General features: G+C 38.4%; 6 protein-coding genes across 12 annotated transcripts in view; 4 read left to right on the top strand and 2 right to left on the bottom strand.

Annotated features, from left to right (window-relative positions):
• The window catches only part of LOC134496283 (protein lifeguard 1-like), a 25,975-nt gene extending 4,836 nt beyond the window's left edge, over positions 1–21,139 (top strand). Inside the window, exons 4-8 of the mRNA XM_063302021.1 lie at positions 979–1,069; positions 2,271–2,308; positions 2,395–2,482; positions 13,945–14,034; positions 20,883–21,139. Of these exons, the coding sequence (XP_063158091.1) occupies positions 979–1,069; positions 2,271–2,308; positions 2,395–2,482; positions 13,945–14,034; positions 20,883–21,032 (457 nt within the window). The 3' untranslated portion in view covers positions 21,033–21,139. The remainder of the gene's footprint in view (positions 1–978; positions 1,070–2,270; positions 2,309–2,394; positions 2,483–13,944; positions 14,035–20,882) is intronic.
• A 2,224-nt stretch (positions 21,140–23,363) lies between these two features.
• Positions 23,364–95,211, bottom strand: ANKIB1 (ankyrin repeat and IBR domain containing 1). Of its 5 annotated transcripts, none has more exons than XM_063303615.1 (20): positions 94,721–95,211; positions 79,698–79,960; positions 70,547–70,847; positions 66,261–66,443; positions 64,271–64,388; positions 59,236–59,444; positions 55,583–55,671; positions 53,955–54,099; positions 53,111–53,277; positions 49,619–49,707; positions 48,581–48,711; positions 46,226–46,360; positions 44,893–44,979; positions 44,729–44,795; positions 42,940–43,085; positions 40,856–41,034; positions 38,917–38,968; positions 29,820–29,931; positions 26,952–27,085; positions 23,364–26,781 (listed from the first exon to the last, which is right to left on the bottom strand). In XM_063303615.1, exons 2-20 carry the CDS (start codon positions 79,883–79,885, stop codon positions 26,041–26,043), a joined length of 3,273 nt encoding a protein of 1,090 aa, XP_063159685.1. In that variant the 5' UTR covers positions 79,886–79,960; positions 94,721–95,211; the 3' UTR covers positions 23,364–26,040. The 5 variants fall into 5 exon arrangements, with proteins under 5 accessions (XP_063159685.1, XP_063159689.1, XP_063159687.1 ...); XM_063303619.1 differs by having other exon boundaries at positions 27,042–27,085; XM_063303617.1 differs by having other exon boundaries at positions 29,835–29,931.
• Positions 95,212–95,275: 64 nt separating this feature from the next.
• On the top strand, positions 95,276–119,164 carry KRIT1 (KRIT1 ankyrin repeat containing). 2 transcript variants are annotated; one of them, XM_063303613.1, is made up of 17 exons: positions 95,276–95,366; positions 99,266–99,402; positions 100,426–100,585; positions 101,405–101,494; positions 102,760–102,889; positions 104,906–105,149; positions 105,242–105,357; positions 106,002–106,145; positions 107,119–107,275; positions 108,713–108,820; positions 110,050–110,206; positions 111,583–111,734; positions 112,959–113,125; positions 113,329–113,416; positions 114,524–114,730; positions 117,283–117,399; positions 118,496–119,164. In XM_063303613.1, the coding sequence occupies exons 2-17, from the start codon at positions 99,298–99,300 to the stop codon at positions 118,562–118,564; spliced, it is 2,211 nt and encodes a 736-aa protein (XP_063159683.1). In that variant the 5' UTR covers positions 95,276–95,366; positions 99,266–99,297; the 3' UTR covers positions 118,565–119,164. The 2 variants fall into 2 exon arrangements, with proteins under 2 accessions (XP_063159683.1, XP_063159684.1); XM_063303614.1 differs by lacking the exon at positions 95,276–95,366 and adding an exon at positions 95,514–95,593.
• A 5,059-nt stretch (positions 119,165–124,223) lies between these two features.
• Positions 124,224–130,685, top strand: LRRD1 (leucine rich repeats and death domain containing 1). The gene is made up of 4 exons (XM_063303611.1): positions 124,224–126,124; positions 126,775–126,973; positions 128,837–128,998; positions 130,114–130,685. Exons 1-4 carry the CDS (start codon positions 124,295–124,297, stop codon positions 130,341–130,343), a joined length of 2,421 nt encoding a protein of 806 aa, XP_063159681.1. The 5' UTR covers positions 124,224–124,294; the 3' UTR covers positions 130,344–130,685.
• A 3,338-nt stretch (positions 130,686–134,023) lies between these two features.
• LOC134497739 (lanosterol 14-alpha demethylase) lies at positions 134,024–145,455 on the top strand. The gene is made up of 10 exons (XM_063303612.1): positions 134,024–134,231; positions 135,348–135,446; positions 136,890–137,066; positions 138,110–138,236; positions 139,271–139,445; positions 140,576–140,695; positions 141,667–141,862; positions 142,349–142,444; positions 143,951–144,119; positions 145,174–145,455. The coding sequence occupies exons 1-10, from the start codon at positions 134,070–134,072 to the stop codon at positions 145,368–145,370; spliced, it is 1,518 nt and encodes a 505-aa protein (XP_063159682.1). The 5' UTR covers positions 134,024–134,069; the 3' UTR covers positions 145,371–145,455.
• Positions 145,456–148,465: 3,010 nt separating this feature from the next.
• Positions 148,466–274,459, bottom strand: AKAP9 (A-kinase anchoring protein 9). Of its 2 annotated transcripts, XM_063303609.1 has the most exons (51): positions 274,281–274,459; positions 253,454–253,708; positions 243,075–243,119; positions 239,854–239,907; positions 239,320–239,490; positions 235,647–235,802; positions 233,544–233,735; positions 230,131–232,581; positions 227,450–227,648; positions 227,221–227,297; positions 226,805–226,910; positions 226,051–226,148; positions 224,534–224,636; positions 222,999–223,197; positions 220,559–220,649; positions 219,843–219,917; positions 216,516–216,845; positions 214,411–214,635; positions 213,916–214,056; positions 213,370–213,473; positions 208,398–208,606; positions 195,287–195,495; positions 190,445–190,607; positions 185,762–185,974; positions 184,491–184,529; positions 182,870–183,102; positions 181,050–181,169; positions 179,536–179,712; positions 179,308–179,412; positions 178,217–178,369; positions 177,825–178,004; positions 176,177–177,229; positions 175,102–175,236; positions 173,371–173,832; positions 173,025–173,082; positions 172,772–172,893; positions 172,251–172,442; positions 171,273–171,461; positions 168,370–168,514; positions 167,645–167,840; positions 166,768–166,918; positions 162,774–163,397; positions 156,396–156,616; positions 155,557–155,662; positions 154,827–155,003; positions 153,805–154,005; positions 152,797–153,029; positions 152,385–152,470; positions 150,459–150,582; positions 149,161–149,300; positions 148,466–149,019 (listed from the first exon to the last, which is right to left on the bottom strand). In XM_063303609.1, exons 1-51 carry the CDS (start codon positions 274,326–274,328, stop codon positions 148,976–148,978), a joined length of 11,580 nt encoding a protein of 3,859 aa, XP_063159679.1. In that variant the 5' UTR covers positions 274,329–274,459; the 3' UTR covers positions 148,466–148,975. The 2 variants fall into 2 exon arrangements, with proteins under 2 accessions (XP_063159679.1, XP_063159680.1); XM_063303610.1 differs by lacking the exons at positions 184,491–184,529; positions 195,287–195,495; positions 208,398–208,606; ... (18 more) ...; positions 253,454–253,708; positions 274,281–274,459 and adding an exon at positions 192,571–192,831.
• Between the last annotated feature and the right edge of the window lie 13,899 nt (positions 274,460–288,358).

Genomic DNA, 288,358 nt, shown 5'->3' with positions numbered 1-288,358 from the left:
TAAAACCAAATATTGATAGAATTGACAAGATAACATCTCCACATTTGCTTTATTAGTATTCTAATTTCCATTCTGCTATCTAGCTAATTTATATTGACATTCAATATGAAAATAATAATTAAGTGGGGGGTATACTCGGTGAACTGGATTGCAGGGTAAAGTCACCTTGGAGTCAAGCTCAACTTCAGATGATTGCACCAATGCAATTTCCTTGGTAGCAATATGGAAGTGGTTTGCCATTTCCTTTTTCCAGATTTCTTTTACTTCCCAGGCTAGCCTACAGCTCTGATATTTACAGGAGCCCATCCATCGAAGTTCTAAATAGAGTCAGTCCTGCTTAGCTTCCAAGATTAGCGAAGGTCAACTATGTGGTGCTTCCTGCAAAAGTAAAGTGTACTGTAAGAACATTTTATTTGATTTATGGTTATAGAGATATTCTCATAATAATCTGTAACTTAATAGACAGAGTCTTTGTCTTATTCAGATTTTAAAAATGGATGACAATCTGCTAACTGAAGTGGGCAAGGGGTGATTCCTACTCATTTGTCTAGCTTCCATGTCCCCCAAATCTACTCTGGAGAATTGGAGAATCTATGAAAGTCATTGGGGATATATGTGTGAGTTTGAAAATTGCCCTTTCCTATTTCCACTGAGAGAAGCAGTTCTATCAATAGGAAACCTGCATTGATTTTAATCCAATATGGTTAGAATGAAGTTTGAAACTGATGTCTGCTCTTTGAGGAATGGTGTGTTTACTGGGATATCTGAAGCTTCATCACTGTATTTCTTTTACAGAGCCATAAAGATTTATTTAGTTTCTATTGTTTTCCTCTAAAAGGATTTTACTGGATTGTTAAATACAAGATCTGGTTTTATCTATAATTATTTATTGAATGTTAATATTTTTATTATAGTATCAATTGTAAAATAACAGGGCATTTTAAACTCTAAGATGGCAGTATGTTTATCTGATTTTAGACCAGCAGTCTTGTTAGTGGTCATTGCCTTAGCTTGCTGTGATCAAGCCCGAAGAAGATTTCCTTTGAATATAATTTTATTAGCACTATTTGTAAGTATCTCTTGTAAGTAATGCTCTATATAATATATTAATTTAACTGGTCAATTTCTTAAATATGTCGTTATTACCTTTTGTTTATTATATATGTCATTGTACCAAGTTCCACAATACTTTACATTTTGAATAATGCTCTACTTGGCTTGTACAGTAAATACAAAGACAGATAGAACTGTCTACTTTGATATTTTCCAGTCTGGTTCCCAAATGAGTTGGACGACAGCTTCTGTCAACCTTGCCCCAGCCCCCAGCCAGCATGGCTAAGGGACCATCAGAATGGAGAAAGCTAAACTGATTCATATGGTGTTCAAAATAATGGAAGTCTGTACTTCCTACCCTGTAGCTATTTGTAACATTATTTCCACCCACAAGATAAGCTTTGGGAAAATGCATATTACATATAATAACAATTATAAATATGCAGTGTGTTGGCATAAACAGCATGAGACCATTCATCAGTGATGTCAGGCTGAATCAGCTAAAAAATTAATTTCCTGTTCTCTTTGTCATTGTTGGTTCTTACTCTCTCATATTATAAATTATATGGATCATCATGCCCTTAGTAATTATGCTAGATACTTAATTAGCTACCACAGAGTCAGACCTTCATTACTTATGGGTCTCAAGTCACTTGAATTTATTGGTCCACCATTCCAGCAACTCATACTGGAAGGTTATGATATCAAGAATATCTAGAATACTTATAAGGTAGTTCAGTTAAAGCTCTGAATTAAACCTGTACAGAATTAGCTTAGAATTAGCTTCAGTGGCTAGATAGCAGTTTGGCCTGGATTTTGCTCATTATTAGAGTGGTGCACAAAGGTAACTGCATTTTATAAATGATTGCATCCAGGAATGCACCACCAAAACCTGAAACATGGGATAGCTATTTTTGACTCTGTTGTCATTTGTGCTGTTTCAGGTGAAGATTACAGTATTCTTTTCAGTTGCCTTTACCGTAATTTTACATAACATATCTATTCACAGTGTTCTCACAAATACTGTTAAGTACATAGGATTTACTGCCTGGGAAGTTATATGGAAGAATTCTATATGGTACAGTGAGTTATAAGAGTATCTTCTTCGTTGGAAAATGTAGCCATTGTCTCCAGGAACAAATGCAAAAAAGATATTATGTAAATAATAGTAATAATACATGAATAATGTAATAACACGTAATTACTTTTATTTTTAGACAATCCTTATGGGTACATGGCTTGGATCAATTGCAGGGTAAGTTGTTAATCAACAGATTGAATTATGTTGTGTTGATGTGATTATGGATGTCATAGAAGTATTTATGTGTTCTTGGGTTTTAGCTTCTTCGATGCAGAAACGGTGATGTGGGCTGTTGGTGCTACTTCACTGGTGACATTGGGACTGTGTATTTTTGCTCTTCAGAGAAAAGTAAGCAGTCACTGTTTAAATGTCCTACACAACCATTTGAGAAATGAACAATTACATCAGAATTAAAAATCAGGTATGTCCTGTCTCCTGAACTATACATTGGTTACCTAGGATTTGAGTATTTGGCATAGTGAAGGTGTTACCAGGAAACATAATTAGCATATACTTACACTTATGTAAGAACAAGTATACCTTTTTGACTTACAGAGAAATACTTGCATTGCAGCCGTAGTGTATTTGTTCATATGCTTTGGATTAAAAATTGCTCTATTAGAAATCAGACATTTCTGTGCTTTCTATATCTGTGGGAAGACCCTTATTTTTAAGTGTCTGCTAGTCAGCTCTCCTTGTAGTTTCATCCAAGCTTTGTCATGCAGATCTACTGTATATCCTTTATTTGCTTTCCAGTTATAGATTCTGCCTTCAGCCCGGGTTCATGAGATCAAGAGCAATTACTGTTGGAACATGCAAAGTTGAGCCTGCATAGATTTCATGTCTTCTCATAATAACCTCATGTTGCAAGCCAAAGTAGTAATATTCTTATCCAGCATGCCAAGTCTTTATGAACATTAGCCATCTCAGAAAATAATTTGCATGATTAGCCTCCTTAAAGTTACACACTGATTGCAATTTGTCCATCACCATAGGAGTCAATTCATCCTGAGAAGAACTCTCAACTCCAGATTGAATTATGTCCAAAGACTCAGGAGTTTCATTTTGAGTACTAAGAATCTTGGCAGCAGAAACAGTTTCATCTTGAGGTCTGAACATCAGTACATTGGACATTGGGACTTTGAGCGTGTGGGCAGTGGCCGGCTGGGAGGGATGGCTGCAGTGGAGTGGCAGGCTGCTATGGACCCTCTCTCCCCCCATGGAGGCCACTTTTGCCTTCCCTTCAGGTAGCCCTGAGAAGGGAGGAAAGGAGGGAGGGAGGGATGTGACTCCATCTGCTGGCTGAGTTCTCTGAGCGAGGGGGTTGTTCCTTTACCTCTTAAAGAGGCCTTGGGTTGCCCCCTCCTCAAGAAGCCATCGCTAAACCCCACCATACTGGATAATTTTTGTCCAACATCTCACCTCCCTTTCTTGGGGAAACTGGTTGAGAAGGTGGTTGCACAACTGTTTCAGAGGATCTTGGATGAAGCCGATTATCTGGATCCTTTTCAGTCAGGATTCAGACCTGGGTATGGGACAGAAACGGCATTAGTCACACTTTTGGATGATCTTGGGTGTGGTGGGATGGGGGTTATGCATCCATCCTTGCCTTACTTGACCTCTCAGCAGCTCAGAGGATTGGGGGTGGATGCCACAGTGTTGTGCTGGTTTGCCTCCTTTTTCCAGGTCAATACCAGTCAGTGGTGATTGGGGAGAAGAGGTCCTGCCCGTGGCCCCTACTATGTGGGGTGCCCAGTGTTTGGTGTTTTCCCCTGTCCTATTTAACAGCTACATGAGGCTGCTGGGTTAGCTCATCCATTGGCATAGGTTGAGTTATCATCAGTATGCTGATGATACCCAGTTATATATCTCTGCCCCTGGCAAATTAAGCAGTGTTGTGAATGTCTTATCCTGGTGCCTGGAGGCTGTGAGGGTCTGGATGGGGAACAACAGGCTTCAGCTGAACTCTGGCAAGACTGATTGGCTTTGGGTTTTAGTGCCTACTGATTCTAGGACTATACCATCTTTGATGCTGGATGGGGTTGCACTGCCCATCTGGGGGTCCTCCTAGACTCAAGACTCCTGCTCAAGGAACAGGTTGCAGTTGCGGCCAGGAGGCCTTTGCACAGCTCCATGTTGTGCACCAGTTGCACTCATTCCTGGATTGGGAGACTCTGCTCGCAGCCACTCATGCCCTAGTCCTCTCCAGACTGGACTACTATGTGCTCTACATACGGCTACCCTTGAGGAGTATTTGGAAGCTTCAGCTGGTGCAGAATGCAACGGCGTGGGCAGTTATATATGCTCCCAGAACAGCACATGTTACATCTCTGTTCCGCAAACTGCATTGGCTGCCAGTTTGCTTCTGGGTCCAACTGAAGGTGCTGGTTTTAACCTTTAATGTCCTTCATGGCACAGGACCTGGTTATCTGAGGGACTGCCTCTCCCCGATTACATCTGCCCATCCCATTACATCTGGCAGAGAAGGCATGCTGCAGGTACCATCAGCTAGGGACTTATATTTGGTAGGTCCCAGGAGGCGGGCCTTCTCTGCCGTGGCATCTGCCTTATGAAACATTTTCTCCCCCAGAATCAGGTTAGCCTATCCCTGCTAATGTTCTGGAAGTCCCTCAAGAGCCGGTTATGTCACCAGGCTCTGGAGGTGGAGGTGGAAATAGAGGACGCTTATAGAGTTAGATCAAGGGGTGGGATCCCAAAGAGAGCTCCTCTGATTACTGTCAAATTCTGCAGGGTTGTTGTTCATGATACGGTTTTGAAGAAGGCACGTGGGATGTCTACACTGAAATTTAAAGAATACGTATTGCAATTTTTTCCTGTTTTCCCTTTATCTGTGATTTCTTCAAGGAAGGAATTTTCCTTGGCTCAGTCCCTGGCTAAAAGTATTTCTTCTTGTTTCCTGCTATTTTCTGTACATCTCTGACCACATCAAGTGTTTTATGGATCCTGATGCAGCATTGGCATTTCTGACTACACAATGACTGATTATCGCCATCTCATAATGCCTGTGTTGTCTTGGGTAGAGTTCTTTGTTTTGTTTTTGGCTGATCAGCATCACTCTCTGCTGGGTCTTGTTGTAAATGCTTTGCTATTAACTTTATTCCCTCCCTTTTTTTTTTTAAATGAGAATGGGCAGAGGGAGGGGCTTGAGGTGATGAACCTGTCACATGTTTCACCTAAGGACTGCATTGCTCCATCATGGAAATGCTGGTCCTGATTAAGGTTGTTATGCAAGGACTACCTGAATGTTAAAAATATGGTACTGAGGCCAGCTGGTTGTCGCTGGAACCCCAGATATTAGTTGGTTTTAGGATCTTGTTGGAAAGTAGACAGGAGGGTAGATGGAGGATTTTGTGGCTGGCAGAACATCTGGAGTGTTCAGAGACTTGTGGATCCCTTCTCATTCTGGTGTCATGTAGGAGGTGGCAGTGGAGGAGCTTTAGGAGACTGGCAGAGAGTGGATCCCCTGAATCTGCTGGATGGCTGAGTATGAATGAATGAAAATAAGAGAAACCAGACAGAGAAATAACTCCCTACTTGAAAAAGTACTTTTAAATGTGAAATATTTTAATTAATAAATTGTCAGGGGATATATATTTTTACTTTTATAATTCCTAATATTCTAGGCTCACCCCACTAAGGTAACAAATATATTTATATAGTAATAGCAGAGCGAATGCTATGTTATTATGCGATATATCTTATTAGTCGGTAATATATTATTGTATTTGTTTTACTTTGCTTTTCTCTTTTTAAATTTTGCTGGTCATTGACCGATTTGATTTGATTTGATTTGATTTGATTTGATTTGATTTGCTGGGTGGCTGAGGTTCATGGCCCAGCACTGGAATCAGTGGAGGAGCCAGAGGAGCTTCTTGAAGAAGCAAGGGCAGCGTGGCAGTGAGAGCAGCTGCAGGTGCTGCAGATCAGCCATTTACTGATCAGCTGGCAATATGAGCCAGATGCTTCGGCTGTTTCAAAGGCACCTGAGATGCTTTCTTATTTGACAGAACCATGACAGAAGAAAAGCCCGTAAGTTTTATATATCAAAAGCTCAATAATATTTTCAAAGTGGACTTTCTGGGATTTTCCAAACATGGATTAAAGAACTGGATTCTCCAATAATGCCCAATCAAAGGCTTCTTATCCTTAAAAATGTTAAAATGTATCAGCAGATTTGCGATTAAAGTTGATTAATCAAATATTGCATTTAGAGTATATTGGGCTCTCCAAAGAATGTATTTGAAATATGTATTTGAAAAATATGTATTTGAAAGGATGGACATCAGATTTTCTTTGCTGGAGATGCAAAAAATTTGAGGGTTCATTGACACAGTATGTTCATGTGATCATTTGATACCTCTTTGGAATGGTATTTTAATCTATATAAGTAGGTTTATGGGAAAATCTTTAAATGTTAAAGATGCTAACATGATGTTGAATTATATACCAAAGCTTTTGAATTTGACTGTATATCAAGAATTATGATTGTATTGGGATGGCAGGGTGGCTAAAAGAATTATATTGAGAAATTAAAAAGTGGTATTATCCCAGATCTTAAGGAAAAGCTTTTGGAAATGTGAAACTTACCCATCTTGGAAAAGGCAGTATTCTCTGCTATGTTTTAGATTCTTTGCCACTTGGACTTTTTATCTTTATTCTTATTTATATTATTTATTACTGTAATTTTATACTGTATATTTTATGCCTGTTGTTTTAATTGATTATTGTAAACCGCCCAGAGTCCCCTGATGGGAAGAGATGCACAGGGACAAATTAGATAGATAGATAGATAGATAGATAGATAGATAGATAGATAGATAGATAGATAGAGAGAGAGAGAGAGAGAGAGAGAGAGAGAGAGATAGAGAGATAGAGAGATAGAGAGATAGATAGATAGATAGATAGATAGATAGATAGATAGATAGATAGATAGATAGATAGATAGATAGATAGATAGATAGATAGAAGGATGAAGCAATATATACTTCTTTGGCAGAGATTTTGTGATATTTTATAGTATTTTGTATTAATTATACTATACAGGTAGTACTCATTTAACAACCCTAACTGGGACTGGCAACTCCATCACTAAGCAATGTGGTCATTAAGCAAAATGTCATGTGATTGCTCTGCTTAGCGATAGCAGTTCCGGCAGTCCCAGTTGCTGTTGTTGAGTGAATCCCATGAAGTCATTAGGCAAGGACCCACCCAGATCCAAGCCATTCTTGGAAGAAGGTAAGGGACTGCCTCCACTTTAATTCCCCCTATCTACCTATCTCCTCCCAGTCTCTGCCCTTTTGGCCACCTGCCTACCTGCTGCCACCAGCTACCCTCACCACCTGGCCCTGCCTGTCACTGTGCCTGTCACACCATATGCCACCACCAGCTGAGATGTCATGAGCACTGATGGTGAGCAGGAGGAGGCCCCTATCCAGGGGGGAAAACACATGTGTAGTAGTGAGGAGTTGAGCAGTCATTCAAAGAGACACAGAACAGACCCACCTTGACTTTTGGGGTTTATCTGTATGAGTTTTCTCATGCTGCTTCAGTTTGTTAGGATTTTTTGTCTAATGTAGCAGTAATAAAACACTAGAGACTTATTCCTCATCTCAGCATGGTCCCTGACTGTTAGGACATGAGGCCTTCTTTCATGCTGCCTTCTTTTGTGGCAGTGCAGCCGGGGCCTTCTTTTGCATGCCAGCCAGGGCCTCCTTTTGCAAAAGAAGGACCCGGCTGGTGCACAAAATTAGGCTGGTGTGAAAGAAGGCCCTGGCTGTGCCGGTGTGAAAGGACCCTCCTTTCACATACCAGTCAGGTTCTCCCTTAAGGCTGGTGATTGTAAAGGCCCAAATGTTGTTCACCTGACCATGAGGGCACTGTGACAGCCAGAACTTTGAGGATCGGTCGTAAGTCCATTCAGTAAGTCGATGTTGTAACTTTGGTCACTGAACAAATGGTTGTTAAGCAAGGACTACCTGTAATACTATATGGTATTTTTTAGTAAACCAGTGACTACTGATAATGTGATGGAATGTGTCTCTGAGGAGGGAGGTGGTGCAATGGAGGTCGCAGGAGAGGAAGGAGGGGGTGCATTCCAGGGGGAGAAACGATCTTACAGTTTGGAGGACCTTGGGCATCAGGCCAAGAAGCTGAGGTAGGACCTGCCTTAGACTGCCTGGAGTATTTCTCCCTAGCACCTTTTGGCTTTGCTCAGTTTGGCAAGATTCTGTGTATGGTAGAAACAATAAAGAACTAGAGCTTCATTCCTGGCTCAGCATTGTTTCTTCACTTCAACCCTGACAGATAAGTTTAATATGTAGATTTTTTTCTTTTCTTAGTTTGTTTTTATTAAATCTCTTTTCTTTTGTCTTCTTTTTCTCTTTTCCTTTTATGTTCCCATTATTTTTTCTTTATGGATTGTTTTGCTTAATTGTGTTTTTTAGTGTACAGGTAATCCTCAGTTAATGACGGTAATTTGGACTGGAATTTCCATTACTAAGCAATGCGGTTTTAAAGTGCAATATTACATGACCGCTCCACTTAGCAACGGCAGTTCTGGCACTTCTGGTTACTGTCATTAAGCAAATCCCGCAATGTCATTAAGTGCAACATCACGTGGTTGCCATTTGTGACCTCCTGCTGGCTTCCTCATTGACTTTGCTTGTCAGAAGCTGGCAGTGGAAGTCTCAAATGGCGATCATGTGACTGTGGGACACTGCTTCTGTCATAAATATGAAGACCAATCGTAAGTACCACTTGTTCAGTGCCACCATAAGTCTGAACGGTCGCTGAACAAGTGGTTATTAAGTGAGATCCAATTATATTTTGGTGTTTGCCTATACTTTGAAAAATGGTAAAAAAAAATTTTAATTGCTTCATTAGAAAATGTTTGGATTCATCCTTTCCTGGAGTATTTTTTATTAGGGTTAAAATAAACTCTAAACTCTGAGAGCTGAATCTAATGTAAAGACTATGTAGTGGATGAGAAATAGCAGGACTGTAGGGAAAGGGGATCCTTTCTTCCATTGTTCATGGCCACAATCTTCTTCTCCAACTCTCCAGATTAGTTTCCAACAGTATTTCCAAGCTATGTGCAAAGAAGAAACCAAACTATTTAGTTGCAGAAAAATTGATCAGTGTTTTCTGCTGCTTTACCTGGAAACCAGGGCTGCAACTAGGGTCTGTGTCACCCGGGGCAAACATGGATTCCACACCCATTTTGGCACCCCCCAGTGCTCATTTTGGCATCCCCCACCCCAGTGCGGCACCCGGGGCACATGCCCCGCTTGCTCCCCCCTAGTTGCAGCCCTGCTGGAAACTATGTTTGTTGTTTTTTATTCATTTAGTCACTTCCGACTCTTCGTGACTTCATGGACCAGCCCATGCCAGAGCTTCTTGTCGGTCGCCAACATCCCCAGCTCCCCCAGGGACGAGTCCGTCACCTCTAGAATATCATCCATCCATCTTGCCCTTGGTCGACCCCTCTTCCTTTTGCCCTCCACTCTCCCTAGCATCAGCATCTTCTCCAGGGAGTCCTGTCTTCTCATTGTGTGGCCAAAGTATTTCAGTTTGGCCTTTAATATCATTCCCTCAAGTGAGCAGTCTGGCTTTATTTCCTGGAGGATGGACTGGTTGGATCTTCTGGCAGTCCAAGGCACTCTCAGAAGTTTCCTCCAACACCACAGTTCAAAAGCATCGATCTTCCTTCTCTCAGCCTTCCTTATGGTCCAGCTCTCACAGCCATATGTTACTACAGGGAACACCATTGCTTTAACTATGCGGGCCTTTGTTGTCAGTGTGATGTTTCTGCTCTTAACTATTTTATCGAGATTTGTCATTGCTCTTCTTCCTAGGATTAAGCATCTTCTGATTTCCTGACTGCAGTCAGCATCTGCAGTAATCTTCGCACCTAGAAATACAAAGTCTTTCACTGCTTCTACATTTTCTCCCTCTATTTGCCAGTTATCAATCAAGCTGGTTGCCATAATCTTGGTTTTTTTGAGGTTTAGCTGCAAGCCAGCTTTTCCACTTTCTTCTTTCACCTTCATCATAAGGCTCCTCAGTTCCTCTTCACTTTCAGCCATCAAAGTGGTATCATCTGCATATCTGAGATTAATGTTTCTTCCAGAGATTTTAACTCCAGCCTTGGATTCCTCAAGCCCAGCATGTCACATGATGTGTTCTGCATACAAGTTGAATAGGTAGGGTGAGAGTATACAGCCCTGCCGTACTCCTTTCCCAATATTAAACCAGTCTGTTCTTACGTGGTCTGTTCTTACTGTTGCTATTTGGTCGTTATACAGATTCTTCGGGAGGTATACAAGATATCTTGGTATCCCCATAGCACTAAGAACTTGGCACAATTTGTTATGGTCCACACAGTCAAAGGCTTTAGAATAGTCAATAAAACAGAAATAGATGTTTTTCTGAAACTCCCTGGCTTTTTCCATTATCCAGCGGATATTGGCAATTTGGTCCCTAGTTCCTCTGCCTTTTGTAAACCCAGCTTGTGCATCTGGCAATTCTCGCTCCATGAATTGCTGAAGTCTACCTTGCAGGACCTTGAGCATTACCTTACTGGCATGTGAAATGAGTGCCACTGTTCGATAGTTTGAACATTCTTTAGTGTTTCCCTTTTTTGGTATGGGGATATAAGTTGATTTTTTCCAGTCTGATAGCCATTCTTGTCTTTTCCAAATTTGCTGGCATATAGCATGCATTACTTTGACAGCATCATCTCGCAAGATTTTGAACAGTTCAGCTGGGATGCCGTTGTCTCCTGCTGCCTTGTTATTAGCAATGCTTCTTAAGGCCCATTCAACCTCACTCTTCAGGATGTCTGGCTCTAGCTCACTGGCCACACTGTCAAAGCTACCCCTGATATTGTTATCCTTCCTATACAGGTCTTCTGTATATTCTTGCCACCTTTTCTTGATCTCTTCTTCTTCTGTTAGGTCCTTGCCATCTTTGTTTTTGATCATACCCATTTTTGCCTGGAATTTACCTCCGATGTTTCTAATTTTCTGGAAGAGGTCTCTTGTCCTTCCTATTCTATTGTCTTCTTCCACTTCTGCGCATTGCTTGTTTAAAAATAATTCCTTATCTCTTCTGGCTAACCTCTGGAATTTTGCATTTAATTGGGCATATCTCCCCCTGTCACTGTTGCCTTTTGCTTTCCTTCTTTCTTGGGCTACTTCTAGTGTCTCAGCAGACAGCCACTTTGCCTCCTTGGTTTTCTCTTTCTTTGGGATGTATTTTGTTGCCGCCTCCTGAACAATGTTGCTCTGGACTTCTGTCCAGAGTTCTTCCGGGACCCTATCTACTAAGTCCAGTCCCTTAAATCTATTCTTCACCTCCACTGCATATTCCTTAGGAATATTAGTGAGCTCATATCTAGCTGATCTGTGGGTCTTCCCTAATCTCTTTAGTCTGATCCTAAATTGTGCAAGAAGAAGTTCGTGATCTGAACTACAGTCAGCTCCAGGTCTTGTTTTTACCGACTGTATAGATGTCCGCCACCTTTGGCTGCAAAGGATGTAGTCAATCTGATTTCGGTGTTGTCCATCTGGTGAAGTCCATGCATAAAGCCGTCTCTTAGGTTGTTGGAAGAGAGTGTTTGTTATGCAGAGTGAGTTGTCTTGGCAAAATTCTATCAGCCTATGTCCTGCTTCATTTTGTTCTCCCAGGCCATGCTTACCTGTAATTCCAGGTGTCATTTGACTGCCCACCTTAGCATTCCAGTCTCCTGTGATGAAAACAACGTCTCTTTTAGGCGTGTTGTCCAGTAGGTGCTGCAGATCCTCATAGAACTGCTCTACTTCAGCTTCTTCAGCATCTGTGGTTGGGGCGTATATTTGGATCACTGTGATGTTAGATGGCTTGCCCTGAATTCGAATTGAGATCATTCTGTCGTTTTTTGGGTTGTATCCAAGCACTGCTTTAGCCACTTTACTATTAATTATGAAGGCTACTCCATTTCTTCTGTGGTCCTCTTGTCCACAGTAGTAGATCTGGTGGTCATTTGATGTGAAGTGGCCCATTCCAGTCCATTTCAGTTCACTGATGCCCAAAATGCCTATCTTTATTCTTGACATCTCATCAATAACCACATCCAATTTGCCCTGGCTCATAGATCTTACATTCCAGGTTCCAATGGTGCGTTGATCCTTAGAACATCGGATTCGCCGTTCGCCACCAGCACCATCGGCTGCTAGCTGTCCTTTCAGCTTTGAGCTAGCTGCGTCATCACGTCTGGGGCTAGTTGAACTCATCCTCTGTTCCTCCCCAGTAGCATTTTGACCATCTTCCGACCTGGGGGTCTCATCTTCCAATGGTATACCAACATATCTCTGGTTGTACTGATCCATTTAGTTTTCACAGCAAGAATACTGGGGTGGGTTGCCATTACCTTCCCCAGGGATCACATTTAGTCTGACCTCTCTGTCATGACCTTCCCGTCTTGGGTGGCCCTTCACGGTTTAGCTCATGGCATCATTGAGGTGCTCAAGCTCCAGCACCACGACAAGGTAACGATCCTTTGCTGAAGGCTGGAAACTATGCTCTTCATTTAATATACTTCTATCACATACAGGAACATTTTGCTGAAAAATAGCCAAGATATAAACTGGCATAGAAGAATTTTATTAAGGCTGTTTAATTTACTGTTAGTTCCAAAGAACTGGACAGCATCCTTGGGGTTGTCAGGTCAGCCACCTGTGTTTTAGATCCATGTCTCTCCTTCCTGAGTGGTTAAAGCTTTCTGAGAAAAATGTAACTGGGTCCAAATGGTGCTGAATTCATCCCTGAGGGGGTGGTACTTCCCTTTCTTCCTCAAGAAACCATCACCGAACCCAATAGTATTAGACAATTTTCATCCTGTCTCTAATCTTTCCTTTTTAGGGAAGATTGTTGAGGTGATCAGGCTGCACCTTCAAAAGGCCCTGGGTTCAGACCTGGATACAGTACTATAATTAATTATACTTGTTAGTGATCTCTATAGGAACCGGGAGTGAGTAGTGCATCCATCAGACCCTCCTTAATCTCTTAGCATCTTTCAGTACGCTTGATTGTGGTATCCATCTGGAGTGACTCAGAGGGTTGGGGGTGGGAGTCACAGTGTTGTGGTTCCTTCCCTACCTCCCCATTGGTTCTAGTCAGTGTTGTGTGACGGAGAGGTCTAGGACTAAATCCTGGTTTGTGAGGTTTCACAGGGCTCCATTTTCTCCACTGTCCTATTTAACATGTAGATGAGGCTGCTGAGTGAGGTCATCCAATGGCATGGAATTAGGTATCATCAGGATGCTAATAACACCCAATTGTACATACCCGTCTGAAGAAACAATGTACCCTCTGGGATTGAAATGGTCCTGACTCTGCTGGCCTTTCACAAGGTACTGAAGACCTAGGTCTTCCCCAGGGCAGCTGGCAAAGCTGTTAAGTGAGCTCATCTTAGTGGCATGATTGTGTGTGAGTCATCCCAGGTGCAATGTGCTGTTTTAAATTGTTCATTTATGGTTATTTTTAATGGTTTGTTAGCCACCCAGAATTTTGTGTTGAGTGGACTGCCACATAAATTTAAGAAATAAATAGATATTTTGCAGGGATATTAAGTTTGGTAGGGACTCATGTGTATGTGTTTTGAGGACTGAAGCAGTTATGAAAATGTTTTGGTGAGTATGTAATGGATTAGTTAGTGTCTTTCCTTCTATGCATCACATTACTCAGATACTCTAGATCTTAGTTTCTGTGGGGTGGCAAAATGTGTTGATTCCGATGTTGCTTCTCTTTAGTGGGAACTTACCATCACATCTGGAATATTGCTAGTCTTGCCGCTTGTTGTGATCAGTACTGGAGTTCTTTGTATCATCCTGCAATCACAAGTAAGTGAAGTACTTTTATTTTTTGTCCCAAAAACATTTGTTTTACCTTTTTTTACTCTTGATTTCATAAGCTCTTTCCTGTCTTGTTGAAGACTAAGGAAGAATGCAACTATCATTATTTTAGCTTTTTATACTGTAATTATGGTTGCAAATACTTTTAATTCTGCTAAATCAGCCTTTGACTTTCCAAATTAAACTGAACTCAAATTCAGTCATGTGCAGTCAGCAGTAAGTGGCACTCTCTTTTCAGTGCAATAGGAGGCAAGATTTGGTGGGCTTTTTTGGCTGGAAGACTAGTTGTAGTTTCATTAGAACTACAGCATTTAATTTTTATATGGAGAGTTTTTACTGACAGCATATGCAGAGGCTTAACTAACAGTAGCTAAACATATCTATCATCTATCTATCATCTCAAAAAATGAGAATTGGTAAGCAGGTAGAAGTATCATGCCAAAAATACAAGTCTTAACTTTATGGTGTATCTTTTGATCAATGGCCATTCAGCAAATACATTCATACATACATACACATGAACAGTGCCTCTCATGACCCAGAAATAAGCTGAATTTTACTGGGCTCAGATTTGCAGCATGGAATTGTAATTGTGAAGGCTGAGAGGCAAAGTGTATTTATTTATTTATTTGTGAAATTTATATGGCTGCCCATCTCCCACAAAGTAATTCTGGGTGGCATACAGTAAAACCAACAATTAAAAAATTTTACAAAATCACTTGAAAAATAATTAAACATAATAACAAGATTGATCACAAGAGAGAATGCATCAGAATACTACCTGTGATGCAGCCAGTACACAGGCTCCCTATTGTCGGGGGATCCCCAGGCCTGTTGACAAAAACACGTTTTAAGGGCTTTCTGGAAGGTCACAAGAGTTGGGGCTAACCTAACCTTGGGGGTGGGGGGATGATGTTCCAGAGGGTGGGTGCCATAGCAGAAAAGGCTTGTCTCCTAAGTCCTGTCAGATGGAACCCTTTAACAGACGGGATCTGCAATATGCCTCTCCTGCCAGACCTGATGGGACAGGTAGATGTTACTGACCATGTTACATCTGATGAAAATTTAGAGGGAGGATTAAGGTTGCCTTACATCACTCTTTACTGTATACTGTATATTTGATAGTATAGGATATCACAATTCCCTTGAAAGAGTCTGGAGATTCTGAAAAGACTCTCTGTGCATACTTGAACTATCTAGATGGGGACATCTTTGAAGCCATCCCACCCATAAAGGGAGATATCTGTATGAAATGTTAAACCCACCTATGAAGAGTATTAGTGACCTGATCCAAAGTTCTTGAAAAGCAATGGCTACTGCAGACACAAGAGCCCAGCCTATTAGCCTTATTAAACTGGCCCAGTTGGATATGGAAGATAGTAACCTTGAGAATCGAGATCTGCCTGCCTGCCACATGGAGACCAATGTGTATCATTGTGGCCCTGTTTATTCAATTACAGGGAATGGTAGCTCATAAGAACAGAATGCTAATATCTAAAAAGTAGAGCAAGTTACAATGGTGTGGTCAGGTCTTATGTAAACTGCCTGGGACAATAGTAACAGTTGATGTCATACATTATTCCCAGACCATCTGGATGTCAGAAGATCCTCAGAATGGAATAGTCTAGTACTAGCTCTCCAGCAAAAAGGCAGAACCTATGAAGCAATACACTACGTCAACTAGATGATAAAAAGGTGACCCCGATAAGGCATATCTTTGGAATCACATAAAAGTATGAAGTGCTGGCAATCAAAAGATGGGCCAGGATGGGGCACAGCTAGCATGCAACTTTATATAACCTAATTATCTGGATGAACAGTCCCATCATGGTGTGACTAATTGGCACCTCCCAAAGGAATAGATGAGGCAAATGAAGAATATCGCCAGCATATTCTGAAGAAGTCTAGTGGATTGTGACCTGGAGTGAGGCTCAATTTAGTGAAAGGCTTTACATCTCCATATATAGTACAGCGCACCATTGAAGAAAGGTGAAAACATGTGAAGGTGCCAGACATTAACAGTCATCACCAAATATATAGGGCCCTTATCTGAGGCTGTCAAACTTGCCTGGTTTTTGCTTAAGTATCAGGTCATGAGCCCCCAAACATTGCAATTTGCAGAGCAGACACAGATCACTGATTCTGTTCACTTTAAAAGCAAGAGAAAGACAACTCTTAGACAAGTGGTTACAGCTTGAGTCTATGTCAAACCTTTAACCCAAGGGGAAAAATGTGCCTTCGAGTGGATGGAAAGCACCAAAATATTTCAGTGTGTGGATCATATGGATACCAGTATGTTTTAAGGAACCCTAATTACTTTTTATTCTTGCTTAGTTCTAACTCTAAATTCTGGTTTTGCAGTTGACGGAAATATTTTATGCTGGTGTTGGAACACTTCTTTTTGGCATAGTAAGTCTTTATCTTAAATTAATGAGATTGAATATATACTACATAGAGTGAAAGGCAAAGAGCAATGTGCAAGACTGAAACTCATTACAGCTTATTTCTGTAAAAACAAATTGTGGCTTAAATGATAATCTGAATTAGGTCACTGAATGTATGACTATGTCTGTCTTGCTTAGTTTCTAATTAGCAAAGCGTATTTTCTGAATACAAACCTTACGCAATACCAAGGGACACTGTGCTGGTTCTACAATAGAGTTAGTCTTTCTTAGGTAGGCATAATTATTTATCAGAGAAGTACTAGGAAAATTCTAGTTCCCCAATAATTTATTTTTAAAGAGTTATAGTTGGAAGGGCTTTCCCTTTAGTATTTATACTGTCTCCCACTCCCCCGCCAAGTCCTGTTGTGCTGCCTTATCATGGCAGGGGGATGTTCTTAGGAGGGATGAGTGGAGAATGTCAGGAGTGTATGCCCACAGTATATATTCCCAACAGAGTCATCCAAGGCACGAAGGTCATCCCGGCTGCCCAGCTAAAGCAAGCAAGCACCTATATTGGGTAGCAGTGATATAGGAAGATGCCGGAGGCAGATGATCACTTTAGTGACAATGGCAAAGGCATCAACTCATAGTGAGGAGAAGGCAATAGTAAACCACTCCTGTATTCCTAGCAAGAAAACCACATGAATAGAAAAGATACAATGATTGATGATATAGTGCCAAATGGCAAGCCTCTCAGGTTTGATGGCACTTGCTACTGAGGAAAAACTGAGGAACTTTTGGAGCAGTAATGGAGTTTATGATGCAGGTAGATTAAAACCTTCAGGATGTCTAGCTGCTGATGTTGCCATAGAGGAAAAGAAAATCTGAAGCTGCAAAGACAGAATTCCAGTAGAAACATGGAACGTAAGGAGCATGAATACCAGAAAGCTCAACACAGTGGAAGATGAAATTAAATGACTACAGATTGACATTTTAGGCATCAGCAAATTGAGATAGACTAGGACTGGACAATTTCAGTCAGAAGATCATACTGTTTATTACTCAGGACATGAAAAAACTAAGAAGAAACGGCATTGCTTTTATAGTTAGGAGGGTATAGGAAGAACAGAACTTGGCTACAATGCAATCAGTGACCAAATAATATTGATTATATGGATAACCCTTTAGTATGACTCTCATAGTTTACACTCCAACCACCCATACAGAAGGAAGTTGATGCGTTTTATGATCAAGTTCAATCTGAAATCGACATAACATGCAAGCAAGATATGCTGCTTGTGATTGGAAACAGGAATGCCAAAGTTAGAAACATTAAAGAGGAAAATGTAGTTGGATTGTATGGCTTGGGATACCAAAATGAAGCAGGAGACTGCCTTACCAACTTCTGCCACTCCAATGATTTCTTCATAGCTAATACTGTCTTCAAACAACCAAAATAATGCCTCTGTACATGGACATCACCAGATGGAATATACAGAAATCAAATTGATTTTATGATCACTAAAAGGAGATGGAGGAGCTCAATTATAGTATCAAAGGCATGGCCAGGTGCTGACTGTGGAGCAGATCACAAACTGCTGATGTGCAAGTTCTAAGTTAAGCTAACGAGGAAGAAAGCCAGTCATCTTCCACAATATCATCTTGAATATACCTATCATTTTCAAGGAGAACATCAGGAATCACTTCTAAGTTTTAACTTTCACTGATAGAGAATCAGAGGAATTATGGAATGAACTTAAAGAAATTGTTTAGTATGAATATGAAAAGAGACTGCCAAAAGTGAAGAAACAGAAGGAAGTAAACTGAATGTCAGAACAAACTGGATATTGCCAAGAGAAGCCAAAACCAAGACAGACAAAAATCTCAGAAAGGAACTTAATAATGAGTTTAAGAGAACTGTTAGAAGAGAAGTAGTAGTATTACAGCATCTGTAAAGACACTGAAGATGGAAGAGACATGGGAAAAGAAGGAAAGTCTTTCAAAAGATCTTTCAAATAATCTTTCAAAATTAAGGAGGTTCCAACCTCAAATTACTATGCTAAAGGATGTCAATAGATATAAACCATTGTAATCAATAAAAAGATCAAACTAAAATGGAAGGAGTATACCAAAATACTGTACAGTACAGATGTCAACATCCAAGATACCTTAGAATATATTCCCTACTTATAAGAACTTCTGGTACTAAAAGTTAGATCAGCACTCCGGTCATTACCAAATCAGCAGGCTACAGGAACTGATGGAATATTGTACCCACTGAAATATGGCAAGCCACAGAAGAAGAATCAGTAAAGGTTCTAACCAAGCAATGTCAGCCAATCTGGATAACAACCCAGTGGCTAACAGATTGGAAGAGATCTGTTTACATTCCAGTACCAAAAAAAAGGAGACTTAACAGTGTGTGCAAATTACTGCACAATATCCTTAATTTCACATGCCAGCAAAATAAAGTTTAGGATCATCCAAAACAGATTACAGCCCTACATGGAAAGAGAGATGCCAGATGTTCAAGCTGGCTTTAGAAAAGGCTGAGGAACATGAGACATTATTGGTAATGTATGCTGGATAATTGAGAAAGCCAAAGAATACCAAAAAGAAGTCACTATGTGCTTCATTGATTAAAGAAAGGCCTTTGATTGTGTCAATCATGTCAAGCTGTGGAATGTGCTCAGAAAAATGGGAATCTCACATTTCATTTTCCTCATGAGAAACATACACAGGTCAGGAAGCCACAGTATGGACAGAACATTGTGAAACAGACTGGTTCCAGGTTGGCAAAGGAGCGTGACAAGGCTGTATACGCGTCCCTTGTTTATTCAACCTATTGCTGAATGGTAGCTGGATTGGAAGAAGATGAGTGTGGTTTTAAAACTGAAGAAGAAACATCAGTAACCTGTGCTATGCTGATGACACTTCCCTGATAGCCGAAAATACAAAGGATCTGCAAGCTCTAGTAATAAAAGTCAAGGAGCACAGCAAAAAAAATGGGACTAAAATTAAAATATAAAGACGACCAAACTAATGTCAACAGGTAGAACAATCATCTTTAAAACTGACAATCAAAATATTGAAGTGGTAGATAGCTTCTGCCTTTTGGGATCATCCATCAATAGTAAAGAATCAAGCAGTCAAGAAATATGTCACAGACAGCACTTGGTAAAGCAACCATGAAGGCCTTGGAAAAGAAATTTAAATGTTGTGATGTGTCTATAGCTACAAAGATCAGAATCGTGCAAGTCATGGCATTCTCTGTGACATTCTATGAAAGTGAAAGTTGGAGTCTGAAGAAGCAGGATAGGAAGAATATAGACACTTTTGAACTTTGGTGTTGGAAAAGACTCCTGAGAATACCATGGGCAGTCAAAAAACCAAACAAATGGATCATCAAACAAATCAATTGAGAGTTCTCCCCCGAGGCACAAATGACCAGGCTCAAATTATTATTCTACTTTGGACACATTATGCAAAGACCTAGTTCTCTGGAAAAAGCTCTAATGCTGGGAAAGGTGGAGGTAAAGAGGATGACCAGCAGCAAGTGGATGGACTCAGTTAAAGTGGCGACGGGTGCTTCATTGGAAGACCTGAAAGACCAGATTAGAGAGAGATTGTCATGCGGAAAATCTATGTAGTCACAAAGAATTGACTATGATTTGATGACACATAATCAATTTATACTGATACCATTTCTAGGAGATTGGGGTTGAATACAGACTAAATTAGTTGTAACTATTTCTTATTTAAACAAATGGAACTTAACCCATGACTTCACGCATAAATTTTAATAGGACCTAAGGTTAACTAATTTACAAGGTAAAAGTCTCTTTATAAATTTAAGTTCATTTGGTGTAAATATTAGAAACTCTATCAATGATTAATAATAAAAACAGAATTCCCTTTTTTGTGGTAGAGATCTTTAAAGTAAAGGTAAAGGTTTCCCTTGACGTAAAGTCCAGTCGAGTCCGACTCTAGGGGGCGGTGCTCATCTCCGTTTCTAAGCCTTGGAGCCGGCGTTGTCATAGACACTTCCGGGTCATGTGGCCAGCATGACGACTCGGAACGCCGTTACCTTCCCGCCGAAGCGGTACCTATTGATCTACTCACATTTGCATGTTTTCGAACTGCTAGGTGAGCAGGAGCTGGGATTAACAACGGGAGCTCACCCCGCCGCGCGGTTTCGAACCGCCGACCTTCCGATCGACAGCTCAGCGGTTTAACCCGCAGCGCCACCGCGTCCCTATAAGAGATCTTTACCACACTAAAATATTAAAATCACTTGACTAGACACACTAGAGGGATAAAGTGATAAAAAACAGGTTAATTATATAAACTATTATGCTAGATAATTGCTTTTAAGATAAATTATATCTTCAGTGAGAAGTGAAATGAGAGTAAAATAACATACTGCATTTTCTTTTCTTGTTATTTTAAAAGTACCTGTTGGTTGACACACAACTAATGCTGGGAAAGAAGCATCATTACCGCCTGAATCCGGATGAATATGTATTTGCAGTACTGAATGTCTACATTGATGTTCTCAATATGTTTTTATTTATATTGAGATTTGTTGGTTTCATGAAGTGAGAAGCATGCTGTATAGATTGAGTAAAGAAGACTGTACAAAAGTAACTTAAGAAAAAGTTTCAAGAGCACTGCCAAGGAGAAAAAAAAATTAAAATATCATGAAGCAGTCTGAGGAAGAAAATGGTTCTGGTCAATTAAATACAATTATGTAGGGCTAACAGTAAGCAAAATACTTTTGGAAGGTTTTAATACTGCTAAAACTAGATTTTAAATTAGAATACATGAAATATTTTTACAGGGTTTATGCCATAGTATTGCTAAGAAAACTTAGTAAAGGTAAAGGTTTCCCTTGACATTAAGTCCAGTCGTGTCCAACTCTAGGGGACGGTCCTCATCTCCGTTTCAAAGCCGAAGAGCTGGTGTTTGTCCGTAGACACTTCCGTGGTCATGTGGCCGGCATGACTAAACGGAACGCCGTTACCTGCCCGCCAAAGCGGTACCTATTGGTCTACTCAACATTTGCATGTTTTCGAACTGCTAGGTTGGCAGGAGTATGAAAACTTAACAGAACAAATATAATTCATATACAGATAGTCCTTAGTTAACAACCATTCATTCAGTGACTGTTAAATTACAGTGGCACTGAATGAATGGTATTTATTCCTGGTCCCTGAAGTTATGGCTGATGCAGCAGTGACATTATCAAAATTCAGGTGCTTGGCAGCCTGCCTGCACTTACAACCACAGGGATGCTTCAACCCACCCCATTTCTCCTCCATCTCTGCCCTTTTGGCCACCTTGCACAATGGCATTCCTTAGCAGTGGTGGCAGTGCCAGCGGTCCTGGGGCTGAAGTAGAAGCCTGAGGCCTTCAGCAGTCTCAGCTGGCTGCTGCCACCCCCGGGCCTCTATTTCAGCCCCAGCGCTGCGAGTGCTGCCAGTGCTGCTGAGGAGTGCCATCTCAAGCTCTGCGCCACAGCCAACCACCCCAGCACCACAGCACAAAGCTCCAGCCGTACCCCCAGCTGACCTTCATTGTTGTCTTTTTCCTGCTGCCGCTGAGGCACGCCTGGCCTGGCTCTATGCAAGACAGCTGCTGGCTGTGCCAGATCAGGCCATGCACAATTTTGAAGCCTTCTGAAGCACTGCAAGAAGGCAGCGCATGATTTGAAGAGGGACAGTGCACGATTTGGAGAGGGGCAGGAGTGACTGGAGCTTTGTGCAGTGGCACTGGGTTGGCTGACTGTGGTGCGGGGCTTGAGGCAGCACTCCTTGGTGGTGGTAGCAGCGGCACCGGGACTGAAGTAGAGGCTAGCTGAGACTGCTGAAGGCCCTGGGCCTCTTAATTCAGCCCTGGTGCTGCCACCACTGCCAAGGAGTGCCGCTGTGCAGGCAGCCAAAAGGGCAGAGATGGGGAGGGGGAGATAGGAGGGTGGGGGGAGTTCAAGAGGAGGCAGAAGAGGCAGTCCCTTACATTACTGAGGCTCAGGGCTGGGAGGGACCAAGCTGGGAATGGCTTGAATTGGGGTGGGTCCTCGCCTAATGACCAGTGGGATTTGGTTAACGGCAGCAACAGGGACTGCCGGGATTGCTGTCACTAACAATCTGGTCATGTGACATCGTGCTTTCGACTGCATCACTTTCCAGTCCCAATTGCCATAGTTAACTGAGGACTACCTGTAAATATACTATAGAAAATGTCAAAATGCAAGAAAACTATTCAAGTAGATGTAGTGTTCCTGAAAGACCCAGGACATTTTATTATCTTATATTAGAATAAAGGTTGGCACCAAGTGTATTTTTTGATCCTCATTAGAATGTTTATTATGATCTGTTAAAAATGAACACTTCAAATGAACGGGTGGTTGATATCTCAGGGCAAATTTGCACTTCTATCTCTATTCCCTTCTGGTTTCAGTTTCAGAAATGCACGAGTAATTCAGATACTTCTAAACAGAATAGTTAACAGTGCTATTTATTTGCATTAGTGTTTCAGCTATTAGAATAGTATTTTAGTCAATGGATAATTATCTGTCAACTACTCCTGTGCAAATTACCTACTTTTAATGCTGTACAGTGCTTGAAATACAGAATAGTGTGTTTGATCTCAAAGTTCCTTTTTGCATTCAGAAGATGTCTTCTGCTTAAGGGGATCTGGGTTTTGTTTTATTACAGGTGATTTTAAACTTTACACAAGAACAAACTAAACTAAACTAAAACCAAAGATATTCTTTGGAACATCCTGTGCAAGCATAGGAACTGTTATTGAAACCCTCTACTAGAAAATCACAGGAAATTGTTGCACACCAGTGTGAACTTTTTTTTAAAATCCTAAACACAATTCTTTCATCTAATACAATATTTGGTAAAGGAATACAAGAGACAGGAGGAATTAGTTTAAGTAATAAATGTTTAATCAAAAATTGTACATATTATTAACAGCATTCATTTGGCCAAACATCTACACGGTTGTAATATCCTACTGTATATAAAGTGGGAATGTATCAAGTATATACTATGAAAGTGCAAATACCATTTTCAAGATTATAGTAGTTTTGTTTTCCTTTATAAAATTAATTGGTTTACAAAATAGGCTTGCCAAACTTTCTTTCAGAATTCTAAATTCAATTAGTGGGATGGTCTTAAATTTTAAATAAGTACCAAGAAAATACAAATTTAATATGCTAAATTTCATGCTCAGAATAAATTTAACAATGGAATATACTGCACAATTTAAACCAAGTTACAGAAAACCAGAACCCACAAACTTCACTATCATCACAGAAAGCACTCATACATATCTTCTCTTAGCTTTGCAAAACATCTTAATGCAATACACAAAACCATGTGATATTCTATTTGGAAATTATAATTCAAGGAAGCTGTATGTGTATTTAAAATATGTAAGACCAATTAGTGAAGATAGAGTCTTCAAGATCTATTTTAGGTTAGAAAGGATTCTATAATAGACAGCTGTTTAAAGAGATAATTTTCGAAGGCTAGAAAAAGGGATTCAACACCAATACTTTCAGGGCAGGGCAACTGGAAGCCAAGCTAGGAAATATAATGGACGTACAGAATATAGTAATAGAGAAGCAGACGACTCCTTCCAAAGAAATGTCAAGAAACAGATTTCTTTTAATGGATTAAACAGTTAATATTCAGTTTTATGAGCCACAGGGACTGCAAAATTCCAACAGTTATCCTTAACTGAAAGATTCAACACTTTTTCTTGTAACTCACAGTAATCAATGTACATACCTTGTCTGCCATCAAAATACCTTACTGTACACAAACAGTAGCAAGAAGTTTTTGTATCAGATGTAGCAGATCTCTCACATCAAATCAAACAAAAAAGTGGAGCATTTCATTCGTTTTGCTTCTGTTAACCTAGGCTTTGATTATATGCAAGCAAAACAGTAATTTAAAACCATTACTTCTAGTTAAAGTTACAATCCGCATCACTAATTTACAGTGAGGTTTTGATGTTTTTGAGCCAATCTCAACAAAAATTTTCTTCATAGTAAGACACCATTAGGGAAGGTTGTGGGGTTTTTTTTTTTTAGAAAATATGGAACAGCAATCATATGCCAAATGAATATTGTGCAATTGAAAAGAATATACTGTAGTGTTTATTATTTCTATAAAAACTTTGACATCTAGGGTATAACAACTCCCTGCACAGCTATGGAGTCTGCAAGCAAGAGCTTTGCCTAAACTGCTGTATTTCTCACCCACCTCTCAGAGTGCAGGCACTGGAAGCACTCCCTCTTATTCCTCTCCCTCCCTCCCTCCCTCCCTCTCTTTTCAGCTGAAGCTCATACAACTTCACTGAGTGAAACAAGTAGGCCGGATGGAGATACGGGAGGCACACACAGATACTCACACATATGCTGTACTGCCCTCAAGTGCATGCTGAGGAAGATAGGGGCGGGAGAGTAGGAGAAAATAAGGCTCTCTTGAATCCTATGGGGATCCTTCTAGGTGTGCATGCCATACCTGTGTAGGGAAGGCTTATACCCTATGTAAGTATTGAGTGGAAAGGAAAGGCCATGAGTGGTTTTATGGAGGTTTTTGCAGTTCATAGCATAGTATACTCCAGAACAAGTGACTAGTATTCATTTAACTGTGGTGACTATCTATTTAGGTTAGGCAAAGGCACAATAACATGTTGCATGTGATAGTCTTTTATCGGGGGGGGGGGCTGCCTCTAGCTTAAGGAAATTTCAAACTTTGTTTTGTAAAATGTTACTGCTAAAAGCAACTGCACTCACAGTGCACAGAATGAAAAGACTGGACTTCTACTGAAGTGCCTTTCCAATTGAGCAAACTTGCTGTTTAAAGTAACTGTCCTTAATAGCAGAATTAGATTTAGTTAAGATAAAATGATGTTAATGCAATCATAATGGTAATAAATGCCAGTGCAACCTGGAAAAGCTGTGTGTGTGTGTGTATGTGTGTGGTCTTTATATCATCCTTAAAATATAGGTTAGTGTAAAAAAACAAGACTGCATAATTTTGTGTTGAAGTTGATTTGCTGCTCAGTTTGGCACATCTGTACATAAACATGAAAAGTTTATTCTAATTAGAAAAGATCCACTTCTACCTCAATTCATACTATTACTGATTAATTGGGGAAAGCAAGACATAATGTTTACTGCTAAACCTTGGTTTTTAAAGGGTAAGACAAATGAGAGAAAAAGGAGAAAATGGTTTCTTAAGATAAGAAGCTAAGGAAGCCTTTAATCTCCACTTTCAAGTTAAGGATCATCAGCCTAAGGCTAAATAGATAATGCATTGTATTGGGAACGTGGAGTACAAGCTCTCTACTTCCACCAAACAAGCAAGCCACTTTACTGTCCAATGCAATGGAAATTCCCTGAAAGGTTCAAATAATCTTCATAAAGAACACCAAGGAAATTTCTATTTATTCCGTTTTTACACCTCTGGTAAACAACTGAGCTCTGCTAGCATTTGTCAAAGTTTCCAGAATTCTTACGCTATATAGTGTACCGTTGGCAATTGCCTAGCCATTCCACAATCAATTCCTGTCTTCAGACATCTTGTGATTACACCAAATGCACATGTTCAACCCATTCAGCTGAAGTTTTAGATGTCTGACGTGAAACATCTGAAGTTACAACTTGGCTACTAGTCTCACCAGAAGAGTCTTCACTTTGTGGAACTGTTTCTCCTTTACTAATGTCTCCAGCAGCAGCACCTTCTTCTCTTTGAGTGCCTCTGCCTTCATTTTTGAGTGCATCCTCAAAAAGTGCATCTTCCTCTAGAAGATCTTGTCTTACATGTGGCTGCTCCACTAATCCCTCTTCAGTACTGGGTTGCTGTGAATCATCATCTGTTTCTGTACTTGCAGAAGGAATGAGTGCAATACTCTGAGGATTCATGTCATGGAACCAAGCCATTATGTTTCCAAGGAGATTTTCATTTATATTAAGATCTTGGCTACCTGAGTCAGCTTCACCAGATGCTGAATATAAGCCACTTCTTGTATTATTGAAAGCGTGAGAACTAAGGTGGTCTGTCGAAAACTGATCACTATCTGCGCTTAGTTTCATCAGGCTATCACCAAGTTCTAAAAGTTCAGAGCTACTTAGAGCTGCTCTTGGATTATCTATATTTACTGGACCAGAGTCTAATCTTGTAGGCAAAGAAGTACCTATTGCTCCTAATGAAGCTTCATTAGTCAGGAAGTCTCTAGTTTCATCGTCAATAACCAAGCCAGATTCTTGTAATGATAACTGAATAGCAAGAAGTATGTTTGGATCATCTTCATCCAAGGAACTCAGTGCCTATAAGAGATATCAAAATTAAGAAGTGCCTATACTGTATATCATGCATATATACATGTACACTAATTAATGATATTTATTTTGGAAGTAAGAACAAGCTGATGAAGATAGAAGATAAATAGATACAAGCTAAAGAAATAACATAATAAAGAAAAGATAAACAAATATACCTGCAGAGAATCCTGGTTTTCAGAGCGACTAACAGGAGTATAGTCATGAAGAGAAGAGCTGTGAAGGATACTCATGGAAGCTGAACTCACCATGGAATTACCATGTCTTCTGTTACTGCCAGCTTCTTGAGTATCTGCTCAAGGAAAGTTTACAAATTAATACAAGGGGTTTACTTGTCTCCACTACTCTTAAATCCATTGTTTTTAACTTCTCTTCATGTGAACTGAAGTGATGCTATAGAGCAGCAGTTCCCAACCTTTTTGGCACCAGGGACCGGTTTCATGGAAGACAATTTTTCCACGGACTGGGGGGGGGATGGTTTTGGGATGATTCAAGCACTTCCTCTTTTTCCCGACCTTGTATTCTTTTTTCTTTGTGCCGTTTGGAGATAGCAGCCAATGGGCTTGCTTCCTCTGACAGGAGGCGGAGCTCAGGCAGTAATGCGAGCGATGGGGAACGGCTGTAAACACTCAGGCTGTAAATTCACTCGCTCACCCACCGCTCACCTCCTGCTGCATGGCCCGGTTCCTAACAGGCCATGGATGGGTACCAGTCTGTGGCCCAGGGGTTGGGGACCCCTCCTATAGAGTACTTGGGACTAAAACATCACACGCACACACACACACACAAACACACACACACACACACACAGAGCAAATATTCTTTTGATAACTTTTTTTGGAGGGGGTTGCTTTTGAGTCAGTCTTTGACTCCTGGTGACTGCTTGGACTAGTCCCTTCAGTTTTCTTGGCAGGATTTTGGAAGTGGTTTGCCCTTGCCTCCTTCCTAGGGCTGAGAGAGAATGACTGGTCCAAGGTTGGCTTCGTGCCTAAGGTGGGACTAGAACTCACTAAACTGCCTGAATGTAGGTTGTTAGACAACATATTTACATACACACACTACCTCATGGATTTTACACATTTTAATGTACAAATCTAAGTTGATGATTGATTCCTACCAAGTCACACATAAGATGGAAAATTTGTATCCAAATAATATGTGTTACTATGGCAGAGTTTTTGTGATATTTTACAATAATATTTTGTACTGATTATATTATAATAACGCATTTACAGGTAGTCTTCGACTTATAACCACAACTGGGACTGGAATTTCCATTGCTATGCAATGCAGTTGTAAAGGAGATGTCACATGACTATCGCTTAGCAACTGCAATCCTGGCACTCCCTGTTGCCGTTAACTGAGAATTGTGGGTTGTTAAGCGAGTACCCACTCCAATCCAAGCCATTCTGGGTTTGGTCCCTCCCAGCCCCGAGCCTCAGTAAGGTAAGGGACTGCCTCCAACACCCCCCACCCCATACCTGCATATCTCCCCTCCACCTCTGCCCTTTTCACCGCCCTGCACCCTGCCTTGCAGGGCCGCAAGCAGCTCTAGAACTGTACAGCTCTGGAGCTGCTTGCCAGACCTCAGGAAGCCACAGCTACCCTAGCCCAGTCCCAACCGCAGTCACCCTCACCACCCTGCATTCCGAGACCCCTGCCGCCCCAGCTGACCTTCGCTGTCTTCTTGCTTCTGCTGCTGATGAGGCATGTCTGGCTTGGTTGCTGGGCTGGGACGGGACTAGGCTTTGCATTAGAGGGGGGAAAAAAAAAAAGCCCAAAGCAGCCCCTGAGCCACAACATGCCAAAAGGCTCCTTTGCCTTTGCTGCCTTTGGCTTTTTTTTTTTTTTTGGTGGAACGTGAAGCCCTGCCCCGCCCCACCCCAAAGCTCCTTGTAAAGGGGCTGCTTTGGGCTTTTTTGTGGGAGGGAACATGAAGTCCCACCCAGAGCTGTTTGCAAAGGCGATTTTTGGCATGCCGCAGCTCTGGGGCAGCTTTTGGCTTTTTTTTCACAGTGCAAAGCCCAGCCCCACCCCAGCCCAGCCGCCAGGCCGGGTACGTCTCAGCAGCAGCGAGAGCAAGAAGGCTAAGGTCAGCTGGGACAGTGGAGTGCAGGGCAGCAGGGGGCCAAAAGGGCATAGATGGGGGGGACAGGCAGGTGGGGGGAGCTGCAGTGTCTCTGCGGTCGTAAATGCAGGTGGCCTGCCAAGCGCCTGAATTTTGATCACGTGACTGCAGAGATGCTGCAATGGCCGTAACTACAGGCACGCGTCTTAAGTCCCTTTGTTCAGTGCCGTTGTAACTTTGAATGGTCACTGAATAAATGGTCGTAGGTCAAGGACTACCTGTAGTAAACTAGGGACTATTGATAAGTATAAAATATAAGGTAGATTATTTTTCTTCTTTGTCTTTTTCTTTTCTTTCTTAGTTTGTATTCTTAGCTGGTTTGGGGTTGTCTCTTTTCTATTTTTATTTCTTTTTTTGCTTTGGTCTCTTAATTTTTTTTCTAAGTTTAAAGATTGTTCTCTTATTTGTTTATGTTAAGAACGTTAAATAAAAATAAAAAGGCAGATTTCTAAAATATCAATATATATATAATAGTATATGAACAACAGAAATATAGGGCATCTCAAAATACATTTTATACTCTTCTATCACAGTAGAAAGGGGGAAAAGTGATCTCATTCTCAGCTTATTATGAAAGAGGAAACTGCATTTCCATCTTGATACAACCTAATAAATTCTGAGAATCCTACATTTGCTAAATATACTGCTAAGTACTGCTAGTCTCTCTTATTTTCATTTCAAAAATCAGAAATATTGTATCTTTTGGTAAATACTTTACTATTCCTCTGAGGATTTAAGCAAGGGACTCTCTTTGGAAATTAATCTGCTGATCAAATAATTCTTGTGAATTATTTACTTGAAAAAGGACTGAATGATATCCCTTTAATAAATTTCTGTTTAAATAAAGGAAAATTGAGCTAGTTTAAAGGAAAATAAAGACCTTGTATGAAAACGTTACCTAGTGTACTCTCACTTGGATCATCAGGATCTGGGGCATTACTCAGCAGACTCTGCATGTCTCCACGTCGACGCTGTCTGTGCCTCCTCCGATACTGAAATTCAGCATATTCCTGCATAAACCAAACGTTACAAAATACAGGGAAGCATGCAGTAATATATTTGGAGCACAACAAACAGCAACTTAATGGAAAAAAAATACTCCCTGTGATTTTATGCATTATAAAATCACCTGTTTCATAAAAAGTAAATAGCTAAATAGCAACCTACATCATGCAATTTTTATAAATAAAATTCCAAAAATACATAAATTTGCTAAACTAATAAATTCAGCTAACAAATCTATGAAGCTGCTGCTGCTGCATGATTGGCTGCATTCTTATTATAAGCATTTCAAGGCCTATTGAATTTAATTAATCAATTTGTTTATTTTAATTATATATATTTTAATGCAATGAATTGATTTGTCTAACATTATAATACTTTTTGGTAAGTCCTTAAGCTAAGCACTTATTATCTATCCATTTTCAATATCCTTAAAAAGTTAAGGATACATTTGATGTTGGCAGTAAGATTTCTATAACATAAAAGACTGAGCCTGCATCAGTGAAATTGGTACTGTATGCTCTTTTTCCTCCCTTATCAGCACTGATAACAATGTAGTAGATTAGATGAACAGGCTTTTGTTTCCTTTCTACTCTTTGCATAGTAAAATAAATACTGCAAAGAAAAATTGCCTGGTACATGTCTCTGTTAAAACATACTCAGCAAATACAGCAGTTTGGAAATTTACTTTTGGCTATTATGTGTGCTTGCCTATGAGTTAATTACCAAAAGAATCTGCAACAGTTCTAGCAAGTGTCATATAGATAAATGATACCTTTGGATTAAGTATCTTAGCAAACTCATTGTCATGAATCGTTGGAAACAATGTTCAATTGATCTAATCAGCGTATTTTTCCATCTTCTGCCTATCATGTAATGTGAATAAAATCCTTGGTTTATAGTTCTGTGTAATCCTGGGATATTTTTGTTCAAAGTGAACAGGCTCACAGTTGAATTACCTTTTATGCTTTGTCTTGTTTTTTGAGGGACCACAGAAATCAACAGCCCAAATTACTTTTGAAGTGCATGTAGTCCTAATTGACGAAGTATTCTTTATTTCAAAAATCAAGAACATTGACTGCAAACTTGAGCACACATACATAATTGCAATGGAACTCAATGGGACATTTCTGAGTAGACAGAAGGTATCAGTCACCCAGCAACATTTATTAGTTGGTCAAAATAGTATATGTTTCACATAAGCATAACTAGCTTAATTATATTCGTCACCACTTCTGACTGTGATGACTAATGGATGGGTTCCTTTTTGAAAAGACTGTACATATGGTGTATGCTTTAATAATGGTTATTATTTCTAAATAATATCAGCATCAGATACTGATGGTGCTATAAACTGCATGAAACAGTTCACAAGAGTTTCTTGGAGAAAAATTGTTGGCCCGGTCTATGATAAGAGTTCTGAACTAGACAACTTTTTCATCTAATGCTGCTAAGGTAGTTTTTTTTTTTACTAGCTTACTTCAACTTTTTCTTAATGTTCTCATCTTAGTTAAACATTGATCAAGTTTCTGTAAAGCAGTAGTTTCACTGTTAAGCATTATATAATAAACAGGAAAACTCTCAAACAAAAATCACTAATTTATCTCATACCAGTGATACAGCAGTGCAAACTTCAAATAATATTCACTGATTTCTAATAATTCAAATGTTTTATTGCAAACATTTAATTATTGGAAAAAAGCCAGCCAGTTAATTTGACTATTAGAAGCAAACTATACTCTTGCAAGCATATCCAGTGACAATAAAAAAGGAAGTATACTTAGTATATGAAATTGTATAAATCACAAAGTAAAAAATCCTAAAGGAAGGGTTGAAGAAAAAAAAAAACTTCCTCTCTATCTCACAGGTAATCAACTCCTACTTCTGTAGAACAATATATTCATATTTTACTTGCCTGGAATTGGCAAGATTAATTTTTCATTCTCTTTTCATTTTGTTCACTCTTTTATATCTGCCAATGACAGATTAGTCTGGGATCACTGGGCTCTCATAGCTACATGGATGATGCTTCCTTACTATTCATTCTCCCAGTTTTTATTCAATCCACTGTGCTATCTTGCAACAGTATGGTCAATTCATTCATACAAATGATGGTACTATTTATAAGGCATAAATCAAAAACAAAATGCTAAATATAAAAAGGGCATGTTTCTTGTCTGTGATTCTCTGAGCAGTCATCTATTCTTCCACACATGGGAGTAGTGCTCCTACATAGTGCCCATGTCAGGGTTGCAGGGGTCTTTTTGTCTGGAGGCACTCATCACCAAGTGGGTACACCTAATCATAGTTTCCACCTGTCCCCTCATTTCCCCAAAATTAGCTCAGCCTTTGAGAAAAAATGAGTCCTTAAATTTGAGGCATCAATAGAGGAGAGTGACTTCATAGATGACCACTTGAAGAAGTACAGTCAGAGGTAAACAATCTGTCTTTTTTACTCCATAGTCTCTGTGGTTCATTCATAAAGGTAAGTAACAAGCTTACATCAACAGAGATAGAATATGTCCAATCATGTAAGAACAAAAGAGCACTACCCGCTCAAATTTGGTTTCTGTGATGTTTCAGCAATAATGCTGAATGAAGAATGTAGGTTCTAATCAAGTGGCAACTTTACATAAGCCCGGTGAAGAGAAAATGATTCTGGTAAAATTTTCTACCAGAAGAAAATCTCTGCTTGCAAGGTGGTAGGCAAGAGGGTGGCAGACACTCACTTTGCAAAATACTGATATAAGGTTAGGAAGTCCAACTTTGGTAGCATATAAATAGGCAATGGGAATCACAGATGGAAGTAGTACAATCCACAAAGAAATCCAATGCTATATGAATGCATAGGGTATAATGATGTGGAAGGATATGATGCAGGCAAGACAAATGGTTGGTAAGAAGCAGAAACAAGTTTGTGAAGAAACATATAAAGTCAACACTGTCTAGTTCTTGTAGAGGTAGAGATAGGGGTGACCAACTCGTAAGGGCACACAACTGACTAGCTGCCACCACCAAGCAACCTTAAATTAATGAGATTATATTCACAGATACAGGTTTCAAAGACTTACTGGTCAAACAAGAAAGAACAAGGGAAGACTCTAGATTAGTACTGTAGTAGGGTAATAGTGGTGGGGAGAGTATAGATGATGATGAATAAAATCAAAGTCCACTGAAGCATGGAGAGCCAAATCATAAACTCAAAAGAAATAAAAGATTCTTAAAAGGTAGGCAAAATAAATACTGAAATACAGGCTGTAGAAAACATTTCACAGGTCCATAACTAGATCAGAAATGAAGATGGACTAACTGGTCCAACTGGCTGCATATGAGTAATGGTACCTTTCAGGCTGCAGCCAGAATTTTCGTAACTTCCTTTGAAAAGAAATCAGCAGAATGATTCATGCTAGTAGCTGAAGGAATGGTTTGTTGGGATGAAATATTAAACTCTGATCTTGAGTAAGCACATCTAATTTTTGCAGCTGTTGAAAATAGTGTGTGCCATTCTATGATTTCCCTGTCCAACACCAAATCTTGTGATTCCCCAAAACAAGTTTAACTGCTAAAAATGGAGTTTGACTGTCACTGTTAAAACTACAGGAGGCTGAGGCCCTGAATTTGAAGGGTGAACCAAATTTAATCTGCTCTCTGGTATATTTATAGACTTTAGAACATAGAAAGAATAAGTTTTTTATTTCTTTTTCTTTCTTTATAAGAATGCCACTTAGATTTATCAGTTGACTTCTCTAAAGTTGGAATGCCATGACAAGGAATCTCCTGGAATTGGGGAGAATACTGGAGAATGGGAAATGGGATTGCTGATGACATGGCCACCAGAACCAGAGGTCATTTAAAAACCATCATACTTGGGGGCAGCTTAGAAATACTCAATTCCTGAGTGATCTCCCCACAACTGGATAGAACTTCTGAGAAAAATATTAAAATCACTCAAGGCAAATTACCAAAGGTTTTCTTTGATCTGATAGATAATTTAGGGTTTGTGGATATATGGAGACAGAAAAATGGCAATTCAAGAGACTACACCTACTTTTCTGAAAGACAAAGATCCTTTTCAAGAACAGATATGATTTGGATTTCGAAGAATTTGGCTATTTAGGTTTCTAAAGTAGAGATACTACCAAATACTTTTTTGGATCATAATCCTGTGAGTTTGGTTTATAAAAGGGATTCCAGTTCTTTTAAATGGAGATTAAATTAAATGTTGCTACAAAAAAAAGCAAGAGTGGAGGATTGTAAAAAGAAATTAAAAGATTTTTTTGAAAATAATTTAGATAAAGGTACTGATTTAGGAATGGTTTGGGATGCAAGTCAAGCTTTTATCAGAGGTTATTTATACAACATAATAGTGAACTCAAAAAGAAGAGGCAAGAAAAAACACAAGCCATTCTGGGTGAGATAAAGAGAAAAGAAGAAAAATCAAAGAAATTTCCAGAGAAGATAAGTATTTCTCAACAAATTAAGCTTTTACAATGACAGTTATCTATGTTAACAGCAAGAGAAATGGAAATAAAAATGAACTGTATAAAACAAAAAAACTGAGTTTGCAAACAAATCAGGGAGATGGTTGGCATATAAATTATGAAAAGAAAAAAGAAAATGACACTGAAATTACAAGAGGGAGATACTGTATTAATGGATAGTGTGGCCATGCAAAAAGCATTTCATCCATGTTATTCCAATTTGTATAAAGCAAGTGACATCTCCCTGGAGAAAACAGATGAATACTTAAAGAAACAAAATTTACCAGCAATTACAGAGGAACAGAAACAGATTAGGAATGGACCGATAACAATAAGGGAAGTTTGTGAAACTATAAAAAAGATTAAACTAGGAAAGGTGCCTGGATCAGATGGATTATCAGGTTCTTATTATAAACGTTTTGAGGATTAACTTTTACAACCTTTACAAAATACGATGAACTCTATCTTACAGGGAGGAAAGATGCCAGAGAGTTGGAAAGAGGCCAATATAGCACTAATACCTAAAGAGGAATAAGATTTGACTTTAACAAGAAGTTATAGGCTGATATCATTATTGAATAATGACTACAAGTTGTTTACAATGATTCTGGCTGAAAATAATTTTGCAAGAATTTATTCTTAAGGATCAATGTGGGTTTTTGCCTAAAAGACAGTTAAAGGACAGTATTAGAAATGTGTTGGACATTTTGGGACATTTGGAGCAACACAATGAAAAACAAGCCACATTGATGTTCTTAGATGTAGAGAAGGCCTTTGACAATTTGAACTGGGTTTTCTTGTTCAAGGTTTTGGAAGATAAGAACTTTGGAAAGAACTTTATAAAATGGGTAAGATCAATTTACACGTCACAGAAAGCACAAATAATTCTTAATGGAGATCTAACAAAGCCTTGTGAGATACAAAAAGGAATAAGACAGGGATGCCCACTATCTCCTCTTGTTTATTTTGGTTCTTGAAATACTGAATAGAGATATAAGGCAAGATGACAGGATTGTGGGAGAAAAAATCAAAAAAGAAACTTATGAGTTAAGGGCTTTTGCAGATGACTTGATGTTGGTTTGGGAAGAACCTTTAAAGGGAATTGAAACATTAATGGGAAAACTAAAATACTTTGGTACATCACCAGGTTTTAAGATCAACAAACAGAAGATGAAGATGTTAACAAAAAACCATGAAAATAGAATATCAAACAGAATTGATGAATAAAATGGGTTCTAAGATTGAGAAAAAAGTAAAGTATCTGGGTATCACTATGACAAATATGAATTGTATGTTATTTCAAAATAACTATGTTAAGACATGGAATGAAGTTAAAAAAGATATCTTAAGATGGGAGAAACTACAATTGTCATTGCTGGTGAGAATTTCTGTGATAAAAATAAATGTCTTGCCTAGAATGATGATTTTGTTTCAGACAATACCTGTTTTGACAACTGATGCACCATTTAAACAGTGGCAAAAGGATATATTTTATTTATTTATTTAGCACATTTTTCCACCGCCCATCTCAAACACGACTCTGGGAGGCTATATATATCTAAATTTGTGTGGCACAGGAAAAAAACATGAATTAAATATAAGGTGTTACAAAGGAAAGAGGAGTATTGGGTTTATCTGATTTGAAATTGTATTTTGCAGCTTGCTGTTTGGTTTGGATGAAAAAATGGGTGCTGCTGAGAATTAGAAGGCTTTTGGATTTAGAAGGACATGACCTGAGATTCGGTTGGCATGGGTATCTGTGGTACAATAAAGTCAAGGTTAATGTGGGTTCTAAAAATCATTATGTTAGAAGTGCCATATTGAGAATGTGGAATAGATACAAACCCAGGTTGTACCCGAAAACACCTTTGTGGCTATCAGCACAAGAAGCATTTTATAGAAGAGAAATAATAGGCAAACACAAATGGCTAACTTATTGGGAGGTACTAGAATTTTGTCAATGGGAATACAAAATAAAATCAAGAGAAGAACTGATGGCAGAGGGATATAGTTGCCAATGGTTTTCTTTACAGTTATTAGAAAGATTTAAAGTAGACAAAAGAGTTTATGGTTTTGAACATTGTAAGACTGAGTTTGAAATAGAATTGTGTACAAATGATGAACACGTAATTGCTAAAATGTATAAACTTGTATTAAATTTGAAACAGAAGAACAACTGAAAGGATGTATAATAAAGTGGGCTAAAATTTTTGGTTATAAATACAGATGGAACAATATGAAAATATGAGGTTGTAAGGATTGAAATTTACACTATGTTATGATCTTACAGATAACTTTTACAAAATGATGTACCGTTGCTATATGTCACCAGAGAAATTGTCTAGAATGTATAAAGGCATTTCAAATTTATGTTGGAAATGTGAACAACAAGAAGGGATATTTTATCATGCTTGGTGGATGTGTAAAAAAAAATTGAGATGACTAATTTTTTTAAAATTAGATTTTAATTAGATTTTGGATTCAAATACACACACTGAGAGGATTTTAAAGATTAATACACAACTGAGACCAGAGGTCTTTCTTTTGGGATAGATGGACCAACAGTTGGAAAAGTCATCCAACTTTGTTTTTGGATGTGATAACTGCAGTGAGATTATTGTATGTACAAAGATGGAAAGATTTGGCACTACCCACAATGGAGGAATGGTTAGTGAAGATGATGGAACTTGCTGAGATGGCTCAATTGACTTCTTTGATCAGAGAAAAGACAGTATCTATGTTTATTGGTAACTGGAAACTCCTTATGGACTTTCTGCATAAAACAGAAAAAAATGAACATGATTTATGGTTCTGATGATTAGACAGGATAGATTATAGAAAGAAGAGTTATGTTGTAACCAAAGAGTAAGAGGTAAATTTCTACTTGTACTTATAACTGCTGTAAAGAAGATCGGAAGCCACTTCTTTGCATCTTTTTTCTTTCTTTTCTATATTTCTTTTTCTTTCTTACACTTCTGGCTTTCTCTTTTATTTCTTTCTCTTTTTTCTTCTTATTTTATATTGGTTTGTATTAGTTTTTAATCTTCCTTTTTAAAACTTTCAATAAAATTATATTAAAAAAAGAAAGAAATGCTCAATTCCAAAATAAATGGTATTAATCACAACTCCACAGAAAAGGTCAATGGCATTGCCATAACCATGATCCATCCCCACTTTCAGGTGAGAAATACAATTCCTCCAAGCTTGTTTAATGAAGTACTGGCAATGTACACAAGACAGATGAGACAAAGAGATTGTCTGCCAACAGGTGGCAATTTTCCACCATACTCAGAATATTTCCTGAAGGCTACTTTACATGCCATGAACTCTGCAGTCTCCTGAATGGTGAGGGGTGGGGTAGAGTGGAGCTCAAAGCTGCATGCAGAGCAGACAATAAATTTTAAAAAAAGAAAAGATTTACAAGCATAAAACTAGAAAAACTGTAAAAATGTTGTCAACAATGGAAAGCAAGAAGAAACATATGCAATTGCTTATTTTGCATTAAAAAAGAAACTGCCAAGGAGATGGGTAGAAACTATAGCCAGGAGCTCGTATGCTGGGATGAGAATATTCCTGCCAAAAGATCCTCCACAGCATTAGAAGTTTTCAACATGAGGTCTGTGCAAGAGCATCAACTTCATGGGCAAGGCACCAAGACCACAAAGAAATATAAAAACCTTGATCATCATACAATAGGTGTAAAAAATATGTTTCCATGCTTTTATTAACTGAGGAAAATACAAAAAGCGAATTAAACTGCTCTAGCTAATCTGGTACAATTTTACAACTAGCTTTTTTTTTTCCTGTGATCCAATGCTTGTGCAGAGAAAGGTTAAAAATTGTCTTACAGGCATATATTCACACTCAAATGAATTATATATGAATTTCATTAAAAGGGAAGATCCTTAAATACATAGAACTACAAGCAAGACTGTAGCCAATTAAGAAGCATCAAAAGGGAAAAAAATGAAAGTGCCATAGCTAAGTACTAATCTCAATTCAGGAGCTGGCTCAGTAAACAAAAGCAACAGCAACTGCCATTTCGTGGTACACTGTTGACAAGGGTGCGCTGCCCATGACAACTTGACATGCAGCTTTCCTTTTCTGACAATAAGGAGCAAGTGGGGAGTTTCATTTGCAAGGGATGGAACAGAATTGCTCTCCCTTGTTTAACTAAGTTCAAAATTCTATTTCAGGTGTGACAATTAATACCGTTTGCCCTGCCACAGCTCAAGCAGACCTGCAGAAGCTGGAAGATTCCTGGATAATCTAATCCAGGATAAGATGCCTGATCGAACCCTCTAGGACATAAATTTGTCTGTAATATATTCACCATTGGATAGAAAAAAACATTTCCTTGCATTTTAAAGCTACAAAAATAGAAAGCCCATCCACACCTTGCAAGCTTTTGTACAATTTGCAACAACATTGGGAAGCTATTCATGCAAAGTGAAATTCCTTCATCATTTCTCTAATAAGCAAATTTATATAATTAAAAATGACAAAAATTACCTCAGGGGATGCAAATCCTAAATATTCCCAATCCCATGTTCCACCAGCAAAGCTATAAATTAAACATACTTTGTTATTGGAAGACAGAATTAACTATGAACAATCCCTCCCAACCAGACAAATTAAAAAATAATTTGCTAATTAGCTATTCATATAATTTTAATAGTGTTAATAAGTCAAAAAAGAACAAAAAATGCTCAAGATTTCAAATTATCAATCTAAACAGTCATTCATTCATTGCATAGAGACAAAAACATACCCCTCCCAATCCAACCCCACCCAATGTTTTCAATTCAGGTACCATTAGCTAGGTGCTGCTTCCTAACTGGGCAATAACAACAACAATTATAATGTATTTATTTGTAATTTCAACTTTCCTGGCCACCACTGCTCTGGGTAGCTAACAAGGATTAAAATAGAACAATTAAAACTAAATTCTAATGGCTGGGGTGGGGACGGGGTGGAACCAAACAATTCAGTAACATTTAGCCTTACTTCCTGCTTTCTTGGGGCAAGAAAGGTCAGGGATATGTGGATCTTTGGGGAAAATGCTGTCCCATCTCTTGAATTTTCTGCTAATGCCTCAGAAAAGGTATACCGTAAACACTCAGTTAGAGTTGGATATACTTAATGACCACACTGAGAACCTGAGACAGTCTAATGCAATATTAGAAACATCAAAAATTACAATTCAACCTTCTATGCCTTATGCTGAAAATGAGCAGTTGAAATATTCTTCTCTGAACCAGTTCAAGAAGAACATATTAAGGATAATCTTGTGGAAACAATTTTTTGCTTTTTATTTAAATGTGTATCATGTTTTCTCTGTCATCATGATTAATTTTCATCTGTAATTCTGTTCCTAAGATACTACCTTCTTATTTATTTATTTCATTTATACAGCTGCCCATCTCACATACGTGAATCTAGGCAGCTTATAATAAAATAAATAAAATGCATAAAATACACAATATAAAAAATAAAATAAAAAATAGAAGTTACTTATTCCCTTCCCCTATAATCAACATTTGGTATAAAATGTTCGATTTACTATTATCATTTACCATGACAATAAAAATTATTTATTTAGTAAATTTATAGGCTACCCATCTCATATACATGAGTTTGAGCAGCGGCTCACAATTAAAACAGAGCAAAAACCAACGAGAGTTAAAAACAACAAAAATGACATAAAAATAGCAGCCAAGAAGACTCACAAACACTCAAACAAGCCATGACATGGGCTCACTCAAGCTATCAGAGCCCCAGGCTCGATGGCAAAGCCAGGTTTTTAGTGCCCTGTAAAAGGCCAGCAGGGTCAGGTCAATTAATAAGCTAGCCAGAATATCTAGCATATTTACCAAACTCCAAAGGACTCTAATTCCTGCTATTGGCATGATTCTGTACTCAGGAAAAAAGATCAGCTATCCCAAAGGCAAAAAATAGAATTCTGTGCTTCATAACATAGTACATATAAGTGGAGGTATCTCCATATACATTTTACTTCAAAGTTTCAAAGGAGCAATCCTGCACTCTCCCCTCTAGCAACATGGTGCATGTATAAATCTTCCCCATATTTTAATTTTAGCCACAAGTACAGAGACATCCCATGACTTAAAATAGTTAAACAGTGAATGATTAAACTGACTTTAAAAATGAATTATTCAAAGCAAACCTGGGAGAACTGTTTGCTCTATTTTTCTAAGTCATGGATAGGCAACCTGATGCCTTCCAGATGTTTCATACTTCAACTCTCATCAGCTCAGCTAGCATGGGCAATGTTTAAGAGAATGTAAGGAGTTGCAGTCCAAAACAGCTGGAAATCACCAGTTTGCTGTGCCCTACTCTCATCAAACAAGGTTGTAAGGCAGGCTTACCAAGCTTGGTAGTTACAGAATGTACTTCTTTTGGGGTGCAAACCTCTATTTTATGGGATTACCTGCGCCTTGGAGCTTCTGGAGAATCAGCAGGAGCAACTCCACGGGCTACAGAGGCCAAGAACTCTTGCCTCTTCTGTTGAACAAGGCAAGCTGCCCGGATGATTTTATGGCGAGGAGTACGAAGGTAAGGTCTGTTCACTTTCTGAGCAAGATCTTCTGTAACCATTTCAAGGTCTGTCTATAATAGAAAATAATACTTATACCAACACTCTATAGGATGAAAAATGGTGTGATTTCCAGCAAATGACTAATACACATAATAAAAAATCCCTACTACATATCAGTGATGAAGACATATACAAATACGTACCTTTCCCAATCCCCATTACAATGGTTAGGGATACATCTAAAATTAACTATGGTTACAGTGAAAAACTGGAGATTCCTATGGCTTTTTATTTTATAACTATATAATCTGCTTTAGCAGAAAGCATTACAGCACATGCAAGAATGCATATCTTACCATACCAGCAACAGAATAGGAAATCCTTTGACTTCTAGAATGGCAGACAACACCCCAAGAATTTAATAAGCGTGATTCCTTTGAAATTAACATTTTAAAGAACCACTTATTTCTAAAAGAAAACCTGTGATTTTACCCCAATGACTTCTATAAGAGAGAATAACTATTTAATGTGATTGGATTGTACTGTATTAATGCAATCTAGTAAAATAAATGGAAAAAAAATTCAATCAACAATCAATTCAATCTAGTCATAACATTATACAAGCCGAAAAGAGCTGATTACTAAACCACAATTGTTCTTTGGGCATTTGTGAATGCACATATATGGGTTCTGTGCTTGTACAGAAGAAGACGCAAACCAGTATCTCTTGGCTAAAAAAGGGAAGGATCATAGCAAGAGTCTGAATGAAACCTGAGAATACCCAGGTAACAACCCTAAGGCCCACAGCACAGACTTGAAGCATACCTCCAAGTACTACTATTACCATTACTGATAATAATACTACAATATTAGATTTATATTTCTCTAGGTCTTTAAGTCAGCTTAGAAAAAGAAATCTATGAGATAGGCTGGGCTGAGAGAATCCGGCTGATCCAAAATTATCTAGTGAGTTTCTATGGGTGAAGTTGCATTTGAACCTGCTCCTAGTTCCACTTCTTAACAATCACACCACACTGATATAAATAAGAATAAAACATATAATAAAGTTGAGTTCAAGGAAATCTTTATATGGTGCCTTTGACAAGCAAGGTTTTATCTCCCACTATCAGGGTTGTTATTGTATTGTATTTCTATAGTGCCAAATCTATCAAAATCAGTCTTTTTCCCCTCACGCAACTGACAAACAAAATATTTGCAATACAAATAATTACAATACTGACAGTAAATAAGCTAAACTTATTTGTAAAGGACGACTATTCTATAAAACTATGCCTTGAGATACGGTGGGGGGGCATAAGGCCTAGCACACCCAATTGCCTGAGGTCAGAGTCTTGCTATCAAGCAACTACTTGAGGTTATTGTTGCTGATCCAAGCAGAGCTGAAGCACTCTCTTCCTATGTGACCCTTTATTATGCACTGGTAGAACAATGGGCAGAAGTCATAACTGGTAGCCAAGAGCAGTGAATAGGCCAGAAGACCTTTTGTAAAGCTGGTGTGGTAGTGAGGACTCAAAGGGATCCTATAAGCTGCATGGAGTGATTTGGTCAGGCCTACAAAGTAAAGACCTGATTGTGTGGCTATATGCTTACAACACGCCCTTTGACTGAACAAAGAAAACCCACTGTTTTTCTAGCATTTTGTAAAAAGTCTGCAAAACACAACACAGGCCTAGAATTATTGGGCACACCCACAATATGATGCTGAAAGAGGAATAACTGATAAGGGTACTGCTGTGGCAATCAGAAGAATATTGAAGATTTCATTGGGAGCCCCACTTAAATGCATACTGCACACAGTACATCACCTATATATAGTGTGTTGGTGTAGCACACTTGCAAAACAACCCACAGGAATTGCTACTTTTTGAATTGGCTATTCAGGCACAGAACCCCTATGTCTGAATCTTGACAAAGAAGAATTGCAGAACAAGGGCCACCACAAGGGAATCATTTACCTGCATCAGTTCAAATATTTCTTTCTTTGTGCTTTTTGGTTCTAGAAAGAATCCATAAGGGTAAGAACACTTCAAGATACGTCGGGTTTTGAGGAGTTCTTGTACTGCATCTTCAATGAATGTGGTATCAGGACAACTTCCTTCTGCTGCAAGACAAGGTCAGGTATTGCAAGTAAAGTTTACTTTCCTGGTTGCTGAAACAACTATCTCAACAAGCACAGGGTTTCTTCTGAATTAAACAAAAACTATTATGCTGTGTAAAATTAGAACTGTTTCTCACCCTTGACTTCAAATTAAAACAAATCTTTTCAAATGTCATGGTTGACTGTATTCAGATTTCTACAGTTAGTAAAACTAGATTATGATAGCCATCCAAATGCAAAGCAAATTAATCCTAGACATTTCAAGGAGACATAAATATGGTAACTGGTACTCTGTAATGGGAAAATAAATAATTCTTATGGATATAGAATTCTAATTTTTCTATTAATACCTCAAACTACATACTATTGTTCATTCTTTTGATGACTTGCTATTAAGATATCATGTTTTTAAAAGTACAAGCACAGAAACAGATTACACACAGCAGAATCTTCAGCAACGGAAACAGATTCAGAAATGCATTAAAAAACACCCCAAGACCACATAGATTTGAGTTCAATGAAGAAACTTTTGAATGGATAAGTATTAAATTCTAATTCCACTCTTAAGAAAGAAATGTTTTATTTTTTCATTCAAATATTTATAATTCTCCCTGTAGAAGTAAATGACAGGCAAAATATTAACAACTACTATATAAAATAATAAACCGCTTACACAGAAACAGAGTAAGTTCTGAGCTGCTGTCACTGAGACCAAAAGCTTTGGTAAACATCCAAAACTTCACCTGGGACTGAAATGAAAGCAACCACAGCACTACAGCTAAAAATGCCTTTCCTCATATCTACATGTAATGTATACAGGCAGTCCTCACTTAGTGACCATTCATTTAGAGACGGTTCAGACTTACAATGGTGGTGAAAAAACTGACACCCAACTGGTGCTCACACTTATGACTGTCGCAGCGTCCCTGTGGTCACGTGATCACGATTTGGGCACTTGGCAAGTGGTTGGCATTTATGACCATCGCAGCATCCTGTGGTCACGTGATTGCCATTTTCAATCTTCCTGGCCAACTTCTGGCAAGCAAAATCAGTGAGGAACCGCATGATTCACTTAACAACCACATGGTTTGCTTAACAACTGCGGTGATTCGCTTAATGATCACTGCAAAAAGGCCATAAAATTGGATTGGACTTGCTTAATGACTGCTTCACTTAGCAACTGAAATTCTGGTCTCAATTGTGGTCGTTAAGAGAGGACTACCTGTAGTTGTGATGGATACACAAGAAAGTCGTTCACCATATCTTTAAAAGGACAGATGTATCCAGAGAACAACACCTCCTTAAACATATCAAAGGGAGTATTTTTCTGTGCAAAAATACTTCGGATTCTGTTCAGATTGAAGCAACGATGCAAAGAGAAATGCAGGAAAGTAAGCATCAGTTTGACACCAGTATATTATATATCAGAGAGGAATTCAGGAGGATGGAATTAGTTACAATTTTGTGGCAGAGGATATGACACGTTTTTAAACACGCCCCAAAAACCCAATGCCACATTATGTTTAATATAATGTGTTAAATCATTAATCAAAAATAGCTGGCAGAAATAATTAAATCAGAGACTTTAATACAAGGCTATTATTCTGAATCCCAGAATGTATTCTAGAAAATACCAAGCCACTTACATCCACCAAGAGCTCTACTCAGCTGCTCCATCTTTTCTTTGGCTGTTTTGAGAAGGCGCTGTTCTAACTAAAAGGAAAGAAATAAAATGAAGAAAATATGAAAACCCTGTATTTTGAATGAATAAAGTTGAAAAATGATTTAACACAACTATTTGTAATCATACTTGATAGCTGAGCTCATGGTTCTTAAACCTTGTGTAATAGTGCATAAATCTATCAAGTTCTTGAAATCTTTTGTGTTTCTTTTCAGCCTGAAAAAAAACGGTAAAAAATAGGAGGAAAAAAATGTTAGCTGATTTTAATTTTACTCTTATAAGCAAGAGCAAAGATTCCATGAATCCTTAAATTGTGAACAATTGAGATATACTCACAAAACAATAATGAATATTGCACAAGTAAGTTAGTCATCTCTTAGTCCAACTCTGAATTCAACAGTCAAAATAGTTAGAGCTTCAAGAAGTTTATATAACAATTTTGAATCAGAGAAACTCACAATACACTGCAAGTGTTCTATTAAATTATACTTTGGATTTTAAAAGTCAATGAGGCCAAAAATCTGTTAAGTTTGTCTAGATACAATACTCACCCCATTCTAAGATGAGATGGATAATAGCATGTGACAAGGGATTAGCTCTTCCATAATGATTCCATAATTATAAAAGGGATGTTCTAAATAAAAGATCAGGTTAGGTCTCATCTATTTACTAACCAGAGATTCTGGCTGAATACAATAGTTTACAAGAGGCATCTTGCTGACTACAAAAATGCAGGTCTTTTTTTCCCCCCGTTTGTAGTCCAATATAAAGGACAGGAACCTTAAGGCACAAGCCTCATCCACCTCCTTCCCATATTGCTGCTTTTAATATAATGTAGATGGCAGGACATTTTAATAAACTCAAAATGTATATTAATACTCCCAGGCTGCAGTGAATGAGTTGCAGCATTAGTTTGTGTTTTTTTTTTTGAAGTTAAAGTAATGCAATTTTTATTGTGAACCAGTAAATCGAATTTTGTTATTGGTAAATGATGTTCCTGCTCACATTCGAAACAGATTTTCAAAAACATGATTTAGTTCCTGTCATTCACCAAGAAAGGCTTCAATCTTTCACTTCATATCTGCTTTTTGTACCTTAAATGCTGAATACTGATTGAAAATCTGGCTGGCTTTCAATCACTGTTGAGTTTGACCTTTGCCCAAACTTCTGATATGCATAGAAGATATGGATGAAGAAGCTTTATGAGGCTCATATTATATATTTTGGAAACAGATAGATGGATGATGAATATTTAAGTAACAAAATTACTTTTTAAAGTTAGGGTCACACATCATTTTAGGAAAATAGGTCAGCTGAACATGGTACATTTAGCTAACCAGAGTTAAACGAACACAGCTTAGCACAATGTGTGAACGAGCCTTATTCAAAAACAGAAAAAGAGAAAAATAACATGTGATGATGATAATAGCCATCTATTCCTGAAAACAAGTCAGTTTCTTACCTCTGCTGTCATTTCCTTAGATTGTTCTTCCACATGTTGAATTACTTCATAGCGAGTACATCTATAATATCCTCCAGTGGAAGAACTATGTTTTTTCCATTCTTCAAGGCATATCCAACAGAAATCATATTTACACTAGAAAAGGGAAAAGAGAACTATTTCTTAATCTGGTTATGTCAAAGATTTGCAATCTAAGATTAAATAAGAAAATTTGTGAAAAAAAGTTAAAAGAATTTCTCAGTACATATACAGTGTCGTGGTATACAGTATACCATACTATACTATTCACTCCACTCCACTCCACTCGACACTACAACCACACTATACTATATATATTTTTATGAATGCTAAACAGGATCTTAATTCCCTTGAAGTGTACAAAGCAAAGATGCTGAAAACATTCTGAAAAGCTTGGCATTAGCCTCTTGGCTGAAACAACGGCAGCAACTTAATAATATAATAGTAATATATACGGTGATTGATTGAATAAATAAACAATTTTACATCTTCTACTCTTTACTGTATGATGCTGAATCAGAAGTAACAGGAAAAAATTAATGATTTTTTAAACACAATATAGAGTAGCTTTTTCTAAGATCATGTATGATCAAGCAGCATATTTAGCTGCAGCTATATCTCTCCGAGAAATGATTGGTACCATTAAATCCATGAAAAGAGGAAAACTGCCAGGTCTGGATAATTATCTTAGCAATGGTATAAAAGATACAGTTTTCTATTTTCTCTATTACTGGAGGATATTAATGATGTCTTTTCAAATAATGCTTTGCCTTGGCTCCTACAGTGAAGCCTATTTAGCTATAATTTTGAAGGCTGGTAAAGATGCTGCCCATTGGTGAAATTGATACAACAACACTGACAGCAGCACTGGAAAGTAAATTACAGAGGATATGATCTATTCTGCACAATCTAGTTTTATAAAAAGTAGTCAAGTTCTGATAATATCGATTATTAATTCCTATCTTGCCAATGCAGTCTGAAAAAGAGCAGTAGTATGGTGGAATGGCTGGATGCAGAAAAGGCTTTTGATGTGGTAGAGTAAAAATTTTTGGAAGAAATTTTGTTGAATATAGATTTCTTCTAGTTTTTATCAGCTGGATCAACATGTGGTATTCTACTCCTTCTGCTACGGTTATTACAAATGGAAATATATCTATTATGATGTCTTCAACAATATCTCTTTATCAACTCTTTAGCAAAGTATAGAACTGATAAATTATTATTATTAACTAATAATAATTCAGCATTACTACTATCTATAATGTGATTTAGAAAAATGTTGCCTTTTGGAACAGCATCCCCCCCCCCCGCAATATGGTTAGGCCCAACTGTCCCTGCCTTTTGGAAAGCATTAAACATACCTTCTGGGGGGGGGGGGGTTCCTTAGACATTGGGTCTAAGAATGGCATATCCCATGGATAAGTTTTTTTCTCTTGTGTTTTTATGTTCTTCTTTTGGAATATGTTTTTATATTTTGTTTTATTATGTGGTTTTTACTGACCTATTGCTGTAATTGATTGTGTATATCACCCAAGTCCTGTGCTGAGTCGCATGGATATGAAAATTGATTATTTATTTAATCATAAAACCTACAATACTTTTCAATGAATAATTAAAGAATATTGCTAAGGTAAATATTAATTATTTGCACAAACTCTGGAGAAAGGAATTGTGATATCCTATATCAATAAATCAGTGGCAAAGGGTCTTAAAAATTACTAAAATATGTATGTCTTATGATCTTAAGGTGAGATTAATTCAATAAATGATTACTTTACATATTTATTGGACTCCACAGAGAATGTTTGAAAAGGAATAGAAATTATTTCCTTTATGCTGGAAGTGCAAAATGGATGAGGAGACATTTACTCATATGATATTGGTTTACTCTATTAATGTTTGATATTCGTAAGATTGCTAATATGGTGATTTGAAGATTTAAGAATATGAATGTACTTTTGAATTTTAAACTAAAGATCTGGAATTTATCACTATATGAAGAATTACGGATTTAACAAGCTTATTTTGTTAAAAAAAATTACCTTTCAGTACTGGAAGGCCAGAGCAATCCCAAATTTAAAATCTTGGATTTAGATAGATGTTCACTTTCTGTTTATGAATTGACTCTATCAGTGTAATGGAGGGAATTATGAATATTAATTTGTGTTGTCAAGGTTTAATTTAAAAAATAGGCTGAATTCTGTGTAACATTATAGGTTTTTGATTCTATGTTTAGGTTACTTTTTGTCAGAGTATTATGAACCCAGCTTCTAGAAATGTACAGTCCCATATACACATGATTTAAAATATAGCATTGTTTCAGTAATATTTGCTTACCTTTGCACACTGCATGTGGTTGCATCCCTCATTTTTCTGAATGGGAGATTTACAGTTGGCACATGGTTTGGAGTTTGTGAGTAACCATAAGCAGTTGGCAGCATCTTCATAAGCTTCACTAACTCCCACAACTTTGAAGAGGGAAACAAAAACATTATGCACACATAAAGCTCAGGTAATTTCCTTAAAAACAAAGCATCACTGTATTTCCTAATTTTTCAAGTTTGTAACATAACATTAAAAAAAAAATTCATCTCACTGAAACTCCCACTTGTGGGAGTATGCCTCAGTGTCCAAAGAAACTTCGTATTTCAAAGGTAAATCTGACACAGAATTTAAATGAACTTAAAAACCATCTGAGATTATACCCCTGAAATTTTGGTTTCTCTTAACATAAAGCATTAATGTTCTAATTTTCAGTGATCCGTTAAATAAGGATAGATCTCTTACTGTTCAGACAAAACTAATTGTAATTCTTTATCTTACGTCATAATTTATATCATACAGATTATTGCTATTATTATTTACATATTACTTGGATTTTAATAATGAACTGAAAATTTAAAAATAATGTAAGATAGTTATGAAAAACTAACAAATGAAAATGAAATGAATTGTTACCTAACAAATTTAGTGTTATTTAATTCTATGATGTTTGTAAATTTCCTGTTGATTTACTTCGTTTTTTTCTTTTCTCTTTTTTTCTCTTTTTCCTTTCTTATTTTAAATCTGCAAGTCCCAAACCAGATACACAAATACTCAACTCAGAAATTCAGTTCCTGAAAATTTTGGAAACTCAATATACATATAGCCCAACTGGTCAAGATAAAATTCAATTCTTCTGCTGCTCTGTGCATAATTGGACAGGTTTGAGAAACTGCAGCCTCATTATGCACACTAACCTCTTTGCATTGTCCTAAATCTATCAAGCTCTGAAAATTTAGCTACAGGCTATTCCTTTATACTAGTACACAAGAGTCTTATGACACTTTACACAGTGTTTCGATAAAATAAAAAAGACACAATGGCCATTCTTACGCTCTTCAGGTTTCATTTCTGTTATCTTCTGCAGCCAGTTTTTCCAAGTTTCACAGTCACAGGGTTCATGGGCTTCACCTAAACATTCCCTAAAAAATAAATCCAAGGCTAAAGTTAAGGGGAAAACTAAACTTCACATTAAACAAATGAAATGTGTAACACCTACTACAGAATTTAGCATAATAACTGTAATAACTGGTTTTTTATCTATCATTGGAGTTCATCAAGTTGGCCACCTGTGAATTCACATACACTGCATCTACAGTGTTTCCTGTCTGCAACCCAAAGAGATTTAAGGTGGGAGGACTGCCCCTATGCAATATATATTTAGGCATGGATCCTTTCATTTCCCACAATAAGAGTAGTAATGCCTGAAATTGAGATTTTACTGAAAGTGAAGAAATAGGTGAGCTGTGTGAACTCTACACAAATGTAGTACTGTAAGCAGCTCAGAGGGTAAGACTTGAAACTATAAATCCTTATGGCATGATGCTGGTGGTATGGTATGATAGCAGTGAAGGTATGTATCTTTCAAATCTCCCAAAGCAAATTAGTATATCTGCCGGAGAGATAGTAACATAATCCAAATAGTGATCATTCAAAACTTAGAGCCTCGAGACTGAGATGAACTGTGAACTAGAAAAATGTTCTCATCCTTGTTTGGAATAAAAAATAATTAGAGTGCAACTGTTCATCAATCTCAGAGCATGAGACTGGTTCTATAATCACCTTAGAAATGTAAGGACGAATGTTAAGAGTTAATGTTGGGAGTATTTTCCGGGATGGTAGATCTGGTCTCCAAAAGGTCCTGCTATGCTGGTGAGGGATAAGTGAATATCGGCAGAAAGACCATGAGTCTGAAGCCTGCTGATGACCTGACTATATTGCATAGACCTGTACAAAGCCCTCCCTTGGGCACAAGTGAATCCTAGTCAGAAGAGAATAGTTTACTTGCTTATATTTTTATTTGTTAAGATACATATCCTGTGTTTTCTCAAGACAGTTTACCTGAGAGGTCTCAGTTTATTTTACCCACATGACTATACTGTAAGGTAGATTAGGCTGAGACAGAAAGCGATTGGCCCAAAGTCACCCAGTTAGATGCCATGGCTAACTATGGACTTGACCCTTAGCTTCCTTGGTTCTAATCTAACACCACTACAATACCCTGGTTGTTAAAGACAGACCAAATACTGAACACCAGCTCTCAAATAACAGGCCAAACTAGGATTCCCAAAATTATTCAAGGCAGTTTTAGGAGGGCTATTAAAACTTGCCTGTTCCATGGGGATAGATATGTTATGAGGCTGTTTCCTCTTGAAGTGGAATGGTATATGTTGCCTGCATTTTTAATATGTGTCAGGTTGTCACTTTTCTATTGTTCTTATTTAAGTTTAAAGATTATTTTGTTCATTGTGTATGCATAACATTTTTAGAAAAATAAAGACGTTCTTATTTAAAAAAAGTTAATGGAATAGTATTGTTCCTTGGCTAATAAGTAATAGATTTATCATTTATCATTTCTCTTTTCTTTATTTCTTATTATGTATTGTTTTAAGTTTATTTACAGAGGAAGGTTTGTAAGCTGCTCAGACACAATAATTGGAATAGCATATAAGCACAGAATACAAATAAAATAAAATAAAATAATTTCCCTTCTGGGCAATCTATGAATAAATAATATGCTTTAAGATGGTTTTGTACAAATACGAATTATTCAGGAAAACATTTTGAGAGAAAAAAGCTTTTAGTTAAAAAAAAGTCAAAGTAAAAAAAGATAAAGTAAAGTATTTTAATAATAAACACATTTTATGCAGAAATAGACTTAATATATTACAAATCTAAAATGATAGCTAAATGGGACAATTATTATTTTTACTTGCTGAATCTGTATTCATAGAATTAAAAAAGGTTTGTTTAACTTTCAGTGTTTCGTTTCCCTCAGTTCATGTTTGTTGGGATTAATCTGAAAATATTTAAGGGTTTGAATTAAACGTATTAACTTTTCATTACTCATTTTAAAAAATACAATCAGATTTCTGGAACAAAACATGCACTGATTCCAGATCATGCTTGGGTATACATGTATAAATATCATTTCTAACTTGGTCACAATTCTTTTATATGAAATACAGCAAAACACCTTCAGCTGCCCACCATTATATACATCTGACTTACAAAAAGCTAGACGACTATAGTTTGCACTATTTAAAGTAAAAATATAGTTTGAGGGAAGAAGTATTGTATTGAAGGGAACACATGGGCATGTCTCTCAAAATGCTTTTTTTGTAAATGAAACATAACCAAATAGGCAACTTTTGTTCATTAGATAAAGGAACAAAGTCAGAAAGCAGAACTTTAAAAGAAAAATATAATATTATAGAAGAACACAAATTGTAAAAATAGGATTGAGAGGTTCTTCCACCAGCTTTGTGGGCATGCATACATACTCAGAGAGAATTAACTTGTTTTTTTCTTGCAAGAATTGCAGATACCTAGGTTGACCGAGCAAATAGACAGTAGGCTGTTTATATTTTAATGCCATAAAAATAGGTTCAATCTGTTTCTGTGGAACACTTAGTCACATGTACCATTATTAAACTGCTTTTTTCTTAACAATAGCCACTGCTGTTCCCTCTCTTTCCTAAAATTCCCTAAAAGGAATGAAGTGCACATTCAGAGCTGGATTTTTAAATCCATATGGTCTGTATCTTTGCAAGTCACTGAATGTATAATAGAAAAGGAATCATATTGCAGCAAACGTGCAGAGCAAAATGCAGTAACTTTGATCTATTAGAAAGTTTAACATCAAGTTTTAATGAATCTTATTTAAAAAACTATAGATTTTTAGAAAATAAGATAAATATTAATCACTATATTAGCTATAAATCTATAAAACAATCAAATTTCAGAAATCCGTATTTTTTAATTAACTTCCTCTGTACAAATAGTCCTCTGTATAGAAATACTAAATATAAGTGTAAACATTTCAATCTCTTTTAGGAACATATGTAATTTATGTTTGCATATATACTCCCATTTACCTTTTTTGCATTTATTTGAGTGCTTTATTTTCCTTTTATAATTATGCAGTATATAAAGTTTATCTTGAAATTTAGCTTTTGTCTTAACATTTTGTATGTTGAGTTTTTTAAAAATTAAAGAAATCCAGAATTTCACTGGAAGATATGCAACTTACTTTAAATATTATAATCCTATACATTTACATTATTTCAAGGAATATAATACTGAATTTTAAAAGGCAAAAATGTGATGAATAAACAAACTTATAAATAGCCAGAATATCAGGAGATAAAAATCAGAACAGCATGTTGGAGATATGCAATGATATATATGCAAAGCATTAATTATATCAGCTCTCACAAATGTTATTTTAATGCTTATACAAGGCAGTGCAATGCTTGTACTGGCTTTCAAAACCAACCCAAACTAACCATAAAATTTCCACGGTCAAATACAAACAAGCATTACCAGCAGAAAAGATGTCCTTTTCCACAATCCACAGCAGGGGCTCTTAACAATGGGAAACTAAGTGTTTCTGAACCGGATGTATTAGATCCTTGACTTGTTAGCCTGACTGCTCTTTCACATGCTGGTGTAGGGCACCATTTAATAGAAGAATTATTTTCAACAAAGGCCTAAAAACAAACAAACAAAAAAATGGAAATGGAAATTAGTTCCCATTGTGAATTAAATCTTTCTGTAACATGAAGTTGTTCACTTGATGAAAAAGCTTTGTAGCCTGAAGCAGTTGTATGGCTTAAAATAGCTATAAGAATAAAAATATATCAAGCTAAATAATTTTACTGATTTGCAACACATAGCCTAGGAATTATATGGTATGAAACATTATGCAAATTATCTAGAATATTAATATAATTTAAAAACAAAATGTTACAATGATAGGAAACTCTGATAAGGTTCGCTTGAGGGAATCCCTGAAAACAGAGCAAGTCCTAATTCTACTAAGTGAAACTGTAATATACCAACATAATAGTATGTATGTATGTATGAATGAAAAAACAAATTGTTCTCAGCTAATTGCTGACCAAATGACCCAGTGGCTTGTTCCAGGTTCATAGGATGCAAAGCCCAAAGAGGGCTTTAAATTATATTTACATCCAATTAACAGAATATTTCAGATGGTGACTGAGTGAATGTATAAATTATTTTCCAGTGCAGTAATCAAACACTATGATGATTCTGGGGAACAGTTCTCCATTATTTGCATGCCTTTCTGAGAGAGTTCCTTTACATTTAGAATAATAAACTCAACCAGATGGTTAAGCCACATTCTCATAATCTCACAGATTACCTTAATATCAAACTGTAGGTAGCGTTTATCCATCTCCTTGGAAACCACACTTTCTATTATCTCCACAGGAACAAGCTGAAAGCAATCATATGCTGGGCAAAAAATATTGTGGGCTTCACCCTCCTGGATTTTCATATTCAAAAACCTATTAAACGTATATTAAGATTGAAAAACAAATATTAACTCCCTCAATGACACAGAGCAAAATTAACATTCAATAATAGTTCATCTAGAAAATCCAACAACTTCTGGTTAGGAAAAAGTTTCAAATGTTTTTTTAGTCACGCTGGAGGTGATTGGCAAAATGAAGAACATACTTGTGAAAGGTTCACATAGGGTTGTTTTTATCATAATAAACTTCGAATGTTTGAGTCTTATGATGATAAACCATGGTTTGGATAGAAGCCTACCCACAAACACAAAACATTTGACTCAATCTCCCTTATCCCATTCTTTTAGTGTCCCATTTGCTTTCTGGTGCATCTAATCAACTTATCTTTAGAAGAAGCCACCTCCTAGATGGTAATCAACCATCCTGGGAGAAAATAGTGGAGAGGAGGCTTAAGCCAGCAAATGGAAACAGAAGATTGCAAAAAGATAGAGTTGTGTCCAAATATTTTTATCTGTTCCCTCTGTACTGTACTATACATTATGTATGTTTTGTGTCATATGTAAGATTTCTTGGTTGTTTTTGTTTTTTGATGAATACACTGCCTATGGTGGAAGGAGGGAATGAAATCCAAATGTTTTACTTGTGTCTGATTTTTTTTTCAGAATGTGTGCTTTCTCTGAGTATTGCTAATTTACCTTTTGTGATGAGAGCCAGTTTGGTCTAGTGGTTAAGGTGCTGGGCTAGAAAGCAGGAGTCTGTGAGTTCTAGTCCTGCCTTAGGCATGAAAGCCGGCTGGGTGACCTTGGGCCAGTCAGTTTCTCTCAGCCCAACTCAGTGCAATGTAGACTAGCCTCCTTGTGGTGCACCCCAGGCACCGTGACTTGTCACGGCTAAATAGTCTAAACATGTGGCTGCTGGACCTCACAAGGATTTCCCAGCAAGAAAAGCAGCATGAACACTGAACTGCTATGCCATATGATTAAAAAAAAAATCTTTTGTGATATATTTGTCATATTTCTCCTGAAGGAGGAGGGACAGCTGAGGATTGAGTCCAGAAGGAATAACTAGTTTCTCATGTCCAGTGAGTGGAGGAAGGTCCTGTTCAATCAGCGAGCACTGCTACAAATGCAGCAGATATTCACAAACTGGCTGGTCTCTTCCCCATTGCCGCACGCAACAACCAACAACTCTGGCTCAGTTTTCCAACCCTGGCCTTTGCGGTTACTCAAAAACCTGTATTTTTGGACATTTCGGGCTGCTTTTCCTTCGGACCACCTGTGCATATCCCTTTTCACTTGAAGAATTGTTTCTGTAAGCTTTATTGGCCTCAGTGACCTCATATTTTCCTACACCCTTGCAATAAGATTTTGTACATTTTAATGTACAAAAACAGGATTTCTTATTTCTGATAACCATCATTTATATATCAAAACTGCTTTTAAAATGTAATTGTAAGAATTAGACTGCGGACCAACCAACAGTAGCTTTATATAAAAATGCTTAAATATGTACTTACGCTTCCCAACATGCTCTACAAAACTCATGTCCACAAGGCATATCTACTGGATCTTCAAAGACAGAAATATTACACATACAAATTTCACACTGCAGATAGAAAAAATATTAGTTTAAAAATTAATTTGTATGTGTTAAGATAGTCTGGTCTGGTACAAGGTCTCTTCTAATTTCTTCCTTCTTATTTCTTTCATTTATAACCTGCCCTTGGTTTGATGTTGTTGCTGAAATGTGAGAGTAACTACATATAGATGTTATGGAGATGAAGAGCTCTAGCTGAGGAAGGTAAAAGTAACAACATATGCTGATTTGTTCAAAAATTTCTGGCATTTCAAAAGAGCAGTGAACAAAAAAAATCAGTTCATTCTGTAAAATGTTACTCTTTTTATTCTGTAAACTGAAAAATTAGATTCAGCTGGGTTATATTTCCCAAAGTTAGAGGTTGCCACTCCCAGCCCAAGAAAACTACTAATGTTATGTATTCTTGAATTCACTGATGCTGAACAGCCATATTACATTCGTTGCAAGAAGGCTTTTTATCAGCCTGGCTGATAAATCGGATGTACCACCCTTTCCTGAAGGAAAGAAATCTAATATGGACAATGCATCCGCTGGTAACATCAAATTACCATATTACTGCCATGCTCTCTTTGTGAAGCAGCCTATCAAGGTAATATGCCCCAAAATGTGGTAGTGTGAATAGTAAATAATGCTTTTATTTAATGCTGCTACCTCCCCAACAGCTTCACTGGTTACCCATTGTTCTCCAGACTCAATTCTAAGTTATGACCATGCTCTATAAAGCTTTCCATGGTTTGGGCCCAATTTACTAGAAGTACTTATTCTTGTATGGCCTGTCCTGCATTCTTAAATTCACAGGGACACCTTTTGCAAGTCTTGCTACTGATTGTTTAATATTAGCAACTGACACTGCTTTTTCTGTATTGGAGCACTCTGGAACAAGTACTTTTGAAGTTAAGTGTACTCCCTTTTTGTTACGGTTTAGGAGAGAGTTTAAAGCATATTTTTACATGCCATTTGGCTTAGACTTTTTGTTACTTAATTTTAGATTTTGGGAGTTGCTTATAGCTATAAAATGGGAGATTGGGTAGCATATACTTTTTTAAAAAGTATGTATGAAAAAATATGAATGGAACTCTCTACAAATAGGGACCCTGTTTTAGGGGAGAGCCTAGTCACAGAGCACTCTACTCATACTTCAGGTGAATACAACTACATGCCCATTTTAAACTTTGCTACTCAGCCTCAACACAAACAGGACTGGGATACTGGGAATGGGGCAAGCATACATAAAACTAGGCCATTTATACATATTTAAATAGTTTATACTTGACACTGACAAAGCAAATATGGAAAAACATGATTCCAGAACTCATGTTAAAAAGGGAAGTGTGTGGAGTATTCAAAACGGACTGTTTTTCACAGGGATTTTCCAATTACAATGGAAAGACCTTTGATATATTAAAAGTGTGCTGCTCTCACTGATGCATGCAAGACCACATAGTAATATCCTTTATTTTCTACTGTACCAGATTATTAGCAGGCTGACCTTTAAAATTAGACAAAGAGATTGTTGTTTTCGAATTTAAGAAGGAGACAGAAAGCCGAAAGGAAAAGCAAGAAAAAGTTAAGTATGGTGAAGGAATTACATACAACAGAAGCTAAAATTTAGATTTTCTATGAAACTGCCAGGACATCTTACATAGTAATAACCACAGAATTCATCACAATTCAACTATATTTTTATGTAAATGGTCAAATATCAGACCATTTCTCACTCCAATACTACCAACGGTTAAACAAAGAAGTTAACATTAAAGGGATATTTCCAAGTGGCAGCTTTTACCGCTCCTCTCTTAAAGGTATATTGACCTTCAAAAACAGCCCTAGTTCCACAAGTTTAATAATAGTTTCAACTGATATTTCTCAAACAACAGTTTGCCATGTTATGTTGTACAGGAAGGAAGGAAGGAAGGAAGGAAGGAAGGAAGGAAGGAAGGAAGGAAGGAAGGAAGGAAGGAAGGAAGGAAGGAAGGAAGGAAGGAAGGAAGGAAGGAAGGAAGGAAGGAAGGAAGGAAGGAAGGAAGGAAGGAAGGAAGGAAGGAAGGAAGGAAGGAAGGAAGGAAGGAAGGAAGGAAGGAAGGAAGGAAGGAAGGAAGGAAGGAAGGAAGGAAGGAAGGAAGGAAGGAAGGAAGGAAGGAAGGAAGGATTTCTAGGCACATTCAAACTCTCAGGAGTGCATGAAGTAGTTTGCTGTATTCCAACAACCCAGTTTACTGATGGCAATAACAGTACCTTTTTATTGCTTAATCTGAATAATCTGATATATGCATGTATAACACTTAAGGAGAAGGAGAAAAAGAAGACTTTATACGAAAGCACTGTTCAGTTGTTTACTCCCTTTGTTTGTGTTGCATTTGTATTTATTGGCCATGGAAAAAAAGTTGCTCTTTGCCCCATTATAGTCATAGTAAGAGTTTTTATCAGATTTCAAGAAGGCTCTGCCTCTCATATTAGGAAGACAGGAATATAAAATCCCTTGAAAAGTGACAGCCTTCTTGGAATCCCAGGCTTTCCAAACACAAAACAAAACCTAATCACAAAATTAACCTTAATGAGCACAAGTAGCAAATATAAATTGCAAATTATAAATTATAAATTAATAAACGATTACATTTTAATTTCTTTTTAGCTTTACTGTAAACCATCCAGAGACCCTCTTTTGAGGGAGATGGGCAGTAATGAAATTTGATAAATAAATAAAAATAAATGCTGTTCAGGTAGACATATTTGCAGACAGATCTCCACACATGAGGAGCAATATGCAGACCTGTCAATTTCTAAATCACACTTGTGACATCATAGGAGAGCTGGTCTCCAAGAGTACAATTATGATTATTTGCAGTGGAAAGCTACTGTGTACACACAAAGTTTCCATGTGAGCTGGAACTCTGATCATGCTGGCATCTCTGCAAAGAATTAGAAGGGGAGTACCTGCTCATTACTACTCATATGTTCAGTTCTGCATACAAGGGTATTGCCTAAACAGGACTAATGAAGATACAGTATAATAGCAATATTTTTCTGGGCAAAGTGAGGTTTCATTCTACCTAATATAGAAAGGATGTTACTGCAGCATACTTGAAAAATGTGACTCAGCAAATAAGAATGTATTTCTTATCAATAGTCAAAAATAGTAAAATACTAAAATGAGTGTTCCTATCAAGCAAAAACAGCTCCTAGTTCTTTATTTTAAGAAATATTAATATGGCAAGTATGTAAATCATTCTGCAAAATCAGTGACATATTTAGCAACCTGGAAACGGAATATTATTTATACAAATAAGATACTGTTGTATAGAGAGAGCTAATGTAGCATACTAGTTAAAGTGTTGGAATACGAGCAGGGAGACCACCCTCAGACCCACAGAAGCTCTCTGGGTGACCCTGAGTCAGTCATGTTCTTCCAACCCAACCTATCTCACAGGGTTGTTACTGTGTTGGGGGGGAGGGGGAATAGGAGGAGAGAGCACTATGTACACTGCCTTGAGCACCTATACAGAAAGAATGATACAAATCTAATAAATAAAATACTGTATCATGGCAGAAAGCTATCTTAAGAATGAAGCATACCATAGTTGTCTCAATGTCCCCTGGTGAGAGGCTAATTTCATCTGGAGAAGTGATAGAAGAACGGGTAGTCCGAGGAGTTCTTGGTGAAGGAAGTGTATCCCAGGCATTATATCCACTCGGAGGTGGTGTTGGCATCTGAACACCTGAACGCTGGCAGCAGTTCTCTGGATTAGTCATCCAAGCTTCAAGTAATTTTTCCCTGTCCCAATCTTAAATAAAACAAAGCATCAGGAAAATAGGCTGGCAATGACCTTTCAATAAAATTTCACAGGGTCTTACAGTGTGTGTGTAAGTGTGTGTGTGTGTGTGTGTGTGTGTGTATTTCAAATGTCTGTCTCCATCCATCTCCCCCAAAGAGGGACTCTGGGCGGTCTACAACAAAAAATATATGTTATAATCTTAAAAAAGGAGAAATCTCTAACTCAGAATTCTTATATACAAACATGGGCCTGTATGATAGTTTATGTGCATGTGTGTATATATACAGAACAAAATCATAAAGTCAAGGGCATGCAATTAATTTTGGGGTAGAAAAATATATTTAATTTTCCATTGAAAATCACACCACTCTTTATGTTATCGCTTCCCAATATATTTCATTAACACAATCTTGGTGTTTCCAAAGACTGAAAAGATGGCTTAGGAACCATATATGGCCCTGGATCAAGGATTGCTACCCATGATCTAGAGTTTCACACATGGGCTCTTATCCATCTTACCTAGAAAACCAGGAAGTAAACTGAGAACCTTTTGTGTGCAAAACGGCGAGGCAACCTTTCTTCAAAGGACACTTTTGAAGTGACAGATTCTAATTAATGCCAGCAGAGTGTGCTACGTTACGCCTGTGTATACTGTGTGTGCATATACCTTCTGCTGCTTGAAGTTAATTTCTGTGACATTAAGAAACCTAGTTAAAGTAGAAGAAAATCCTCAGGACTAAGAATTTGGTAGGGCAAATCCAAAATAATTTATTCAGAGCAGCCTCCCAATAGGCTGTATAGTAGAAACCACAAAATGCAATTCTGTATGATAAAATACTAATTGATCTCCTACTGAAGGAAGATTTTTTTAAAAAGAAAAAATGGGGTTTGACTTTTAAGGAGAAATTACTGGATTGATCTTGAAAATATAAACAGGATTAGACTGGTTAGTACCAGGTTAGAAGATTGCTAGGAAATACCAGGACAGTAAGCTAATCAAAGAAATTGGAAAAACATTCTGGAGTAAAAAAGACATGGCAAACTACTTTTATTTTGTTGCCAAGAAAACACATTGTTGTATCCATGAAATCATTAGGAATCAAACTTAACTCAAAGGAGGCTTTACTTTTCTACTGTATATAAATGTGCTTAGGGTACACCAGACTTAATTTTTATGTTAGCTGAGAGATAAACCTGTTCCCAGGTCGAACTACTGGGGATGTGAAGAGTGATACACTTCCCATGGCTACTTGGGCACTGAAGAGAAATCATGGAAAAATTGAAACATAGATTGGGTTTGTACCACACGCTATGCTGTATTATAGTTTATTTGTTAATTTGTCTATCTATCTATCTAATTTATCCCTGCCCATCTCCTCCCATCGGGGGACTCTGGTATTATAGTTAGAGTTAGGGTGTTACCTGAACTAGGAAATGATTTCCTCTTCTGGTTAAGGCTCTATGCAGGAAGTTCCCAAACTGTGTCAGTTCACAGCACCCTTAATGTCTTAGTCATTTTTTCACAGAGCCCCTAAGCCAAAAGATAGCTGAAAATCCAGCTGTACAAAAATATGATGTTGCAAATGGATTATGCAAAACCCAGCTTTGCAAATGGACATCACAAACATTTAAAATATCTCACGGTGTCTCTGTGAATTGCTATGGCACCCTCAGCAGAGTTTGGGAACTGCGGCTCTATGCCGTAGCCACAGCATGAATCCATAGTTTTTGTTTTTGGTTGGTTTTAATAATACCTTGTTTTGTAGGAATCATTGTTATTCGGCCCAGAAATCCAAGTGAATGGCAGCATCAGCCCTATTAGGTAGACCAGACCAGAAAATCAACTTCATAGTAGGCTGAAACTTATTGAGATTGGCTCCAATAACAGAACCTTGCAAGTCTGACTGTTCTCAGATCCCTCCTGCTCCTCCTTACGGTTCAGTGAATTAGGGAGGTATCTGTCTGAGCTTCTTCGTTATGGACTTAAAATATGCTTCAGCCCCTTTTACCTAGGCAATGGATCCTGCATATTTCTATCAAGGTGATCTTCCTTACTTCCTACAGGCAGGAGCTGTCACAAATCAGAACTCTTCTGATGAATCTCCTCTGCTGTTTTGATCTTTCTTTTATCCCCTTAAAAAGCAAGGGGTTGGAGGGAAGGATTAGCTTTCCCACATCTCAGTGTGGCAACTATGTTCCTGACTAGCCACTGCTGAAGTGAAAAAATGAAAGATCATCAACAAATCCAGAAGCATTTACTCATTTAGTAAGTGCAGTATTTTTATTTTGTTTTAGTATCCATGTTAAGTTCTGAAACTGGACGTACAAAATTTTGTCCTGTTATAAACCAGATCTCACAACTTTTCTAGTGCACAGCTATTCTTGAACATTTTGATATTGGGTGGCAGGGAAGCTGGAAGGGTACTGAGCCCTCCACTGGATACATCCCCAAAGAGAAAACCAATTAGAGGCTGAATGGGTGGTTGGCAGCAATAAAAGCACACCAATATGTGCCTATATAATACAACAAAGGTTTGTAGATCCCACTGGTCAACCAAGAGACAACTGAACAGCAGCTAATAAAATTGGGTTTCTCATCATTGTTGCAAAATGTCATAGTATAGCAAATTGGTTCAATTAGAAACTAAACTGGAATAATTATTAGTTCAAAAGAGTCACATTTAAACACTGAAAAAGTTATTTTTTTTTCTTCAGCAACAGTCTCATCATTACCTCTTTTAAGGTAGCAGGGAACTTCATCTGTTGTAGAGAAGTGTTAATAATCTTAGAGATTTGAGAAATTGCTATCAAGATGGGGTCCTTGCAGTCCCTTATAAATTAAACTGGAGAGGGATCTAACAGTTAAGTAGAAGCAAGAACTGACCCAAAGATCTTATTCACCTCTTTGATGAATGAGCAATGAGGCTGGCTCAGGCAGATGTTATCAGAATAGAGCACTTGGACATGGTACTGCCCAGAGTGGCATCACGTCCAATGTGAAACAGAGCAATTTTATCCACAAAGATTTGTACAGCTGCTTACAAAGAAGATCAGATGGTATTGGCACTTTCTGGCGCTACCAAACGGTATGTCATCCACCTGACAATCCTGAAGGGTGAGACACTGATGCAATCAGGCTGGAAAATCGTAACTTTTACTCCCTTATTATAAAGTCTATGATAAAGCGGTGAGATTGGTGCACGTGCTATGTTAGACTGGATGCATTTCTATACCTGCAACCCAATTTTTCAAGCCACCTGTCCTTCTGCTTTTTATCACCAGTGAATGCTCCCTGAATGCTCTATACACCAAAGAGCATTACAGAGATACTTATGAGTCACCATATAAAATACTTAAGATACTTCATTATCCAATTTCTCAAGTTGCTGATAGGGTGGTCATTTTAAAGAAAACATTGACCACAGCCCGCAGAATCTGAAGGCAAAACAATCCTAATCTGGCTCTGGCCCTTGCAGAGGGAAACTTGTCACAACAGTCCAACCTTCACCAGGTCCTGATTTGTTCATGGAGAGGGCACTGCTTTCTGGGACCCTCATATACTGATTTATACCCATTATATAAAAAAATTAAAAACCAAATCTAAGGTATGTCCTGCCTTAAGGGTGGGTTCCAAAACAATCTGCGTAAAGAAAGAGGATTCATATGTGACACACACACACACACAAACACACCCCTATGGTGACACATAGAATATGATGTCTATATTACCTTTTAAAATATTTCTTATTCATTTGATTCTGCTGTGCTCTTTCTAGCATGTATAAAAGTGACCTGCATCTAACCTGCATCTCATCCATTCCAATTAAGATTATGTAGATCAGACTGAATTAGATCACAGAGTTTCGCTTCTGCCTAGCTAAACAATTTTCCTGCTTAATCCCAAAGGAAGATAGGAAGCCCTACTTTCTCTTAGTATACAAGATGTATACATTTCATGCAACCAAGTGAATGAAGTTACACTTTATATACTATGAAACAGTCCTCTATAATTTAGAGCAGCTGGTTCTCAGATCTCAATTACTGTTCACTGGGTGTGGGCATAAAGTTTGGAATTATAGTTATTCATGATTACACTCACAGTTTTTTTTTATTTGTTACAATTCCTGATCAGTTTTTCATCTTGCTATCTTGAATCTGCACATAAACGAGATTAATCAATCATCTGAACTTACTTAAGGATATTAGCCTAAAACCGCAATATTTGAGTTAATTCCTTAAAGAAAGTGACAAAGCATATCATGGTCCAAATCTCACCTTATTCTGGATCATCAAATGGATTGTGGAAGGATTCAAGGATCTGATATAAACTTCTATCCTTGCTCTAAGCTTCATAAGACCTGTTAGCTTTAAGCTGATTATTCTTGTCTAATATACTTCATTCTTCAAGACAGGAATGGATAATTCAATCTACTTCCCTTCTTTTGCCACTAAGAATTCCATAAAAGAGGTACATCTGCAATTCACATAACTGTTAGATTATGCTGTCATAATGAGAGGACATATCCAGCCTCAGCGGAAAATGACTTCTAACTTTTACTGTTCAGGCTCTAAGAAAATTACTATTCTTTCATGATGATAATTAAAATACTAATATAATCTCACCAGCATCAACATTAAAAATGGATTTTATACTTTGCAACATAAGGAATGGGTTAAATTACTAGAAATGTAAAATGGAATAAAGTATTTAAGCAATTTGCATTTACAATACTCTGTTCTTTTTATTAGAAAAGCAGAGGAAAAATATATTAGCATATTTTGTTATTAAAGTTTTGCTACTAAAATTGGCTGAATGATATACAGTTTCTGATTACCATGAGCTCGGAGCAAAGCTTCTGCAGTAAACAATGGTGCTTGAAGCATATCAGCAGATTCTACAATCAGCATATCTTTGAGCCTTCGAAGGTCCTGAGGTCGTAGTCCTTCATATGGCTATGTGATGGAATGAAATGAAGCAATATAAAAAATATTTTACTTATAAATAGGTTTTGAAATGAACTGAAAAAAACCTTAAAAATGAATTTTGTGGCAACTCACTCAAGGTAACATAATTCCCACATTGTTCCACACAATCCCCTCAACACACAGGGACCCCAAAGTGAATTTTGAGGCCCCCAGAGCCCTTTGGATTGCGCCATTACTGCCTGTCCATTTTAGTGGACAGCAGAATAAAAAGTTATTTAAGAATTAACATGACTTTTATTTTTGAATATTTTTTTTAAAAATCCCACCATACAAATGTTGAGGGGGGGAGGGGAGGGGGAGCCTGGTCCTGGTTATGCAAATACAGCCTCATTGAGTGTGCACTGCCCACCCTGCCCAATGCAGGCCCAAAACAAAACCCTAAACAATTCTTCTATAAAATATGTACTTTTCCTTGTAACCAAAGACTTAATGCAAGTTTGGGGGGGGGGCACATTTAAAAAAACATAGTTAAGACTGAAAGTTGTATATAGTCAGTATAGGAGTTTGAGATTATGACTTTTACTTTTTAGCCAATTTGAACAACAAAGGGTCCAAAACCACTAGAAGAGATACGCAATGTACTTAAAGAATTTGTGAAATTATACAAATGATACTAGATAAAGTGTGTTTTAGCATATATGGAGTAACAATGATTTTTCAGTTGTTTTTTTTAAGGATAAAATGGCTCCTAGAAAGTCAAGACTTGTTCAACTTGTCATTAAACATCATTTCTTCTTCTACTGAGTCTTTCAGAAAGCATAAAGTTATACAATGCACTATTGGGGCATATTTAGCTAGGGCAAAACATTAGCTCTTCCCCTCCCTTTCTATCATTGTGCTTTATTATAATGTATATCCTCCATTTTCACTCCTTTAAAGAAACTGGAGAGACAAGACTGTAATACTGTTATGCGTATCAGAATTGTGAGAAATTCTTACTGCAAAGTAGCCCAAGACATGACACAGACATCTTTCATAAGATATACATGGTTGCAACTGTACTGTACTGTCAGTGTATGCCTTTGGGTCCATGCACAAAAATTCTTGGACTACTAGTCTTCATGTAGCCAAAGAAAGAGCACAAGAGAGAAGCTCACATTTTGAGAAGTGCCAAAAGTTTTAGATGAAAAAAAACTTCAAAGGGCTACCCCCACTCTGCAAGCCTGAACAATGAGAAATAAGCATGCCCACAGCTGGCATTCTACCAGCCTTGAACTGGAACATTCCATACCGCAACATAACCCTCCTGCCTCATTATCTTCCCTTTTTTGGAAAAAAATTGTACTTCTATAGAAAAACTAATGCTATAATAATTTAAACTTATTAGTAATAGCAAAGTAAAAGGGGGGGAAATCCTTCTTACAGCAAAAACACCCTGAAACTTTTAAAAGGGTTTTGCAAGCTGCTACTTCCGTAAGCTTATTACATTTTAGCATAATGGGTCAGCTAATTTGTTATTTTAGCATAATGGGTCAGTTACATTTGCTATTTAAGCACAGATATTTGCAACGTATTTCTTTCCATATATGTAGTTTGAAAGCGGTTTGAGTAAATACAGCACATGATATAGCCAGTTCAAAGAAGGCACAGGGAGCAAGTCATCTTAAAGAACTGTGCTCTGCCAAAGTCTCTATATAGTTCGTGCTTACTAGAGAAGACAATGGGCTACATGCATAAATCTAGTTGCTATAAAACAGCTCCTTGTGTTTCTAATGGACAAACCCAAGAATTTAGGGTAAACATTATACAGTTCTCCAGTGACTCGGGTTTTTTCTAATAAAAGGCACATTAAGTAGATAGATATTCAGCTGGTACAAACAATTTTTAATTTTAGTTTACCTCTCTTTTGTCTAAAGCAGCATATTCCGCTTCAATACTTTCAGCTTCAGGATCTCGTGAAAACACCATCTGAGATTCTAAATTGAGAGCTAATTCTTTGTGGTGCTGCTTCTCTGCACAGTCACAGGGAGTATCTTTATTTTCATTTTCAGCAAACAAGTCTCCACCATGTTTTACTAGAAGCTGAAAATTGAATAGAAATATCAGTGACTCTCTTGATACTATAAATAATTAAAAGTCTTGAAGAATTTCAAGAGACATTTTTATATAAAAATCTTTAGAAAGCTGTAATACAAACTTTCAGTTTAGGAGAATGTGAAACAATGACTTCATATGATATGCTTTTTTCTTTCATTATGGCACTACAACTGGAGTGTTTCAGGGAAGCCGAAATCTAGGTGGCTGTTAGACTGTGTTGACGGGGTGGAACATGCTGGTTCCAGATTTGGAGGTTTGATGTGTCGATGTAGGACTTTGGTGGGTTGGAGTACGGTCTGCTTCTCAACTAAGAGGTGGCAACATTGCTAGATCACCATGGATAGATCGGTGGAGAAGAGCTGCAAAGGCCTCTGCTGTCCTGTTTAGTGGGGAAGGAACATGGCACTGTGACCTGAGGTACAGATTTGCTCTGATCTGGGGCTCTGGGTGGCTGGTTAGTCCCTGGCATTAGGCAGCTTTAAGTTGACAGTCACCATTTTGACAGCCTCTCTCTGTCTCATGAAAGCCTGAGTTTACCAGAGCAGAAACAAGCCAGAGCTCTGAGGAAGCAAAAGATCTGGGTTGGCAGCTGCTGATATAGCACTGGCTCCAGTTTGTGGGCTCTTCAGCTGGACTTTGTTATGAGGACATTTTATTTCATCTGGATTGCTCAGGAGGCTGGTTTGGAGGAGTGTTTCCTGGCTGCTTATTCTTTTTACTATCATCTGGATGTGATCTGGGACAGTGTCATTGCTGAACTATATCAGCATTAATCTCCTAGAGACTGGTCCTTGCAAAAGACTTTGAAGGCAACACTGGGTTTGAACCTTGGGATCCTGGCCTATTACCTGGGTGAGAACACAGGCTTCAGATTTCCTTCCTGTCTCTGGTGAGAGCAAGGTGTGGCATCTGAGGGGCGGACCTAAGCCTGAAGTCACTGGTTGAGTATTCCTTTGTCAGATGGCTGTGGATTTCCTTGGATGAAAGGTGCTAGCCAGGAAGGGGAGGGAGGTCATGGGGGAACAGGATCTTGATTGCAATGGGAAAAAGTATGTATGGTGGAAGTCTGAGTGTGGGATGCTCTTGGGAAAAGCAGGTTTAATACCTTCGCATGACTCCCCCCTTCTGGCTCTCAATCCTCACATCATGAGCCAGGATTCCAGATCATTGGAGTCCAGGGGCTCCAGTGCTGCTATTAGATGCCAGGTCTGTCTATAAAGATCTTCCTCATCCACGATTTCATTTGGATAAGAGAGCAGACCTGGCTTGTATTACCAAACCTGGGAATGGGAGGAAGATGGGGAAATTTTCCTCTCAAAAATCTGCCAACCCAAGTGTCAGGTTTGGCACTAGATGTAATCCCTGGGCAGTCGGTAGTCTCTTTGAAGGATGTGCTCTCTTCAGGAACAGGGGAAAACAAATACAGGCTTTCCATGCTTTATGCTAGGGTTATATTCCCCCCAAAACTTACATAAGGTGAATTTACATAAAGTGAGACAATGAACCAGTGAAAAAGGGGGTTGCAGGGTATTGTGATAAATTTTGTAAATGCATTGACAAAAGACCATTATTCTTAAGCATAACATCACCAAATACTGTATTTCTTTCCCTTCTCATACTCTATGCATAGTGAAAACATTTTCTCCATCTTTTCAACAGTTGGATTTCTATTGCATGTGGTTATCATGGAAGACAGAGATAGAATGCATCACAGTACTATGAGTTTTATTAACACTTCCTTATGTTGTGATTAATGGAGACTTGCCCAGGTTATAAGCTTGTCCTAGGGCTGAGGATCCTTCATCAGCTATGGTGCAATGTAATACTGTATGTCCAACTTTGTTTCTAAGATTAGAGAGGTCCTTCTCCTTTTCATTTTGGGTAAGGGGTTGGACAAGACGTTGATGGGTTTTGACCTCATAGTAACTGTACTGGAGTAGCTATTGCAGGTATGGAAGTAAGTGGGAAACAGGATGCAGAACTAGAATATGATGTTAAATGCATGAGTGAGTGCAGAAAGGAGTTTTGGTGTGAAAATGTTCAAGCAGTTTTGGTGGGAAGAGCTGCTGGTATGTTTCCAGGCCTGTGGTGCAAATTGACTATGCATGCTAGTGTTTTTTTCATAAAGCAAATTCTTAGACAAAAATGATTAATCACATAATAGCTAATTTGTGTAAAAGAAATCTGCAGAAAGTGAAACCTGTACAGCGCTGAAGAATAAAGAAACTTTCCCTCTGGACAACTCAGTAAGCTAAGTAAGCTACTCTGATGCCTGTTAATCAGCTTCTAAGCCCTGCACAATAAATTATAAAAAGCTAGGATAATGCTGTTGTCACTACAGTCTGTCCATGGTAATTATATTCTTACACAAAACAGTGCCAAATCATGTTATCTGTGACAGAAAAGAACACAAGCAATTCCCATTAACATACAGTTAACATCTATTGTGAAGGAGTTCATGAGATGGCATACAGCCTTGGCTTACACAATTCTCCTATCATGTGATCATGATGTACTTGTGTTGGAACACCTGGTGTGCACTATATAATATAGAACACTTAGTATATAATACTAAGCAGAACCCATGGCTTTCCTTTACCATACAGATTTCAGCACCAACCCTGCTAAATATGCAGACTGAATACAAGGAAAAAACTTTTTAATGGATGAATTATTTTTCTACAAATATACTTAGCATACTTTTATAAAAAATTTTTATAAACTACATAAAATATGTAATCATTACACTGATAAATGTTAAAATTTAAGTTGCATGAACAGCCTGTTTCCTTCTTTTATATTCTTGCAAAATAAAAACAACTCAAGAATAGGCAGATATGCCTTAATTTATTTATTTATTAATTTTTTATCACCGCCCATCTCCCCCAGACGGGGGCCCTGGGCGGTTCACAATAAAAACAATTAAAAATTCCATAAAATCATAAAAACAGCCATTAATCAATCAGAATAAAATGCAGCAAAATCCAAGCCATGGCAGATCTAATCCAAACCATAAGGGCATGAAACTGGTCCCCGCAAGACTAGGGAATCAGCCAGCCCCAAGAATGGCTCTTCCCCTCCTTATTCCAGGCAAGGCAGCAAAACCAGGTCTTCAGCTGTTTTCTGAAGTCCAGGAGGGAGGAGGCTAGCCTCACTTCTGGGGAAAGGGTGTTCCAAAGGGTGGGAGCTGTTGCAGAGAAGGCCCGCCTCCTGGACCCCGCCAGATGGAGTTCTCTTGCAGACGGGGTCCGCAACATGCCCTCTCTGCACGATCAGATGGGACGGGCTGATGTAATGGGGATAAGACGGTCCCTCAGGTAACCTGGACCCGTGCCATATAGGGCTTTAAAGGTGGTAACCAACACCTTGAATTGGACCCGGAAGCATACTGGCAACCAATGCAGCTCGCGCAATAGGGGTGTTATGTGTGCTGATCTTGCAGCACTCATCACTATTTGCGCGGCTGCATTTTGAACCAACTGCAGCTTCCGGATAGTTTTCAAGGGTAGCCCCACGTAGAGCACATTGCAGTAGTCTATCTGGGAGATGACCAGGGCATGAGTGACTGTTCGAAGGGCCTCTCGCTCCAGGAACCTCTCGCTCTATATTAAGACAACAAAATTTTTAGTACTAAGCAAGAAATTTTACACCTGCCTCAAACACTGAAGCGTTCCTCGCTTCTCCATGGTGACTGTGCAACTTGAAGAAACATTTAAAAATTTACATTTAAGTTTAAATTCAGAGGTTACACTTCTACAACTAAGATAGTAGAACATATGGAATGTCATAAGGTATTTTAAGAATAGCTACTGTGGTTGATAAAGCAAATCTGTTCATGTTAAACAGTGACTAAATGGAGCTCCATTGGGAAATTTGATGGATATTACAGTACCTGTAATTCCATCATGGAAGAAAAGCAGGATATACTGTAAATTAATAAAAATGTAATACATGATGTAGTGTTTCTTTCTTTAGATAGAATAGTAATGCTCTTAAGTTATTGGCATTGCCTGAATTTTATTACCTTGCCTATGTTTTGTAACACATGTTCTTTATTTACTTTAGCAAGCATTTACATGATGTTTTACCTCTACACAAGTCTTCATTCCTGAGGCAGCAGCATAGTGCAAAGGTGTATTCCTTTTGTTATCAACAGCATCAATAGCAGCTCTTTCATATTCTCCTTGGTCAAGCTTTGCTCCTTTCCATTTTAAGATCATCTGTAGACAATCTGCTCTTCTGAAATCATCTTCAAAGGGTCTTGTCAGGCGAGGTTGAAGAGCTCCATCTGAAATCATAATCTGAGGTCCCATACAAAGCAAGTGCATAGAGGTTTCATTGTGCACATTTCGTTTATTTGGGTTCCCATCTCTCACAAAAAGAAAAGTCCTGTACAAAGAAAATAAGTATGTAGATGTAAATGGAGAACAATTTTTTCTATCTTGATTATCAAAGCAACTATGGTTTATATTTTTCTTATACCACTGGCAGTTGAAAAAAATTCAGAGAAGTTTTCAGAAATAATCAGTTCTGGAGTCTTTCTGCTAAAACATGCAATTAAAGTAAGTACTGAACTTTTTACTAATGTGATCTTTCTAGGATAGTTAAACACTGAAACCACTAAGGAGAAAATTTTACGTTTTATGTAATACAGTTATTTGATCTGTGCTGAGACAGTACATAAGAAGGCAATAAATAGCCACTACACTTTCAGATTTATTTTTTTTAACATGGACTTTGGTCTTTCACTAAAGAACGTCAGTTGTGATTAACCTATCACATAAGTAAAATCTTACAGCACACAACCGAAGTCCTATAAGTGCGTATCAAAAGAAAAATATGCACACAAATATAGGAAAGAAACTAATTTAGATAAGGTATCTCTTGGTCATGGCTGTACAAAATACTTCTGCAAGCGAAGAAAAATGCAAAAAAAATTTTTTTTTTACCCACTTTTAGAAAAAAATGTTCAAGGTCCATTGGGAACTTATTTTACATATCTAGTGGTTTAAACATGTTAGCATCTTAGTATGTTTAAGTGATATAATACACATGATTATACCAAGCTAGAGGTTTTTTTTACCACGGTTTTATTTATTTATTTTTCAAATTTTGCCACCCCTCATCTCCCCCCAGAAGAGGGACTTTTTAACCATGGTTTGCTGAAAAAGTCCAAAAAAGCTAGAATCAAAGATTATGTATTATGAGCAAAGCAATCACTGCTTCTTTGGACCATTCACATTTTTCCTTCATTTTTGGATGTTCTTGTCTTGCATTTTTATAAATTTAGACAGATATTTGCATGAGGCACAAGAACAAACCAAGAATTATCCACAATTCCAGAAATCAAGCACATCTCCTCACCGACCATCCCACTAAACCACAACTACATTCAAAAAGCCAAGAGCACACCATGTGTTCAACCAGTGATTTAATGCCCTAAAACACTGGTTTATTACTAATCCCCCTCAAAATAAAACATGGCTTTGTATCTAAGCATATATCAAAATCCAATTAGCTAAATGCAAAATAAGGAGATAGCCTTCCACTTGAAATTTTAAATGAACAGAATACTATGTTGCCAGAAGACTCTTCCTTGCTTCTATGCATCCTATTTGATCCTGTCTGGCAGAAAACCTAATCAGTTCTGTCCACGCTTTATGACATTACATTTCCACTTAAAAAATAAAATCTTGTAGAAACCATCTGATAATGTACTGCATAATCTAACCTTATTGTGTGTCTCACTGAATCAGATGACATGTTGTTTTAGATTATAATCTGTATCAAGATTTTTAAACACAAATAACGTTATTACTTTTAATCAGTCTAAGACATTTATTTATTTACTTACTTGCTTACTCACTTACTTACTTACTGTCCCACCTTTATTATTTTTATAAATAATTCAAGGTGGGGGACATACCTATTACTCCTTCCTCCTCCTATTTTTCCCCACAACAACCACCCTGTGAGGTGAGTTGGGCTGAGAGAGGGACTGGCCCAAGGTCACCCAGTGGGCTTTCATGCCTAAGGTAGGACTAGAACTCACAGTCTCCTGGTTTCTAGCCCGTTGCCTAGATAAAAAACATTACAAACAGATTATAAACCCTGGAATAATAAAAGGCATCATAACTGAAGGCAATCCACTGATTCACTTCCAAAAGTCCCTGTCATCAAGTGCCCTCCGTAGATAGTGTTTGTCTCATTTTCTAGCTTTCCCCAACAAGTAGGAAAGTTTCCATATCACTCTAAAATTATTTATTTAGGAATCCTTATCCATTCTGCAATATTTTAATTCTTTGTAAACCATTATTTACCCCAGCTTTCTTAAAATTCACATATTGTGTTATGTATCTCTCCATTAGGAGCTAGTGGAATGCTATATAATTCGTGTCAATAAACTTTCTTTGCAGTATTTAAAATTATCTTCCATTTTTAGTATAAATATTACTGGTAGCTACAGTAGAAAACATAAAATGTCAAATAATAGTATGAGGTGAAGATTATTGAAGAAAACATATCAACAGGCTATTACAAATGGCTAGAATCTCTGAGAAATTAAACTAGATAAGGCATGTATAAAAATGACAGAACTCAGAGGTAGAAATTAGATCTGTAGACCATCGAAAACTAGAATTTAATCAACCTAAAATGCACCAATCAAAATACAACAGAAATGAAATTTAGTAACTAAATATATTTTATATCCTAACTAAATCTAGTTATTGCCATATAATAGTCAAAATGATAGTCATATTATTGTTTTCTTTCATTAAAAGTAGTACCCCTTAAACTGTTAGACTAAAGTTACTCTAGATGTTTTGTTTTGTTTGTTAATTTAACACTTTAGGTTACTGGATAGGAATACTGATGATATAACAAAATAATGTTATTTTAAGATTATGTCTCTGGTGTATAAATAAAACTGGAATTTTACCTCAACTTATCTGAAATTTATGCATTAAGCTCTATGAAGCTGACTTCAAAAAAAATTATATTGCACTTACTTACAAGTAGATGATAGTAATAATAATTTCTTCTCAATAAATATATACAGAGCTTGTTATAAAAGATTAGGAAACGACATATTATTGCATCTTGCCTACTCAAGATTAAAATATACAGTTTGACCTTGTGACAGAAGCTATTTTTGTATGTAATATACACTCCATTGTCTCTCTTGTTGATGTCTGTGCAGTAGCTGAGGAAACAATTTGTTTTGTACAGCATTTTTCCCAATCCACCCCCCAAATTAACTTTTTTTTAGAAAAGTTACTGGAAATTTATTTATTCATTCAATTTATATTGCCGCCCATCTCAAACTACTGACTCTAGGCAGCTAACAACAATAAAAAGTCATAATATAAAACAATAAAAACAATAACAAAAATTAAAAATAAATATAATTACAGCCCAGCAATCTAAAAGCCATGGTGCTAACATAACCATGAAACGGGCCCTTCCCACACTCAGGGCCCCAGGCCCCGGGCACAAAGCCAGGTCTTCAAGGCCTTCCAGAAAGCAAACAGGGTTGGGGCCATCCTAGTATCAGGAGGGAGGATGTTCCAGAGGCGCCACAGCAGAAAAGGCACGCCTCCTGGTCCCTGCCAGCCGATATTCCTTGGCTGACGGGGCCTGGAGCATGCCCATCCTGCTGGACCGGATTGGATGGGCAGAACTTACTGGGAAAAGATGGTCCCTAAGGTAACCTGGTCCCAAGCCACGAAGGGTTTTAAAGGTGACAACCAGCACCTTGAATTGCACCCAGAAACACACAGGTAACCAAACCAGCTCCCGAAACAGAGGTGTTACATGTGCCGAGTAGCCAACACTATTTACAACCCAGGTAGCCGCATTTTGTACCAGCTGAAGCTTCCAAATTCTCTTCAAGGGCAGCCCCATGTAGAGTGCTTTGCAGTAGTCCGAACGGGAGGTCACGAGGGCATGAGGGACAGTGAGTAGTGCCTCCTGGTCCAGGAATGGGCGCAACTGGCGTGCAACCCAAAGGTGTGCAAAGGCCCTCTTAGCCACGGCTGCCACCTGCTCTTCCAGCAGGAGCCGTGAGTCCAAGAGGACCCCCAAATTGTGCACCAGGTCCTTCTGGGGCAGTGCCACCTCATCCAGGACCAAAGATGGAAAAACCTTGGTACTAGGTGGCCCAAACACTGAAAGCCACTTGCTTGGGTTGAGCCGGAGCCCGCTGCACCCCATCCAGGCCCCTACAGCCTCCAGGCACTGAGGTAGGACATCCACAGCATCACTCAGACAGCCCGGGGTGGAGATATAAAGCTGGGTATCATCAGCATACTGATGATACCTCACCCCAAACTGTTGGATCACCTCACCCAGCAGCCTCATGTAGATGTTAAATAAGAGGGGTGAGAGAACTGAGCCCTGTGGCACCCTACACAGTAGGGGCTGTGGACTGGACCTCTCCCCTCCCACCAACACTGACTGGAACTGACCCCAGAGGAAGGAGGAGAACCAGCGCAACACATTGCCACTTACCCCCAACTCCTGAAACCAGTCCAGAAGGATATCATGATCGATGGTATTGAAGGCTGCCGAGAGGTCAAGAAGAGCAAGGATGGTTGCACCGCCCCCATCCCGCTCCCACCAGAGGTCATCCAAGAGCACAATCAATGCTGTCTCAGTCCCTATCCTGGCCTGAATCCTGACTGAAAGGTGTCCAGATAATCCACTTCATCCAGAGCCCTTTGAAGCTGCTGTGTGACCACTTTCTCAACAACCTTCCTTAGAAAGGGGAGGTTGGAGACTGGACAAAAACTATCCAGATTGGTTGGGTCGAGTGATGGCCCCTTCAGGAGTGGGGGCACCACCGCCTCTAGAGCCGGTGGGACCACCCCCTTCCTCAAATAGGAATTAACCACTACCCAAACCCAATCACATGTCCTCTACCGGGCAGCCTTGACCAGCCAGGATGGGCACGCATCTAACACAGAGGTGACCGAACTAACAGCTACAGGAACCCTGTCTACTTCCTCAGGTTCAACGATCTTAAACTCCTCCCAAATAACTATGCAAGACTCAGCCCCTGTGCCCCCACTGGCCCTGCATCAAGGCTGGAGTTCAACGCAGAGCTGATGCAAGCAACTTTACCTGCTAGATGCTCAGCATATTCCTCACTACAGCCCTGAAGGTAGACCCCCAAACTACTCCCTCCAAGGAGAGTCTGGATCACCCGAAACAGGGCTACTATCTGCAGTTGCAATACAAGTGGAGAAATAGCCACATTTCGCTGTCCTTACCGCCACGAGGTAGGCTCTAATAGCAGCTCTAGCTCGAGTTTGATTGTCTTTGCTCCCTGTCTTCCACCAACTCCAGGCGTCTCTTAGCCCTCTTAAGCCTCCTTAGCTCCTCTGTAAACCACGGGGAGCCACGGGAGCCATGGGCATGGAGAGGCCGCTCAGGCGCAATCCAATCCAAAGCATGGCCGCTCTCTCATTCCATGTGGCCGGACCATGCAGCAGACTTCCCAGAACAACCCCGAGCTCCCTCTGAAACCCAACCGGGTCCATCAGTTGCCTGGGGTGGGCCGATCTAACAGATCCAGCCTCCCTGCAGAGGGGGGTGGCGCCACAGAACTGGAGGCTCACTAGAAAGTGGTCTGACTATGACAGAGGTGAAACCAAAACCTCCCCCAATTTCAGAGCACTCTGTCACTGCTCCTACAGAAAAACCAGGTCAGGTGAATGACCACCATTATGCGTCGGGCCCTGGATTACTTGGGACAGGCCCATGAACTCCCGAGCTACCTCCGCCCCCGCCCCCAAGGAAAGCAGGTTGAAATCCCCCAAGACCATAAGCCTGGGGAACTCCACTGCCAGCCCGGCTATGAAGTCAAGTTGCTCAGGCAGGGAGGTTGCTATGCAGCAGGGAGGCTGGTACAATAGCAACAGTCCCAACTAATCCCTAGAGCCCAACCTAACAAACAGGGTCTCACACCCGACAATCTGAGGAGCAATGCCCCTGGATGCCTCCCAAGTATCTCAGATGACCACCGCCACCCCACTGCCCCTACCCTGGGGACTTGGCATATCTCAGAGAGGGGAACTCCCCCCTCCTCTCCCAGCCAGGTCTCCATAATACAAGCCAGGTCAGCTTTCTCGTCCACGATCAAATCATGGATGAGGGTGGCCTTATTACAAACTGACCTGGCATTCAGTAGAAGCAGCCGACAGCCCAGGGCCTTGAAAGTCTGCCATCTGGGGCCCAGGAGTGAGCTCGAGGAGCTGGAACATGCCAGAGGAACAATACACCTCTGGCCCCTTCCCCACATGTGGCCCACTCCTTGTCTCCTGTATCCATGCCCATCACTACCAGGATGTTACAGCCTGCCCCTAGTCCTCCAAAACCTCCCCCTTCCCCCTGGCTAAATCGATCCATATCCAAGCCTGTAGCCCCCCTCCCCCCATACACACACTTCCAGTCACAGCCTCCTTCTGGGCTGTCAACCCAGGGTGCTCCTGCTTCTTCTAGCACTCAGAACCTCCAAGAGATGGCCTACTCCACCCTATACTCTTATCCCCCCCCACCAATCCACTCTCACTCGATTGGCAGGTGCTCGCACAGCCAGCACCGAACAACTCTGAGAGTGATCAATCAGTCCCCCTCCCTCCCGGCTCTCACCCGTAGGCAGGGAACAGACCCTATTCAGGGAAAGAAACACCCTCTCCTACCCCCAGCCCCAGTTCATCTGTCCATGGAGTCTGCAGATTTGCCAGTCCCTCCTCTTGATACCCCGACCCGCAGAGAAGGCAAAATGGCTGCGTGGGCAGGTGGGGGGAGGGGAGCCACGGCTGCGAGGATAGAGTTGAAAACAACATCTCAGCCCAACCTCACGTCCACTGCAGCCCATTCCCTACTCCCCCAAATCCCTTCATCTTAGTTCCAAATTGCCTTGTTGCCTCCGTTGTCACTATGCCGGAGCTTGCACTTCCACGCCAGCCAGCTGAGGGTCTCCTCTGTCACCACCGGTGCCATTTTCTCCCTTGCCGTGTGGTTGAGAGCTGCTCAGTGCACCATAGCTGCTCCTCACACCCAGCAGTCCAGTTTTCCAACTGCCTGTCCGGAGGGAAGCAGTGCTCCAGCCAACAATCCCGCCAGCAGCTGCCCAACCAAGGAGGTGAGCCCTTGGCGCCGCGTGCAATTCTGTCCCAAACCGTGGCCCAGCTTCATGGGGGAAACAAATCGCACGGGCTTGAAAAAAGCAGCATCCACCAGGTCTAGCGGGGAAAAAGCCCAATTCCACAAAGACTCCACCACCTATTCATCCAACTCTCCAAACCACTAACCTGCTGCAACATACTAAAACAAACTACCATCAGGACCCACTTGCAACACACCTGGCCTCGGCGCCATCTTAAAAAAAAAAATACTTTAGAAAAATTTCTAAAGTAAAAAAAAAAAGCCTATCTGCCTCAATATTGCTTCAATATTTCAAATACTTAAGTAAGTAACTAGTATGAAAATCTGTTCAAAACCAGATTAGGAGCTTTCAATATAATTCCAAAATCATCAATAGTATGATCTTTAAATCGGAAAGCAGAAAAATGTATCTTATACAGTGTAATGAATAAAGAGTTGCACTTTGAACTGAGAAATTGATTCAGGCCTATTCCCATGAAGTCACTATATAGCCTTGAGCAAGACATTCCCCTTAGTGGAAGTATTGATGACCCACAATATAAGGCTGTTAGATGAAATAAGGAAACAAGAATTTTAAGGAAAACTCCAAAAGGTTGCCTTAGAGGCTCCCAGTTGCTTTTCTAATACCTCCATGTTCATATATAAAACTATTTAGGGAGTATAGAATTTAAGATTGTTTGGAAATAGTTCACGCAACTCAAAGAAGGAAGAAAAGCAGATGTGGTAAAATATTAACATTCTTCCTTTTGGTTCTCCGTCTGTCTAAATGCACCTCTCTTTCGTTCTCTACCCACCCTCCTCCTTCAGCTACTAGTTCTGTCATCCTTTTTATCATTTTCTACCCTACTAGCTACCCCTTCTTTCTTAATTGTACCCTATAATGTCCTTTTTTTAATACTTGATTTTCATTTCTGCCCCTTCTCTTTCTTCTACCTCACTCTGTATATTTCCCTTCCACAGTTTAACTCCAGAATCAGACAAGGGCCTTTTATTTTCCAATAACTCACATCTACCAAGGAAAGTCAGATACAAGTGAGCCAGGTAATAGTTAGCTGAAGCAGCCTGTTAGTTAAGGAGAAGCAATGCAGAAAAACTATCCCAACTTTTGATGTGCTTAAATATCCCTGTAACTGGGAAGATGCAATGGGTATTCCCCTCACAAGCCATAAATAGACAAAAAGTGAATTTTATGTTTACATCTAAATTTCACAAATTTCTACCTATTTGTTTCATTCCCATGTACCTATGAAGCTTTTAACAAGATTATGAAGAATTGCACATATTAAACAGATTAAGCATTTTCAGAAAAAAAAATTAAGAGCTTTCCATTTGTTCACTCTCATAGATTCCAGGAGATAAGACACAAATCAAGGAACTTACATTTTCCTCATATCTCCTTCATATAGGTTGCATGGAACTTTACATATTAGCTTTCTTTAATAAAGCATGTGTGACAGTGGCACCATTTCATTTTTTCTTTTTTTTCCTCCAACAATCAGCCAATATTTCATTCCACTTAAAACATTTAAGCCTCACTTAACTGTTTATAACTTCCCCCTAAACTTATATTTCTTCTCATACTGAAGGCTTGCTCACAGTTCTGCAAATCTTGGGGTCCCTAAAACCCTATTGAAACTTCAGTATTTATTTATAAGAATCATTTTTCTCTCAAAGCAAGATTCCAAATCAGAAAGGAACAAAGTAAACCTTTAACATGAATCCATTTCATATACCCATATTCATCAGGTGATTATATCCTGCCACACAGACTGTTTTCAAAATGCTTTTCGGTGCAAGTATAGAAACAATGAAGAGAAAATGGCTATTCTAATAACAACTATGAAACACACAGATGCTACTGGAGTACATACTATAGATATTGTTAACGGTTTTTATTTGAAGAATGGATCCCCCCCCTCACACAATATCAAAAATCTTCTGGAAGTGTCTTTTAAAAGTGATTTGTCTTGTAGCATGGGTGTATTCCATATGGACCATAAACTTATAACTAATTTAAGTATGTTATGCCACTAGCAAATTTAAACACTTTATGAATACAATACTCACCCTAATATTCGATTCATCCCATGCCTAGCAGCATAATGTAATGGAGTATTGTGCTGGTAAGGTTCTCCATAAGAAATATTAGGATCCAGAGATTCTTTTAATTGAGGGTTGCTCTCATATATCTGGCAGGCCAAATTTTCATCTCCATTGATAAGTGCTTTGCGGAACTTAGTAGTTGTATTTCCCATGTTGTTATTAATAAGTGTGCTTCTTCTGTGTCTCTTCAATCACTTAGTGTGAAGGTCAGCAGCATGTTTTTTATTCTGAAAGAAAAAAAAACAGTATTCCAATTCCACTGAAAATTCTTTAACAGGGGTTTGTCAAAATTGATCAAACTGAATAATTACAGCACACCACAATCTTAAAAGATTTTACTGCTTTTATCTAAGCAAAAGGAAATTCCTCTAGCTACTTCTGCATAGTTTAAGGTTTATTCTGTTAAACTGTAACATCTTTACTGCAAAAACATAGTAAAACATTATGTCCAAATATACACTTTGAACTCTTAACCAGTGGAAAAAGTAACATAATCCTTCCATCAACTTTATTCTGCAATGATACAAGATAACCTTCAAATTATAGCATGTTTTATGAAGAATTAAAAGACAATTAAATTGAAAATTGGGAGTTAAAAGATATCCTAGACTGGACAAAATGCTGTTTAATTCTGTCACTGGGAATGCTAAATTTTCCAATAACTTCTATTTTACGATTAGAAGTATGGAATTATCACAGAGAAAGCTTTCAATGTATTTGGATGACACAATATGTGTCTTAAATAAGAATTTTCATGGGCAAATTCTTTCAGTATACAGATAAGCCTTCTGTAAACATCACATGTTCTTTGCAATGTCTTAAAATACATTATTAGTTTTGTGCCATTTTTTTCCCATTGTCTGAAGCAGCAACTTCAACATAATGTTCTTAGAAAAGGATTCCTACTAATAATGTTATCTTGGCAATCAGAAATCACAAGACCAGAATGTAATTACAGCTAATAATTTTACTATGTGATGGTACCATGAAACTGAGCTATAACTCAATACATCTGAACAGGATGTTAGTAGACCATGGATGTGTGACCATACTATCTCTGCCAGGAAGGGGTTGCAATGATCATAGCAGATGAAGGTTATACGTGGTACTTTGTGCAACAGAGGCTATTTGGGTCCAAAAAGATTTAGTTAGCTTGTTACGGTGCATATCCTACATATTCCTGCAAGAATTATTCCATAATATTGTTTGTTGCTCAGTCTATGTGCTCATAAAAGCAAACCAACACCAAAAGCCAATAGCTGAACTAAAAGGAAACAAAAACTAGACAAACAAAATGAAAGTGACAACTAAGGAATTAATCTGAAGTTGTGGTGAGTCACAGAGATGATTTTGGAGAAACTGTATTACAAAAACATATTTTAAGTCTGGGAAACAGAGAAAACTTTAGAAAGAAACTCAAACTGACTCCACCTTAACTGCTTGGGTTATAAGAGAGAGGGAAGGGAAAACACAGTTTGGCTTTCAAGATTCTGTTACTATAGCCTATGCTAATAAAGTATAGTTCCAGTCATTCTTGAGACTGTTTCCTACCTGGTCCACCTTGAAGGGCTGACAGTAGACAACAAACAGGTTAGACTGGAAAGCATGGAACCAAAGCTTGAAGACATAGGCATTACTCAATTAAGGGCCTGTGCCAAAAGGAGAAGCTAATATTCCCAACATTCCCTTTCATTATTTTCCATGGAACAAGAACAAAAAGCTATCAAAGAATAAATATGATATAATTTGCTGGAATTATCATTATGATTATATTAAGAAACAAGCTGAGCAATTGCTTTTCTAACGATGTCTTATAAATATATGGTTCAGTTCTTCCATTATAATGAAGCAATAGAACCAGGCCATGCTACTTAAAGATATTTCCTCTCAGGACATAAAATTTAACAAAATGATAGAGACTCCATTTCAGTACAAAGCATTAAAGTGTATATAAACACTAAGATCAACTAGTTATTTAAGATAACTGCTGGTTACTTAAAGGACAAGGAAGAGAACAGATTGACAGAGCTGATTCTTACTTTACAGGTACTCCTTGTTTAACAATGCTAATTGGGCCTCAAAACTCTGTTAAGCAATGCAGTCTTAAGTTGAAAAACCACATGTCTGTGCCGCTTAGCTATGGCAGTTCTGGCAGTCCTGGTTGCTATTGTTAAGCGAGGACCGCGCAGGTCATTAATTGAGGACCTCACATGACTGCATCTTCTGACTTCCTGCCGGCTTCCCCATTGACTTTGCTTGTGGGAAGCCGGCAGGGAAGGTCCAAATCACAATCACGTGACCACGGGAACGGTTGTAAATACGAGGTCTGGTCATAACTACCACTCATTCAGCACCATTATAAGTTTGAACAGTTACTGAATGAGTGGTCATTGAATGAGGACCACTTGTATAGCCAAAACCCATAAACAGAATACACTATCACAAAACTATATGAAAATTATTGTTTTCCCTGTATGAAAATCTCAAAATCAGGTAACTATCTCCATTTACTCTATCAAGGTAAATGGAGATAGGCTCAATTTGGATTATCTAATTCATCTTAACAGGGTATGAATAAATGTTTTGTCATGCCTGCAAATTCATGGCATGAACAGCAATTAAATTAGTAAGTATCTGGTTCATAACATTACCTAGAATTTTTGGCTTCATTATTAGCTTTTTCATAAAGGTAATACTACCATTTTAGCATGGCATCCATGCCTCCTTTTGAAGTTCAGGAAACCATACTTTCCTTTTACCCAAAACCATTTCTTCTTTTACATGCAAAACCTAGCCTTTACAGCAACTAAACAATAGACAGTGTATTCCGAAAGTCCTTGAATACCCTTGCAAGTTTTAAGATGGATACAAACCTGTCTGGAAATGGGAGTGATATAACCCATACATTTGCCACTTGTAGAATGTTATCTGTAATCGATGTTTTCTATTGTTTATTTACTTATTCTTCAAATTTCTATCACCGCCCATCTCCCAAAAAGGGGAGTTCAATCCTCACATGTAAGCAATGTCTTTTATTGTTTGATTAGTTGCTTTCTGACGTATCACATATACTGAATGTATCATTTTTTTCTATACCCTATAAAAAGACTTTACCCATTTAATAAATGCTTTTTGCTTTGCCTGAATTACTTTGTGGGGCCACCTTTGCAAAGGTAAAATTGTTTTCAGATTCAGGGATAGGTCTTCAACTCCATACCACTTGGGGTGCCTGAGTTGCAACTATAACAGTTTTCTGTTTTATCTGAATCAAGAAACTCTAGCTAACTAAGGCAAAATATACACATCCAAAAGAGGTCAATGTATCCTCTATTCCCAACAACCATTGTCATTAGCCATTTGAGATGGTCTGAGCCTCGTGTGGTGCAGAGTGGTAGGCAGCAGTATTGCAACCGAAACTCTCCCCACGACCCGAGTTCAATCCCAGCAGAAGCTGAATTCTCTCTTGGGTAGCCGGCTCAGGTCGACTCAGCCTTCCATCCTTCCGAGGTTGGTAAAATGAGTACCCAGCTTGCTGGGGAAGGTGACGACTGGGGAAGGCAACGGCAAACCACCCTGCTATAGTCTGCCAAGAAAACATTGTGAAAGTGGCATCCCCCCAAAGGGTCAGGCATGACTCGGTGCTTGCATTTTTCATGCTGTAGTATAACATGTGAAGTATTATAAAGTCTCACTGACAGGAATTTATCCACAGCAATTAATGAAATTGAAAGACTATAAACAGATAAAATCTTGACTATGCTTTCAAAATAGTACCAATTATCTCTTCTAAAAGGGAAATAAACATTGAACACTATCATGATAGCATGTGCTCATGCTATCCCTAATTTAAAGCTGCATCTAAAGCAAATCTAACAAACATTCATATAATCAAAATCAATAACATCAACTAGAATTCATGAAATTATTTCAATTTGGTTATATAAGAAAAGTGTCTTTTTATATCGAAGTATGAAATAACAAACTTCTTTGTGAATGTAGCCCAAAATTCACAGCTTAACTGTAATACATGAGCGTTCCATAGCAATACTGCACAGAAATAGGATAATTAAAAATCAATAATTAGAAAATACTTGACTTCAGACCACAAAAACGATAGCTATATTGCAATATTTGGCTACAACAGTGGGGGAAAAAAACCATTTGAGAGCTACTTAACAACTATAGGACGCATTATCTCAGCAAGTATTAACTCCAACTTGTGTTGTTGTTGCAGTTGCCAAGCAGTATCACCTGGGAACTTGAGAAGAACGATGACACTAAGTACAGTATTTCCCCTTCAGAGAAAAAAAATCTAAAGTGATCCACTAGTTCATCCATTAAGCAAACAATACTTTAAAAAAGGTAGCAAAATATCACAGCATTTCAAATTATCCAATTGCAAATAGGAATTACAACAACAACAAACTTTCTCCCATTCTACTGGTGAAGGATTTCCTTCACCTTACTCTGAGGACATTCTTTATGCTATCTCATCAGTTGGTAGCATTTAGCTGATTTTGTGAGCGCTCAGGACCTAAGCAGAATCAGGCCCAGTGAGTAATTGGATAGGAGGCCACCAGGACTGTAAGCTAGGGAGCTGAAAAAACTTTTTAGAAAAAAGGCAAATTGGCAAATTGTGTCCACATTTGCCAAGAAAACTATATGGAGTTTGATGTGATTATGTGCCATCAAATTGTTTTCAAAGCTATTTGGTTCCAAGCTATAAACAAAACATGCTTCTTGTTTCATGAACATTCCTGCATTACATATACAAGGTAGTCCATGCTTAAGGACTGCCCTGTTTAGCAAATGTTCGAAGATACAACAGCACTGAAGAAGTAACTTTATGACTGGTCCTCAAACTTACAAACATCATGGTTACATGATCAAGATTCAGGCACTTCGCAACTGGCGGGCATTTACGACCATCACAGCATCCCCACAGTCACATGATCGAGAGTTGGGAGCTCCACAGCTGGCTTCCAAAAAGCAGAGTTAGTGGAGAAGCCAGCATTAAAATTGCAAGTTGTGGTAATGAGATGTCTTGTTTCATGACCACAGGTGATTCTTTTAATGACTGCGGCGGAAGTGGATCGTAAGTACATTGTGGTCGTGTGATGTCCCACTTAATGTCTGCATTGCTTAGCAACTGAGTTGATGATCCCAATTCTGGTTCTTAAGTGAGGACTACCTGTATTTATTAATCAAATGCCAAATCTACAATTGGCAATTCCACAATTCTGAAACAAAAGGCAATTCTACACTATTCACAAGGGGTATACAGAAAATGTCCTGATTACCAGGAAACACACTGAGGCGAGGACTTGGTCTCTAATATTTATTAGTAGTACTTAACAAGAATCCTAACAAACTGAGAAAGCGTGGGAAAACCCAGCCATATAAACCCCAAAGGTTAAGGCGGTCCCGATCTGTGTCTCTTTGAATGGCTGAACAGTTCCTCAGTGCTACGCATGCGCTTGACAGTCTGGGTGAGAGCCCCCTGCTCGCCATCCTTACTCATGACATCACCCTCCCCTCCAGATTGATATTCCATTTCAGCCCCCTCCCCTCCAGAGTCTTGATAAGATATGTTGTCTGCTTGTAAGGTCCCATGAGAACTTGGCAAAGAAGGCAATTCTTCAAAGGACAACTCCTCCACGGACGAAGCGGTGCTGCCCTCCCAATCCGATAACGCCTCCGAGCCAGGTGGCTGCTGCTGAAAAACATCTAGAGAGTTAGCAGGGTCAGCCCCCCTCCCCCCATACGAATGTTGAGCCTTTCTTCAAGAGCTGTGTGAATGGTCTGGTCCGATGACTATAGGCCGGGACAAAACAGCGATAAAATTTGGAAAATCCTAACCATTTTTGTATATCTTTAACATTTCGGGGGGGTGGCCAAGAGAGAATTGCCTGGACCTTAGCAGGATCCATGGATATGCCTTCTGTGGATACTATATAGCCCAGGAAATGTACTTCAGTTAAATCAAAGGCACACTTCTCTAGCTTGGCGAACAGCCTGTTCTCTCTCAGTCTTTGCAAAACATTACGTACATGGGTTACGTGAGTTGTGGCATCCTCAGAGAAAATTAATATGTCATCTAGATAAACGACCATGTACTTGTCTAGTAAATCAGCAAAAACGTGATTCATAAATCTGGAAAATATGGCTCCTGCATTAGACAAGCCAAAGGGCATAACAAGGTACTCAAATTTGCCAAACCTGGTGTCAAAGGCAGTCAGGTATTCGTGCCCCTCTTTCACCCGGATCAGATTGTACGCACTCCTGAGATCCAACCTGGTAAACATGCGTGCCTTCTGCAAGCGATCTAGCAGCTCCGAGATTAAGGGCAGAGGATAGGATTCTCTCTTTGTTTGTTTATTTAAGAAACTGAAGTCGTGGACCACTCTCAAGGGTGTCTCCTGGGTTGCAGGTGCCAACGGGTCGGGCTTCTTTGGTACGAAGAAGGTAGGAGCAGACGCTGGGGACGTAGATGGTCGGATGAAGCCCTTCTGGAGATTGGAGTCCAAGTAATCCTTTAAGGTGGCTAACTCCTTGGGGGACATGGGATATTGTTTCCTTGCTGGGATCTTGGCTCCTGGTAACAACTCAATGGTGCAGTCACAGTCCCTATGGGGGGGTAGTGCTGTGGCCTCTTGCTCGCTGAAAACATCTGCAAAATCTGCATACTTGGCTGGCAAGTGGACCCCCCCTGCTACTGTGACTGCGTTGGTTGCTGGAGAGTGTGGAGCAGCTTGACTCTTGTGGTGCTGGCATTCCTTAGCTGGGAAGGAGATTGCTCCTGTAGTCCAGTTCATCAACGGGTTGTGGATCCTCAGCCAAGGCGTGCCTAGGATTACCGGCACATTTAGCGCTGCAGTAACATAAAGCTGGATCCACTCAGTGTGGTCTCCCACTGTCAGCTGCACCGGTTCTGTGAGCCTTCTAATCGGCCCTGCCTTGAGGGGCTGGCCGTCAATGGTCTCTACTTCTATGGGGCATGGCAATTCCCTGGTCGGTATGTTGCAGTCTTGTACGGTCTGTGCATCAATAAAATTAGTTGAAGCTCCAGAATCCACGAGGGCCTCTAGCTTGACCTGGTGCTCTGGGTTGACTTGGACTTTTACGGGTAAGTAGTAAAAGTCTTGCCTGGAATCTTCGGAATGAGCCCTCCTTAATTGATTTACGGTCTCCCTGCTGAGCTCTTGGGAGGGAGACCAACGGAGTTTCCCTGATTGGAAACAGAGGCGGGGATGGGTCCTGTTTCAGCTGCTTGCCCTGGGGGTCTTACTGGAGCTGTTTGGCCTCTCGCTGGGCAAGTTCTCACCATGTGCCCCTGGGCTCCGCAGTAGAAACACAGGGCTCTCTCTCTCCTTCTCTGCCTCTCAGTCTTGGAAATCAGTCTCCTGCTTGCCCCAATCTGCATTGGCTCCTCTCGTGCTGAGTGAGAGGCTGCTACAAGGGGAGTTGGGAATCCTGAAAACGCTCGGAGGGTCTTGCTTCTCCCCGGCTGCATCTGCCTAAGCTCCTCTAGCCTGGCATCTATGACCACCGATAGCTGATATAGGGCTTCTAATGTGGCTGGTGTTCCCTGGCGCACCAATTCATTCTTAATCTCCTCATCCAGCCCGTTTGAATTGGTCTTTTAATGCACTCTCATTCCAGTCCAGATCTCCTGCTAACAACTTGAAAACAGCAATGTAGAGTCCCACCCTCTTGTTACCTTGCTTGAGCCTCCGAATCTCCCGGCTGGCCGTGGCCTCTCTGATGGGGTCGTCAAAGTGTGCTCGGAAGCCTGCCAAAAAGTTCTGGTAGTCGTTGAGAATCGGATCGTTGTTCTCCACCATGGGAATAGCCCATTTGGCCGCTGGTCCCTTCAGCAGGCCTAGGATGAAGGTGACTCTGGTTCTGTCTGTGGGAAACTCTGCGGGTCTGCTGTCGAAGAACATAGTACACTGTGTGAGAAAGATTCTCAGCTGTCCTGCTTCTCCTCCAAATTTCTCTGGTAGACTGCCCTGTGATCTCAACATTACCGGTGGGGCTGCTGCTGCTGCTGGTGCCGGTTGTGGGTTAATCGGAGCTGGTTGTTGCAACTGCTGTAGCATGGCAGCTTGTAATGTGTTGATCTGGAGATCTACTTGTTGCTGGTGTTGCTGTAGGGCTGCTGCCAATTGCTGGATGGCGAGCCGCATTTCTTGGTTTTCTGAAGACATTTCTAAACGTATCTGTTTAATTGCTTGTTCCTCCCTCTTTCGATGGGAGTAGGAGTTTGTTAGGATTGATGTCCTGATTACCAGGAAACACACTGAGGCGAGGACTTGGTCTCTAATATTTATTAGTAGTACTTAACAAGAATCCTAACAAACTGAGAAAGCGTGGGAAAACCCAGCCATATAAACCCCAAAGGTTAAGGTGGTCCCGATCTGTGTCTCTTTGAATGGCTGAACAGTTCCTCAGTGCTACGCATGCGCTTGACAGTCTGGGTGAGAGCCCCCTGCTCGCCATCCTTACTCATGACAGAAAATGGGTAATGTATTTTCTTTTGAGCTCAAAAACCCCCAGCCATTTAAAATGTTCTGCAAAACATTCCCAGTCTGCTGTATTCAAAGGTGTCTGCAGGATCTCATGCTTTCATCAAAATAACAAGAGCAGTGTTGCACCATTATGACATGAGTTCCATCCATTTTGTACATTTGTGTGATATCACAATGTGCATATAACAGAGACAATAACAAGTAAATCTTCCAATTTCCAAGACAACAGAGGAATCAACGTCTTAGTGACACTATGCCTGAAAGGCCTGCTGTATACATTCCCACTGCTTCTTGCACTTTCCGAAGTGCTGTGCAAGGCAACTGCCCAAGGTACCAGAGATTCTGATCACCCCATTCTGGTCCAGAGACTATAGTTCTTCATTCTAGTGCAGATGAGCAAGTATTCATGTCATTTCCTGAAATATCTAGACATCCTATTTCAAGGTGACAGTACACCCAGACTGGTTAAAATGCATGGAAAATGAACAGGAATGTTTCATGAACACTGGCCCAGGAATAGAGACTATTGTGGCTTCAAGGCATCTATCCACACTTCTGAACAGTGATGAAAAGAAATACTTACAGCATCAATAGCAGGAGCCCCAGTACAACTGGGGTTCCTACAGGCAGGGCTGCAGAGGGGGCTAGCAGAAAATAAGTTATGTAGGCAGGGAACCACCTTAGGCTGTTCTGCTGAATGGGTAAGGAGCATCACTCTTTGATCACTAATATGTGACCACTTCCTCAGGGTTAGGGCAAGAGTGCCAAAGGGATAATGAATTGTTACTAGTTTCCTAGGCATGAAATTAGGAATGAAGATTTGCACACTCCACATTTAGTAGAGAATATATTGTCTTGGTACACTCAGCCAGGAAGAGGCAGATATATCAACAGCCTTGACAGACATGGGTCAAAATGCAAATTATTGTTTCTTGCTAAGTATTATATTTTATTTGCCCATTAGCTATGCTTCTTGCCAATGGCATGTCATTGTTATTACAGTGAAATATCCATTAAAGAATCACTGAACTACATTCAATTAAAGTTAATGAATGACTAAAGGGGAGAGGTTTCCTCCACTGGACAGGAAGATGTCTTAAGTCATGATTTCTACTTAGAAGAAGAGGTGTTAATCCTTTCCTGTTGTCCTGAAATGTACTTTACAGTAAGTTCAACTACTCTTTGTGATCTCCTATGAGGATTTTTAGAATTTTTATTGGAAGTTATTTTCTTGACCACATTTTCTGTAGATTGGGTGGTAAGTAGCAAACCAACAAAGTCTGCATTCAAATGTAACCTGAATCTCAACAGGGTACGAGAGCATAGATGGAGTGCCTACACGCACAAAACAAAGTTCAACAAACCAACCAACCAATAATGGTTTTTGTATTTAGCACTAACAGTTAATCAGTCCACTGAAGCAAATTTGATTCTCCAGCAGAGTCCATAGTGGCTCTTTAGCCCTGAGTCATGTTCTCAAATAACTGCTGCTTTACTTCAATACAACATTCCACATTATTCCATCCAGTCTAAACCATTATCATAAAGACTTCAGCAGTCCTTGTTGCTGTACTGGGTAGGCCAGAAACATTTTTAAATGTTTAAAACAAAACAAAACAACAAAACAATCACATGTAACAAAACAAAAATCCAGTTGTAATGCTCAGAACAGTCCAGAATACTTGAAGCAATGCTTCTCAAAACAGCTAAATCTAAGCCTGGTGGGAAAAACACCATCAGAATGTATTTTTTGTTTTAAGCTTAAAACATTGAAAATGTTTTGAATTTTTTAAATGCAAAACATTTGTATGCTCTGACTACAAACTTAGTTTAAAACTTTCCCATAAATACATGTATATATGATTTATATGCCTGCCAAGCTATTATAGTTTTAAGTTACATGTGCTATTGTATTATGTGATTTGTTTTAATTGCATTCTGCACTTTTTAATTTTATTATAAGCCAACGTGATCATATTTCTCAGTGGAAAAGTGTAATATGAACCCAATAAATAACAATATATTGAAGTTGTTCATTTTTTATTATGATATCAGATTGCCTCTAGGAACAGAAACAAACCTCTATATAGTATAAAATTACACAGAAGAGAAGTTCTATGGTTTATTACCTCTAACAATAAAGCAATCATCATTAACAGATGCTAAATCTGGAAGTATTAAGAGACTTGTAGTTAATTTCTGAATTTATCAATAGGTGATACTCTGCAGATATTTTATTTGTAAATATCACTAAAATTATGCAAAATATATCTATATTTTCTGGTTATGATTAAGAAAAGTGGATTATTTGTGAGTAGTGCCACTTAATAGTTTTGAAAACAAAAATCCTCTGGAAAGCATATTATCCTGCTCATTATATGTTATTCAAAAGGATTGTAGAGTCCAGCAAGACCAGAAGCACTGAAAAAATTCCTCTAGATATTCAGTCCAAAATAATTTCATACAATTTGGATTTATCTAATCTTATGAATTTGAGTTATGTATATTAATCTGATTATAATTTATTTGATGGGGGCACATATTTCATTCATATTTATATGTACTTATTCTTCAATAAACTATATTTCCAATTTGCAGAACCCTCCTACTTCAATGACATGGTACTTTTTCAGCTGAAAGGATGGCTGATGAGATCACAGAGCTGCTTTTCTAATATGTTTTCCCTGGCAATGACATCTTCCATCACAAATAAGCATTATAGCAAGTTTGAAAATGCTAGAATCTTTTGTTATTCAGAAACAGAGTTTGTAATTGTTAACCCATGTTTCTGACCAAAATATTGGGGTTTACAAAAATAAGCTCTGTGCACATTTTCTAACTGTAAATGTCTATTAAGTCTGAAGCAGGATACATAATTCGTTTGAATCAGCTCATAAATCATTAGACACTTCACTGCTTTTATTTATTGGTGAAAACAACTTTTAGTTGTAAGTTTCAAATATGCAGATCTATAGACATACCATAAATTTTTAGCCTCAGAGTACAGGAAGTACCCATTTTCAATCAGCATTATATTACTAAGGAGGAGATTCAATAAACAATCTTGACTTTGTACTTATTAAAGAACTCTTCTTTTGAATGCAAGTACCTTTTTACTGTACTCCAATGAACTTAAAGGGGCAGGATCACATTTTCAATTTATTTGTGCATCTGAGCGCCAAATAACCAACCTTTAGTTTCAAAATCAAATTTTATTAAGTAATTGTGCCTTTTCTTGCTTTTTTAAAATAGCATTTCTGAACTTTCTGAAAAGTCAGTATGTATTACAGTATGTATTTGAGTTGAACAATTTCATAAATATTAAAATATACTTTTATAGCAGGAAAGTGACCTAATTTTTGACAAGCTATACTTGGTATTTGGTATAAGGAAAGCTAATAAAAAAAGTACATGCTACTGAATGCTGGTATGAATATTTTCATGATAGTGGTGATGCAAAAATAAATAAGCATTATAAACAGCAACTATGATGGCAAAGTCCTTCCTTGTTTGTATTCTGAGAAGAGTCACACTTTTTCCATTTTCATCCATTTATCAGATACTCAATTTTTTTTTCAGATTGGTTAGCATGAAACAGATAAGGTTCAGAGTTCATTATGTTTATTATCACAGAAAAAGGAAGTTTTTCACTTTCTCTGTACTGAACTGTTCATCAGTACAGCTAAATATTATCAGCTTAAGCTTATCAGTAAGAAAAACTGCATATTCATGTCTCCCATGCTAAACAATGCATTCTGTTTATGAGCCTATGTCATATGATTCACTTCCATAAAAGAAGATTCAACCAAAAGGACAGTTCTGATCTCCTGCATTCTAATAGCTTTACTAATAATCTATCCCAGTACATCAACAAAGTAAAAGCAGCAACTATTAACTACTAAAGTTAATAGTAACTTAATCAAGCACAGGTATTATATAAAGATATTTGCTGACAGCTTTCATTGTCAATGCTTTGAAATAGTATTTTTAAGAAACACAAAGTATAGAATTAAAGAATTTGTATTTATTTTAAAAAATGTCTTAAGCAAAACAAAGTGCTTAATTTTCAACTATCCAGGCCAGTATGCTGAAACTCAAGGACAGTTATCCGTCCTTTGAAAATCCTAGTTTATAAAGAGTAATCTTTTTCTATAGAGCCTTCATTAAAAAGTAATACCTTTTAACTTTTGAAAAATTACAAAAGGAATATAATTTACCAAAAGCAACTGAAGTTAGTTACCTTTTAAAAAATTATTAGAGACAAAACTATTTGGTTCATATAGAGAGTTCTTTATGAAATTATAGTAGAATCACAGGGTTAGAAAGGCCATTTGAGCCTCTGAGTCCAATCCCATTAAGTTCAGAGATCCATACCAAAATGCTCCCAACAGATTTTATTTATTTATAATACTTATGTGCATCCCAATCCCAAAAGACTCTGGGTGATATACAATATTAAAAAAACAGGGTAATAAAAACCTAACTCAAAATCAAACCCCCAAAAGACACTCACAATCAAGGCTTAAGGTAGTCTGGAATAAAACAGAATTAACTTGTTCATAGAATTGCAATTAAGTTGGGGGTTGCACATACTTAGGGGCTGCTTGAACATCTCCAGTGAAAAGTTACTCACTACTTCCATTGGTAATTGTCTATACGTTTAACTATACTACCATTAGGAAGTTTTTCCTAACATTCAACCCAAATCTACCTTATTGAAACTTCAATATCCTGTGCTCTGTGGTAATACAGAATAAGTCTTGGCCTTCTTCTGTATGAAAGAAAAATGCTTTTCTGCTTCAGTTGTCTTTTCTTAAGGCTAAAAATACCCACTATCTCACAGTAAGCATTAGTTTCCAGTCTGCTGCTTACCTTTGTTGCTTTTTTCTTTAACAGTTATAGTTTCTCTGATTTTTTTTCCTGAAAATGTGGTACTCAGAACCGGACATACATACATACATAAATACATACAGTATGTTGGTTGGACCAATGCATAATTTCTTCCCATGATTTGGAAACTATCTAACCTAAATGCTATTATGCTTAGCAGCCATTCAAGTTTGCTGAAAATTTCCAAAACATTTTCCTTCCTCAAGCTTTTCAGCTAAGGCTGGTTTGATCTAATCACACTCAGGGCTTCAATTTAACCCCACAGCTTTATCCATATATTTCCCATTGTCCATTTTGGTTTGCTATCTAGTTGGGTGCTTGGTTCTCAAATTTACTGGTTGAACTTAAAGACAGCTTTTTAAAATGGTCAAATGACAGAACATCCTATTCAAATATGTAAATGATTAAAATCTAAGATCCTAAGGTGTCCTTAGACTTTTGTTATGTTACTAAATATATTCACATCTGACAGCTGTTTCTGTAAAAACAGTGCGCATCCTTAATGCAGATCAATAATAAGAGATAGCTCTAACCACAATTTGAATTCTGTCAAGTTTATGCTAATAGTAAAAATAAAATAAGATTTTCTTGAACCATTTCATAATGTAACAGGGAGAAATTATATTTGTTTGTTTCAAAGATGACTTTGTACACATAGAAAACTCAAAGAGAACAGTTAAACTGAATTTATCACCAGGCCAACTTTCTAAGAACAAAGTTGGAATTCTATGTGGCAAACTGGAAAACACTTCACACTACCCTTGCAGTAATACCTTCCAGGGAGTACTCTCCCAGCAAACTCTGCTGGTTAGAAAAGTGGGCTCTAGTTAATAGAAATCCCTGTACAGAGAGCAGCCCCTATCAATCAGTAGTTTAATTTTCTGATACTCTAATTTGGTGCATTTCTTTCCATATAAAAGACCACACCCTTCAATTCTTTGTTAATTAGAATCAATTAGAACCTGTTCATCCTACATTCAAAATTGCAAATATAGATTGGGAATCTTAATTCTACCTGCTGAACCTGCACTGAAAAATAAAAAGGCATATCCCGAGAGGAGAAAAAGAATCCACCCATTCATCTGGATGACTGCCTACGAGAATAGCCTGGGAGGCTGCAACCCGGCTGCTGGAAAGCTCAACCAAGCACCTCTGAAGCCAAAGCTAAGCCCCGCATTTCCTGAACCGGGCTTTCTTCCACCGCCCGCCCGCATCTCCACCTTCCGCTGGCCCTCCATCATCCTACAGACGCCTCCAACTCATTCCTGAATGCCCTCGAAGGGCGATGAGGTTTGGCAAGGGCAACTGTTTTCCATCTGCTCCAGTCCCTTCTTATACCGGAGGCTGGTCTTCTGCCTACCAGTGGCTGAGACCTGCAGCCTCCCCGGCCTTGGTTTTCTCTTTCCCAGCGGTAACTACAACGACTGGGCACGAGAAAGTAGCTGGGGCGGGGAGGAGGACCCTCCCATTCAAACGACACAAGGGGGGGCCAAGAGTGTGGTTCTCCCTTTTAAGTCTCAGCCCCAACTGCGGGCGAAAGAGAAAGAGCGTCCCGAGCATACTCACCCCGTTCCCCTCAGCCACGCTTCCCGCCTCCTCTAGGCGCCTCGCCTTCGCGGTGGGCGCCTCTAACTCTCCATCCACCGCGCAGCGCTCCCGGGGGCAACCTCTGCCCGTTTCCCTGTCACCAACACGCGCTCGCCGAGCTCGCTTTTCCCGGGCGGCCGGCCTGCCTGCCTTCCAGGCGCCGAGGACAATGAGGGCAGCCGCCGGCGCCTTCCACGGAGAGAGGCTCGGGAGATGCCCGCGGGAACCGAGCCGGGTAGGAATCGGGGCAGGCGCTCCGGAGTGTCCCCTCTCCCCCCTTTGTTCCGCGCTGGCGGCCGGACGGCCCGCGAGGCTCCCCTTCGGCGTCCCGGGCCCGTCCGCGGCTCTCGTCCCTCAGCCGCCCCTTCTTCTGCCCGGCCCTCACGGCCCCGACTCAAGCCGAGCCATCTCGGACCGCCACAACAAGGCGGCTGCTCCTCCCGCGACCAGCAGCAGCGCCCAGCAATCAGGCCTCCGACCCGGAACCTCATCGGCCGCCGGGGCCGCACGGGAAGCGGATCTACTGCCGGCTGAGGGGGTGGGAGTTGGGCGGAGCGCCGCCGGAGAGAAGCGAAATCCGGGGTTGGAGGATGCGTCTTTCCCTGGAGAGTTTCCAGGCTCCGCGGTAAGAAAAAGCGAGCCTTTCCAAAGCCAGGGCGCTCCAGGGCTTGATCTCGCTCTCTTTCCCTTTAGTCCCGCCGTAGATGCTCGTTAAGGCAGCCAATCGGCGAGCATGTAGTTTGCGGAAAAGCCAAAAGCCTCCCCTGCCCCGCCCCCGAAATCAGTGGTGTTCTCAAGGGGCACTTCGGCAGCGCTGGCAATGGGAGACGTGGATCTTTCCGGCTGAGACGGGTATGGGTTGCTCCTTGGAATCCCTGCGTGCAGGGAAAAAACGCAAAATGCTCTGCACGTAGAAACTTAGCCTGTCCAGGAGAGTGCGATTGATCTCTACTAAGAAGGTGTTCGTTCTGCAGGGAGTCTTCTTGTTTAATCCTGTTTACGATTCCGTACTTGCAGTCTGGAATAGCCCATTCCTAGAAAAATTGAAGCGCTGTAATCTCGATTGTGTGGTGTAGTGGTTAAGGCACCAGGCTAGAAAGCGGGAGACCGGGAGTTCTAGGCCTGCCTTAGGGACGAAGCCAGCGGGGGGGGGGGGGGGGGAGGCGCGGGGGGACTTTGGGCCAGTCACTGTTTCTCAACCCTAGGAAGCAGGCAATGGCAAGCCACTTCTGGAATCTTGCCAGCAAAACCGCGCGAACTGTCCAGGTAGTTGCCAGGAGTCAAAAACTGAGTTGAAATCTTTATGGTTGTCCTGCCACCCAAAATGGACATTTTGCTGTGTCCTAGAGCTTGTGTCCACCAAAATTCATGCCACAGTTACTGTTGGGGGGTAAGTTTGGAAATTGTTATCATCAGTGTCTAGCCAGCTTATAAAATAGCCTTCTATTTTAGTGTTGTCTATATAGACTTGTAATGCTCTTTCAATGTAGCTTTAATTTATAAGTCCTAATTCAGTGCTTCCCAAACCTGGGTAAATTACCCAAAATTTGGGTAAGGACACATGAACCCATTATCCAATCACAACAGGGACATTTAAATTGACAATGTGTTTTACCTACATTGGGTAAAAAGGACTTTCAGACAGTGGTTTTGGTTAATGAAGGAAAAAGTTTGGGAAGCACTATTCTAATTGGTTGATATAAAAGTACAAAATAGTTACTGCCAGCAGTGGTACTAAAGAATATAGACCACAGAAATCAGATTGTGGTTGATCCAGTTGCTAAAATGTGCTCACATGTTTATTCTGGTGGCACTCTTAAAGAACTTAATAAACTCAACCTCAACCCTTCATCATTTTCAAATGTGGTATATGACATCATCTGCTAACAGTAACCTTTTGCTGGTTACATAGGAGAAGGATTCCTGTCTTCATTGAAAAGAATAAATAGAGAAAAATATAGCATAATAAATGGCAATTTGCAGCATCTCCCATGGTTGTTTATAATTAACTCTTAAAGTGTCTGTTCTGGAGTTAAGTAATATCAAAGGGAGATTGCAAGAAGAAACTGGTGAATCAAGAATTTCAACTCTACTGTGGCTTCAAAAATTGATAGTTTTGGCTTTTAATCAAACTATGGCTGAGTGTATTCAGCTTGCTAAGCCAAAGCCAAATAACCTACATCGTGGCTTTTGTTCTGCTTTTTATGGGGACAAAGACCATAATGTGAAGTGACAGGACTGGGATTTTGTAAGGGTTTCTTAGATTTAAAAACAATCAAACTTACTTTTGGTCTATAAAACAGTTTTCATGTTCTTTGTCTTAAATAGTGAAAAAATATGCCACCAGTTTTTTGCAGTAATGGGTAGAGGGCCCTGACTCCAAAAAAGGGAGTTATCTACTTAAATACAATAAATGATAATATCTGAAGTTTGAGTGCATTAGATTATTTTAAAATGTTTATGATTAGTTATTCACCAAGTTTCGATGAATCTTTAAAGCCGCTGCGCAGAATCTAGCTACCTGCACTGTAACTGCAGACCGCTCATCTTTAAGCAGAAACTGGAGATATGTCGGAGCAGCCAGGGTACCTAATAGTCATTGGGAAGATAAATTTTGTTTGAATGTCTCTATAGAATGAGCATCGAAGAAGGACATGTTCAGTGGTTCCTACCTCTCCGGAATCACAGGGACAGAGCCTTTCAGCCAATGGTATCTTTTTATATTTGCCCTCTAGGACAGCTGAGGGGAGCGCATGACATTGTGCAAGTGAAAAAGCTTTCCGATGATTTGCTGCCTCTAGCTGTCTAAGATATCTAGCAGGGGTGACAGTGTATCTAATAAAGTCTGGAGCCAAGAACGATGGAGCTTTCTCTAAGTCTGCTTGCCTCTCCATCTCCTCTACCCTTGTCTGCCAAACACTATACTACTTACAGTACAGAAGATATATTTCATTTCTAATCTTGTTAAAAAAATAGAAATAGAAATTCAACCTGCTTTGAATTTTGAGGTACCAGAATATTCTGAATAGAATACTAATTTGAGACTTATGTTTTAATGTCTGTAGAAATTATTGGCACTTCTTAGTCAAAGTGGTAAGCGTAGTATATAAATGTTGACCATTTTGTGTTCAGACTTACTATAAGCAGAAGTTGTTATAAAAAAAGTTGCATTGTTTATATTAGAAAGGACTTTCAGTGGTACTACTATCCAATGTATATGTACCTTGGAGTAAGATGTGTTGAACTAAATGGTGTATACAGCAGGTCCCTGAACCTTCCAGTTTATGGATGACTACTATTTAAGAATGGACTGTCATAAAGACTATTACATCAAAAAATTGAGTTAGGTACAGTGTTTCAGGTTAAATACACAATACTACTTTGTGTATTATTATCTTTTAAGATGTTTTAGTGTATTTCAAAGTGTTTCTTAAGTATTTTGTATTCCTAGAAAGGTAAAATATATACTATATGCTAAGACATTTGATTAACTGATGCTAAATAACTGTTCCAACTTACATACAAATTTGACTTAAGGACAGACTTAGGAATGGAACTCGTTCTTAAACCAGGGACTTGCTGTACAGTACTTATAAATGGATATAGGGCTGATTATTTTTGCCCACATGAAAATAGTTATTTTCATTTCGGAAACTTAAATCTTGATATTGAAAGCATTGCATGAAAATTAGCTGGTTGACTGCACAAATGCATCACATACAGAATTTCATACACCTGCCTTTTGACGTAAAGTACTTATATGGAAGAGTGTAGTCTTTGTGTCTATATAGGAAGGGGAAGGGAGCTAAATTGAGCTTCTTCCCCTCCACACTGTGCAATGTCAAAAATGAAAGCATTAGAATCTTTCCCATCTGTGTAGTTAGCTCTCAATCATCTGTTGCAAACTGCAAGCTTTATCTTAAAAGGGATAACAACCTCGCTTCAGAAACCACAGATACGTCATTTCCTGTTGCATATGATTAGCAAGGGTCATGCATGCAATACTCTTAATGTACTTTGTATTTTTATTTGATGTGCCCTTATCACTAAGTGCAGTACAAGACCTGTTTTTTGCTCATAACAACCACCCTATGAGGTAGACTGGGCTTAGAGAGACTGGCCCAAAGTCAACTAGTGAGGTTCCATGGCTGAGGGTGGACCAGAACCAGGATCTCCTCACACCTAGTCAAGTATATTTATCACTACACCACACCAACTCTCACTGGCTCTTGCACTGACAGGTTAACAGGTTTAGTATCGAGTTTTTTTTTCTTTTTAGGCTATTTTAATTTTTCCTGTTCTTTATACTAATAGATTACTATACTAGCTTTATTAAAACTGGTATGCAACTTCAAAATAATTTTAAAAGTGCTCAGAATATAAATACAGATGTTAATAGTTTGGCTAACGTAATTTTAATGAGGAAAATATCCATGTGTGTATGTCGTAAATACAAAAGGACAGAGCAATTGAAACACTGCTGGTTTTGCAATCTTGTTTTCTGAATTTAGTTGTTGTTTTCAGTTGATTTTTCCAGTAAGAAAAATTAACAACAAATGATGGGAAATCCAGAAACCATAACAGAAGCCTATGTGGCTGTCATTCGTCCAAAGAATACTGCAAGCCTAAATTCTCGGGAATATCGTGCTAAATCCTATGAGGTAAAATTAATGGAGATGGGGGGAAGGAGTTGGCTTAAATAGAAAGACTTTTTTAATTACCAGCAATTACATTTAGTTATCAAAGTACCCATAGTGTTTCCTAACGCAAATAAAAATTCAGAAATATTTTCAGGTTATAGAATGACTTCATTCCCAGCAATATCATTTCCATCATAATGAATAATTTCTGCCTTTTGTAACCATCCTTTTATAGATTGGGGTGATTATATAATTATATAAATTGCTAATTTCTCAATTATGGTAATAGGTGGATACCACAGACGTGGTTAGGTAGATGAAACTGAATCTAAAGTATTTAATTGCGCCTGATTACAGGTAATGAAACAAATGTGAAGCAAACGCTTTGAAATTAGCAGTATGACTTTGCTTTGTTTCAGATTTTGTTTCAACATTAGATACTGCATTTATTTATTCGTTTTTGGAATGTTTATCAAATCTCTTTATGCTGTATTCTATAGTTCTTTAATAAATTTAAAGCCATGTTAATTGTGATAATAAACACTAATTTATACCAAAAACCTTTAAAATACTGGAATTAAAGCAACTCCGTGCTTTAATGATCAGAAGTGACTGCACAGTCAGTAACAACAAAGATTCCGTTGAAACGTATTTGTCAAATTAGAAAAATAAATGTTATATTTAAAAAAAGGTTCATAGCAGGAAGTAATGATGGTTGATTTAGCAAAAACGTCTTGCTTGTAAACACTGTGCTGTACTCTTTGAATACTTCCAGACATAGTATTCAGTTACTTGTATCATGAAGTCTATATATTTTTGTTGGTAATTTCTGCCTATGACGCTAGTGTTATATTGCGTGCAAAGTAATGTTATGTCTTATCCTAGCATTGCTAGCTTGAAATCTTGTGAATTGTAGTTTCAACAGGAGATGTTTGGGTTGGGAAAGATCGGGCTCTATCATCCCAAAAGTTAGCTGCAGGCCTTAGTCTTTTAAATGAACATGGATCTGTGTGTTTCATTCATACTTAATTTTGTCATTACAAGATTTTGTTACTTGAGGTTCCCATTGAAGGACATAAGAAAAAGAGAAGGAAACTGTTATTAGAAACTAAGATTCAGGAAGGCAGTGATGTAACCCAAAGCATCTTGGACTATATACTAGAAACCACCAAACCAATTTCACCAGGAAACCAAGGGATTAAAGGTAATGATGGCTTTAATGCTTGCGTTCTACGTTTTCTTGTAAACGGCCACAAAAGAGGAACATCTCTAAAATCCAACCCCATCAATTAATATCCTGCCTCATGCTCAGTAGCATAGAGCCCAACTAAAATATTCTAGTTCTCTGAATGCTTGCTAGAAAAGAAGTACTTTGACTTGTTTTTGCAGTGGAGGAGGATCTTATCTCGCTAAAGGAAGTTAAGAATGAGAAGCTGTACTGCTATTAAAGCCCCTTTCCCTTGTCTCTTCTAATCTAATCTCAGATGCTTTGAGTAAGCCTTGAAGATCTTGATGTTTAGTCGGAAAGGTACCAAAAAGAAGCTTATATCACATTTAAACAGCCTAGGTCCGGGTTAAAGCCAATCGTTTCTAATGTACCTGGGAATGATAAATAGCTAATATGCTCCTTACATCTTATTCCTAGAGTCATATAGTTGGCTGTATTTTTAAATTAAGTTTTCAAGCAGTATTTAAGGCAGTCCTTTGTAAAGTGTTATGGTAGTTTTCCCTAAAGGTCATTGACTATGTAATGTTTGGGACAAGACACTGTAAATCAAGTGGCAGGATGCTGGCACACTTAGCAGAATTGTTTAGAATCGTCGATGGTCATGACAACCCCTTAAATCCACAAACATTTTTACATCCACGTTTACCTCTAAATCTAGATTTTTCAAGAGAAATATAATCTGATATAAGCTACAGATTCCCAGGTCCATCTATGTAGTTTTCAGTATTTTTTTTATTAGGTTGAAATATATTATTTCAGCTATTTAACTGACAAAGATTTTCTTATTATATGAAGGAAAAAGAGTTCTGCTAATGAAGACATTTCCTCTTGATGAGAACACAGGCAAGGATGCATCTCTTTTCGTTGTACCAACAGTTGTCAAAGGTAAAATTAAAAGTCCATGTTAAAGGTACAGTGTTAATCAAAAGTTAGAAAATACTGTGTGTATGTGTTCTGCTTGTATTGTTTTTTTAGAAGTCTCTCTGTGTTAGTTTTGATGTGGCTTGTGTACCTGTTTCACGTGGTTGTTTTTATTTATGGATAAATAACATGGATGAATAATTTGCCTATGCTGCTTAGTTTACTAAATCCCATTACTTTGTTTTCTCTAAATGTGCATTTTATTGTGTTTATGTGAAGGCAAAAACATGATTTGGCATTTGGAACATAAATTCAATTTCAGTCTTATACACTACTTCTTAATCCGTTATCTGTCTCTGATCTCATTAGGGTTTTTTGGGAAATTGGCATTGGAGAAGCTCCAGGCCATAGTTTATTTATTTATTTATCAAATTTGTCACCGCACATCTCCTCCGACCGGAGGGACTCTGTAGTCCATGAAGGTACTACAGGTGGTTCCTGGGCAGGCATCTCTTTCTACACATGCTATCTAAGAATGTCCTATTTATCATGGTGCTCAGAAGCACTACTGCTTGCTGATGTGTGTGGTAGTCTTTAAAAGCTGTCAATAATGATATAATTATATGTGTAAAACATTAGTTGACAAACACTACTCCAGGTTCCAAAGACAGATATTGCATTTTAGAACAAAGATGCTATGTCATCCTTTCTTTAATTTCTTAAACAAATTACAGTATTTTTACTTTTGCTTCACCAGTTTATCTTCTGGGCTAAAAGTGTTTTGCCCATGGTCAAGTTAGGTAGAGTATTTTAAGTCTACTACCAATTACTATTCATTGGGTATTAATTTTCCTTAAGATGGTTTGTTTATCATTATGCTTGAACTAGGAACTTTGGCTGTTTCTCTACTAACATCTTAGACCCACAAACGACATTTTGTTGGATAGTTTTGTTTATATATCTAGTTATATAGTTTTGTTCAGGCATTCACACTGACAGGAAATAAGCTAGAGCAGCCAAGAAATCATTCTTGCTTAATGTGTTACCTGAATATATCTAGGATTACAATGGCAAATTATGTGGCCTTTGTAAGGAAAAAATTTTTTCCCCCCAGAAATGAATTAGTGCAGTTGGATGGGGGGGTGGGGGGGACAAAAAGTATTTGTGTCCAGCCTGAGAAGAAGGATATGTTGAAAAATATACCTTCCAGGAATAAAAATCTAAAAGTAAAATGTAAAAATTGACTAAAAGAAGTTGCTTTACATTTAAAAAAAAATCTTTTTTTATAGATAATACAAAATATGTTTACAGTCCTGGATGTCCCATTTTCTACTGTTTACAAGACATCATGAGAGTCTGCAGTGAATCCAGTTCTCATTTTGCTACAGTTACAGCTAGAATGTTACTTTTCTTGGATAAGTAAGAAAGCTTTTGCAAAAGTACTTAATAAGATTTATTCATAACACTTTGAATATCTGAAAAGTACTATAGGTTCTCGGCCTTTTGACTAAGATCAAGTGTAGTACTATAGGTTGTGTAATAAATACACTACAGCTAGTCCTTGCTTAATGACCATTTGTTCAGCAAGCATTCAAAGTTATGATGGTGCTGAATGAATGGTACTTATGCCTGGTCCTTGAAGTTACAGCTGTTGCAATGCCCCCATGGTCATGTGATCAAAATTCTGGTGCTTGGCAGTCCACCCGCATTTATGACCACAGGTACGCTTCAACTCCACAGACCTGCCTGTCTCCCCCACATCTCTGCCCTTTTGGCCGCCCTGCACTCTGCCCTGCACACTGCTGCCTTGCGCTCCACCCTGCACCTCCACCACTCTGCACTTGCCGCTCCTGATGCCATGTGCTCTGCCCTGCACTCCACTGCCCCTGCCATTACTGAAATTCAGCTGAGCCTTTCTGGACAAGTCATAATTCAGCTGGATGAAACTCAGAACGTTTTGAGAGTTACAGGTTGCAGCCCCTCCAAAAAACCTGGAGGGGCCTCACAGGGCAAATAGGGCAAGGCTTCTGTGCTTCACATGCCCCTCCTTCATGGATGGTGTGCCAGGCTGCCTGCCCTCCTTACCTTTAGCTGCTACTGCTGCTGCCCACTGCCACCTGTGAAGTTAAATGCAACATATCCAACTGGCCCACCTGTCCCGTATGGGAAAGTATAAGGAAAGGGATGGTAGGTAGGTAGGATGTAGCGTTGTCGAATAGGAGGGCAGTGGCCCAATGGGGGTGGTGCTGCCTCTAAATTCAAATATGACATATCCAACCTGCCTATCCATTCCCCACGTCTTACCAGCACCCTCTTTTCCCCTACTTCTCCTTAGCTGCCATTATCGCATCCTGCCACTAGTGGCTTTGTGTTTTTTCCATTTTTCTTACCCTGAAATGCTTCTGTTTGGAACATACATGTTTCATATCCATGCCTGGACTGAATGTTTTGGTCTGAACACAACCCCCCCCAAAATGGTTGTTCCATGCACATCCCTAATATATGTATATGTAGATTCCTGCCAGAAATCACACTTTAAAAAGGGCAGAGCTAGGACAAAATATTAATTGAATTAATAACTATTGATTAAAACTGATTGCCTGAAAAATAATGTACTCCATTTGTTAAATTGGTTGATTTTTTTATCTTTCTGTACCAGCCATTCTTTCTCACACACATACAAACACTTTACAGATGGGGCACATAAGTAATCCCTCTGTTCTTCCAGCAGAAACAGCAAAAGAGAGGGAAAAATAGGGTGGAAATAAGGACAGGAAAGATGGTGGGGAGAAAACTGGATGGAAAGTGTTTGATTGACTGATTATTGATTTATATGACCACCCAATTCACAAAAAGTGTCTTTAGGCAGCTTTCAGTTGGAAAGAAGCATAAAAACAAAGGAATTAAAAACAAAACCCAACAAACATTCAGAACAATAACAACAAACCCCCCCCCCCAATAATGGAATAACAAACTAAAAGTGTAACAGAATAACCAATGTCAGCCCTTGTATAGTCTGATCAAAAGCCTTTCAATCTGGATGGCTGGGAGAAGAAGCAGAATTTCAGGGTCCTATGGAAGGCCAAAAGAGCTTGGGCCATCTGAACCTCAGGTAGATGGTGAGGTGGGAGGAAGAGATAACTGGATTGGAAAGAAACAAAATGTAAGGTGTTAAAAGGGTCAGGTCACTAGGCAAACAGTTCCTCACAAGAAGCTTCTAATCTTCAGCCTCATCTTCAAAATTGTGCATGATTTTCAGCGACCCCGTCTGCAGCCATTTACACACCCAACCCATGTTCAATATCTTCTGTTCTTAACAGTAAATATAACACGATCCCCACCATTTATAGGTAATTATTGTGTGGGGGCAATCACCCTGCTTCTTGCTTGATAACATGGGCAGCGCTAGTGAGTCTAATCCTTTCTTTTCTGCAGATGGTTAGAAGAACGGCATTCACAGTCACATTCAATCCCCGCATTATTCAGACCATCCCCTTTAGAGCGGATTAAAACAAATGTTACAAACCCTGCATATGCTGTTGAACCTGGACAGAGTGAGAGTTCGCTTCATATGGGATACTCTGCCTTAGAGATCAAGAGCAAAATGCTTGCGCTAGAGAAGGCAGATATGTGCATTTACAACCCTTTATTTGGATCTGATCTTCAGTACACCAACAGGGTAAGAAGAAAGGATTATTAACAAATATCCCTGCGTGGTTTAACATTTTCATTTTGTGCTTTAAACTTTTTTTAATTATACAATATTTCCAGGTGGACAAAGTGGTTATAAATCCATACTTCGGGCTTGGAGCGCCAGATTATTCAAAAATACAGATTCCAAAACGGGAAAAGTGGCAACGCAGCATGAGCAGTGTCATGGAAGACAAGTACTATGTTATTTTTATTAATTTCTAATTATATTTTATATAATTTATATTTTCATACAAATAATTGCCATTTGCTTATTTTTTAAAATTATGCCTTTGATAAGCTTGCTTTATTGATTTTGTTACTGCTTCCAGTACGGCCAAAACTCTTAGGGGAAGGGGAGTTGGCAGCTAAATGGCAACACCTAAACAAACTTGGCTGATATAAAAACCTAAACAGGGTCAGTGGTAGTTAGTATTTGAATAGGAGACCACAAGGAAATCCTAGAGCGGTAAGCTAGACTGGGAAATCACAAAAGAATGCTGAGGCCAAACCCTTCTATAGTGCTGCCAAAAAACTATATAGATGTGTCTACAAAGGCATCAGGAATTGAGTTCAGCACAAAGGAAACCTTTCTTGCAGATAATACAGGGAACAATTTTTTAAAACTTTTTGTCAAAAGTGAATTGATTCTTAAAATGAAACATGGTACTGGGTTAGGTCTTTGAAATGTAATATAAGCTTAGCATGTAGTTTGTTCAAGTGCATTCACTGATAGAAAATTGATTCATTTTCTGTTTTCTGCACATTCATAGTATCTTGTATTCTGGCTGTTTTCAATAGGGACTTGATTTAAATATTACATCTTCTTGATTCTTCTTAGGGAACGTCAGTGGGTTGATGATTTTCCTCTTCATCGTAGTGCTTGCGAAGGAGATACTGAATTACTGAGTCAACTTTTAGATGAAAACTTCTCAGTAAATCAGTTGGATAGTGACCACTGGGCACCTATCCATTATGCCTGCTGGTGAGTTCAATACAGTTGCAGATGAACCTAGAATTGTTCATAATTAAAGTGATTTTAATATAGAAAAAACTCATAGTTATTATTCTCTCGTACAGCCAAAAGGGAGTTCTCAAGATGTAGCTATGTAGATAAAGGGATATGGCTGTCTAGTTGAGTTAAGTCAATTCTTGGTGTGCTTCATATGCAAATTCTATAGCACAAAGTAAGCCAGCCCAGATGTAGACGACACAGTGATTATCAGAAGCACATTTTGTCCCCTCAAGAAGGAAATGCCACTGTATTCTTTTTCCTATGGAAAAGGGTTGGGTAACCTTTGGTGACCATTGAACTGACTCACCAGTTTGGAGACCCAAAACCACAGGGAGCTGGCAGTTATAGAAAATTGGGAGAGCATGGCTCTGTTATGGAAGTGGGCAAGGTTTTTTTCCCTTTATTTTTTGAACTGGGATGGAGAGGTTTTCACTTTTTTTTTTAACCACTGTCTATTTCATGCCTCAGAGTGGTAGAAAACTGTCCCACCAATTTGCAGAGATTGTGGTCAGAGAGGCTTCTGGAAGACACCCAAAGGGGGTATATGTGGCCTGGGTCTCACATTATTCCCCCAGCCCATAACTGATGGCAACCATCTGATCTCTATCTGAATTAATATTGCTGAACTTGATATCTGGCCTCCTTAATATATTGAAAAAAAGAAAATAACTGACTTCATTTAGAATCCTAAATAAGTGGTACACACAACTTTTTTCATTAGATTGCACATGTATTCTGAGGAAGGCTGTGAATTTATTCAAGAAAGCTGTTTGCTTTGCAGTCATGTAGCTTGTACCAGGATTATTAATGAGCAAGATTAATGCCTTGGGGGCGCTTGGGAACCATTTTATACTTACTTACTTACTTAGCTGCCCATCTCACAAAAAAGTAACGCTAGGCGGAGCACAATAAAATCCTTTACTTGTATTTTTTCTTTGGGTAGGTACGGAAAAGTAGAAGCGACACGAATGTTGTTAGAGAAAGGAAAGTGCAATCCAAACTTGTTGAATGGACAGCTCAGCTCCCCTCTCCATTTTGCTTCTGGTGGCGGGCATGCCGATATTGTTCAGCTTCTCTTAAACCATCCAGAAATTGACAGAGTAAGATGCTTTGGCAGCTGCAGTTAAACTTGCTTACATTGACACATTTTATCCTTTGAATTACAAAAGTAGGTCTGCTTTTTGATATCATAGTGGTATATTAAAAAATTAAGAGAACTGGTTTCTCTTGCAGTGATTCTGATTTGCTATTGCTAATGGTTAACACCATTGCCAGTATACGTAATTGACCTTTCCCCAGGAAGGACTGTATTTAAAAGTGTTCTTACTTATATTTAGAAGTGTTTTAAACTTCAAACTTAAAAGATCCTGATCTTATGTGTTGGGACTGGAAAGCGTAGAAGAGAATGGAGACTTTTAGATGATAACTGAAGAAGGCTTTTGGAGCAGGAACAATACTGTACATGTTGCAGCAACTTAATGGTATAGCACATGTTTTACATATAGGCAGTCTCAGGTACAAGTCCCTGACAATTCTAGATGGGGTTAGAAAAGCCACTTCTCTGAAATCCTGGAGAGATCAGGAACTTTTTGTAATATTGTGAGATGGTTTGAGCATCAAAAATAAAATAATAAAAAAAAAGGAACGAACATGTCTGGAATCTCATGAAAATTCAGTATTTGTGAATGTTTTGTGAGATTTCAATGACTTTTATTAAATAACAGTTTACAGTCTGGATTACTGCAATGCGCTCTACATGGAGCTGCCTTTGAAGAGCATTCGGAAGCTTCAGCTGGTGCAGAATGCAGCTGCACGGGTAGTAAGTGGAGTCAGATATTCGACACACGTAATACCACTGCTACGGGAGCTGCATTGGTTGCCAGTGTGCTTCCGGGTGCAATTCAAGATGCTGGTTGTCACCTTTAAAGCCCTTCATGGCTTGGGACCGGGTTACCTAAGGGATCGCCTTCTCCCAGTTGTTCCTACCCGTCCAATTCGATCTGGTAGATTGGGCATGCTACGGATCCCGTTGGCCAAAGAATGTCGGTTGACGGGAACTAGAAGGCGTGCCTTTTCAGCCGTAGCGCCTGCCCTCTGGAATATTCTCCCCTCAGAGATCAGGATGTCCCCAACCTTGTTGGCCTTTCGTAAGGCTGTGAAGACCTGGTTATGTGCCCGGGCCTGGGGCCCCGAGTCTGGTAATGGTCCCATTTCTTGGTTGTATTGACATCTTACATTGTTTACTTGGCAGCCATGTATATTTATTTTTTATTGTAATTGTTTTAATTGTAATTGTTTTATTGTTTTATGGTTTTTATTGTTGTGAGCCGCCCAGAGTCACTGGTTGAGATGAGTGGCTATAGAAATTGAATGAATGAATGAATGAATGAATGAATGAATGAATAAATAACAGTGATGGTGAAAATACATGTAAAAACTACTGAGCTAGATGAACCAAGGTCTTACTAAGAGGAAAGTAAGATTTGATTTTATATTTAGAAAGCTGTATTTTTAAGTTATCTTATTTCTGTTTGTAGCACATCACTGATCAACAAGGAAGAACACCATTGAATGTCTGTGAAGAAAACAAACAAAATGAGTGGGAAAAAACAGCTATCTTACTTAAAGAGGCCATTAATAAACAAGTAGGCATAATGTTTCTGATATTATAATACATTTGTATAGGTTAGAAAACTTCTGTATCAGTTGACAAGAATATCTGTAGCTCAGGGTTGAACTGTGGAGTCCCCTTTTTTAATAAGAATTTTATTAGAATTTCAAAATATAGTTAAAAAGAACATAAAAGCTAGAATACAGAATTAAAAGAAAGAAGAAAAACTAAAAATGCAGAAATAGCCAGAAAAAATAAGAGAAAGGTGACTTCTGACCTTCTCCAACACAGATATAAATGCATATTATATTAAGTCAATCTCTTATTCTTAATTAAACCTTAACTAACATTATTTCTATAAAACACTAACAATTAAATCGTCAAAACCCAAAATCAGAACATTTTTCTTTAGTTACAAGCAAATAGTCCACAAGTGCTTTCCATGTAGAAACAAATCTAATCATGGCATTTTCTCTTATCAATGCTGTCAGTTTTGCCATCTGTGACTGATTCTGGAGCATTATAGCAAGGCCACAGAAGTAAAACCTTTGTTAAAATTAATAATTTCATTTAATCAATAATGGTTTTCTAAAACAGAGCAGGCCATCTACTGTAAAGCAGGGATCACGCCATTTCTAGAGGGGAGAATTGGCACAGATGGCTGCAGTGGAGGGGTTGATGGTAGAAAGTAGATACAACATAGTTAATAAAAGGTGATGACAATATTTTTTTGATATGTTTTAGAAAGTTTTTCTGTTTTCTACCTTAATATAATGTAAAACCACTGTGGTAATACTTAATAAAAAGCTATCAGATTTCAGAGACCTCGTGAGAGAATGCTTCATAGTTATGTATGACCCATGGGTTGCCTGGCCCTATTCTTTCTTTAATGAACTTCTTATGATATATACATTGATAATAAAATAGTTAATCTTTATACTCCAGATCATCATGTGCTATGCTTTCTTTTGCATTTTAATTTCCTTACGTTGGTCTTCTATCAGTATTGTGTTTCAGTAGATTAATCTACTGAAACAAGCTTTTCTGAAATTCTTGGTACTTCATGGTGCATTCTAACCCTCCTCCTGAGCTTGTCCCTAGAGAAGGGGATGGGCAATGATTCTTGACCTTGCCCTGTACTTCAGGGATGCTCATAAATTGGAGAATTAATTGGAGAAAGGCAAAGTTCTGATAACCATATATTTTGTTTTGCTATCAATACTACATAAAATTTTGATAATCTTTGCTTTCAATTTTTCATAGTATGAAAAAGTGCGAATTTATCGAATGGATGGGTCATATCGTTCTGTGGAATTGAAATATGGAAACAATACTACTGTGCAACAGATAATGGAAGGCATGCGTCTTTCTCAAGAAACACAACAATACTTCACCATTTGGATCTGTTCTGAAAACCTTAGTGAGTAATTAAAAACGCTTTTGTTGTTTCTGAAACAGGTTTATTTTGACCAAATAAGAAGGGCTGTTGGAAAGATGGATATAGCAGAAAAACAGTTCAAGACCATTTCTCTTTCTTTTACTTTCAATATTATTTCATTAGCAGTGGAAATTATACACTTAAGATAATTTTTTAAAGGCAACTGGACAAAGCCCTTTGATCCTATAAAGAGATTTAAGCTTCAGTTTGAATGACTGGAGAGGTCGGGATGATTGTGTGACATTCTTCTCAATTGCCATGATTTTGAAGCAAGAAGGTGCAGATTCAGATTCCCCCCCAATAAACTCAGGAGAAGAATCTTAGTTTCAGCTGAGCAGGGTCCTGGCTTATTTTTATATGGAAACCAGAAGCTATAGCTTAAAATAAATATTAGTTTGCTAAGCAAATTACAAAAACCAGGGTTTGAAATTAGTTTGCTAGTAATTGAATATAATTTTCTTTAAAACTCAGTGTATGATTGTAACAACAAATTTTGAACCTGCTAAAATGAAATTAAATTCTAGTTTATTTCTCTCCTGATCATGAAAGAGAAATGAGGATTGCTTAAGATGTGAGCCTGACATTTTATAATGGATACCATTCTTCCTGTGTACCAAAAATTAAATTATACTGCATAGTGACCAATACTATCAGACTTTGTGGGGAAAAAACAATTGTCAGCCTTATTTCCCCAACTCAAAGTGGAACATTAATCTGATATGCCTATGTGAAAGAAACAGAATTGTGAATTGTGAATGCCTATATTGATTCAAAAAGTAAAGAAATTGTTAGGTTATAGGTACATGAGAAATTTACTTAGACTTTGCTATATTGGTGGTAACTTCAAGAGTGAAGGAAATACTGGAGTTTCTCAGAAATCATTGCAATTTCATTTCCAAGTACTTAGAATTTAAATTTAGCTCTGCAAATAATTTTTGAATTATTCCTATATAATGGATTGATTGAATTTTTGCTCTTAATATCTGCTGCAAAAACAGCTTGGCCATCACTGGTATGATCTGCTCTGGACAATATTATTACTGTAGTGTTGTGTTTGGAATAGAAGTCATCTGTTTGAAGCCTCTAGCTAGCTCCTCATGACATATTGTGGGGTTCTCTTAAGACAAGTGAAATGAGACATCAAACACAGTGCATTTATTATTAAAGCCAAAGCCTTCCCTTAGATTTCAAAGGTGTTAGGTCCTCTGATTCCTTTAAAGCTGCAGTCTTATAGCCCGTTACTTGTAAATATGTAATGCTAAATATTGGTTGCACTATTTGTGTCTGCCTTTAAAGCTAAAAAGCTGCCAAATATCTGACTTTGGTACTTACCTTTAAATAAAGCTATTGTTGTTTAGGTCTCCAGCTGAAGCCGTACCACAAGCCTCTCCAACATGTTCGTGACTGGCCTGAAATACTCACTGAGTTAACAAACTTGGATCCTCAGAGAGAAACTCCTCAGCTCTTCTTGAAAAGGGATGTGAGACTACCTTTAGAGATTGAAAAAAAGGTTGGCATTCTGAAATATTCTATGTCATATGCAGGTTCAAAACCAGAATTTTAAACTGGAGGCCAATTATAATGTTAAGTGCTGTTCTGAATGTTCCATTATTTTATGTATGCATTTGGCAGAGCAGATGATCTTGCTTAAGAAAAGAGAACTATGGGATAGTTTTTATGCATGAAACCTACGAGCCAGTAATAACCCACTACAATCAACAACTTCTGAGTCTCTTTGTCTACTAAATATTTTTCATCACCTAGCTGACTTTTAATCAGTTTAGGTAATTTTACAAAACATTGCCTTAATAGCTGCAATGTTATTTATAGAACACATCAGAACGAAAGTGACTTACTGTCAACACTTTGAGATAGGGAAACAGACTCCACAAGGACCTTTGGATCTCTACTTTATTGTTGTGAGGTATAGTAACAGAATCTTGAAAGCCTGGCAGTGTCCCACTCTGCCCTCATATACCAAAGAGAATCAAAGCGGAGCCATCTTGAGTTTCTTTCTCAATCCCTCCTCTCTTTCAGGGCTAAGCTGATGCTTACATAGCTGCTCTTGTACCAAGTACCAAGATAACGCTTTTCAAGGTTATCTTGGTACTACTGTACACCTAACACATTCCATCTGTAATGCATAAGAAGATCCAGATTTAAAAGATATGCTATCGCTGATTTTAATCCAATACTATGAAGCTACAGTTATTTGTGGTTATTAAAAGGAAGGCTATGGTTACTTTATTCTGGAAAATGTATACAATTTTTAAAATGTGGTAATCTGCAGTGCATCTTCTGAAGTAAGTCCTGTTGAATTCAGTGGGATTTACTTCCAGAAAAGTATATGTAGGATTGCAGCCTCAGGGTTGTTGGTTTTCTCTCCACGGTTTTTATATGATTCCTCTAATGAATTAGCCTTCATGATAAGACAAAACCAATTGTTTCCCTTTCCTAATTATTGAATAAAAGTATAAAGACTTTTAGTATTTTTCTTGTTCAAGCTTGAATGTGTGTTTGCTTTAAGTAGCTGTTAATTGCTCTGAATCTTAGAGATGGAATGACCTTGGAATTTAAAGAATTAATACATTGGCTTGCTACTGAACACAGTAACATAAGCTTGATTTCACAAGAAAATTCAGCATCTGAACGTTGGCTTCATTTGACAGTGATTTTATTTATAGTTATATATACATCTATCCATATAATACGTATTTACTTACCATGTTTTCAGATTGAAGATCCATTGGCTATTCTTATCCTGTTTGATGAGGCCAGGTACAATTTACTGAAAGGGTTCTATGCCTCATCTGATGCCAAGCTGATCACACTTGCAAGCCTATTGCTGCAGATAGTCTATGGAAATTATGAAAGTAAAAAGCACAAGCAGGGATTCCTAAAGTTAGTGCATTTAAATTATTGATACTTCATTGTTTTTTCAATAAAATGTTCAGAAAAAATGTACTATAGAATATTTTATATTTGAGACTTTTAGTGCATATTTATTTCTCTCTGCACATGTAATCTCTTACTCAAGGCAAATATGTTTTGATTTTTTTTCAAGTGTTCTATAATAGTTAAATATGTCTGATTTTGATTTTCAGTGAAGAAAACTTGAAATCTATAGTACCAGTCACCAAATTAAAGAGTAAGGCACCTCACTGGACAAATCGAATACTTCATGAGTATAAGGTAAGAAGCCTATAATAATGCTAATAATTATAACATTATAATTTCAGGAAATTCAGTCCCTTGTGGAAAAAACAGCAAGGGAAATTTGATCCAAATCTGAAACAGAATATTCCTGAAACCAAAGTACTGAATTAAAGTTATTAAAAAATGGAATGGGTTACTACAATTAGAATATTATTTTGTGCTCAGACTGCACATCTCAGAAAGATACTGCAGTGCTCAGAAGATTAACCAAAATTATCAGGAGGATAAACTATAGGCAAAGTTAGAAGTTTTGGTCCATTTTAGTTGAGGAGCAGAGAATGTGCTTGTTATTTATGAAATTACATAAGACATAAAGAAGATGGTTAGAGAAGGCTTTTTTTCCCTCTCACTCTTGAAGTTCGACCTACTTCATGGAATACATGGAATTCACCACCATATAATGTGATAATGATCACTGGTTTAAAGATCTTGAAGGCAAATTCTTGGAAGATAAGCCTGACTAAATGTTACTTTCAAGATCAGAGGCACAACCTGGGAGAGTAGGCATAAGGATGCTGACTTTTCTGATTTTATGTACTTCCTATCAGTGTACTGAAAAAAAATCAGAATCTTTTGGGTTACCTTTTAAGCCACCCTTCTCAGCTTTTTGACCCTGGAGGAACCCTTGAAATATTTTTCAGGCCTCAGGGAACCCCTGCATATTCAGGCTCAAATGTAGGCCAGAAGTTACAAAATTATTATATTTGTTTCATGTGTAGGGCTGTATATAAGCATTAACAGTGTTCTTAAACTAAAAATAAAGAATGAAACTTACCTCTTTAATGTGAAGTTGCCTGAATATGAAATAATTTTTTAAATAAATTGTGATCTCCCAGGGAACCCCTTGTGGCCTCTCGCGGAACCCTGGTTGAGAAACCTGTTTTAGGCCAACCCACAACATACTCTGTACAAAATTTAACTTGATTAGCCATTTATTCTTCTTTGAAACTCAACAGCACACTCATTTTTACATGGGTTTTAAATTTCTTTTATTTTTAAGGTGTATTCCTACAAATACGGTATCCTTAAGCAAATAAAAGCTAAAACCGTATCCTTTGTGGGTATGTCAACTTCTATTTGCAGAGTCTCAGCACTAGTGAGGGTGTGAGTAAAGAGATGCATCACCTGCAGCGCATGTTTTTGCAAAACTGCTGGGAGATTCCTACGTATGGAGCTGCTTTTTTCACAGGACAAGTATTCACAAAGGCAAGCTCAAGCAGTCATAAAGTCATCAGAGTTTACGTAGGCATAAACGTCAAAGGGCTCCACCTGCTGAATATGGAAACAAAGGTATGTTTGCTCCCCTTATTGTAGAACTTAATTAAGCATTATTGGCGAACCCAAAGGAGTTTAAAAGGTGCTTTACACAGATATTTTAAGGCATTCCTCTAACGTCAGTGTTTCTCAACCTCAGCAAGTTTAAGATGTGTGGACTTCAACTCCCAGAATTCCCCAGCCACCATGCTGGTTGGGGAGTTCTGGGAGCTGAAGTCCACATATCTTAAACTTGCCGAGGTTGAGAAACACTGCTCTAAGATAATTCCAAACTGCCTGACAGTTTCCTAAATGTGTTAAGAATGTTACTGATATTGCTGGAGTCACTATTAAGCTAGCTAGCTCTCTTGCTTGATTTATTTAAAATGGCAAATAGGCCATTCCAGCCACAACCAATTCTTAGTGGTCCATTCCCCAAATTAAAACCATTTCCATTAATAGAGGGACAAACATCTCGGGGCTTATCTGAACAGCTAAGCCTTTACAAACTTTCTGCATGCCAAGAGGAAAGAAGCCAGTCCAATGGAATGCTGTTCCAAAGGAAAAGGACAGGGATAGAGAATGCATGCTTCTGGCCCTTGCAAACAATACCCGTGAGCGAGGGGACACAGAGAGGGACTCCACCTTATTTGACCTTATTTTGCAGACAGATGTTATTGGGAAAAAGTAGTCCTGCAGATATCCATGACCTGAACCACGCAAGGCTTTCAAATTGACAACCAGCACTTGAATTGCAGCCAGAAGCCAACTGGTAACCAGTGCAGCTCCCAAAGTAATGGTTTATATGTGCACAAAGAGGAGTGCCTGTGAGTACTTGGGCGTTGCAGTCTGGACCAGTTTTAGCTTCTTGTAACCCCGTGTGGTGTGCATGTAGTAGTCCAGTCTAGAGGTAAGTCATGAGTGACTGTGAGCAAGGTCTCTCATTCTAGAAGAAGTAATGGATTCAAAGGCCATCCTAGCCACAGCTGCCACCTGCTCCTTGTGTAGGAACTGTGAGTCCAGAAAGACCCTGGGTTTTGTATCATTGCTTCATGTTATTCTTTAACTAATTTAATTTAAATTGTGTTGAAAATGCTATCCATGGGAAGAAAAAAAAAACTTCTAGGCATACTACTCCAACATAATTAGAATGAGTCCTTCATATTTAGCGAGTTTTCTTGTCTGATATTTGGATTGAAATATAAGTCTTACTTGAATTAGTTCTCTGTAATTGATTTATCAATAAATACGTTTTTTCCTTTGAAGATACTTCTGACTTCAGAAATTGTTGCCCATTTCCACTTTTCTTTTGTTTGTCAAGAAGCCAACTATAAACAATACCTATACTGTTATTTTTAAAAAGTGGATTTAATATAGCCAATAGGAGTTCTCTACACTCACATACTTTATCTAACAATTATCCAAAAAGATTAAGGTACTGGTACCAAGCTAATTATCCTGTGCACATCCTGGATATTGCTAGTTTAATGCATTATGGAGCCTGGATTCAATTCATAGGAAAAGAAACCCGGGATGTTAAACCCTTCATGATCACATTTACCTATAGCAGGGTTCCCCAGAATGGTCAGTATCAACCCCTAAGGGTTGATGGTATTATCCAAGGGGTTGATAAATGGCTGGGAGTCGGAAAGGGGTCAATAGGTGGTTGATAAATGATGGAATTGGGGTCAGTTAATCTTTTGGGGTCTATATATAGTTCCACACCAGTCCCTAGTCCTAATGGTGAGGTAGCCAGTGGCGAGACAGTGTTACCCAGGACTGGATGGTCAGCCATCAGTGAGAGCAGCCTCGAGTTGTTATTGTTGCCTCTATTGTTGTTATTGTTGCCTCTATTATCATTCATACTACTATTAGTTAAATTAATGTTTATTAAATTATTTTCATATAATAAATATTTGGGGGTTGATGAACAATCTGAAACTTCACGAAAGGGTCGATGAGCTGAAGAGTATGGGGATCACTGACCTATAGAAAAACAATCTGTTCTTATTAACCCAAGCAACACAGCACAGGCGACGACCGACAGGAAGCTCTGGCGTGGGCTGGTCCATGAAGTCACGAAGAGTTGGAAGCAACTAGACAAATAAACAACAAAGCATAGTTTCAGGCGTTGCCAAAAGCACAGGTTTACTGTGGAGTATGTAGGGAAAAAACCATTTGTCCCCTTGGCAACACAGTGAGGGGCAATTAGCCAGCCAGTAGTAGTCCACCTCCTATTAAACACATCAGGCTTTCTTTCCTAACCAGCACTGATGCATAAGGGATGCTATATCTACTGCATCCAATAGGTAGAGTGGGTTCCTAGAAGAATCGGTGAGGACCTGGAAGAGCAAACAGTCTTATTACTCTTTGTTCTTGACATAACAAAGAGTAATAAGACAGTACCCATGTGCACTATGCCACAAAATGTATTTTGTTTTGTTTTAATGTGATATGTTGTTACTATTATTTATTAGATGTGTTTAAGCGACCCCATTCCAAAAGAGTCTGGGCAGTTAACTCCTGCATTCAATTTAGGGCTTATTCTGGTTTGTCATTTTATTTCTTTTATATTTTTTATATTCCAGGCTTTGCTCATAAGTTTAAAATATGGTTGCTTTATGTGGCAGCTGGGAGATGGAGATACCTGTTTTCAAATACATAGTCTGGAAAACAAAATGAGCTTTATAGTTCACACCAAGCAGGTAATTATGCTGCCCAGTGCCCTCCCCCCTAATATGGCAAATCTTCACAAATTAGGTATGTACTCTTGATTGGAGCAAACTTTATTAGGTTAATATAAAGTTATTGAATGAATTCTTCACAACTTAGTCATTTGAGCAGACAAATGTTCTGACAGCAGTATAACAGTATTCTCAACTATTAAAAAAAAAGTGCCAGAAACTGAATTCAGAATAGTTCATGCAAATTTAACAAGTTTGCATACACAGGCTCACTTTGCAGAGCTGATGCAGATTATAAAGCTATTTTGGGACACTTGGTTGGTTAAGGCTGAATAAAATTTTAAATAGCATTTTATATAATCTTATACTTGCCAAATGCCAAACTATACTCTAGGAAAGATTTCAATTTACATAATTTAATATCGATCAAAATGCAAACAAACCCCTTACTTTCAGCAAAGAGTAAACAAACGATATGAGGTGTTTAAACAGCCTACATTTTTTTTGCTTTTCCTACCAATCTGTTTGGCCTGCATGCACTCTTACTGCTGACAGTAATACTCTAGCTGACCCACTGGAAATGAAGGAGTTTGGAAAGAAAACCCAGCTTAAAACAGTAGATGGCACAGTGTGCTTGCCCAGATTATCCCGAGACATTTGGGGTATCTTTGTGCTAGTCCGCAAAGCAGGCTGGGTTGTGAGCCCTTGTCAACATCCCCGGTGGGCCTATGCAGAACTCCAGCCTGCACAATCCCATTATCAAGTTTGTCCTTGATAGAGTGGTGGATGTCTGCTTGCCTAGCTTTGCCCCATCCCTGTTGGTGTTCTGGAAAGTCCTTAAAATGTTTTTCTGTCACCCTTGGGGATCCCCTGGGGAGCCCATGTTGTTGTTGTATGACATTAGGTGATCGTTATTCTCCCATGATTTTGGCTTTTTTATGTTTTTATTTTCATTCATGTTTCAGTGCTTTAAAATTGGTTACATTGTTTTAATTGTTGCTGTGTTTGTACGCCACCCAGAATCACATTATGTGAGATGAGTGGCCATATAAATTTGCTAAACAAACAAACAATACATTGCTTTTATTACTATTTTAATGCCTTTTTCTGTTTGTAGGCAGGTCTTGTCATAAAACTTCTGATGAAGCTAAGCAGCCAGCTGATACCTAATGAGAGAAGTGACTAAATTAAATGGGGAGCAGTTGTGTTCAAATGTTCCACAGGATAAAAGACATAGTCTGATGAATACAAAAGATGCCATGTTCATTTGTACATTTATATTGTATAGCACTATTTTAATATAATCGTTTAAAGAATTTTGTGGCAAAGCCACAAGAATAATATTTGTGTATATAATTGGACAGGAATTCAGGAAATAAAATTAAGTTTGTAATTCCAGACACACTAAGGCATGCTGGCTGGGGAATTCTGGGAATTGAAGTCCAGACATCTTAAAGTTGCCAAGGTTCAGAAACATAGCACTAAGGAATTAGAGAATAAGCAATGGTATATTGGGACATATCCGAGTAAACATGTTTTAAATCTGTTTAAATCTGTTCTGATTTAGTATGAACAGTTTTGTTTCTAGGTTGCACCAGAAAGTGCAGGTTTCACTTTAGGAAGATACGGAGGCACTGGCAATTCAGTATAAATCTCAGAACGTAGTGAATCCCTCAAAGCTATAACATTTAATGTGACCATTTACAGTGAGCGTTGTTAAACAACTGTGAAATATTTGGTAACATCATGCATGCATGGGATTTTTCTAAAATTCCTTCCTATTTGTGGTGTTGTGGTTCAAGTGCTGGATTAGGAGTGGGAGACCCATGTTCTAATCTATCCACAGCCACAGAAGCTCATTGCATAATTTATCTTAGCCCAAATTTGTCTTAGCCCAGTCTACCTCACAGGGCTCTTGTTGGGGAAAATAGGAGGTGGGTATCCTGTGTATGCCTCCTTGAGCTCCCAAATGAAAGGTGGGACATGAATCCCATATAGATAAATACATGTGTACATAAAACCCATGAAGTAACTTCTAAACATCTGGGAACCTCTAGGCCAGTATTAGTTCACTGCAACAGGCTTTTGCCTATACTTGGAAGAGGAAAAAATGGTATCTCAAAGATATACAGTGTCTTATTATGTATTTTGAATAATTCACAGAACGTGTCAATAAGAGTACCTTGTATACAATTTGAAATACACTGTCCTTCATGTATGCCCTTGATGTACCAGATAATTCTGTTTTTAAATTATTATGTTTATGAAATACAGCATTTAAAAAAATATGTGTACATGGGCTCAGGAAAATGTTTATTTAAATAAAAACATTGATTAACTAAGCTATTATCATGAATTAGTCAACATTTATTTGTATGTATTTGGAGATAATTAGAAGTTCTTTTACAAAACTAATTTTATATACTGAATACAATGAAACTTGGATTAGTGGACTACAAATGTTGTAGATGAGGTTTCCATTGTATTTGTGTATTTTATGTCATTTGTGGATGACATACTTGTTGAGGTTTCCCTACTCACAGATTAAGCTACTTTTATACCTAATCATTTGGCCAGGTGAAGGGGTTGCATTTGATTGTCTCCTCTCACGTGCTTCATGCAAAATAGCCTGGGGGGAGGACCTGCCCGGACTTGTTCTTCACTTCTTCTTTTTCTCTCTGCTGGAAATGTAGCTCAGCAAGGCTTGCTCCAAAAAGGGAGCTAGGTCCTTTAAATGTTTTGCTTTTGTTTTTGTTTTCTGTAAATAAATTATTTTTATAGAAATGCTTGGTGTGTGACTTTTTTGACCTCTCCTGGGCTAAAGGCTTTCCCAGCATCTGCAACAATACTGTCCCTCCAGCAACTGAGAATAACGAACATTCCCTCTCTCCAGTTGATTCATTAAATTGAGGTTTTAGCATGCAAAATCTCTAATTCTGTCATTTTCACCCATATAGATGGCCCTCCTATGAAATATAGTAGTAATATTTTTGGCTCTGATCCAAACAAAGCAGAGAAACCAGGGTGATACGGGGTAGGTTTCTAAATAGAAAGTCAGAATTTCAGTCTCTGGTATCTCGCACTAAAAAGTTATGTAGCACTTGGGTGAAGGATCTCTACCTGAGTCCTGGAGAACCACTGCTAAATCATAGTGCACCTGACATGGTATTTTCCTGTATCTGATTACTTTCACTCAAAAGTCAGAATGTATCGACCAAGACTGTACTTGCAGTGCTGAGGCATGAGGGAATTCTAGTGCCAGAATGCTGAAATTCTACATGTTATATAATCTACTATTCTTTGAGTAAAACACTCAAGACTTCTTTGGCTGGATAAAATTACTTGAAAATGAATGGCCGAACTCAAGGATAAATCATTCCTGTTGGCAGCCATTGCTCTAGTTTGCTGGTGTAATGGTTGCCTAATCCCAAATACTCAGTCTCACAAGCCAGGGCTTAAAGATAACTGATTTATTAAAGGAATAGTATGCAAATACAGAGAAAGCTGAGAATGAGCCAAAGCGCGCCAAATACAAACTTAAAAGCCTTGCTTCCAACCCAGTCCCGCCCCGAGCGCTCGTTAGCAACCACCCCCTCCCAGGTGCTAGCAACCGTTACATGCGCCTGGGAAAGTAACCTTGAACAGAGTTGCAAACCCAAACATACATTCCAAAGTAGCAAAATAAAGAACACAGCAATAATGGAAAATACCAGGAAACATTCAAGCATGTAATACACGGATTAAAGGTTTGACATGTGAAACGTTACGATGTTAACAGAACATTGAAATGGTGAACATGACAGCTGGCTGGGTATTCTGGGAGTTGAAGTCCACACATCTTAAAGTTGGTGAGGTTGAGAAGCACTGCTCTAGTGGTATGACTAGTATGCATCCCATGGGCAAGACCAGTTGTAGCTGAAAGACTTGAGTTCCTTTCCTAGGATTTTTTTTATTCATCCCCACCCCTTCCAATCCGATATTAAAATGTTCTGCCGAAGTACCACTGCAGATGGGGAAACAAGCTTGGCTACACCATCAAATCAGAAGAATTAACACAAACTCCAAGCAACTTTTTCTCAGTAAATCACATTACTCTAGGACAACCCCTATAAGGTACAGAATTGTTGCTGATGCCCCTGTGGGTTTTTGACCAGAGAATCAAAAACCATGCTTTTTTATCTCTTATTTAATTTACTTACAAAATTTATATTCCATTTTGTAATCTTCTCAAACTACTGATTTCTTTCCTCCAGCTTTGCCCTTTCAAGGATTTCAATTCTTGGCTATTTTTTATTTCCCTTTCTGAATGATCTGTATGACATTTGTTTCTGTATCATATTGCAGTGTGACACTGTCTTTATAAAATGTTAAATGGATCATTGTGAATTTGACTTAAAAGCATATGTGACACTGTTTTCATTCGAATTTCTAGTATTTAAACTGAAGACAGTATGCTTTTAACTCCAGTGCACAATGATTTGACAACCCCCTGGATGAAAGGCATGATAGAAACCTAATAAATAGAAATAACGGAACACAAGTAGTAAACATCTGATGCAGACAGGGAAAATACTTGCATAAAAGCAAGCCTTGTCCTTTGTAGATGTAGGTGATCTATAAATAACTTTATAATTCATAAATATTACCAGTTGGATGAGAAACAGCCCCAATGCGCATTGTTCACTTGCCAAATGCAATAGTTAAGTTTATTTGGGATGCAGAAAATGGACTTAGTGTCTGTGTGTAAACTGCTGCTCCTCTTTCCAAAATAACATTTTTTAAAATGAATACCATACACACAGGTCTTACTCTCGCATATATACTGTGAAATATTTTGTAATAAAGTTAAATGTATAGATAAACCAGGATGAAAATCATAAAGCATTTCTTATCGAAGAATATAGAGAAAATTCATTGCTGTACTTATATACATCCTTTATTGATGTTATTTTAGTTAGAATCCAAATAGTGCAGAATGTTAGTGCTTTTTACATGAAACAAAAGATAGTACAATAAAAATAGCTCAAAACGGCTTCTAATAGCATATTTTGTTTATTAAATTTATATTTCTCTGGGTGGTGCACACAATTACAAAGTATAGTTTCTAAAATATGTGTCTTTCTGTAGGTGTTGCTGTTATTTAATTTTACCTATTTAATTGCAATTTTCTTATTACTAGTGTCAAATAATACTATTGCAATAGTAATTTGTTAAGGACTTTTTTTAAGCTCAGCTAAAACATTTGATTATACTTGATGGATTATCTCCAGGAATTAATCTATAGGACAGACTGTGAAATCAAAAAATATCTTGGGTGAAGGCTGTGGCAAGTCACTTCTGCTTTTTTTCCTCAAGAAAACTACATGGATATGCCTATAAAGTCACTAGGAATCAAACTCGACTCACAGTTTTTACATAAAAGTTATCTTTTCACATTTCTTTTCTAATCTTAGTTGGCTCATTTTATGTGATCATCAAAATATCTGATATTGTACATTCAGTTCCACATCTTAAGCATGTTTTGTTCTCTTCACACATAAAGCCACAAATTAAACTAATTTAATATAGGTTGAGAATTCTGGGAGTTGAAGCCCATACATCTTAAAGTTGCCAAAGATGAGAAACACTGATCTAGTCATATAAGGCCCTTTGATAAATATTTCACTGATGCGCTTTCTAAAGTAAAGAAGTCTCCATTATCTACTCAAGAGACCACAATATCATCTCAAAGCCAAGGAAACATGTTGTTAGTTACTTGAGAAAAACAGCTTGTGATAAACTCAGAAGTTGTGAAGCTGTACTCCTAGATCTAAGCAGAAACTCTTGCTTAGTGAGATTAGAAAAATAAGCCAATCAGGATTGCTCTAAAGTGGAACTTCCATTTGAAAATCTCTGGCAGTTGGAAATTCTATACGGTGAGATTTAAAAGAAGAAAATGCCCCGTTTGTTAAATATACTCCAGCTTTAGTATTAATGACAGAAGGTTCCCAAATGGAAAACATTCTAGTTACCACACTAGATGTATGATGGCTGTGGGGACCTTCAGATTCAATTTCACCAAGGTGCTTTGCAGTACATAGTGGGCAGCTGTGGGCAGTCTTTACAGTAAGCAGCTGCATGATCCTGGGAAAGGTATAGAAAGGTATGACATTTGTGTCCAAAGCACTGCACAGTCTGAATACCTAGGCATAAGCCTCAAAAAATTTGGGCTTCTTACATTACAAAATTCCAGGTAACAAGAAGACATGTTAAGTTTGTGCACTGTACAGCTGCAGTCCTGAATGAAATAAGGGGTAAATCTTATTTGAGTAAGCTCATGCAGTTTTACACTGTTTTACAGTTCAGACAGTAAGCTTGTGATGTTATTAGAATTCTCTAAGGTGTCAACTTCTTAAAAATACTATAAATTAATTTTATAAAGTATAGTATTAATTTAAAAATATATATGTTGTACTAAGCAGCTACAAACATTTGAAATTCAATCTGTTAAAACCACTAAATGAAATTTTAGCTTTATTACTATTTCACGAATTTTATCTGAATTCTGATTCTTATCTGTTACACATCTTGCCATTATATTTTGATTTTCTTCTGATTTCTTTTTTATTTTTGATAAAAGGCTGGAATAAGCAACAACAACTGACATTATTTTTTTGAAAGCATGTCTGATAAAAAAGAGGAACAGCCTCCCAGTGTAAATGCAGACAGAGTCAATGAAGTCTCTCTAAAAGGTGTTGAAAATGGCAGAATGCAATCTCTTGAAAAACTTGATACAATTGGAAGATCATCAAGTCAAGTGCTGGAAGAAAATCAGCATGAAACTGAATCCACCAGTGCTAATGGAACTAAAACAGTATCATCAGAAATAGTTGAGAAAGATTCAGAACCAGGGACATTACAGTCACAAGCACTGGAAATGTCAGAAATATCAAGCCGTTTGCACAAGGAAAGGGAAAGTGAATTCCAGGAGACTACACCTGAAAAAGAAGCAGAAAGCTCTGTGGAGGCATCTTTACAAGATGCAGAAAAAAATGGCTTACATTCTACAGAGAAACTAGAATCAATTATAAAAGTTTCACAAGATTGGACAGCTGATACAAAACATGTTGAACTTCTTGCATATCTGTATGCTGAAGGATTAGCTGAAATCCCACCAGAGTTTTTTGAAGTTCAAGCTAAAAAAAGCTTAATACAATCCATAGAGAATGCTACAGTAAGTCAAACGCTATCTGAAGAAATAGCATCTGAAATTATGCTTGATGAGTTTACGGTTCAGTTAAATGCAAGAGGACTGGTTGAAGTTCCTTCGGGGATTTTTGAAACAAAGAAGTTGAAGTTTTTGAATTTAAGCAATAACAACATAAAGACCATACCACAAGAGATAAAAGTGTTGACAAACCTGGAAATATTATTTATGGGAGGAAATCAATTAACTTCATTACCTCCTGATATTTCTCTACTTAAAAAACTTAGAACTTTGAACCTCAGTCATAACCAAATATCAAGGTTCCCCCCCAATTTTTCTGAACTGTCAAGACTCAGGTGTCTTTTGATCAGTCATAACAGCATTGAAAAAATCCAGTTTGTTTTAGAAAAACTTGAAAGACTAGAAATATTAGATCTCAGTGGAAATAATGTGACTCTCCCAGACACTATATCTAACATGAACAAATTGAATGCACTCTTTTTAAATTCCTGTAACATTTCAATATTCCCAAAGATGGTCTGTTACATTCCAAATCTAAAGAAGCTCAGTTTGTCGGAAAATCAGATCAAGAGTTTACCAAAAGAAGTTAAAGAACTCAAAAGTTTAAAAGAACTTTCATTAAGTAACAACAAGCTTACATTTTTGCCTGTGCAGCTTTTTCAGTTGGTATATATTGAAAAACTGAGGCTGGATAACAACCAACTAGAAAGTCTTTCGGATAAAGTGGAAAAATTTCAAAAGCTTTGTGACCTTAATCTTGCCAAAAACATATTAAAAATAATTCCTGATAGTCTTTGCAACTGTACAATGATAGAACGCCTCAACTTCAGTGACAACCAATTAAGAAAGATTCCTTCCACTCTATACAGATTAAAATATATAAGGGAATTGTACTTAAGCAGAAACCAACTGATCTTTTTAGATGAACAATTAGCATACATTAAGGAACTCTTAATTTTAGAAGTATCAGGAAATATGTTAATGTACATTCCTGTTGAAATAAAAAGCTGTATAGAAATCACTAAAATTGACTTAAGTTATAATAAATTGGCTGTGTTCCCAGTTGGATTGTGTGCACTAGTTGCTCTTAAACACTTAAATCTCAGTGGAAATTATATTTCAGAAATAACTATTGACATTTCGTTTATTAAAAACCTGCAGCATCTAAATCTCAGTAAGAACAAATTACCCTCATTTTCCATACACCTGTGCACTCTTTCCAGACTGAGTTATTTAGACCTAAGTAACAATGAAATAAGCACTGTTCCGACGAAAGTGCATCAAATGCAGTCTCTTCAGGTTCTTCTATTACACCATAACAAATTTATTTTGTTTCCCAGAGAATTGTGTGTTCTAAATCATCTAAAGGTTCTTGATCTTTCTGAAAACAAAATACAGTTCATTCCTGCAAATATTAAGGAACTGTCAAAGCTAAAAGACTTAAATCTGTCAGACAACCAGTTTGCATCATTTCCAAATGAAATATGCCAACTTTTATCATTGCAGAAGTTAACTCTGAGTCAGAAAAATGGACTAAGGGTAAGTTATTTAACATTATGACCCTTCATGCTGGCTGGGGAGTTCTGGGAGTTGGAAGTCCACACATCTTAAAGTTGTCAAGTTTGAAAAACACTGATATATGCTCTGGTTTGCTAAGCCCAACAGCACAATCAAGATTGGTGACTTTTTCTTGATGTTAAAATTGCACCTTGTGTTTCAGAGATCTTTCCCATTAAGCTCTTACCCCCTGGAATGGACTCCTCCTTAAGTTACATCTGGAGTCTGACCTCTAGAAGTCTGAAAAGACTTTTAAAATGCTTGTTTGGATCATTATCCTCCAGTTTTATTTTGTTGTCCAACACTGTTTTACCAATCAAAAAGAATATATGTAGCTCAGGGTTGAACTGTGGAGTCCTTGGTGCTCTCTGAGCCTTGCTGTTTTCTTGCAGACGTTTCGTTGCCAGACTAGGCAACATCTTCAGATTTTTCGCATTGAAGATGTTGCCTAGTCTGGCAATGAAACATCTGCAAGAAAACAACAAGGTTCAGAAAACAACCAAGGACTCCACAGCACTGTTTTAGCAAGAACTATTGGATATTTTCTTATGTAGCTAACAAAAAGTGATTGCATTGTAACAAAAATAATCCCTTTGCATAAAAATACTTTTTTTAATTGCTTTCATTTTCAGTTAAAATCACTGACAGAAGAGATATCACAGCTGACGTCTCTCAAAGAGCTGGATATTTCTCACAATGAATTTCAAGAAATACCAGAAAGCATAGGGCAAATACAAAGCTTGGTCACTTTGATAGCAAGCAATAATGGTTTAACAAAGCTTCCCTCAAGTTTTTCATCACTATGTAATTTACAGCATCTGAATTTGAGAGGTAAGCATTTGGATATTCATTATCATAAGAAATTATATTGAGGTGTGAAAACAGTGTAGCCCCATCTGTGACAATATGCAGAACTAAGTTGTGATATGCAGATCAGTTTATCCTTGCATTCAGCTACAATGAAAAGCCTATTCCCATGGATATTATTTGGCACAAAAATGCTTGGATGGCTCAAGGACTGTGGTTCTTAAACAAGGGGGTAATCTGGGCATATCCTGCGGGTAATGGAGCAATTTGTAATTGCATTTCCAAGATTCTGTAACCTCACCTGCTTCTCATTGCAATAACTCTGCTTGCTATGAACCTGTGATGAACTTGCTTTCCTGGTTGTGAGCTACAATAAGTGGCATAACATTGATTGGAAACCACAATTTTCCTTCCCAAGCTTACAGAATTCCAAGATACTTATTTTTGCTTGTTCTCTTGTATAACAATTTAGACTACATTTTCTCCAAAGGTCAAAAGATCAAATGTATGCATGATAATAATTCATAAAATAACTGGAAATCACTTTGTCTAGAAAAAAAATCCTACTAAATATCTGTACCCACTTTGAATAAAAGAAATGTAAAATTCCTAAAAAAGTTCTTTGGGCATTTTTTTTTGTTTGCTTAACTATATATGCCCTCCAAGAAGCAGTGTTTGGGAATATACCGCCCAGTATTTGCATGCCTATACTTGCTCAATAGCATGGCTGTTTATTTGCCACTTGTGTTTGATGCGGCTTCTGGAGAAAATCTTAATTTCTGCTATTTAATAATTTAGGGTAAGTTTTCTTCTAAGCAACAAGTCCTGAAGGCTCAAATGGCCCTCCTCAGCCCATAACTGTAAAAGATAGTATGCTGTGTTGTGTACATAATATAGCATAGGACAAGTTGCCAATTTTAGAGAGTGGAAACCAGAATCTGAAAAGGTTTGAACCACCGAGCATATATAAAACTAAATAGCAAAGGAACCAAAATATACCCTTATTTCACCTCTGAGATGGAACGGTGTGACAGATGCCTTGAGATAGCTGATTTCATGCAATTTATAAATGAGAAAAGTCTACACTCAACAGTGCATGCTTGTAACTTCTCCCACTGATAAGATTTCTAGCAGCAGTTATCAAAGGAAACAAAAGAGACAAACCGCCTCCTCTGTGCCCCAACCAAAATTGTGAGAAAAGGGGCCAGAATGTTGCCTCCTTAGATTGCCTGTAGATAAATAGAAGGTCCCATTCAAAAGTAGAGTACTTGCTGGAATTCTTGTATTGAAATGCTAACCTTACTTCTCCCCTTCCATACTTGTGTTGTGACATCACATACAAGTATGTATGTAAGAAGCAGGGTTTGAATCGCAATATCACAATACATTTGTCACCTGCCCCCCTTGTCTCCCTGTGGATGCCCATGGATAGGAGTGGCAAGAACATTGATGTATCAACCCTCAGTTTATCTTAAACTGTAAAATTAAGATCCCACAGCAGCAGAATCTTAACAAATTTGTATCAATGTCCCCCAATATTTGGAACAAACTCTGCATTTGTGTCCAAATAAACCATGGTTGTACCACACTAGCCATCTATCTGGCAGAGCTACATAAGTAAAGCACCAACAGTGAAGCCTTTTGGTCCTCTTGTGATCACCCTCAGTAGATCCAAGCAGCAAGGCTAAATGAAAAAGGGAACCTAGACAACAGTTTTATCACTCTCAGAACAAAAAGAACCACCTGGTTGGGTCTGTTATATAGTGGCTGTGTCCCTTCAGAAAAGTTGCTAATGGTACTAACCGGTAAGAGAAAGACACACTTGCTTACTCGCTGCCAGAAATATCCCAGTTAATGGAATACAGCCCTTTGTATTTATTTTGCTAGAAAACAAGCTTCTGTACTTGCCTAGTGATATGCACCTTCTTCTGGAACTAAAGGATATAGATTTTGATGAAAATACTCTCATCAGGCCTCCCCTGGAAGTCTGTAAAGGGAAACAACTGCTCCCCATCACACATTACTTAGAAAATGCTGATCAAAGAGATGGTAAGTTTAGATTAAATCTCCCAGTATCAAGATACTCCCTACTCAGGCCTCAGACAGCCTTCTTTGGGCTTCTGATCTACCATGGGATAAGGAGGCACCAGCCATAGTTGTTTCTTGATTGCTCTGATCACTTCACCTCCTGACTGGAATAAGCCATAAGAGTTAGAAGAAGTGTATTATCTTCTGGCATGCTCTTGGCTGGCCTTCGTAGATATTTGGAGATTCTTCAGTGATGTAATAGTTGTGGCCTCCTTGTGAATAAGCCATAGCAGCAAAGTATGAGTGTCGCAGACTCAGTGCTTGCTGAGCATAAAGATATAGATATGCTGCACCAACATATGTTGCCTTAATTTACACCCTGAGGAATCCTCTCTGGTATTCTTTTCATGGGTCAGCTGCTTGCACTTTGTGGGTGGGCCACTAACTAGGCTGCTTCTTCATCTTAGTTTGGACACCAGTGTGGCAGAGACCTTTGTAGACAGGTGGGGAGCCGACAGGCGAGTTACAGAAAGCAAACACTGGACTCTCCAAAGATGTAGAGAACCTGTGGAAACTTATTCCCTCCAGTCCTTTGAACATTCAGAGACAAGGGTTGAAAACAAAAACAGACTCTATGGAGTCTCAGCAGTCCAAATTAAGAAAGCAAAATGACATTCAAAACAATGTCTAACCAAGGAGAGAATTGATCTGGCAGCAACATTTTGAGGGTTTTGTTCTGCTGTTTTTGCACCAACAGTCTCAATAAGCCTTCCAGCCTTAGCCTGAGAATATAAGCAGCTCCTTTCTTGAATAATCTCTGGCTCCTTCTCTTACATAAAGCTTTCCAGCTTGAAGAACCAGTTCTCTTCTCTGCCTGGGCGATGAGCTGAGGCCAGGCCTGGCAGCATAGAAGAGTGGAGGAGTTTGTCTAGCCATATTAATAAATCCACATTTTAATACCGCAACTTTTCGAAATCTCATATCCTATACCATACTCATTTGTGTTCAGATGCATATCGAATTGAGATCTTGATCTACTCTTATTAGAGCAACATTCCCCAGAATTATGTTTACAGCCTAAATAATTTGTAATATCAAACTGCTGCCTTCTAATATTTGTAATGTGTTTATTTCAGAAAAGGTCCTGGAGAAAATATTGAAAACCATTAGTAGCAATATTCCTTTTGAACATTTTGATTATTTTTGCCGAAAAATGCAACTCGACAATGATACAATTGTATCTATTGAAAATAACAGGTTAGTTATAAGATATAATGAGATAACTTGTTTTGTCTGGGTTGATTATGGGTTTTTCTTTTGTGGAAGCCACCCAGGGTCACATGGTCTGAGTTGGGTGGCCATATAAATGCTTAAATAAATAAATACAATATATTTTCCCCATTTTCCCCTTCCTAATAGATATTACTTTTATTCAGCATTTTTGTTAATGTTTCATTGGTACAATTTTCTCACAGCTCAGTTAATCATGGGGACGTCAAGCATTTTCCTATTTATATTTTTAGGTCTCTTAAGTTAGAAGAAAAAGTTGCTGAGGCCTTGAACTCCTGGAAAACAGCAAATCAAAATTTGACTCCAATTGCTATGGTGGACCAGTTGATTAGAATATTGACCATGACTGGCCTCTATTATCTGACCAACAAAATCAGAGCTTTAAAGCTGTGTTCAAGACTGGTAAAGTTCTGAAAAACCCCCCTCTGTATTTCCAATTTATCAGCTTGGGCACATATTAAAACTGAATACATTTATCAGGATTCAGTAGTTGATTTACTGTGGTTAATCAATTGCACTCTACATGGGGCTGCCCTTGAAGACCACTTGGAAGCTACAACTGATCCAAGGTGTGGTGGCACAGTTATGGGTGTGCTTCAGCAACACAACCACATGAGCTGCACTGGTTTCAGGTGCAATTCAAGATGTTGGTTGTCATCTATAAAGTTCTAATCGCTTATCTGGATATTTTTGGGATTGTTTCCTGTTGCATCTGCCCATCCGGTAAGACCCATGGTTTAAGTCCAATCTACTGAGCAGAGTCATCTCATGGGAGCCAGGAGGCATGCTTCTATGTCACTGCACCTGCCCTTTGCAACACCATTCCCCTTGAGATCTGCACAGCCCTGGCCTTGCTTGCCTTCAAGAAAGTACTTAAAACCTGGCTGTGATGCTGGGTAGGGCATCTGGAGTATCCCAACTGCCTTAGGTTGAATATTGTGGAATTGTTTGGTTTTCTTTCTCCCAGTTTGGCCATTAGAAATCTGTTGTAACTGTTTATTCTTTCAGCCTTTGTTAGTCACCCAGAGTTTTAGACAAGTGGGGGGGGGCATAAAAGTTGAAATTATAAATAAATGTAAAATAAAATAACCATTATTTAAATTTAAAAATTGTATTTCAAAGAGATTTGCAAAATAATTGTGAAAATACTTAATTTTCAAATAGTAGAATTACATTCAATTCAGGTTCTATAACTGTTCTGACCTGAACATAACTTTTGGGGCCCAGTACAAACTTGCAGTTCTCTCCCCTACAAATACCACAATCCTATACACATGATTTGGTTTGCATTTATAGCCTGACATAACATTAAGATATATGCATATGAATTGAACTATTACTTGCACATACCTTTTAAGGCTACCAGATTTTTAAGCTGCAAACTCCAGATGACCACTAGATAGCAGTACATAATTTGTCCTCTATTTTGGATTTGGCAACCCAGCCTTAGGTAGCCCAAATACTTTGAGCTGGTAAGCCTCTCCCTACCCCTGGCATCAATTACTATACTTAAACCCTCTCCCCAGCTCTCTCTCCCTCCTGCCTAGGTACTGTATAAGGAACTCTGGACTGTTCTTGAGAGAGCATGTAGAGAAGCAGATAGGAATGATTACTTTTACAAATAAGCTCTTAGTTTTAGAAAGGGCCTGGGCCAACAATGCATAGCTTTTTAAATATATATTTTTATTGTACATTATACTAGAGTTTAACAAAGAGAAACATAAAGCAACAGTGGTAATGCAATTAAAAAATACACAGTAGTTACTTAAAAAAGGAAACATCCATACAGTATTAATCTGGATCTAGCTCAGTCCTTTAATATATTGCTAAATCTAGACTAATGTTTTTCAAACTCGGCAACTTTTAGATGTGTGGACTTCAACTCCCAGAATTCCCCAGCCAGCGTGCTAGCTGAGGAATTCCAGGAGTTGAAGTCCACACATCTTAAAGATGCTGAGGTTGAAAAACACTGGTCTAGACCATATGGTAACGTACTTCCATCTTTTCATTTTTAAATATAAAGACATTTCAAAAATTGACAAAGAACACATCCCTTTAAACATCCTTTGAGATCTGGAGTATTGCTTTCTTTCCAGCAATGCAGGTTAAATCTCTTAGCCGAACACCAGGCTTGACAGAATCAGCACTCTTCACAGAGAGTTACATTCCGTAGTTTTGGAGCATCATGCTTACATATTCAGCTCCCATGTTTTTCTCCAAGATTGTGCTAACATATGTGATGACTTGAAACTAAAGGAGCCATAATGGAACACAAACAGATCATAGCAGCCAGGAAGTCTTCAAATTTCTTAGAGCACCAACACAAAAATCTGATATCCATCCTTGGGTAGTCCAGTACACATGGAAAAAGAACTTCCAACTAATTAATGTCATCCCTAAGTTCAGAGTATTCTGCTTTTATACTGCATTTCTGCTTGGCTATAAAAATTTCAGCACAACGGGGACAATAGGTACACAGAAATACTTTTCTATAAACTTCCTCACAAATGACATAGAATTTAGTGTAATCTTTTCCCTTGTGGCAGTTACACTGTGGACCAGAGATCCCTTGAACACTTTTGACATGTGGCCCTTGAAAGGCATCATGAACACTTCGTTTTATAATGGAATAAGTCTGGCTAATATCACTGTACTGTGGAGATAGTACTTAGAGTTGTGCAAAGGTGCACCTTCAGGGGGGGTAAGAAAAGCCAAAACAGCTGTTGTGATTGTGCAACCAAAGCCTCAATCATGGAAGGCCTCAGTCATGGTGGGCCTTGATCATGGAGGGCTTCAGTCAGGTGTCTGCAACCATCATTTGACATTTTGAATTTGAGAACCCAACTGGATGTAAAAGTGTGAAAATGGTTCAGAAGTGCTTCAGACCTTGCACAAACACAACATCTTTCTCCTGTAGAGTGGTCCCTCTTTTCTCAGTTTCCATGTGCGCCTGAAAAGTGTCATGGCTGGTTTCACTTTAATTAGTTCCTTAAAACAGCAACATCTTTTCTCACATTCAATGCAGAAACAAATAAGCAGCTATACTGCAACAGTGATAAATGCTTAGAGCCATTACATTTACCATCATTTATACAGTAAGTTGGTTATGAAGCAAGTCGCGGGGAAATAAAGGAAATTGCAATCTGAACAGATCTTCCAAGAACGGGCTGCTGAATACTATCTGCCAAGAAAGCACTGAGTATGATTGCTTATTATTTGCATGTTATTCCAATACTGTTGAATACTCTTGGTAGCTAATTACTAAAATCCAAGGGCACACGAATTAAAACCAATTAAAGCATCATTAACAGTTAAAGTCCTGGTGAAACAGAAATCGATTCGTTGTTTGAAAGGCCATGCACCAAATGCAGCTCCGGAAGCAGTGCAGCCAGGGTCCTGGGGAGATCCGTGTCGCGGGGATCGGCCGTTCAAAGAGCGGGTCACCTCTCCTGAACAACCGAACGAGCAGAGAGATTCATGAGCAGAGAGGCTCGTCTCCTACCCTCACCTCCCGGTCCTACCCCCACGTCTTTACTGCCCGTGTTGTTGCCATTCTACAAATACCACAAGAAATCGGAGTTTGTGTGCGCGTGCAAACCCTCCTCCAGCGCTGACCACGATCGCGCGGCTCCAACCCCGCAGTCATTCCGTAATCACCCTGTCCTCACGCGCTCGCCGATTGGCTGCTTTGCGCTCTTCGTCAGATGGACAGAGATCGGCCCACCTGGCTGGGCTCCGCCCCGGTCTTTTTCGGTCCCGCTCTGGGTGGCTGCGCGGCGCGTTCCCCGCGACCGACGAAGGCATGGCGGAGCTGAGCTGGTTCGAAGCGGGCGGCTCTCTGCTGGAGCGGGTCGCTGCCGGCAGCCCGCTCTCCCTGCTTTTGGCCGCTTCTGCTTTTGCTCTGAGCTTGGGCTACTTGTTACAGCTCGGCTCTCGCCAACAGCGACAGTCCAGTAGCGGCCAGGTAAGTTCGGTCGGATGGTGTCCGCGTCGGGGTGCAGCCTTTTTTGTTTAGAGGTGCGGTGCAGTTTTTGGGTGGGTGGGTGCGTGGGTGGGGGGCTTCGTTTTGAGTCGCACATGACTCAACGTGAACTCTAGAGGCAGGTGCTTTGATGTGACTCGGGGCTCAAAGGGGCGTCAGAGGATGTGCAGATGCGGCAGACTCTCTCCCTGTCCTTCAGCGTTCAAAACGAAAATCCCTTTTCGTTTCCAAAATGAAAAAAGCAAAGATCCCTTGAACCTTTCATTGTAGAAGCCTGTGTGTAGAGCGAGGAGACCGGTCCTCAATATTCCGCAATAAAGAGGAAAGGATGGACGGACTACTTTGCTCATTGTGGCAGTTCATTTGGCTCCAATTTGATGCCCTTCAGATGTGTTGGGATTGTGACTTCCAGAATCCTCAGCCAGTGTGGCCAATGGACACTGGCAAAGATGATGAGCAACCAGCCTTTCTTCCCAAGTTACAGCTTCAGTTTCTGTCCCAGGTTACAAGGGTGGTAGGCTTCAATGGCAACTGCTGGTCTTACAGCATTTTGCCACAGACCAAAATGAAAAGCATTTGCTGCCCTTTCCTGTATTGGAGCATCAGAAGTGGGTGTTTTGGGGCTGCTACTTAGTGGCCATACACTGTGAGCATCTCTGCTTAGCAACCACAAAGCTAATCGTGAATGGGGCTAGGACCTGTGGCCACAAGTTTTACGTTCTTAGCCAAAAGTTACAGACCCCAGATTAAAATGCTTGCTTGTTGTATTGCTAACTTGTTTGTTTGAAGCATCATTGGCACGCTCTTGATCTGTCCATCTAGCATTATTTTAACTTCTCCTTCAGGGACAGTGGTCAGTCCTCTGATCTGCTTGGGTCAGTTCCATGCAATTTTTGTGTGCTTAAAGTCTCCTCCAATCCTTTTGTTTGTTAAAAATGTTACCTTCCTAACAGATTCAGCGTTTGTTTGCTCACCTAAAGTCTAGCTTTCGTGGAAGAGGGAAGCAGGAGATACAGTCTGGGTAAATGTGTACTGCTCTCTGTACAGCTATAAAATACAAAAATAGGCTTTCTCTCTCTCTCTCTTTTTCATCTGTAGAAGTATCCACCTTACATTCCGTCAAATATCCCTTTTTTGGGACATGCAATTGCATTTGGAAGAAATCCTATCCAATTTTTAGAAGATGCCTATGAAAAGGTGAGCCTAATTCCTTTGCACTACTGTATTAATGTGGTGGTTCTGAAATAATACAGTTATTCAAAATATTTAAACTAATGTTTGTTTTGGATAACTGAACTACTGAGTCCATATAAGACTGTAGTTTCATAGGCAATAATTACGTCTCAAACAAATGTAAGAACATTGATGTTACTTTTTATGGAGCATAAAAGCGGAGTAACATGCTTAATCTTTTTCCCATTTCATATCTTGCCCCAAATGTTGTCTTGTCTGCAGTTCCAGGGTTTCATTTGGGGATGCGTGTGATATCTGACAAAAACTCATTCCTAGAGCAGCACAAAGCAAGGTGAGGAAACAGGGTGGACTATGGAAGCAACATATGATTTGCTTTGGCTGAAGTGAGAAGGCAGCAATTTGCCTCAATGCAGAAGTCAGCTGGCTTTGAACTGCTTCAGGCCAATCTTGCAGGGGGAAGCTGCTCCTAGTATTCTCCTCCGATGCACGCCAAAGTACTTCAGGACAGGATGGCTTAGGACCGCCTGCCGTACAAGCCAGAGGTCCCCATCATAGAGGGAGGTCCAGGTTGGCCATCTCCACTGTGTGTTCTGAAGCCATCCAGTCTAGCAGAATGTCAGGGTCTGTGGTGTTCCACAAAAGCTCTGCCTGCAGAGTAGATGTTGCTTCCTTTGCAGTACTGGCTAGAGCCTTTGGCAATCACTAGCATAAGCCACTCCCCTTTCTTGCCTGCTTCAGGCTCAGCTTCCTTTGCCCTGCACTGCAGGTAACGGTTGCCCAGTCTGCAGGCTCCTTGCCTCTGGTACATGCTGCAGGATAGCCTGAAGTGGGCCCCAAAGTCATCTGGTTTGGAAAACTTTTGGTGCTCAATGTGGGGCTCCAGGTTGGGTGGCTTCAGGAAGCACTGCAGGAAAGGGTCCTCTCAGCTCCCTTCTACAGTGTTCAGTGAAGAAAGCTCCTCTAAGCTATATGATCTAAATCAGTGTTTTTCCAACTTGGCAACTTTAAGTTGTGTGGGCTTCAACTCCCAGTTGAAGTCCACATATCTTAAAGTTGCCAAGTTGGAAAAACACTTATCTGAACTATAATTTAACTAAAATAAAAATATGTGAAATTAGTATTTTATTGACAAGGTGAAAAAGAATGAAATGGGCAATAAATAGTCTACATATGGATATTACAATTAGAGCAAGGTAACCGGCCTGACTGCTTGTCAAGTAGGTGTACTCTTCCAGCTAATTATGCAAACCTAAAAATGACAAATTAATGGAGGCTGTAGTACTGAACATCACTATTTGATCATGTTTTCTTTTTTTCCACATGTATTTATTTTGTAAGTGGAAATATTCACTACAGTGTCTGCAATCATGCTAAAAATGCCATTATTTTAAACTTCTGTTTTTCTTTGTTTCCTTATTTTCTAACTCCTTGGTTTGTTCCTTGCAGTATGGGCCTGTATTTAGCTTCACTATGGTGGGAAAGACCTTCACCTACCTCCTGGGCAGTGATGCAGCTGCTCTCTTGTTCAATAGTAAAAATGAAGAGTTGAATGCAGAAGAAGTATATTCACGGCTAACCACTCCTGTCTTTGGCAAGGGAGTAGCTTATGATGTACCCAATGTAGTATGTATATTGTTACATGAATTGATTTATTATTTTAGCTAGAATTTCTATACTAAATCATATAAATAGAATGTAAAAATTGACACAACAGATTAGGTTTAATTGTAAAAGAACATTTTTTTCTTAGAGATCTTTGAGCACATAGGTTTAGCGTTGACAAAGAGCTCCATTTGGAAAAAGTCAGTAACTAGGCTGGATTTTTGATGAGAGTGCGGTCCTCGTCTTCTGATTGAGTGTTCAAGGGCATGGCCTCTACCTTCCCAGTCAGTTGTTTTCTATTTGCCAGAGCAGTAGATCAAGAAAATTTGCTCTTGGAAAGGTAAAGCAGCATTTATTTGATTAGACTTTCTGTCTTCTTGGGCTTTGCAAAACAGAACAAATGCTAGTTGCTACAGAACTGACTTTGCCTACGCTGGTTTAGTGGTTCAGGTGCTGGCCTAGAAACCAGGAAACTCTGATTTCTAGGCATCCCTGAGGTATGAAAGCTGGCTGGGTGACTTTGAGCTGTTGTTAGCTGATGTAATGGGTCATGGGAATGACCTTGGGAGACAGGAGGAAGAGCTGCAGACTAGGCAACGGTCAGATAAGAGGCAGCTGAGCCTGCATAAGGAATCAGGGTGTGGCAAATGTCTCAGAAGGGACCCTCCCTAGTTCCTTGGGCTGTAAAGGTGAGTGGGGAGAGATGTAATTTCAGACTTGCAAGTTTCTGTTAATGTAACCTTACAATAAAGATAGTGCTAGAACCTCTGGATGTGCTTCTCGTCTGGACTACCTCACAAGCTGACAGCTGGTGACTGAGCTGGGCTGGGTGACTCTCAGTCTCTCTCAGCCCAACCCACCTCACAGGGTTGTTGTTGGGAAAACAGGAGGCAGGAGTATTCGGTATGTTTGCTGCCTTGCATTGACCAAATATTTAAAAAAAGGATTAAAAAAAATGCCTGTAATTCTGGGAATTTAGATTCTAGTGCCCCAGGCAGATACAGTTTGAGGAAGGCTGGTATAAGCTAAATATTTTGTTTTGAAATTAATATTTTATTTTTAAGGTATTTTTGGAACAGAAGAAGATGCTAAAAACTGGTCTGAATATAAGTCAATTTAAACATCATGTATCAATAATTGAGAAAGAGACTATAGAATACTTTAAAACTTGGGGAGATAAAGGAAAAAGAAGTAAGTATACTGTTTATGAAGATTTACATTTAGACTATGAGAATTAATCAAAGTGAATATTTGTAGCTCAGGGTTGAATTGTGGAGTCCTTGGTGCTCTCTGAGCCTTATTGTTTTCTTGCAGACGTTTCATTGCCAGACTAGGCAACATCTTCAGTGCAAAGAGGGAATGGGCCTTGCTCTCAGTTTATATACCATGGCTTGCCGTGCTTGTGTTGGTGGGGGTGTTGTTCTCTCCTTGGGAGTGCCTTGATTGGGCCGTTGTTTGCTGCTTGGTTGATTGACTGGGAATTAATGAGAATTAATCTGATCAGTCTGAGGAACACAGATGTGGTATCTTGTGCAGAAAATGTATGCCATGCCAAAAAACTCAAGAGTTGTTATAATGATACCAACCAGAAATACCAGGAAATTCTGCTAGTTGTTTTCTTGCTGAGTTATATCTGGGAGATGGCACTAGCTGTCTCTGCAGAAACTTGTTGAAATTCAGTTGAGATCAGCTCTGTGAATAAGCAGATGGAAGTCATGTATCATCTGTCCTCTGATGGCTGTTCAGGGCTCTTGTGAGGGCTGGCCCTGAATGCTGTTGTGTGATTGAGTGTGAAGGCAGGCTGGTTCTTTTGGTTTTGGGTTGGCCCTTGGCATTCTCCATTAGACAGATGCAGTCTTTGGCTAAAGGCCAGTGATGCTTTAGGTTTCAGCTCAGGTGACTTACTGTACTGGTCTTGTCAGAACTGAAGTATAAACTTCAATGGTAATGTGCTTTTGGGGTCTGTTCTTTGACAATGAGGGATGGAAAAGAAGAAAGTCAACCTCTCCCTTTTCTTCCCACCCTCTGCCGTCCTCCAGAACATCTTTTTCCTTTCGATCCTGAAGTCCTATCAAGGAATCTTCATAAAGATTTAGATTGACCTTTTGGGGTTCACCATATTAATTTAATTTTGCAATTTTAAAAGTAGACTGGAAATAACAACACTAGACTTTTGAGGTACTGTCTTTCTTTTAACGTATTTTTTTCCTTGTTGAATTTCACAGATTTGTTTGAAGCATTTTCAGAACTAATCATTTTGACAGCCAGCCACTGTTTACATGGGAAGGAAATAAGAAGCATTCTCAATGAGAAAGTAGCACAGCTCTACGCCGATTTGGATGGGGGATTTACTCATGCTGCGTGGCTCCTACCGGGGTGGCTGCCTTTGCCCAGCTTCAGGTACTTAACACCTTGAACAGTTGAGGACATTATTAATGAAATAAATATGTAATGGTATGTGGGAATGACCTTGGAAGACAGGATGAAGAGCCACAGCCTAGACAATGGTCTGATAATTGAAGTTTGAGTACGGAGGAGGAGGGGTGGCAAAAGCTAGGGATTTGTTCTTATCACCATGTTCTGGGTTCTCTGTAGGAGTTCTCACTCTTTACATCCAGCATTACCCATTGAACTTCAGGACAGAATCCAGTCCAGTTGTATTGCAGGGTGCTGTCAGTTTTGCCCCATCAAATCTTAGAAGCTTGTTTTTCAAGGACTGTATATACTCTTAGATAAGCCAATCTGTGGATAATCTGATCCTCAAAATTTTTAGGTTTTGATTTTCACAATTGGCTTATCTGTGGGTAGCACATTTTTCATGGTAAAAAAATATTACCATATAATACTTGCGGATGAGCCGGACCCAATTTTGGGAGTGCATTTTGGAACCTAACGTTCTCGGCTTACATGGTAAATCTATAAATGAAGAAGTCTTCAAAACTCTCCATCAGGACTGAAGCTGGTTGTAGGGACTTGTGTGTCTTTTCTGTTCTTAGGTATTACTACTTGCCATAAGCATAGATTGTGGTGTCTGAACCTGGATAGGACTGTGATTGTACCATGACTACCATTTTTTAAGCTGGAATCATAGAATATAAGGGTTGGAAAGAATCTTGGAGATCATCTAGTGCAGAAGTTAGATACAATTGAGCAATAGAGAAAGCAGCTAAAAGGTGTATAGGAACCTTCAGAACAAGCAACTAGATGAGTTTTATCCAGTCTGTTTATGTTTACCTTAAGTTATAGAGTGCAGGCAATAACTTCAAGTGCCAAATAAAGTAATGGGGTCAGTTCTCCAAATGCAAAAGAAACAAAATCCTGAACCAGGTTGGGAATTGCAGTCTGGGCAATGAATTGCTTTCAGTAAGTAATTGCTAGTTTCTGGCACTGCACTACAGTAGCCCTTTTTCAAATTTGATGTATCTTTTGTTGTCTAGGGCTGAAAAAAACTTAAGGGGCAACTAAAAGTTCAAAAGTATTATCTGCAAAATCCAAGGTGTTCACATTTTGCAACCTGTTTTTAATTTAAGATGCAGAGACAGAGCCCATAGTAAAATAAAAGCTATTTTCTATGAAGTAATTCAGACGCGACGAGAGTCTTCAACAAGAGAGGATGACATGCTGCAAACACTGCTGAATGCTACTTACAAGTATGTGAAAATGGTATAAGCCTCTCATAAGGGTTACCGTAATCCTAACAGGAATAAAAACAACTGTGTGAAAACTTATACAGTGGATCAGAAATCAAGACAAGATTCAGAACTTTGATCTATGAGATGCAAGAACAACTTTGAGATGTAGTTTGTTGTGCAAGAGAAGAAAGTAGCATGGAATTGAAAACAGAAACATTAGTAATCTCCAATACAAGTTATATTCTGTGAGAAAACTATTATCTTGATTCCAGAATTAATCTGGCTGAGATCACAGATGATATCATACCATAAGATGTTTGGGGGGATTTAGCTTAGTGTATAGTGCTTTATTCAAGAAACCCATGGTTAAATGAATAGTTTAACATCATATTAAACTGTGACCGCCTCCCCCCCACCCCCAAGTGTGGACAATATGTAATCATTCAGATTTTAAGCCTGCAACTGCCATCATCCCTCATCATTAGCATGTTGTCTTAGTCTGATGGAAGTTGGAATTCAACATCTGGAGGACCACACATTGCCCAACCCTGCAATAAAGCATTTATCTTATAAGCTCAGCAGCTACTTGTTGCCAGGAACCTAAACTTCTATAAAAGACAAACACTGATCCAGGCTGAAACATTTTGAAAAGATGCTTTGTCTATACATAGCAATATTTAGAACCTTTGAATTCTAAAATGGTATTTAAACAGATCACTGCCTGGAAAGACAAGACATATAGAAAGAAGACTGTTATGTCTTACTACTATGATTACTCCTGTAATCTTCAATATTTTAAATTTGTAAGCCCCTTTGGTTGAATTCAGCAATGTAGAGGAAAGGCAAGGCATAAATACTTCTAATAATGTTGACATCTATGCTGAAATTCCATGTTGTAAAATAATGTGGATTTGTTTTAGAAAGAGGATTTAAGAAATTTGTGGATTGTCTCTCTCATTCTGATGCGCTACCTATATCTTGAAATCCAGAGATGGTCGCCCTCTAACAGATGATGAAATTGCTGGGATGCTTATTGGATTGCTCTTAGCAGGCCAGCATACATCTTCAACCACTAGCACTTGGCTTGGCTTCTTTTTGGCCAGAGATAAATCAATACAGGAACAGTGTTATGAGGAACAAAAAACTGTGTGTGGAGAAGATTTACCTCCATTGAACTATGATCAGGTTTGTAGGCTTTGCTACTCCTTTTTAACTTACCAATATAGCCTTTAAATGTATATGTGGAATGCAAGCTAATTTGGATTAGCAAGGTAATATATCATATACTATTCTCAAGTTTCCAAGATTTTTCAAGTACAGATATTAAGATCAAAAATATATTAAACAAAACAAACTCCCACAACAGGTTTCTGAAAGTATTTTGAAAAACTGCAGGATATATTTGTATGATTTGCATGTGATCATTTATATTCTTAGCAAAATGCCTGAGAGGGTGTGTCCAATGCTTTTTTTTTAAAAAAAAATTGTGACTGTAGATTTTGCAGTGAATATTATGTACAAAGCATAATTTTATATATATATATATATATATATATATATATATATATATATATATATATAGTTATGTATATATAATTAGGGGTTATAAGTATAGGCATTTTAAGAAATATTCTGAATAGATGAGAAATTGTAAATATCTTGTTTTCTTAGCTCAAGGATTTGGATTTGCTGGATCGTTGCTTGAAAGAAACATTAAGACTTAGACCACCTATAATGACCATGATGAGGATGGCTAAAACTCCCCAAGTAAGAAACTTCGTTTATATTCAGTATATATTAAATCAGAATAAACACATAAGGAAATATTATAAAGATACAGTAAGCCCTAAACTAGTATGTACCAATTCTGTCTTAACACTTAATCATGCCTGGAGTAAGAAAGAGGAATAATTCTACATTTTTCATCTTTAGTTAATTACTGTGGGCAAAGAAAGTTCAGTATTAGGCATACAGTACATTCTGGCTACAAGGCCATGTTACTTAACCTGGCACTTTCTTCTAAATAGAACTTTATAGAATTATATTATTAAGTTGCAGTTTTATGGATGCTTCTGAGAATAGGTTACAGTACATTTATTATTGCTTTCTTCTGAGTAGAAATATTTAGCATTGGTGTTTTTTTAATATTATTGTTTTACATTTACTTAGCTTCAATAGTCACTTTCTTGATAGAATTAACTTACAGAAATACCTTAAGCATGTGATGTAAAATGTGTCTCCAGACACATTATGTGTATTAGATGACAAAATGCTTGTAAATACCAGAGATTAGCTTAGTTGATAAAATGGTAGACGTCATGTTAAGACTGATGAAATGAATTTTCCCTGTATGCTTGTTCTTGAAATATTAGATTTTATCCCTTTATTTTTAGTCAGATCAAGCTGGCATACATATCTAAAAGTCCTGCCTTCTATTTTCCCCACAACAACTCTGTGAAGAGAGTGTAAGGCCCAAAATCACCAAATTGATTTTCATGCCCCAAGTTATTTTTATTATGAACTGAATAAACCTAAGATAGGGTGTTCACTGGCATTTGAATGTGAAGATTCTTTCCTAGAGCTATTAGTTGAGAATTCCTGGTCTGTTAGAGATTTCCTTCATCTCTTTATGAGTTGGTTCTGATAGCCACCAGAAAAGAGTTGCCCATGTTTCTTAAATAGCTCTCCAACTACTTCATTCTGTTCTCGCCAGCTTTTTAAAAGCTATTTCTTTGCTATAGTTCATTTTGATACTGAAAGGAACTATTTTGGAAACTAGTGAAGCATGTGAGTGGAAATCAAGTCATCCCTCAGAATTTCCTCTTCTGAGCCTGGAATCTGCTCTCTAACTACAATATCTCACTGAATCCCAATAATTACATAACTGCCAAGATGCTGTGCTAGAAACCGTAAGAAAACCTGGGGTGTACTTGTGCAAGATGAAGTGTGAAAAGTTGGATGAGATGGTTTTCTGGCTTCACCTTTGCTATTTTTATTATTGACCTCTCTCACAGTCAGTCATGCCTTGGTCATCTCCTGCTTGGACCATTGTCACTTTCTAAGGGGAAGTTATTGTTGGATCTTAATGAAGAACAGGAAGCTAAGAACCTCTGTGCTCCTCAACCCTAGTTATAATTCTTAGTAAATATTTTTTAAAAAAAATCTTGCTGAATAATCCCCTTTATGCACTCCATAGATTGCCAACTCTTAATGTATCACCTTAGTAATTTAGGCATCAAAAACCTTTACTTTTATATTGTCTTTTGCCTTTAGACTGTTTCTGGTTATACAATTCCACCCGGTCATCAAGTTTGTGTATCTCCTACTATCAATCACAGACTTAAAGACTGTTGGGTGGAAAATTTAAAATTCAAACCAGACCGTTATCTTCAAGATAATCCTGCAGCTGCGAAAAAGTTCTCATTTGTGCCATTTGGTGCTGGTAAGTTTATTTATTATATCTGTATGCCTCCACTTTTATTGCAATGAATGGTTGGTTGCAGTGTATCCTTGGAGCTGGCTAGAATTAGGTGAACGTTATCTAAAAAGCAGCAATACAACCTATGATTTGAACAACCCATAAATTGGACCTGTTGGGCAGAACATTCATTGCTAGGAAAAAACCATTCACCACGTCCAAAGCATGGTCACAACTGCTAACATGGCAAGTATTTAAACATGTTTTGCAAGTTCAAAACAGTACCATTAAAAAAAAAGTTGCCCTCTGTTGAAATCAATGATGTAAATACATCAGCAATAATGTCTGGCATAGTTAAATAGAGCTTGTATGGGAGTAGGGAGGAGAGGCTAGACTCTTGTGGATCAATAGCTTTTCAGTGCACCTGGTCTCACACTCCCTGTGCAACTCTTAACAACCAAAACCAATCCTGGAGATTTCCCTCATTCCCAGTAAACCTGTGTTTTGTTGCACACATAAACACACAAACCACACAAAGTAGCCTAAAGCTACCCTCCAAAAAGTGCAGGGTGAGAAACAATTAAGATTAAATTGAATTAGCTGCCTATAGAATAAAGTGTCCTATTTATAAAATTAATTGATCTGCATGTCCCCATATATGTAACAATAACAAAAAAGTATCTGGAGAAGGCTAACCTGGGAAGGGAGAACAACACTGGATGGAGATGTGGTATGAGAAAAGGTAACTGGAGAGGAAAAGAGCAGCTCCTTTCTGGGATTACAAAAAGGGTTCACTCTGTAGGTTATCAGCAGCACTTGGGAGGAGCAGCTTGTCTGGTCAATTTTAACCTCCTTGTAACACCAGGATGCACATATAGAAGGCAAATGTCTGCTGTTGCACCTGCCCCTCCACCCATGAATTTCATATCCTTTTTCTAGAATCCTTGTGAGGCAGAGGCAGCAGGTTCCTTTCAGAACACTACTCCTTCAGAGATTATTCATGGGAGTAGGTGGGGAGAAATAATTGTCTGTTAAAAATGGAAACTATAAACTCAAGGTATATGTTTGGTTTTTTTAGGTCGTCATCGTTGTATTGGAGAGAACTTTGCATATATTCAGATTAAAACAATTTGGTCAACACTTCTGCGTTTATATGAATTTGATTTAGTGGATGGATACTTCCCTACCATAAATTATACAACTATGATCCATACACCTACAAATCCATTAATTATATACAAAAGGAGATCACAAAATAAGACACATACATTGTAGAGAAACTCTTCTAGACCAGCTAAAGAAGAGGTTGATCATTGCCTGTAATGTAATTTGTAAAGAAATTTGAAATTTTGTGCTACAATTTGTCCTTTATTTAATGTTTCTATAACTTGAATGTGTTTGAACTCATTTTGCTTTTTAAGTTAAAGCTCTTACTAAACTTAATTTAGGAGGTTCAAAGATAACAAATGGATGCAGATAGGTTTTTTAGGAACGTAAGATAGTACCATTTGAATATGGAAAAAACCGTAACGCTCTCACTGAATACTGCAATACAAAGCCAACTTCAGGTTATTTAACTTTGTAAACATTGGCATAGTGGATTTCTCTGTGACTAACAAAAGACTCCTTCGAGGAATGCTGCTGGTAACATTTTTTCCAGAAATGATATTGTTTCTTATTTTAATAGTTTTTTTTTAAAAAGCAGAGTTTTAAAATCACTGAGGAAAAACAAATCTTGTTGCCTTCATCTCAAAGATTGTGACTCCTGATGCCTAATATGATAGGTTAATATAAGGCAGGGTCTGTTCCATGTATCATATGGAATATTTGCTGTTACATATGTCAACTCTGTCAGAAGGATATAGCAATGAAACATTGCAGGACTTTTAAAATATTAATTTGTTAAGGTGATTGGTGAGGTATTAGTAGCTCTTTTGCAGAAACTTGGGATGTTTAGTCATTGTTACGTGTCTAGGGATATAGAATGTTACTTGTAAAATGGAAAAAATGTCATTTGACCTTCAATAATGTTTTTAAATAAAGAGAATGAAAGTTGATGAATATAACACTTGTCAAAGTTAATGATATGTATCATAAACAGCTAAAATTTTGGTATTTCTATCTGATTCATCCCTACCCTAATTCTCATTCATAAATTATATTAGATTTTTAAAAAAAGATAACTACAAAAATAAACTATGAAAAAAGAAAAAAACTAAAAAGGTGCAAAAACACAGAGAAACTTTTTTCAATTTTACAAAGGTGTTTTTTTTAAGCATAAGTACCCTAAGAGAGGCTTTCTACAGTGAGGAGAAGCTGGTGCCTAACGTTATTTCTGGGTTTACTTAATAAAAATTTCTTTTTAGCTTTGATTTCATTTTCCTTCCAGAGGAAACAAACATTGAGACTAAATAAGTGTCTTCCTGTTATTCTTTTTGTGCTAAATTTGAAGATATTAGAATCTTTCTATATGTTGAATCTGCTGTTCTGAACCTTCAGGTTCGTGTGGCTACTTTCTCTGGGAAATTTTTTGTTTATTTTACTTTCACTAGTCTAAATACATTCCTTGATACCCCTGACCTTTGCTGGCTAAGCTCCTAGGGGGCACCATAATCTACTGTGTGAGACATGGAGGATTTCAAACAGATCTTTTCTGATTTTCACTAGGATATTAAGCAAATTTCTTCTGATTTTGATTGTGCTTTTATGCAAGACATCCAGGACATTGTGGAAAATATAAGATCTAAAATGTGCCTTCAGGTTGGGGATGTAGTGGATGAAACTGAAGAATTTAAGAGTGATAGAAATGTTTCTCTTAAGACTGAGATTGGAATCACTATCGAGATGCTGGATGAAGATTGGATAAAGGACTCAGAGAAAACTATGGGTGAAAGTGATCTGCAAGCCATATGTAAAGTTGATTTCCTGGTGGAGCGTCACAAAAAGAACCTGGACTCTTTGAGTGGGGCAGTTGGGCTGGTTGATTTTTGTAAAAGGAAAGTTTTGTCCACACTGTGGGGATATGTAACTGCCTTGAAGCAGGATAAGGGTTGAAAGATCTTTATTTGGTTTGCTTTAAGGATTTGATTGATGCTATTTGTTTTTAAAGATTTGGATTTACTGTCTTGAATAGGTTTTTTATGAGTTTATTGAGATTAAAATTACTAAAACTGTTCCTATCAGGGTTAAAGAATGTTTATCTGGTTGTTATTAAAATTATACTATTAACTATAATAGTAGACAAGCTTTTTAATTTGACTTTCATTATAGTAGACAGAAATGTATAGAATAGTGGTAGGAAGGGATTAGTTAAATATGTTTTATTTTTGGAGGGGAGAAAGAGGGTAAAGGTTTATATGAATTTTTCTTTTATTTTAATATAAGGGGAGGAGTAACTGTATGTCAGGCTCTGCCTGCTACCCAGTAAAAACACAGACGCTAGTGTAGGCTTAGGTTCTGGTTTTATTTGAGTAACAGTATGCGTGCCCTTTAAGAAAAGCTGAGAATGAGTGGAGCGTGCCGGAACGGGATTTAAATAGCCCGCGCTGGTCAGCGCTCCACCCCTTCTTACTTCGGGTGTGCCCCGAGCCCCGTCGGTTCCGTTGCTGGTAGGTGAGGGGTCGTGGAGCCCCTCCTGTGCTCCGGGCGTTTCCTCAATTGCTTCCCTGGCCGGTGATGGTTCATTGCCGGGCGATCAGGTTCGTAATCTCTTTGACAGCTCAGGCGCGCCTCATGGTCTGGTCTTGTCAATTACCTTCTTTGCAACATTGTATCTCTTCTGCGCCTCTGGCTAGAGTTGATACTTTGTTGCCAGCACCTGTTGCTCTCTCTTGTTAGCTAGTTGCCTTTTCCCTTAATCCGCCCGGTACCCATTTCCCTGCATTGTCATGCGAGCCGTTGCGATGTCACAAGCATCGCAACGGTGATCATGACACTGTACTTCGTGATTTTTATTATGTGTTAAAGTGGATTGATTTATAGAAATAACGTGTTTTGGTTTAATATAGAATAAGAGATTGATAGTTTGAATTTTTGTATATCCTTGCTGTCTAAAGTCGGAAGCCACAAAAGTTTCCCTAATTCTCATATGTAGACACAACAAATTCCTTTAGCTGCTTAAAAGCTAACGTCTTTGTGGCAACGAGCTTCTGTTGAATTGAGCCTACTTATAAACCCAAGAAACCTACTCTGAAGTTCATGCTAGGTGAAAAAGTTGAATGCCACAACTTTTTTTTTTTTTTTGCTGTGAAGGACTGATAAATGTAGCACAGTAGATGTCAATGCAAGTAAATATATTCAAGCTTTTAAAACAAACATTTCATTTAAAATCAGAATACAGAAACCTATTTTAAAATAGTTTCAGACATGTATTAAAATGGTGAAATCATCTTTATTTCAGCACTTTGACAAAATACCCATAAAATCCAAAACTTCTACCTTTACAAAAATAGGTCTCTAGAAGTGATATTGCTCTCTGCAATGCCAGTAGCAAATAGAATAAAATTGTGAAAAGTCCTTCACTTAGACCTTATCGGAAAAAAGTTGTGCTCCTGGAGCTATGCACTCGGCAATCTCAATACATAAAGGTTTCACCCTCTCACCCATTTGATAAATACACACTTCAATAATTTAAGTGTTTAAATTAGCATTCCACAAATATACATGAAATTTAATAATCTGGCTCAAACAACTACAGAAAGTGCCTATATACAGAAGTTCTAGCCTTTGTGAGGTGTCAGCAAGGTGAACTGCATACAATCATTGAGCTGTGTTCATGTTGGTCCCACAATATATACATTGTACAAAAGCACAGCAGCAGCATATATTTGCAGAAGGCATTTCATTTGATGTTGCTATTGGTGGCAAAACTATTTCAAAGATTATCGTCGGATAGCAGAGTGCAGCTGAGTTTGGGAAGCAGGTGCTGTGGGGCAGAAAGACAAATATTCACAATCTAAGACCTTTTGCAATGAACATAATGGCCAGTGAAAGCAGCAACACTGTATTGGAACTTAATGTGAGTTACAGACCAGGGAACAGCAATTGAAAGAACAGTGATATCTACCTGACTGTATGTTGCCAAGTCGTCTCTGTAGGGACTCCAGACGATTAATATAATCTGTTAAAGCCCTATCAGGATCATAATTCTGCAGCTGAGAACATGCAAGGGAAACCGGGCTGAAATCAGCATGGCTGCCCTGATACCTTAGAGTCAAAAGAGAGGCAGGTCAAAATGTTAATGAAACAGACCGTTGCAGAATATCTGGCAGTTTACAAATCCTGAAAATAAGTAAAGCCAATTTCCCAGATATTATGAAAGTAAATATACTGTATACTGTATTGCCCTGAAGTAGTACAACCTATTAGTTTAAACTTAACAGGTATTTTACCTGTTAGTTAACTTTAAAACAAACCTTTACATGGCATCATTGATACACATCTTGAAGAAAAGTTTACCATTAAAGATTCAACATGGGAAATGGAGGCTAGGGTACATTAAAAAGTATTCTGGAATTCTTCGATTACAATTGATATATGGATTATTTTGAAGTTTTTCAATCCGTTTCTCAAGTAGCCAATTGCATCAACCCAGTAGCTTTCAGCTGATGAATATACTAACATATAAAATACCATTCCCATGGTATAGTACCATTCACTGGGCAATATAGTTTTGTCAAGACAGGATTGTTTTATAGTTTTCCACTGAATGACCACTATCAAAAATATTCCAAGGAACCAATACATCTGTTGAAAGTGCTTCCCTACATACCCCAAGCAAGGAGCTGTGCTCATTTATTTCCTTGGTTGTAGCTCCTTTTGCTGTGTCAGATACTGCAATGGAGAATTCCCCAATCTTCAGGAATTACTTTCAGTGATGCAAAATAAGATGATGTTGGAGAACTTTTATCATGCATGAATTCTCCCACAATAAATTAGATTAGTGGGATTTTATCTTATTTATCAAATTTTATCACCGCCCATCTCCCCCCAAAAGGGATGATAGTAGGATATCTGGCCTAATCTAGCACAGGCCTGAGATGTATAATGGAACACAGCAGTTTCATAATCCAAAATTAATACATGGGCAAAAACATGTACTTTCCAGGTGCAAGCTGTAAGAATTATTTGTGAACTGATAAAAACTAGCATTGGACAGTATGCTGATTTGCTAAGGTTTGCATCAAAATATTTCCAGCATTCAATATCCAGAGTAGACAAGCATGTGCTTCTAGAGAGGTAATAAATAATAATCATAATCAAACAATAAATGGTAATATTCTTTGTTTTGTCAACAGTTGATATTCAGAAGGGATGTGTGTAGCAACTCAGGTCTTTGAAATGCAGACATATATCAACATTTACCTATGTTGATAAGAAAAAGGAGATCTGAGAGATTCCAGCTCCGATCTGGATCTGTAAGCAGCAGCTCTGGGTTCTCCACAGAGTTCCAGACTGCCAGGAAATGAATCAGACCGTAACTCGTTACCTACACAAATAACAATAATAATCTTATTTTAGAATACAGGCAGTTTTCATTAATATTTGGTAGACTGATTCATGAACTACACTGCCTTCGTGTATGATGGAACCATGCTAACTATAAGTAGACCACTAAAAATATGTATTTCTTTTTCTAACCAGGTACTGAAAGCTGGGTTCTTTCAAGTAGAATCAAAAGTGCAATATCTAGGCTTTCCTTTGGTTTTGATTCAGAGCCTACAGACATTCTGACAGCTTCTCAATTTTTTGAGAAAGAAACTTTTTGGCACAGATACAAGAATTATGAGAGTGCAAGATTTTATTAAATCATGCCTCCAGTGATTACTACTGTTAGCCAAATATGTGTTTTGAACTTTCTTTAGCACCTTGGCAAAGAATGAACTTAGGTAACTTCTAAATCTAAATTCTAAAGCAATAGACATCAATAATTGTTTACAATCATACAATAAAGAACAATAAACACTATGGATAAACTTAAATTAGAATTAATTAAAATTAAGACTTAGATGGTTGCTGTTTCTTGGTGAAATGACTTCTGGGTCATTTCATGCAGCGATAAAGAATATGTGACAATGTTTCACTCGTTATGCAGCTCACTTGTTCAGAACAGATCTGAAACTGAACTTTGCAACAGATGTCATCTTCTTACATACTATCTATGATCACTGAAGTGGAATGCTAACTGCCCAATGTATAAATTGTTTGGATATTTATGTATTTCTGTTAAGTCTCTAATAATCCTGTGGAAGTATCTATTAGATTGTGCTAGGTCAAGTTACATGTGGAAAGAGGTAACAGGTATTTCCACAAAATTCTTTCAGAAGCAATATAAATTTATGAACATCCACATTATTTAAACAGGAAAGAAGGCTATCAACCGTTGCCTTCACAGAGGTTAGTGATCATCTGCAGGCATTCCCCTACATAGAACACATGCAATATATAAGATGTAATATCTTTGCTGTTCAGTTCTAGACCTGGTCTGAAAAAAGTAATAGCACGGCTAGCATATATTCGCTACCTCACACGTTATCATCCTCAAGTCATTTCATCGAAGTTTTTAAAAAACTCTTGCAGGGTTTTGTTTCTGTTTTTCTGCACAATGCAATTAATAAATTGACCGAAGTTCATATTCTGGGATGAGACTATGCCTTAGATACTTATAATCACTGAGTTGTAAGGGGTCATTTAAGCCATCAAAGTCCAACACCAGGTGCAGGCAAGAATCTAAATTGAAATATCCTAGATAGATGTCTGCCTATCACCTCTCTGGAGAACTGGTACCACTATCAAGCCCTCTTATTGTCACATATTCTTTTTTAACATTAAATCTGAATCTGCCTTCTTTTAATTTAAACCCGCTATTCTGTATCCTTGATTCTGGAATGGGAGCTAACGGGTTTTGACCATCTTCTTTGTGACACTGCTATTTTATGTCCCCTCAAGTCTAAATGTACCTAACCTTTCTGATCTCTCTTCACAGAAGAGTTAAAAAATGCTTCTTTCAAAACAAGAGTGCCATTTTCTCCTCCACTCTCCAAAAGTTGTTATAGTATAATTGGTACTACAGTGAATAATAGTAGAATTCAGTTATGTGATGAGGCTCACCAGATGAAGAGCAGTAACTTAAAAAAAAGGATATATTATTGCATTCTATATATTGCATACATACTTTTCAGTGCATGAGAAAATTTCTGGAAGAGGAAGGAAGGAAGGTAGTAGGTAGGCACACAGTTCTCTCTACTGTAATGCCTGATTTTAAAACAGCACCCGCCAATATTAATTTACCTGTGTTCTGGCTACAACCATCTCTATTGATGCCAATTAAATTATAACCAGTAACTCGTTGCCACCTTCGAACTAGAAACTTCATTCTGCATTTAAAATAAAGGGAAAATATGATGTGATATTTAGGACCTCTGATAAGGAGAATGGAATCAATCCAAAAAAAGTAATGCATTATTTTGCAAGTCTATGCATTATGAGAAATTATTGCTAGATATAAACCGCTGCTTAACTTACTATCTCCTTGCTTGCTTTCTGAGTCTTCTCTAGGTATTTTGGAGAATAGTTTCCTAGCTAGAGGGCTTAGCATTAAAGAAATACCTTGTTTTCACCATTTTACCACTTTATGTACATACTCAATTTGATACATTTTATACAAAAAGGATTTTTTAAAAATGAATCTTTTGTGTCTTACCTTGAAATTGCAATTAATACTCTAACAGCTGAGCGAAATCGTGTAAAACTTTTTGAATGGTGTGTGATGACCTCTAGATGAGTGTAGGAAGGCTGCCCGCCCATTCTTGCAATAAGAGTTAAAGTGGCTTCTTCACACTCCTGAAACCCACCCAATAAGAGCAGCAAATATTTCTTCTGGTAAATGAGCGCCTTCCGAAAGCTCTCTGCTCTCAGGTATCTTCCATAAACTCTCTAGATTGGAAATTAAATAATACAGTGAGAAATTACACATTGTGAAGTGTTACGTGCAATCAGGCTTTTTGGTTTCTAGACAAATAGTTCTTTCACAATCTTGCGGCACTGTAAAGATTAATGAAGTTGTTATTTTATGGCACTTGGTCCACTTCATCATCTAGTAAATTGAGGCTGATAATTTATGTAATAAATTATCTTAGATTACCATTCCTAGTTTGTTCCTAGTTTCAGTAATACAGCATGGATATGTGTAATTTCCAATCTTAACTGGGAAAATACTTCCTTCTTCTGAAAATCAGCTAGATGTATGAAGTTGATTTCTCTCTCAATTTATTCCAGGCATATATTTGGGCAAGGGATGTCATCTGAGTCTTTCTACTGTTAGTGGGCCATACAACATCTTCTAGTGATGCTTCAGCCCTTTTTTTAAAATTAGATTTTGGTAGAAATGGGAATGCTTCCCATTGTTAAAAACCACTTCAAAATCCCAAACTGAACAAAATGGAAGTCACTAAAATTCAGGCATTTTGGCACATAGTCTGGCAGGTCCTCTAGGAAATATTGGGGCCTATATATGGTCATGGGGTTCTCACCCTTCGTTAGTCAAAAGAAAAAGGAAAGATATGGAATGTTTGCAGCTAAATTGAGACAAATAAGGGTGCCGCATTTCAGGCTCAAATAATTTGATTTCAGGTTACCATAAAAAGCAAATCAGTGCAATGTTTAATGATAGAAAACAATATCCAAAAGTAGTCAAGAAAAAGCTCTTCACCTTTAAAGCAGCATTTTCAGAATCTGATCCCAGTTCTCTTAGAAAAGCCTCATTTCTTAATTCTGCTCTCAATTTGGCCAGTTCTGCCTCAGCCTCCTTCAGGGATTGTTGCAGACTTAATTTCTCTTTATTCCAAATTTCTTTTTCAGAAGCAATGAGTGCATCAACATTTCTTCCATTATGTAGCGACTGTCTAAAAGTCTTGTGAAATTTCAAAAGGAACATAAAGAGGCATCCAAGTTGGTTAGCAGTGACTATAACCTATTCCTTATTACTAAGAAGTGAACAAAACAAATGTGAGGTGTACACAGCCAAACTGTGTACAATTGCCAAGAAGATTATCAGAGGAAGATCTTGGTGGCTCTCTCTGGTCTCACTTATCATTGGTTGAGTAAATATGCAAATAGGTGTTAACAATCATTATCCTTATGACCTGTGGAAAAAGCTTAATGCTGAACTCAATGCAACTTAAACATATTTGCCTCTTATACATATACATAATGTATGGACGTGACACAAGGCAAGCCTGGTGAAAGGATATGCTCACCTATCCATTATGTTTTTGTGGAGTAAAGTCATTACTATTGAAAACGTTGATTATCTATGAAAGTTAGTTCATGTATATGGAACAACTTGCAGAGATAAACATTCTTCAGTAGTAACTGCAGCTTCCTCACTATTGACTGTGCACAGGATTTCAGTCTAAGTACTGAACCAATTAAAAATAAGTTGCTTTTTATATGCATCAGTTCTTCTAAAATACAAAAAATATTAAAGGGAAGGCTGATAATTACACTGCAGAAATGAAGAGGAAATCCCTGTGACAAAACCCCTGTGAATTATTTTTACCAGAAGGAAATCCCTCAGTCTATTTTCATTTTTTTAAAAAGCTGTAGGTTAAATGAAACATTTCATATTTAACATTGCAGTGGGCTTACAAGTTATTTGACAGTCTGTCCAAACAAATAAGTACTTAAGATGGACTGAAAGCCGATGTAACTTCAAAGGAAGAAAAAACATACCGAGTCTCCACAAGATCCTATGTGTTGATGTCTTCTAAGTTCCTTCTCCAGTTTCATGACTGCATTCCTCAAATTGTTCTTTTCCTCACTCAATCTGCTAACAAACCCAGTCAGTTCAGCATTCTGTTTTAGCAGTCTTTCAGTCAATGAAGCTGAAGATGGCAAATCTGAACTAATCTAGAAGGAAGAAAAATAGCAAGTAAAGCAGCTGAAAATAGTCTGAACTCATCTGCGATTAGAAAATGTAATGCAGTACTACTTTCTAAGATATGGAGAGGAAATCCCAATCACAAATACAATGCATATTTACATTGCATAAAAAATCGATTGCTTCTTTTCAGATACATCTTACATAAAAGATTGCACTTCATTATAATAGGTTTTTTTTTACATTATCTACACGATTATTTTATTGTTTTGCATGCTTTACTTATTTGGACTCATTGCAAATTGCCTTGATTACTTCATATAAAGGCAGAAATGAGACAGAACTGCTTCACAATTCTAGATTCCATGTGGTAAATAAAACCATTTTGAGCTCTCTAAAGACCCAACTGCACTCCCTCAAATTACAATTTTAAATGTAAAACAATCCACATGCTTTAAAACAGCAAAACTGAAGTTATCTTATCCTTGCAAATATACACAAACTAACAGTTTATATATACTATTTTCTCATCTTAAAAACAGGCCCAAATAAGTATTTGTCCTCCCTGTCCCTGAATGTTACCGCCAGGCTGGATAAATCAGACAGCAGTTGTAATTTTAATAGAACTTCTTCAATGTTAGTTTGAATCCCAATTAAGTCTTCATCATCTGCCTTTTCAAAGGGTAACCTGAAATGAAAAAAATACTGACATTGTGTAGCATGACTGAACATAAAATACATATAATCACATATGCTTCTCCTATCCATGCTGTTATTTTCCTAACTCTGCCCTCATTATTTTCCTATGTCTATCATAGATTATAAGCACCTCAGGTTCAATAATGGTGTTTTGTGAAAGATGACATGCATAAAAGTTATTACAGAAGAAGGATTATGATTATAAAAAATCCAAAACAGAGTTAAGACTGCTATCTATAGCCTTTATTTTATGTTAAAACATAAAATAACAGAAAGTAAACCATACATCTATATGTATGGCTTAATATAATAATATTTTTACACATTTGCTTTAGAACTTGTCACTTTTATTTATAACTTTATTTATTTATTTAATTTTTATCCTGCCTTAATTATTTTTTATAAATAACTCAAGGCAGCGAACATACCCAATACTCCCTCCTCCTATTTTCCCCACAACAGCAACCCATGAGGTGAGATGGGCTAAGAGTGAGTGACTGGCCCAAGTTCACCCAGCCAGCTTTCATGCCTAAGGCAGGACTAGAACTCACAGACTCCTGGTTTCTAGCCCAGTGCCTTAACCACTAGACCAGACTGGCGTTATACTATATTTCCTTATAACCTGGCTTTCTATTACTCACACCATATACTCCTAAATTGCAGCATACATTATATATAGGTCTTTCATCATTGTATTGTTATTAAACATAAAATAATCTCACCTGCAGGCAGCTTTAGTGGCCAACTGTTTCAACTTGGAAAACACATTTCTCAGCTTCTGCCTAACCATCTCAAGCTCTTGAGATTCTCTAGCAGCATCACCTCCTCCTCCTCCTCCAATGCCAGTTATGGAAGAATAAGACAATTCTTTTGCTTCAGATTGTCCCATTTTCTGCTGGAAAATCCACTTTCTTGTCCGTTCATTAGATTCATCCCAAGTAACCTGCACATAAAAGTATGTGGGGAAGGAGGGGAAAGCTTGCTTTCTACTAAATAATGAACATTAATTCTAAATTCAACTAAAGACATTTTTAGGCATGTGGCATTTATACTTTTCATGTACACACGATTAAACAGTACTTTTACTGAATAATTATTCAAAATAAATACTCTGATTTATTTATAGTGTAGTGTAGTGTAATTCATGATAGTTTTTATTGTTCGTAAGCTGCTTTGGAAGGGTTTGTATCCTGAATGACAAGATACAAATAAATGTAATCTATAAATAAATATTAAGGTGCATATATTGTGAGAAAAAACTATTCAGAAAATAAAGTTGCTTATGTATGCATAGCTTCAGCAAAGGATCGTTACCTTGCCGTGGTGCTGGAGCTTGAGCACCTCAATGATGCCATGAGCTAAACCGTGAAGGGCCACCCAAGACGGGAAGGTCATGACAGAGAGGTCAGACTAAATGCGATCCCTGGGGAAGGTAATGGCAACCCACCCCAGTATTCTTGCCGTGAAAACTAAATGGATCAGTACAACCAGAGATATGTCGGTATACCATCGGAAGATGAGACCCCCAGGTCGGAAGATGGTCAAAATGCTACTGGGGAGGAACAGAGGATGAGCTCAACTAGCCCCAGACGTGATGACGCAGCTAGCTCAAAGCCGAAAGGACGGCTAGCGGCCGACGGTGCTGGTGGTGAACGGCGAATCCGATTTCTAAGGATCAACACACCACTGGAACCTGGAATGTAAGATCTATGAGCCAGGGCAAATTGGATGTGGTTATTGGTAAGATGTCAAGATTAAAGATAGACATTTTGGGCATCAGTGAACTGAAATGGACTGGAATGGGCCACTTCACATCAAATGACCACCAGATCTACTACTGTGGACAAGAGGACCACAGAAGAAATGGAGTAGCCTTCATAATTAATAGTAAAGTGGCTAAAGCAGTGCTTGGATACAACCCAAAAAACAACAGAATGATCTCAATTCGAATTCAGGGCAAGCCATCTAACATCACAGTGATCCAAATATACGCCCCAACCACAAATGCTGAAGAAGCTGAAGTAGAGCAGTTCTATGAGGATCTGCAGCACCTACTGGACAACACGCCTAAAAGAGATGTTATTTTCATCACAGGAGACTGGAATGCTAAGGTGGGCAGTCAAATGACACCTCGAATTACAGGTAAGTATGGCCTGGGAGAACAAAATGAAGCAGGACATAGGCTGATAGAATTTTGCCAAGACAATTCACTCTGCATAACAAACACTCTCTTCCAACAACCTAAGAGACGGCTTTATACATGGACTTCACCAGATGGACAACACTGAAATCAGATTGATTACATCCTTTGCAGCCAAAGGTGGCGGACATCTGTACAGTCGGTAAAAACAAGGCCTGGAGCTGACTGTAGTTCAGATCATGAACTTCTTCTTGCACAATTTAGGATCAGACTCAAGAGATTAGGGAAGACCCACAGATCAGCTAGATATGAGCTCACTAATATTCCTAAGGAATATGCAGTGGAGGTGAAGAATAGATTTAAGGGACTGGACTGTTCAAAATCTTGCAAGATGATGCGGTCAAGGTAATGCATGCTATATGCCAGCAAATTTGGAAAACACAAGAATGGCCATCAGATTGGAAAAAATCAACTTATATCCCCATACCAAAAAAGGGAAACACGAAAGAATGTTCAAACTATCGAACAGTGGCACTCATTTCACATGCCAGTAAGGTAATGCTCAAGATCCTGCAAGGTAGACTTCAGCAGTTCATGGAGCGAGAATTGCCAGATGTTCAAGCTGGGTTTAAAAAAGGCAGAGGAACTAGAGACCAAATTGCCAATATCCGCTGGATAATGGAAAAAGCCAGGGAGTTCAGAAAAACATCTATTTCTGTTTTATTGACTATTCTAAAGCCTTTGACTGTGTGGACCATAACAAATTGTGGCAAGTTCTTAGTGGTATGGGGATACCAAGTCATCTTGTATGCCTCCTGAAGAATCTGTATAACGACCAAGTAGCAACAGTAAGGACAGACCACGGAACAACGGACTGGTTTAAGATTGGGAAAGGAGTACTGCAGGGCTGTATAGTCTCACCCTACCTATTCAACTTGTATGCAGAACACATCATGCGACAAGCTGGCCTTGAGGAATCCAAGGCTGGAGTTAAAATCTCTGGAAGAAACATTAACAATCTCAGATATGCAGATGATACCACTTTGATGGCTGAAAGTGAAGAGGAACTGAGGAGCCTTATGATGAAGGTGAAAGAAGAAAGTGCAAAAGCTGGCTTGCAGCTAAACCTCAAAAAAACCAAGATTATGGCAACCAGCTTGATTGATAACTGGCAAATAGAGGGAGAAAATGTAGAAGCAGTGAAAGACTTTGTATTCCTAGGTGCAAAGATTACTGCAGATGCTGACTGCAGTCAGGAAATCAGAAGACGCTTAATCCTTGGGAGAAGAGCAATGACAAATCTCGATAAAATAGTTAAGAGCAGAGACATCACACTGACAACAAAGGCCCGCATAGTTAAAGCAATGGTGTTCCCTGTAGTAACATATGGCTGCGAGAGCTGGACCATAAGGAAGGCTGAGAGAAGGAAGATCGATGCTTTTGAACTGTGGTGTTGGAGGAAAATTCTGAGAGTGCCTTGGTGTGCAAGAAGATCAAACCAGTCCATCCTCCAGGAAATAAAGCCAGACTGCTCACTTGAGGGAATGATATTAAAGGCAAAACTGAAATACTTTGGCCACATAATGAGAAGACAGGACACCCTGGAGAAGATGCTGATGCTAGGGAGAGTGGAGGGCAAAGGAAGAGGGGCCGACCAAGGGCAAGATGGGTGGATGATGTTCTAGAGGTGACGGACTCGTCCCTGGGGGAGCTGGGAGTGTTGGCGACCGACAGGAAGCTCTGGCGTGGGCTGGTCCATGAAGTCACGAAGAGTCGGAAGCGACTAAACGAATAAACAACAAAATGTATGCATAGATATTTGGGAGTGGAGAAGAGAAACTGCCTTTAGAACAAAGAATTCTAAAGAAAACTTTTAGCATATAAAAGTTGGTCAGGTTAGCTTATTTTAAAATTATTCTACGCTGTCACAGATTCTCCAGCTTTTAGAACCGTTACTTACCTATATAACAGTTCTAAAAGCTACAGAACCTGTGACCACGAAGAATTCTTTTAAAATAAGCTAAATCTGACGAACTTTTACAAGCTAAAGCCAGGACTCCCAAAACACTGGAAAACTAAAAAAAAAAATTGATTGTATCATAGGTATTTCAAAGTGCTCTTACTGCAAAAATTAACAACAATAAAGAGCTTTGGGAAAATCCTCCAAACAAAATCTATTGTAGTTATTAAGATCAAGTTTATATTCATAGTTTTTATCTTTCACTTGTTTTTGTTTTGATCCCTATTTTACTTTTTAACTCTTATATTTTCAGTTGTTGTCTTGATATGTTATTTCCTCAGAAAAGCAACAGCAGCAATAATGACAAAAAGGAGATAGATACGTTCATGATGGCAATGACTATCAATGATTACTAGTTATGGCAGCTATGCACTACCTCTAAGAGTAGCAGTCTCTGAATATCCATTGTTGGGAAATAATAAAGTTTTTATTTATGTAAAAGCTTAATACGCTATCTATAATAACAGTTGCCCTGTTGTTGACTTGACAGCACAGGATGGAGTACATGTGAGACATCACAGCATAGGAAGGAGTACAGGTACTCCTCACTTACCAACCACTCATTCAGCAACTGTTCAAAGTTATGACAGCATTGAAAAAGGAGACTTACGACCAGATCTCAAAGTTGCGGCTGTTGCAGTGCCCTCATGGTCACATGGTTGTGATTCGGATGCTTGGAAACTGGCCCACATTTATGAAGGTTGCAGTGTCCAACAGTCATGTGATTGACATTTGCAACCTTCACAGCCAGCTTCCAACAAGCAAAGTCAATGGGGAAGGCAGCAGAAAATCACAAGTTGCAGTCATGTTATGTTGTGTTTAATGACCTGTGGTGATTCGGTTAATGACTGCAGCCAGAACTGATGTTATCAGTCTGCGTGGTCATGTGACATTTCACTTAACAACTGTGCTGACGGTCCCAATTGCGGATGGTAAGTAATGACTACCTGTATATGGGATGTACAGTAGGAATAGCTATATGTAGTTTGGACCTAAGACATGGTCCCAGAAAGCAAACAGCAATGGTCAAAGCTGTTTCAGCACCATCCTGCACCTCCTCAATCTTTCAGCAGCCCTCAATACCATCAACATGGTATCCTTTTGGATTGGCTCAAGGGCTTGGGAGTGAGGGACACAGTGTTGCAGCGGTTCTCCTCCTTTCTCAGAGGCCAGTTCCAATCAGTGTTGGTAGGAGGATAGCAGTCTAGCTCTGGACTCCAGCTTTGTGGGGCACCTCAGGGCTATATTCTTTCCCTGCTTTTTTATCATCTACATGAAGCTGCTGGGGGAGGCCATCTGTCAGCACAGGATACAGTATCATCATCAGTATGCATGCATGTATGTATGTATCTGCCTCAGGCTGATCAAGTAGTGCTATAAAGGTTCTGTCCCAGTGTCTGGAGTTTGTGGGGGCTTAGTTACAGAAGAAAAGGCTTCAGCTCAACCCTAGCAAGATTAAGTGGATGTGGGTTTGGGTTTTCCTGATCCTGGAACTGGAGATTTTCCATCCTTGGCTCTGGGAAAGGTTGCACTCCCTTGCTTAGAACCAATGCACTATCTGGGGATCTTCCTGGACTCAGTTCCTGCTTCAGGAGCAAATGGCAGCTGTGGCCAGCAGGGCCTTTGCGCAATATTGACTTAAGTACCAATTGTGCCGGACTATGAAATCCTGCTTGTGGTCACTAATGTCTTAGTCACCTCCTGGCTGGACTATTGCAAAGAGCTGTATGTGGGTCTGCCCTTAAAGATGACTGGTCCAGAATGGAGCATTTAAGTACTTATGGGTGCACCTTTCTATAATAGTGTAACACCATTACTTCGTGAGCTGTATTGGTTCCAAATAGGCTTCTGGGTACAATTCAAGATGCTGGCTATGGTCTATAATGCCCTACATGGACATTATAGAACCAGGAACAGGTTACTTAAAGGTCAACTGCAAGATTATTTCTTCCCATCCCACATAGGATTTGCATGCTCCAGGTACCTTCCTTGAAACAGTATGCCTTTTCTGTTGCAGTGCCTGCTCTCTGGAATGATCTCCTTCCTGATTGGCCCCAACCCTACTGACTTTTAGGAAAGCATTAAAAATATGAGTTTTGTCCTGGGTGCTGGGACCAGGATTGTTAATATGTTTTCTACTACAGATTAAGGTTACTATGGTAACTAATCATTTTGGCCGGGTGAAGAGGTTGAATTTAATTGTCCCCTTTTCACGTGTTAATGGTCGCATTGCCTAAGGGAGGAACTTGCCTGAACTTGTTTTAGTTTCAGTTTCCCTTCTGTGTAGGCTTGCAGAGAATATGCAGCTGAGAGAAATCTCTCCTCTCAGCAAACAGCCTTTAAATATATTTGTTTTCTGTAAATAAATTATTTTTATAGAAATGCCTGGTGTGTGACTTTTCTGATCTTTCCTGGGCCAAATGCTTTCTAGTACTGTGCCAACAAGGATGGTAGGAGATGCCACCTTATGAAGCGTATTGTATTTTGAGGGTGCAGGTGATTGTTTATCAATTTTGCTGTTGCAATTTTACTAAATAAACAAAATGGAACCAGCTTTAAAATAAAGTCTGAATAATTTTTCAGTATTAGCATATATGTACAAACATATTAAAAACATAACCAATTACTTTTAACCAGGGCCACTGCTTCATTTCCCTCTGTTAAGGTGAGAGCAATAACAAAATTGGTGCTGATATATGACATTTTCCTCATACTACTAGTGTCAGCTGCACTATGGGAAACAATGAAACATACTAAAAATGAGCAATAAGCAAAGGCAGATTTAGAAAATTACTTCGGAAAAATAACAAATGCAATTGTATTAATAAGCACCTACAATACTGAAAGGCAAAATAAATTTTCCTCTGAGAGAATTTGCCTCTGAGAGCTACATACCTCATTTACAGTCTGACATGTTGCTTTTTCCACCTCTGATCCTACTTCTTTTCTCTGCATGTTTTGCTGTACTTCTTGGACCATTTCTTGACGTTTCTTTTCATTACACAGCAACTGATGAACCTGTTGTCTCTCTTCTCCAAGTTGCCATTGCAAGTCTTCCACTCTGGACTCCAGTTCATGTATTTTTTTCTGTGCCAGAATATTAGCATCTTGTTCTGCCTGTAGAGTTTTCCTCTGAATCTGCCTCTCTTTTTCCACCTGTTGTTTCAATTGCACATACTCCAATTTGTTCTTTTCCATTTCATTAACCAGTACAACTATACGGCTATGCTTTTCATCCAATTGTTTTTGCAGATCTTTGAACAATTCGTCTGCAGGTGTAGAACTTCCATCCCGCTTTGTCTGTTCAATCATTTGGAGCTGGGCACATAAGTCTTTTTCTCTTTCTAGGGCACTGCATAACTCAAGAACTTTGAGCCTCTCAGATTCAAGCAGTACTTGGAGCTCAGAGTTACAGCTATGCTCCTGAGATAGTTGGACTGCAGTTAGTGTTTCTTGGGATTCAATCTTCTTTTGCAAATCATTTGACAACTCTCTTTCAAGCTCCAAAAGATTACTCAGTTCTATATTTTTCTGTTTTTCATTTTCAAAAGAATATTTCAAATCCTTACAAGAGAAAAGAACAAAAGAAAACTGTTAGTACATAGGCTTTGAAAAGTTCACTGGAATATACCATAAAAAAACATTTTGAAGAGTCTTAGAACCTGATACTTAAAAGTTGGGGAAGACTCTAGCCATGTGCTTATCTTACTAGGATCCTAATTCAAGGTTTAACTTAATTCAGAAATTTGTTCAATAATTATTTTTCTGGACTTTAGTAGTATATTGAGGATACATGTAACATGGGGAATACTTGCAATTTTAGGAGTAAAGCTGTAAATCGTAACTGTTTATTTTATTGTTAGCAAAGCTATCTTGGAATAAGGCATTCACTATACAAATAATGATCAGGCATGAAAGGTTGACCTAATCTGAGACCTGGTTAGACTTGCTGGGAGCAAAGGAGATATGAGTCAATTTCACTGGCTAAGTAACCAATATGCAGCAGCACTAGAACAGGTTGGAGTGGGGAAGAAGAGATTGTCACCTATCACAATCTGTTTGGAGTATGCTGTGAGGGTTTGTATCTAGTATTTGTACCTAGTGTCGGTACCTGGAGAAAGAACAGAGATCTTGCTGATACACTGCCCATGTTACAAACATTTGATGGTGTCATAGTATTTCAAAGTGCTCTTACTGTAAAAATTAACACAACAATACAGAGCTTTGGGGAAATCCTCCTTCTTTATCTTAAGAAATCTACTGTATTTCTTAAGATAAAATTTATATTCATAGTTTTTAATCTTTAAAATCAAGCAATGTGAAAGAGTAAGAGGGTTAACTTCACCATCACTGCATCCTTAAACAACTGCCAAAGAGGGTTTTCTTACTGACTAGAGGCTAATTCAGAGGCAGACTCAGGATACGTTTGTGATGCATTTTGAGGATAACATTACTTGCATCTGCTTTTGTTAACTATATGGGGGCCGTGTCTGGTCAGAGTTATACTTATGGAATCAATTTCAGTTACTGGAACCTAAGGAAGTGGACATTTCTGGAGGGTTAAGCCAATTATCTGAGCTAGATCCTTACCCATCATAATTGTTAGGCATCAGCAGGGATATTACCTGTGTTCTCCAAGGAATGGACAGTGCCTCTTTATCTGAGAGAGTTATAACCACTGCTTTGTAGGTAGTGATGCTGTCTTTCCTAAAAGAGCTCCTCCCAGAAAGCTGAGCTTTTTGCCAACTATCACCAAGTTGTAAATATTTCTTTCATGAGCATGGTGCTGAACATTGAGATGGCTACCTAGCTACAAGCATACTTGGAGGAAACCAGTTACCTAGGTCCATTTCAATCTGACTTTAGGTCTGGATAAAGCACAGTTTAGGTGTTGTGATTAGTTTCCAAATGGCTTAGGAAGCACGTGATCAAAATACTGCTTTTTTCAGTGCCATCCAACAATGCATTAGATCAGCTGCGATAGCCCTGTTCATAGTTCCATTGGTGGAACTCAGATTACAGTAGGCCATGAGTAGGGCCATCTCAGTGCTCCAGGTATGAAACTCTCTCCTGAGGGATGTTTGATTGGCTACCATTGCTGACTTTATTCAGAAACAAGCAGGATCAGACTTGGTTAACACCTGGATACGAGACTACCAGGAAACCCCAGGGATGCAGGCTAGACTGGGATGTTGAGGAAATCCTGGAAGAAGGCAATGGCAAAGCACTTCTCTACTGTTGTCAAGTAAACTACATGTACATGCCACGTAGTCACCATGAGTCAAGCTCGACTTAAAGGAATCTTTACTGTTTTACCCAGTTATTTATAGAATAACAAGTCAGCTAGTTATTTTGCTTTTTCGCTTTTAAAAAATTAATGTTGTTTATATTTTCTATTCTTTGTAAGAACGGATGGTTTAATTTTGATGATTATATTTAAGGCTATGTTTATTGTTCTCTTATAAACTGGAAGAACAATACAGAAATGAAATAAATGCACAAGCAAACAAGGAAACACTATTTCAAATGCCTACCGACATATTGTTTATGTTGCTTATGAAATAGGGATTAAGAAACAGTAAAGTGAAAACTCACAAAGAACAACATTGGTTTTTGTGGCTTTTTTCCTTTTTTCCAGTTAGAGCAGTACAAGAATTCAAAGGCCTTTCAGGCATTTACGTATTTTGCACGCTGGTTCTACACTGATCGAACTTAACTTGAACTTGATGAGAAAGAGGAACGTTTTATATACTTATTAGCAGCACATGTTACCTCATGGAAGGGCCCAGATTGAGTATCAGAGCATATGCTTTCTATACAGAATGTCACTGGCTCACTGCCTCACATCTATGACTCAAATGTTCAGTTGATAAATGGCATGCAAGACCTCTGCCCAAGTCACTGCAGTCCTGCTACCAATTAGACTAGATAATATTGAACACACTGCTGTAAGGCAGATTCTTATATCTCAGAAAGGTGGAAATATTTCTTTGTGTAATAAAACACACATTCCACTATCTACAGATATTCCAAGAGATTGCTTGTTCTTTCATAACCCTCATTGCTCAGCATGGATTATAGAGATAAAGTATGCACAGTTCAAGGTTCAATCAAATGAAGTAGATTGGCACTATTCCAAGAGTACTATTAGATATTATAGTGTACTATCTCAAGCCTCCAGGATTATGTTGTCTTATTAATATATAAAGATACCTTAAAACATGTGAATAGTGTACCACAGGTACTTCTGCTGCTGCCACCGCCTTCTCCCTCACAATTATACTATGTAAATGTTTATTCAAATATGTGAATATTTATTATATTGACAACTTGTTTCATTAAGCCCACAGAGAAAGACTTTTTGTTAATTATTCAGTGGAAGAGACTACATATGGTACAGGGAAACTGCTGACAAGAATAATTAGAAATTATTCTAGTTTTGGTCACTGAGGCATTTGAAATGCACTCTGCTTTTCACAGTAGTTTGTTGTTTTAATCTTGAGCCTCTGTCTGAAAAGTCTGAGGAAATACAAACATTAAAGGTACAGGCTTAATTCTCAATCAATGTACCACATCTTATTTAATATACACTAAAGCGTGAATGAATGGAGAGCCAACTTGGTCTGGTGGTTAAGGCACCAGGCTAGAAACTGGGAGACAATGAGTTCTAGCCTGCCTTAGGCATGAAGCCACCTGGGTGACCTTGGGCCAGTCTCTCTCAGCCTAGGAAGGAGGCAAGGGCAAACCGCTTCCAAAAAACCTTGCCAAGAAAACGGCAGGGACTTGTCCAAGCAGTCTCTGAGAATTGGACACGACTGATTGGATTAAAAAAAAAGCGTGGTTGAACAACTCCTCCCCGCCCCATCATCAACATCAACATCATCTGTGTGACCATCAGTTCCATGGTACATTTTGAAGAACCAAGACTGGTTACCTCAATCTCTTCTTTTTCTCTTTTTCCACTGTGTTCTACTTTAGCCTTCTCCTTCTCCAGGGCCCACTGAAACTCCCTTGATTTCTTCTGTTCACTTGTGATTGTATCTTTTAAGATGTCAAATTCAGTTGCTTTCCCTTTAAGTTCATTTCTGACAAAAGTTAAGATAAATTCCCTTTACAAACTCCATTTGAAAAATAACTAAAACAGGAGAAAATATTTACGTTCCTTTGTGTGCTGAGGGCAAAATCATACATTACAAGGCAAACATGCAGTTTTCCTAAATTTTGCTTCTTAATAATAATTGTGAGATAGGTATGTAGCTGAGAAGTAGTGTTAACTTCTTTCTTGTCCACTACCTCTACTATTAATCTTCCCTTATACTCGGTAAAATGAGTACCCAGCTTGCTGGGGAAGGTGACGACTGGGGAAGGCAATGGCAAACCACCCCGTTCTATAGTCTGCCAAGAAAACATCACGAAAGCGGCATCCCCCCAAAGGGTCAGACATGACACAGTGCTTGCACAGGGGACTTTCACCTTTCATACTCTTCTTCTTTTGCACTGGCTGGGTTAACATATATCATTGTATGTATCAACTTGTATCATTGTTTTTCTTGTATCAACAAAATTCAGCAAGCAAATAAATCAGATTAAAACAATCTGATTAAAATAATAAATTCCAGAGCACGTATGCTATAACAGGCTCTTCTAATCTTAAAGACGTTTAAAAAATGATTAAAGGCAAAAGAAGTCAAAGTGAATCTTGCATAAAAATATGGGTAAGAATAGAACACTCTCACTTTAAAGTTGACTTTTAAAAGATTTACTGTAGGATCCTCTATAGCTCTATTGAAAATAGCCCCTGAAAATTATACCTGATGGCTTCCAGATCCCTTAAGTGCTTATGTTGTGCTTTTAGTGTTGTTTCCAGTTCCAGCTTAGTTTGCCCAAGTTCGTTCTTTAGTTCTGCAACCACCATCCTCTCAGAGCTGAGCTGCTCCTGAAGTTCAGCTGCTCTGTCCTTGGTATTTTTGAGCTCTATTTGCATTTCCATATTGTATCCCAACAATTCTAGAAAGTACATTGTCACACAGTAAGGAACTGACTAGATATACTAGTCTGTCACAATGAAACAAAATCCTGAACAAAGAGCAAACCCAGTATCTTATTTATAGAAAACATTTAACTTCAGCAATAATAATAGAAGGGTGTTTAATCTTTAGTCCTTTCATGAAACACAAATTAGTCCCATTACAGTGTTCTCCATCACAAGGAATGGGTATTATAAACCCATTACAAGAATTTCACTCCAGCTAGGCCACTAATGTCTATTCTCCAAGCTGCTGAACAATTATGTGAAATGTCTTTAACCTGAGATGTCAGGCATCATAACAGGTAGCTGAACCTTATGGCCCCGACATTATTAGTGCTACTTTCTGAAGCTGGCTAACTGAGATCCTATGATATGCTATTCAAGCGGAGTTTTGGTATCCTTATATTCTTAATTCATATATACCAAAAATAATACACAATTTTTTTTTTCAAACTGGAAGGAGTGTGAAAGTAACCCCACAGAGCAAACAGTCTGTATGTATAATACCTTGACATTTTGGTTCAATCTCTATTTCTTCCTTTACATCAGTTTGCTTGTTATTTAGCTGAGCGTGCAACATATTGATTTCCATTAACAAACTTCGTCTGTCTGCATTGTGAAGGCAATCCAAAGCACTCCTCTGATATGTCACCTTTCGTTAGTTATAAAAAATAAAAATCAGAGAGAAGTACCAGATTAATAACCCAGTTTATTATGCAGAACTTGTCTTTAGTACTCATATAGTTAACAAGTTCTCATCTCAGATGATTTATAGAAATGTACTGGATTTCATCAACAGATGAATAAAAACATTTTTTCATGAGATCTTTTTTACGTATGGGTGTTCTTAAGTTGCAGTCCTTCAGTTTTATTAAACATGAGTTTCAGAGAATATTCATAACAGCACTGTTGCAGTAAAAGGACACTTCATCATTTTTCTTACAATTACTTTCCAGTCCCCCAAGTTGGTGCCCTTAGGATGTACTGGAGTTATAATTTCTGTTTCCCTAGTCACGATGGTTATTTCCCAGGGTTGGGAAAAACTATTTTAAAGTAAAAAAGAATTTACTATTGAACACGATGGAAAATTTCGCATCTATTTTGGCAAAAAGTCAAAATAGTTGCTTTATTTATTTGCAAATTTATATGCCAAATGCTCCCAACAGCTATGGGTGAATACCAAAACTATTATAAATCAGTCAATCAATCAATCCATCAATCATAAAACTGAAGTGTATACAATTAGAATAAATAGTACAATCATAAAATGTAGGACTATGCAAAATTACCCAAGTGTTCTCTGCTTGTAACAAAACTTGTGTGTTGTCAGAGTTTTGTTTTCAGCTTGAAATAAGCTCATTGTTCTGTGCCATATTTTAAACAAAAATTGACGAGCACTCTTTCAAGTTTCAACCAAGAGGGCCTGAGAACCTATGATTACATTTTTGTTTTGTAGCTTGTGATTTTTTATAATTCCCAGTAGTCAGTACAGTAGTGTGGACTAGTTATGTTCTTGCTGCTACTGGATGAGGGGATATTTGGCCAATCTTAGCAGTGCATTTTGAGTGTTTTGACTGTTCAGAGCACTGTGACTGAGCCATTGTTTGTGACTCGTGATTGGGTTGAGTTATTTCCGAAGTTTTTCCAGCTGAGCCAGTACACAGTGAGGACCAGTCATGGGCCTCCTTCTACTGATGTAGACTAAATGGGTTGTGAAGGAATGGAGCATTACAAGGAAAGCAACAGGACTCAGAAGACTTCAGCCTGCATGGCTGGTAAGTACATTGCTCTGTTTTTTTAAAAAATCTTTACTGTGAGGGAATTAGTGTTTATAGAGTTGGGTTGTGGGCTGTATGTGTACTGGGCATTATTTTGCAGATAGTTAATGCAAAAGCATGTTTGTATATGCTACATGCTTCACCACATACATTTCAAGTTTTATTCTAATAAAATACAGATGAAATGGACTTTTCTGAATGGAACTGTATGTAATGAAAAAGAAATGAAAAGTCATTTCCATTCTTGATAAATCCCATCATAAAAGATATTTAACACTCCAAAAGACAAAAAGGTCTGGCTGAAGTGTTTGAATATTTTAATAGACTTCAAATCCAGCAGCAGTTTTTTCCAAGTAAGGAAAAGGTAGTGCTCACTTACTGACCAGTTCAGTGACCATTTGAAGTAACAATGGTGCTGAAAAAATAACTTTACAACCAATTTACCACCATTTACAGCCTTCACAGCGTTCCTCAGTCACGTGATTGCCATTACAATCAGTACGCGTTGTCCTGTGCCTGACCTCTGTTTTTTTCCTTTTTTCCTCTTTGCAGAGCAGAGAGATTGGAGAGGAAGGGATTGCAAGAGAGTAAGCTATTTCCTCTTCTACACATTGAAAGCAGTGCAATCATGCTGGCAGTGGGAAAGGGTCAGGCAAAGGAGAGATTGCTTACAAAAACTGCTTGTCCCACCTCCCCATGGAGAGCAGAGAGATTGGAGAGGAAGAGATTTCAAGAGAGTACTGTAAGCTGATTGCATAGTGCACCTGCAGCTCCCAGCCCCAGGCTGCCAGCATGACTGCATTGTTTCTGTTGTGTACAAGACAGTAAGCAGGCACTTGAGCATCCAAAGGGTGGGGGAGTGGTTAGGAGGCGAACCAAAGCCAGAGGTGAGAAACTGAGTAGTCTTATCTCTTTCCAGCTAGAAAGCACAGTCAAGGTCTTGTGATTTCCACTTAGCAATTGCTGCGCTTTGTGGTGGAGTTTCCGGTCCCAAGTAGTGTTGTTAAGCAATGATTACCTGTATAGGCCCTGTCATAGTAAAAATAAATGTGTTGTTATGAGGCACCTTTAGCAGATGCTGTAAAAAGTGTTTCCTAATAATCTAAGAGCACAGGATGGACTGAAAGCAGTAGGCAGCCTACTGTAAGTAACATGGAGCTAAACCAGGGATTGGCATCCTGTCAGCTGGCTTGTGGTATGTGTATATGTCTGTGTCTGTCTGTCTGTCTATCCCTGGTCTGCAAGAACGTGGGACAGAGCACTCACCACCTCTTCAGGTGGCCTTTTCGGTGAATTCTTCAACAACTGTCTCAGTGTGGGCAGAGTCACAAGTCCCCTGGCAGCAGTGGGATGGCCTCTGGCCCTACACAGAAGAAGGTTGCTGACCCCTGGCCTAAACCATGTAATGTTTTGTCTCTGAAAATCTTGGCAACAGAGAAGCATTTTCATTTGCAAGAGTATATGTAAATAATTCTCATGAAACATTTTTGGATATGAGAGTGATTGATAGGAACACTGACAAGACTTAAAAAACATCATGAGCAAAGCAGCTTTTTAACTGCTGAAATAAAGACAACTTTTTTTCAGTAATTACCAAGAGAAAATCACTATTTTTGGTAGGGTATAATTTACCTGTTCTTGAAGCCTCCTTTCCAGCTGATCTATTAGTCCCACAGCGTCTTGAATACCTACTTCTGTCAATTCAGTTTGAAATGCTGCTAGAAGAATATCCTTTTCTTTTTGGAAAATTTGTTGAACAGCACAGAGAAGTTCAGCTCGCCAATCTGAGATAGTGTCAGAGGATTCAGAGTCTGCATAGAACTAGAGCAATATGAAAGCAATTAAGTAGTGGTATAAATATATTAAAGTTTTGAAAAGAATCAATTGTTCTGACTTTTTGTTTATGTTTTACGATATATTTATATATTACTGAAAATTCTTAGCTCTCTCACTTTTTAATTTAATGAACATTATAATGACTTCCAGTAGTCTTAAGAACAGATTTATGACTGTATGTTATCATGCATTTAGTATGATTTGGCAATTTTGGCAGTTCCTGTTTTATATGAACTTTTTTTTCCTTTAAAACAGCTTTCCCCATCATGGAAGGTTTCCCATTCCACATGTATTACTGTCTGGAATTCTGAAATCAGAGACCCAGTATATCTGCAGACTGGGGAAGCCTGCTTTAGCCTCTTCAAAATCATTTTTGAAAGGTATATACAAAATAGTTGTGAAAATGCAGATTAGTGTTAAAGCAGAAACAGAAAAGTCAGAAGCCCTACAGAATGTAATCAAGCTTTATTTCTTCTCTAAGAAGCTTTGTACTGAAGATTACTATATACATGACTAAGATTATAACACAATACACATTTACCCAGACATGTGAAAGAGCAGACTGTTAACAAATTTTTGAAGAATCAGACCAGAATTTGTCTCAGCTGACTCTGGTTAAATAAAAGAGCCACTTTCATGTGATCCAAAAATAATTTTAAAACATATTTCTATATATTTTTATAACTAGAGAATATAAATAGAACATTTCATAATGTATGTGTGTACCCAGCACATGTACTGACTGAAATTTAACAGTTCTGTGATCATAAATACCTGGGTTTGTCTGTGAATCTGCATTTTGGCAATTAACTCCTTCAAAGATGAAATACTGCTTAAGAAAGCCTTACGTTCTTCTACCCAAGGTTCTAGTTCTTGTTTAGTAGGAACAACTTCACCTTCATTGTAAGGAAATTCTGTGAGAGAAAGTACCTGTATGCCTTCATGATGAATAGCTCTTAGCAATCCCTAGGGGGTAAAAAGCATCAAATATGGCATTAATTGAGGGTGAGATATTAATATTCCCTTCCCAATGTTAAGAAACTACTTTAAGAATGTGTGGGTGGGAGTAGAAGGAAAGAAAGAGAGAAGAAAATTTTAATTAGAGTTGACAACTAAATAGTTAACTCATTATAGGCACCCGGAGTGTGGAAAATAATTCTTGTCATTGAAATAAATTGAGAGACCTTAAAGCCGTCATGAAAAACAGATATATAATTTCGAGGACACACTAGAAACTGAAAGGATTTTCGATCACAATTGTTTTCTACTTAAAAATCACAATAGCTCTTAATTACCTTGATTTTCTTTGGAAGAAAATCTATTGCAGTTTCCCTTTCATCTCCTACTGTATCTGATATGCTTTCTGGTCCATGGTTTGGTGCTAGATATCTTCCTTGGTTCCAGTCCGAAGCAGAGTCTAAAATAATAAGTCAAACTGAACTATCAAATCATAAATAAATAAATTCATTGTTTTTTTCCAGGTCTTACTGGTCACTCTGAAAATTAAGTTAACCAATATGCTCTTCCAAAAGATTAATATTCTCTTACCAATATAGGATCTATCACTGGCAACAGAAGTTGCAGACTGTGCTACACCCGGGATCCCCTAAAATGGGAAAGAAATTATAGTTAACAATATTACTATTTAAATAAGAATTTCTGTTATAATAGCTAAATTTAAAAACACTGCAAACTTATCAACATAGTAGGATTGCTATTTTAACTTGCTATGGTAATGTACTAGGGAAATAGATTTGGACATTTATCCAATTACTGCTAAGCAATGGAAGATCAAAGTGTTTTCATTGGTGTGGTACCTTAATGGCATTTGGAGAGCAATGAAAGCTTTCTCTGTGAGAAACCAAGTATTGTTAGCATTCTATATAGCACATACCTCTTTATTTCTTAAGACGTCTATGACGTTTTTCAAAGCATTACGTTCTTCTGTTAATTCCTGTACTGCAATAAATTGCTCTCTTTTCAACACTTCTGATTCTGAGATATGCCTAGTCTCCATGTCCATTATTTCAGCAGCATGTAATTCCTGCATTTGTTCGATTTTTTCATTGAATTCTCTTATGATTTCTGTAACTTCTTCTGAAGAATATTCATTTGGTAAATCAATCTGAATTCCTTCACTTTTGACAAGGAGTTGTGAGGTTTGGTTGCAGCTACTGATCTGTTGTGCTTTTTCAGTCTGACTTGATGCATTTATCTGTTTCGTGCCTATTTGCTCCGGTTTTACAATATTCTTCTCCTTCCTTATATATCCTGCAATTTTTTCTTCTGCCTGAGCTAATTTATTCCTGGTGTGCCCTAGTTCTTCTTGAAGACGGATCAGGCTTGTTTCTTTTACCTGTAAACAAACATAAAAGTTCAGATGCTTCCAATCTCAATCTTACAGAAAGAAATTAAAACTGGTAAGTACTTATGGTCTTATTAAATCACCCAGTTCTTCTCAAATATTTTGAAGTGACATCCATCTCTAAGTATACATTTCGGACCCACTTATAATTCTATCCTGTATTCTTCTTCCACTACAGAAACTCATGAATATCATCATATCACTAGATACTAACAGATGGCAAGTTTAAATCTGAATTTTCATTTTTAATACATAGGTGATATACATTTTATTAAAAAAAATCAAGAATGATGACCCGAGGTGGGGTGGGGTGGGGTGGGGTGGGCACAGCATATAAAAGTAACTGTGTGATGTTATTCAGAAACATACTGGGACTCACAACTTGAAAAATACTGAAACAGCCTAATTTATAAGAACAACATGCAGTCAATGAAGCTTGTGTCTGAGGCCCTGATCTGTAATTTGCTACAGAGTTCCTGAAATATGTTAGTCAGCAATCTGAGTTCCTCTCAACATATTTAGTGAGCTTATGATACACACAGTGAGCAAATCTCAGTGTGGTGCAGTAGTTAAGGTGTTGGATTGGCACAGGAGAAACACAAGTTCAGGTCTACCCTTAGCCACAGAAGCTCACTTTGCAGCTTTCAGCCAGCCCCACTCTCAGGGTTTTTTTTGGGGGGGGGGGAATAGAAGGAGAGAGCACTATATACAGCACCTTGAGCTTGTGAATAAAAAGCAAAATATAAATCAAATAAATAAAAAATAAAATCAGCTTTTGCTAATAATGTTCACCTTCTACTTTGTAGCTTTTATTTAGTAAATTTTATTTAGTCTGGGCCATTGACCTGTAATAAAAATTTGATTTGAATAATGTTCACCTCTTGTCACACTTTTCCATCTGTAGATCATATTTTAAAATTATTGCTACTGTCCTCCTTAGAGCTTAGATATCACCCTATCTCACAGTCTTTACTTTTAAATAAAAACCTCAGTAATACAGCTTTTAATTACTGCAAATCATGTAATTAAATAAACATCATAGCAAGTGTTCCAAATATTTGAAAGTTTAGTTCTAGATTGATGACATCAAGATAGTATAACAGTGTAAAAAGCAGCTATGTAATAACCATAGAATTAATTCTCTACCAAGCCCATCAAATATGCTTTTTGTTATTTAATGCTTTTACTTTGCACCCTTCAAATACATGGCTCTCAGCACTTTTTAGTGCAAAATGAAACAGATGTTTATTTCTTTCTTACCATTAACTGTTCTTCCAATTTCTCTGCTTTTTCTTTGTAGCTATTAAGTTCTTCCTTGGCTGCAGCTGACTCTGCTCTGACTTTTTCTAATTCAGGGTCGTTTCTTGGCTTGTTTTCACTCAGCTCTGTGACCACCTGCATTATTAGTACCAAAACAATTCATGTGAGTATAAACCAACTTATGTTGTATTTCTTAGTTATTATGCCAAGGTAGTATCTCACATTAATAGTATTTTAAAAATGTAATGGGAGGTGAGTCCTGACTTAAGTTAATGTTTCAACCCTTGGAACAAAGTTTTAAGCAATTCCCATGGCTACTGCCCAATGAAAGTGGCTACTGGTATGTATCTGTGTATTTATTAAACAAATTTATATGGCTGTCCAACTCACACACAGTGACTCCAAGAGGCTTACAAAATTAAAATCCACAATATAACCCCCCCAGCCCCCCCACTCCAACTGCATACTGGAATGCAGTTAAGATGGCAGGACCTTTAGGTAGCTGGTGAGTGTGGTCTAGACAGAAGTGATATAAGGAAAGACCATCAACTTTGAAACAGTTTGATTACTAATGTCAGAAAAAAAATGCACACTGGAAGATGCATATACTTGGATAATATAAGGGAAATTAAATCTACTGTCTTACACACCTAAGGAAGATTTTTATTTTTGTTCTTTTCAAACCAAGGACTGTGAAACATCTTTAAGTGTTGATTCTATACTTCTGAACAAAGACAAATGTTGGTAAAGTCTTTATCACCAATTTTTGCAATAAGAGGGAACTAAAAATAATAGTTTTATGTTGTCCATGCATCACTTTAGTTAAATGTCTGATGATGAGCCAGTTTAACAGTTTAATGCTATTCTACAGATTTCATTGGTATTTTATATTATGGTTTTTTATTGTTTGCACTTGTACATGGCTTTGTTATTCCTCAGAAGATAATATAGAAATATTTTATTCCACTCATTTTCAATTTCTGCATTTCTAACAGTTACAGCCACATTTCCCACAAATGATGTTTGAAGAGTCAAACATTTAGTATCCAAACAATTACTTTCAAGCCATACATACCTGAGTTTGCATTTTTCCTTCCTTAAAGCTTTGTTCTACTTCTGTTACCAGTCGCTGAAGTTCAGTAAGTCTTTCTTCCTTTTCTTTTGCCTCCTTCTGTACAATTTCCATTTTTGTTCTTTCTAGTTGAAGATTATTCTGCGCATCTGCCAGTTGGCTCTGCATCTCTGAAAGTTTCTCTGATAGCTCTAACAACCTAGCCATTGCATCTTCCCCACCTATATGTTTGGCATTTTCTGTTGGAATACATAGAGCTTCTTCTTTGACATCTCCCGAAACGGCAGCTACCTGGGGAGAAAGCTGACTTTGCTGCAGAACCACATTCAATTCAGTTTGACCCTCAAGGGCAGCAGCAATCTTTTGCTCAAGGGTTTCTTCCAGCTCTATTATTCTCTGTTTGAGCTCTTTTGACTCTGCCTGGGCTTGGTCTTTTAAATCCTTGAGATGCTTGTGGCATTGGATTGTCTCTAAATCCCTCTCCTCTAGAGCTTTCTGAAGTACCTGTAACTTTGTACCAATGCTAGAAGAATTTTTGGCATTTTCATGCACATGACCTAATGATTCTTCATTTCTTAATATCTGAGATGATCCAGTGGCCAGATTTTTATTTTTTTCTTCCATCTTTCTTCCTATTTGTGCATTATCAATTGTTGTTGGCATATTTTTATGTTTTTCTCTAGTCTTTTCAAGTTCTTCTTTCAATATGTCTAGTTCTTTCTCTAACTTTATTATTTTTATTTGTTTCCCCTCAAGTTCATTCTTTGTAACAGATAACTGCCTAACATTATTTTCCACTTGTATCACCAAATCTTCTTTTTCTGCCAATACAACATCTAGCTGCTGTTTTAGATTATCTACATCATCTTGAGTCAGTGAAAAGTCCAAACGTATCTTGTGTTCAATAGACACCATTTCCTGCTGGAGTTTTTCAATAACTTCATTCAGCTGTTCTATTTCCTGTTCACTGTTCTGTTTGACACGTTCTTGGTCACTCTTTAAGTATTCTATTTGGGCTTCCAGTTCTTTTATGTGCTCATTTTTCTTCTCAATCACCTAAGCAGGGATTGAAATAAAAATAAAGAAAAAAATATTAAGAAGGGCAAGAAATGCTCATTTTTATGCCACTAATTATACTTCTTTGTATTATATATATATAATTTTTAAAATTCTGTATATCACTGCTCTTTATATGAAATTTGTAAAAACTAAATCAGAGTTATTTCTATTTTATTTAAATAAAATAAGACAAATAAATAATATTATTTTGTTTAAATGTAACATTTTACTGTGTTTCTAGAGGTTTGCTGGCCAGTATCTGTATTAAAAAAGACTGTTTAGTTTTGAGCCAACTGGAAGATCTCCATGACAAGAAAATACTGGGACAGAGCCAGGAAAAAAACAAACAAACCCAACTGCTACCAATCACAACTACCAGTTGTGATAGTACCACCATAACACAAACTGTAAGCATAGAGAGGGTTGATATGAAAGATCAAATATGTATTACAGATTACAAAGTATCTTTAAAAAACACCCATGCAAATTCTAGTTTGAAATACAATGATATGTCTTTCAATCCCTGTTCTAAAATGTTGGACTGCTACTAGCTTAAAGGGATGGCGTCACTAAGGATTCCATAAAGCATTACTTTATTATCTGTTGTAATTTCAAGCTGCTGTTGCAATTTTGAAATTTGTTCATGGAGTTCATGGATTTTCTGTTCCTTTTCCTGTATGATCTGTATGTATTTCCCAGGAACTTGATGATGACCCTTTATAGAAGTATCTTCAGGATTCTGGATAGCTAGCCCCAATTTTTTCATGTCTTCCTACAAACAAAAAACAGTGGCACAGTATGTAACTTATAGATCCCCTTTGCTAATTATTTTCATGTTATTAGAGGAATAAATTGAAACATAAAATACTTTCAAAAGGAAAAATAATTGTTAAATGCTTGGAGATTTCATAATTCTCAGGTTTAATAAGCGCAGGTTATTCAAAAGAAGGGAAGAAAAACAAGATTTTCTTCCCAGACGATTACCTTAAATAATTTATTTTCTTGCTCAAGTTCTTGTTGTCGGGTTGTGGACTCTTTTAGCTGAATTTGTAGCTGCATGTGCAACTGCTGTACTTCTTCATTTTTGTTTTCTAGTTCTTCACGGAACTGTTCTAATTGTTCTTCAAGATTTATGATCTGTATATCCAAAATAAGTGGCAAAGGGATAATTTATTTTACATAAACAAACACAAAAAGGTTTTAGCAGCACTTCTTTTTGAGAAGCAAGGTTCTATATTAAATGTTTTCTTATAAATATTAAGAAGATGCCCTCAAATCTGCAAGCATAAAGGAAGGTATGATTTATACTGTACATCTATCTTCAACACTACAAAGACCAGTGAGAGCATTTGATACCTTAAAAATAGGCAGATTATGCTAGGATGGAATTACTGTACATGAGGATTTTTAACATAATTTGGGTATCTTTTAACTGATGTATCCCAGTGAATAACCTGTTCACAGGATTTCATGCTAAATTTCCTCCTTTGTTTGTACAGGATTTAATCCATCCATCCATCCATGAAGATCTAGATGGCTGCCATTTCTCTTATCTAAGCAAATAAATTTTAAAAACCATGCTGATTTATGTAGAGTTTGGCAAACAACTTCCAATACAGTTTGTATTACTTCATTAATTAATTTAAAAGGGTTATAGAAATGTCAAATATTTGGTTAAAAGTATTATGCCCTTCAAAATGATTAAAACATCTTTCAAAAATATCTGTGTGGCTAATAATGTGTGCTGAGGATATAATACTATATCCTAATATTTATGGTGGGAATCTTGAGCTGCCTTTGTTTTAGGGTTGTTTTGGATGACTATACATGTAAAATAAATTACATGTAGAGTAAAATAAACGCAGCATGTTTTTTTTCCTTATACATTAGTTTTTGCTCCCTCTGAATAATGTTCAGTAGGTTTAACAGCCTACTTTGGGCACTATAACTGATCAACAGAAAACCAAGCTTGTACAACAAAGCCACGTTGATCCTTTTACATATATATCATATGCTGAATTCCATACAAAACATTATTATTATTTATTTCTAAATAATAAAAAAGAATACTCTACCTCTTTTTCCTTCCTGTCTACAGCTTCTTGCTCAGCCTGTAGCTGTGCTTCTAGAGGCAAGTCCCCCCTTACAGCTGCAGACCCAAATTGCTTCCTTTCTTCCACCTTTAAAGTAAGTATATTAACTATCACTTCTTTAAGTCACAGTTCTTTGATAACAACACTGCATAAATTATTATTATTATTTATGTTATTAAAACATAAATAAAAGAGTCTACAGGAAAATACCTTTTGCAAATTGTCTGCACTGATCATTAAAGCTTGTTCCAGTTCTTGGATTCTACACTCTAATTTTTCAATTTCTTCATTCCGTTCTTGCACATCTCTCTCAAGTTGCTCCTTCGAGAGCAAAAGCTCACTGCATTTGTCTGTTTTTTCCTTAAGATTATTTGTTAACTCTTCAACCTGGTGGCAATAAGGAGGAACAGTGTTTCAAATTTCTTGAAATTTAGATGTGAAAGATGACAAACTTTTCATTTTAGAAAATACATTCTAACATAGGTCATAACTCAAACACAAATTTGCTACAAACTTAGCTAAGTTAAACTGTAGGAAATAGGAAAAAGAGAAGCATGAAAATGTAGAATCAAAACTGTTAAGATCTAGAGAACATCACAAGCAACCATAAATCAAATAAATAAAGAGAAAGCAGAAAAAGGAAGAATGCTGGCCACTATCTGTATTAAAAAAGACTGTTTAGATTTGAGCCAACTGGAAAATCTCCATGAGAATACTTGGACAGAGCCACGGAAAAAAACCCAACTACTAACCAATCACAGCTTCCAGTTGTAGCAGAATGAAGCAACATATTCATACTTTTTGGCAATTCTGAAAATGAAATTTAATAAAAGCCGGCTGGGTGACCTTGGGCCAGTCACTCTCTCTCAGCCCAACTCACCTCACAGGGTTGCTGTTGTGGGGAAAATAGGAGGAGGAAGGAGTAATAGGGATGTTCCCCACCTTGGGTTATTTATAAAAATAATAAAGGCAGGATAGAAAATAAATAAATAAAAAAAAATAAAGTTATGTTATGTTATTAGTAAAAGCAGCAAGTATTTTATAAGGTGTGTGGAGAATGAAAACTTTTCTCTAGGTATTAATTTTGTTGGGATATATCTGCCTCTGGGTCATAGCATACGAGTCAATTCTACCATGAAGGTCCTTTAGATGTGTCTAAGGATGTGAGCGGGGTCTTTTGGGAAATGGTACAGATAGTAACAGACAGACTTTTTTTCCTTTCCTGTGTTTCCCCAGGGAGGCTTTTATTTAAAAAAAATAACAATCTTACTTCCTACATTACCACACAGCCATAATTTATACATTCTTTGGCCATTTTGTAATGCTTGTGCTTTACCATACTTTGTAACCTATCTTAATTATCCTAGTTGTAAAAAGTGGCTTAAACACAGAATAGCATGTGCCATCAAACACAGACACATGTATATACCCATGAAATTCTGTAGGCTCCAGCCATTAATTCTCAAAAGCCACGTTGGCAAGAAAGCAGCAGTGCCTGTGGATACGGCCTGCTAAACATTTCAGGGGAAGGATTAATTTACATGAAACCAAATACATAATACTAATATGGAAAGAAGTCCTAACAGAGTTTATTTTCACATACAGGACAGCAGCCTTTAGCTAAGTATAAATCTTATTTTTCTGGTTATTAACATAAAAACTAAGGGAGTGGCATACAATCACAGTTTATGCAATGTCACAAATGAAATATTCCTTTATCTTACCTCTCTGTTTCGATGTTCACTGACTGGTTGAAATTTCTGAGGAATTTTAAGTTGTTGCTCAAGCTTTTGTATTTCTTGCTGGAAGACATCTCTCTCATGTTCCCTATCAACTGCCTGCTCCTGAAATGTAAGTCATTATATATATATATTTTAATGGAAAACATCAAAATGTAATGCACAGTACAGGTAGTCCTTGACCTGTGATCATTAGTTCAGTGAGAGTTCAAAGTTAGGACAGCGCTGAACGAATGGTGGTTACCACCAGTCCTTGGAGTTTTGGCCATCCCAGCACCCCCCACGGCCCCGTGATCACAATCTGGGTGCTTGGCACCCCGTTTACACTTATGACTGGTTGCCAAGCACCCTGTGATCACTTGATTGCGATTACTTGATTGCCATTTGCAAACTCTCCTGCCAGCTCCCCCAGAAAGTCAATGGGGAAGCCAGCAGGGAAGGTTGCAAGTCACTGGGATAAGTTTCCCCCACCCCCAGTCTCCCCTTCTCCTTTTCCTCTGTGGTCACACTGCACTAGCACCCACCTGACCTTCGCTGTGCCTCTCTTGCACCCTCCTGCACTTCTGCGCATCCTTCCTGACCTGTGTGGCGCCTCTCATGCACCCTCTCACACTCCCAACTTGCATCACACCCCCGCACAACCTCCCCAAACTGCGTGATGCCTCTTGCACCCCCGTTGTACCTCTCCCAACCTGCATGGTACCTCTTGCACCCCCTTGCTCCCTCCCCCACCCAGCAGCAGCCAGCCTCAGACCTGCAACTTCCTGCCAGCTTCCTGACTTACTTTGGTTGTTGGAAGCCAGCAAGAAGTTTCCTTGCCTAATGACTGTGAGATTCAGTTAACAATGGCAACTGGGACTGCAGGGATTGCCACTGCTAAGCAATGCGGTTGTGATTTATGACCGCATCGCATAGCGAAGGAAATTCCAGTCCCAACTGATGTCATGAGGACTACCTGTAATTTGTTTTCAACTTATTACAAAATATAATAGGAAACACTGTGACATCTTACAACACTATTAAGCTAGGTCCATAAAACCTCAGTAATTAATTTGTGATAATTAGAGTGTGACAAGAATTGGGAATGTGTGTGTGTGTGTATTCATATTCATATGATACACCTCTCCCTTTCTGTACATTTATAAACAACACTGCACAAGGTAGACAAGCAATACACAAAGTAGCAGCCATCAACACATTTTCAGATCTTTTACACTGTACAGATGAATAGTGCTAAACAGGATTCTTGATTGTAATTGAGTAGCTTGTTTACATTATTCTTTAGAAACAAAATCCAAGTAGCTTCTCAGCAAATACACCGATCCAACAGCAATTTTAGCATGTCATAAAATTATGTTATTCACTATGTCGGAAAGTTTATAGTTTATTTTCCATATCTTTTTACGTAGGAACTATTTTAGACTGAAAGGCTGAAGTCAACTCTACTGGAAGTGTTTCAACACTGTTTCAACATTATCAGAAACACTCAACTCCTGAATCAAGGCTATTTTCAGGATGGGTGAACCCATTTCAGGCTCAGACTGGTTCAAACTAGAAACATTTTACACAATGATACTTTATAATGATAACCTTGTATATATTAATCACGTTTTAAATATGAAAACGTAGCCATCTTTTTTTACATGCATTTACAATCTCTAGATGTTTACGCTTATTTTTTAAAAACTATAAACTAGGTATGAAATAAGCATTTTAATGCATTGTGCTAATTGTGCTTTTTGTTGGACTCTCCATTTTTATTCTGTTGTAAATGATGCATGGATGGAGCTCATCTTTTTACTTACATCTAGAAATTTCTTTGTTTTCTCAAGCTGTTTCTCCAGAGCTTGGTTTTGCTGCCTTAGATCCATTAACTCTGCATTTTTTTCTTGCTCTAGTTCCAAAAACTGGTTGACCTGCTCCTCTAAATCAGCTTCCAGTGCCTTCACCTGCTTTTGAAGGTAATTATATTCTTTTTCAGCCTGCCGCTGCACTTCTATTTTTTCTTTCATTAACTTTTCTGTCTCCGCCAGCAACTCTGTTTAATAAAGAATAACTTGTTATATATGGATAGTTAAGACTGTTCTATAAACAAAATGGTGTGTTCACACTACAGCATAATAAAGGATGAAAATAACTTTGGGTTTCACCAAAATTATGTGGTATTCTCAATAAACAGAAATGATGATGATGATGATGATGATGATGATGTCTAAATTGTTTAACTTCTCTTAAGGCATACATTGATATAATTATACTATGTTTATGCATATATTTTCATTAATACTGTGGAAAATGTATAATGGCATTAAAACCCAACTGTCTTCTCATCCTGTAGGACTGTTCCAATTCAAACAAACATTCCAACAAATGACACATACAACATTTTAATGTAGAATAATTTAGACCTTCACCTGGTGAGTTACAGGAAGAAGAAACAGACATTTCTTACCTTCACCTGGAGTTTTCAATGAGATAACCTCCTCCCTCCAATTTTTTTAAAGAAACAGACTTTCAAAAGAACTAAGGAATTTAAGGATATATGGCAAGGGAGATATGGCTGCAGATGTCCATGCCATACTGCTCCAGTAATACTGGAATTTTAATATGATTTTGGATGTTATATTATTTCCATCCAAAATACAGGTAACTCTCATGTCACAACAACCCCTTGGGAACTGGGACTGCACTGATGTTGGCAAGAAGTAAACTGTGATTTCTTTATACATGACCTGAATACATGACTTAAGCAGCATATGAAACTTCACATGCTGAGACAATTCCCAGATTACTGAGATAACATCAAAGGTGGACCAAAATGCATACATTGCTTAATGTTATTTGTAACCAGAAAGAATGCCAAAGTAAGTTATTTATATTATGCTTCAGTCATTTAATCGGTATACATGCTGAAATCATGAATTATTTCTTGATTGAGAACGATTAAAAATAATAGATTTTTGGATTTAAGTCTTTGCCAAATGAATGAAAAAAGAACATCACCAGATAATGGCCTTTTGGTGTTTTTTTTGTTTGTTCTGTTTTGCATTATACTGTATAGATTTTTGTACCATCATCTTACATCATACTTCCTTCCTCAAATATCACACATGAAGATAGTTTTATTTGACAAAGATCTCGATATGCAGTTTATTATCTAAATGCAGAAACTATTAGGTGATTAAGATGATGGTTATTAAATTAATATCCATCTTAAAAATATTTATTAATGTAGCATACTATATAATTGTAAGCAACTGTTATTCAAAATAAAGGGGTGAATATGAGACACAGTATCAAAGCTGAAGGCCAGTAAAGTTAATGTCAGTAAGCTGAAAGCCCAGAGAGAGACCATGATTAATAAGTGTCAGTAGTTGTTAAATCTGCCACCCAATGAAAGATTTGCCATGCAATATACAAACACACCTGCTTGGGAAGCTGCATCGACTGCAGCATCTACTAGGCCTAGGAGAACAGAAAAAACAAGAAGCAAAGTAATTCACATGCCATCTATAGCTTTCTCAAGGTGAAATACTATGAGAAAAATGAAGCTGAAGATAGAATGTAGAGCTCAGTAAAAATGCCTAGTGAAGTAAAAAAAAAAAATTGTCACTGATTTATTAAACACAACTGTTAGATATTTTTCCAGAATTCCATTTATTTTTCTATTGAGTGTTATGAATAGCCACTCACACAATACATTTTTCATTATACATTCAGAATACTCTTGACTTAAAAAGTGGCATATCTGCCTGTCATTTTTCTTATCTTCCCCATTGCCCTTTATCTACCAAAGTATCTATCTTACCTCTCCAGCACTTTGTGCTTTCCTTCCTTACCACTGCCATTCTGCATCCACTTAACACACCCACCTTACCTTCTGCTGTCCTGCACCCACATGACCTCCACCCTATCTCTCTGCAGCCATGTGCTGCTAGCCTTTCTTTTCCCTGGTGTTTAACACCCTAAAACAACTCTGCTACATGTGTGCTCTGGGTCCATGCATGAACAAAGCATGTGTGCTGCAGTCCAGGCACAGACTATCCAATAGTGCCTGATCTATGCAGGGAATGCTCCATGTACAGTATGTTTTGCATATCCCTAATCTATTTTGATTGATCCTTCAACATAATATGGATTTTTAAAAAAAGAAATCAGTTCCATCCATACATCTGTTTAATTACTAGGGTATCATCAGGTTGGGCCGCACCCTGGTCACTTTATGCACAAATGACTGTCATCTCTAAATCTGCTCAATGCTCCAGTGTAATTTTAAAAGGTGAAAAGGGAGAAGAATTGTTCCCTTCTCAGTTCTGCTGATGGAAGCAATTGCATTAACAAAAGGACTGCACTAAATTTTTAAAAGGTATCAATGAATGTTATTAATTCCCTTCCATTTATCAGAGCAACATATAAATATCTATAAAAAACAGAAGCAAAATTGAGTGAATGACTCTTTGTTCCCAATAAATGCTGCCTAATGTGTTTGGAGCTGGGACATGTGCTTATCCCCACACACCACCCCCAACATCTTGCTGGCTATATCTCCTGGATATCTCTTGAAATGCTCAGTCATACAGAAAGCAGCTGACTTGGTACGCTTAGAATGACCCATTCCAAATCTATAAAGTTTTTAAAAATCTATTAGTTATTAAGTTATAAAATCAGACATATTTGGAAGACTGTAAAATACATACGTTGTTCTATGGGTCCTGCATCAGCTTTCATAGCATCCTTTTGTCTGAAGAGCAATTCTTTCTCTTCCTGAAGGTGCTGTCTCTCAGCCTCTAGCTCCTGTAATTTGTTACCTGTATGAAGTAGCTCTTGCTCAAGATGGTCTATTGCATCTGTTTTTTCCTGGATTTGTTTTTCCATAAGTGATTTTTCATCTGCATAACCATCAATAAGATCTATGTGAAGAACAGAGATGCCCAAATCAAGCATAGTAATTTTTAAGTAATGTATTTCAAAACTTTCTGAAAAAATATGAATAACACTGTCACAGCAACACAACATTTTATACCCCAAAGTTTTATTTTGCCAAAGTACTAAAAACTAAAATATTATACTGTAATGTTAATTTTACATTTAAACTCAAAACATACATTAAAAAAAAGAATTCTTAGGGAAATGTGTGCCAGTATATGAATAGGATATATTCAGACTCCACTATTACAACACTGCTACACTGGAACTTTACTAAAACAGTATCCCAAGCTTACATTAATTTTAAAGAGTTCTAGATAAGCCTGGTGCTGTTTATTTTTCATTATATGGAAAGTATAATGTGTGTGTTTCCTGATTTATGAAAAAGCTGTTCTTTCCATACATTGCTGTGCCTTCCACATACAGTATGTGTTGTATGATACAATATGGTGATATCTACACATTTAGAATTTTCAGATGATTCCAAATTGTGCAGGACTGTGGTAACAAATGATTATGAAAGAAAAATATTTATTGGAAATGTGAATTTATAAAAAGGGTCTGTGTGTATATATGTGTGTGACCTTTTTGTTGTCCCGGTGTTTTACTTTTTCCAGTAATAAGCATCTAGCTCATAGAACTGGTATATGATAAATCCCTGAGATCAACATTCACAGATATATAACAATCAAACAAGCCTAACCATATTCAGTTCAGCTTTTTTCTTTTGTGCTGTCAGTGGTTTTAACATATGAACTGTTCATTTCTGAAAAGGGGTCTTGGAATAATGGTTTGTACCCATTAATAAAACCTAACTGTTGTTTACTGTTCAGTTTAATTTTTTAATAGTTCAAAATCTAAAAAGCCAGTAATTTTGTGAGAAGTGACACATGCATATTTATAATACAATAGAACCAGTTTGGCCTAGTGGTTAAGGCAACGGGCTAGAAACCAGGAGACTGAGAGTTCTAGTCCCGCCTTAATGAAACCCGGCTGGGTGGCCTTGGGCCAGTCTCTCTCTCTCAGCCCAACCCACCTCACAGGGTTGTTGTTGTGGAGAAAACAGGACGAGGAAGGAGTATTAGGTATGTTCCCCGCCTTGAGTTATTTGTAAAAATAATAAAGGCAGGATAGAAAACAAACAAACAAACAAACAAATAAATAAAATAAACTGCATTTCAAACTATTATTTATTGCAAACATAATCTGACTACTAACTAGGCAATATTTTGAAAAGTAGTACTAATTATTAGTATGTGAGAACTAAATCTATTAAGTTGGGGATGGATGATTAAAAAATAATTTGTTCCCTCTCACACTTCAATATTATCAGTATCGAATTAGTTGAAACATCTATTACATAATGCTCCCAGCATAGCATTTACTGATGACAAATTCCCAGATTACAGTATATGCATTAATATCAGGCAGTACTTCAACAAGTCCTCACATGTTTATTGTTTCACAGTTGAATAAACTCTGACAGAGCTAAACTAAAAGACTATCTTAGTATCAAGAACCGTAGCTAAATAGACCTGGTTTTCCACCAAAAAGAATCTGAATTCAAACCAAACAAATCACAGAATATGTGTTTTATAGGCATTTGCACTGAATAGCCAAGCCATTAATGGTAAAAATTTCCCAGTTTTACTACATACATGTATATATTTTAGAAAGATAGTCACTATGATGGATAACACATTTAGAGATATAGATATCCATACATGGAAGGGCAAACTTTTTGGGGGACACTTTGCAATAAGAATATATACCAGAAGACTATAGATATTTAGGTTTAGGTTAATGTGGCTGTGAATGTGTTATAAGAATTGATTGTGAAAAAATCTTTTAAACTTTTATTCAGGACAGCATTTTTAAAAATGCTGAAAAACATACTTATCTGCTACTTGGTAATTACTAGAAAATGTTCATCTTCAGATGAAATGCAAATGTAATTTCAGAGAGCACTTTCCAAAGATTTTTCAAAGAGAAATATATGGGCATATCAGTTCACTAGTTATAGCGCAATCCTATAATTGCTAATTTAAAATAATGTATATTGCTTTCAATGGATTTATATCCAAAGAAGCATAGCAAACCTGGGTTTCCCATTTTCTGAATACAGAGGACCGTTTTTTAAATTATCTTTGTGGGGGGTACAGACTTTTCTTTTCTTGTAACTTTATCCATGTGCAAAATGAAGGATGGTCTTTAGCTCGTGTGTAAAGCTTTAAAGGCTTGGGTTACCTGACTGGCAGTGCTGTGGTCAGAGGTATCCCAAGAAAGCTTCCCTCCTTCCCCTTCAGCTACAGCCCTGGCAAGAACACAGCCAGACAGAGTTCTGGTCAGAGGCAAGGGGAGCAATTATTGATATATTTTCTAAGGAGCAGGTTTGTTCTGTTTTTCACAAGGACTGGCATCAGGCTGAATATTACACTGGGAAATGCTACAGCAAACTCTCAGTTTAACAGATCTGGATTTAGCAGAATTTAGATACAAGAGACAAACTTTTCATCCATCCTGCCGTTTGAAAGAACAGATTTGTGCCTTATTGGGGAAGCAGTCTAAACTGTGCTTACTACTCCTTCTAAAAAATGGGCATGCTTCTGTGCATGCCTCATTTTTGAGTCCTAGATAAGGGAAGCAAGATGCTAAGAAGATTGGGCAGGCAGGGAAGGAACTTCCCTTACACTTTTAAGGAAAGTTAAATGGAACTTTTCCATTTAACAGAAATTTGGGGTTAACAGACAATCCTGTTCTCCAAATGGCCTGTCAAATCAAGGTTTTCCTGAATGTGCAGAATTACAGTTTTAAAAAATAGTTTGTCTTTATGCACTAACAAGTAACTGTCATTGCCAATACACAATATAAGAAAATGCTTTTTGGGGCAATTTTACAAATCTCAAAATGTTCAGGAATAAAGTACATAAGCTCAACTATGAAAACAATATATATTGCATTTTATATTGTGAAAGTAACAACATAATATATTAATCTGAATATAAGATTTAAAAGGTGGGATCATGGGTTCATGCTTACAAATCCATCAGTGCACCGAATGGGGATATATTGACTCATTCAAATTTTTTAACATACTGATGCACTCAAATAACTGGGATCATGGACATTTCAGAGAAAGGTTAGCTGAGAAATGAAGGTGTATTTGAAAACGTAAACCATGTGCATCTACTTATTATATTTAAACTTTGTTTGAAAAAACAGTTAAAGAAAATATTATTAAGTCTGGGCCCAATAATTTAAATGCACGTGTTACTCTAGATGGCTCTTAAAAAGAAACATATGATCAGCAGTAGTACATTAATTATCAAAGAAATACATTATAAAAGTTGAAATTCTAAGTCATATACTGAGTTACATGCTCATGGCCATTCATGCTCTGGATCTTCCTGCTTGGATTATGCAATGCGCTCTACATGGGGCTACCCTTAAGAATTATCTGGGAGCTACAATGGATCCAGAATATGGCGGTGTGGGTATTTATGGGTGTACAACAGTACACCCATGTTAACACTATTTTATGAGTTGCCCTGGCTTCCTATAGGTTTCCGGGTGCAATCCAAGGTGCTGGTTATCATTTATCAAGCAGTTCATGGTGCAGCACCAGATTATTTGGGAGATACCCTATTATGTCTGCCCATCCCACAAGATTCAACAGAGTAAGCATGTTTCAGATCCCTTCCATGAAACAATGCCAACTAATGGGACCCAGGAGGCATTTTCTGTATGGCACCAGCCTTTTGGAACAGCATACCCTCCCCAAGATTCAGCTGGACCTGACCCTGCTGGCCTTTTGTAAGGCTTTAAAATTTGCTTTTTCCCCCCTTGACCATTGAGACAGCACGTTGGATAAGCCTATCTGGAAAACTGGTTTAATATTTTGAATTGTTGTATTTTTGGCCTCTCTTTATGCTATTATATTGTGTTTTGTGTTCTTTTATGTTTAATGTTTATCTTGGTTTGTTTTTAATCCTATGTTAATCATCCAGAGTCACATTTAGTGAGTCAGGCAGTGATAAAAATTGTTTAAATAAATAAATACACAGATAATATAAATATAGAACTCTTAATAGCGCACTAATAGGTTAAGTTAAAAAGTTATAAACATTAATTTGTAATTGATAAAATAATTCTATATAAAATTGGCTGGCATCCTCTTTATATCCTCTTTAATTCTTCATTTCTGTACACATTCTCTCTCTAATGATGGTTGCTTTTCTTTGTGATTTAATCAATTATTTATTTATAATCTCCTGTTCTCAACTGAAAAAAAAAAGTATAAACCATATCTATAACTGCCTGAAAATTTAGACAATTAAAGTAGCTGCTCTATAATTTTGGAATTTGGCGGGGTGGTGGTGGAAATAACAATGTATAATTACGGTAAGTGTTTGTATTGTTTAAAGTACTGTATTTCAGACAAAGCAATTACTTACTCTCTGCTTTGCTAAGCTCCAGTGCTATCTGCTCTCTAGCTCGGACCTCTTCATCAAACCTTTCCTGTAATTCTTCCTGACATTTGGTTAATTCAGTAGCTTCATGTTCCCATTTAAAGGATTCTTGCATCAATTCTGTTTGTGTAGCTTTTGCATGTTCAAGCTAAAACAGAATTTAAAAGGTTGAAATATGATTTTTAATGTACATTTTAAAAAGTCTTGTATTAGAAGAAGTCAGGTTTGGGAAGGTGACTTGAGATGAGAAGTTGACTGCCCTCATACATTATGGTTAACAAGGTAAACAAATATTTGTACAATGAATGACTCTCACATGTCCATATCCGTGTTCAAGTACCGGATCTTGAACCTCTCTAGTTTACACCATGTTACATTAAAAAAAAACACCTTTCAGTTATTAATATAAACTTCAGCACGTGCCACCCACAGTAACTTTTACTAGAAGTATGACATGAAATGTTCTAATTAAGATGGTTGAATTTTCATGTGTCAAATAATTCCACCCATTAATACTTTTCTGCTTTCCACACTGCTCAGTGAAACCAAGATATAGATATGAAAGTAGTCAATCATTTAAAAAGTCTGATTAGATAAAAAGTCAGGAAATATAATGAAAAATCAATCTTATAATCAATGTTTTTCAGCATCTAAATCTCCTTCGAGACAGTGAGCGCTACTATTCATATTCTGTATTTTCTATCCACTGTTCAAAGTTTAGAAATGGCATCTATTTAATTGATAGAATTTTAAAATGAAATGTATGGAAAGGATATTATTTCTAAAACCAAACATGTCAAAGATCAATATTTCAAATGCATAAAATCCTGCCTCTCTGGATTTAGTTGTCACTCATGACAAAGAATTACCCCAATGGGAACATAATTTTCTTAGATCAATGTATGACAACAAACTACTTTAAAAAATGTGATCTTTTTCCTTATATCTGATTAGCAAGTGAAAATGTTAGCTGTCTAAAGAGAGTATGAGACTTCAGGATTTCACATGCAATTTAGATTACAAAATGACAGAACATACATTTGTTTACTTTTTGGGAAATAAAAGAACTCACACCCATGTTTTTCTAAGTGTGGTTAATGGTGAATAGCTACACCATACAACATTTATGACTAACATACTATGCACCTCATAATCTGTTTATCCAAGAGGAATATTAATATAGTGATTTTCAATCAATTTTTAAATATTAACAAAATAATACTATTACATGTTAACAATGAAGACATGATCTGAAGACATGAAGCAAGTTCCCAAGATCCATAATCAAAATGAAATCAATAAAACTGGTAGTATGAATACTTACATTCTCCCCTTACATTACAGAGTTACAGGTTTCAGCTCACCTTTGTCAGCACAGTGTATCAGTAATCAAATTAAAGGACTGGCTTATATTTATATAATTTATTTAATAATAATTTAAAATTCATAATTTACAAATTTAAAATTCAATTTATATTTAGCCTATCAAAAATGCACGCATTTATTCTAGTGTAGCCTACATTACTTAAACACATGCTAAACTACTACATTAGAAAAAAAAAGTTAAGATTATTTTCCACACTTAAAATAGGTCAAATGAAAGATTAAATTATTACTAAGAATATATATATAAGATTTACATTCACCAGTTAAATATGCAACTCTTTCCAAAATATGCACTGATCCTCACTTATTAATATATTTTCCATTGTCAACTATAATAATGCTGTGCTGTATAAACATTTTGTTTAGTTCAAAATGTCCTGTATATTGAATTTTTAAAATTAATTCTGATAGTTAATCATTAGTTGCAATTGAGTTACATCAAACTTATATAAAAGGTATAAGTGATGAGCATAAAATAGCAGTTCCCTGGAAGACATTATGTCAAGTCTCTTTATAACATAACTATATTACTGAATATTCTTGCAATGTATAAAGTCAACAATTCGAGAGAAATCTGATTAAATACTTCTGGAAAATTAAAAAAAATACATTAGACAGAAAAAATATTGTCAGCTAACATAAATTAAAAGCTTCCTCCATTATAGTCTGTAGTATCCATGTAAAAGAAAAGGAAAAAAGTGATTTCTCTATTTTGTCATACTTACTGAATAAGGGGGTGTAGGCAAAGAAATTTTTGAAACAATTCTTAATCTATGTCCATTTTTCTTGTGCTTCACATAAAATAGTGATGTATTGACAACCACAGAATTATCATCCAATTGTGCAGTAAAAGGAAAAGGATACGGTAAAGGGACACGAGATTCAACTTCTAAAGTATTTTCTTCTTGACTTTGTTCTGACCTTAGACCACTACATATATTGGATGTCCAATATGTACGGTAGGAATCCATTTCAGAGTGACCTATTGCAGCTCTTATTCATCAAACAACTTTCCTTGATTTAAAAGCTTTATTCTGGGTGAAACAACAATGTAGTTCATCAACTATCTGACTGCTGCAGAGCGAGGAATTACAAGTTCACACTCAAGATGAGCAAACTAAAAGCACCAGGAAGTTCCAGGTAAACATTCAGTCAAGAAAAAAAGTGTCAATATTTGCAGACTTCACCGAATTGCCATTTCCTCTCATGGAACCAAACAGAAAAAGCAGTGGAAAAAAAATAACCAAGGCAAGCATTTATCAAAATAAAGGATTATCTTCATAGTTGGGTAATATATCCTGCAGCAAGCAGCCGGATATATACAAAAAAACCCTGCAGCACCTGTCGGTATTTAAAATTCTCTACTGAAGTAAGTCACTAACATACGAAATTAAAATGCTATTTAGCCTTTTCTTTTTCCTTAAGTTGTAGAAAAAGCCGCTCTGAAATCAGATAAACGTCACTGTACAAAGCAAAAGCTGTGTCTCAATGCTGAGGAAAAGGTCAGGACAAGAGGAGTGGCTAGATTGCTTTACTGCAGGTACAAAGGGTTTTGGAATTTGAATTAACACACCCATATCAAACCTTGTCCAGCAAGGTTCAAAAGCCAAGTCAGAGCTCACAAATGAATGTTTTGAAGGAATTGAAAAGCTTTGTGATGTCCTGATCCTTTTCTTAATTGCTTTTTTTTAAAAAAATCACATCCAGAAAATAAATTGTTCTAATTAGTACCTCATACTTGAAAGAATTTTTCTTAATTTTAAGCTAAAATTGATAGAAATTAATAGAAAGAGAAGACTAAGTGGGTGACAGCACTCTTTAATATCTAGATGACGCACAAAAGGTGTCTATCATTCCAGACTACCGGACAAGGAATAACAGATTGACATTATAGATTCCAACTCAACGTTACAAAAACATTTCTAACAATAAGGGGAGTTGAACAGTGGAACCAATTCCAAGAGAAATGGTAGGGGAAGCCGGCAGGGACGGTTGCAAGCAGAGGAGACAGAGGGGAAACCCTCTGTGGAGCTTTAGGAACAAAGCTCAAATCCTGAAGATTTCTACTTCGTTCCTCCAGTCCCACCATGTGCACAGAGGGAAACCCTTTGGCAAGCAGCATTTTTGCTCTGTCTGCTTAATGACTCAGGAGATCACTTAATGACCACAACCAGGAGTGCTGGGGTTGTTGAGCAAAGTATTCACGTGGGCACCTCACTTAACGACCAATTCGCTCAACGACCGAGATTCCAGTTCCAACTGTGGTCATTTATCAAGGACCACCTGTACTTCTAGAAAGTAAATGAGTTACTTGTCACAAATTCAGACTGTTCTTAGATTTTTCTGTCATAGCACAATCACATTATCCATATAACCATTCCTTTGGAATTCCTGGCACAGTAGAAGATAAAGAATAGAAAAATAATTATATAGCACATCTTGTGAGAAGAAAATCATAAAATATGTACTTAATGGTCAACCTTTTGCAATCTTTGCTTGTTGGCTTAGAAGACAAAACAGACTTCAAGATACTGAATTATCAGAATGGAACTTGACAGAGATAACATAGTTATCTTGGAACATAGGTATGCTTGTAAAGTTAAAAAGTGTGCTTGATCCACTATCTTTTTTGGGGGGGAGGAGAAGGGAATTCCATAGTGATTATTGTAATAAAATGTACTTCACAGAATCCGTATTTTTTGCTTCAAACTTAAATTAGAGCCATTTAAAAAGTATATTTACTATGGCTCATTGCTCTTTTCAAACATCATTTTATGTTCAATTATAAATGTTACCTAGCCCAATTATTTTTTAAGCATGGAGGAAAACAAGTTTAGTACACAAATTTTGGACTGTAACTTGATATGCATCCATTATTCTAAACATCATGTTCCTGGTGAAAGGTAAGGAGAATAAAAATTCTTCAGTACTTCCCAAAAAATTTCTTTGGAATAGTGGGAGCACAAACATAATACCTGCCTACAATTTTTGAAGCAGCTTTTCCTAGGATCACACAGCTGTCAGCTGCAGCTGCCACATGACCTTGAAAAAAGATGCAGCTGCTTTATACAGTTGCAGATACTATATTTGTGCTCCTGTACACCCCAAAACACCTTTTTCGAGACAAACTTTCCTTACTGAATAAGCAGCTTGAAACATACTAATAGCTTGATAAAATCTTTCAAACTTCTAATTTAATTTTTAAATAGAGGATACATTATAAATAAGAATCTAAGTAAATAAGAAAGAATCTAATTTGTAATCATAGTAAGAAGTTGATGCAAGAAACTGCTCTTAGAAAACCTTAAAAAAAACCAGGAAATATTTTAAAAATGTATGCAGAAATTAAGGAAACCGTTTCTTGATTTCTGTATCAAATACTGTACATTTTTTTCTTCTCTACTCAAACATTCTTTCAATGCTACAATTAAACAATATTACCTGATTAGCAGTTTCATTTATTGTTTCAAGAAGTTTTTCAAATGCTGCTTGAAGTCGGGTATTGATATTTAAAATTAGTTCTTCATTTTTTGCATCTATTTCCATGCCAAGGAACTGGGTGAGTTCAAACCCTTCATCTGTGACTTCTGACCACATGGCATTGTCATGACTTTCAAGATCATTGCCAATATACTGAGATGATGACCTTTCTGTATAACAAAAAAATTAAAAAAAATCAATGTCCCTTTTTTTGATTCTGACAGTAGCATCTGTTCATATACAAATAATGAATATGATCAAATAAACTGTATAATAAACATAAATATTTCCACTGAGAATGAAGAACATCACAGCAACAAAATTAATTACATCTTGCAATAAAATTACACAAATAAGGTCAGTTAGTTACAAAGCAGACAGGCAATAGAAAAGGAGATACTAACAGAAGAAAAATATTTGGATATCAGCACATTTCTGAAAACCTATCTAACTGGTTAAATCTATCTATTTCTCTAACCAAAAAGCATATGGTTATATTTTGACCATTGCCTTCTATTAAGGGTTTCCAGTTATTTGTCTAGTATACCGCCCAGAGTCCCCCGTATGTGGGAGATGGGCAGTGATAAAAATATAAATAAATAAATAAGCAATTGCACATAGCAAGTACACAGATCAAAATCTGATTGCATTTAAATTTCATTTTGAGACAGTAACACTAAAATCCTGCCACTAATCATTTTTCAACATTTTAAATTCATCAACTGAAAATAGATTATTATCAGCATTAATGGAATACAAAGGCTTTAATATACATTTATGTGAAATAAATGATCACTGAAGATGTTTAATCTAGCAAATGATCCTACTAATGAAAGATACACAATTCCACCTTCCTTTTCTTAACATGAATTCTTCATGGATCAAATGTCTTTCTTTTGCCAATCATTTCCATCCACCAAAAATATGTTCTAGAGTGCTGGAGGATGTTCTACAGCAGATCCATCTAAATCTAATGTGTTTTGATACTCAGGGATGCAGAAATGAAGTTGCATCCCATGCATGTCTATTTACAATTAGAGCTAGACTATCAAATAACTATGAATAGTGAGTTATAAATTATGTTTGCAGAGTAATATAAACTATTAGCTATTATGTGCACAAATATATAAAAATATGTTTATCAACATCAGTGATATGAAAATTGCTTCATTAAGAAGTAGTATTTTAAACAATATGTGACCGCAGTTCGGTAGAGATGTGCCAAAATGTTTCATTCCGAAACATTTCTAGCCCAAAACTTCTCAAAACATCCCACTGCAAATGAAAAACTGTTGTCTTAGGTGTTATATAGGCTGTTCCGATGTTTTTGGAAGTGTTTTAAACTGCCAATTTTTGTCCCCTTTTATTTTCGTGTGAGAAATCAGTTCCCTTAGATTTCCCGGCAGAAACTAAATTTTAAAGGGTCGACCATGCTATCTTTGTCTTTTATCTTTTTTATTAGATTTCACCAATCTTAGTCTTTATTTTTAAAAAATATAACCTACTGTGAGCAAGGAAGTAAATGTTGCTCTGAGGCTTTACATTTAAAGCACCAATTGAAAAAACTTGTTTCGAATGAAACAGCCATCCCTGATCAAGTATAATTATGCTTGATAAAAAGCAGGCTAAAATCCCTGATCTGTCATTAGGATATAATGAAACCTGTACTTTACATCACAGTATCGCAACAAACGTACGTATGCATGTGGTGTCATGGCCCTAAGAGATGTATAAATATAAACTTTTTTTTTTTCAAACTTCTCAGGACAAAATTTATCAGCCCAAAGTACTTAAATGTGACTCAGTGCAATTCAATGGTCCTTAAGAGGGATAACTGAGAGTGTTCTCAGTCATTTCTTTTGGAAAACTAACTGGTTCAGTAAAAGACTCAAACATTCTGCTTATGTTCTAAACAGCATAAAGTTGGTACCACATTTTATTTTTTCCTTATAGCATTTCTGAAATATTTCCTTAATGTTAGTTACTGTTACATATCTCCTTTTAGCTTTTGTAAAGCTAACAAAAATACTGTAAAATTGCAACACTCCATAAAAATAAAATACATTGCTTTATATGAATGAAATGAGTAACTGGATGAATTTAATTTATGTTCACTTGGCACCTTTCATCTGCACAGGATTTCAAAGCACTTCCATGTCCTGTAGAAATTAAACTCATAGGCACAATGTGCAATTTCCTCAAGGATTTCTGACATGTTATCAGCCAATTTATTATGCAATGGATTTAGAGAAAGCAATGCTTAAAAGTTATTACAGACTTAACCACTCACACTTTGACTAATATGAAAAATATAATACTTCAGTGGCCAGATGATTAAAGGCCTCTGGGTGTCAACATGTATTACAAGGGCTTTAATATCCTCAGAGCAGAAAGGACCTTTGCAATGGACATCCAGGATATTGTTTGTCAATGCTATACCAAAACATTGGTTAAGACTGAGTTGAGGGAAGATATACCCTCTACTGAGCCATCAACACCACTTACTGATGCAACTGATGCTCTTTGAAGTTCACCCATCTTAAGTACTGACCAGGTAAGAGACCCTGCTCAGCTTCTGACAAATAACAACCTGGAGTACAGTAAGCAGAGCTACAGAAAAATACAGTCAAATAAAAGGATACATTAGTTACTGGGTATTCTACACTATGAGCAAAGACCAATGAGTATTGATAATTAAGGACAAAACCTGAACTTTACTGCTGTGTGCACTGCACACTACCCAGATTTTAGTTTCAGAATATACATTCTTGACACTGTTTTTTGAGGCTAAAACAACACACTCAAGATCACTGAGTGTTCTGTCTCTCTGTAGACTGGAAGAATGGGAGTAGGTTTCCATGGCTCGATATTAAAAATACAGCTTCCACCCTCCCCTTGCTTTATGCTAGGGTTATGCTTACTGAAAACTTTCATAAAGCAAATTTGCATAAAGCGAGACACTGAATCAGTAGAGAAAATGGTTTTGTGGGGTGTAATATCAAATTTTGTAAACCAAATGTATTGACAAATGTGCTCGTGCATTTTAAAAACCTTATTCCTAAGCACAACATTTTCTTCATTGTCTTATGTTCTATGCAGAGGAAAAGCATTTTCTCCATCTTTTCTACAGCTGGATTTCTAATGCACATGGTTACTATGGCAGACAAAGTGGTAGAATATACAACATTGTGGATTTTATTAGCATTCTTCATTATGTTGTGCAGAGTACAGCAGATTCGCCCAGGTTAAAAGCTCGTCTTTCACCGGCCAACTTTGTTGGGTTATAGGGTTATATGTCCTTCTCCTTTTCATTTTGGGAAGAGGGTTGGATAAAATGTTGATTTTGACCCCATAGTAACAGTAGTAGCTATTGCAGTGGGAAACAAGACATACAACTAGAAAAACTGCAAAAAACAATGATAAATGAGCAAGTGAGGGCAGAAAGGGGTTTCAGTGAAAAGCTGTTTTGGTGGGAAGAAAGCTTGCTAAATCTGTTTTGAGACTTTTGGCACAAAATGACTACGCTGGCACAAATCTCCCAACATGTTTGCATAAGATGAATTCTTGGATGAAAGTGATCAATTGCATAATGAAGTCAATAAAACAAGGGAAACCTGTACTTAAAAAGGTAAAAAGTCAAGTTCCCATTGAGTAATATTGATTCAGAGTAATTTAGAGTTGGGCAACCTATAAATGTGATCTATAAACAAAGCTCCTGGCAAGTTTATGGGCGTGCCCATGTAGCTTTGCTAGTGCCACCTTCTGGGAGGTTTTTTTCTGTTAAGTCTTCAGTCAAGCCAATAGCCCTGGTATTTCTTGGTGATCTGCCTGCCAAGTATTAACCAGATCCAACCTGCTTAGCTTTTTTGAGATCAGTTAAGGATGATTAGCTACCACCACCCATTTCAACTTAGTGGTACTAAGTAGTTCAGTAAATAAGTTTTGACTATCAGTTATTATGCTCCTCATGAAAACAGAAACACATCCTTGTCAGTGTCAGGGATTGAGATGAAGAAACAATGCTGAGCTAGGAATGAGGCTCTAGTTCTTTATTGTTTCTACCATACACAGAATCTTGCCAAACTGAGCAAAGCCAAAAGGTGCTAGGGAGAAATACTCCAGGCAGTCTAAGGCAGGTCCTACCTCAGCTTCTTGGCCTGATGCCCAAGGTCCTCCAAACTGTAAGATCGTTTCTCCCCCTGGAATGCACCCCCCCTTTCCTCTCCTGTGACCTCCATAGCATCACCTCTCCCCTGAGAGACATGTTCCATCACAGTCACTTAAGTTATAGACCACAGAATTCTAGTATTTTTAAATCCTCAAGAAAAGTTAAAATATTTCACTCATGTACTTAAATTCATTTATCATACCCTTTAATCTTGATCTTTAGGGAAAATTTTACTGGATGGTTTGATGTGTTCTGCTGTCATAACTACTTTGGAATAAGTAATACTACAGTATTCCTTCAAAATTCCATAGATTTTAATTATTGAATCAGCTAGATCTGTGCTGAATCATACCTTTTAAATAATGGAACAAAGGGAAAATAGGGAGTTCCAGAAATATGCCTATTTTTGCTTTATTGAGTATGATAAGGTTTCTGACTGTGCAGAAGACATTGTGGACAGCCTTCAAAAACATGGGCATACTAGGTCACCTCATCTGCCTATTGAAGAATGTGTATGGTGGCCAAGAAACAAGTTACAAGGGAATACAGAGCAAGAAATAGTTCAGAATGGGGAAAAGAGTGCACCGAGGTTGTATATTGTCACCTTATTTATTTGATATGCAGATATATCTATCTGCATATCAAATAAATATAAGTTTGGTCTAGTGGTTAAGGCTCCGGCCTAGAAACCAGGAGACTGAGAGTTCTAGTCCCACCTTAGGCAGGAAAGCCGTCTGGGTGACCTTGGGCCAGTTGCTCTCTCTCAGCCCAACTCACCTCACAGGGTTGTTGCTGTGGGGAAAATAGGAGGAGGAAGGAGTGTTAGGTATGTTCACCGCCTTGAGTTATTTATAAAAAAAATAAATAAAGGTGGGATAGAAAATAAGTAATAATAATTAAATATTTCATTTAACTTATATGCAGAATATATCATTACAAATCTTGGACTAGAAGACTAGAAGAAACATAATATAGAATTAAAATATGCTGACAGCATCACTTTGATTACTGGAAGCTAAGAAGACTTAAGGAGACTCTCATTCAAGGTGAACGAAGCGAGTGCAAAAGCTAGTTTGTTGCTCAAAATTACAAAAACTAAGATTATGCAAACACACAGTAAAGAAGCTGAAATAGCAGGCTTTATATTCCTTGGCTCAGAAATTCAGGGGTTTGTTGACTATAGCTAGGAAATAAAGAGAAGTCTGCTACTTGGAAGAAACATGACAGATCTAGACATAACATTCAAGTGCAGACAAATTACACTGACAATGAATTACAGTACATTGATACTTGAAAACATTGTCAAGGCCATGTTTTCCAGTAAAACTGATAGTTTTGAATTGTGATACTGGAGAAAATCGTTGAGACTATCTTGGGCCACAAGAAAAACAAATCAATCAAAACTTTGTTGTTGTTTATTCGTTTAGTCGCTTCCAACTCTTCGTGACTTCATGGACCAGCCCACGCCAGAGCTTCCTGTCGGTTGTCAACATCCCCAGCTCCCCCAGGGACGAGTCCGTCACCTCTAGAATATCATCCATCCATCTTGCCCTTGGTCGGCCCCTCTTCCTTTTGCCTTCCACTCTCCCTAGCATCAGCATCTTCTCCAGGGTGTCCTGTCTTCTCATTATGTGGCCAAAGTATTTCAGTTTTGCCTTTAATATCATTCCCTCAAGTGAGCAGTCTGGCTTTATTTCCTGGAGGATGGACTGGTTTGATCTTCTTGCAGTCCAAGGCACTCTCAGAATTTTCCTCCAACACCACAGTTCAAAAGCATCGATCTTCCTTCGCTCAGCCTTCCTTATGGTCCAGCTCTCGCAGCCATATGTTACTACAGGGAACACCATTGCTTTAACTATGCGGGCCTTTGTTGTCAGTGTGATGTCTCTGCTCTTAATTATTTTATCGAGATTTGTCATTGCTCTTCTCCCAAGGATTAAGCGTCTTCTGATTTCCTGACTGCAGTCAGCATCTGCAGTAATCTTTGCACCTAGGAATACAAAGTCTTTCACTGCTTCTACATTTTCTCCCTCTATTTGCCAGTTATCAATCAAGCTGGTTGCCATAATCTTGGTTTTTTTGAGGTTTAGCTGCAAGCCAGCTTTTGCACTTTCTTCTTTCACCTTCATCATAAGGCTCCTCAGTTCCTCTTCACTTTCAGCCATCAAAGTGGTATCATCTGCATATCTGAGATTGTTAATGTTTCTTCCAGAGATTTTAACTCCAGCCTTGGATTCCTCAAGACCAGCTTGTCGCATGATGTGTTCTGCATACAAGTTGAATAGGTAGGGTGAGAGTATACAGCCCTGCCGTACTCCTTTCCCAATCTTAAACCAGTCCGTTGTTCCGTGGTCTGTTCTTACTGTTGCTACTTGGTCGTTATACAGATTCTTCAGGAGGCATACAAGATGACTTGGTATCCCCATACCACTAAGAACTTGCCACAATTTGTTATGGTCCACACAGTCAAAGGCTTTAGAATAGTCAATAAAACAGAAATAGATGTTTTTCTGAAACTCCCTGGCTTTTTCCATTATCCAGCGGATATTGGCAATTTGGTCTCTAGTTCCTCTGCCTTTTCTAAACCCAGCCTGTACATCTGGCAATTCTCGCTCCATGAACTGCTGAAGTCTACCTTGCAGGATCTTGAGCATTACCTTACTGGCATGTGAAATGAGTGCCACTGTTCGATAGTTTGAACATTCTTTAGTGTTTCCCTTTTTTGGTATGGGGATATAAGTTGATTTTTTCCAATCTGATGGCCATTCTTGTGTTTTCCAAATTTGCTGGCATATAGCATGCATTACCTTGACAGCATCATCTTGCAAGATTTTGAACAGTTCAGCTGGGATGCCGTCTTCTCCTGCTGCCTTGTTATTAGCAATGCTTCTTAAGGCCCACTCAACCTCACTCTTCAGGATGTCTGGCTCTAGCTCACTGACCACACTGTCAAAGCTATCCCCGATATTGTTATCCTTCCTATACAGGTCTTCTGTATATTCTTGCCACCTTTTCTTGATCTCTTCTTCTTCTGTTAGGTCCTTGCCATCTTTGTTTTTGATCATACCCATTTTTGCCTGGAATTTACCTCCAATGTTTCTAATTTTCTGGAAGAGGTCTCTTGTCCTTCCTATTCTATTGTCTTCTTCCACTTCCGCGCATTGCTTGTTTAAAAATAATTCCTTATCTCTTCTGGCTAACCTCTGGAATTTTGCATTTAATTGGGCATATCTCCCCCTATCGCTGTTGCCTTTTGCTTTCCTTCTTTCTTGGGCTACTTCTAGTGTCTCAGCAGACAGCCATTTTGCCTTCTTGGTTTTCTCTTTCTTTGGGATGTATTTTGTTGCCGCCTCCTGAACAATGCTGCCAACTTCTGTCCAGAGTTCTTCCAGGACCCTATCTACTAAGTCCAGTCCCTTAAATCTATTCTTCACCTCCACTGCATATTCCTGAGGAATATTCGTGAGCTCATATCTAGCTGATCTGTGGGTCTTCCCTAATCTCTTTAGTCTGATCTTAAATTGTGCAAGAAGAAGTTCATGGTCTGAACTACAGTCAGCTCCAGGCCTAGTTTTTACCGACTGTACAGATGTCCGCCACCTTTGGCTGCAAAGGATGTAATCAATCTGATTTCGGTGTTGTCCATCTGGTGAAGTCCATGTGTAAAGCCGTCTCTTAGGTTGTTGGAAGAGAGTGTTTGTTATGCAGAGTGAATTGTCTTGGCAAAATTCTATCAGCCTATGTCCTGCTTCGTTTTGTTCTCCCAGGCCATACTTACCTGTAATTCGAGGTGTCATTTGACTGCCCACCTTAGCATTCCAGTCTCCTGTGATGAAAATAACATCTCTTTTAGGCGTGTTGTCCAGTAGGTGCTGCAGATCCTCATAGAACTTCTCTACTTCAGCTTCTTCAGCACTTGTGGTTGGGGCGTATATTTGGATCACTGTGATGTTAGATGGCTTGCCCTGAATTCGAATTGAGATCATTCTGTCGTTTTTGGGGTTGTATCCAAGCACTGCTTTAGCCACTTTACTATTAATTATGAAGGCTACTCCATTTCTTCTGTGGTCCTCTTGTCCACAGTAGTAGATCTGGTGGTCATTTGATGTGAAGTGGCCCATTCCAGTCCATTTCAGTTCACTGACGCCCAGAATGTCTATCTTTAATCTTGACATCTCACCAATAACTACATCCAATTTGCCCTGGCTCATAGATCTTACATTCCAGGTTCCAATGGTGTGTTGATCCTTAGAACATCGGATTCGCCGTTCACCACCAGCACCGTCGGCCGCTAACCGTCCTTTCGGCTTTGAGCTAGCTGCGTCATCACGACTGGGGCTAGTTGAGCTCATCCTCTGTTCCTCCCCAGTAGCATTTTGACCATCTTCCGACCTGGGGGTCTCATCTTCCGATGGTATACCGACATATCTCTGGTTGTACTGATCCATTTAGTTTTCACGGCAAGAATACTGGGGTGGGTTGCCATTACCTTCCCCAGGGATCGCATTTAGTCTGACCTCTCTGTCATGACCTTCCCGTCTTGGGTGGCCCTTCACGGTTTAGCTCATGGCATCATTGAGGTGCTCAAGCTCCAGCACCACGACAAGGTAACGATCCTTTGCGGAGCAATCAAAACTAGATGTAGTAAAACCAGTCTGCTTACAGGAAGCACTAATAATATAGATGAAGCTTAAATATTTTGGACATATAATGCAAAGACAAAGGCTAAATGGAACATTATTTAAAAGTACAAAGCACACACATTCTAAAAAATCATTAAATAAAAAGCAAAATAAATAGAACTAATGCAAAAAATAAACATTAAAGGCAGCAGATAAAATCTTTATTAAAGATATTTATAGATATGTAGCCCAATATCTCACTGCTCTAGCAGTTAAGTAAGGCCTCAAATGTCGACCTTAAAACCTCTGTAAGCTTGTACAGATGTAGGTGATTTTCAAACTTGTTCCCAAATGTTTTTGCCCACAAGGTGAAATAATACACCTTAAGCTGGGAAATGAATAGGAAGCTAAAGTGGATGGCAGCGATAAGGTATAACATGATTTGAAAATGCTTTCTAAGTATACTGCATTTTACAAACTATCTTTGAATACTGAGGTCTAATGCAATTTATGGTAATCAGGGATTTAAACAGAGCATATGCTATTGAGGTGATATCAACTTTTTCTAGGAAAAGCTTTAACTCCTGGACCAGCTAAGGCTTCAGCTAAATTTTTTGCCAACAGATTAATTTCCTAACAGCATACCAACTTTTTAGAGACAGTTTGCCCCTTCAGAGTCATTTGCACATCTCCGTTCAAATGATCTGAAATAAATTTAATTTCCACCCAACACATAAAAATGGCACTATTTGCCATTGTGTGTGTGATAGTTTATTTAATTAAAAATATATGCCACTTTTAAAACACCAAATCCACATGCAGACACATACACATATATAATAAAAGAAGAAATACAGCAAAACAATAAAAAGAATAATTACATGAAAAACATATCACTTGTTGAGATGGGCAGCTACAGAAATTAAATAAACAAACAAATAAATAAAATTGTACATTCTACTAAGCAGCACAACAGTAGAACTGTACATTCTACTAAGCAGAACATTGCTTTATCTGAAATCACCCTCAGTTTCAAGCAAAATAATGTTCTTGTATAAGATCACATCATGTGGTGCACAATTGTGCAGTGACAGTAAAAGAAGATTATTTGCAGAGACAGCAGGTCTTTATTTCTAAAACAAACTATGAAACTTAAACAACAAATCTATTGGATTTATTCTTTTAGTCTGGCTATCAGGTTAAGGCAATCAGGTTAAGGCAGAATTGCTACTCTGAAATGACATTTGTTTTTCTGAAGTGTAAACATGGGCACCCAAGAATGTATGTTTCTTTAAGGCAGAACTGCAGAAGACAATGCAGAAAAGCAATGTGGATTACTACTCTGAAAATTTTTTTTTGAAGTCTATTGTAGTATAAAATTTGTGTCCACTTAGCACAGACTAGCCCTAAATCTGGTGCCATATTGACAGTAGAGTCAGATTCTAAAAATAAACAGTCAACTGCTCTTACTACTAAGATCCTCGGGAAATTGTCACCATCAGCTTCACTATCTAGGCAACACTTTTCTATGGAAGGGGCCAAATTCCCTGAGATTGCAGCATAATCAATCAAGAAGGATCTCTCACCAGCCCGAAGTGAGAATTTAGTAGGGTAATCAGTGCTGATAGATCTATTCAATGGATATAAATTTAGCCTATTAAATGTTTGTAATAAACATACCCCCTTATAGTCTCCTATTATATCCTTAGATTGCCAATAAAGTAAGGGAGAGATTATGCTTAGATCAGGAAAATTGTGGGAAAACTTAGCAAAAGATGTTTTATCATTTGATTCCAGCCTTGCATTGTAATCACCATTACAATTACATAAGCAAAAAGCTATGCAAGTATGAATTTGTTTAGCTAAACTTCTACTTTGGCCCATAAACTGTTAATTTGGAGTAGATTTTCCCAAAGGTGGATATATACATTTACCAGTAATAGCACATAGTTAACTTTTATCAGGACGGTCATTGAATAACACTCCAATCGATCTAGCTGTATGATTTGAGAACACAGCTGAGCTGAGATCTATATTCTCAGACTCCCCCTATCCCCAATCTGCCTCATGTAGTGTAAACATGGGAGCAATATAATTTATGTATTTTTAAGACAAGGGTCTTGTGATATATATATATATATATATATATATATATATATATATATATATATATATATATATAAATTATCTCTTCCGAAGATGTTAGCTTCCTGATTCTTGCTTAAGTGTAAGATTAAGTAGCCAAGTTAAGTAATTTTTCCATCAGTTTTTGTAACACAGTAATATCTTACATTTATATAGTACATTTAATATATTCAAGTAAGTTACATACTCTATCCTTTTTTTTTGAAATGAATCAAATAGAGCCATCTCAAGTTGTTTTAAAACACTACTAAATCTACTTTATCACTAACTCTCCATCTCTAGGAGGTGTTATCTAATGCTACATCATTCATACAACAGCCATCTCAGATTGTTTTAATCTATATACTACTAAACCTCTTGTGTCTGTTTGTAACCTTCAATTGACTGAAACGGTGCATCATAGGGTAACAATTTTTGAACCAAGGTACCTCAAATGGGATAATTAACAGAATGTGTCCAAAATCCAGAACTCATTACTACTGTGGGATTGAAATTTGGCAAAGTTGTGGCTGCTTCAGTACCACCACTCCTTCCAACTATACTTCCCAGAAACCTGTAGATTATGTGGCACAAGGGAAAATGGGAGAGGCACCTGCCCTCTTTCCCACCTCCCTCTAGCCCCTATGCCTAATTGGTTGGCGACAAGGCCCAACAGGCAAGCAGTGATTGGCTGCGATGGAAATGAGACTGAAATTTGAAATCTCTTAACAGTGGTGGATGGCGAGGGAAGGATGAGGGAGTGACTTGGATGCCTGCTGGCAAGATGAGGCTGGCTGGGGTGGGTGCTGGGAGTCGACGGGTGAGCCGCCTTCCTTCCTGGAGGGAGAGGACCCTTGGGGACATGCCAGGATGTGGAGTAGAGGTGCAGTTTTCCTTGCAGTCTGCAGCTCCCTTTGTTCCCTCTCCTCCCAGCAAAGTGGCAGGCAGTTCCACGGGTTCCAAGGAGGAGTTCCAAGGAGTTCTCCAGTTCCAAGGAGGAGAAGTGATTTCTGACTCTCCCTGCCAGCTTCCTACAAGCAAAGTCAATGGGGAAGCCAGCAGGAAGTTGGAAGTTGCTCCTGCTCCCAATGCTGTTTTGCCCACCTCTGGTCATTCTGTTTCTCTGTTTAGGTAAGGAAATATCTCTGAAAGGATGACCCAAAGGGTCACAGGTTGCCTAGTACATTGCTAAAGTCTACTTTATCACAACTCTACATCTCTAGGTGTCATCTAATGCTACATCATTCATAGAACAGGAATACTCTTTCCACTCCTCCTCCATGCACCTTCACCAAATTTGTTCTAGAAGAACTCTAATCCTCCAGGGGAGATTTGTGAAACTTGAGGAAGAATGAATCTGTCCTACCAATGGTGTCTATTTGTTTGTACACAGACATCATCAGACTGTTCTGAAGACGGAGCAGGTGCCTGAATCTTATCAGAAGCATTCCAAGCTCAATACAGCCCCATTTCAAGCTTAAAATATTTTCTGTAAGGTCTGAACAACCTGTGTTTAACTCAAACTGCTGTTTTAACTTTGAAGCGGGGCACTCTAAACAGTTTCTGTTCAAAACTTTTGCACACCCTTAGTATAAATCATTACAGAAAATATATAAATTTTCTTTATGGGATTCAAGTTGAGAGAATGAGATAGACAGAGGTATATTTTTCCACTACTAAGATACAAAGGGTCATTGGCTACAAAAATGTCACATTAATTACAGTTGATAGGCAGTATTTTTTTTAAAAAAAAATGTATATAATTTCTTACTGAAACTAACCTAAGCCTTGATGATGATGATGACTGATGTTAAGATAGTGAGATAGTAGAGTCACCAAAGATCCCATTAATCTGCAGTTATGGTCTATTACTAATTAATTATCTGATATGCAATTAGAAATTTCCAAGCATATCTAAGAAATTAGCATAACTTTGAAAATAACATAGATTGTGGATTCAAGGATGAAAAAACTGTAAATAGTTACAAATTATGACTTTACATTATTTATGGATCAGAACTATTAAGTTTCCATATAGTATTTGCTGAGAAATTGAATTTTAGGGTCTCTCAAGACATTTCAGTTTGGAATTACTAATGCTAAATATCACAAATACTTATCACATAAAAGCCCTAGAACATAACCTTACCACAAGTACCTGGTTCATATCCCACATAGATGGTTGGTTTTATGATGTCTTCTGCTCTTGCCTCCCATGCAAGACTTTTAAAAGGGAACTGAGATTTTGGTGACTGATCTAGCAGTTTCACAACATGGTGTCCAATTGTTTCTTCTACAGCGACAGTAGTCTTCACAATATCCAACAGAATCTTCATCAGTCTGTTACCGGCTTTCTGCAAGGCACATCTGAACTCATAAAACAAAAAGTATTCCAGTTAACATATATTATAGTGTATTATTTCCACAATTTGTCTATTACACAAAAACTAGGCCTTTGTTTTAAATGACGACTTGCAGCGTTATTTAATTGAATCATTTAGAACAAGATATAAATTAAAAATAGGGATGGATTTCACAATTTAGAAATTATGAATTGGAAGCAGAAAATTATCTTCCATAAGTTTGTTTATTGAATTAAAATATTTGCTAGTATCAGAAAGTATATAAACTTTACTTAGGGAACATAATTCTGTTTCAGTAACAAATAAGTTTACCAATTTGCTAAAGCTAAAGTCAAGAACTGAGTACTAAATCCTACCCCACATCTTCCAAGTGTTCATAAAAAAGTATCTCCTCACAAATAATGCTTATCACATTTGATCTTAGATAATAAAAGACCATGATCAAGATTGATACTTTAATTGATTATACTTTATTGATTAGTCTATTTGACCATATCAAAACATCAACTGCAGTAAAATACAATTAGACAAAATGAGGTAAGATACAATATAATGGGATAAAATAGATAGAATGAGATCAAATAGATAAAATATAGTAAGATAGGGTAAAATAAGAATAAAAGATAAGGTAAAATAGTATACAGTAAAATGGAATAGAGAGATATATAGTAAGATGAATATTAAACTCAAAGACAATATTGGTTTAGGTGAATTGTATGCAACCCCAATGAGTTCTATAAAATGTATTCTCTGTGTGAGATGTCAAAAAATGGCAACGTTGACCTGATATCTGCATAGAAGTAATATCACAGATTCCAAGTCCAGGGCAGATGCTAACAATCCACTTTGCAGTCAGAACACGATTGTTTCTCTGCACACCTGGGTGACAGAACGACACTCCACAAAGAAAGCACAGTGACTTTACCAATCCCTGCGGGCATCTTGGATCCAATGGTACTAAAACTCTTACTGCCTCTGTCAGCCCCAACTCAAAATCCACATCTATTATCATCTACTTCCAGGCACAGAATAACATCAGGGTACCAAATAAACAATATGTGAAATGCTACATCCTACATATTACAAATGGTGTGGACAGGTGGATGGGAGTCATTATAACTGACAGCTTGGGACATTGATAATTAACAGAGTGGCAGAACACAAGTCAAGCAAAAAACCAAGGCCATTTGCCTCAGTGAGGGTATAGATTTAGGTACTACTCTTGGGGAGGTGGAGATGAGGAGGCCCAGTCCGCATGAACCTGTGCAACTACAAGAATCTTTGATTCTGAAGCTTCTAGTAAATTCAGAGGGCTATTAGGACATGAATTAAAACCAGAGAGATCCACCAAATCAGACGCTGCCTTAGAATTTTGTAGCTCTTGATTTTTTATAGCAGCTATGGGAGTGCCGAGAGATTTTTCAGGATTACCTTCACTTTGTTGCTTAAAATTGGGCTTATCGTCCTGTATATTTCGTAGGGCAAAATTTATTAATGGCTTGGCTGCTTGACATAGGGACGCGGTGGCGCTGCGGGTTAAACCGCTGAGCTGTCGATCGGAAGGTCGGCGGTTCGAAACCGCGCGGCGGGGTGAGCTCCCGTTGCTTGTCCCAGCTCCTGCACACCAAGCAGTTCGAAAACATGCAAATGTGAGTAGATTAATTGGTACCGCTTCGGCGGGAAGGTAACGGCGTTCCGAGTCGTCATGCTGGCCACATGACCTGGAAGTGTCCCTAGGGACAACGCTGGCTCTAAGGCTTAGAAACGGAGATGAGCACCGCCCCCTAGAGTCGGACACGACTGGACTTTACGTCAAGGGAAACCTTTACCTTTACCTGGCTGCTTGACAAGTTGTCATTAAGGCTTCTCTCAGAACATCTAATCTCTGAAGGATATCGGCCTGCCTTGAGTCTGACAGAGCACCGAAGGAGTTGGTCAGGCTTTCTTCAAGTGAATCGTTTGCCAGCTGTGTAGTTGTAGGATGGGCTAGTTGTTTGCTTGAATGTTTCTTTGGCAGAGGCTCTGCTGCTGAAAAGTCCTTGAAATTGTCTGGGGGAGTTTTACTATTGTATTTTAAAGCGCCAGTACCCTCTTGGCTGTGCTGAGCCACAAGTGATCTAACTTCTTCAAAGTGAAAAACATGAACTGTAAAGATTGAAAATGTACTCAAAAAAGGTTTCATTTTGAAGAGCATGCTGGGTACCACAGACTGTCCAAATGTCAGCAGGACTCGACTATAATTGTCTCTGGATGGAAGCCATTCTACCTTTTGTAAGTTCATAGATTTCCTTTCACAGTGTGAAAGCTGACTTAAGGACTGAATAATGGCTTTTTTTGATCCCCATCTGCCTCTGTTTGTTCTGTTGTCTAAGATTTGCAAAGTTATCTTATTAGTTTGTAGAAGACATTTTCTTAATGAATACTTTTCATCCTTCACTCCTTTCTCTGTGGAGCTGCTTATCTTTTCCTTCCCCCCACTGGCACTCCCTCTCAAAGGTATGGATTTGGAGGTAAACTCTTCCTTTCCTCTGTTGGCTGCATGTAAAGCACAGTCATTTAATTTGGTAGGGTAAACAATATGATTAGGCTGACCCTCAGTAAATTTTGTGAAGGATTCTTTTAGGGAGTCAACTTTGTCCTTAATTGTAGTCAGCAAGTCAAAAATTGAAAGAACAGTCTGTGCAGTTAGTAGGCTATGCCTAGTTATAAAGTCCAGTGCATTTTGTTCTTTCAGGGATTTAGGGTTAGAATCCATGGCACCCTCCTGTATAAATCATTCAGCGGCTGAGCTAACAGCAACTGCCTGTGGAGAGGAAGCATTCTCTATCAGTGACGAGGAAAGGTCTAAAAGTTGCTGGCTTTCGATCTCAGCCTGCAAATCCCACTCAAGCGGGTCGTATCTGTCTGTTAGATAAAGCGGGGAACCGTTACTTACAGGGGAGACTTGCTTGCTTGTAATAAATCTATCAACCTTCTGCTGTTTTAATGGCTTGGCTGGCAGTTGTGTTGCAGACGGCATTCTCTGTCGCTTCTTTCGTTTTCCCATGTTGACCGTGGTAGTAGTTATGATTTGAAAGGTATGAATGGAAGAGCCCATTACAGAGGCTACAGCTTTGTCGCCATCTTGGGGGCGGCCCCCATGATCAAGAGAATATCAAAGATTCCCTTGAATGTAAGAAATGTACTACAGCATCCCAAATATACTGATAAAGGTTTACTAAGCAATTTTTCATGTTACAAGTTATTTTTCAGAAAAAATAGTAACTATAAAAGTATTTTTTGACATTAAAAATACAGTACTTAATAACTAGAACTCATTCAGTAGCATAACATATGTGCTGTGCAATGTGATATATTTTAACTGAGCTCACTGAATTAAATGGCAGTTATTCCCAAATGAATAAGCATGTTTACAGTATGTACCAAATAATTTCCTTACTGAGGAATGAAAAATTTGTAAAGTTGGATCCCATAATATGTGACTATGACCACTAGCTTAGGCAAACAGATAAATCCATGGCAGATAAAGCTATCAATAGCTACATATTATGTCTAGTGCAGAGAAATCTGACAAATAAATAAATAAATAAATCTTCAGTTTTAGAAATGACATGCCTCTTATCTGAAGTAGTGGGGGAATAGAAGTAGGAAGAAGCTCTTGCAATTATACAGTGTTTGTGGGCATTTGGTTGGCCATTGGAGGAACAGAATGCTGGACTAAATGATCCTTTGATTTGATCTAAAACAACTATTATTTTATCATGCTTATTCAGAAATAAGACCGACAGTGTTCATTCAGGACAACTCCCTAAAAACTATGAGTAGGATTGCTTTATTACTCATGTTTCAGAATACCTCAACACCACAACTGTATTTATGGTTTGGAAGAAAATTTCACTACTCTAAAAAAAATGCTTACTTTTAATTAGGATAGGAAAAATAATTAATAGGAATGGATTAATCCACTGGAAGGACAGAGAAACTGAACAAAGAACACAAATTTAATAGTCACTTTAAAAACTAAATTATTTAAGGTAGCATATCTTTAGTTGTTGATACCTACAACCAGTCAGACGGTGTCTAAATCAAATGAATTATTCATTTGATTTAGACACTGTCTGACTAGTTGAAGGTATCAAGAACTAAAAATATGCTACCTCAGATAATTTAGTTTTTAAAGTGACTATTTGTGTATGCATGTAGAAAAGGGGAAATGTAATAATGGAAATGATAAAGTGCAAGGAAGATGGCAAACAGTATTAGAAAGTTTCATTTCATCTCTCAAGTCAAATTATAAATAAACATTTCGAATAAAGGAATGAGTATAATATGGAGTTAAAATTTTTAAAATACAGACAAAGCAATTCCATATATAATACTCAAGCACATGTAAAAGGCTGCTACTGTATAGGTTTAATTTAGTTATTAAATTCTAAATTGATCTGAAAGACAAGGATTCAATCTAAGTCCACTTAAACAAGTCTTGAAATAAAAAACAGAATTACAGACATACTATTTAGCTTGATTTTTATGAAAGCATAGTTCTGTTATTTCCATAAGTCCTCCCCAATTACTGTTCTCTTGATGTTACTGCTATAAGCCTCAAAGTTCTCAGCCACCATGAAATTGTGGAATCTTGGAAAGCCTGACCTTCCCATACCTATTAAACTTATCTTACACAATTTCAGGATTAAAAATATTTCTTCTGCTTCTTGTAGAAAATGTACTTGCTAAATCTGAGACATTTTAGCCTATCTAACAGCTTACCTTTCTTTTGAAAGAACGTCCAGAGAAGTTTGTTCATGTTTTTCTTCTCCATCTTCAACTTGTAAAATAGGCTCTTTAGTTTCAGTCTGACTTACACTTTCATTCTGGGTAAGTTTTGGTAATGGGAGAGAAGAAAAAAGAGACAAAAATCCTGTCATGCTGCAATCACCATACTGTTCTAATTCATGGTGATATTATAACATTAAAAAATAATAATTCACAAGTTTCAAACAATTCTAAATAATAATTAACTATCCTGTAATCAGACATCTAACACTGGAAATGGAAGCACTTTAGTCACTGCCTGTAAGAATTAAATAGTTATGCTAAGTAAACAGTTTCTTGCTTCCCTGTTGGATGTTACTATAGCAATATTAAAATAAGATTTTGCTTTCAATATAATGTCAGCTAAACTCCACCTTCCTATGTGATCAACTCCCATTTAAGTAAATCTGACAATCATCTGGAAATGACCTACACTGCAAAGTCACAATGCTATTCTATCAACGTTCCAGACCAGCAAAGGACAGTCCATGTCAACACTACCTGTGTTTGAGTACTGCTGCTTTTTAGCTCAGAGAGTTGCTTCCCTCTCCCAGATATTAATTGCTTCTTTAGTGATTCTAGTTCATCTAAAAGCATTTGTTCTCTTTCTGTAACGGCATTTTCATTATCTAATGTGACATTCTAAAAACAAAAATGCATCTCATATTAGGAACAGTGCAAATGCAACAATATAAATGTTTATAAAGAAATACGAGCAAAATAGAATTACAATTTTATGCGGTATCAAATTCTCCCATATGATTTAAGATCGACCAACTCACTGGGATTGACTTATCTCCTTATTTGCATACAAATATGGGATTATATTAATGTTATCCCAAGAAACAGGTTTCATCCTCACAGCAAATGCAGCACATAAAATGTAATGCAATTATACTTATGATTTTTTAAGACACCTTGAACCATGAAAGTTGGCCAGATATATGGAATATTAGAAGTTCCAGTTCATATCCATGTCTTAAAGATTCACATTACCTCTGCTAACTGTACTTTAAGATTATCAAGCTCTGCTAGGAGAAGCTCTTGATTTTCTTTCTGCCTCTCCATTTGCTGCATGTGACTCTGTTTCAGTATTTCTGTTGCCTGCTGATGCTCTTGATACTGACGGACAAGCTCTTGACGCATATCTTCCAGACGCTCCTCATGGGACAATATCTGGCTTGAAGTAACAATGCTGGAAGTTGAAACTTCATTTGTAATCTGCAATTTTTGTTCATAAGCGTTAAAAATGGAGTAACAGTCACGTATGAATTGTCATTGAATTGTCAACTCAATGGGCACAGTTGTGAAAAGTAGTTTGCCCTGAAGAAACAGTTAATCCATTCCAGTGGCAAACAGAAGATCCCCAACTTGTATTTCTTATTGTTATGCTCAGTAGAAGTCTGTTTGCTAGGTAAATATAGATAATATAAGAGGGAGGAGGAATTGCTAAGAAAAAGAACAGAATAAAAGAGAACAGAGGCATAAATTATCTTGGCCATGATAATATATATCTTGCTTATGGGTAGGAAACAGAGTTGTAAGTTCCAGTTGGCCACTTTCAGTGCTTTGTCTGTTAGGAATCATTCCATTGTATTCTAATTTCAAGTCTGCCTACTCAAAAATTCAGTCCAAATAAAAGGCATTTTTCAATCCTTCCAGAAGATTACTTTCAGTAAGCTGGGGAAAGGGGCTATGATACGCTCCAAACTAGTAATGATATCTGGAACATAAATATAACTTCGTCTTACTATTAGTTAAAAAGCAGACCACAACATTTTGCAGTACGCTGCAACCCTAAACACAGTAACTAAGGAGCAAGCCCCACTCATCACAAAATGTGACTTGTTTCTAAAAAAATACCCACAGGAATTTGCAGTTAATTTAATAAATATATGTATTCTTACTACATTTTTAAAGTTTAGTTTTAGATGGAACTGTCTATATACTTAATTAGAAACATTAGATTAATTCAGCTTTAAGAATTTGTAAGTGTATGTTTTAAATTTTTTATGCCATATTTGGCATTATTGTGACTGAATTATGAAATGTGAATTACAACCTCAGTTAATTATAAAGTTTTTCTCTTAGGTCTCATACTTTGTAATATACAAAATTATAAAGGAATGCTGTTAAAAATCCAAGCCACCACTAGATAGAAACAAATTACAGTAGAGTTTTTGGTATGATTTCCTGCCATCAATCGGTCATCCAGATTTTTGCAACCCAAATTTGGTATCTCTAAATAGATGCATCTCCCCAGAACCCTGTTGTGCTTCCTTGCTGTGGCAGAGAGGTGTTCCTGGGAGGGATGAGTGAAGGACATTGGGAGTGTTTGCCCAGAGTATACATTCCCAGGAGGGTCACCCAAGGCACAAAAGTCATCTCACTGCCCAGCTAAAGGAAGCTGGCACCTATATTGGGCAGCAGCAATATAGGAAGATGCTGGAGGCAGATGATCACTTTAGTGACAATGGCAAAGGCATCCACTCATACTGAGCAGGAGAAGGCAATGGTAAACCACTCCTTGGTATTTTTACCAAGAAAACCACATTGACAGAAAATATAGAGAGAAAATCTATCTATGAGGTTGCTAAGAGTCGACAAGGACTTGATGGCATGTAATCAATCAAATAGATGCATAATAAAATAGGTCAGTTTCTGCCAGCAGGAGGAACTAAACTAGAAATCTGGGCTAAAATTCATTTTGTGTTATGTAAGAATAGAATTCCTGAGTCCTTCCTCTTTTAACTAGTTAATTATAAGTCAGGGTTATTTCTTGACTTATGATTCTGGTTTGTTGTAAGTAGAACAAGCCAGGGACCCCAATTCTTCTCTATGTAACAGTACACAAACCACAGAGCCTTCCAATTTGTTTAGCTGACATACTGGCAGGAAAATGGAGATGGGTGGTGATAAAAATTTGATAAATAAAATAAAAATAAAATAAAATCCAAATGGGAATTTTCAAGAAATGTTTTGAAGAATCTGACATTGTCATGTAACAACCATGTTAAGAAGCCATTTGCTATTGTGCACTGGTGAAAATAAAAGAGACTCTCAACTAAACTATATTCTTAAAATTTATTTAGTTTACTTACCATAGGTACCTTTTCAATAAATTCTTCTTTATAGGAGGTATAGTCTGTTGAAACCTTTGGATTAAAATGTTGCACATTATATATTGTAGCATGTTTAGCATCAGGTTCAAATTGTCCTTCAAGTGATGACATTTTACCACACAATTTTTCATGCTCAGTACATCTCTTCTCATTTACATGATTTAATTCTTCTGGATATTCCTTTCTATGGTACGTATTTTCCAGCTGAGTTCCTATTGGTTCCATCAGTGAAATTTCTTCTTCCTTTAGATTAGCAATTCTTGCCAGTTCATTTTTCTGTGCAAATTCTACACTCAGGGTTACAACCACCTTAATAAAAACATTGAAACACAAAGAACAGCTACTTCATTCATGCTTCCGTACAAACTAATAAGTAATCTATTTCCACAAATTAAACATGAGCCAGCAGAGTGATACAGCCAATAAAAGACAAGAGGCTAGTAACAGACAAAGTCTAAATCATGGGAAGTAACTGTTCCATTCTACTCTGTCCTGGATGAAGCTCATTTGGAGTACTGTGTTTATTTTATTTAGATTTTTTATCCTGCCTTTATTATTTTTATAAATAACTCAAGGCAGCAAACGTACCTAATGCTCCTTCCTTCTCCTATTTTCCCACAACAACAACCCTGTGAGGTGAGTTGGGCTGAAAGAGAGTGACTAGCCCAAAGTCACCCAGCCAGCTTTCATGCCTAAGGCGGGACTAGAACTCACTGTCTCCTGGTTTATGGGCACCACAGTTCAAAAAGGACAGTGACAAAAGTAGTAAGTTAAAAAAGAGAGTGATAGATCTGCAAACCAAACCCTATGAGGATCAACAAAAGGATGTGGGTACATTTAGCTTACACAAAAGACAAGGGGGACAGAATAGCAGTCTTCAAATATGTGAAGGGCTGTCACACAAAAGAGGGAGTCAACTTATTTTCTATTGCAAGACCAGAGCCAAAGAGTTAAAGGGCTAAAATCACAAAGAAGGAAGTTCAGGCTAGATATCGGGAAGTGCTGCCACATGACATTATGAATTTGCCTTAGCTTAAAAGTCTTCAAACAGAGGTTGGATGATTATCTATCAGAGATGCTCTAGCGCAGCCTACATTGAGCACAAGGATGAACTAGATGACCTCTATCATCCCTTCCAAATATATGAGTCTTTGCAAGTGAAATAGCTAAACATGGTGCTTCCAGCAGAGTGATCAGAATTAAAAATAAGTGATAAAATGATTTGGTATGAAACTGAAATGCAGTAATGCTGGAAGGAGTGCTTTAGAGACTTGAAATGATAGCATTAGTTTGAATGGCGGAAGCAAAATGAATGCTTTATATGTTATATATCCAAAGAAAAACGCTGTGAGAAAGTTGAACACATGATAAGGTTACAGATAAAGAGATATAGAGATATAGACACAGACACAGATAGTAATGAGGAAAATGTTAAAATACAGATGTGGTCTGTTTGCTTATGGATTGGCTCCATGTTTAACATGTGTGAGAAATGTTAAGTCAGTCATAATGCACCTGTCCATTATGATTGTATGTGGGAACACTGTACATTCTGCCAAAGAAAAAAGTAGAGCAAATGCAAAAACTAAAAGGGACTAAACTAAGTATGTCTGGGAAGGTGCTTGTCAGAATTCTGACTGAAAGGGCATGATGCTGTGTAGGCATTCCACAGATCACTAAGAAATGTATGAACGTGTGAAATAAAATTTATTGATTTAGAGAAAGTATGTGATAAAATGAATTGGTGTGAATATGGAATAGGTTAGTTGCTGAAAGCAGTAACATCAACATATGGTGGAACTAGAATATATGTGAGCATAAATGGAGCGCTTAGCAAATTTTCAACACTGAGCAAAGGTTAAGACAAGGACATGTGACATCATCATCATATTATATTATTATTATTATATCCTGCCTTTATTTTTTACAGCTTAAAGCAGCATATATAATGCTCCCAACTCCTATTATGGAGTGCTCTGAAGTTAATTTAGAGCTTTTAGTTGGGGTCATGAATGCATGGCCCTTTTTTGTGCAGATGATGCTGTGTTCCTGGTTAAGAACCCAAATAATATGCAGCCAATATTAATATTATTGCTGTACAATGCAATACTTTTGCTAATAAACTTCCTTAAATTCACCAAAATCTTGATTCCTCATTGGTGAAATGGTGACCAGGAAAAATCTTGTTCCTGGACTTTCTTTTGGTTTATAGGCTCTATGGAAGTGGACAGGGTGCTTTCTAGTATGTGCTTCAGCACCTGTGGATTACCTGGATGGGGGAGTGCACCCTCCTTTCTTGTACTCTTAGTGGCATTCAATACCACCAATCATGGTAAGCTTCTGGATTGCTTATGAGGGTTGGGGATTGGTGGCATTGTATAATACTGGTTCCATTTCTTCCTAAATGGGTGATTGCAGTTAGTTGGGGAAGTGAGTTTGGTTCAATGAGTAGTCCCTTGTTGGGTCTTACAGGGGACAATTCCCTCTGCTGTATATTTTAATATATACATAAGCATGTTTGGGGAGGTTATCTCTTGGTTTGGGGTGAGGTATGATCAGTGTGTTGACGGTATGCAGTCATCCACTGACACTCTGGGCTGGGCTGGAGATACAGTGGGAGTACGGTACTCCCCCTGAAAGAGCAGGTCTATGACTTAGGCATTCTCTTGGATTCTTAATTAATGCTGGATAGGAAGACCGGGGGGCCTGTGCCAAGATTTGGCTGGTGTGCCAGTTGTGGCCCTACATGGAGTGGGAGGACATGGCAACAATAACTCCTACTTTCATCAGCACCAGGGTAGTCTACTGCAATGAGCTCTATATGGGACGATCTTTGAAGATTACTTATAAACTGCAATTGGTACAGAATACAATTATCTGCATGTCAGTTGCTACAACCATGCGCACTACATAGATTTCCAGATAAAATCCAAAGTGTTTTTTACCATTAAAGCTCTACATGGCTTGGTTCCTAGCTACCCCTAAGACCACCACCTCCAGGTAGAACTGCCCCATTCAGCATTCTCATCCCAGTTGGGGATGTTGAGTGTCCCTACTTTCATATGAGTGTGTGGACCCAGGGGTGATGTTTGGAGGCGGCTTCCACTTTATGGAATCCTTTCCTCCCAGAGTTTGGGAGCATCTGTCCACAAAGCGGTTAAAATTGAGATTTTCCATGGGCTTTTGAATGTTGATGTTGCCCATGTTTGAGGGGAGCACCTTTGTGTATTGTATTATACTGCTTCCATTTTTATTAATTTCTTGATTGGCTTTAAGCTCTCCTATAGTATCCTAGTACAATAGTACCTTTGCCACTTCTTGTAACAGCTTTTCTTGGTACTCTTTTTCCAGCAATTCAGTCACATCAGCTTCATTAGAAAACTGTAAAAAAAGGTACTCATTCTTAATAACATCAATTCTGAACATGTTTATGTTATGATTATATTTTAAATACCAACTATATAGAAATAAAATGGATAAGAAGACAGTGTTGCTCTTAAAGAAGTAACAATGGAAACTGCATTAATACTGCATTATTACTAAGTGCTTTCTTCAAATAACAGCAGCTCAGTGCTCTTACACTTATTGTAGCACAATGTTTTGTAGGCGGAAGCCTAATTCATTTTGTATCTCATAGAGCAGAGGAAAAAAGCAGGTTTTAAGATACTGAGGGAATATGTATTTGGTGTAAGAAAACAGAGCTAATTACCTTTCTAAAAGCTATGCTAAATGCTTTGTTTCACAAACAACAGTAAAGCAACTGGAGCATCATGGCTAAGGATGAAATGGCTTCAGCATCGTAGAAAGAAAATACATCCTCATCAACTTCAATAAAGTTAATGGTGCTTTCTAACATTTCTAATCCGTTTCATTCTGAATGTTTTAAAAACAATCTAAAATATGTACAGGTTTTGTTTGCGCTAAGATTATTGCTGAAGTAAAATACCAATATATTTTGGAATATTGTTTCTTTTCAGTGTTTCAAACTTAATATACATTGTGCAAATAAGTGAACATAGTACCTCTACTATCTTCCCAGCACTTTTCTGAATATCATTTTCAGCATGTTTTTCTTTCTGCTTAACTTCATTTACATGTGACTCCACAGAAACACTAATAAAAAAATAACAAAAAATGAGATGTTAGATGGTTTTCTGAGGTATCAGTGCAATTTCATTTGAAGTTTCTTAGAACAGGGGATTGGGGCCTGACAGTTTCTAAACAATAAGGTGTATTTGGGTGGGACTTCACAAGGAAGTTTATACTTTCCCAATTTGTAACTGTGTCCCCAAAAGCATTTCCAGGCAAATCAGTAAGGTATCTCCCTCCACCCCTTTCTTCCCATTAAAAAAAAAGCATAATATAAGACCCTTATTCTTGCTTTTCTTCATGACCAACACTAGATGGAACAAAGACTTTCTGTTCCTTCAGTTGCTGCTCACACTATTGTTGGGGCATTTAAGAATTGCAGCAAGCAGATACACAAAGAAGAGTAGGATACTGTTGTTCAGTCCTATCCCTCACACTCAAGTCACTCTACCTCCTCAGGAAACCAAGTTATAAATTTTCCCTAGAGCTAGATCAGAGGACTGCTCACTTTTTCCTCCAGTACTCTCTTTCTCTCTTTGCTCCTTTCTTCAAATCTTGAACAGCAAATAGAGATGGGGACAACAGGACTTCAATTTCTTGCTGCTCTGATAGGATGCCCATTTTTAAGGCCATAGTTAGACCTGCCTATTTACTTCATAGTCTCCTATATTATATGGAGCAATAATTATAGGCATCTACAACACTAGTATCAGCAATGAACCTCTGAGTCTGAAATATGGGACAATTTTTTTTTGGAAAAGAATACATATATATGAAATCTTTACTTATAACTGAACCAAGGTTTCCCGAATCACACACTGGAAAATTCACACATCAAACTAAGGGTTTTAAAAGCATATCTTGTGAATACACTATAAAGTTTTCGTTCAAAAATAATGTTAGGTTATAACTGGTGGATACAAAAATCAAACTAAATCAAATACAAAGAAACCATGTTATGGTTTAGCCTGGTATAAACCAGCCACTGAATTGAATAAATTAGATACTATAGTGTTATTACATTGTCTTCATGCTGGAAGTTACAGAATGTTAAACTCCCCCAACAAATTTTATTAAAAGGCATAAGCTGCAGCTCATGAAAGATTGTGCTTTTAATAAAATGTGTTAATTGGAAAAGATGCTATGAGACTCCTGATTTTTTGCCACCATAGACTAACACGGCTCCCCTGCTACAATACTAAATCAAGCCAAGCACTGATGACAAGTTTCTGGTTCTAAGGAATTTTATTGTTCACTGTATCCACCTGGATGATCTGGAAAATCTTAACACAGTTATGTTCCATGCATTCTACAATATGCTCAGTTCTTGAAACTGTGAATAAATATAAACTTTTCCTTTTCATCTTATGAAAATGAACCCGTTAACTGCTCAGTAACTGAATATAAGATGTTGGATTTAGAAATATCTCTAACTAACAGGTAAGATATACCTACATAAGACAAATAAACTGCAATAACCAAATACAAGAAGTCCTCACTTAACAACCACAATTGGGACCAGCAACTCCATCGCTAAGTGATGCGGTCATTAAGTGAAACATCACATGACCACACCTGACTTACATCAGTTCTGCTGTGGTTGTTAAGCAAATCACCCACAGTTGTTAAGCACATCACATGACCACGACTTACTGCCAGTTTCCCCACCGACTTTGTCAGAAGCCAGCTGTGAAGGTCACAAATGGCAATCATGTGACTGCAACCATTGTAAGTTTGAGGACCAATCATAAACCTATTTTTTTCAGTACCATCGTAAGTTCGAACAGTCACTAAACAGGGCAGTCATTAACTGAGGACTACTAGTATTTTTGATCATCATCAACTTTCTGTTTCTCAAGTTGTGGGAACAATGAGGCAATACAGAAGAGTTTTTTCAGATGGGAAAAAGACAATCAGAAAAAATCAATAAGAAAAAGCTCATTAAAATAAAATATAATCAAATATTTATACATTCAAGTATCTATACACCCATGCTCATGCCCAACTATCATACAAAATAATTATGACAAGTTGCATGAGTCTTTCTCAGCACTACCTGGAAATGCTGAATATTAGATCTGGGATCTTCTGAACGCAAAGCCTGTGCTCTGCAACTGAGCTGCAGCACACACTTTATCCTAGACCATTCAGGTCACATGGTATCAACTATAGAAGATCCAACTGTAGCTTCTTTTCCCTCTCTTAAATGCAGCATGGCTGGAATTGGGAAAATCCCAGAGGAGGAAGGATAAACTCTCAATTTCTACCACTGGCAGAGACTGGCAACATCAAAATTAATTCTGATTACAGCAGAAAAGCTGTTTAAGCCAACTCAAGTCATGTAATAAAGATGAGGGCAAAAATCATAAATACCTGCAACTTTCAGAAGACTCACTGGCAATTTGGAGTCTACTCTGTAGGCAAACTATCTCTGCAAAATATTTTTTCTCGGTTTCTTTTAACTGCTGATGGAAATATGATCGAAGATGCTCAATTTCTTGGGCATGTTGTTCTTCAAGCTGAAATTTCAAGTTCTCTACTTCTTCCTGACAAACTGACTTAACTTTAATACCTATATATGAATATATAAAAACCAGTTTACTTAACAATAAAATCATAAACAACAATCATGTCAAAATAACATACTATTTAAGAAGTGAAATATATATATTTTATTTTGGAATACTTACCTTTTCCTTTCACTAAACAAAACAAAACATTAGCTATTTATTTATTTATTTATTTTCTATCCCACCTTTATTATTTTTATAAATAACTCAAGGCGGCAAACATACCAAATACTCCTTCCTCCTCCTATTTTCCCCACAATAGTAGGACTAGTAATCACTCCAGCGCAGCAAGATGCTTGAGAACCCCAGTGTGCTCCTGAGATGCACACTATTTTCCAGAATCTTAACAGTAACTATAAGTGGAACATTCATTTTAAGTTAGCAGTGACATTTGTTCAAATGACAGCTGCAAACAGAGGTATCATCGCAACAGAGTGATTTCTTATTGCCAACTTTTATATTTTATATTCTTTGTATTTTTATATTTGTGTTTATATTTATGGGTATTTATATTTATATTACATTGTAGTTTTTTAGCGATTTGTCATTTTATTATCTGTAAGCCGCCCAGAGTCATCGTACGTGAGATGGGCGGCAGATAAATTTGACAAATAAATAAATAAATTTCGGGTTTTCAGTTCAATAAAGAACTTCATTTGCTTCTGGCTTTATTCTTCAACCCACAACATATAGCAAGTTTATTCACTTCAGAATTTCCCCACTGGTTCTCCCTGCCCAGCTAGGCTGTTGATAGATTAAAAATATACTAAAATAAATTTCGAAACAGAAAAATCTTACCATCACCATTTAAATTCTCTGACATACAAGGATTCAAGAGCACTCTGTTAATGTGATAGATTTGTTGTGTACAATCCAGCTTTGAACAGGAATGGAGGACTTGCTTCATAATTGACTCTTATGCACTGTGCAGATCTGGTTTCTGTAACTCTCTTAACTCAGTCTGCCAAAGAAGGCTCATGTGTGTGTCAGATATAAGCTAAGAGGGCTTAGTGACAAAACTGTGAACATTCATAGGCAGTCTCAACTTTCTATGCCTCCAGAGTTCAAAAATTTCTCAATGCTATGAAAACTGACAAGGGCCATTTTGCTTTGCTGAGAAGACATCTAGATCTGAACTAAAATCTTCAAACTATGAACATTTTAAGATCTTAAATATGTACTCAGGTTACAAAATATAGAAAACTTAGATTGTTATACTGTAATTACCTTTCCTTTTGTATAGCTTTTATACACATAAATGATACAAATACATTTTAAAACCATGCCCGTCTACTTTTTTAACACTATCCATCAATGATTTGAGGTGCATATCTTTACCAACAAGATCCTGAGATCCAGTAGGCAAACATTCTGCATTCTGCTGAAGAGAGCCAGTCTCTTTTTCATTATAATCAGCAGGGTATGTCAGCTGGTCTTCAATCTGAAGAAATGAAACCAAACAGTAGACAAAAACACATATGTTAACCTAAAAAAATGGTCATAACAATCATCTTTGGCATAAAAGTATAAACTTTTCCACCATTATAATTTTCTGAAAATTTTACACTTCCAACAATATACTGCTCATAAAATTAATTAGTAACATATGCCATGAATTCAGTAGTAATCACCTGGACAACTGTAAGTAGGAAATATTTATATATCCAATGCTGAAGTTTCTATTTCAGCTGTTTTCAATGGAATGCAATGCTTGTTCATACATTTAAAATTAAACAAAATATTAATGAATTTGTATATCTTCAAATATTCCAATAAAATTAAATGTCCAGATAATGCTTTGTTGTTTTAAAAGCATGTAAGACATTGTTAAGATTTTATTTTACTAAATATAATTTATTAAGTAAAAGACACTATACACTGAAAGCCCCTATAAGATTTATTTCTTAGTATTCCTCACATAATATTATACTGTAGTCTCAATACTTCAGATCACAACATATTTAGGGCATCAGAACGTTTCTAATTCAACATCTTCTGAAAAAATATATTATGCAAATGTTTGAAGAAGTCTATAGATCTATGTTTTTATTTCCTACATGAATCTTTTCTCTTACGATACACTAAGTAATTTTAATAAATACTACATTGTCAAAAAGTTTAGTTCCAGAATTTGCCAAAGTAGGCTCAAAAGAAAGAATGCAACCATGGATTGTCTGATATTTATGCTTGTCTTGAGGAACAGAGTACTTTTTTATGTATTTATTCAATTTTCAGCCTACCATAATCTCACAACTCTAAACAATGCCCCAATTAAAACACCAACAGAATTAGAACATGTTTGATCCAAATCACAAAAGCAAAATCAGAGATAAAATAACTAATAACAACAAGAGGTGCAGGTGATGTTACTGAAAGGCTCTTTGAAAAAGCTCCTTTTTAATAACTTCCTGGATGTTACCAGGGATGGGGCCGGTATGATTGCATCGGGGGGGGGGCGGCTTTCCACACCATTGGTGCTGCTATACAGAAGCGGCACCATCAAGCTTTGGTTCCCCTAACATCTCAGATGTTAACCAAAGGAATTCCTCTCTTGACCTAACAAGTGGGCCAAATCCAGTAGGTACCTTTAAAATATATATGCATTTTAACTTCTGGACTCATCTGGAAATAAACCCCTTACAGTAATATAATAATATATACAGAACTGCAACCTTTTCAGCTTAAATTGATACAAATTCTGTAGTCACAGGGATATCAACTGAAATCAATGAGTTAAACTGTGCCATGACTATCAAGTGAGCCGGCAGATTTAATGCAGTCTCATGCAAGTTTATTCAGAAATATGTCTCACTGTGTTCAAGAGCTGTGTCTGTATATAAAGAAAAGAACCTCACCTTTTTTCTACTTTTTATGAATTCTATTTGATATTCCAGTAACCTCTGGGACTTTTCCATTATATTATTCAGGCGACTTTGTAGGGTTCCTTCCAAAACTAAATTACAGAGAATAAATTAACTGTATACATAATTACTGCATTATTCTAGTGTAGATGTTTATTCCTTGTTTTAAAATACATTTTACGTTAAACAGTATTCTACTGTTATTTTATAGTATGCCACTAAGATGTTAATCTTTGAACTCTAAGTTGAGCATAGATTCTAAAGATGTATGTGAATTTTCAAGTTCTGCCAATTACTTCAAATAAAAGTACCGAATTATGAGTGAACACTCATTTTTGTGACTTCTTAGTATTAATAAAATGCAAAAATTAAGAGTCGTTGTCTATTCTATTCTCTGAAATAAATAATGATCCACAGAATGCAGACAAATCCACAATATTCTATTTTGATGCTTGAAATAGAATCAGTTACATGCAGCATATTTCTTGCAAGCAACGTAAAGTTTGCAAAAATTAAGCTCATAAACATTAGAGTGGATATGTCTGTAATCATATAGATATTTTCATGGCATATTCCCAGTCTTGTCTGTAATTATCAATTCTGATTCTACTTTTCCACTGGTTTTCAGACAACCCACAACCACCACTTACACTTAACATAAAGGCTATTGTAAAAAAGGAAATGTTACTGTGGAGTAAGGACCACGGCCATATATAGGATTGCACAATAAGAGTTTATCTGGAGTTACCTTGAGGGTCTTCTGTTGGCATTAATGCTGAGTTAGACTGATTTCTCTCACCAACACCAAGTTCAACACCATTTGAAAACTGTTCAGGAAGAATTTCATGTACTGACTATAATAACAATAACAAAAATTAATGTATAATTTTATAACTGATTATATCTAGCAAGCTGGGAAAAAACCAATAAAGCTTTTATGGGAATACTGTTTTTCATTCAATAAAGAATCACAAGATAATTTCGTTACAGGAAAGATTCATTCGGTAAGTGCCTAAAAGATTCACCCATAATTTTCCCCAATTCTCATACTTATACTATAGCCTAGTAATATTAAAAAAATGCACGGGATAGCATTTTAACATTTTGTTAGAGGAAGAATAAAAACACAAAACTTAAATAGTTCTAAGACAATTTGTTCTTCACCTTAGTGAGCTTTGAACATTCTTCAACTATTGTCTTGCTAAGTTCTTCAAGATGCACCCATGCAGACTGGTCTTCATCTGTGGAGACAAATTATCACTGAAATATATTTATTTTAATAGGTTTTATTTTTAAAAATTATATGTGTGGCCTAAGGGGGGGTGTCTACTGGGAAAATATTATAATAAGCTTGGAATTCCAAAAATAATTTCCTTCTGTTTCATCCATTTACCTGTTTTTTGATCCTTCACAGTCTGATTTTTCTTAAGCTCGTACAACTCTTGTGTATGACGTAGCTGGAGCTCTTCTTTAAGAGCAGAAAGCGCATTCTGTTTTTCGTTTTCCATGTATTCGCGCACCTGGTCCACATGAGCCGAGTAAACCAGAGAGAGACAAATACGTTGGGCCTCCAACTGCAGCTTTAAATCACTCTAGGGAAAGATGGAACATATATAAAATTTAATAACCATTTTATCCCCCAAGATGTTAAAGACAGAAATAATCTGGGTTGTAGTTTCATTTATTTATTAAAATTGTATACTACCTTAATCTGCAATTCTTCAAGCAGTTTACAACAATGACCTATACCAATATACACAGAACATTAACAAATCCACTGAAGGCCATCAAAAGCAAGAACAATAAGCCTTTCCTGCCTTGCAAGCCCTAGTGACTTGTAGTGCTGGCATTTCTCTCAACCATGCTGGGATGTTGCTACAAGGGGTGAATGGAGTAGGAGTATAGGAAGAAGCTGCTCATAATGAGCCCAGGTGCTGGGAAATAGGCAAGGCCAAAATTCCCTTAAGCTGGAACAAAGATGTCCCTCTGAAGAACAAAGCAGCAAAATGTTGCCTTTTCTGATCCTCATGATATATGATAGGGATCCCATAATTCAGGAACCAATCCTTATGGCAATGAATTGAAGTACTACATTGTCCTTTAAAAGTAGATATTTTTTTTGGCCTAGGAGCTGAAGTTAAAATAAATTATTATTTCTTTCCTGGTTTTCAGGGGCACATTGGAATGTGCATTATATCATTGGTAAGAAGGACTGAATATTTTCAGCCTGCTTTGGAGGTTTTCTGGGAGAGGATTTCTCCATTTCTACTCTCATTTCTGCAAATAATTAAGCCAATAATAATAATTTGTTTTGAAACCAAATTATGTGGTAAATGCACGTGGCTTTCAGATTGCCCACCTGTGCTCTAAAGCTTTGTCTTTCTTACTGAACAAACTGGCTTTCCTTTTCCCTTTTCCAACTGGTACTTTTCCAATTATTAATCATAACAACATTTATTTTTAGTATCACTATGAATGCTGGTTCTTAAACCATTTCTTCACATTCAGATTTTTTTTTTAAATTAAAATATTTAATTTCTATTCAACTTCTTACATTACATTCAGTAGTAAACTGAATTAATATCAGTTATGTTCCATTAAGAATATCTGACTATTACCATATAAGAAGGAAAACAGCAGAAATTTCCCAGTAACAAATTTTCCATAGCCTACCAACCACAATTTGGTGTGGAAACTACACATTGTGGTTTTGCCAGATACATAGGTATGTTTAAAGTCTTTTTAAGTCTTATTATATCTACATCACTCTACGGAAAATCAAATGGTACTCTAGATGCTGTTAGAGTAACAGCCAAACATCTCTCCATACTCCTCTTTCCTTTATCATTCACTTGAAATTGATCATTAAAAAGGAAACATACAACATTTATATATTCTGTAACATCAAATCAATCAGAATAACAGGTATGGATTTTAGTTTTTAAAAGTTAGCCAATCATCTTTTCCTCTTTCCTCTTACATTTTCTAGACAAAATCTATTGTCTAGAAAATTAACCTAGATTAACAGAATATATTTATGTTATCAAACAAGCAAACCAACAAGCTGGAATTCTTTTTTTTTTAAAACCTAACATCAAAATAAGGTAACAATATCGCAAAACTGAATATTGCACAACTTTAAGCTCCTAAGAAAAGTACAAGAAACGGCAGTGTTCTGCTAATATTTGTACATGCTATAATAGAAAATGTGATTTCCAGCATAATATAGTTCTAATATGTTGAATAACTGCCTGGGTGGAATCTAAACATTGGATTTGACATTATACAAAGATGGAAAAAGAGAGTTCCTCAGATGTTTGAAACTCAGTACTAGTAAAACAATTGGATTCTATCTACTAGGGGGTGGTGAATTTTTTTGGACACCCAGCAGCATCGTATGATCTTGTGCAATGGCCAAGGTATAAGAGATTTAATGAAAACACACATAATATATCTGATTTTTCATAAGATCTTGCAAAACTGGCAAAATCTGAGGATATTTCATCCATTCTTTAAAAACTGAGACATAATTAAAATTTTAATTTGCAAGCACCTAATGCCCTGGTGCCCCTAAATTTTGTGCTAGTGATTACTGTAATCCAAAATGTAAAAACTGTTTTTCTAATATAGTTGTGTCATTCACAATTTTACTTTTTTCATTTATTTAACAGGAGCTGAATAAATACAAGTTTCAAAACCTGTACATACACACATACACAATAAAACCTTACATATTTTATACTCCCTCTGATTTAAACAGTAATTTAAACAATTTGTGTACATTAATTGTGTACCTTCTTTCAACATTTCAATCAAACATACACTTAACAGACCAAAGCCATGTTAAAAAATGAAACAGTTAAATCTCTCAAAGCTATTTAATGAATTTGCCCATAATACCTGAGAATGAATTTCACACATTCAAGGGAAATTGTATCAAATCGATATGTAACTGCAACTCTTCAGGAGAAAGCCCTTATATAATATGTCCTTATTAGCACATATTAGCCAACTGAGAAGGCATCCATAAATACATATATACATAAATACACATGCATATATATGGATCCATACCTGTTCAGCTTTCAACGTATCTAGCTGTTCTTTAAGCTTGTGTTCACTTTGCACAAAGTTCACACACACAGGGTCCTCTGTTACTTCGTCATGCATTTGATTAAAGTTATCCAACAGTGATTCTGGTTCTGGACTAAGCTTCTGTTGAAGTATCTCTTCCACTGGAATGTTATGAGCCAAAAGTTGGCTTGATATTAATTTCCCTTCTTTTTCTCTTACCGATCTGTCAATTTTTTGGTTGAAGTCAGAAATAAAGTTCCCAGGTTCACTAGCTGTAGAATGGTCTTTGGCTAGTTCCCCACTGGAGTCTTTTGTCTCATGTTCGTAAGAGTTCATATTCTCTTCCAGTTTGTGACTAACTACAATTTCTAGTTCTTTACACCTTGCTGAAATGTGTTCTTTATCTTGTTTTAGACACATAACTTCAGCATTTAATTGGCAGATTTGATGGTGCTTTAATTTTAACTGTTCAGAAAGATCTGAAAGTCTTAATGAAAGTTCTAATTTCTCACGCTGAGTGACCTCAAGTTTTTCCATAAGTTCTGTTGTGTCTTTTTCTACAACTTCCTCAAAATCAGATATCTCTGATTTTAAGATTTTTTCTCTCTTACCATGAACAACTGTACTTTGAGTTTCCAACCCTGTTGGAAAATCTCCTTGTACATGCTGGATCTTTTCCATCAAAGCCTGGAGCTTGGTTTTATATTCAGCTTCATTCTTGTTCTTGCTCTCTTCTAAATCCAATTTTACCTTTAAAAGAGAAGTATAATTTTCTTCGAGTTCTTGGTAGTTTTGCTTAAAATTTATTTCAGCAAATGAAAAGGAATGCTTTAGTGTATCAATCTCTTCCTTCTGTTTAATATCTTGTTGTACAAGTTTTTCATTTTCAGCTATTAATTTTTCTATTCTTTTTTGTAAATCAAAATCCTCTGTCTTGGAACTAATGCCACTAGTTAAAATCAAGTTCCCTTCCACATTCCTAAATGTGTATTTGTTTAATTTCTCTTGCAGAGCCCTATTTTCACCTTCAAGAACATTATTTTGTGCTTCAAGCAATAAATACTTTTCTTGAAGACAATGCACTTGCTCTTTCATTTGTTTCTCAAGTAATTCTGTTTTAAATTGTAACTCCTGAACTTCCTGTTTAAGTATACCATTTTTCCTTTCTTGTTGTCTAAGAACTTCTATCTCTTTCTGGAGATTATGTACCTGGAGCATCATTTCTTTGGAGTTAGAATTTACAGTGGACTGATGTAAATCTGTTAGTCTTGATATTTCCAATGTGAGTTGGTTCTGATTTTTTATTAAGTTGTCATTTTCAAACTGCACAGCTTCAATTTTTTTGCTCATTTCATTCTGCAAATCATCTAATTGCTGTTTAGCTTGCATAGCCATATTATCTTTAAGATTTTCAATATTTATCTTGTGTTCTACTTGTAAATCTTCTTTAAGTTTTGATAACTCTTCTTCATGACTGAACAAAAGCTGAGTCCTCAATCTCTCTAGTTCTGCTTCTTGAGATTCTGCCATCCTATCCAAAACAGCATCCTTTTCTTTTTGTAGCATTTCAAGTTTTATTTTATAGTTTGTAACTTCTGCCTCATGTTTTAATTCTAGTTCTTCCTTGATCTTTGAGGCTGAAGCAAGTTGGGCTTTTAGATCTCCAATAGAGGTTTTTAACATGTCTACTTCCTGTAATTTGGATTCTTTTTCATTTACAGTCTTCTTAACTCTTTGCATTTGTTCTCTAGCAAAGCTCAGCTCCTGACAAAGATCTTCCACTTGATTTTGAAGGGAAGATTTTTCCAAGGATAACAGTTCAACCTGTTCAGACAATTCTTGTTTTACTTTTTCTCTTTGATAATTAGCATCCTGAAGCATCTGATTCAGCTCATTCATTGCAATATTCATTAAGTGTATTTGGTCTTCATTAGTATTATCAGAACATAAATTCAAAGTTCTCTCTAGATCTGCTTTTTGTTGGGCAAGGAGCTTTTCAATTTCTGTTGAATGTTCTCTAATTAACTCTTGCTTCAATTGTACAATCTGCTGGCCATGCATTTCCTCCAATTCTGCCGTCAGGTCTGCAAGTTTTCTTTGGGCTTCAAGTTCCATTTTTTGTATAATATCATTCTCATGTTGGGTATCTTTGTGACACCGCTTTTGCAGCTCTTCCACAGTTCCCATTAACTGTTTTATTTCATCAGAACATTGCCTTTCTTTTTGTTTAGAAGTTGTTAGTTCGAGCCTCACATTATATATCTCTTGATTCTTTTGAAAGGTCTCTTCTTTTAATTCCTCTAGAGATTTCTCAGCAATTGATAATTTTTTCAGATAAAGGAATATATTTTCTTCTTGTTCTTTAAGTTTTGCCTCCAGTTCTTCAATAGTTGTTTGTTGCTCTTGCATTTTCTTCTTCTTACAACAATCTTCTTCAGCTTTCCATTTTTCCTATGATAAAAACAATTCCTTTATTTTATTTACTATAAAATTTCTAACTACCCTACTTTCATATATCTCAGATTTCTTAAGTTTTGTATTTCTTGAGTTTTGTATTACTATGAAAATAAACATTGGTTTTGAGTTAGAAGAACACGTTATAAAAATGTCAATATAGTGAGCACAGGATCTGGCTTCACATAATACATTAAAACCTAAAACCGGGTTAAAAAAATATAACTGCTCTATTCAGTAATGCACTATGTCCACACAAATAAACTACATTATGTCTTAATGTGATAATCTTATTCTCAAAAACATATTCTAAGACAATGCCTGGGTTTCCATAACATGCTACCCAACCTCATTTTTGCCTAATCTACCATGTTGCACAACATGTTGCACAACCCTAGCCGGAAATTAACAGAATAGGTAAAAAAACACAAAAACAACTAAGGTATTCTTGCTGCAGGTAGTCTGCATAAACTGGGACAGAGTCATAGATACTATCCTCATGCCGGCCAACAATTTACCTCCTGTTTCTTGCTTATTTCATAATTTTAGTAAAACATTATTTGGCAGGTGCTATATAATTAACCAAACATGATTAAAGTTTTAAAAGGATAAAAAGAAAAAAAGCCAGTGCAGTTCTACCAGAGGCAAATCACAGAAATACATGGCTGAATAATAAGATGGTCCTGCAGGATGGTCCTTTCCATCATCCACCATTCCACAGTATATATTCCCGCTTTAGTTTTAGTTTTAGTTTTAGCTTTAGTCATGGCTAACTTGGCTAACCAAAACTTATCTGGTACAAGAGGAAGTCATAATTACATTTCCAATGTAAATATCAATTCTCCTCATCCTGTGTTTTATTTTGCATATCTGTATGCGGCAGACAAACAATTATACCATTTTTTAAAACCTCTTTTAAACAGTAACTGTGACAAAATGTACGGTCTTAAAATACAAACCAGGTCAGTGATTTTCTGTTGCAGAAGGGAAATCTGTACTTCAAAGTCATCATTTTTCTTCTGATAGTTCCTCAACAGCTGCTCCTGTTCTTCAAGCTGTTGCTGATACGCAAATATCTGTTGCCTAGCCTGCAGTAGGTCAGCAGCTGTACTGCTGTGACTAGTGTTCCTTAAAGTTTCACTTGCCTGCAACTTATGAACAGAACAGTGTGTTAAGAGACACTGTTTGAAAAAGTGGCTTTCAAATTACAAGGAAAGAAAGTATTCTCAGTAACATATTTTTGATTTCTCTCCCACAAATGCATGTACTTTGCACTTTATAGCAGAAACATTCTTATTTTCAGATACATTGTAAAGAGCAAAATATTAGCAATCCCACAAGTTCCTTTCCCCTGAATTTTTATAACTTCCTTCTCTGATGCAATCAACTGTGGGCCAGAATAATTTATCCTGAGAAAGACTGAACTTATTTGGATATACATTTTGGGATTATAAAAGATGATGGAACTTCATGCAGGGGTCCCTATGATTAGTTGATACAGAAAAAACGTATTGGCCACACTTTCAGACACATGCACGCAATAGAATGTTGCTAGTATGTTCAATTGAAACCCACAGACCTCTAATATATACCTAGTCTATTAAAGAATACATAACTAATTTTTTCAAGATGTTTTTAAATTAATGTAATTCCACATATTATGGTTTCCCCCAAAGCAGCTGTTTTACATATTGATTTTCTTAGAAAAAATATGTTTATAATATTTCCAGCATTTTAAATTTATTGAACTTGAAAAGAACTTAATTCCTTCTATCTAAATAACTAGTATTTAGGATATTTTCCTTCTCTATGTCTTGTACATTCTATCCCTTCACTGGATTTAGAATGTGAAAGAAATGGGTATGTCCCTTTTTTCCAAGGAGAATTAACACAGAATCCTTCCTAATTGCTCAAAACAGAATAGACAGTAAGATGCTCCTAACTGGTCTAAATAAACAAAATAGCTTTTCAGTGGGAGCCTCCATGATTTTGATTCCCCCCCTCCCACTGGAGACATGTTTAGCTTAGGCCCTCTTTGCATTTCACAAGGCCTTGAAAATTGTACTATTCAAACTTGTCCTTGCCCTTGCCCAATTAGGGGATACTATCTTTGTTATTATTATTTTTTTAAGTGTTTGATGTTTCTTGATTTATTGTATACTGGCCAGATTCAGTATGAACACAGTCTTACCAGAAATAGTCAGTGTAAGGCGAAGAAAAAAACTCTTAAAATAACTGGGAGGTGACTAAGGTAACAATTAACAAATCCATTTTTCTACTTTTTCTTATCTTAATTACTGTACTTAGCCTTGATTGTTTAAATTTAATGTTACTTGCTTTTTGCCACTTACATTATGAAATATCTATTATCTGAACACCATGGAGAAAACATCCATATATGAGATTTATGAATGGAGCAGAGGCTGGGGACGAAACAGTTTACCCTAATAGTTATCAAACCTTTATTGTCAATAGTATAATAAATGTTTGTTTTCAAAATCAAAGGCTTTATTTAGAAAACATGATTCTGATTCTCCAAACTCTGGTCTGCAGGAATGGAAGTGAGTCCTGCTTTAATATGCATTCTTCTCCAGCTCAAGTTGTTAAACAAAAGCTCAGTTTGATCAAATCACAGTTTGCACTTTAATCAGAGCAACCGAACCACAGTCTAAGTGAACCCTCTAAATCAGCACTGATTTCAGCTTATAATTCTGATTTGAAAGGCTCACTTAAACTACAATTTTGTAGTTTGGATAAAATGAATGGGTCATTATTCATAAGACTAGAGAACTGAAAGTGTCACTCAAAGAGTGAAAGCTTAATATCAAATCAAATCAAATCAAATTTTATTTTACAGCCAAAAGGCCCCCCCCCAAAAGCTCAATATGAATTCAATCACTGAATAATATATAAAATCAAAATCAATCCATTACCTCAAAATGGGTCTTCCTAATGGGAAAGTATAGAAGACAATAGAAATGTATACATTTTTCCTTCAATAACTGAAATGATTTAAGCATATTTTTTATATTAATAGCTAAGAAAATATTATCAGTACTTACATGCTGAAACTGAATTTGCAGTTTTTGACTTTGTTCTGTCAATTCCAAAAATTCCCTCATAGTTTCATCCTTTTCCTTCCTGGCTTGCTGCAGATTAGCAGTGAGCTGAGTTATAATGTCGTCTCTTTTTTTGATAGCAGTTTCAAATTCCTGCAGCTAGAAAAAGTTATGTTAAAATATTAATAACATTAAAAAGGAGCTCTATATCCATTCAAGTGAGTCTTGGATGCATTCCATTCCAATATTTTCAGATAGTTAGAAAACACACAAACAAAACATTTTTAGTATAAAGGTATAACAGAGTGCTCTTTGAACTTAATTGTTTTCTTGCAGATGTTTGGTTACCAGGCTAGGTAACGTTTTCAATGTGAGGGAGAATGGGGTTTGCTAACTTCTTCCTTGATGGTTCCTTGATTAAGATATTGTTTCATCAAGAAGGAAGTCACATACCCACCAAAACTGGCAGGGCAAGCTACTATATATAAACAGCCAGCAAACCCCAATCTCCCTGGCACTGAATACCTAGCCTGGTAATGAAATATCTGCAAGAAAACAACCAAGCTCAGAGAGCACTAAGAACCCCACAGTTTAACCCTGAGCTACATATATTCCCTTCTACAGATAGAACAGAATATTGCTTTCCTTGCTAATGGAAAATCAATACTTTAACAAGCTAATGCAGTATAAATATAGGTTTTTGCTGTCTCAGGGTATGGCAATATAGTTCTAATATTAGTAGCTTATGAACACTTTTTTTACATTTCTAAACATTTTCCCAAAAGCTACAGTTTTTTGGCACAAGTCCCAAATCAATTTTTGAATATTTGCAGAAGAATGTGGGACTGCTTAGTTTTATATACTCCCTTGAATAGGCCAAAAATCCAGAGGACTAAAACACAGCAAGTTCAAATTTCAAGCAATTAGCAATAGTTCAAATATTATATTATGCAGCAAATAGATAAAACAAAAGGACAAATGAGGGAAATGTTAAAGAAGAAAATGAATCCAGTGAAAGTTCTTTTACTGTTTTGAAATAAATGTTGTGGAATATGCAAGACATATTTTATCAGTTTAGGACATTGTCTTCCCAACCTCATCTATCCAAAATGAAGTTTTAAGTTGGAAGATAGATGCCTTGGCTTCCCTTTCAGGGCTTGGAGGCTATGTTTAGCTTTCGAAGAACAGGGAATGGGGAAGCTCAGGCTTGAAAAAGCAAGCATAAACTAATGTTTCCTTCTATCAACTGCACTAGATGGGATGGCATAATGAAAATGATGATAGACAAGTAGGAAAATGGTATTGCAAGATTAGACTACAAACTGGAATCTTTACCTAATCTCATTTTCATCTCTGAGCTTGTTATTTTTCTCTTTCAATTTTGGCACTGAAAAAAGCTAGGAGTCCAAAAAGATTGCTATATTAAGAAAATCAAGAAAGTTGTACTATATGGTTATTAAGTATAACTACAAAAGAGATTAGGGTTCTTTTTATAAAATAGTTGATTCCCACATTTTTGAAATCAGAGTCCAATCAATTATTTTTGAAGTTTTTACCCATATTTAAACACTTTCTAAGTTTAGCAAACATCATAGTATATTATACTTTTCTAACTGATGACAGTCAATTACTGTATGTTCTCAGATCTCTACACATGCACTCTAGTATATTATGGTATCTAGTATCAGTTACCCAAACTATACTGAAATTACTTTCAGGCCTTCTTTGATGAATATCATAAAACACACTTGTGATACTAAATGGGCAAACACAAGACAAGATACCAAAAAAACTATATAGTAACAGATAGTGGAAAGATGAGGAAAGATAAGTACTGTAATTATATCCTGGCTTTTTAAAATTCTCATGCCTAAAACTTCAGTAAATACTCTCTCCTGCAACTACTGAACCAACCCAATGATTTTAAAACTTAAGTTTTTAACACTGTTTTTTAAAAAAAAACACATTCTAATAAAGGAAGTTGTTTTTCATTGAACATTTATCTTTTATTGAAAAACAGATATACTGCTAACTAGAGTAACAATTGTACATGCTAAATTTAGTAAAATACAAACTGGTAACAAGGCAAGAGTGTTACATCTAAGCTAATTAGAAAAATAAATAATGGGATAAACTACACTCTGAAAAACTCCAACTTTTTCTGTTCCTAGAAATTACTGTTAAGAGAAGATGTTTTCTTTCTGTAAATGTTATATCTCTCCAGACTTGTATTAAGAAGGACTGCTAAATAGAATATTTTAACAATCTAAATAATTTAATTAAAGCTAAAGATGTAAAACACAACTGCTTCAACAAAGCATAAAAAGCAGCTATGGCTATTTATTACTAATGACATATACTATATCTACAGTATATCTGTATATAATAATGGTGTAACTTAAATTTTGGGTGACCTGTGATCCCCTATGGTATAGCTCATTATGAAACATTTCTTTGCTTTTAAGTATTTTAGGCAAATGTCTGCATTGTAATAAGAACATTCTGGATTATCAGAACAATGACTAAGGAAAAAAAAAAGGTCTGAAGGGCAGTATATACATCACATATCAAATATTACATTTCCTTGTGGTAGCACAGAATACTTAAATTTACTGCAATAATATTTAGCAGGGACAGTGAGGGATGGAATGGGGATACACAGAATCCACAAACTGCATTTTGCTGAAATAAGTAGTGGTAACAGATTCTGACAAAACCCTAGCATACCTAAAATACCTGAGGCATAAAAATAAAGTTTTGCAAGTAAACTATCACAAAAAATTACTTCAGCATCTTCCACAGTTCAACATCTTATTTTGTTTCATTTCTAATCAGGAGTGCTTTTGTTTATCCATCAGTTCACAAGTGCACTGGGTCACAAGACAAAACAGCCCAAAGGTGTATCCCAGCCCATAAGTGTACAATGCCTAATAGTAAACATGCACACAAACACCCTATAGGTACATTTTCTGAAATCTTCCTGCAATCTTCGTATCTGTCATAATATATTTTAAAAATGCAAAATATTTATACAATCTGAAATGAAACATGAAAACGTATTTCAGATTGTATAAAACATGTTTCATTTCATATAACATGAAAAATGAAACAAAGCTGCCTTCTTTGAACTGCTGAACAAATGACTTGGCTACCTATTTTCCATCATTACCTCATCAATAAATCCAGGGGGAGAGATAAGGAATAAATGTATACTAAAGTCAATTTGCACAATAGCAGCGTAATGTGCAGAGAATGCAAATGACACCTAAACAGTTTCTATTGTACAGACATAATCTTGGCGTTCTCCTATCTTAAGAAGTGGGCTAGTAATTTAATTAATTAGCATACATTTATATACTACCCAGGTTCCAAGTAATGGATAAATCTTTATTGCACCATTAGGTTATCAACCTTCTTCTTGATCTGTAAGAGGAATAGTAGTTTCACTGTCCTTTGTCTAACAAAAATAGGGAACATTCTGAAAAAAAAAATCCCTATTATTATTTATAGAAGTAAAGTTAGAACTCATTAAGAACTAAACTGAAAAACATGGAAGCAGAAGCAATAATTATACTGATACTCCTAATATTAGTATCAGTAAATGAAAGAAAAATTCAACATCTTCAGCAACTCAGATTGTATCAAGCATGCAGAAAGCAACGTAAGGTAATTATACCTGTTGCAATCCATCTGTACCATACGCTGCCCTCATTTCTTCTAGCTCTTTATTTAGCTCTTCAATCTCTTGCTGCTTTCCAGCCAATTCATTCTTCATCATCTCCAGTTCTGTTACAGTATTCTGCACCTCATGATCAGTATACTTCTCTCCAAATTCCAATTCTTCTTCCTAAACCAATTCAAGGTTCTTAAAACCCAGCATGGTATAGTATTGTTTTAGGGTGAGGATATGTAACATATTTCTTTTTTGCAAAATGAGGCAGTACTTTAGTACACTGCTAAGGAAACTAACTTTATTAGTATAGTTTGCTCTAGAAGACTAACAGTATTATACTAATCCAAATTAAATTTTAAACTAAAATTTGTCTTCTTAATAGTGTAGAAAAAGCAACAAAAGTATAGAGCACACAAACTAGAAATTGTTATGCACACAAGCAGAAGAATTGCAGTTAATAGTCTTTAATACATTTCCCAAAGCAAATCACTTAGTGTTTTAGTATTAACTGCCACAAATTAATTGTAAATACTGTACCCTAATAAAGTCAGAAGGTACATCTGTTCTTGTCAAAAAATTGCCACCATTTATCTGCATGAGAAAAATTTCTATATGGGTTATAATTTAAAATACAATACAATCCAAGTCTATTTAGAAACAAATATCTGTTCTCAAATAAGTGTGCACTGAACAGTAGCCTCATTTTCTATTTCTCTCTGATTAATTATACCTCCATTTTCTCAATCAACACAAGGTAATACTTCTTGTTAATAAGGTAAACTAAGGACATGGTCTTTTTTTGTAATATTTTTTCCCCCAACAAAGGCTTGAGCATGGAAAAAAACATGTTAAAAGGATTTCACTGAATTAATATTTACAGTTTCTTTTCTAATGTAGAAGTATGCATAATGACTTGTTTCAGACATCACTGTATTTGTTCATAGATAATTTACAGTAGGTATCTTTTAGAAGAAAATAGTTCAAAGTTTCCATTATATTACAACACAAAATATTTTACCAGCAAAAAGTGATAGAAATCTAATACAACCGCTCAATCTAATTAGGGGAACTATAAGGGAGATGTCACAGAGGTAGAAGCATCTAGCCATTGCTGACTGATCCTAACAAAGCTAAATCACGCCAGACCCAATTAGTAGTAGGATGGAAGCACATTAACATATCCCAACAAATAGGCTATAGGCTAAATTGGGAAGAAAAAAAAACAGGGAAGAAGCAATAGTAAGCCACTTTCATACTGTTGCCATGAAAACTACAGACACATCCATGTGGTCAGCAGGAGCTGACTTGAGGGTAAACTTACTGGGCATGATTCCAAGACCTCAAATGGAGGAAAAAGAAGTGTCAATTATATAAATTCTAAGTGACCTATAGTTTGGAAAGTACATTACAGATTCTGTTATTTCCAAACATACCCAATATAACAGCTTATACAAAACTCCTGAGGTTTTCAAAAAGTTGGACTCTGTATTGAGGAACAGAATTATATTTGTTGTGCTAGTAACTAACATCTTACTTAGGACGCTGAACAGTAGAACCTAAGTAAATTGAAATATTAGATATTCTAACAAAAAAGGTTAAATGCTAAATGTCTGATATGCAAAAATTGTTAATACAAACTTATATCAGAAATAATTTATCCATCTCAGCTGTTTTTTCGATCATCTTGTTAGCTTCAAGGGCCTTCCATTCCAAGTTACCACTGTGTTTATTCAGTATTTGTGCAAAATGAAGGACAATAAAAACATAAGGTATCAAATATTTGCCAATGCTATATTAAATTAAATTATTCAAGGTACTATATAGGTTTTCTGAAGTAGCCCTATGGGGAAAGGAGGGAAGTGTCAAATTCATCTTCCCTCATCATGGTTGAGCTGTTATGGATGCTAATGAACCTCTGTGAAGACCAACAGGTAACTTGGCAGGGATGCAAAAATATGCTCAACAGCAACTTCTGTGGATGAGTCTCTAGGCCATTCTTTGAACCTGGCATGAGAAAATAGTCCTACATGCAAAGGAACCAATCTGAGTTGGTCAATGGCACAGAATGTGGAGGAGATTGGGGCTTCACTACATCTCTGTGTCCTGTACTCAGCCATGAGTCAAAGCAGACACAGTAGACATTCACGGCTGTCAGCCTCCTGGAAGGAGAAGACTATTGAACAAATGGACGTCATGCCTGCAAAGAAACTCCTCCTAAGATTGTGAAGTCCTCCTAAACAGCATTATTTAAGGTAAAAAAGAACTGTCATTAGAAAGCATTTTTGCTTTCCTTTTGCACAAAAATAGAAAAATATGTTGCCTGTACATGAATGGTAGTCAACATGTTGAGATAACACAGCTTTCTGTCAAACCATAACCTAATTCAACTTACCTCTATTCCAATCCTCAATTTTATAGGTATATTTCTGGAGCATGTGGGAGAAATCCCATCCCAAGAGGTTCAGACACAAAAGAGTTAAAGGAAAACTTAAATCTGATCTGTTAATCAAATCTAAGCCTATCAATCTAGATAGCAGGTAGAGTCCATTAGGGAAATTCAATGAGAAATTCGAACTCTGAAGAACCAATAAGGAGTATGAAAATTCACATGGGCTTAACTTTTCCTTTGTATATCCTTTCTCATGGGAGGAGCAGAACAGCTCTTTCCCAGCTGGCTCAGAGAGAGGTAAACAAAGCCCTAAGTCTCAGGGATCTGGAAGTTGGAGAATCAAGAAGGATATAACCATCTAAAGAACAATGGAGCTAAATGGAGATTAGCATTTTGGATTTACCTTTGTGTAATTTTATTGAATTGTGACCTATTTCCTTCTGCCCTAGTGTGTGTGAATATTCCTGACTGGAGGGACAATCAGTTTAGAAAAACTTCTTCAAATTAATTGTTAAACTCTCTTTTTTGTTTTTCTTTCTTTGTGGGTCTGTTACTCCTGTTGATTCCCTAATTTCAATATAAATTAAACAAGGATTTCTTTGCTGAATCAGTCTACTCTTGAGAGGTTTTTAACTTTACACACTTCCTGCTAGGCTGAGCAGAGAAAAGTCAAAGGAGCTTCCATTTCACCCATAAATTAAACCACTGCAAAGAAGAACTAAAGTGGATGTTGGCAGCATACCAAACAGGCTCTTCACGAATGTGTGGGAGGGTATAGTAGGAGAGTTGTGAATGGAGGTGCCAGGGGGCCCAGTCTATCACATCCCTTCCCATTACAATCTTTCAATGATTTTATATATGCATTATAAAAATTCATATTCTTTAATCAAATATGGTTATACACATATATTTATGCTTAAACATTAGAAGAGAGAAAAACAAGTCAATATATTCAAATGTAATACCATTAGAGGCCAGTATATTTATATAATAACACAAGAAATTTTTTACATACTGTATGTAACTATGTCTGTATGTGTACTTATACATGTGGGTAGTATATGTGTATTACATACAGACACATATACACCCTACAAAGACAATCCAATAATATTGATAACTATTCCTGAGAAACCCACATTTGCAAATCTATTATCACATGAGTTGTTTGGTCATAACCATTCTTTCTAAAATTATTTTTAAGAATACTTATTTAGATAAGTATTTTTAGACTATCTTTCACAGTATTGACTTTATAAAATGGTTAACGTAAAATAATGTGACATACTAAAAACAGTGCACAATTATTTTAAAAAATTGAAAAAACTATAAGCTTCCTTATGTGGCATATAAGGCATCATCTTCTTACCTCTGAGCTGTAATCATCTGCTGCAGTGGAAATCTCACTTTCCAGCTAAAAAAAGAGTAAAAATAAAAGGACAAGAATCATTTTACAGAATTCTAACATAAGATGGTAATGAAAATCTTCAGTATCTTAAACATTAGTTGCTAGGCACCATTGCTAAAACTGCTTAAAATTAACACACAGTGTTTTAAAAAGGTGCTTAAAATAGAAAAATGAAGCTAAATTTAATGACTCTTGAAAGTAAGGTTTGAATAGTAAAGATTACTCTTGGTAATTGGTAATTTGAATCTCTCCTGATATTTCCTTTTTCTGGAATTAAACTCTGAGAAACCTTTTGGAGCCTATAATCAAGTCAAAATTTCTTTTGAAGCTTTAGAAAACATTTCATGTTACTCACTTCAGCCATATTTGAGTCATGGTATAAATATTAAGTACAAACTGGCATACCGTGTTCCATGCCTATTACAGAGAGTTCAGCACCATAATGGTGACATTCCTTAAAGCTGATTATGGTATTACATACAATTATAGGTGGAAAAAGGGAAAAAATTTCTATGAAAAATGCCCTACACTGCCTAAAAATTTAAGAAATATTCCCTAACTGCAAGGAAAGATAACGAATTAGAAATTTAAAATTCTCAGAAAACATTTCCGGTTATAATGATTTTACAGCAATCAGGAAAGTTAAAAGTGCCTGAAAAAGATGAACAACTCTAGAATAAGGAGGGCAGGAAGTAGACTGGGGTTTACTGGTAAATAGTAAATTCTGCAAGGGTTTAACAACAGCAACATTAGTATGATTTTTATTACCTAAACTAGGTTACAAAATTAATCTCAGGAATGGATTTCAGTATAGACAAAATATGAACTTAGATCAGTTCTAAACAAATTTATATGTCTATGTATAGATGTTGTATTTGGCTTTGTTTAGTGAATCTTGTGGGTTGCAGTAAAAAGCCAAGAAGTCCAAAACATAATTTTTAATCTCTGTTCTAAAAAACTTTGAAAATGTTTTTCACAGTGAAATAACCCAACTGTGAGACTACAAAAGAATCTTATTATTTAACCTTTCAAAAAGAAAAAAAAAACATTGTTTCACATATAGCAAGGCTTATTGCTATAACAAAAAAATTAAAAAGTTGACCAAAAAGGCAATTATGGTATTTTTGCTTGGCCAAAAGGAATGTGAATATACTATATGGATCTATGGCTTTTCTTGAATATATTGTATATTTTTCTAACACTGCTTTTATCTTGCTATGTGGTAAATTACTTGAAAAGTGAAATGAGTTTCCAAAAACACTTGGGGATATTGTATTATAAAGATATGCCTTACCTCCTGCCAATTAAGTTCTTCTATTATTATTTTGATGCATTTTAGGTTGCAAAACAATATCTAATTATGAAATTTTCAACACTAGCATAAAAATACCAATAGAAAATCAGAAGGAAATTCTTGCCTTCTAAAAGCAAATTAAACAAATCTAAAATACACTAACTATATTGACACCAACAGTTTCACTTCTTTTTATCTTACAAGAGAATTCTTTTCCCCTGTTATAATTTTCCCAAATTTACTAAACTTTTATCCTCATTAAGAATATTTTGTTGTCAAAAATGTCTTAATTCAGTTTTTTGTATCAGTATGTAATACATTTGATATATTTAATAAGATAGCAAAGGCATCTTCATACATGATCCATTAGATAAGTACATTCTCTCTATGTATAGGAACAATTTCATACATTGTGAAAAATCAGATTTACCACTGATTATGTACTATATAGCAGGCCTCTTTAAATTATGTGCAAGAAGCAGAATTATTTTTATTTTTTTAAATTTATTTTATTTTCTATCCTGCCTTTATTATTTTTATAAATGCCCATTGCAAATCGTTGAAAATTTGGAGAGCATCTTGAAGAGCATACTCCCAAGTTCAGTGCACCAGACAAACCACCAGCTTCACAGTATGACTGAGAAAAGTATCTATTTCCCTCTCCAGTACAGACAGAAGTAGAGCAGATGCCCTCATCTTTTTCTATTTTTCCTGGAATAACCAAAGAATTCAGAAAAAGGGAGAGTCACAAATATAGCCTAGCCGCTAATCAAAGAAAAAGTTCCAGGAAACACAGTCTGGCAATAATCAGAACTGCCTTATATATGTTCCTGAAGCATGCATGTGTGAATCTATGTGCTTCTATGCACAAAAAATTAGTGATGTTGTCTTTCTGATTAGATTTTCAGATTAGAAATAAGATACCCAAGAAAAAATAAAAATGTAACTGGATAATACAAAACTACTTATACTATTATAATGAATTATACATATATACAAATACATTTTTAGCCAACTCGTTATAACTAAACTCTAATAAATTATGTTATAATCACTGTTGGACCATTTAGACTTACCTTACAGAATGGAAAAATCAAGACTATGACTGTATTACAGAGTTTGCAGCAACTGACAATCTACTGAGAACATTTTCTTTGGAGTTCATATGAGACTTACGGCATTGTATTTATTGTTTAATCTTAATTTTTATATAACAATTAGAAGCTTCAAGGCAATAATAAATTTGGCATTTATTTCCAAATAATGCTACATCTGGTGTTGTACACTTTAGGGAGATATACTGTATTTCTGAAACTGCAATTCCATTAAGCATATTTGAATTTTCCAGATCAGTTTCTAATATGGTATACAGTTTTTAGTTCGAAGAAGACTTAAGTGTCCCCAACCACAGATAAACCTCTGTATTATACCCACCCAAAAGTTATCTGTGTGTGAGCTATTCAATTGTTTGATGAGTTGGTGGTGAAGTTTCTCAGGCTTATGATACGGGGGGACTTCAACCTTCCATTGCTGAGTGTGGAATCTGAAGCACCTCAGGAATTAACAGCCACCATGGACCTGACTCAAATCATTCAGAGGCTGACACACATCAGGGATCACATATTTAACATTTTATTTTTATTTATTTGAATATATTAGCTGCTCAACTCCAATGGACTCACAGGACAATGGGATATGATCTGAATTTGGGGATGTGAACATCTGTCCCTTATCATAGTCAGACCACCATCTGATTGCTCTGGATCTCTCTGGCACTGCTCTCTACCACAGGGAGATAGGACCTATTTGATTGGTCCACTCCAGCACCTAATAGACCCAAAGTGGTCTCAGAGAGAACTTATGGAATTCCCTGAGGCACTGCTATACTATTGACTGAATGAGAGAGCAACAATGGCCTTGGACCAGATTGCACCTGCGCAACCTCTTGTTGCTCATGGATCCTGGGGCTATCTGGTTTTCAGACGTCCAAAAGATGAAACTACAAAAATGACACTTGGAGCACTGCTGGAGAAAGACAAGGAATGAGTCTTGTCTTTCTCTAGCAGAAAGCATTCTCCAGCATTTATATAACTTATGTAAGATTTAGTCTCAAGAACTACAGTACATTGTAGTGATAAGGACAGCAAAATGTAATTATTTTTCCATTCTTATTGGGTCCATAGAATAATGATCAGTCTTTGTTCAAGATGACCAAATCCCTGTTAGGGTCAGAGGAACATCCACCGGGCTCTCTGAAGATCTGTCTAGGCATCTGACTGATAAAGTTGCTTGGATCTCCTCTGTGCTGGACCCTGGCTGGGCATGTCTTGTTGAGGTGAGTGAGGCATGGTCTAGCTTGATTATCAGGGAGGATTTTGAGCCTGTAAGTGTCAAAGAAGTGTACAGTATTTTGGGGGCTGTGAGTGTGGCCACCTCTTTATTAGATCCACGTCCCTCTTGGTTTGTCAAGGCCTCCTGGGTTCCCAATGTATAGCTGGGTCCAAGCAATGATAAACTCATCCTTGCATGAGGGAATGGTTCCAGTGACCCTGAAGAAGGCAATTGTCTGCCCCTTTCTCAGAAAATTATTGCTGGCCCCAATGGTGTTGGATAATTTCTGGACCAGCTCCAACCTTCCCTTTTTTAGGGAAGATTGTAGAAAAGCTGGTAGGGCTGCTGCTTTAGAGGGCCTTGGAGAAAATGCATTAGCTGGACCTCTTTCAGGAGCATTTCAGGCCTCAACACAGTACTAAGATGGCATTGATTGCACTTGTGGATCACTTCTGGTGGTTTAGAGAATAAGGAAGACCTTGACAGAGATATGCAGGATCTGTTGCCTGGGCAAAAGGGGCTGAAGCATTTTTTAAGTCTACAATGAGATAACATTTAAAAGCACCTCAGGCAAACACCTCCCTAATTCAACAAACTGTAAGAAGGAAGAGGAGAACAGAACAATCAGACTTGCAAACTTGTTATTATAACCAATTTCAATAAAAGTAGTTTTAGCTTTCCTGTGAGGTTGATTTCCTGGTCTGGTCTACCTACTGGGGCTGACAGGTTGGCCCAGGATAGGGATAATGCATTATGTAAACTGCCCAGATTCATTTGGGAGTTGGGTGGCCTCCAAATCTAATAAAATAAATATTAAATAAATTCTGGCCCTTCTTGATCTCTTGCTAGCTTTTGATACTATCAATCATGGCATCCATCTAGACTAGCACAGTGGGTTGGGAGTGAAGGCATGGTCTTGATGTAGTTCCCTTTCTTCCTTCAGTGGAGGTTCCAGTCAGTGTAGGTGGGAGGAGAGAGATCCATGTTCTTGCTGTGTACCTCTGGGCTCCTCAATCTCCTTGCTCCTATTTAACGTTTACATGAAGCCACTAGGAAAGGTCATCCAGCAGCACGGGTTTAGATGTCATCAATATGCTGACGATACTCACACATCTCGACCCTGGACCAACCAAGTGATACTGGCAAAGTTCTGTTTCAATATCTAGAGACTGTGGGAGTCTGGACACAGACGAACAGGTTTATGCTCAACCTTTGACAGAACGAATGGCTGTGGATTTTGGGGCCACTCAGGTCGAGAGATCTTTCATGGTTAGTTTTGTATGGGGTTGTGCTACCCCAGATGGAAGTAGTATGTAATCTGGAGGTCCCTATAGACTCCTGGCTCCACAAATTCATCTTGTGTGACAAGTGTACCCATTCTTGGATTGGGGACTCTACTCACAGTCAGTGACATTTTAGTTATCTTTTATCTGGACTACTACAATGTGATTTACATGGGGCTGCCCTTAAAGGCCACTTGGAAACTACAGTGGGTTCAGAATGTAGCTATGTGAGTAGTTATGGGTGCACTTCAATACACTTGTGTAAGGCTGTTACTGTATGAGTTCCACTCATTACCAATGGAATTCAGGGTGCAATTCAAGGTGCTGGAGGTCACCTATAAAGCCTGGATATTTGCAGGACCATCCTACTTCAGTTATCTCTTCCCACCCTATATGATCCAACAGGATTGGCATGGTCTGGGTTTCATAATGCAGCACCAGTCCTTTAGAACATCCTTCTCCTCCTGAAATATGGTTGGTCCCAACCCTGCCAGCCTTAAGAGGGCCCTGAAGACCTGTTTCTTCCTCCACGAGCTGGTCTAATTGTAACTATATGTGTCGTCAGCACAGTGTGTTTTATTATTTTATCACTTCCTTTGTATTTGAAGTTTTTAATTGTTATCTATCCAGAGGCTCCTGTCATGTGGGCAGTCATGGATGGATGGATGGATAGATGGATGGATGGAATGAAGGAAGGAAGGAAGGAAGGTTGGTGCTTAGCTTCTACAGGAGTATGTGCTAGTAATATTCTGTGGAAGTATCTTGTGAATTCGTAACTGAGACATTAGGTGGCATTTTTTTAATTTCACCTGTATTTCTCCTTTTTTAAAATGTTTATAAACCTTTAAACAGAATAAACAAAAGGTAAATTGACTGGCTGTCAGACTAAACAGGAAATGTTTTTGTTGTTTATTCATTTAGTCGCTTCCGTCTCTTCATGACTTCATGGACCAGCCCATGCCAGAGCTTCCTGTTGGTCATCAACACCCCCAGCTCCCCCAGGGACAAGTCCATCACCTCTAGAATATCATCCATCCATCTTGCCCTTGGTCGGCCCCTCTTCCTTTTGCCTTCCACTCTCCCTAGCATCAACATCTTCTCCAGGCTGTCCTGTCTTCTCATTCTGTGGCCACAGTATTTCAGTTTTGCCTTTAATATCATTCCCTCAAGTGAGCAGTCAGGCTTTATTTCCTGGAGGATGGACTGGTTTGATCTTCTTGCAGTCCAAGGCACTCTCAGAATTTTCCTCCAACACCACAGTTCAAAAGCATCGATCTTCCTTCTCTCAGCCTTCCTTATGGTTCAGCTCTCGCAGCCATATGTTACTACAGGGAACACCATTGCTTTAACTATGCGGGCCTTTGTTGTCAGTGTGATGTCTCTGCTCTTAACTATTTTATTGAGGTTTGTCATTGCTCTTCTCCCAAGGATTAAGCGACTTCTGATTTCCTGACTGCAGTCAGCATCTGCAGTAGTCTTTGCACCTAGGAATACAAAGTCTTTCACTGCTTCTACATTTTCTCCCTCTATTTGCCAGTTATCAATTAAGCTGGTTGCCATAATCTTGGTTTTTTTCAGGTTTAGCTGCAAGCCAGCTTTTGCACTTTCTTCTTTCACCTTCATCATAAGGCTCCTCAGTTCCTCTTCACTTTCAGCCATCAAAGTGGTATCATCTGCATATCTGAGACTGTTAATGTTTCTTCCAGAGATTTTAACCCCAGCCTTGGATTCCTCAAGCCCAGCTTGTCGCATGATATGTTCTGCATACAAGTTGAATAGGTAGGGTAAGAGTATACAGCCCTGCTGTACTCCTTTCCCAATCTTAAACCAGTCCGTTGTTCCGTGGTCTGTTCTTACTGTTGCTACTTGGTCGTTATACAGATTCTTCAGGAGGCAGACAAGATGACTTGGTATCCCCATACCACTAAGAACTTGCCACAATTTGTTATGGTCCACACAGTCAAAGGCTTTAGAATAGTCAATAAAACAGAAATAGATGTTTTTCTGAAACTCCCTGGCTTTTTCCATTATCCAGCGGATATTGGCAATTTGGTCTCTAGTTCCTCTGCCTTTTCTAAACCCAGCTTGTACATCTGGCAATTCTCGCTCCATGAACTGCTGAAGTCTACCTTGCAGGATCTTGAGCATTACCTTACTGGCATGCGAAATGAGTGCCACTGTTCGATAGTTTGAACATTCTTTATTGTTTCCCTTTTTTGGTATGGGGATATAAGTTGATTTTTTCCAATCTGATGGCCATTCTTGTGTTTTCCAAATTTGCTGGCATATCGCATGCATTACCTTGACAGCATCATCTTGCAAGATTTTGAACAGTTCAGCTGGGATGCCGTGGTCTCCTGCTGCCTTGTTATTAGCAATGCTTCTTAAGGCCCATTCAACCTCACTCTTCAGAATGTCTGGCTCTAGCTCACTGACCACACCATCAAAGCTATCCCCGATATTGTTATCCTTCCTATACAGGTCTTCTGTATATTCTTGCCACCTTTTCTTGATCTCTTCTTCTTCTGTTAGGTCCTTGCCATCTTTGTTTTTGATCATACCCATTTTGGCCTGGAATTTACCTCCGATGTTTCTAATTTTCTGGAAGAGGTCTCTTGTCCTTCCTATTCTATTGTCTACTTCCACTTCCGCGCATTGCTTGTTTAAAAATAATTTCTTATCTCTTCTGGCTAACCTCTGGAATTTTGCATTTAATTGGGCATATCTCCCCCTATCGCTGTTGCCTTTTGCTTTCCTTCTTTCTTGGGCTACTTCTAGCGTCTCAGCAGACAGCCATTTTGCCTTCTTGGTTTTCTCTTTCTTTGGAACGTATTTTGTTGCCGCCTCCTGAACAATGTTGCGAACTTCTGTCCAGAGTTCTTCCGGGATCCTATCTACTAAGTCCAGTCCCTTAAATCCATTCTTCACCTCCACTGCATATTCCTTAGGAATATTAGTGAGCTCATATCTAGCTGACCTGTGGGTCTTCCCTAATCTCTTTAGTCTGATCCTAAATTGTGCAAGAAGAAGTTCGTGATCTGAACTACAGTTAGCTCCAGGCCTTGTTTTTACTGACTGTACAGATGTCCGCCACCTTTGGCTGCAAAGGATGTAATCAATCTGATTTCGGTGTTGTCCATCTGGTGAAGTCCATGTATAAAGCCGTCTCTTAGGTTGTTGGAAGAGAGTGTTTGTTATGCAGAGTGATTGTCTTGGCAAAATTCTATCAGCCTATGTCCTGCTTCGTTTTGTTCTCCCAGGCCATACTTACCTGTAATTCCAGGTGTCATTTGACTGCCCACCTTAGCATTCCAGTCTCCTGTGATGAAAATAACATCTTTTTTAGGCGTGTTGTCCAGTAGATGCTGCAGATCCTCATAGAACTGCTCTACTTCAGCTTCTTCAGCATTTGTGGTTGGGGCGTATATTTGGATCACTGTGATGTTAGATGGCTTGCCCTGAATTCGAATTGAGATCATTCTGTCGTTTTTTGGATTGTATCCAAGCACTGCTTTAGCCACTTTACTATTAATTATGAAGGCTACTCCATTTCTTCTGTGGTCCTCTTGTCCACAGTAGTAGATCTGGTGGTCATTTGATGTGAAGTGGCCCATTCCAGTCCATTTCAGTTCACTGACGCCCAAAATGTCTATGTTTAATCTTGACATCTCACCAATAACCACATCCAAGTTGCCCTGGCTCATAGATCTTACATTCCAGGTTCCAATGGTGTGTTGATCCTTAGAACATCGGATTCGCCGTTCACCACCAGCACCGTCGGCGGCTAGCCGTCCTTTCGGCTTTGAGCTAGCTGCGTCATCACGTCTGGGGCTAGTTGAACTCATCCTCTGTTCCTCCCCAGTAGCGTTTTCACCATCTTCCGACCTGGGGGTCTCATCTTCCGATGGTATACCGACATATCTCTGGTTGTACTGATCCATTTAGTTTTCACGGCAAGAATACTGGGGTGGGTTGCCATTACCTTCACCAGGGATCGCATTTAGTCTGACCTCTCTGTCATGACCTTCCTGTCTTGGGTGGCCCTTCACGGTTTAGCTCATGGCATCATTGAGGTGCTCAAGCTCCAGCACCACGACAAGGTAACGATCCTTTGCTGAAGAGGAAATGTTTAAGCAGTGCCTAAAAGAGTTACCATATTGAGTCCATCTTTATGTTAGTGAAAATCTGTATTTCACAAGGAAATTATCCTTAAAAATCACTATTTATAAATCTAAATATACTAACAAGATGTTGAGACTATTTTCACATTTATAGGCAGAAAGCATTTCATGTTTTCTTTTGTGTTTTGCATCTGTGTACTTGCTGTATGATAATTGAGGACCTGCAGAGGACTTATAACAGATATACAGGCAGTCCTCACTCAATGTTCATTGTTCAGTGACCATCTGAAGTTACAACAGCACTGAACGAAGGGACTTATGACCAAAAGAAGCCTGGCGTGTGAAAGAAGGCCCTGGCTATGCCCGCACAAAAGAAGGACCCGTCTAGCCAGGTCATTCTTCTGTGCTGGCACAACCAGGGCCTTCTTTCACGTGCCAGGCTTCTTTGGTGAAAGAAGGCCCTGGGCAGGGCACCAATGGAAGCCCTGGGTGGGGTGCAAGAGAAGTCCTGGCTGCACTGGCGTGAAAGAAGGCAGCGCAAAAGAAGACTCCGGCTGGTACAGTAATGGTGCATGGTGTGGCAGTGGTGGGAAGGGCTGGGTGGCAGGGGCAGCTGGCAGCAAAGGTATGCAGGCAGCCAAAAGGGCAGAGATGGGAGGAGATAGGTAGGTGAAGGGAGTTCAAGAGGAGGCAGTCCCTTACTTTACCAAGGCTCACGGTTGGGAGGGACCAAGCTGGGAATGGCTTGGGCTCTCACCTAATGACCAGTGGGATTTGGTTAACAAAGGCAACGGGGACTGCTTGGATTGCTGTCGCTAAGTGATGCAGTCACATGTTATGTAATTCCTGTCCCAATTACCGTCGTTACCTGAAGACTACCTCTGTTACATTGCAGGAAGACTAACTATTATTAACTCAACATTTACAGATAGATTGCCAATAACCAGTAACATTTTAAATAAACATCAATATAGATTATTATATTGTGAGATCCTACTTTTAAAAGACCACACTTTTGATAAATTCTACATAGATTTATTTATTTTACAGTATTTATAGCCTGTCCCAATCCTGTCAAATTCTGGCACCTGTCCCTCTTATGATGGTGATTTGAATTATTAATGCTATTGCCTGTGTAAAAACAGGCAATTACTAACTTTAACAGCACTATACAAGGACATAAATTGCCCTCACTTTCAAAGTAAACAAGTTTGAAAATGGTTACAATATTTAATTCACTACACTAACAGTAAGCAGCATAATCCTTAATCCTTTTTTTAAAAAAATTATCTCAAAGTCTGAAACACTTACATCTGTGGTATATGTTTGATCATGCTTTATCATTTCATCACTGTGCAAAGTTCTCACTACAACAGATTCAGATGTAGCAGCTGCTCCTCTTTGACAGCTATGTGGGGATGCATCTTCAGTTTGCAATTGGTTAATATCCAAACCTTCTTGTACCAATTCTTCATCTTTGATTTTTGATACCTTTTTCTTCTTCTTCTGCTTCTTGAGTGCATGCTCCCCATCAGTGTGTGCTTTTCGTTGTCTAAACTGTGCAAGCTGAACATAAAAGAAAACCTTTTATGGTGAAAGATTTCCAATGTACTACATATGACAGTATTTATAAAAATGCATGGTGTTCTACATAAACTTGCAGTGTAACTGTAGGTGAACCCAAGCTAAAGGTTAGTACTCTAATGTTAAATTCTCTTATATACAAATATGAAAACAACATCAGCACAAGACGAAATAAAATAATAACATCAACATGTAGCCTATTAAATAAATATATACCTTGAAATCTTCAAAGTAGTAATTGCTTAGAAGTAACTCAAAGAAAATAAACTCAAGCTTAAAAACAGTAATTTAGATAATACTGTATTATCATCAAATTTTCATTTCCCTTGTATCCCCAGTCTCATAATTCTTCTTAAGTAATTTGCACAAAAGTACTTCATTAAATTTTTACAATATTAAGGGAATAATATCTGAACAGAAAGCATTGAGGTCCATCCAGTAATTGTGTTACTGTGGTGGTGGTAGTAACCCACCTTGCAGCAAAATACTTCTATGAAAAAAACCTCACGCTATGCCATATAAAACACAACTAGTTTAGTCAGTAACTAAACTATTCAAATATTTAAGTCATTACACTTTGTATTATCACTTTTAATGAGACAGAAATTGATTTTCATATATGAACTACTAATTTTTTTCTCAGCCAGAAACATATATAAGGTACAGCAAGGAAACAATGAATTTGAAACCATAGATTAAACATTAAAAACTGTAATCTGACTGCATTCTTAAGAATGATAACATTTTTGGGGACACAGCAGACATAAACAGAAGCAAACATCCATATTATTTGTGAGTTAATAAATACAAATATATCCTGCCATTTGAATAAACAAAAAACAGTCCAGAAAGCCAGGTCTCCATTCAATTTCTTATACTCAACTCAATTTAAAAAACATTGAAACTTCTGACAAATAAAGAACACTCATAGTTGCTGTTTGCTGGAATATGAGCCACAAATCATCAGAAAGAAGAAAATATTTGCAAATCAGGCACAACATACTGCATACGTCCCTGAAGTACAATAATTTTTGCAGTCTCCAGTCCTTGCCTAGAGCAGTGTTTCTCAACCTTGGCAACTTCAAGATGTGCAGACTTCAACTCCCAGAATTCCCCAGCTGGCTAGAGTGATGACAATCCAGCATTTGGCTCCCCTCCCACTCACAGGAGAATCTTGAGATTTGCAGAGCCAAAACATTCATCTATGCGTTTAGCCCTTGCTTCCTCTTGCTCTTTGTCTTCTTACTTAGGTTACCCAATTAACATAGCTTTTTCAAATTTTAAATTAGCAAACGCTTATTTAATGAAATCTTAGGAAAGCCTAAGTATTTCATGGGGGAAGGGGAGAGGAAGAAAGAAAGACAGGAGAGATTACCTAGCATTTTTTTCCAGTCACTCAATGGCTATCTCCATCAAGTTCAGAGTAAACAATAGCAAGAAACAAAAATAAGAGACTTACTTTCCTAGCAAAGGAAAAAATGACTCTCTATTCTCTGAGCCTACTGCTATCATCAACATCTAATATCAGTATAAGCAAACGCCTGCAAATCTGTCTACTTACATTCATAAAAGTCTTATTAATTACAATTATAGAGACTTTTTTTGTTATACCAGAAATATTATTTAAATATTAACTACAATCAGTGAACAGATGCATGTCTTTATCTGACTGATTCTCAAGGTCAAACAAGCTAGTTACTTTAGTTTTTAAATGAAGATTTTGTTCCATATACTACAACTCAATTAAATTCTAATTAAAGATAGAATTAGCATGACTACTTAAATGTCAATGACAAAAGAATGGGAAAATGTGACTATTACTAGTAATCTGAAATTACTGATGATATTCAATGCAGGTTAACAAATCAAAGCATGTAGAGATAAAAAAACAAAAATCTGTTTTAAACAGTTCCAGTTACTATTTAAAAGTAACAAGTAAGGCCATTCCCAAGTCAAACTTGATTCCTGGTGACTGTATCCAGAGTTACCTTGGCAGTGTTATGGAGGTGGCTGCTGTTCTCTTTTTCCAAAATACTTTATTGACAACAGCACAATTAGCTCTATGCAGCCAAGAGCTTATTTTTGCACACAGCAGCAATTTGGGCTATACAGCAAACCTGAGAGAACACTACAATGAGGCAGACTTATCTGGAAGGAAGCCCCAAGGAACTCAGGATCTCATTGCAAGTTTCACTTGTAATCCTGTCACAAGAAGAATGAGTGACTGTCTTGGTCCAGTTTGTGCAATGATTTCACTTCATAACTACTGTAAGGAACAGGTGCAAGCCCAGTTGGCATGTTGAGTCCATTACTCATCTGATGGGCATTTAGCCCTTTTGAGTCTGATGAGCAATGTGCTGCCTCCAGAAGTAACACTGCAGTTGTTTATTATTTTCCCTCAGCAACACAATCTCATTTGTCAAATTAACTCACATAAATATTCTCAATTTATCCTGTCATACCGTTATGCAAATGGCAAAATTATTTTCATATATTAAGTACCAGTTTTTTATTCAACCAGTGGGTAATTACCCATGAAGAGACTGAATCAACAATCCTCTTTCCCTTTCCCACTCTTTCCTCAGCTATAGTTTCTCATCTTCTCCAGCATTTGTCTATTCTCTATACCAAATGCCTCCACCAAGGTGATAACCCTGTTAGACCATGAGAAAGAAATCAGAAATTTGGCAACTTTATGGACTACAATAAAGACACATTCAGTCCTGTTTTTAATAACAATCTTAACAGTGTAAAAATAACACAAGCCCTATGTAGCAAACTCATTCCTGCACTGTCATATGCCTACATCTAGTATCCTCCCTTCATTTGCTCCAATTTCCATTGCTGACAGAGTTAACAATAGGAAAGTCCATCCCATTGATTTAGCCCTTTTAAAAGGACTGCTCGAATGCTCTGTACAGCCTGAACAGTATTTACTATTCAGGCTGTATAAAGCCTGAATAGTAGGCCGTGATTAGTGCAAGCATGAATAGTTCAAAATTCAATTTAGTGCAATTTATAAATTGATACCAGGTCGCATTTAATGCACGCTAAAATTCAGTTAGTGCAAGGCTAGCACACATGTGGTTGAGGCTAGCGCACAATTGCCATTGGGGTTTTAGATGCTAATCATCCTTTGTGTAAAATGGAGAAAAGGAAGATTCTGATCAAGGAAAGCTCAAAAAAGAAGAGGCTCATTCTGAAGAACTTCAGAATACGGGAAATAGCAGGTATGCTTTGGATATGGGTTTTTCCTCCTTTACTGTTATGCAATATTTCATTAACAAACATATAAAAATTTAGGTTTATCAAGCTCACCAAGCTGAAGGTGGATTTAAACATGAACTCCCTAGTGCCAGTTCAATATCTTAGGCACTACACTACACTGGCTCTGATACATACCCAATATATACCTACGAAAAAACCCTTAATTTTATAACTGTTAGCAATTTTATTCAAACTGAGTATTTCTACACAAGACAATTACTTAATTCACAAAGCCTATGCCCCATGAAAAGATAAGCATTCTCTTTATTCAACAATAAAGTAATATTCTCAGCAAATTACACAGCCAAGGGTGTAGAGAGTAAAGAGGATGACCTAGAGCCCAAAACAAGGAGGAAGTATGAGTAAGTATCTCAGACAGACACCCCCTTAAATCACACAAGTATAAGAAAAGGATGAAGTAAAGCATAATCAAACCTGCAAGATTCTCTTACAATAGTCCGTCTTAATAGTTTTAGATTTCCATGGAGTTTATGCTTCTGTAGACTTCTGTTTATTGATCTGGTCTACATCATGCGACTGACATCAATCTTGCAAGTCTGATTATAATTTATTTCAATTCTGCTCTTCAACGTATCTCTACAATTCCCATACATATCTTTAAAATATATTCCAGCATATACACATTTCAGTTCATTTCAAATAATCTCATCTTTATTCTTAATCCCATTTATTCTGCTGGAGGCTCTTTGTTCAGCCCTTAACTCACTTCCAAAACAATTTCTATCAAAATGCAACATTTGCATTTTTTTGCCCTTTTAAATCTTAACTATTCCTTGCTCTAACTACTTTCTTTTTCTCTATATAAACATTATACAATATGTATATTTTCTCCTCATGTTTGCAGCAATCACTAGTGTAACTCCACATATTTCTGTGGCACTTAGATGTGAGACATAGGTAGCAGGAAAATAGGGAACACAGTGTGAGAATTTGTTGCTTTTTTCATAGGTAAAGATCTATATACATGAAGGCCTACCTCTCTGAGACTAAAAAATACTTTCCTACAAGTTTGTAGACCATCTTGCAAAGCAAAATTATAGAAGTTATAAAGAATATAAAGTTGTTAAATCAAGAAAGAAAAGAGAAAAAACCCTTCACACCTATTTTATTGATTACATTTCTATAGTTCCGTATCTGCAATGATAATTGAAACAAACCTTGACTGCATGGTTAACACGTAATAGCTAAAAATATTTAAATTACTAGATAAATGCAGTTGGGTTTATTCAGAAACCCACACTCTCCCATTCTGTATTTTCTTCAGGCATAGGAGCCAATTAAAACTGCAATAGCATGCAAGAACAACAGCTACCATACTCTCAAGCAGTGCAGATCAATCAATGGACAAGTTACAGAGATACCTGATATATATTAGATGTCTAGTAATCATCGCCTGAAAAAAATTAATGCAATTTTGGAAAAGTGAATGTCATTATATCATATATAATTATATGGATATAATATTGGAGAGTCAGTTTGGTCGAGTGGTTAAGGTAACAGGCTAGGGACCAGGAGCCTGTGAGTTCTAGTCCCACTTTAGGCATGAAAGCTGGCTGGGTGACTTTGGGCAAGTCACTCTCTCTCAGCCCTAGGAAGAAGGTGGCAACAGAAAACCACTTCTGAAATCTTGCCAAGAAAAATGCAGGGACTAATCCAGGCAGTAGCTGAGAATCAGACACGACTGAATGGCAGAAAAAAAAATAATATTGGTAAAATATTAAAATGTTTCAAAGTTACACCAAGTATTACTATAGAAGGGCTTTTGTCCCAAAAGTTATTAAATAACTCATATGCATAAAGGCATGAATTTAATTTCCAAAATATACATCAAATTAACAGTTAGAATCCAGGTCTGGAAACACTGGCATTTACAGCTAGCCATGATGATGCCAAAATAACAACACATGCATCATGATGTCACAAGCTATGCTCTGCCTTTTCATATTTGCACGGCAACACTGCACACAAGCATCAATATTCGCATTGCAATGGTGCAATGCATAGCTTGTCAGTTGCCTCCTGCGGATACTTTTATCTGGAAAGAAAAAAATGTATTTTAATTTGCAAGTCTGTGATTTGATTCACATGCAAGGTTTAATTATGATATAGCACTACTTGAACGAACGTCTCTGCTTATGACTTGAAAAGTTATACCCTTTTCTCTCCTAAATACCAAAGAGGAATAATCCAGTATTCAGTGTTATTTTAAATACAAATAAAAGCATAGTTTATTGTAAACTATAGTTTAAACATCTGGCCTGTGTAATAAACCAGAGTATATTTTAAATCATAAATCCAGATTTGTGCACAATGACGCATTAGGAAGTAAGAAAAAGGTATGGACTCACAGTTTAAGTTTCCTTCTCTGATAAAATAAAAAAGGGAATAGCTGCATCAGAAGTAAGTTTTGCTCCAGATCACAAACTGTCATGAACAGAACATTGAATCTCTGATCAACATTGTAGAAATTGTATGAACCCGAAAGACAAAAGCAATCTGGTTCAGGATCCAAGAGTTGTTTAGGTGATAATTTCAGTGCACAGCTAGCACTTTTCAAGATCAAATGAAAATCCCTAAGCTTCCTCTCTCAACAGCTAGCAAAACATAACCTTATTTTTCAAACTAATATAAATAAATAAATGTTAGATAAAAGGGCATGAGATACATATAGGCTATTCTTCTCATCATCACACATTTCCCTTGCTATAGTTTTAAGAGGCAGAGGAAAGTTTGCAATGGATAGGTCTCCCCAAGGATGCTAGTATTCCCAGTATACAGTATGCCATATGCTTCTGCCTGGTCTAAAGAAAAACACGTGTAAAAAATTAAATGCTTTGTATACACTGACATTGGGATTCAAGAACAATCTGGCTCTTCTCCCAGGCTTTGGGCTAGGGTTGTTGGAGCCCCGTGCTGGTTATGTGATACGTTTTGTTAACTGGATCTGCCATTTGTTGATTGCTATGCTTTTATCTGGAGTATATATTAGTTACTCTGTTTCTATGCTGTGAGCCGGCCAGAGTTGGAGTTGAGTGACATCTAAGTCAAAATAGTAAATAAATAAATTGGCATATACTGACACAGGGATTTAAGGGCTGCCGAACTGGCTAAACAGTATTCTACATTTCTTAAACATGTCTGTATTAAGTTTTATACTTCTCAAGAAGACACACATTTCAAAGAAATATTGCTCAGCACTCAAGAATCCTTCAGCAAAGGATCGTTACCTTGTCGTGGTGCTGGAGCTTGAGCACCTCAATGATGCCATGAGCTAAACCGTGAAGGGCCACCCAAGACGGGAAGGTCATGACAGAGAGGTCAGACTAAATGCGATCCCTGGGGAAGGTAATGGCAACTCACCCCAGTATTCTTGCCGTGAAAACTAAATGGATCAGTACAACCAGAGATATGTCGGTATACCATCGGAAGATGAGACCCCCAGGTCAGAAGATGGTCAAAATGCTACTGGGGAGGAACAGAGGATGAGTTCAACTAGCCCCAGACGTGATGACGCAGCTAGCTCAAAGCCGAAAGGACGGCTAGCCGCCGACGGTGCTGGTGGTGAACGGCGAATCCGATGTTCTAAGGATCAACACACCATTGGAACCTGGAATGTAAGATCTATGAGCCAGGGCAACTTGGATGTGGTTATTGGTGAGATGTCAAGATTAAACATAGACATTTTGGGCGTCAGTGAACTGAAATGGACTGGAATGGGCCACTTCACATCAAATGACCACCAGATCTACTACTGTGGACAAGAGGACCACAGAAGAAATGGAGTAGCCTTCATAATTAATAGTAAAGTGGCTAAAGCAGTGCTTGGATACAATCCAAAAAACGACAGAATGATCTCAATTCGAATTCAGGGCAAGCCATCTAACATCACAGTGATCCAAATATACGCCCCAACCACAAATGCTGAAGAAGCTGAAGTAGAGCAGTTCTATGAAGATCTGCAGCACCTACTGGACAACACGCCTAAAAGAGATGTTATTTTCATCACAGGAAACTGGAATGCTAAGACGGGCAGTCAAATGACACCTGGAATTACAGGTAAGCATGGCCTGGGAGAACAAAACGAAGCAGGACATAGGCTGATAGAATTTTGCCAAGACAACTCACTCTGCATAACAAACACTCTCTTCCAACAACCTAAGAGACGGCTTTATACATGGACTTCACCAGATAGACAACACCGAAATCAGATTGACTACATCCTTTGCAGCCAAAGGTGGCAGACATCTGTACAGTTGGTAAAAACAAGACCTGGAGCTGACTGTAGTTCAGATCACGAACTTCTTCTTGCACAATTTAGGATCAGACTAAAGAGATTAGGGAAGACCCACAGGTCAGCTAGATATGAGCTCACTAATATCCCTCAGGAATATGCAGTGGAGGTGAAGAATAGATTTAAGGGACTGGACTTAGTAGATAGGATCCCAGAAGAAGTATGGACAGAAGTCCAGAGCAACATTGTTCAGGAGGCGGCAACAAAATATGTCCCAAAGAAAGAGAAAACCAAGAAGGCAAAATGGCTGTCTGCTGAGACGCTAGAAGTAGCCCAAGAAAGAAGGAAAGCAAAAGGCAACAGTGATAGGGGGAGATATGCCCAATTAAATGCAAAATTCCAGAGGTTAGCCAGAAGAGATAAGGAATTATTTTTAAACAAGCAATGCGTGGAAGTGGAAGTAGACAATAGCATAGGAAGGACAAGAGACCTCTTCCAGAAAATTAGAAACATCGGAGGTAAATTCCAGGCCAAAATGGGTATGATCAAAAACAAAGATGGCAAGGACCTAACAGAAGAAGAAGAGATTAAGAAAAGGTGGCAAGAATATACAGAAGACCTGTATAGGAAGGATAACAATATCGGGGACAGCTTTGACGGTGTGGCCAATGAGCTAGAGCCAGACATCCTGAAGAGTGAGGTTGAATGGGCCTTAAGAAGCATTGCTAATAACAAGGCAGCAGGAGATGATGGCATCCCAGCTGAACTGTTCAAAATCTTGCGAGATGATGCTGTCAAAGTAATGCATGCGATATGCCAGCAAATTTGGAAAACACAAGAATGGCCATCAGATTGGAAAAAATCAACTTATATCCCTATACCAAAAAAGGGGAACACTAAAGGATGTCCAAACTATTGAACAGTGGCACTCATTTCACATGCCAGTAAGGTAATGCTCAAGATCCTGCAAGGTAGACTTCAGCAGTTCATGGAGCGAGAATTGCCAGATGCACAAGCTGGGTTTAGAAAAGGCAGAGGAACTAGGGACCAAATTGCCAATATCCGCTGGATAATGGAAAAAGCCAGGGAGTTTCAGAAAAACATCTATTTCTGTTTTATTGACTATTCTAAAGCCTTTGACTGTGTGGACCATAACAAATTGTGGCAAGTTCTTAGTGGTATGGGGATACCAAGTCATCTTGTCTGCCTCCTGAGGAATCTGTATAACAACCAAGTAGCAACAGTAAGAACAGACCACAGAAAAACAGACTGGTTTAAGATTGGGAAAGGCATACGGCAGGATTGTATACCCTCACCCTGTCTATTCAACTTGTACGCAGAACACATCATGTGACGTGCTGGGCTTGAGGAATCCAAGGCTGGGATTAAAATTGCTGGAAGAAACATTAACAATCTCAGATATGCAGATGATACCACTTTGATGGCTGAAAGCGAAGAGGAACTGAGGAGCCTTATGATGAAGGTGAAAGAAGAGAGTGGAAAAGCTGGCTTGCAGCTAAACCTCAAAAAAACCAAGATTATGGCAACCAGCTTGATTGATAACTGGCAAATAGAGGGAGAAAATGTAGAAGCAGTGAAAGACTTTGTATTTCTAGGTGCGAAGATTACTGCAGATGCTGACTGCAGCCAGGAAATCAGAAGACGCTTAATCCTTGGGAGAAGAGCAATGACAAACCTCGATAAAATAGTTAAAGAGCAGAGACATCACACTGACAACAAAGGTCCGCATAGTTAAAGCAACAGTGTTCCCCGTAGTAACATATGGCTGCGAGAGCTGGACCATAAGGAAGGCTGAGAGAAGGAAGATAGATGCTTTGGAACTGTGGTGTTGGAGGAAAATTCTGAGAGTGCCTTGGACTGCAAGAAGATCAAACCAGTCCACCCTCCAGGAAATAAAGCCAGACTGCTCACTTGAGGGAATGATATTCAAGGCAAAACTGAAATACTTTGGCCACATAATGAGAAGACAGGACAGCCTGGAGAAGATGCTGATGCTAGGGAGAGTGGAGGGCAAAAGGAAGAGGGGCCGACCAAGGGCAAGGTGAATGGATGATATTCTAGAGGTGACGGACTCGCCCCTGGGGGAGCTGGGGGTGTTGATGACCGACAGGAAGCTCTGGCGTGGGCTGGTCCATGAAGTCACGAAGAGTCGGAAGCGACTAAATGAATAAACAACAACAACACTCAAGAATCAGTCTAGATTATATCAGGATGTAGAATAGCAATATGGTCCTTTGATCAACTAAGCTCTTTCTGCTTTTGTTCTGCCAAATATAAGACCCTATTGAATGAATGTTCATGTGCCAAGAATATCCTAAAATTTGAAAGGTCACTGAAAAGGAAAAATGAAGCTTATAAATATCTGTGGCAAGTGGCAAAGTGGCACTACAATTGATCTTATTTCAAATCTTGTTTGCAGATTGTTTCAATGGTTCACCCGCATTGAACTCCTGAGGCCAGACACTATATAATAAAAGCAACAGAAACGGTGGCTGGATGAAAGAACTACTAATTATTTGTGTCAGTATATCGCTTAAGAGTTTGGAAAAAGATATACAGCTTTTTAACTCCAAGTCACTACTTTGGGTAAGCTATATACTCTCCCCTTAGCCTGCTAATAAGATTTGGGGTGGGGGCACAATGTCTATGATCCAAAAGCAAAATTCTCATATGAAACTACTATGAGAGAAGAAAAACTCAAAAAGCATATATGGAATTTTTCAGCAGTAATATAAACTTATGCACACTTTCTTAAAAGTAAATTCTACTAAACAATATTGATTTGTGATTAAAGTCATATATAATTGCAGAGTCAGTTACCCTGATAACGGTGATTGTCAAGTTTATAATACATACCAACAAGGACAAGATTTCTTTTTTCTGAATCCATCAGAAGTATGCCTTCTAAATATTTTATATACCTATCGAAAAATTTTAAAACCCTATAATGTACACCTAAAATATACAGAACTCTTCAACAAGGCTATGACTTTGGCTATTATATTGGCTATAATTACTCACTTATACCATTCAGAGATGTACAACTGCTTTCTTTGTTCTACAAACAAGATTATTATTCACTACCATCACCATGTCTTACATGAAGATGTACATGCCCCACACAGCGTGTGCATAATAATAATCTCTAACAATTAAGTAAATTTTATTCATTTCCTAGGATTTCCTGACTTGTACAGAACAGTGATGAAGACTGGATAACAGACACAACTGCTACCAGTAGTTTCTTCCATCAGCAGCTGGATGTGTTCGAACAAACACATAAAAGGAGACACACCTATATACGAAGATTACTTCAGAAACAAAGGAATAAATGTTACAAAAGCAAACCTGTATTTGATTGCATCTGTAGCAAGAAACAGAAATTAAGCAAATGACTAATTTTGAGAAAGAAAAAACAACTTTACAATTAATGCATAAATCAGCCTGTAATAGCTGAATTATAGCACGCAGTTAGAAATTGTATACTTGAGAAAAATGCAGAAAAATCAGCTGAATTCTGGGAATGAACTAGTGTTGACACAGGCTCCCTTTTAGTGGAGACTCTGGTACCAAGTTCATCCATGTGAACATCCTATATTTGCTTTACCTCCAAGGATAAAAGAAATGAACCCAAAGCTACAGAAAATGGCACTGTGGTGATTATTCCATTTTGTTTGGTTGACACCACTGAAAAATTGTAAGGCTGCAGGAGCATACAGTGTTAAAATATGGATGTGATTTGCTTAAGGAATGGTTGTGCAACTTGCTTAACATGTGTGAAGGCTGTATCAGTGCCAGATAATTATTGGAAGAATGTCATTAGTGTTCCTCTGTCATGAGTGCCGTTGAGCTAAAGTCATCAGCGCAATGGCACTCATGACAATGACAAGGAAATAGGTGAAGGGGTACAAGTTAAGTAGCCATCAACCCACAACGACTAACGGCTAACAAACAATAGCTAAACGGATCACGGAGCCACCCAAGCCATCAGCGGCAATACAACGGGGATCGCCCAGCTGAAAGCAATCAGCAGAAGAATGAAAACCTGAGGATGGGCGATCCTGGAAACCCTCAACCAATGGCAGGGCAACGCATGGGACAAAGGGGGGTGACGTGACCGAGAGCGAGGGGGCGCTGACCGGCGCGGGGTATTTAAACCCCGCACCGGCGCGCTCCTGTCACTCTCAGCTTTTTTCTACCAACGTTGTACCTACCCTGAAATAAACCAGAGCCTGCTTTGCAAACCAGTGTCTGAACGTTAGTCAGAGGTAGGCAGCGCATGACATAAAGCTGAGAGTCATAAACTCAGCCTCGCCGAGCCCCACCGGACGACAACGAGCCGCGGGAGGAGTAGACGGCGAGAAGACCAGCAAGATGAGGCCGGAACGACGCGGGCAAGGAGGGCGAGCCGCGCGGCAAGAGACAGAGGAGGACCGACCGAGGCCAGAGGCACCGCGGACTCCCGGAGCCATGGACGCCCACCCCACCCGACCCGAGCCTCAGCTCCAACCCCAAGGGGAGATGGCGACGGAGGCAACCCGACCGCGGGAGGGAGCAACACGACTTCCGAAACCAGCGGAGGACCCCGCGCCCCACATCGCACCCCAGCAACGGGCCTGGAGCGACAGCCCCACGGTGCTCAACACGGAGGAGGACGACGGAGACACCCATCAGACGGAGGAGGAAGCGGACCCGCGGCGGAGGGACGATGAACCCCACCGGCAACCCACCCCCGAGGACGCGCCAACGGAACCGGCCCCAGCGGCGGCGCGGGCTGTGGACGAGGAGGCACGAGCTGAACTCGCGGCCATGCGGGCTCAGCTGACGGAACTCCGGACCATGCTCCAGGCGCTCATGCCCCCCGCGCCACCCAACGACGTCCCCGCACAAGCCCACACCCCGAGCGAAGCACCGAACCCACACGGGCCAGCGGAGAGCCAGCAGACGGCACAGGCGGCCGACACCACACCCCGGGAAGCGAGAGGCGGGGCCGCACAAAACGCCCGGGCCCCAAAGGACTTCCCCATCTTCTTCGATGGGACCCCCTCAAAACTCTCGTTTTTCGTGACCAACGCTAGGGAGTTCATGGGGAGGCACGGACACTCCTATGACTCCGAGGCCGACAAGATCGCCGCCGTGGCGATCAAACTCCAAGACAGGGCGGCGGACTGGTACGTCCAACTGTACGAGTCCAGCTCCCCCGCCCTCGCCACCTTCCCTGCTTTCATCAAAGAGATGAAAACCTACTTCGAAGACCCCCTAGCTAAAGTACGGGCGAAAAGCGCACTCCAGAGACTTAAACAGGGCACACGCACGGTCCCTGACTACGCCCTGGAGTTCAAAGCCCTCGCGGGAAAGGTCTGCGACTGGTCTGAGACCACCCTGCTGGAAATCTTCAAAAGGGGGCTCAACCGCGACGTTCTCCAATGGGCCCTCTACCGCGACGACCCAGAAACGTTACACGGGTGGATCCACCTCGCGGGGAAAGCCGAACACGCGCACCGCACCTTCCTGATGACAACCACGGAAGACACAAACTATGTCGGGAAAAAGGTACCCGCACCACACGGGGGGATGGCCGGCCCCATATACCCAAAAAAGAAGTTCAACCGGGAGCCCTGCGGGAGGTGTGGCAAATTAGGGCACAAGACGGCGGATTGCTTCGCCAACCGACCGCCGACCAGCGCGCCCAAGCCCGCCCCGAAAATTAGCCCCAAACCACCCAACCCGGGGCCGCCCCCTCACCGCCGAATGACCGTGGCCACAGCGACACCGGAAGAGGGCTGGGACGCTTACTGGGGGGAAGAGGACAATACCGACCCCGACCAGCCGGCGGGAAATGCTCCCCGCTTGCTCTGAGACGCGTGGCGAGGCAGGCGGTGGGACAACAACGCGGACCACCTCAACGAAACGACAAAAGCTCCGTAATATTGGCAGCAATTCAACTCTCTGCCGGCAACGGAGCCACCACGGCCGCGGCACTAGTGGACTCGGGGTGCTCAAAAAACCTCATCCACCCCGACCTAGTCGCCAAACTTGACCTCCGCTGCTTCCCCCTCCCCACGCCGCTGGCATTCCACCAGCTGGACGGCTCTACAGCGGGAGGGAAACCAGCCACGCTACAAACCGAGCCGGTCACCCTGCAAATGGGCACTCACACCGAGCGCACATCGTTCGTAGTCACGCCCATCGGACGGCCCATTGCAGTCCTGGGGATGCCATGGCTCGCGAAAAACAACCCGCGGATCAACTGGGCGACCCGCACCTTCACATTCGGCGACGGCGAGTATCGAGCACCAGTACCAGCTGGCAAAAGCAACCCCACGGTAGGACGAGCGGAGGCGACCACACAAGACAATGCCGCTACCACAGCAGACCTACCAGAACAATACGCCGACTTCTCCGAAGTCTTCGGAGAGGCAGAAGCCGACCAACTACCCCCCCACCGCAAGACGGATTGCCGGATTGACCTACTGCCCGACGTCCCCTTACCTAGACCAAAGATTTATTCGATGACCCCGAAGGAGATGGCAACCCTCCGGGAGTTCATCGATAAAAACCTAGACAGGGGATTCATAGAGCCAGCATGCTCACCGGTCGGAGCCCCCGTCTTATTCCGGGAGAAGAAAGACGGGACCCTACGGCTCTGCACCGACTACCGGGGCCTAAACGCGGCTTCCCTGTCCAACAAATACCCCTTACCCCTGGTGAAGGACATGCTCGCCCACCTGTCCACGGGCAAAGTCTTTTCCAAATTGGACCTTCGCGAGGCGTACTATCGCATCCGAATCAGGGAGGGGGACGAATGGAAGACGGCGTTTAACTGCCCCCTAGGCGCGTTCCAGTACAAGGTACTGCCCTTCGGACTCGCGGGGGCCCCTGGGGTGTTCATGCAGCTCATCAATGAGGTACTGCATGAACATCTGTTTAAAGGGGTCCTGGTCTACATCGACGACGTCCTCATTTACACAAAAACGCACGAGGAACACGTAACCTTAGTCAGGCAAGTCCTCGACAAGCTCAGAAGGGCGCAGCTCTATGCAAAGCCTACAAAGTGCGAGTTTCACAAAGAGCGCCTAGACTATTTGGGGTATCGAATCTCCGGGGACGGCATCGAAATGGACCCCGCAAAAGTCGAAGCGGTGCTAAACTGGGAGCGGCCCCGCAACAGACGGCAACTACAGAGCTTCCTGGGATTCGCGAATTTCTACAGGTCATTCGCCCGGGGGTTCGCTGAGATAGCCCTCCCCTTAACGGACCTCCTCAAAACCAAAGGGGTGGGGGACACCCGACGCGCCAAGAACCCAGGCACAGTGCTGAATTGGACTCCCGCGTGCCAGACCGCATTCGACAAGCTGAAAGCGCTGTTCACGACGGAGCCAATCCTCGCGCACCCGGACCCAGAACGGCCGTTCGTGGTCCAAGCCGACGCCTCAGACTTCTCCCTGGGAGCCATCCTGCTACAAAAAGACTCCACGGGGCTCCTGAAACCATGCGCCTACCTGTCAAGGAAGTTCTCCGAGACAGAGAGGCGATGGCACGTCTGGGAGAAAGAAGCCTTCGCGGTGAAATCGGCACTAGAGACGTGGCGACACCTACTCGAGGGAGCCACCCAACCATTCGAGGTCTGGACGGACCACCGGAATCTCGAGGCCCTACGAACGCCTAGACGCCTTAGCCCAAAACAGGTCCGATGGGCCCAATTCTTCAGCCGCTTTGATTTCCAACTGAAGTTCATGCCGGGCAAGAAGAACTTCCTGGCCGACGCCCTCTCCCGGCTGCCCCAAGACGAAGAGCCCGCCCCAGACACCATTGGGACGGTCCTATCCGCCTCGCAACTGGGGATGGCCGTGACCACCCGAAGCGGCGCACGGAGGCAGCTCGACGCTACGGCGCAGCCGACGGCGGGACAACCGGCGACGGAAAGAAGCCAACCGCAACTACCAGGGGGAATGCGCAAGGACCTCGCCGCCGCCCTCAAAACCGACCCCTGGTTCCTGGCAAACCCCGACAAGGTAACGATGGCGCAAGACCTAGCATGGGGGGAAGGCAGAATCTACGTCCCGGACTCGCAACGCCAGGCGATCTTGCATAGGTCACACGACGCCAAGCAAGCGGGACACTTTGGGTTCCTCAAGACCCTACACCTCACACGGCGCCAATTCTGGTGGCCCGCGCTCAGGCGAGACGTAAAAACCTACGTGGCGTCCTGCCCAACGTGCGCTAGGGCCAAACGGGCACCAGGCAAACCCGCGGGGCTACTGCAACGGGTGGCAGAACCCTCCCGCCCATGGGAGGAAATCTCTATGGATTTTATAGTGGACCTCCCACCCAGCCAGAAGAAAACGGCTATTTGGGTGGTGAAGGACTACTTCTCAAAGCAGGCCCACTTCATCCCCTGCACGTCGGTCCCATCCTCACAACAACTAGCCAAACTCTTCCTCATCCACGTGTACAGGCTACACGGATGTCCCGCACGTGTGGTGACCGACAGGGGCACACAGTTCACCTCCAAATTCTGGCGGGCCTTCCTGAAGCTGACGGGGACCCAACAGGCCCTATCTACGGCTTGGCATCCGCAGACGGACGGAGCCACTGAGGTTCTTAATGCCACCTTAGAGCAATTTATACGATCATATACGAACTACCACCAAGACGACTGGGCTGAACTGCTCCCGTTCGCCGAAGTCGCATACAATAACGCCGTCCACACGAGCACGGGGAAAACCCCGTTCGAAGTAGTCTCGGGGCGCGACTTCGTCCCCATCCCGGAGCTACCTCAACCCCCGGAACCCCAGGTGGACGCCAGCGACTGGGGACGGAAGATCGCGGAAGCATGGCCAGTAATCACGGCGGCGCTAAAGGAGGCACAGGCTGCTTACAAAGAGCAGGCCGACAAGCACCGGCGCCTACAACCGACGTTCCAGGCGGGGGATATGGCCTATCTCTCCACCAAGTTCCTAAAGTCAACCCAACCCTCGAAAAAACTGGGGCCTAAGTACATCGGGCCGTTCCGAGTCACGCACATAGTGAACCCGGTAGCAATACGCCTGGACCTGCCACACAACCTCCGGAGGCTCCACCCGGTGTTCCACACCAGCCTCCTAAAACCGGCAACCACCTCCCGATGGCACCCAAGCACGCCACAGCCCGCACCGCTCATGATCGACGGGCAACACCACTTCGAGATAAGGGACATCCTCGACTCCCGCAAGCAACGAGGAACCCTACACTATCTGGTCAGGTGGAAACACTTCCCCCACCCGGAATGGGTGGCGGCGCACAACGTTAACGCGCCTGACCTGACCAGAGCATTTCACCGGGCATACCCCGACAAACCGCAACCAAGGTCAGCAAAACCAAACCCCCCCCCGCAGGCCTCCCCCCGCCTCCCGTGCCCCAAGGGAAAGGGCCCCCCCCAAGCCCGCGACTTGGGTGGACCTTCCCCCCCCCGGGACTCACTCCCCCCGCCCCGGGCCCACGGGGTGGTGACAAACGATCGCCAGCACCCTCCCCCCGCCCCCCGGCCGCGGGGGAGTGGCAAGCAAGTCAACAGGGCAACCTGGGGGCAACGCCCAAGAGACACAACAAAGGCGACGCACTCTAAATAAGAAAAGAAGGGCCCTACCTGGAGCTGAGAAGCACCCGACCAGCCACGCCTCTCGCCTCGCCGAACTGAGCCAAACAAACAGGGTGTGGCTGGAGCATGCGCACGCCAGGTCAGAACCCGAGCGTGCGCACCATGGACACACCCTGGGAAGGCACGTGGTAGAGGGAGGAGCAAAGGGAGGGGCGACAACTACTCCGGCGGGAACTTTGAAAAAAAAAAAAAAAAGGGCCTTTTGACAGCTCTATGGGGAAAACCCAGAAACCCGGGGGAGAACACTATTCGGAAAGGGGGCAGTATGTCATGAGTGCCGTTGAGCTAAAGTCATCAGCGCAATGGCACTCATGACAATGACAAGGAAATAGGTGAAGGGGTACAAGTTAAGTAGCCATCAACCCACAACGACTAACGGCTAACAAACAATAGCTAAACGGATCACGGAGCCACCCAAGCCATCAGCGGCAATACAACGGGGATCGCCCAGCTGAAAGCAATCAGCAGAAGAATGAAAACCTGAGGATGGGCGATCCTGGAAACCCTCAACCAATGGCAGGGCAACGCATGGGACAAAGGGGGGTGACGTGACCGAGAGCGAGGGGGCGCTGACCGGCGCGGGGTATTTAAACCCCGCACCGGCGCGCTCCTGTCACTCTCAGCTTTTTTCTACCAACGTTGTACCTACCCTGAAATAAACCAGAGCCTGCTTTGCAAACCAGTGTCTGAACGTTAGTCAGAGGTAGGCAGCGCATGACATCCTCTGTACAAAGATAGCAAAAGTGAATGTAAAAGCAAGATAAAATAGAAATTTGATGAGAAAGTAACAGAGATGGTAAAGTTAGGGAATGTGTTTTTTTTTTTATAATTTATAATTCTAAATAGATTCACAAATGTTGTCTAGTTTTCAAGTTAGATAAAATACTTTTTGTGCATGTGTGTACCTTTTAGTCAGTTTTGAATCCTAGCGATCCCCTGGACAAATCTCTGCAGTTTTCTTGGCAAGATTTTCAGAAGTGGTTTGTCATTGCCTGTTTCCTAGGACTGAGAGACAGTGACCAGCTCAAGGTCACCCAGCTGGCTCTGTGCCTAAGGTGGGACTAGAACTCACAGTCTCCCAGTTTCTAGCTTGATGCCCTAATAACTACACCAAATTGACTCTCTCAAAAATACCTTTAGATGTTTAAAATTAAAGCAGTACAGTATGTAAAGTTAATCAGCCCGTATAAAGAAAAAAAAGCTGGAACTTTAATATTCATCTTGTTCTGATTTATTGTATTATCTATTCTTACTGCAAAAAAATTCCTAAGCCATTCAGAATTTTGGCAACCACAGAATTAATAAATAAAAGTTTTTATAATCAGAAAGTTTATAATAAAGCTTGAGATTCACTATGCGGGTTAAACCGCTGAGCTGTCGATCGGAAGGTCGGCGGTTCGAAACTGCGCGGCGGGGTGAGCTCCCGTTGCTCCTGCTCACCTAGCAGTTCGAAAACATGCAAATGTGAGTAGATCAATAGGTACCGCTTCGGCGGGAAGGTAACGGCGTTCCGAGTCGTCATGCTGGCCACATGACCCGGAAGTGTCTATGACAACGCCGGCTCCAAGGCTTAGAAACGGAGATGAGCACCGCCCCCTAGAGTCGGATTCGACTGGACTTTACGTCAAGGGAAACCTTTACCTTTACCTTAGGGCAAATGTACCACCACAGTTGCCCTAGAAAGTATGTCATGACAGCTTTTTGACATAACTTTTAAAGTTCTTTTAGGATTTTTAAATAGTGCTTTTAACAATGTATATTGATACTATATTTCAATGTTTTCCTTTGAGTACTTTCATAAGTCAGTAAACAAATATGAGAAAAAATACAATAAGCATATTCCAAAGAGTTTCATTTAATGCAGAATAAAAGTAATGACTCCTTTGGGCCAAGTTCATGGACATGTCCACATTAAATTCTTGGCAATAGTATGAAAGAAGTTTGCCACAGCATTCTTCCAGGGTATTTTTGCAACTTCCCCGATTAGCCTACAGCCTTGCAATTTCCTAGTGGTCTCCCATCTAAGCACTTATCAGATCTAGTTCTGTTTTAACTTCTTTCCCAGTAGATCTTCCAGGCCAGTTAGAAACCTAATGGTTTACAAAATTAAACTGAACTTTTCATTTATCCCTGATTATTAAGTTATTAAATTTTAGATGCACATTTATGGTTTGAAACGTAAAATGAGTGTGTGTGAACCATGACAAGAATAAAATTAATAATTCCATGAGTGCTAAGGTTCAGATTAAAATGACCACAGAAACTACAGAACTTCATCATCTGAATTCAGCAATGCAGAGTGGTTTAACACACAAGGATGTGGAAAATAACATTCTTGTAGTTACCCACAGGTATCTCATAATTAAGGTATTGTCAAGCGTTATGTAAAATGAAAATTTTATGCAGTTTTTACTTTTTTTTAAAGCATGACTAACACTTAATGCACAGGAACGTTCCTTTTCAACATAAACTGCAGTGCACAGAAAATGATTCCAATTTTACTCTTAAATTAACAACGCAATTACTGTAGCCATCAAATTACTTGTAATTATGAGCTCGCTGGCCTATTTGGGTATCCCAAGAGTACAGTAAGGGACCAGATGTGCCATAAGGTTTACTGAAGAGCCATTCATATATTCAATCCACTTGTTGCAGCTGAAGAATCAGACATATAAATATAAACCTCCACTATGCACATAGCTTACATTGCACCCATTAGGAGTTGCAGTGGTGTACACAGGCTCGATAATCCATTTTACATTGACATTGTTTGCCTTGCCTTTGCTCTACAGTGCGTTTACATTATAAACCTGATTTAGGGCAGCCCTTCTGCGTTAGTTTTTAAGGCACCTATTTATAGAGCAAGACAGAATAAAATGTGAGCCCGCCAGCCCTATGCGGTCTCCTGCTCTTCTTGCGCCTCCAAAATAGAGATACCAGTTGGGACCTGTGGCATTTCCAAGGCATGTGCAACCTCTTGCCAGCAGCAACAGCTGTTCCCGAGCCAATGGCGTGAATACATCTAACGAGCAAAAGGGAAGCACCTCGCTCTGGGTCCTACAATTTGCACAGCGAGAATCCCAAATGCTATGGCATTCCACGACACCCCCACACAAAGAAAGAGTCGCACACAAAGAAAGCACAGCGCGGAAAAGGCGCCAGGGAACGCCTTGCTCCCTCAGCCGTCCGCGACTGAGCTTTAATAACTCCGTCGCCGCTCATGACAGCCGAAAAGGGGCGGGACGGGCAAGCTTCATCTTTCTTACCCCATGAAGCCTAAGCTTCCCCCGCCGCCACCTACTTCTCCCACTCCCCCCCGCGACCAGGCCTGCCGCCCGGTAGCCTTCCCGCCCCGCACTCCCGTCTCGCCTTACCTTGGCTTTGCCGGCCTCCAGCTTCTTCTGCCTCTCCTGCTCGTCCATGGCCCCTGCGCGGGAGACAAGAGGGTTACAGTGCGCTCAGCTAAACCGCGAAGGGCGACTTGCCCCAAGCCGCCAAAAACTCCCTCGCTGGCGGTCAGCCACACGCACTCTGCCCGTCTACGGGCTCCGGAGGTGCTGCGGTGGACCCACCGGCGCCATCTTCAGCTCCACGTAAACATGCGGCCGGGGAAAGTGACGTCCGCGCCGCCGCTTTCCACAAAGAGCCACCTCGAGGCTTTGCAGAGAGTTACTTGCAAGGCAGCAACCGAGAGAAGGGTAGTTGCTACGGCGGGCAAACTCATTTCTTCATTTTACTACATTTCTATTCTGGTTTTCCTCTGGGAGCTGAAGGCAGCGATCTCCACCCTCCTACTTTCTCAACAACAACCCTGTGGGGTAGCTTGGGCTGAGAGAAGGGTTGGGCCAAGGTCGCTTCCGCTATTGAATGGAAGCTTGGATTGGCGTCTTCCAGCTCATAGTCCAATACTTTAAATCAGTGAAGATCAAATTGCAGTACTTCAGCTAAACGTAAAATGAGTGTGTGTGAACCGTGACAAGAATAAAATTAATAATTCCATGAGTGCTAAGATTGGGCAAGAAATAAACGATTAAAATTTTAGCGATTATGGTGAGAGATTTATTCTTGGCTGCTATGTATTTTAACTTTGTATTATTGTATTTTTTTTTTTATTTTTAAATTTGTTCCCCGGACAGAGTCATTTGTTGAAATGGGCGGCCAAACAAATTGAATAAATAAATAAAATTTAATCTATGTATCACAGGGATTCTTAAACTCCGGGGTAAAGCAAGTGCCCACTGTGAGCTTGCACTGGTGAAATAAATTTTGACAGTGCTCCTACTTCAGCTACATCAGCCTGCTTTAAAAACAAAAACCCACAGTGTGACTTGCCTTAAACCAGTGTTTTCCAACCTTGGCAACTTTAAGATGTGTGAACTTCAACTTCCAGAATTCCCCAGAGAGCATGACTGGCTGGGGAATTTCTGGCAGTTGAAGTCCACATGTCTTAAAGTTGCCAAGGTTGAGGAACACTGATTTAAATAGTACATCAGGCAGGCCCCTTCACAACCAACTAGGGTTTAACTCTAGCTTTATTTTGAGCTTGTCAAGTGGGAATAGGAAGAAATGCATTACTTTAATGGTGCAGTCACAAAATTTTTACATCATGAATTTAGTGCTCTCATGGAAATGGAGAAGGATGTCTTTATTTATTAGTTTTATACCTCACCTTTCATCCAGGAGCTCAAGGCAGACTTTGGGAATCGATGCTGTGGAGCCACCAACACCATGTGTGTGTATATGTATCTGTCTCTTTAATTTTAATGACTTAATGTATTATTTATTGTTATTTTAATATCTGTAAATCACCTATAACTCATTAGGATTGAAGCAGTGGATAAATGGCATAAATGTTTCTAAATATATGTTAATGTATTTTTAAATACAGTTTATATTTCTAACCCTATTTTCACTGGTTTTTCAGCTTTTCTATATGATTGATGCATAGCATCACCTAGCCATCACCTCCTACTCTTCCTTATTAATACACTGCTAGAGCAATGGCTCGAGGACACCAGTGTAGAAATACTATTTAAAGTGAAAATGGGTACAGGGTTGTTTCTGTGGGGAAAATAGGAGGAAAAAGGAGTATTGGTATGTTCCCCACCTTGTGTTATTTATAAAATTAAAGACAGGATTAAAAAAAACTTTTAAAATTAGAAATAATATATCTGTAACTGCATCAATGTCCAGCTGCCACTATCCTATGAATGTAGGTCTGTTTTAAAAAATGCCGTGGCACAGAACATTAACTGCTGTACTCTGGCAAGCCTATGGCACCTCAGTTATTGATGCCAGGCCTGTCTGCTGCTGCTCCTCCAATCATCTGCCATCCTCTTGGCAGTCTTTTGAAGAAGATCTTCACAATGCAGCTCTAGTGGCATTGCAATATGTGTTGAAATACTCCTTATTACAGACATGTTAAAAGATTTTGGTGAGATACATTTAAAATTGAATTCTAATTATTTATACTGAAAAAACCAGCATTGGGGCCTACCTGACTGCTTTCTTTGGGTATTTTGTAGATTTGCTTGCTTGAAATAAAGGAAACAATGGAAGACGTTTCATGAGGACCTGAGACACGCACAGTGGACTTGTTGCCTTTAATCATACGATGTACTTACTCAGCAGCATTCTAGTTAATAGAATTAACCCACTATTATAGATGTTCATGAATATAGTACCATAAACCAACCCCACTGGCTAGGTTTCAGAACACACTGAGCCACAAACTAGCCAGATACATTTTACTGTATAAACCAGCCATTGTCTCTTCCTGATAGCAGGGTGTGCATATCTATGAACTGATGCAATTTCCAGAATACTTGCTAAGTTTGTCTATTGCATCAAAAACTGGAAAGTACTCTATTTAATTTTGGTTTAATTTGTTGTGCAAACACAACTAATTGTGGTTTATTCAACAAATCAAGACTAAACCAGAAGTGAGGAATAACTGGAGCAATGGGGATGTAAAATGAAGAGAAGCAGAGACAGCAGTAAACACCCTGGAAGAAAGTGAAAACAATCTTACTTTTAAAGATGGCTAAAAAGAGAGAACCAGTTTGATGTGGTGGTTAAGGTGCTGGCCTACAAACCAGGAGACTGAGTTCTAGGTCTGCTTTAGGGCTTGGTGACTTTGGGCCAGTCATGGTAGGATAAAAGACTTTAGGTAATCTTCGCTTAACGACAACAATTGGGACCGGAATTTTGGTTGCTAAGTTAAGCGGTCATTAAGTGAATCTGTTCCAATTTTATGACTTTTTGCAGCAGCCGTTAAGTGAATCACTGTGTGGGTTAAGCAAACCATGTGGTTGTTAAGCAAATCATTCAGTTCCCCATTGATTTTGCTTGCTAGAAGCTGGCCGGGAAGGTCGAAAATAGCAATCCAATGACCACGGGATGCTGCGACGATCCGTTTAGCTTCACTAAATAGTTGGAAGTTCTCTTTCACCTAATTATTTTAATAAAATTGTATTAGTGTACCAGCCTCCCTGCTGCGTAGCAACCTCCCTGCCTGAGCTGCTGGAGGCTGTCTCAGGGTTGGTGGTGGAGTTCCCCAGACTTATGGTTCTGGGGGATTTCAACCTGCCTTCCCTGGGACGTGCCTCAGAGACAGCTCGGGAGTTCATGACCACCATGGAGGCCATGAACCTGATTCAGATTATTCGAGACCCAACTCAGGACAGTGGCGTCACCCTGGACTTAGTTTTCTTGTCGGAGCAATGGCAACGTGATCTGAGGGGAAAAGTACATCTCTCCCCTTTGTCATGGTCAGATCACTCCCTGGTTAGCCTGAGATTCTCCTATGCCGCTTTCTTCTGCAGGGAGGCAGGACCTAGTCAATTGGTCCACCCCCAGCGACTAATGGACCCAGTAGGGTTTCAGAGGGAGCTGGGGGTTATACCTGAGGATCTGCTGCACGGTCCAGCGGAGGCCCTGGCTACCGCCTGGAATAGGGAAGTGGCCAGGGCCTTGGACAGGATTGCGCCTGTGCGGCCTCTTTTATCCCATCGAACCTGACACTCCCTGTGGTTTACGGAGGAGCTGAGGGTTCTGAAGAGGATTAAGAGATGCCTAGAGCGCCGCTGGAGGAAGACAAAGACCGAATCTGACCAAACACAAGCTAGAGCCGCTATTAAGGCCTACCTTGTGACGGTAAGAGCGGCAAAACATCAGTATTTCTCCTCTCTTATTGCATCCGCAGAATGCCGCCTGGCGGCCCTGTTTAAGATTACCTGATCCCTCTTGGGGAAAGGGGACCTAGAGATCCATCTACAGGGCTGAGCTGAGGAGTTTTCTGGGCATCTGCAGGATAAAATCGCTCAGATTTGCTCCAAGTTGGACTCTGAACACGAGGCAGTATCTGTGGAGATGCCCGGGGAACATTCTTACTCTGTTATCTGGGAACAGTTTGATCCTGTTGAGCCTGAGGAAGTGGACAGGAACCTCCGGACTGTAAACACCACCACTTGCCAATTAGATCCATGCCCTTCCTGGCTGGTGAAGGCAGCTTGGGAGGGGACATGTGGTTGGGTCCAGGTGATGGTAAATGCATCCTTGAGAGAGGGGCTATTTCCAGCAGCCTTCAAAGAGGCGCTGGTGCGCCCCCTCCTCAAGAAACCATCACTGGATCCCAGCGTACTGGACAAGTTTTGCCCAGTCTCCCACTTCCCCTTTTTGGGGAAAGTGGTTGAGAAAGTGGTGGCCTTGCAGCTCCAGAGGATCCTGTATGAAACGGATTATCTAGACCCCTTCCAGTCAGGTTTCAGACCCGGTTATGGGACAGAAACGGCATTGGTCGCACTTATAGATTATCTCTGGCAGGAGCGGGATGGAGGACGTGCATCCATCCTGGCTTTTCTTGACCTCTCAGCGGCTTTCAATACCATCCACCATGGTATCCTTTTGGGTTGGCTCAGGGATGGGGGTGGGCGGTGTAGTCTTGCGCTGGTTCACCTCCTTCCTCCAGGGCCGGTCCCAATCAGTGTTGATAGGGGAGGAGAGATCGGCCCCACGGCCCCTTCTTTATGGGGTGCCACAGGGATCAGTACTCTCCCCTCTCCTTTTTAACGTCTACATGAAACTGCTGGGCGAGATCATCCATCACCATGGGATGAGGTATCATCAATATGCTGATGATATTCAGTTGTATATCTCCATCCCAGGTGAAGTAAGTGATGCCGTGACCACCCTTTCCAAGTGTCTGGGGGCCTGGATGGGGAACAACAGGCTTCAACTGAACCCTAGTAAGACGGAGTGGCTGTGGATTAATGGCATCTCGCGTGCCAGGAACTTGTCATCTTTAGTGCACTGCCCCAAACAGACCTGGTGTGTAACTTGGGGGTCCTCCTGGACTCACGACTCCTGCTCGAAGAGCAGGTGTCAGTCGTGGCCAGGAGGGCCTTTGCGCAACTTCGTGTTGTGCACCAGTTATGCCCTTTCCTGGACCAAGAGGCCCTCTGAACAGTCAATCATACCCTGGTCATTTCCCATATAGACTAGTGTAATGCGCTCTACATGGGCCTACCCTTGAAGAATATCCGGAAGCTACAGCTGGTCCAGAATGCGGCTGCGCAGACAATCTTGGGTGTCCCAAGATTTGCACATGTAACACCTTTGTTGTGTGAGCTGCACTAGGTCCCAGTTTGCTTCTGGGTCCAATTCAAGGTGTTGGTCATCACTTTTAAAGCCCTACATGGTATGGGACCAGGACATCTGAGGGACCGTCTCATCCCTATTACATCGACCCGCCCCATCCGGTCATGCAGGGAGGGCATGTTACGGACCCCATCTATAAAAGAATTCCATCTAGCAGGGTCTCAGAAGCGTGCCTTCTCTGCTGTAGCTCCCACCCTTTGGAACATCCTTCCCCCAGAGGTGAGACAAGCCCCCTCGCTCCTGGACTTTCGCAAAAGATTAAAGACCTGGTTTTGTCTGTAGGCTTGGAATGGGAGGGGGAATAATTACATCTGGGGATGGCTAGCGCCGTAAAGTGATTCTGAGGGGCCTATTACACTTAAGGACTGATTAAGATCTTTTCACCATGTAGATTTTATTATATTTGTATTTTTACTGTATTTTGTATTGTAATGGTTTTGAATTTTAATCCTGTTTTATTGTAAGCCACCCAGAGATGGGCGGTGAATAAATTTATTAAATAAATAAATAAATAAATAAATAAAATTTTATCACGCGGTGAGCCCTACCATAACAATTGAAACATCCAAATACTTTTTCAACTTATGATACCACCGTTACTCACACTGCCACCTGATTTCATAGATGGTAACACCAAAATAACCAGTTCGGTGCAGTGATTAAGGCACCAGGCTAGAAACCAGGAGACCATGAGTTCTAGTTCCGCCATAGGCACAAAGCCAGCTGGGTGACCTTCGGCCAGTTCCTCTCTCTCAGCCCTAGGAAGGCGGCAACGGCAAACCACTTTTTAAAAACCTTGCCAAGAAAACTGCAGGGACTTGTCCAGGCAGTCTCCAAGAATCAGACACAATTGAACCGATTACAAAAAAAAACAAAAACAAAAACCACCAAAATAGGTTGCAAGTAATAATATCAACAGCATATGTATTTATCTTATAAAAAACTGCAGTAACCAAATTATTGGGCAGTGAAAACCTAGACTTTTATCCCTGTGTCCTGCATCTTTAGCTTTATAAGCTGCCAATGGAAGGAAGGAAGGAGAAAGAGACTCATGACTTAAATCTCTGAAGTGCTATGAAAAACAAAAAGAGACCCCTACGCTGAGGGAATGTCTGTGCCTGAGGCATTATTTGATCAGGTTCTGCTCATATTTCCATGCAAACTAGTAGGTGTTTTCATCTTGCATTTGTAAGGCTAAGAGGCTGATTTCAATCTCCAGCTGTCAGTTTATATATTAGAGGTAAGCATGAAGTTTATTACCATAAAAAAAGGGAATATTATTCAGTATTCATGACCACTTGGTACATGATTTATTTCTTGTTCACTAAATTGTGCAGTGTGAATTATTCCACAGTGGAGCTGAGCACAGCTTTATACCTAGGTATCCAAGAATACAGTGGGGTTTTCTGTTGCTATGGGAGCAACAAGAAAGGGTTTTAAGTAACACTCAACATTTGCATAATTCTAGAAGAAGATAAAAGAGAATTCTGTTCCTAAATGGGGTTAATAGGGAAAGAGAATTTGGTGAGAAGCCTGTGTCACTATTGAACTTTGCCTATGTTTGATCTATTAATCTTATGTATTCCACTTACACAGTCCCATTCTTAAACTATACCTGGGTATTGAGTCAATATAGAAACTGCCCAAAACCCTTGAATTTTTAGATAATCTATAAGCTTTGGAGTGTAAATAAATGCCGCAAAAAATAACCAGGTTCCTATTGATCACAATTATATAGGTGATCTTGAAAATACAATGTCAGTGTTGGGTGTTAAACGGAAGAACCAACATTATCAAAGTGAACTCATACTACAAAGAAGGCACACAGTCATTCAAAACCAAATACAGCTACATGTTTAAATCATGTTCATGCAATTAGCATGCAGCTAAAATGCCAGCATCAATTATATGCTTCTTTAGTTTTTTCTAAATTTCCATTATGGCCTTTAATTGCTGTTCTCCACAGTCATTTATGCCAAGGTTACAGGAAGAAAAAAATATATGACATTCTGCTACTACATACTGTATATTAGGAGATTTCAAAGCAACAACATCTGCTTGGGGTTGGAAGTTGAGTAGTTAGTATTAGGTATTTGTGATGATAGATAAAATTCTTATTAATGTGAAAAGAGAAAAAGAAAATGTAGGAATATAATAACAGCTTTTATACCATATATGTTTTACAAATGTACTGTGATTGATATAATTACTGCAACAATGGATGCAAACATTGGAACAGTCAGGCATGTGGCGCAAGACCGAACAGCATTTCCTTCTGTTATACATAGGGTCGCCATGAGTTGTAAACAACGTGACAGCAACTAACAACAACAACAACTGTCTAGCTTAAAATGGAATATAAAAATCTTAATGTCATTTAAAACATTAGCACTGATTTTGGTGAATTAAATTATTTTCTATATTAGAAAGTTCATGTAGGAGAATACATGGAATATTGATCAATTGTTCTCTCAGCTTTTGATTATGAAAGTGTCATTCAGAATTACATTTTGCTCTGTAAAATAAATGAAAAAACTAATTGTTAGATGTCTTTTGTTTTCTTACAAGATGTTCTAGTATGGAATAGAGCACAAGTATACAGTATTAATTTAGGAGAATTATAAAATTAATGCAAAAAGCATGTTATGTGCACACATATCTCTACATTTAGCCACATATAAACCTACTCACAGCTGTGCTTTCATGTTTCTACATTCTTACATGCAAGCACGTCTTATCCTCTTGTTTCCTAAGCAACAAACATACCAACACATTGACCTCCTATTGTAAAGAGATCAAGGTAATCATTAATAAATAAAGCATCAAACATAGATCTCTAGAAATACTGCAATAATACATACCCCCTGAAGAAAATCCTCTTTGTATTCTGGAGCCTGGAGTTGTACAGCTTATAGTTTGACAGATTGTAAGCTCTACATAGGTCTTTTGGGACATACTTGATTATTATTGCTTATCTTTCAACTAAAGAGGGAATAATGCTTGGGTATGTTGTTGAGATGGAACCTCTGCTTCAGCTGAAAAGCAGATCAAGGCTTCAGACAACCTGAAAAAGTTTTGTGAGATAAATAATTTATTTTGCAGGTGTAGTATATCCAAGAGGATAATTGCTAATTAATTAATTTCCATTACTCAGCATCTAGTTGGAATTTGCTCTTCAAATTATATACATAATAGTAATTTGCACTGTTATGTCATTTTCTAAACCATGTGACTTTCAAATACTCAAGGGTTACAACAGTGAAGATATTTTCTAAGGTATTGCTTGGATCAGCTGAGATGTTTAGTCAAGGCTGAGTTGCACCTTATGCTTGGTTTTGTGCAAGAACAGCCCAGCTGCTGGTTCTTGAGGGCAGGAACACTCAATCCATTTTCTAGCTTGCCAAGAAGGCAACCTCCCTAAATCTTTTCTTGATCTGCATGAAAAGTAGTGTTTTAAAACCTCTGCCAATACAAGCAGAAGCAAAGCCCTATGCTCCAATTAGCTAAAGGTGCTGTAGTGGACAATCCCTTCTCCTCGGGTCACTGGCTGCTGGCCTCTATGGCCATCTTGTCCTGGGCTGCTGAGCTGACAGTGCCCTTCCAAAGGGGCCTTGACCACATAGCTGGATGCCCATACACACCAGTAGAACAGTAGAAGGGGGGACCTTTCTTTTCCTTTCACTTTGTAAACCAGTGGACCAATGAATTGGTAGAATGGTAAAACAACTTTTTTTCTTTTCCCAGTCCACAAAAAAATTCCCTCCCAACCATATCAGAGAAGTGTTGGAGTGAAGTTGACAATTGTTCTGGTTAGACTATGAGACGACTAGGAAGTAAAATGAAATTCTTTATTTACAATCCAACTATATATAATCAAAAATTGTCCTTTAATTAATAGTTCAATTCAAGCCCAACCAGGCAATAGCAGAGAACTTGGCAAGACAGCGAAGTCAGGTTCAGCTGGAGAGCAAGGCGATGTTGCTGGACAGGACTCAACTGGAACCTGTGGCAAGGCAGCTAGGCAGGACTTGACTGGAGGCTGAGGCAAGGAGGTGCAACGGGACTCAGCAGGAACTGGCAGCAAGGTGACTGAACCAGCCTCTGCTGAAGGACACAGTAAGACTGCAAGGCAAAACTTGGCCTTGGTAACAAGGCTAGCTTGACTGGACTCTGTGGTGAGACAGCAAGACTTGACTTGACTGGGCTTCTTGGCTGGAAAGCAAGACAAGACTCGACTGAGCTTTGAGGCGAAATGATAAGGCAAGGCTCAGCTGGATTGCACGGCGAGGAGGCAAGGCAAGACTCGACTGGGCTTTGAGGTAGAATGGCAAGGCAAGGCTTGGTGGGATTGCATGGCGGGGCAGCAAGACAAGGTCTGGAAGGCTCTGGTTCCGTAGCGGCTACAGGGCATGGCTCTGAGAACAGTTCCAGCTTTTCTTCTTCTAAGGAAGCTGTTAGCTCGGTGGAATGTTTGTCTCCAGTGACCTGGTCCTTGCGCTGACTCCTTTTTATTTTGTTCCCTTCGCGCCATTTTGCTTGGCGCATTTTTCGGCTCGCCTCTCCCTTGCGCTGATTGGCGGTTTTGAATCTGGCTGTCATGAGTAAGGATGGCAAGCAGGGGGCTCCCATCCAGACTGTCAAGTGCATGCGTAGCACTGAGGAATTGGTCAGCCATTCAAAGAGACACAGATCGGGACCGCCTTAACCCTTGGGGGTTATATGTCTGGGTTTTCCCACGCTTCTTCAGTTTGTTAGGATTCCTGTTAAATACTAGCAATAAATATTAGAGACCAGTTCCTTGTCTCAGCGTGTTTCCTGGCTGTTAGGACACTGGCTCTTGGTTTTGTCCAATTGACTGCTCAGGACTTTCCCGCTCTGCTGAGTCACTCTATGTTTCAATTTCCCCAAATTGGCTAGCATAGGTTTCGATTTTCCCTTCCTCAGCCTCAGAATAAGACTCGATCTTTACAGCAATAATTCTGTCAATTTTTCTTTTTGGCTCAAGTGACAGCAAGAATGGTACAGTAATCTACAGCAGTGGTTGGCAACCTTCTTCATAGGAGCCAGAGGCTATGCTACTGCCACCACCACCTTTCCAGGGGACTTGTTGGTCCATCCACACCAAGGTGGGTGGTGAAGCTGCTGCTAAAGTGGTCGCCTGAGGAGGTGGTGACTACTGTCTCCCTCTCTCAAATGGGCTGGATGAATACATTTCTTTTTGGGACCACAGGCCAGATGATTTTGGGTGTCAGGCTACATCTAGCCCACTGACCATAGGTTACCAACCCCTGGTCTATGGTCTTCTGTAAGACTGGTAAATCCCCATCCAAAATAAAGGTGAAATCATGGAGAAGTTAGATAAATTGAAACCACAGATGCTCAAAGACCATAGGTGTGCAAAGAAAGGAACTTGATTGGTACTTGCTGACATGGGTAGGACAAGAAAAGACACATGGGAATCCATCAAACAGGGACCATGATAACTACTGTCTAGACCAACCTCCTGGCCAGAGCCAAACAACTGCCAGAGCCAAAGAACTCTTTGAAATAGAAACAGCAATTTCTTAATCCAGTTTCATTTCCAGATAGGTTCAGCAAAGAAGCAGCAGATGAAATCTGCTGTATGGATGAGCCATCATGCTAAGGTATCATTAGGTGGCTCCCATCCTTCAGTGGAGGGATTGCCTGGCCATTGGATCAAAATATTCTTTGTAAGGCAGTAGTACACAGGATAAAAAGGGAAGAGAGGCAGCAAGATTAATTTTAGTGGCATAATCTTATCATCTGAATTAAAATGTCTGAGCCAGAAACTAGATGATACACAAAAGAAAAGGCTTTAGGAGAAAATCTGATGCTCAATATCTTTTATTTTTGTAATTTTTAAAGGGAATAAAAGACATAGTCTTATGCAATACATTTACAGAGCCAAATATTACATCAAGGAAGTTCCTTTGATATATAAGTTGTGGAAGCATGTAACTCAACATTAATTAAAACTGACATACACTGAATCCTATATATTACCTAGAGAAGGCTAATGTCTTTTTGTTCATTAATGTTGATGAGAAGGCTTCATTTTTGAAAACAATCTCAAACATTCCAAACAATTGGAATGGCTTTCATTTAGTTAATTAAGGCTGCATGACTAATTGATGCCAGCATTTCACCTATCCACATGACCCAATCTGTTGTGTCCTTCCACAATTACTGTTACTATGGAGTCCTTGGTGCACTCTGAGCTTGGCTGTTTGCTTGCAGACGTTTCATGACCTGACTAGGTAACATCAGTGCTAGTGAGTGTGGGGTTCTGTTATAAATGTTCTAAATAATTACCAAGCCAGGTTAATTAATACTCAGTTTGCAGTTGTGTGCACAGGTCACGCTAGACAGGAATCCCAACAGACTTTATATACATTGCATGATGTTGGAAAAGGGGTAACAACACTTTAACACAGGAACAGCTAAAGGTGACTTAAGGCTGGACCAGGGATGAGATGAAGATAATGCCATGGGGACACAGCAGACATAATGACCCATCACATAAAGATTCTCTGGTGCCAGTTAAGGTATTAGAGATGTAAAAATTTGCTCCCAGTTATCCTGGAATTAGCCATTTCCCACTCCCAATGATGGGACTTAGGTTGCCCTTTAGATGAATTTTTAATCCTAAATGATACATGAACAGTCACTAACACAATGTCTTCTGAACGATTTCTTGCCCACTTCATATGTAAAACCAGCCATGTAGTTTGTAAACAGTGGCTTAGTAAACCATGCTTAAAGAAACAATGGCTTAATACAATGTGTGACTCTCACGCCTTAACCTACCATAATGCTCTTGCAAGGAGAAAATTGTACAGTACAGGGACGACAGAGTACATCTCTTTGAGACTCTGAAGCAAAGGTGGGGTATAAATCTAAGAAATATGCAGAGACCGAATAAAAGATGCCCTTTTATTTCCAAGCTGTATTTCATAAAGCCGATCTTCGCTTACAGCCACCTAATGACATGACAAATCCGCGTGCAAACGTTCACATTTTCTCCTGAACTTTTCTCTATGACAACACAAAAACAATCGAAGGAAAGACGAGTGAGTTGTGTTATCTTATACTGCCACCTCCTGATAGTTACTTTTTGGGGGTAAAAACCAGTGCAAATGGAGATCTGAACGTTAGATGGCAGCAGTTTAAAAAACACCCGACTTTTTCTTTCGTATGTTTTTTCCGCTTATAAGCTATTGCGCTGTTGTTAGTTCGCGTTTCAACTTTCACCTCCGTGCGCAGGTAGGGAAGGGGAGCAAGCTCGCGGCGGGTAACAGCCTTTAAGGGCAGCTACTTAGTAAGGGAGAATTCGCCATCTTGCAACCTAAGCGGAAAGAGAAAGTTTACCTTGGAAACGGCTGGGGCTTTAACTCAGCGTCACATGTTGTTAAGAAGTCAGTGAAGGCTGAACATTAGGGGAGATTTCACGGCCGTAGCGCTGCAACTGAATTCTATTTCCCATTAGGTATTTTGGATTTTCTGTATAAAGCAAAATCGGCTCTGTACTTCTCTTTCTTCAGCCGCAGCTCAGACGGACTTCTGGCGGCAGACCCCCCCCCCCCCCCCCGCAGCATCAGCAGCCTTTGTCTGCTTTTATTTATTTCAGGACCTCCCGTTTTTACTGCAAACAATTCAGGAATGATTGAGCTGGAAGGAATACATCCTAGGGTTCTTGCTGACTAATCCTCAGATTCAGTTTGTTTCATTGTCAATAGGAATCTTTTCAAATGCCTTGTGCACAAAAATAAGTTTGCATAAATGATTTATTTAGCTATTCCCAGACTGCCAAGCTACTGGAATTGTGGTCCTACATACTGTAGCTGTGGTGCCTGGACACCATCAGTACAGGCAGATGAATGTGAAAAACTGCTTTCCAATTAGAATATTTCCTGTCTTATTAAATTAATTCATTATATTTAGAAAAGCATCACCTAGGTTCCTACATCTTTGGGCTGATAGCTGCAATGCTGAATCATCTTACCAACAGTCTGACAAATATGGGCAAGGATATCAAAGAGGCAACTGCCCTGTGTTCTCATGGGTCAAATTGACAAGAAGCATGGTGTGGAGAAATTTTTGTAAACCAGAGGGGCTAGCAAAGAAACAATTGCCAGTAACATAAAATACTATCCATGTTCCATAATTCACTCATATCAGTCTCTCAAAGAATGCTCAGCATTTGCAAAATACTTTGGTGACTGACTTGGACATTCAATCAGTTCTGAAATATTCTCCTAAATCTCTCTTTTTTTGTTCTGAAAATAATAATATGCAGAAAAATATTACTTTTCATTCTCTTGGGCTGACTCCCACCAATTTTAGTAGGATACTGACCAGAACACCTAGGATATCTTGTAACAGTATGTATCTCGATTAAAAAATGGTAGAATTCTTACATGAAATCTGTTTGCCTTATGTTGGAACCAACCCCAATTTATGGTCTGCCCAGTGTTCAAAATTTTAACCACTGAACCGCACTGGCAGCTGAATATAATAGCGAAAACCTATGCAATCTTACCTGAAGTGAGATGTGCTATATGGATTGGGTTTTTTTTTCCTGGTAATTTTGGATGCAGTATAAGCCTTAGATAATTATACATTGGATGTTCACCTGTTATTGACTCAATATAGCTGACAGGTCTGTCAACCTATATTTCCCCTTAATGTAAATAGAGAGCCAGTGTAAACACTGATAAAATGTGGCTATAGAAGAGGCCCTGCAGAATTCTATATTAGTTTGCATACAGTTTGC

Source organism: Candoia aspera, chromosome 4, assembly GCF_035149785.1.
Source record: "Candoia aspera isolate rCanAsp1 chromosome 4, rCanAsp1.hap2, whole genome shotgun sequence".
Lineage (NCBI taxonomy): Eukaryota > Metazoa > Chordata > Lepidosauria > Squamata > Boidae > Candoia > Candoia aspera.
Note: the sequence above shows the minus strand (reverse complement) of the source record. Positions and strands in the feature narration are given on the sequence as shown.

What these genes read in the sequence shown, in the direction of transcription:
- AKAP9 (XM_063303609.1), bottom strand. Translation starts at nt 274,328, where the DNA reads ATGGACGAGCAGGAGAGGCAGAAGAAGCTGGAGGCCGGCAAAGCCAAG. An exon ending in TCATAAAAAGTAGAAAAAAG is followed by an intron (nt 224,637 to 226,050) that starts GTGAGGTTCTTT and finishes TCATTTCTTCAG; the next exon opens with ATTGAAGACCAGCTGACATA. An exon ending in AGATTCACAGACAAACCCAG is followed by an intron (nt 171,462 to 172,250) that starts GTATTTATGATC and finishes ATATTGCTCTAG; the next exon opens with TTCTATGCAGACTCTGAATC.
- ANKIB1 (XM_063303615.1), bottom strand. Translation starts at nt 79,885, where the DNA reads ATGGGAAATACAACTACTAAGTTCCGCAAAGCACTTATCAATGGAGAT. An exon ending in CTAAGGAAATGACAGCAGAG is followed by an intron (nt 44,980 to 46,225) that starts GTAAGAAACTGA and finishes GTTTTTTTTCAG; the next exon opens with GCTGAAAAGAAACACAAAAG. An exon ending in AAAACCAGGATTCTCTGCAG is followed by an intron (nt 26,782 to 26,951) that starts GTATATTTGTTT and finishes TATCTCTTATAG; the next exon opens with GCACTGAGTTCCTTGGATGA.
- LOC134497739 (XM_063303612.1), top strand. Translation starts at nt 134,070, where the DNA reads ATGGCGGAGCTGAGCTGGTTCGAAGCGGGCGGCTCTCTGCTGGAGCGG. An exon ending in CTGCTGAATGCTACTTACAA is followed by an intron (nt 140,696 to 141,666) that starts GTATGTGAAAAT and finishes CTTGAAATCCAG; the next exon opens with AGATGGTCGCCCTCTAACAG. An exon ending in GGATGGCTAAAACTCCCCAA is followed by an intron (nt 142,445 to 143,950) that starts GTAAGAAACTTC and finishes TTTTGCCTTTAG; the next exon opens with ACTGTTTCTGGTTATACAAT.
- LRRD1 (XM_063303611.1), top strand. Translation starts at nt 124,295, where the DNA reads ATGTCAGAAATATCAAGCCGTTTGCACAAGGAAAGGGAAAGTGAATTC. An exon ending in GTCAGAAAAATGGACTAAGG is followed by an intron (nt 126,125 to 126,774) that starts GTAAGTTATTTA and finishes TTTCATTTTCAG; the next exon opens with TTAAAATCACTGACAGAAGA. An exon ending in AAATGCTGATCAAAGAGATG is followed by an intron (nt 128,999 to 130,113) that starts GTAAGTTTAGAT and finishes TGTTTATTTCAG; the next exon opens with AAAAGGTCCTGGAGAAAATA.
- KRIT1 (XM_063303613.1), top strand. Translation starts at nt 99,298, where the DNA reads ATGATGGGAAATCCAGAAACCATAACAGAAGCCTATGTGGCTGTCATT. An exon ending in ATCTTCAGTACACCAACAGG is followed by an intron (nt 105,150 to 105,241) that starts GTAAGAAGAAAG and finishes CAATATTTCCAG; the next exon opens with GTGGACAAAGTGGTTATAAA. An exon ending in TGCTGAATATGGAAACAAAG is followed by an intron (nt 114,731 to 117,282) that starts GTATGTTTGCTC and finishes TTTATATTCCAG; the next exon opens with GCTTTGCTCATAAGTTTAAA.